General features: G+C 41.0%; 3 protein-coding genes and 1 non-coding gene across 11 annotated transcripts; 3 read left to right on the top strand and 1 right to left on the bottom strand.

The window, feature by feature from the left end:
• Nucleotides 1-49,484: 49,484 nt before the first annotated feature.
• On the top strand, nt 49,485-60,715 carry HEY2 (hes related family bHLH transcription factor with YRPW motif 2). Of its 2 annotated transcripts, none has more exons than XM_027551068.1 (5): nt 49,485-49,734; nt 51,672-51,750; nt 51,885-51,968; nt 54,502-54,583; nt 58,601-60,715. In XM_027551068.1, the coding sequence occupies exons 1-5, from the start codon at nt 49,652-49,654 to the stop codon at nt 59,284-59,286; spliced, it is 1,014 nt and encodes a 337-aa protein (XP_027406869.1). In that variant the 5' UTR covers nt 49,485-49,651; the 3' UTR covers nt 59,287-60,715. The 2 variants fall into 2 exon arrangements, with proteins under 2 accessions (XP_027406869.1, XP_027406868.1); XM_027551067.1 differs by lacking the exon at nt 49,485-49,734 and adding an exon at nt 49,903-50,069.
• A 19,917-nt stretch (nt 60,716-80,632) lies between these two features.
• Nucleotides 80,633-80,704, bottom strand: TRNAE-CUC. Its single transcript has one exon. It is a non-coding gene; the product is annotated as a tRNA-Glu (tRNA).
• A 9,815-nt stretch (nt 80,705-90,519) lies between these two features.
• NCOA7 (nuclear receptor coactivator 7) lies at nt 90,520-252,251 on the top strand. Of its 6 annotated transcripts, none has more exons than XM_027551062.1 (16): nt 90,520-90,889; nt 117,375-117,485; nt 168,509-168,729; nt 192,964-193,043; nt 197,916-198,023; nt 202,319-202,432; nt 202,976-203,101; nt 205,132-205,316; nt 209,336-210,369; nt 211,670-211,838; nt 234,414-234,561; nt 241,993-242,118; nt 243,624-243,776; nt 249,167-249,262; nt 249,680-249,753; nt 250,106-252,251. In XM_027551062.1, exons 2-16 carry the CDS (start codon nt 117,436-117,438, stop codon nt 250,239-250,241), a joined length of 2,820 nt encoding a protein of 939 aa, XP_027406863.1. In that variant the 5' UTR covers nt 90,520-90,889; nt 117,375-117,435; the 3' UTR covers nt 250,242-252,251. The 6 variants fall into 6 exon arrangements, with proteins under 6 accessions (XP_027406863.1, XP_027406865.1, XP_027406864.1 ...); XM_027551064.1 differs by having other exon boundaries at nt 90,521-90,889; nt 209,369-210,369; XM_027551063.1 differs by lacking the exon at nt 90,520-90,889 and adding an exon at nt 91,015-91,607 and having other exon boundaries at nt 209,369-210,369.
• An 18,266-nt stretch (nt 252,252-270,517) lies between these two features.
• On the top strand, nt 270,518-287,590 carry HINT3 (histidine triad nucleotide binding protein 3). 2 transcript variants are annotated; one of them, XM_027551058.1, is made up of 5 exons: nt 270,518-270,802; nt 276,039-276,156; nt 279,559-279,628; nt 280,646-280,772; nt 284,989-287,590. In XM_027551058.1, exons 1-5 carry the CDS (start codon nt 270,533-270,535, stop codon nt 285,019-285,021), a joined length of 618 nt encoding a protein of 205 aa, XP_027406859.1. In that variant the 5' UTR covers nt 270,518-270,532; the 3' UTR covers nt 285,022-287,590. The 2 variants fall into 2 exon arrangements, with proteins under 2 accessions (XP_027406859.1, XP_027406860.1); XM_027551059.1 differs by having other exon boundaries at nt 270,582-271,089.
• The last annotated feature ends 768 nt before the right edge of the window (nt 287,591-288,358 follow it).

Genomic DNA, 288,358 nt, shown 5'->3' with positions numbered 1-288,358 from the left:
ACTCTTACCAGAACTCTGTGTTCCCAAGGCTGGGAGGATTTGCAGCAGACTCACCAAACAACAAGAACACAAGCACATCAAACAGAAGAAAAACACACCAGAAGCTACCCAGGAGGCCAGGGAGATAACCACCTCCGAGTTGGAATGCAGATTATGATGGTCCCAACTGCTCTCGAGCTTTGGGGGATGCCAGACTCCTGGGACCACAGGGACTGAAGCCTCGGGGCTGGCAAGAAATGCAGCAGTGTAGACATTTAGATGAAGCCTGAAAGAAAGGGCAAAGCTGCTATATTTTTTAATTATTGTAATGGGTTTTAGTTCAGGTCTGGGCCAAGTGGGCTCCTATGTTTCTTGGTGACCCAGCCACCTTCAGGCTACACACCCACGAGATCCCTTCCTATCTCGCCAAGTGTGGGAACAAATTCGGTTGATTCTCCTCCAGAGAGATCTTGGTGATCACACAACAGGTGGTGCCTCTCACACAAAGGCACTTCCTTGTATTCCAGTGAACTTTGCTTCTACCCTTTGCTTCCCACCTCCGCATGCCTCATGGAAAAAGCAAGAGAGTTCCAGAAAAGCATCTATTTCTGCTTTATTGACTATGCCAAAGCCTTTGACTGTGTGGATCACAATAAACTGTGGAAAATTCTGAAAGAGATGGGAATACCAGACCACCTGATCTGCCTCTTGAGATATTTGTATGCAGGTCAGGAAGCAACAGTTAGAACTGGACATGCAACAACAGACTGGTTCCAAATAGGAAAAGGAGTACGTCAAGGCTGTATATTGTCACCCTGTTTATTTAACTTATATGCAGAAGACATCAGGAGAAATGCTGGACTGGAAGAAACACAAGCTGGAATCAAGATTGCCAGGAGAAATATCAATAACCTCAGATATGCAGATGCCACCACCCTTATGGCAGAAAGTGAAGAGGAACTCAAAAGCCTCTCGATGAAAGTGAAAGTGGAGAGTGAAAAAGTTGGCTTAAAGCTCAACATTCAGAGAATGAAGATCACGGCATCTGGTCCCATCACTTCATGGGAAATAGATGGGGAAACAGTGGAAACAGTCTCAGACTTTATTTTTCTGGGCTCCAAAATCACTGCAGATGGTGACTGCAGCCATGAAATTAAAAGACACTTACTCCTTGGAAGGAAAGTTATGACCAACCTAGATAGCATATTCAAAAGCAGAGACATTACTTTGCCAACAAAGGTTCGTCTAGTCAAGGCTATGGTTTTCCCTGTGGTTATGTATGGATGTGAGAGTTGGACTGTGAAGAAGGCTGAGCGCCGAAGAATTGATGCTTTTGAACTGTGGTGTTGGAGAAGACTCTTGAGAGTCCCTTGGACTGCAAGGAGATCCAACCAGTCCCTTCTGAAGGAGATCAGCCCTGGGATTTCTTTGGAAGGAATGATGCCAAAGCTGAAATTCCAGTACTTTGGCCACCTCATGCGAAGAGTTGACTCATTGGAAAAGACTCTGATGCTGGGAGGGATTGGGGGCAGGAGGAGAAGGGGATGACAGAGGATGAGATGGCTGGATGGCATCACTGACTCGATGGACGTGAGTCTCAGTGAACTCCAGGAGTTGGTGATGGACAGGGAGGCCTGGTGTGCTGAGATTCATGGGGTCGAAAAGAGTCGGACACGACTGAGCGACTGATCTGATCTGATCTGATCTGCATGCCTCCCTCAGACACTCAGCTACATATAACATTGCTTTGTGGGCTCTCGCGACTTCTTCCATTCTCTAATAAAGAAAGCTTTGACTGAGGCTGTGGGTCACAATGATGACAGTGACTGTCCTCAAAGAGGCCAGGCCAAAGATGAGGGGGCATCCAACTTCTTGACAATCCATTTCATTGGAAACGATGCATAAAGCAGGAATTCTAAGGGGGTGTCCTGAATTTGAAAACTTTGCTTCCCTCCCTTCCCTTTATTAAAAAAAGATCAAAAAAAAGGCTAAATTTTGCTAAAGTTTCAGAAAGCAACACTTCAAAGGTGAATTACCTAAGCAAAGTGACATGTTTATTCACAGGGACAACTATGGAACTACAAAAAGGAAATCCAAAACAAACAAACAAACAAAAAAGGGATATATGTATACGTATAGCTTACTCACTGGAAAAGTCCCTGATGCTGGGAAAGATTGAGGGCAGAAGGAGAGGAGGGCGTCAGAGGTTGAAATGACTAGATGGCATAAAAGCACTCTGTGTGAAAATGCATATAGCATTGGGAGTTAAGAATGGAACTAAATATTTAGGTTACATTCACTATTTAAAATGCTGAAACCTACCAGGGATAACTAAGATCAGAGTCTAATCATAGTTTGTTTGTCCAATAAGGATGCAATTCAGAAAATGATACTGTGTGTATTGAACAATCTCAGAGAAAATAGGGCTCCTGGTTTGGAGTTTCTTAGAGAGAGAGCTCTTCTGTAATGGCTTAGGAGTCCACGTGGTTGTGATATTTCCAGAATGAAGGGCTAAGTCAATCCTGATGAAACTTTGAAAGATGCCACCAAGTCTAAATGTTTCAAAGCCAACACTTGAACTGCTAAATCATTCCCTCTGTTTTAAAGGAGTGATTATTTGATTGACAACGGGGATGGAGAGAAATCCTTCAACAGTAATGCATATGGGCACATCATCTCCCTGATTACATATGGAAGAGGATGGGATGTGGGGGAAACCTCCTGATTCATTCAGACACACAAATCATCCAGAGGAGGGGCGTACCCCATTTTCTCTTGAACTCTAGTAGGAAATTTCCCATGCCATAATTGTATTTGTTATACTGCAGTGATCAAAGTCCATAAATTCCTCCATCTATCCTCATTCAGAGAAACCATATGGCATTACTAGGAGAGTCACATGTAAGGCCGGTTTGTTGTATACATGATTAAATATCCATGTGGGAAAGGAACACTGGGGAGAGCAAAAACATTTAAAAGAAGAGGCTAAAAGCATGAACTCTAAGAGATACGTGGATATATATTCTACTCCTGTAGGATCTAAAGTGTTAGGGGCATACAGAAAACATAACAGCAGTATGATCATGAAGGGGAAGGAGGAGGGATTTCTGAAAACAAGTGGTTTCTCTCAGCAGCTGTGCACATAAAGTATGTGTGGCTTAGTTGCTTAGCCATGTCTGACTCTTTGCCATTCCATAGACTGTAGACCACCAGGCTCTTCTGTCCATGGGATTCTTCATGCAAGAATACTGGAGTGGGTTGCCATTTCCTCCTCCAGGGGATCTTCCTGACCCAGGGATTGAACCTGCGTCTTCAGTGTCTCCGGCATTGGCAGGTGGGTTCTTTACTACTGAGCCACTGCAGAAGCCCCACATAGGTCTTCATCAAAAACTCTAGAAGGCAAATATGGTCATTCAGAAGTCTATGGATTATCAGACAGTCCTATGATCTTGTGCTCTGTTTGGTAGCAAGGAAAATGATAACTATTTAGTGAAAAGCAAGGAGGTAGATTTCTTTTTTCTATCAGATTAGTGAAGATAAAAAAATTTTGATAATGCCCAAAATCTGTGTGGATACAAAGAAATAGATACTTTTGGAGTAAGTAATTTTTTGAAAATGCTATTCAACCATATCGTGAACCATGAACTTCCAGATGTTCAAGCTGGTTTTAGAAAAGGCAGAGGAACCAGAGATCAAACTGCCAATATCTGCTGGATCATTAGGGAGAAGGCAATGGCACCCCACTCCAGTACTCTTGCCTGGAAAATCCCATGGACTGAGGAGCCTGGTAGGCTGCAGTCCATGGGGTCCCTAAGAGTCGGACACGACTGAGCGACTTCACTTTCACTTTTCACTTTCATGCGTTGGAGGAGGAAATGGCAACCCACTCCAGTGTTCTTGCCTGGAGAATCCCAGGGACGGCGGGGCCTGGTGGGCTGCCGTCTATGGGGTCGCACAGAGTCAAACACGACTGAAGAGACTTAGCAGCAGCAGCAGCAGCTGGATCATCAAAAAAGCAAGAGAGTTCCAGAAAAACATCTATTTCTGCTTTATTGACTATGCCAAAGCCTTTGACTGTGTGGATCACAATAAACTATGGACAATTCTGAAAGAGATGGGAATACCAGACCACCTGACCTGCCTCTTGAGAAACCTATATGCTGGTCGGGAAGCAACAGTTAGAACTGGACATGCAACAACAGACTGGTTCCAAATAGGAAAAGGAGTACATCAAGGCTGTATATTGTCACCCTGCTTATTTAACTTATATCCAGAGTACATCATGAGAAACGCTGGTCTGGAAGAATCACAAGCTGGAATCAAGATTGCCGGGAGAAATATCAATAACCTCAGATATGCAGATGACACCACCCTTATGGCAGAAAGTGAAGAGGAACTAAAAAGCTTCTTGATGAGAGTGAAGGAGGAGAGTGAAAAAGTTGGCTTAAAGCTCAACATTCAGAAAACGAAGATCATGGCATCTGGTCCCATCACTTCATGGCAGATAGATGGGGAAACAGTGGAAACGGTACCAGACTTTATTTTTTGGGGCTCCAAAATCACTGCAAATGGTGACCACAACCATGAAATTAAAAAACTCTTACTCCTTGGAAGAAAAGTTATGACCAACCTAGATAGCATATTCAAAAGCAGAGATATTAACCTGCCAACAATGGTCCGTCTAGTCAAGGCTATGGTCTTTCCAGTAATCGTGTATGGATGTGAGAGTTGGACTGTGAAGAAAGCTGAGTGCTGAAGAATTGATGCTTTTGAACTGTGGTGTTGGAGAAGACTCTTGAGAGTCCCTTGGACTGCAAGGAGATCCAACCAGTCCATCCTAAAGGAGATCAGCCCTGGGATTTCTTTGGAAGGAATGATGCTAAAGCTGAAACTCCAGTATTTTGGCCACCTCACGAAAAGAGTTGACTCATTGGAAAAGACTCTGATGCTGGGAGGGATTGGGGGCAGAAGGAGAAGGGGACGACAGAGGATGAGATGGCTTGGATGGCATCACTGAGTTGATGGACATGAGTTTGAGTGAACTCCGGGAGTTAGTGATGGACAGGGAGGCCTGGCATGTTGCGATTCATGGGGTCACTAAGAGTCGGACATGACTGATCGACTGAACTGAACTGAACTGATTCAACCATATTCATGAAATTTTAAAATTTGCATTAACAATGGCTCCCACATGGTTAGGCAGAAGATATAAGAATATATATACACCTATGAGCAGTCATTGTAGCATTTTTTATTCTAGCAAAACATGGAGTAAATCTGAATATGTAATAGAGGAATGACTAAATGTATTAGAATAATCCATTCAATAGAAGTATATGCAGCAAGTAAGAAAAAGGTAAATCTACCTAATTCTGTGTCCAAAAATTTTTGAAGTCATAAAATAAGAGTCATCTTATGAAAGTGAGGAAGGTAGGAAGGAAGAAGTAAGAGAGGGAAGGTGGGAGGGAGAAAGAAAAGAAAAAATTTAAAGCATAGAGCACCTCTGATAAATGTTTGTTTATAACAAACAATAGAAATAATGTAAAAAATTTCTGAAAATTTTTTAAAATTGTTTTTAGCAAAATGCCCAAGAAGTAGTATTTGAAGAGAAAAAGATTTTTGCTTTACATTTTATACCCTTCTATTCCATTTTTTTCTTTTAAATAAACATGTAAAATATAATTTTTAAAAGCTAACTTATAAAAAATCATCTATAGCCTAAATTTTTCTTTCTCCTATGAAATATTTATTGAAGTACAACTTATATACAATAACATTCATTGTTTCTAGATGAAAAATTCAATGATTTATGACAAATGTATACAGTCATAGAACCACCATCATAACTATGATGTAGAATAACTCCATCACCTTTAAATTTTGCTCTTACCCCTTTGCTACCAATCCCATAACTGGATCCCTTTCTCTCAAGGATTACTGTCCTGAGCTGCCTTTGACTGTTGTCCAAAAGCTATTGCTTCATATGTTTTCTCTGGTTCTCTAGTTGTTTAAGGTGGACTGTATATCCAGCCCTCTACTCTATAATGACCTATACAAAGATTTATAATTTTTAAATAAGAGGAATACAGATAACACCAAAACTGTCTGAGTAAATTTTACTTTTTATGAGACCTCAAAATCTTAGATAGCCTTCTGGTTATATTTCTAACAACCAGTTATCATGCACTGTAATTCCACAGGATCATATTGAATATATATAAAACTCTGAAAGTGAAAGTTGCTCAGTCATGTCCAAGTCCTTGCGACTGCATGGACAATCCATGGAATTCTCCAGGCCAGAATACTGGAGTGGATTGTATTTCCCTTCTCCAGGGGATCCTCCCAACCCAGGGATCGAACCCAGGTCTCCTGCATTGCGAGAAGATTCTTTCGCAGCTGAGCCACAAGCGAAGCCCAAGAATACTGGAGTAAGTAGCCTATCTGTTCTCCAGCGGACCTGCCCAACCCACAAATCAAACTGGGGTCTCCTCTGGGAGAGACTATTACATGCTTCTCCACCATCTCACTGTCATCCTGGGTGAAGCCAATATCTACAACAGTTGCTGAAACTCTGTTTTCACAACACTTTAAAGTGTTGTTTATTTTCTGAGTACCTATCAGATCCATCTTCTGAGCTTCTCTGCTTTCTGCCTCCTGTTCAGATTTAACCAACAGGAGGCCTTGGCAGGATATCCAAGAGTAGAAGAAGACAGTGATCCCATCCTCACACATTCTTTTCTAACCAAGATTTTGCCAATAGTTGCATTCATCTGGTTATGGCCAGAGTTCTTAGGAACAGTACCTCTCTCATGGCTGTACCACCAGCCAAACATCACTCCTCCTAGATTTTCAGGCCTAGGGATGAAAATGGCTTGGTTTTCTGTCTCTTTTGTGTGTGTGTTAGTTGCTCAGTCATGTCGGACTCTTTGTGACTCCATGGACAATAGCCCGCCAGTCTCCTCTGTCCATGGAATTCTCCAGGCAAGAATACTGGAGTGGGCAGCCATTCCCTTCTCCAAGGGATCTTCCTGACCCAGCAATTGAACCTGGCTCTGCTCATCGCTAAATACATCACCATCCTTTGTTGCTTGTTTTTTGTTTGTTTGTTTGTTTTACCAGCTCACACCTCTGCAAACACTCCTTTTATTAAACTGTCTCTGGTTAATCCTTAGTGGTTTATTCCCTGCTGCAGCTTCCACAACCCCAGGCCACACTATTTATGCTTCACCTTTGCCATCATAGTTTCACTGAGTTAGAAAAGGCTGTGGTCCATGTGATCAGATTGGTTAGTTTTCTGTGATTGTGGTTTTCAGTCTGTCTGCCCTCTGATGGAGAAGGATAAGAGGCTTATGGAAGCTTCCTGATGAGAGAGACTGACTGAGGGGGAAACTGGGTCTTGTTCTGATAGGTGTGGCCATGGTCAGTAAATCTTTAATCCAATTTTCTGCTGAAGGGCAGGGCTGTGTTCCCTCTCTGTTATTTGACCTGAAGCCAAACTATGGTGGAGGTAATGAAGATAATGGCGACCTCCTTCAAAAGGTCCTATGCATGTACTGCTACTCAGTGCCCCCAACCCTGCAGCAGGGCACCACCGACTCATGCCTCCACCAGACTCCTGGACGCTCACAGGCAAGTCTGGTTCAGTCTCTTGTGAGCTGCTCCTTTCTTCTGGGTCCTAGTGCTCACAAGGTTCCGTTTGTGCCCTCCAAGAGTCTGTTTCCCTAGTCCTGTGTAAGTTCTGGAGGCTCTATGGTGGGATTAATGGTGACTTCCTAGGCTTATGCCATACCCAGGTCTGCTGCACCCAGAGCCCCTGCCCCCGTGGCAGTCCACTGCCGACCCGTACCTCCACAGGGGACATTCAAAAACAGTTCTGTCTTAGTCTCTGTGGGGTCTCTGGGTCCTGGTGCACACAAGGTTTGTTTGAGCCCTCTGAGCATCTCTGGCAGGAATGGGGTTTGATTGTAAATGTGAATTCTCCCCTCTAACTATCTTGCTGGGGCTTCTCCTTTGCCCTTGGATGTAGGGTGTCTCCTCATAGCTGCTCCAACACCATGCAGCTGCTGCTCCGGGCAAAGGCTAACAGAGTTTTGTCAAGAGAACATACTGGTCATAGGAAACATCTTCTTCCAAGAGAAGACTCTACATACGGACATCACCAGATGGTCAACACCGAAATCAGATTAATTATATTCTTTGCAGCCAAAGATGGAGAAGCTCAATACAGTCAGCAAAAACAAGACCAGGAGCTGACTATGGCTCAGATCATGACTCCTTATTGCCAAATTCAGATTAAAATTGAAGAAAGTAGGGAAAGCCACTAGACTATTCAGGTATACCTAAATCAAATCCTTTATGATTATACAGTGGAAGTGAGAAATAGATTCAAGGGGTTAAATCTGATAGACAGAGTGCCTGAAGAACTATGGATGAAGGTTTGTGACATTGTACAGGAGACAGGAATCAAGACCATCCCCAAGAAAAAGAAATGCAAAAAAGCAAAATGGCTGTCTGAGGAAGCCTTACAGATAGCTATGAAAAGAAGAGAACAAAAAGCAAGGGAGAAAAGGAAAGATGTACCCATTTGAATGCAGAGTTTCAATGAATAGCAAGGAGAGATAAGAAATCTTTCCTCAGTGATCAGTGCAAAGAAATAGAGGAAAACAATAGAATGGGAAAGACTAGAGATCTCTTCAAGAAAATTAGAGATACCAAGGGAACATTTCACGCAAAAATGGGCACAATAAAGGACAGAAATGGTATGGATTTAACAAAAGCAGAAAATATTAAGAAGAGGTGGCAAGAATACACAGAAGAAGTGTAAAAAAGATCTTCACAACCAAGATAATCACAATGGTATGATTGATCACTCACCTAGAGCCAGACATCCTGGAATGTGAAGTCAAGTGGGCTTTAAGCTAGTGGAGGTGATGGAATTCCAGTTGAGCTATCTCAAATACTAAAAGATGATGCTGTGAAAGTGCTGCACCCAATATGCCAGCAAATTTGGAAAACTCAGCAGTGGCCATAGGACTGGAAAAGGTGTTTTCATTCTGTTCCTAAAGAAAGACAATGCCAAATAATGTTCAAACTACTGCACAATTGCACTCATCTCACATGCTAGCAAAGTAGTGCTCAAAATTCTTCAAGCCAGGCTTCAGCAGTACATGAACCGTGAACTTCCAGATGTTCAAATTAGATTTAGAAAAGGCAGAGGAACCAGAGATCAAATTGCCAACATCTGCTGGATCATCGAAAAAGCAAGAGAGTTCCAGAAAGATATCTATTTCTGCTTTATTGACTATGCCAAAGCTTTTGACTGTGTGGATCACAACAAAGTGTGTAAGAGATGAGAATACCAGACCACCTGACCTGCCTCTTGAGAAATCGGTAAGCAGGTCAGGAAGCAACAGTTAGAACTGGTCATGGAACAATAGACTGGTTCCAAATCGGGAAAGGAGTACATCAAGGCTGTATATTGTCACCCTGCTTATTTAACTTCTATGCAGAGTACATCATGAGAAACGCTGGGCTGGATTAATCACACGCTGGAATCAAGATTGCCAGGAGAAATATCAATAACCTCAGATATGCAGATGACACCACCCTTATGGCAGAAAGCAAAGAAGAACTAAAGAGCCTCTTGATGAAAGTGAAAGAGAAGAGTGAAAAAGTTGGCTTAAAACTCAACATTCAGAAAACTAAGATCATGGCATCTGGTCCCATTGCTTCATGCCAAATAGATGGGGAAACAATGGAAACAGTGAGAGACTTTATTTTTTGGACTCCAAAATCATTGCAGATGGTGACTGCAGCCATGAAATGAAAAGACGCTTGCTCCTTGGAAGAAAAGTTATGACAAATATAGAGAGGATATTAAAAAGCAGAGACTTTCCTTTGCTGACAAAGGTCCATCTAGTCAAAGCTATGGTTTTTCCAGTAGTCATGTATGGATGTGAGATTTGGACTATAAAGAAAGCTGAGTGCGGAAGAATTGATGCTTTTGAACTGTGATGTTGGAGAAGACTCTTGAGAGTCCCTTGGACTCCAAGGAGATCAAACCAGTCCATCTTAAAGGAGATCAGTCCTGAATATTCATTGAAAGGACTGATGTTGTAGCTGAAACTCCAATACTTTGGCCATTTGATGCGAAGAACTGACTCATTTGTAAAGACCCTGATGCTGGGAAAGATTGAAAGCAGGAGGAGAAGGGGACAACAGAGGATGAGATGGTTGGATGGCCATCACCAGCTCAATGAACATGAGTTTGAGTAAACTCCGGGAGTTGGCGATGGACAGGGAGGCCTGACGTGCTCCCCTCCACAGGGTCACAGAGTCAAACGCAACTGAGCGACTGAACTGAACTGACCTGAAATTTGCCATCATAAACTCACTATCTCCGTCTTTGCCCACAACTTCCTGTCCTTTCGGTTCTCTGTTTCCGTGACTATCTGTCTGTTCTTTCTCCATTCCTGCTCCCGATCCCTCCCTCTCCTGCTTTTCCCCATCTTTCAGCCTCTTTCTGGATTTACTTTCTTCCCAATTCAGCCTAGACTCAGTAGTCCTTCATTTCACTCACCCTTATGTTCCCCCTCGTATAATGCCGCTGCTGCTGCTAAGTCACTTCAGTCGTGTCCGACTCTGTGCGACCCCATAGACAGCAGCCCACCAGGCTCCTCCGTCCCTGGGATTCTCCAGGCAAGAACAGTGGAGTGGGTTGCCATTTCCTTCTCCAATGCATGAAAGTGAAAACTGAAAGTGAAGTCGTTCAGTCTTGTCCGACTCTTAGCGACCCCATAGGCTGCAGCCTACCAGGCTCCTCCACCCATGGGATTTTGCAGGAAAGAGTACTGGAGTGGGGTGCCATTACCAATGGCAACCCTCATATAATAGTTCTCTTCATTTCCAAGACTGATGACTCCTCAGCCTAATGTTCAAGTTTCTTAAATACCATGGGTCTTTCTTTATCTACAAATCAAGAGTTGGATAACATAATCTCTAAGTAGAATAATCTAAGTAGGGCTTCCCTGGTGGTTCAGATGGTAAAGAATCCACCTGCAATGCAGGAGTCCCAGGTTTGAGCCCTGGGTCGAGAAGATCCCCTGGAGAAGGGAATGGCTACCCACTCCAATATTCTTGCCTGGAGAATGCCATGGACAGAGGAGCCTGCAGGCTACAGTCCATGGGGTTACAAAGAATCAGACATGATTGAGCAAATAACAAGTAGGATAATCTCTGCCCCCATCCAGGTTGCTTTTGAGGATGAAAAGGGGGAGTTATTCATTATTGCATCAGGCCACAACTGAGCACATGACCATCTATCACTATAGCCTCTTCCTGATCCAGAATATATGATTATATTACATACATTAAAACCAGAATATAGATCTCCATTTCTTCTGAAGTCATGAGCTTGACTTTAGAATACATTCTGTTTAGTGAATACAACAAAACATTTCGAAAAAATAAAGATAAGAAAAAGAAATCAAAGGCCGAGAGGTAAGGGTTGTGAAGTGTGAAGACAGTGCAAGAAGAAAAGACCTACAAAAACATGTCTCCTTTCAGATCTCAGGCTTACCAGACGGTTAGCCTCAAGGAAAAGCCCTGCTTTTTTGAATAAGCAAGTGAAAGTGAGCGCACAGAATAACCTATACATTTGGGTAGAAATCGGATGCCTTCTTGCCTACTTGTCTCTTCTCTTCCATTTTCAGTTTTCTGTTTCAAACCACACAGAAGCTGATGCTCTGCCCTGTGGGCTGCCTCCCATCCCACAACACAAAGGCTCTTCCAACTGAATAGCCATGGTCGTCATGGCAGCTGGGGGTCATAAACTCCTGAGCTGTGGGTCTTGGCACAGTTCCATGCATTATCTGCATCCTGGTGCAGATTAGTCTCTTTATCTAATTAGTAGCCTTACAAATAGCCACCTGCCCCAGAGCTTAACCATTAAAGATGCAATGTTGCTGAATAGCTCCAGACAAGGAGTGAGGATAAGAGAAAACTGAAAGCTGATCTTAGCGAGGTCCTTCTCTCCTGGCTACAGACACCTGAAGCCCTGGCCCACCCACATAGCAGAAGTTCAAACACAGGCAGAGAACAAATCTCTCCTGCGTTCTTTTCACTGCTCACCTTGAGCGTCTCTTGATCCACCAGCCTTCCAAAAACTGCCTATAGGACATGCTTGACCATTCCTGCTCAGAGGCCCAGCCGTTCCCTGCCTCAGAGCGTTCTACCTGAAGCATCCAGGCTGGTCACTATTTCTAGAACTTGACCAATTGCCCTGGCCTGATGAACCCAAACCCTGGTCTGGATACTTCAGAACTATCTCCCGATTCATCTGAAAGGCTGTATCCTTTCTCATTTGTTTAAGTGCTAAAACGTCCTTGTGCTAATGAAACATACTCCAGATGCATATTATCCAGGTGTTTGTCAGGTTCATCTTTTTCCCACCCAGTAAAAACAAAATTATTTTTTTGTTATTTACTATATAGAAGTAAATATCTATAAAATAATAAATATAGAAGCAAACTTATTTGCTTCTATATTTACTATTAGAAGCAAATATCTTCCTACATTCATTCTATAAATAATAATAAATCTAAACTGCTATAAAAAAATTGAGACCAATGCATTCTGAAAGTGTATAATGCAGTCAATCTAACATTTGCATCCTGGGCTGAATTTCAGAAATGCTATCAAGTGCTTGGGATGGACAGGGGTAGAGAGATGACAAAGGAGTCCAGCTACTCATTTATAGTTGATGCTGTGGTGTCACATTTGAGTGTTTCTATCTATTACAAAGGAAAAGAGAATTCTAATCAGTATACTCACCATGAGCTTCTGGAATTAAAACAGACTTAAAGCTCACCCAATAGTTTCCTTTATTCTGGGAAATATTTATTCCAGATGTGCAGAGCAAGAACATGCCTCACTGTACTTTTATTGTCATGTAATGATTTCAAACTTTCTTGCTTTTTATTACTGTGCTATGTGTTTATGAGAATATATATCCAATAAAAATCTATTAAACTAGGAAATGATTATTATGCGAGCAATGGTCAATCAAATATGAAAACTATAGCAGAAGACTTACAGTAGAAAATCTTTACCAAGTCTTTTTATCTATTCTTTTGTTGATGTAAGCTATCGTTTCTTTTGTTTTACTATCAGATAAGTCACTCCAGTTTGAAATGATATCAAGCAACAGGGTTTCTTATACTTCCTGAGACATGCTATTCCAGAGCCTAGCAGATTTGACCGATATCTTGACATTCAGGTACAGACTCCTTTCTTGCAGTTTCCATTGTTGCTATTTATTAATTTATATTTCTAAATAAAATACCTTCAGGGTCTCTGAAAAGAAGTCAGTGTTTTGAATCTGTGCAAGCAAAAATGAAGCCAGGCCCATACTCCCTTCGTGCCCACTATGACCACCCCCTAGGCCATTCCAGGAACAACCAATTTAAATAGCTATGCCCTGAACCAAAGCCAAAAGGCCATTATTTAGGTTTCTTCTGAGAAAGGGAGAAACTACACACTTAAAAATAAAGCTATCTTTGTAAAAGCTTTTCACTTCTCCAATCTTCTTAAGTAAGGGTTGCCAAGCAATCACCACTGTACTCAATACAGATTGAAATATTCTTATGTGCATTTATCTCTTTGGCCACTTCTAATCATTATCTTATTAAAGAACAGCATTCAGTACTTATGGAGGTGATGTCTTCCTGGTACATAAATGCCTATTCAAGGTCTGATTTCTCTCCAGACTTTAAACTCCATGGGGGCAGAAACAGTTCATTCCTTAATCACCATTCCATCCCTGTGAAAAGATGTTTATAACAAGAGGAAAGTGTGCCATGATCTCTTTATTATTTAGGAACTATGAAGAAGAGTGAGCTAAAATTCTTTGGCTTTTGAGAATTACAAAGTATCATTCATACTCTTAGTAACTTCTTAATAATATAAACCAATTTATCATCAATTAATGAGCAAAAGCAATGTCTAGGTTTCAAACAATGGAAAAGATATGTTTGCAGAACCTATGACTTCAAAAATTAAAAAAAAAAAAATTCCCAAACAACCATTGTGTTGAAAGGATTCCCCATTTAAAATCTGCTGAGTTACCTGCTCAATGTTATGTGGCAGCCCAGGGGAGTTTGTGGGGAGAATGGATACATGGGGAGAATGGATACAGCAAAGGGGTGAGTCCCTTTGCTGTCCACCTGAAACCATCACAACATTGTTAATCTGTTATATTCCAATTTACAATACAAAGATTAAAAAAAATAAAATCTGTTGAGTTATTCAAAGAAAGCTATGTAAGCCTAAACTACATCTTTCAGAAACACCTGAGATAATCTGTAATTTCTCACATACATGGTTTCTGGGATCTAACTTTTGACTTATACTTCCCAACTTGACAAATTTATAATTATAATTAATGAATACCAAATCTTTTTTTTTTTTCTCCAGACCATCTTGTCCTCCTCTACAAAGCCCACAGAGGAAATAGTAGAGAGGGCAGGAATGCAAAAGAGGCCTGTGGTTTGGAACTGGCCCAAGCCAAACTGAATTTTTCCTAATATACATTAAACTGTCAGTAAAGAGCTCCACGACTCAGAACTTGAACCAAGGGGAAACCCCACAGCCCTCTGAAGTCACTAGTTCTGTGAGTTGTTTTAGAGAGAGGGCACACAACCAGGGATTATTCGCATATTTTAAATGTGTCCTTCCAAGTGCCAACGGAACCTCCTCAGGAGAACACTGAAATGAGTTCCCTTTACCTAACCCAGGTTAAGTGGGATTCCTCTGAGCAGCACATCTTTGAGAGCACTTGCTGGGTCTGTGCCTTCCCAGGTGGTACTAGTGGTAAAGAATCCGCCTGCCAATGAAGGAAGACGTAAGAGATGCGGGTTTGATCCCTAGGTCGGGAAGATCCTCTAGAGGAGGAAATGGCAGTCCACTCCAGTATTCTTGCCTGGGAAGCCCCACAGATAGGTGAGCCTGGCGGACTACAGTTCATGGGGTTGCAAGGAGCTGGCACGACTGAAGCGACTTAGCACACACACAGGCATGCTGGGTCTGTAGATTCTCATATCTGCTCTGAGACTTGCAGGATAGGGCAACACCTTCACTTTAAAAGAAGGTCTCAGGAAATTGATATCTGAGATCTGGAATTGCAGGATGGCACCCCACTCCAGTACTCTTGCCTGGAAAATCCCATGGATGGAGAAGCCTGGTAGGCTGCAGTCCATGGGGTCACTAGGAGTTGGACACGACTGAGCGACTTCACTTTCACTTTTCCCCTTCATGCATTGGAAAAGGAAATGGCAACCCACTCCACTGTTCTTGCCTGGAGAATGCCAGGGACGGGGGAGCCTGGTGGGCTGCCGTCTATGGGGTCACACAGAGTCGGACATGACTGAAGCAACTTAGCTGTAGCAGCAGCAGAACCTGAAGGTAAGCAAAGGACCCCAAGTTTTCCCAAAACATCCCCTCTCAGAGACAGCCTGGCTAGTTGTGGAGGTCCCTGGCAGAGGTGTACAGAGATGAGAGAAAGGAGAATGGAGACAAAAACAGCTTCCAGCTCAAGACTGGCCCATCTCCCCTCATTCTGGGATGACTAATTGGGAAAACAAAGGGCAAGTGAAAACCATCTCCACTCATGTGTTTGTTAAACTCTTAAAGAGTAATTCTCTGTTGACTACATTGGTTTATTTATTTATATCTTATGAATGCAAACTTAAGATGGCATCATTGACACAGATAATAAGGAACAGACAGAAACACAGAGTTAACTTTAATCATCAGAATTCTTGTTTTGCTTAAGTCGCTGTGTGAATATGAGCAACTTAACTTCCCTAGGAACCATTTCTCCGTCTTCTGAATAAGACAGACGAAGCCAAAAGTTTCTGAGATTACTTTCTGCTTTGCCCTGGTAATAAATTTTTATGAATGTTGCCTGTAATCCAAGTAGAAAACATATGCAGTAAGTAATAGTTGGTAACAGTACAGGGGGGGTCATGTGGGAGGTGTGTCAGTGAGATTTGCTGCTCTTTTCCCGTCATCCCAGGGAAATCTATGAAAAAAACCAATGTTCTAATGCATAAGAATGTCTGCTGAACTGAAGTGTACAAGCTTCACAGACATGAGTTGTAGCCAAGGGGATAAAACTTAAGAATGGAGTAGAAGTGTTAAGGAATTTTCTTCTAGAAAACACCAAGGGTAGGGGAAATAGACATTAGTGAACTCACAAGAATCAGAGAGCTGAAGTGCTTTGAAATAGGATGTGAAGGCCCAGACATATTTGAGAAGATATGTTATAATCAAAATGAAGGAAGGGAAAGGTGACTTGAGTTCATCATGATGGATTTATAGAGAAGGCTTATAGTGGTGGCCATGAATCCAATGAGGATGAAGAAGGTAGTAATAATAGCTACCATTTATTGGATCCTTACTAAGTATTAGAACTTTTTGCTAGGAAATTTATAAAGACCTTGTCTAATTTCTAGAACTCTAAAAGGTATTGTGATATTCAACATGCAGATAGATAAATGAAGGCTCAGGAAAAGTGACTTCTCCAAGAGTAAACTCTGCTCTATCCACGCTATTTTCAATACATCATTACTTTTTGCCCATGAATAGGAAAGCCCTTCATCCAGGGCTTTGGGAAATTAAGAATGATTTAGAAAAAAGTTAACCATTGATGGATCAATTGATGGAACTGTTTCTCCTTGAGCAAAGGGACTGTGTCTTCCTCACCCACTTGTTTCCTCCACTTTGCCCAGAGTCTGGCCCAGAGATGCCCTTTCAATGACAGACTTACTGCCAAGCTGCTGGGACTGGGGTCTCCTTCCAACTGTCACCTCCATCCAGAATATTTCTTTAAGATGAAATGAAAATGGCATGTCCACTTTCATATACATTGATTTGCAATCTCAACCTCTCTTTGGTCAACTGAAGGAAAATATCTTCTACAACTGAATAGCTAAATGACGTTAAGTTACTTCAAGATACTTTCCATCACTTCTTATAAAGACCTTGATCTATAGAAGATTGTCACTTACTGTTTCTCCTCTAAGGACAGCCTTAAAATCTGAAATAGTTTTGTAAAATACAATGAATTTGTTTCTATTCAGAAAATGTTACAGGTTTTACCTTAGTTTGTTTTATCCAAAGTAGTTTTTTAAAAAATATATGTATACACAAAGTAGTTGGAATTGGAAGAAGGCAAAATCACTCTAAGGACTTTGTGCACCCTCATATCTGCTTTGTTCTCCCTGTTGAAGCAGTGGCTGGTGATGCTTTTGCCATTTTTTATTTCTTTCAGCATGTGGGATCTTAGTTCTCTGGCCAGGGATCAAACCTGCATTGGAAACACAGAATTTTAACCACTGGACTGCCCGGGAAGTCCTGATGCTTTTGTCATGTTATTTATCCTTAAAATTCTGTCCAACTCTCCCTACCACAACCACACTATCACCCCCTGCTATGCTCTATCTGTTCAATATTCCTTTTTACCAGTGGGCGCTTTTGTTCCCGTCTCTGATACCAGGCTTTGAAAGAAGAAAAAAATTATTTATTTCTTTAACTCTATTCTCATTTAAAATCTCTCCCCTCTTCCTCTTGTTCTCACCCACTCACCACATCTCCAGCTCACCTCTGACCCCTACACCTCCCCAGCCATTTCATCACTAACTTGGCCTGAGTCAGAGGAATGATTCATGGAATCATAAAACTTAGGGTGGAAGAGACCTTAAAGGTCAGCTAATTCAACCACCCAAGTAAGTGGAAAAACCAGCTCTTATTTTCATTCTTTCTCTCCTGACTTCCCAAACTCAATTGCAAACATCAGAACAATGTCTCTAGTTGTTATGGAACTTCTGCTTTGGATATCCTTTTAATGAAGGATTCCCCTCTCTCTGAGAAAGCTTAGGTAGAGGCTTGTCAATGGTACACAATGGATTACAGATGTGGAAACCTACAATCCTCTGAATATAGAGTTCGTTACTCTCTCAAAAAAGTGTTCAAAGATGAGCATGTTTATTTCACTTACTTCATTTATTCCATGGGACAACTGCATATCGGCCCCAGAAAATATAAATAGATTACTTGATGAAAGGAGATATACAAATGGCCCATGAAAATATTAAAATATGATCAACCTAATTCATAGTAATAAATAAATAAATGTCAATTAAAATTACAATGAGATTTTATTTCTCATCTATCATATGCAAAGATATAAAACAGGCACACTCATATATTGCTAATGGGTATGTACAAAAGCTGCATGGACAGGGATTTGCAATATCTAACAAAACTATATGTGTCTACCTTATGACCCTGCAATACCACTTCTAGGAATTTACCCTGAAAATACACCTCCAAAAATATAAAAATATATTTGTAAAATATTATTCAGATTATTCATTGAAGTATTGTTTATAATGTTTAAATATTGGAAACAGCTTAAATGCCCATTTATAGGAAAGCAGTTGAATAAACAAAGAGCATCCACACAATGAAGAAGTAGGCAGCTATAAGAAAGAATGGGAGAAGGCAATGGCACCCCACTCCAGTACTGTTGCCTGGAAAATCCCATGGATGGAGGAGCCTGGTGGGCTGCAGTCCATGGGGTCGCACAGAGTCGGACATGACTGAAGCGACTTAGCAGCATAAGGAAGAATGAATAAGATCCTTATGGAAACAATACGGAGTGCCCTCCAAGATACACTGCTAAGTGAAAAAAGAAAAGCATGTCTATAGTAAATTATTTTTCTGTAAGAAAGAAGAGAAACTTAGAAAATATACATATATCTGGCCTACATGGGAAAAGAACCTAAAAAGAGTGGATATATGTATATGTATTAAAGATTCACTCTGCTGTGTATCTACCGACACATCATTATAAATCAACTATACTCAATAAACTCTTTAGAAAAAGAAAAGATGTATATATATATAGGCTCTTCACAGCTAAGTCACCATGTATACTCAGACATATAGGAAATAAATAGATCAAATGTAAAAAAAGAAAGAGAGAGCTCCTATATTATTTTCATTTTCTCCAACAATGCTTATGAACCACAATTTTAAAATGGTAAACATAAACAGGTAAATATATATGAATTCAGAAAATAAAAAAAAAGAATATACATATATCTACTCATCTGTATGTAAACACAGGATAAACTAGAAATCAATAATACTGGTGAAAGTAATAAAAGGAATGGTAGGAAATTACACCACTTTTTATATAATCCTGGAGAAAGCAATGGCACCCCACTCCAGTACTCTTGCCTGGAAAATCCCATGGACGGAGAAGCCTGGTAGGCTGCAGTCCATGGGGTCGCTAAGAGTCGGACACGACTGAGCGACTTCACTTTCACTTTTCACTTTCATGTATTGGAGAAGGAAATGGCAACCCATTCCAGTGTTCTTGCCTGGAGAATCCCAGGGACGGGGGAGCCTGGTGGGCTGCTGTCTATGGGGTCACACAGAGTCAGACACGACTGAAGTGACTTAGCATAGCATAGCATTATATAGTCCTGACTTTTGGAATCATGTGAATGCTTCACACATTCAAGAAAACAAGATGAAGGAAAAACTAAAATGCAATACAAATAGAAACAAAGAGATGAACCAAACTCGGGGACAGGGGAGAACAGTAACTTAAGAAGCTTTTAAGTGGAATAGAAGACAAAAAATGTTAACAATTATTGAAGTCCAATTAGCAAGGGTTTCTTGTTATCACTGAAATATAGGTATGGAACTATTTTCTTTATATATATACATTTTTTAAAAAATATTTAAACATTTATTTATCTGCTTTGGGTCTTAGTTGCAGCATATGGGATCTAGTTCCCTGACCAGGGATCAAACCTTGGCCCCCAGCATTGGGAGCACCAAGTCTTAGCCACTGGACCACCAGGGGAGTCCCTGAAACTGTTTTCTGTATATTCTAGGATCTTGCAAAAAAGTAAATCTATGGTGGTCAGTGGAAGCCTGATTTCTCACTGATAATGAAAAGTTACATATGTGGAAAGAAGGAAGGTCTAAATGATCCCTGTGGCTTTCTCCAGCTCTGTCTACTGAGAGGGCCAAAAGGCAATACTTACTCTCCACTTGCAAAACAAAACTAGTCTGGGGCAGGGAAAGTACAACTTGAAACTGGAACATCTTTTTGTGGCAGAAAATAAGGAAGTGCTCAAAGAATGGTGGGAGTATACCAGAAGGACAAAGAAGTTAGATTGAAGAACTTCCAAGGAGTCAAACTCTGAAAATCTGAGCATCAAATAATAACAGCAACTTATTATAACCCATTGAATAAAATAAAAATCCGTGAGTCTATACTGTTATTTACACATACGTACATATAAGGAGAAAGATCTTCTCACAGTAGAAAATCAACTAATAAATTTAGAAGAAATAGTGGACTTGAAAAGTCACTATCAGCAACCATCATTGAAATAATTAATTCAGGCCAGAATCATTAACGGGTGCTAAAGTAGTGTGCGTGAATTTAATGAGTAGCAAGAGTGTTTGAAAGAATGTGAAAGTGTTAGTCGTTCAGTCAGATCCAACTCTTTGAGACCCCATGGATTGTAGCTCACCATACTCTTCTGTCCATGGAATTCTCCAGGCAAGAAAGTGGAGTGGGTAGCCATTCCCTTCTCCAGGGTATCTTCCCAACCCAGGGATCGAACCCAGGTCTCAAACCCAGGTCTCCTGCATTGCAGGCAGATTCTTTACTGTCTGTGCCACCAGGGAAGACCAGTAAGAGTGTTTACATGGTCTTAAGTTTCTCCTGTAAGTTTCTTCATTAACTGCAGTGAAAAAAGTAGCAACTTTTTGGTAACAAATCTGGCAGACACCTCTTAACCAAATGATCAGACATTATCATTAATGGGGCATATCCATATCACATGCCTCCTGGTATGATACCCTGGAAAGGAAACAGCATGACTACTGTGGAATGCCTGCTGAAAGTGCATACCCCAAATCTAATCATGAGAAAACATCAGCAAAAAGTGAGGAACATTCTAAAATGTAACTGGCCACACGTTTCAAAAAGGTCAGTGTCATAAAATAAAAAGCAGTATTGAAGAACTATTCCAGGAAAAAGGAGACTAAACTGTATGCAGTGTGAGACTCAGCAGGGTTTTTTGTTTGTTTGTTCTGCTGCTACTGGGTTCTTGCTAGTTTATTTTCTATAAAGGTAATTACTTGGACAATTTGAAAAATCTGTCGGTATCTTAAATAAGAGTTATGTATCAATGTTAACTTCCTGATTTTGATCATTACGCTTAGTTATGTAAAAGAATGTCCCTGGGACTTCCCTGGTGGTCAGGAGGCTAAGACTCTGTGCTCCCACCACAGGAGGTGCAGGTTCGATCCCTTGTCAGGGAACTAATATCCAATAAGCCGCAATTAAGCCTCAGCGCAGCCAAATAAATATTTTTTAAAATGTCCTTGATTTTAGGATACACAAATAATTAGAGGTAAGTGACCTCATGTCTGCAAGTTTCAGTTTTTATCTTTTTGAGATTCTAAGTGAAGGATATAATTGAATCCTTTGAAATCATCTTGCAACTTTTCTGTAAGTTTGAAATTTACGTGAAAATAAAAATATATAAGAAGAAAACAATCATCTTCTTGAGGTTGATCCCCCCATTACTTACAGAGCACTTATCACATGCTCTCTGCTCTACTTCATTTTGTGTTGCATTCTATGGGATCCACCCAGACATCCCAGTAACAAAATTGGGCGGATGGGCAGCCTTTTGATTCTCCTAACTCTCAGATGTAAAAAGCAGACATAGCCCCATTTTTATTTAACATGTACCAAATCCATCCTCCATACACAGTAGTAGTTGTTACGGGTACATATGCTTCTCTCATTATGTCATCTACCAAAGGTGGCTGCAAGAATATGATGTGAGACATTTGGGCCAATTCCAGTCCTTTTCTATAAATCCAGTCTAAAGCAGGAACCCTTAGACACCTATATGGTCGGTCTAAAGACAACTAAGGGAGACTAAAATAGGAACATTTGTACTTTTTTAAAAGTATGTATACACTTGAAGAAGAGCTTGTCCACACTGTATTTAAGGCATTGTGAAAATGTGTATGACTCATTCATTCATTCAGAAGGCCTTCATGGAAAAACTAGTACTCACCAAGTTTTACAGGTAAGTTATACAGGTTTTAAAGCTAAAGGAAATGTTCCTCTTCTGGAACAGTATTTTCTGGAAAGAACAAGATGGTAAGTGCTAAAACTGAATTATATATTAAGAATTATGGAAACACAAAGGAGAGCATGATTAACCTCCCAACAGTTGATATTAAATCACAGAAGCAAGAGTCAAAGAAACCATAAAAGACACCTAAGCTACCTACCTTTTCCAGATCAATATCCTAAATCTTGTCCATGGTATTCCTGACCCCTGAACATGGAAAGGGATGAGGTATCACACCCACACCTTGAAAATGACATGGAAAGGGATGAGGTATCATACCTACACCTTGAAACTGACTCAGAGGCAGAGGAAGGGAGAAGATAAGGCACTGAAGTAGAGAGCTGACCAGAGTAGACCATCTCCTAGCCTTCTAGCTCCACCCATGAAGAGGGCCTCCATCTCATAGCTTTAAGATATACACTTGCCACAAAATAATATTCACTTGATAAAAAGATTTTTAAAATTGATCTAAACATGAATTTTAGCACATGATTTCTCACACTGATATGAATGTGTGTTTGTATGTACACTGCCAGATGGAATGTGCGTGCACGCTTCCAGCTCTCAATATCTGGCATCTAGGTACACAAAAAAATTGGAAGAGGCTGTGATATTAATAACAATAGTTAGTTTAGGTTAAAGGATAAATATTGATGCAATGTTTATAAGAATTAAATGCTGATACCACAACTTAAACATCCAGCAAATGGTTAGATAAATGCTACACTGAGCCATATTTTGAAGGGATATTTCTAAGAAGCTTGACTCATATGTGTTCATCAAACAGATTGTTCGGAGTATGTTGTGAAATATACATACAATGTTATTATCATTACAATGCTAAAGAAGTATGAATTTCGATTTACAAATTCAGATATGCAGGAAGTGTCATTTTTTAAAAAATAATGAACTTATTTTCTGTTTTAGCCTTATTTTTATGTGGTCATATAAAATTAATTCCTGATATTGCAGTTGTGCTCCAGAAAGGCTTATTTAGGGTCAAAATATGGGTGAAGAGACATCTTGTCCTTGATTTTGTCCTCTATCAAGTACTGGTATCTTGGGGACTTCCCTATAGCTCAGATGGTGAAGAATCTGCCTACAATGCAGGAGACCTGGGTTAAATCCCTGGGTCAGGAAGATCTCCTGAGAGGGAAACGGCAACCCAGTGCAGTATTCTTGCCTGGAGAATCCCAGGGACAGAGGAGTGTGAAGGGCTACAGTCCATGGGGTCACAAAGAGTCAGACACGACTAAGTGATAACACACACACACTGGTATCCAGGGATCCATTCTTACCCTGTCCAGTCATCCATGTTAGGATCGTGCCAGTCACTTCTGCCTCCTCCCCTTCCAGAGTCTGGCTCTCCCAGCTACTTCCATGCCTTTCCCAAGGATCATTCCATTCATACTACACTGTAGGAAATTCTGAGAGAACGTCTGAAGTCCAGTGGGTCTAGACATATTCCACTGGCGTTTCCTGGGGCCTTGACACCAGCCCTGCCTGAGGGACTACCAGGACAGCAGGCACGGCCTCTCCACCTTCAGATCTGCTAAACCTGCTTGAGCCCTGCCTCTCCACCACCAAGTTCATCTGCCTTGAGAAGTCAGGGCAGAGGACCTTCTTTCCCAGGAATCCCTAAGAAAAGATGCAGCAATACAGTTGTGTGAGATGAACACCACACAAAAGTACTTGCTTGAGTATGAGTAGGGATGAAATCTACAAAGTCAATGGCATGGGGCCAAGTTTGCTGGAAGAAGGAGGGGCTTGTGTCTTTATATGAAGGTGTTGTCAGCCACCTAAGCCACTGCCCCTGGGAAGGATCTGCTCAACAAGGTACCTTATTATAATTCATTCACCAAAATGTGGTCTTTTTCTAATTTTCAGAATGAAGCTGTATAAGCTGCTAGGGATCCTTTTTTCCTCTCTAAATCGCTCTCTTCTTCCAAGAATTGATAGCTTTTTTATCTAGTCTTGAAAGCTCTAAGGCTTCTTTGGACTTATTACATATTCTCCCAAATCTCTTTTTATTCCGTTTCTTTTTCTATTTCTACAAGGGCTCAAAATGTTGAGATTCAAAAGTTGTTGCCTTCCTTTTTAAAATGCATTCAGTTGGGTCATCTTTTCCCTGAAGCAGTGAATACAAAATGTTCTAGTTTATGGAGTAGGTGAAAGGCCAGGACCACCAGGAAATACAGTGGGAAAAAAAAATCCTCAGTTAATATCTCAAAATGTCATCTTACCATTGCATACACCAGTTCTGGAAGGCTGCAGTTGTCTAAACTGTGAGCAGTAATTCTCCTCAGGAGTGAAATTTGGGGATGAGAGATTTTTTTTTTTATTTTGCTATATAAATTTCTGCATTTGAATTGTTTTTATAAGAAGTTTGTATGAATTTTGCAGATTTTTTCCAAAGGCCAACTTTTTTAAAACTGGGGGAAAAAAAATTCCACTGTGCTTTTAGTGACAGTATGCAGAATGATAGCCTGTTTGTTCTCTCTTTTCGTAAGTTCTTTGTGCTATATACCTACTTCTCTATAGTTGAGTTAAACTATTTTCAAGTTCTGGATCATTGCATAAATGGTGACATCAGTGTAAGTTACAGAAATGGTGCTGTTAACTGATAGAAACCATTCAGATTAAAATGTACATAACTGACATAATTTAATATGATATACCTTCCAGGTAGAGCCACAAAGGGTCGCATGACTGGAATTCTGATTTTGCACTTCCTTTTGCAGATGAGAAAGGGCCAACACTTAACAGATAACATGAGTAATTCCCAAAAGATGGCCCATAGGTACAGAGTTGGGAGAGCCGGGACAAAGCTCCTGGCTCACTTTGGGCTACTTCTTTTCTTTAGTGAATATAGAGAGATTGGTGAGCAGAAGCGAATTTAAGTGAATAAAGTTCAAGCTTCAAATACCTAATTTGCATGGGCCCTTTCTAAGGCCCCGAGAGGGCCAAAGCATTGAGTTCACATGAGTACATGACTTTTTTAAATGTTCAAAGTAATATGTATATATTTTTTAACAGCAAGAGGTTCAGGCCACTGTCTCTTTCCACTCCAACTTTCCCTCCTATTAAGTAACACTGGATGGCCATGTGCCTTTGGAGGATATGATTAAGGGGTGGTTGATTCAGTTAGGGATACATACAGTTTCAGGACATTATCATATGCACATGGTTCACAGATACTTCTATGAAAGTCACCACTGCCGTTCTAAGAATCCTCTTACAACCCATTGTGTCACCTCTCCTGGCCTCCTGACATAGAGATACAGGACCAGAGGTGGATTCCTTCATAGCTCAGGTCTGATGGCATGTGATGGTGGATGATGAGGTTGAAATGTATGGAGCCAGAAGCTAATCTGTAGAAATTTCTTCAAAAATCAAGTGTCTAATATTTTAACAGAGGATTTGGTTCTCATTAAAATCTATTCAAAAAGAGATGTTTTCTCTTATCAGGAATACATTTTAAGAAGCATTTAAATACAATTATTTTATTTTCCTGGGCTTCAAATTCACTGTGGATGGTGACTGCAGCCATGAACTTAAATGATGCTTGCTCCTTGGAAGAAAAGTTATGACTAACCTAGACCATGTAGGAAAAAGCAGAGACACCACTCTGCTGACAAAGGTCCATATAGTCAAAGCTATGGTTTTTTCCAATAGTCATGAACAGATGTGAAAGTCGGACCATAAAGAAAGCTGAGCACCAAAGAACTGATGCTTTTGAACTGTGGTGCTGGAGAAGACTCTTCCGAGTTCCTTGGATTGCAAGGAGATCAAACCAGTCAAGCCTAAAGGGAAGCAAACCTGAATATTCATTGAAAGGACTGGGGCTAAAACTGAAGCTCCAATACTTTGGCCACCTGATGTGAAAAGCTGACTCATTGGAAAAGACCCTGATGCTGAGAAAGATTGAAGGTAGGAGGAGAAGGGGGCAACAAAGGATAAGATGATTGGATGGCATCACTGAGTCAACGGACATAAGTCTGAGCAAATGCTGGGAGATACTGAAGGACAGGAAAGCTTGGCATGCTGAAGTTCATGGGATCACAAAGAGTAAGACACGACTTAGAGACTGAAAAACAACACACAATTATAAAAGGTCCATATTTCTCACAGTTTATGATAACAATGTGAGATAGAATTTATCAGAATTCTAGCTTTAAACAAATCCTTAACTATATTAAAAATAGAGAGCGGGTTTGTCAGTTCAACAGTATGACAAAACGTTTTCCCAATTTGATGACAGTTGTAAAAAATTATGACATTGCTAACAATGATGGTGCTAAAATTTTAACTAAGCAATAATTTTTTAAAATATTCAATGAGGACTAAAATATCTTTATTATCTCCCTACAGAACATAAAATTGATACTTAATCAAGAAGCAAAGAGCATGGAGAAGGAAATGGCAACCCACTCCAGTAATCTTGCCTGGGAAATCCCATGGACAGAGGAGCCTGGTGGGCAAAGAGTCAGACACGACTGAGGGAGGGGCAGGCGCTCGCTAGAGGCCCCAGAGCTTTTGATGGCAGACCCAGCACTGTGGCTGAGGACTCCCGGCTCCCAGGCCTCTCTCACCAGATAGGAGCGTGGAAAACTAGTCTAAAATACGCCTGAGGGCTTTCCTAGCAGCTCAGTGGTAAAGAGTCGCCCCCCTGCCAAAGAAGGGGACGCGAGTTCCACCCCTGGTCTGGGAAGACCACACGTGGCAGAGCAGCTGAGCCCATGCATCACAGCCACTGGGCCAGGGCTCTCGAGCCCGGGCGCCGCAGAACTGAGGTCTGTGGGCACCAGAGCCCATGCTCCGCAACAAGAGGAGCCACCGCAGTGAGAAGCCCACGCCCCGCGCCCACTGGAGAGCAGCCCCTGCTCGCCACAGCTAGAGAAAAGCCCACAACCCCCAACTGGAGAGCAGCCCCTGCTCGCCGCAGCTAGAGAAAAGCCCACGCAGCATGAAGAGCCTGCACAGCCATAAATAAAATCATTAAAAAACAAACAAACAAAAAAAAAGCAAAGAGCATAGAGTCAAAACAGTATTTTTTAAGTGCATACAGTTAATTTAAAAATTGCTCTTTCTATAGCTAAGGAAGCAGTTACAACAGTTCCACATCAAGATGATGGCTATGGGAGGTTTCCATCCCATCCTGACTTAAAACAAGGTCCTTAAAACAAGGACCAATTATATCCTGCCCCTCGGGTCCCTAGATCAGGTATTCAGAGATTTTTACTCCCTGACAGGCAGGGTCAACATCCCTACTTGGCCTTGAAGCAATTACAGAAGATGGACCATCACCCCTCCGCTTCCCATAAGAATATGGGAGTAAAACTGCTGAGGGGGGAATGAAACAGGAGGGAACGGGGCAGGGCAAAACCTTTGAAAGAATGAGATAAACTGAGGACACAACATGAACTCATTAGAACCAAATAAGTCTAAGATGGCGAGGAGTTGACTTCCACTAGACCTTGAACCTCAGTATAACACATCAGAGAGCTACTTGGCACACCCACAGGCACCATGACAGTTCCGGGGCTACCATCAAAGACTGAAAAAGGGGCAGTGACCCAACTGCTGGAACTCTCCACCCATTCCCCAGAATAGTTGGAATAATCCTTCCACTCATTAGCCTAGGAAATTACTTCACATTTCAAGGCCTTCTGAGATGGCCTGTGGAGTGTGTTTCTCTCTACATACATCCACTTATTACTTACAAAAAAACCCAAATTTGCTGTTTCTAGATTTTTTTTTTCTTTCCTTTTTGGTATTGGTGGCTTCAGAGGCTTTAATAAGTTTGGAATTTGCATGTGTTTTTAGAGATATTGGGTTGTTTATGCTTTGGAAAGCCATTAAACCCAGCTTCACCCTGACAGGGAACACAATTTTAGATTTACTTTTGATGCTTGCCTCTAGAATTTGTTAATTCCTGCCTTTTCCTGACTTCCCATCCCACTTCCCCCTACTTCTTCAATCCCTCATTCCTCATTCTTGAAGGTAGCAGGCACAGAAGTCTTCCCTAGATACCTAGTCAACATTAATGGTTCTTTTCTGCAGTTTTCACAGCAGCCAATACTTGCCTCTTCCATCATACTTATCAGAATCTGCCCCAGAATACTTTATATGTCACATATATATTGAGGACCAATTGTATACTGAGTTCTGTGCTGGGGCTTAGTACCTCCCTTGGCCTAGGTCTTGCCCAGGGCCCTGAATCTTAGAAGGCCCTCCAGCCACAACCCTCCACATGGGCTGGAGTCTGTGGGCCCAGCTGGGCATGTTCACCACAGCCCCAGTTTACTTTCTTAAACCACATACTTTGGACTCCAGAATTCTTCACTTAAATCTACACTGAATCTGCTTTTGCATGGGCCTCTTACTCATGCAAAAGCATATTCTCTGGTTCTTCCTCCAAAGAGTTGATCTGCCTTTGGTATGCTCACTCCCAACAGCTCCTCTGTTGTAATGGGAAAAGACAGGAAGAAGCTAAGAGCTTCATTTCTATCAAACCTCAGACCCTACAAATGTCAGTTATGGGCCTGCTAAGACTGCAGTTGGATGTCCATGTCTTATTTTTATCCAGGAGGTTCCTAGACTTTTCTGCCTCTGTAATCTTTTAGTGTCTTTATAATTTTTTTCATGGCATAACTGGGACAAAAGAAACGTCTAATGGTTCTATTCACTCGAGTAGGGACTTCTTTGGAAAAGATAGTGTTTCATTCATTATGGCAAATTTTATTTTCCAAGAATGACCACAATCCAGTTCACATACCTTTTTAGAAACTTAGCACTCTCAGTGAGATACAAAGTCTAATATCCTTCTCCTTGAATTTGAAGGGACTGATGACACTCTTGCAATCAATGAAATGCAGCAGCAATGATACCGCATGACTTTTAAGGCTAATCATGAAAGGTGATACAGGGTCTACCTTGTTACTTTAAACTCTTGCTCTGAGCTGTCATGCAAGCAATCCAACTGCCTTGATGCGTCCATGCTGTAAGGAAGTCCAACCTATCCCACTCAAAGAGACCACACTGACAGGCCCTAAAGCCCTTTGAAGGAAAACAGAGGCCTTAACTCCTCTAGCTGTCTTTCTCTTCCAACTCCAACCACTATCTGAGTGCAACCATATGAGACACCCAGTGCTGAAACAACCCATCTAAGCCCCTTCCTGAATTCCTGCCCAAAGAACCTGTGGTCATAAAAAAATGACTTCTGTTATTTTAAGCCATAAGTTTTGGAGTGATTTATTAGATGACAGTGGTGACTGGAAAACTCTTTTATTTTTAATCACCTTGACAGCATAGTAGTTTGAATATTTTGGAAAGTTAATAAATGTTCATCAAATTGCATGGAAAAATGGAATATCTCAAAGTACTAGTGATTAATCCAAATGTCAATAATGATTGATAAGGACAAAATTACACATATATATGCTGAAAATATAGAACTTAGGTTATATGTATTCTGATTTCATAGCAAATATAAGACACTAGGATTTGATTTTTTTAGACTTTTAATAAATCCCTTAAATGAGTTAATTTCCTTGCCTTTTGTTTTCGTGTCCTCACAACAAAAGGTAGGAAAATAATTCTAGATACTCATTAGCAAGTTCACTATATCTTGAGGTCACTGCAGAGGTCATGTATACTGAATTATCAATTCCAGTTAATTGAGGATTTTAATTAGTCAATTCAGATTAAGCAAGGTACTACCATAATTGGTGGGTTCCACAGGCAGCCATCTGTTCCCTTTGTATTAATATTATGTCCTATAGAGTCCATCAAGGAGAAGAATTTGTCAAGTAGAAATCTTAACATGAGCAAAAGGCGAATGCTTAGGAAATGAAAGGGAAGAGCTGGAGAGAAAATAGACTAAAGATAAGACACGAAAGAAAAGAAAAGAAAAAGCCTAGGAATAAAGGAAACAGTCCAATTATTTTCTACGTGAAGAGAATCAAACTGAATTTAACCTTAGACATCTGTTTCTGCCTGATATTTTTTCCCCCCACTGGAGTGGAGGGAGGTAATTAACATGCCATGTAGCTGCTTGCCTTGTATGCATTTCTCAGCATAATTCAGACTCTTATGAATCTGCCCTCTCAAAGAAATAGTTGATTATAGAAACAGAACAAAACCTCTTTGATCCCTCTTGTGATACAACTAGGTCATAAGAAGCAGAATTCCAAATGTATTCTGTTTTGGATGATTCCTCATGAAAAGTCTGGCTTGGGGAAGTTTTGAAATGAACAGTGATGGAAACCAAGGCAAAAAATAAAGCAAAAGACTTGTTGACATGAAAAAAACACCAACTCTGCAAAGGTTACCTAAATGGACTTATTGTTGACATGCCTTTTCTTTTTCTAGCCTCCTTCATAATAGGGTTTTTAACCCCTAACAGACAATGCCTAAAAGGTGCAGTGTAAATATCAGGTGCGTGTAATGATAGATGAATTGTGCCATGCGAAAATCCCATAACATCTCGGGTACTTGTTGGGGGAAAAGGACGACATTTAGGAGTTTCTCATAAACTTCAGCCTGTTTTTCTAGCGGTTTTGTTACCTAAAATACACAAAAGTATCTTTGTCTTCTAGTCAGAGGAAAATTATTGTGCCTCTCTAAAAGCACAAAGTTAAAACTATTTTGCAGAGAAACTAGTATTTTTTAACATTTCCCTGTAAAATAATATAATTAAGATAAGGCTATATATATCAATTAAGGTGGTTTTTCTCCCTTACAAAGAACAGAAAACCTCTAATAAACTAGTTTAAAAACCAAAAGGGACTCACATAACAGTAAAGGTCAGAGTTAGGGCTGGCTTCAGGTGTAGCTCTGTCAGGAACATGATTCTTGTTTTTCTACAGTTTTCTTGGTTTTGCCCTTCTCCATAATGTCAAGTTCAGCCTTCCCCCATGACTCCAAAACAAGTCTCCCAGAAAGGTTGTTTCACATGCTCTCACTCACATCTCTCAGTCAGCTTGAGACTGAATTTCTGGTGCACCAATAACAGTGACCTGGGGACTGCTGCACATGCATATATAAGCCTACAGCAAGCAAGTCAGGGGGTATTCTGATTGGTCTATACCAATTCAGGTCCAACCCCTGTACTGCAGGCAATTCAATCCCATCCAACTAAGGGCTACTACACAGTGAGGAGGGGTGGCTCTTCCAAGGAAAACCTGAGTACTGCAAGGAAGGAGAGAAAGGGGGTGGATAATTGATGTTCATTCACCACAGGTAGTTCGTACGAACTGTCACAGCAGCTCTTACATTTTCTGGGCAAATGTAATTATGGTAAAGTATAAGATTTTCACCAGAAAAAAAAATGATCCTTCTATTCTAAATTATGTTTTTTTAAATATGCAGAACCAGTGGGTTTATCAGAAATCAAAGAATCAAATTAGCAAAGATTTCAACTATGGAAAATGATTTATGTCAGTAGCTCTGATTCATTTAGCAAATATTAAGTATTCAGGTACTGTGCTAGGTTCTAGACACCAAGGATATCTTCATGATTTTTCTACACTAATTCCACATTGCAAAAAAAATTACCTATCAAATAAACTACAAAAGCATTAACTTGCTTTCTCATTTCAAAGATTAACCAGACACATCAGTTATAAGAAATCCTAAAAGGTAAAAAAAAATGAAAATGATACAATTTTAGATTTAGAGAATGAAGTTATGGTTACCAGCAGGGAAGGGTGGGGAGTAGGGATAGATTGGGAGTTTATGACTGGCACATACAAACTGCTATATTTAAAACAGGTAACCAACAAGGACCTAGTGTAAAAAAAAATTTAAGTCCTAAATGGTAAACAATGACCAGTGCTGAAACACTGAAGACAGTTGATATTTTTATCAGTCTATTCTGTATCATTGTGATACAATGGATAATATAATTTCTGTTACCCTAAAAAGCATTATTAAAGTTTAGATAAATAACATATAGGATTTCTCTTAGGCTTTTAGAAATAGTTTCTCCCCCTCCCCCCAAAATATTCATGATTAGGGGCAATAATCAAAATAAAACAAGCAAAAAGGGTAGATACTAATAAATATGCATAAACCATATATATCCTATAGTTGCGATGGTTTAGTTGCTAAGTTGTGTCTAACTCTTGCGACCCCATGGACTGTAGCCCACCAGCTCCTCTGTCCATGGGATTTCCCAGGCAAGAATACTGGAGTGGATTGCTTTTCTTCCCCAGAGGATCTTCCTGATCCAGGGATCAAACCGGCATCTCGAACTCACAGCCCCTGCATTGCAAGCAGATTCTTTACCATTGAGCCACCAGGGAAGCCCATAAATCCTATACACTCTTGGTATTAACTTTTAAAGTTCAACCCTTCACTAAATCATTCTCTAGCAGGAAGTTATACTCTGACGAAGGGCTTCCAAATTTCTTATCTACCATTTACTTCCCTACAGGAGTCAGAATGAGCCACCTGGACTCAATCTGAGTTCAACCTGGTGTTGTTTCTTCATGCTATGACATGGGACAACTCAACCCCAGACCTCAGGGTGCCATTGAGTACACAGTATGCAGAATTAACCCTAAGAATTAATATCTTTAATATGTAAGTAGCTCGTGTGCTGTGCTTAGTCACTTCAGTCATGTCCGACTCTTTGCAACCCCATGGACTGTTGCCTGCCAGGCTCCTCTGTTCATGGGGATTCTCCAAGCAAGAATACTGGAGTGAGTAGCCTATCCCTTCTCCAGGGGATCTTCCCAACCCAGGAATCAAACCGGGGTCTCCTGCATGGCAGGCAGATTCTTTACCAGCTGAGCTACCAGGGAAGACCTAAATAGCTCATACCACTCACAAATTTCTCTCTCACAAAGAATAGCCTGAATTTTATGTATTACTCAAAATCCTAGCAGAAGTGTTCACAGCACCAGCCTAGCAGGCAGCTGACTTTGTATTAGCAATGAACGCTCTCTGAGCACTCACATCCCACTTTCCAAATTTCTGTTCCGCTCCCACACAGCCAACCTCTGTTCAGATGATCATTTTTACTAAACACTTCACCTCCCACAAAGCAATAGTGTATAAGATTTACATAATTAATGTTTGTAAGGGACTGCTAGAGCCTGGTCTGAAAGATGCCTTTGAAGAGGAAAAGATTGTTGATGCTATGATGTCCTGGGTTTTTTATCTTTATCAAGACTGCTTCTATGAGGAAAAGCTACAGAAATGATAGATGGGACCATTTTTATTTAGCACAGTTACAGGTGGCAAAACAGTACTGTAGGACTCGGGCAAGAAGATGTCCCTAGGCGACAGCAACTGTATAAACATGTATCCTGTCAATCACTAAGAACGCAGGTCCGATACTTTATAGACTAGGGATAATGTTAATTCCATCCTGCTTACAGTATTCTTTGTACTGGAAAAGCTCAAGGCGCTTTGCAAGCACCATAATTTAGCGAAGCATAAAATGAAAGCTACACATAGGAAAGTTGAGGCATTTTGAAAAATTAAGACATTGTCTTTATTCAGCCATTAACCAAGAAGAGTTGAATTTTCAGTGCTACAAATGGTTCCCATATACAGACTATTTTTGCATGCGAAGAGTTGACTCATTGGAAAAGACTCTGATGCTGGGAGGGATTGGGGGCAGGAGGAAAAGGGGAAGACAGAGGATGAGATGGCTGGATGGCATCACCGACATGATAGACGTGAGTTTGAGTGAACTCCAGGAGTTGGTGATGGACAGGGAGGCCTGGCGTGCTGCAATTCATGGGGTCGCAAAGAGTCGGACACAACTGAGCGACTGAACTGAACTGACTGAGGAAAGGAAGGGAGAAGGAAATGGCAACCCACTCCAGTATTCTTGCCTGGAAAATTCCATGGACAGAGGAACCTGGTGGGCTACAGTCTATGCGGTCGCAGAGTCGGCCATGACTGAGCACATCATCACAGGGAAGGAAGGGAAAGGAGATGGATCTTCACTGAGTGTTTACAATGGACTACATGTTGCTAGGAGGTCTCACACTATTTATCTTGTTTGAGCTTTAAAACAGCTGAGTGAAGTATATTTTATAGTTGAGGAAACTAAGGCTTAAAGGAAACATTAATTTGACTGAGATAACATAGGCTACCAAGTGACAGAACCAAGAACTTAAGCCATTTATACACAATTCCAAAGCCACTGACCTTTCTACTACACACGCAACAGTGGACTAATAAACATCATCAGTCTAATAGTTTCTTCCTTCTAGAAGTTTGTCCTTACCTTTGCAAAGACCAGAAGAAACGTATCTTTTTCAAATAAATTATTCTTGAAATACCCATGAAGCTGTCCCATAGCATGCCAGCTCTCATTTCTCTTTTGCTTCCCTGAACTACATACCAGAATACACAGTTTAGTGTTAGATTGTTAACAAGATATCTCTGTTTTAAAATAGTACCTGATTTATACCGACTCACTGCCAACCAGACACACAAACTACATCCAACACATCTACTGTCACTGGAGTCAATAATGGTCCTTACTATAGGAGGAAGGCCAACAGAAAATTGAGTTCACATTTCACACAGACATCAGCTGACAAAACAGGGATGCCTTAACATACTGTGGATGGGCAGGCAGACTTAAGGAGCTGTCAACTCAAAAATAAGCTACCCTCCTGTAGACTAAAATTTTAAAAGATATTTTGCTATGTTATTGGAATTTTTTTTTAAAAAAGCAAATCATTTAAAATCACAAATACCCTTTTCCTAAAATACACATTCCACCAAGAGGCATCTAATTTTCCCAATACCTCTCTGAGATTAATTGCAAAAAGAAATTGTCCATATTTATTGGAGAATGAAGATGTAACTAGTTAACTGTGAAGCATGAGGCAGCTTGAGGGAACTTCCAGGATCAAGGTAGAGTGCTGGCTTGGGCCAGTATGAAGGCATTCTGTACCAGTAAAGTGGGAAGACAGGCTTAATAGAACAAAAGGTAGATAGAAAGGGACATTAAAGAATGTTAAGAAGACACTAGAGGAGTTTGGGAGAGGAGTTTGACAAAATGATTCCAAAGTTCTTCCAGAAGCATAATACAAGGGACACCACCACTGAATGGATATATGCAAAGTGTTATATTACCTACACTGGAATATTATCTAGCTATAGAAAGAAATCAGGCTCTGATATGTGCTACAACACGGATGAACCTTAAAAACATGCTAAGTGAAATAAGCCAGACATAAGAGGACAAATATTTGTATTTCACTTACATAAAATCTCTAGAGAAGGGAATGGTAACCCACTCCAGTATTCTTGCCTGGAGAATTCCATGGATAGAGGAACATGGTGGGCTACAGTTATGGGATCGCAAAGAGTTAAACACGAATGAGCAACTAACACTTTCACTTCACTTTGATATAAAATATCTAGAATGGCAAATTTATTGAGAAAGAAAGTAGATTAACAGATGATACCACTCTTATGGCAGAAAATGAAGAAGAACTAAAGAGCCTCTTGATGAAGTGAAAGAGGAGAGTGGAAAAAGTTGGCTTAAAGCTCAACATTCAGAAAACTGAGATCATGGCATCTGGTCCCATCACTTCTTGGCAAATACATGGGGAAACAGTGGAAACAGTGGCTAACTTTATTTTGGGGGCTCCAAAATCACTGCAGATGGTCATTGTAGCCATGAAATTAAAAGACACATACTCCTTAGAAGGAAAGTTATGACGAACCTAGACAGCATATTAAAAAGCAGAGACATCACTTTGCCAACAAAGGTCCGTCTAGTCAAAGCTACGGTTTTTCCAGTAGTCATGTATGGATGTGAGAGTTGGACCATAAAGAAAGCTGAGCGCCGAAGAATTGATTCTTTTGAACTGTGGTGTTGGAGAAGACTCTTGAGAGTCCCTTGGACTGCAAGAAGGCCCAACCAGTCCATCCTAAAGGAGATCAGTCTTGGGTGTTCATTGGAGGGACTGATGTTGAAGCTGAAATTCCAATACTTTGGCCACCTGATACGAAGAGCAGACTCATTTGAAAAGACCCTGATGCTGGGAAAGATTGAGGTCAGGAGAAGAAGGGGACAACAGAGGATGAGATGGCTGGATGGCATCACCAACTTGATGGACATGAGTTTGGGTAAACTCCGGGAGCTGGTGACGGACAGGGAGGCCTAGCGTGCTGTGGTCTGTGGGGTCGCAAAGAGTCAGACACAACTAAGCAACTGAACTGAACTGAGTCTGGGGAAAGGGGATTATAGGAAATCATTGCTTAATGGACAGAAAATTTCTGTTTGAGGTGATAAAAAGTTTTAGAAAAAAATAATGGTGGGGATATCACAATACAGTGAATATAATTAATGTCACTGAATCATACACTTCAAAATTGTTAAAATGGAAGATTTTATGTTATATATGTTGTGACACAAGAAAAAAATTTAAAAAATAAATAGAAGAGACAAATCAAGAAAAAAATTAAAGAACAAAGCAAGAAGAATGAAATTAGTTCTTGCCTTGCTATTTATTAAAATGCATTGTTTTAAGATTATGATCATTAAAACAGTGAGATACTGGCACAGAAACACAGAAACAAATAAACAGTATCAAATAGAGAGTGTATAAGCATACCTGACTATACGTATGTATTTGGTGTGTAATGAAGGAGGAATTTAAGTCAGTGAGAGGAAAGTAATGTACAAACATAACTAATGAGCCACTTGAAGGAGGAGCTCCTCCTGTGGGCAGGAATTCTGCCTGCCTTGTACACCAATTATTGCCCAAGCAAAATCATACCTGGTATACACTGTAGGCATGTATTATTAGTTAATGTTTGTTGAATGAATTAAAATCATTTTTATATAACAAAATATACTAAAATAAATTCTCGATTGAATACAATTTTAACTGAAAATTTTAAATGAAATTTTAATTTCATTTTAAAGACATCAAATTTCATGGAAAAAAATCAAATAGTGACAAACTTGAAAAAGTAAAAACCTCTACACATACATATCAAAAGGTGCATAAATAAGATTGAAGAGAAAATGAGAAATTTAAATAACTATTTATGTACACTTGTAATATATGAGACACACATTGTACCTTGATTTATAATTAGCACTTTTAACTCAATAATGAAAGGACAACTATCTCAAGAGAAAAAGAAAGTGTATCAAGTCATAAAAACTACTAGTAGCCAAAAAGACTATGAAAAAATCTTACATCATTGATAACCAAAGAAACTAAAATTAAAATGATAGATACTATTCACCTATCAGGTTGGCAACTATCATACTCTCTAGTGTTGGTGATTCAAAGAAATGAACATTCTCACACATTGCTGGAAAGGATATAAATTGATACAACAGTTATGTAAGGTAATTTGTCAGGAAATACCAAAAGTGTTTAAAATGTGAATACCATTTGGTGACCTGATTCTATTTCTAATGATTAAAGCTAAAAATAATTTAAAACAAATACACATTTTTTACCTACAAGGCTGTTTATTTCAGGATTGTTCATAATAGAAAAAAAGGTTGTAAACATTTAAATGTTCAGAGATAATGGTTAAGTGAAGTTATGCTACATCCATAACAAAGAATTCTATACTATCAGGAAAAAAATGTTATAGACTAATGGAATGAGGGAAATTCTCATTATATTTTTAAGTTTAAAAGCAGATTATTAAATATTATGAGGCAAAATGATTCCATGTTTTGTGAAAAGGAAAAAATGCCAAAACTGAAAGAATAATTATCTAAATATCAATGGTGATTGTCTCTGTCAGTTTAAATGGCAATTTAAATGTAATTATTACTAATAAAATCTACTAATTTTTCTGCAATGAATATATACTGCTACTATAATATAAAAGCAATGAAAGATGTCCTTAATTTTAATAAAGAAATAAAATAACGAAGTTGGTCCCCTGTTCTCAGAACCCATGCTGAGTGAGTGAGTGAAGTTGCTCAGTCGTGTCCGACTCTTTGCGACCCCATAGACGGTAGCCTACCAGGCTCCGCGATCCATGGGATTTTCCAGGCAAGAATACTGGAGTGGGCTGCCATTTCCTTCTCCACAGAACCCATGCTAATCTGCTTTAAAACCTGTCTCTTTCTCTGTGTCAAGCACATTACTAAGCACTTGGCACTCTTATTTTATTTGATCCTACTCTTTTATTAGGTATCATTAACCCCGTGAATGAGGTCCTGGGTTTAGAAAAAGGAGTGTGTTCAAGGCTATGCAACCAGTGGCAGAGGCTGGAATTCCCCCCTGTTGTCTGATGCAAAGGCTTATGTTCTTAACCACAAACTTTCCTGGGTCTGTTAGGAAGTAGTTAGGCTTTTTGAGAGTAGACTCAAAAAACTAACCACCGGATATCATAGTTTCTGTAAAAAAAAAAAAAAAAAGTTTGGCATTCTAAACAACACACTTACAAACTGCCTTTGGGAAACAATTTTTTTAATTTGTTTTATCTTATTTTTTAAATTTTATTGGAGTACAGTTGCTTAACAAATTGTGTCAGTTAACAAATTTTTCTTCAAGTGTGCATCACTTCTACTGAGTTGCACAATCTGTGTCTGTGTCATGTAAATTCTTCTCAGAGGTAATGTCCAGTAACAGGTAAGAACACTGGCCTAAAATAGGCTTTCCTGGGTTAAACCTGGCTTGACCGGTCCCTTAATATCCATAAAATCTTGGGCAGTTATTTAACATCACTGGGTCTGATTCCTCACCAATAAGATAAAGACAATGAAACATCTAGTTACAGGATAAGTACTAGGGATGTGATTGATATATGACATGGTAAATATAACTAATACTACTGTATATTATACATGAAAGTTAGAATAATTTCTAACAATCTCCATCACAAGGAAACAGATCTTTTCCTATTTCTTTAATTTTGTATCTATATGAGATAATAGAAATTCACTTATTGTGGCAATAATTCCAAAATATATGTAAGTTGAATCATTATGCTATGTACCTTAAACTTTTACAGTGCTCTATGTCAATTATATCTCAATAAAACTGGAAGAAAAAATATAAATAGATAAATTTAAACCCACAAGCATGCAGGCAAACATACATACATAAAATGATAGTCTTACCTCAAGGAGTTTTGATGAGGATTAAATAAACTAATCCACATAGGACTTTGATAGCTAAATATCTGAAATAAAGCAAGCATTTGATAAATGGCAGTTATTCACATCATTAATGTATTCTCTAGCCAGTAAACTCTCCAAGGGAAAAAAAATCACATGTTAAATTGCTTTTGAATTTCCTAATGAGTACACTAGATGTTTGTTCAGTGGACTGAAGCTGAATGTGAAGTATTATCTGAAGAGAAGTCTCTGCACTTCAAGTTCTCTGCTCTGATTCAATTTCAAAGAGAATCCTACCTTGCTAACCTTTGTCCACTAATAGGAACTTTGTTTTATTCTCATCTGTAATGCAGTGACTAAAAGAAAATCACAACGTTAAGACTCTCTTGCATTTCTTAAACAAACATTATTGCTGTTTACTGATAACATATCCAATATTTAAATACAAGTTACTTTCATTTCAACAAGGCTTCTCAGGGAAGGATGGAATTTTACTAGTCTAAAAAATTGTTAATCAAAACTCAAGTTGTAACATCCTTGAATATTTGTTTCTGACATCCTCTAGAAATGTAACTACAATCGATTTCTCTCCTTCAGCAAGAAAGTAGCAGGAAAGAATCTGGCTCAATCTTTCACTGAAAGTATTCAATCTGTATAAATCTAAAATAGCTAGCAAATTTCATGTGATCTGTTGCTTTGAAGTCAATGAAGCTGAAACCTCACTTTAGAAAGTTCTCTTAATCCTTGAGAGTATAACAGTGTGCTATTTTAATTATGACATGACAGACTGTAAAACAAATGTATAAATATTGATGTGCAAGTCCTGGCATAATTCTGTGAATACTCCACAAAACAGGTAGTGAACATGTTCTTTCATCTAAATCAGGACATATTAAATAAACCCAAAGAACCCAATTAAAAGCACTGAGTTTCCCAAGGACTGAGTTAACAGTCCTATCTGACATTGCTCTTTGGTGGCTAAATGACTTGCACTGAGAAACAAAGAGGAAGAATTCCATTTATGAGGACAAACCCCCCTGGAGTTTTTCTTCTATTATAATGTTTTCAATTCAAATTAGTGACAACTAAACCAAGGAACAGACTTCACTGGATCAATCTAATGAATTATAGCTCTAAACATGTCACTTTTCTTAAAATCCTCCAGTGCCTCTCAAATGACTTCAGGACACCCATTTGGCATGCAAGCTCCACCATGATTTGGCTACAGCCTAATTCATTTCCCCAAACAACTCTTTCCCTTCCACCCACTTTCCTCCTTATTTCTCAAGTCAGCAGAGAATCATCCATATTCCCCTAAGAATCTAATCGATTGCATTCTTCAGGTGTCTTGGCGATTCTGATCCCTCTCCATGAGACTGTATTTGTGACTGTAGCTATTCTGCACACCCCTCAAGGCTCTTTTCATTTTCTCACTTAATCTTATGATTGCACCAAAGGATAGATGAGAGCTTAGAAACCTCTGCTTCTCATAATGTTTAACAGCTATACAAAGACATCTCAATAAATACAATATGTAACTAAGAAGAGTGTGATTGTCACATAAATGGAAATTGAACACCAAAGTCCTTGGGCCACTTCCACCCTTCCAATGGGGTTGCTGCCTTTAATCTTATACAAAAAATCTGGCACTGCCACTGATTCGATCTCCCTTTAAAAATGAATCTTCTTTCACTTTGTGCCCATAGCATTTGGTTTTCCTTTTACTTTGGCCTTGACTGCATCCCATCTTGGTAACAGTTGTTTGTGTTTAGACGCCTGTGTTATTTCACTTGCGCTTTCCTGAGAACAGGACTGGAGGCTTATTCACCAGGTATCACCCCCACTGCTTAACAGAGAGCATCACTCGAAGTGGGTGTTCAACATTTAGTGGCCTGGAGATGAGAACAAATTATGAGACCAATTTTGAGAGGCACAGTCTGAAAAATCAGGCCATGATTAATGAGTTAGCCTTATTAGTTTCAAGTACACACACTCATAGTTCCGTCAATGATCTCTGTCTGTAATCTCTTTGGCTTTACTTTCAGATTATTTCCTCCCACACTTCTGTTTATTTAGTCCCCACTGTGATGTTCCTAATGTACTAGTTCTCAGACTACAGTTTTGAATGAAAATAAAGAGTTTCTTTGTTAAAATTAAAGTATGGATAAGCTTTTCTCAATTCACATAGATACACACAAATAAGTTTATGGTTAGTATGTTTCCATTTTAAATCTTGCTCAAATCTTTATTCTCTTAACTAGAAGCTATGCATGCAAATATAGTTATTTATCAATATTTCATGGGTTCGTGTAAAGAGAACATGGTTCTTCAGTTGTTCATCTGAACACCAGAAAGAATCACTCTCCCAACCGTTTAACATAACAAAACCCTTTAACATAACCTTGCACCAAGAGGCTCAACTACCAGTCTACTTTTCTAAGGATCTACATTTTTTAAATTACATAATGAAGGGCTTCACTGGCGGCTCAGTAGTAAAGAATCTGCCTGCTAATGCAGGAAACACGAGTTTGATCCTTGGCCCAGACTTCCCTGGTGGCTCAGAAGGTAAAGAATCCACCTGCAATGTTGGAGACCTGGGTTCGATCCCTGGGTTGGGGAGATCCCCTGGAAGAGGGCATGGCAACCCACTCCAGTATTCTTGCCTGGAGAATCCCCATGGACAGAGGAGCCTGGTGGGCTGCAGTCCCTGGGGTCACAAAGAGTTGGACACAACTAAGCGACTAAGCACACATGCCAGGAAGACCCCACGTGCCACAGAGCAACTAAACGTGTGTGCCACAACTACTGAGACTGCTCAAGAGCCTGGGAACCACAGCTGCTGAGGCCCTCTCATCCTGGAGCCTCTGCTCTGCAACAAGAGAAGCCACTGCCGTGAGAAGCCCACGCACTGCAACTGGAGAGCGACTCCTGCTCACAACCTAAGAAAAGCCTGTACAGCGATGACGATCCACCCCAGCCAAAAGTAAATAAATTATAAATTACATAAGGAAACACTTGAAATGTAGACAATAAAAAAAATTTAATATCTAAAATATCAACTGGAATACAGAGAATGTAATTTTTTAAAGTGCAGAAAATACACACAAAAATACATAGTTTGTAAATTTCATGTTACAAACAGTGGTTTAATTACAACATGCAACATTTTCCTGTGATGTGAGCTACTGGTCATTGCCAGATTATTACCGTAGACATTTATACATTAACAATGAAATCATGTCAATTAAAAAAAAGTTTATTTTGTGCCTTTTATATCTATATATATAGAGAGATAATATTTACTGGAGTATAATTGGTCTACAATGTTGTGTTCATTCCTGCTGTACAATGAAATGAATCAGTTATAAGTATACACATATCCCCTCCCTCTTGAAACTCCCTCCTACCCTACCCCTCATCCCGCCCCTCTAGATCACTGCAAAGCACCAAGCTGAGCTCCCTGGTTTATACCACAGTCTCACCAGCTATCTATTTTTACAAATAGAAGACCAACTTATGGATAGAAAACAGAAAATCAATATAAACTAAGTATGTAGGAGTATATGTATCTGTCTATTTATATACAAATGGGTAGATAGAAGAATCTCTGTATAATATAGAGATACTTAGAAGAATGTGTAATATAGAGATACTTAGAAGAATCTCTGTGTAACATAGAGATACTTCTATCTATCCATTTGTATGTAGATAGATAGATAGATACACTCCCAATACATCCTTTGTGTTGGTTTTCTGTTTTCTATCCATAACTTGGTCTACTACTTTCAGACTCTATTTATGTTCCTATCAAGACTGTTATTCTAGTGAAGTCCTGATAGCTGGCCTTGACAAGTATTGCAGTGCTGTGATTCAATAAAGCCCTAGGATTCTCAGATTAAAAGTGCTATGGAAATGTACATTCCGTGCACTTTTCTTACATATTCAAGGAAGAGTACACAGCCCTTCTTTACACTGCAGTTGAGCAAGTTTGCTCTCTACTAAGCACCATGGCCTTTGCTTTCATACAGATTGCATTGTCCTGATGAATACTGCAGTTGCTCACAGAACTGTTATTTTCTTTATTCATTTCCTGGGAATAGAATGAGCTATTACTTAAAACCAAAATCTACCTCTAAAAAATTTTAGTCATATGTTACCAATACATTATAGCATTATTAAATTATTTTAAAGGCTAAAGTCAGAAACGGAGAAGGCAATGGCACCTCTCTCCAGTACTCTTGCCTGGAAAATCCCATGGATGGAGGAGGCTGGTAGGCTGCAGTCCATGGGGTCACTAAGAATCGGACACAACTGAGCGACTTCACTTTCACTTTTCACTTTCATGCACTGGAGAAGGAAATGGCAACCCACTCCACTGTTCTTGCCTGGAGGATCCCAGGGATGGGGAGCCTGGTGGGCTGCCGTCTATGGGGTCGCACAGAGTCGGACACGACTGACGTGACTTAGCAAAGTCAGAAAAAGAAGAAAAAACTTTGGTGCTGTCCCCTCAACCAATAGATGCCAAAACTTGCTATTTTCTATGTTTCTTGTAAAGTACTACGTCAATAGGCTTACAAAGCATGAAGGTCCAAAAATAGCCTGTATTTTTCCATAATAAATCTAAAATTAGCAACTTCTTATTTCAATCTATGAGGGTTTTCCCCCATAAATTCTCTATCAATTTAAAAATAAACAGATAAGGGCCTAAATGTGCGCACATCTAATTAAAGTATTCTAATAAAAGCGTGAAGAAAAATATACGTGGTCTGCATTCTAGTGGGAAATAATTTTCCATAGGACTTGCTATTTCAGAAATCTGTAGAATTTTATTAAGTAAAATTTTTTCTTGATTAAAAAAAGTAAAATTTTCTTTCACTTTTATCAAGTAATGCCAACCAACCAGATCCAGGAATCTTTGATATAAATTTTTCTAAAACTGAAAGAAATTTTCCTATGGAGAATCCACATTTTCGTAACTTTGTGAGGCACTGGTCCTATTAATGTCACTTTATTAAACTTGAGAGCATAGATAATGACTTATTCAGCTAGTAGGAGATAAATTATTATCTTCATTTATACATCATATGAATGTTCATGTAATAATTAATGTAGATACTTGGGGAAGAATTTTAGATAAAGAAACTAATTGTTCTCAACAAAATTAAATCTTAAAACCTGAGAACAAGGCAATCATGTAGTTGTTTTAGAATTTAGCAGTTGGATATAGTTTTCTTTGACACATAATATGCTTTCTCTTTTCTGATTATAAGAATTAGAAAACTCACTATGTTTCCCTTTCTGACTTGGCTGCCAGGAAGCTCAGGGGTGAACTAATGGCCCATTATAATAAATGCTTTCCTGCTCATATTTAGATATATTCTCATCATTTTTTTCATGATTTTTCACTTCACAATTGTTTATTTCCATTTTATTATTCTGATGTATCTAATAGACTATATATATATATATATATATATATATATATATGGAAAGAAGCAAAGAATTCATTCATTTCAATTAGAAATTAATTCCAAACCATTTATTGTGTGTCCATTAGGTGTCAGACACTGTTCTAGTCTAGAGGATGGAGATGCAGTTAGTTAAAAAATGATGTCCATGAGAGGAGTGAATATTTGTACTGTATTCATAAGAGAGAGGAAAAATTTATCAGTCAAATCAACTTCAATTAAATGAAAATTTAAAAGAATTTTCTTACAAGAAAAGCCTGCCAACCTCAAGTTAACCCTCACAAAGAGGAAGTTAATATAGTCAGTATCGTTATCTTTTGATTGTTGCTTTCAGGGATATGGAAAACTGATTACTTAATTATACAACCCTCTTTTCAAGGGTCCTAGAATAAAACCAGCCTTTATACTTAGACATGTGCTAAGTACTAATAATATTACTCATGAAATAAAAGTTTTTAAATAAATTGCCCCTTAATAAGAGATCAACTTAAACATTCTAACTCCCAAGAAAGGGGGTTTTGGGTCTTAAGACTCCCTACCTTAAAGCTTCTGATGTAACAAATAAGCAGTACCTACTGGGTCAAACCAAGGAATACAATGCACTTTGTGTGGCTAACCAGGCAAGTACCATTGTTAACTGGTAAAGCAGTTCCCTTTCAGAGATGACTTCAAGGTTGGTGGGCCTAAATTTGCCTTTGCTTTCAGCTTTGTTTTGCTCTACCGGCTTGCAAATACATACCAGTCGCACACTGACCCTAGGGTGGCCTGCCTGCTGCTGGCCTGCTGTTGGAAAAGCTATTGAAATTTACAAGGATCTTGCCCTTGGCCTTCACTCTCAGGGTGCAGCATTCTCACACACTATAAAGTGTTGCCAGCTCACAATAACCTTGTAGTCAGAGAAGCCAGCCCAGCAAGGCTGCCTGGAGATGTGGGTCACCTGCCCCAACAATTGCAAATACACTAGCAGGCACATCTAGACGACCTGCTTGTCTTCCATTTGCAAGAGAAAGCTGTGTAAATAACTATATTTCCAAAAAGGCAAAATATTAGATTTCTCAATTTGAACTATGTACACTTAGCCTTCTCAGACTAACACAAGGGTCTTTAAATGACAGAGTTGCTTGTATTTCACTAAGAAGTTAAACTAAAACATATTTTAAAGTGTGTCATGCCTTAGTGACTTTCTAGTGAACCCAAACACTGGAGTGGCTGACACTTTTTAAGTAACTGTAAGCAGCATCTCAAAGGATTCAGAGAAGCAACAAATAAGGAAGTACGATCACTGATCTTGAAAAATCTGAGGGCTCTAAAGAGGAAAAAAGCAGACCAAGAATAAAAAAAGATCCCAGATCTCTTCCAAAAAATGCTGCAGAAGAATTTAGAATGCTGCAAAGTAATCACTTCATTAATTTATGCAACGACTCAAATTTTGTGGGACAAGAAATAACAGGGTCAAGGTGGCCAGGCGTATATAGGTGCAAAAACTGCAACTTTATATTAAATAGTTGAGGGAAGACTTGGGGAGGATGGGTACCACTGAGTCTGATGTTTCCAGATGTCGGCATTGGACATCTCACTCATGTCATTAAGTGAGCTAAAATCACAGAAAGACAAAAAGAGGCGAGAGGACCAATTTCGAGAAGGCAGCTGTCTCCCCTCCTCCGTTTCGTTCAGATTTGTCTTTCTGGCCTTTCTTTCCTAATGGCATTTCTTTTGTAGGGAAGTTCCTCACATCTTTCGGTCTAATTATCTCATTGTACAAATCTTTGAAAGGGAACGAACTGCGGTTTGCTCTGCGCGCGGACATCTTTTTTTCTGCCGGGGTTCTTAACTAAGCCTTCAACCAACTTTCACTGAAAAGGATGTCGCTGAGGAGCGATGAGGCTTGAAATCCCGCGGTTTTCTCATTCTTTTTTCTTTCTCTTGGAAGACGCCACCCCTACACCTCGGCCGTCTCCCCACCACCTCCCGACTCGCAACAATTCACCACTGTTTTTAAGTGTGTTTTAAGGCATCTCCTCTGTCTCTTCCTCTGACCCGAGAAGCTCTTTCAGTGTTAGGGCGCCTAACCAGGGGATAGGCAAATACGATACTTAAGGGGAATAAAAGACCTAATTGAAAAATCTCGTGCTGCCTAATTACGATTAAGTATGTTGCAGATAAGTGAGCATATTATTAATTTGATCATGTGCAAAACGCCGAGGTCTTTTGCCTTAAGTATTCATGTTTATTTAACAGACGTATACAGCGCGTACCATATACCAGACACTATTCCAAATGCTTTTAAAACACGACCCTCTTTGGTTTTAAAAGTATTTCTAAGTGACATTAAATCCGCGTGTGCATTTCGAACGTCCTTGCCATAGTTTTCTTTATAACATGGGTACAGTGGTTAAGTCTTCAAAGACAAATACGGAAAAACTTTAACCAGTTGCAACTTTATTGCAAGCCAGTCATTTCCCTCTTTGCAACTTTTCGCAATTATTATAATTAAATGCAGCCGTATAGTGAGAAAGAACTTTTTTTTTTTCAATGACGATTTTGCACCCCGGGCGTTTGGAAGCGCCCGCTAATTTGATCGCGTGGCCAAGGTTAATGGCACCTGTAGGCATTCACTTTCAGAAAAATGCGCCGCCTTCGCTGAAGGTTGTGAAGGCTGAGATCGCAGGTCAGAGGCGATGTGTCTCCCAGTGGCCTGTACAGACTGGACTTGAGCACACCCGCCGGGGAGGAGCGAGTGGCCACCCGCGCACACCCGCTCATCCTAGAGGGGCTTAGAGGACCGGGAGCCGAGTGGCGTCGGGGGAGGTCGGAGCCGCAGGTACGCGAGTCCGCTCGGCTCCCTGCAGCGGGCTCGGGCAGCCGAGCGGCAGCGAAGCAAAGGCCGAGAGACCCGCACAGAACAGAAGCCTATAGCCGAGCTGGGGGGTCACCGTCCTCCGCGGCCCCGAGCTGACCCGGTCCAGCCCCATCAGGCCCCGCCCGGCCTGCTCCCCCCGCGCAACCGCCCGGAGACTCTGTGCTTTGCCGGGTGTTAAGTTTCAGAAGTCAGGATGGAACGTTTCGGGTTTCTATTCACACGGTTATTGCAGGCGCCGCGCTGGAGACCTTACAAAAGAGACGAGGGCTTGTGGGGAAGGGGTTTTGTGGTTTAACGCGGGCTTAACCTGCGGACTGCAGGTCCTTCTCGCTCCCCGCTTGCCCAGCTCCCGCCAGGGCTCGGCCTTCTCAAGTCGCGTCCCTTCCTTTTCTCCTCCCCGCCCCGGGCCGGTCTTGTGTGAAAAGAATGCAGTGTGAGAGGGACACCCTAAGCAGATCCCCAGAAAAATAAGAATCCGTCCGTGGCGCAGGCTTCTGGCGATTGATTGACGCCTCTTTCTCAGGGGCTTTTCCGCACTTAGCACAGAGCTGCCGGGACGCGATGACTGCAGTCTCGGCTTGACCCGGACCGACCCGGCGCCCGCCTCCCGGTACCGCGGCCCCCGGGCGGGCAAACCGACTCCAGCTGCCCTCGCAGATACATCCGCGTAGCCGCCGGTTCCAAAGATACTACTTCAGATCATGGAGAGAAAGAGCAGCTTGAAAACGTGTTTTGAGGGCACATTTTAAATGGTATACACCCACGCTGTCCAATGCACAAAAAACTGGACACGAATTTCGTCTTTTAGAAAACAAGTTTCCAAGCCCGATTTTTGTTCTTTTCTTTCACGTAGGGATTCTAATTAGCTCTACCGCTGTGACTACCCAAACCAGAGACTGTGGAGAATTGCAATTATCTGGATCATCCAAGCCCGAAAAACTCGAACTTGAAAAACTACTAAACCTGTATCCTAAAATACCCGCACCATTGATTTGTCCTTCCTGTCACTAGAGTAGACACAACTCCGACCCAAGGTCTACTCAGCGGGATCTATTATCTACAGCCTACAGCCCGGGTGGCCAAATGGAAAGAACTGATTCAGAGCAAATCGAAAATCGTTTGGTGGCCTGTCTCTCAGACCCTCCGACCGCCAGCGGTTTTAAGTACCTGGTCGGGGAAACTCGCGTCCTTATCTGTTCTCGGCCCAGAGGCCGCGGAAGCAGCCGTGCGAGTTGCCAGGGAGAAAAGCAACTTTGATTTAGGGTTTCCAAAAACCCCAGAGGGCAAATGTGACCGCCAGGGTCAATCAGTCAGCAGTTTTGGTCCAGACAAGGGACAGTCGAGTGGGGCGGTTCGGTTAAGCCACGGCGCCTCCCGACGTCACACACGTTCGCTCACACTCAGCCACGCGCTTGGGGTTATTCTTTAAACACAGGGCTGAAACTTCACGGGCAGACGGCGGGGTGCGGAGGAGCGCCAAAACCCGAGGTCCAGAGCCCGCCCCTCTCCGGCCCGCCCCCGCCGCGCCCGCGCCGGCGCCCGTGCCCACGTCCGCGCGCCTCCCTATCTAGGGTTAGCAACTTCGCGCTCCCGCTCACCGCGGCGCCTCCCCACCCGCGCTCAGCTCCAGGGCCGCCGAGGCGCGGCCGCGTTCCCACGCCTCAAGCCCGAGCTCCGCGGCCCGCATTGGCCAGCGCGGCCCCGCCCCTCCGCCTCAGCCAATCCCAGACCACGCTAGCCCTCGGGGAGGCGGTGCCCGGCGGAGCGGGCGGGGGCCTGCGCGCGGGTGGCGGGCGAGGGGGCCCCGCCCGCGCGGGAAGGGAGGCGTGGCCGGCGCCGGCTCTTGCGGCCGAGCTGGGCTGCGGCGTGGGAAAGAGCCGCGAGGAGCTGACCGCGCCGCCGCCGGAGCCGCGCCTGCCGGGGCCCAGGGAGGGCAGGCGGGAGGAGGAAGGCAGGGAGGGCGCTGCGTCCCGCTCGGCGTCCGTGGCTCCGGCCCGGCTGCGCCCGCGCGGTCTTCTCCGCGATGAAGCGCCCTTGCGAGGAGACGACCTCTGAGAGCGACATGGACGAGACCATCGACGTGGGGAGCGAGAACAATTACTCGGGGTGAGCGCGGGCTCGGCGGGAGCTGTCCGGAGCCCGAGGCATCGGGGAGCTTTGTGTACCAACGGCTCGTTGGAAATCCCGAGGTTTTTCGCCGCCGCCTTCTAACCTAGCAGGGGAAAGTTTTGCCTGGAATACTTTTGAGTGGTGGGCGCTCGCGGAGCGCGTGTTGGGGTGGGGCGAGGCATGTGGGTTTGCACTCGAGGGGTGGGGCGAGAAGACGGGGGACGCGGCTGGAAGTGTGCAGGGGCTGGCGAAGGAGGGTCCCCTGGCTGTCAGCGTTGGACACGCGGACTGGCATGTCCGGGCGACCCCGCGACGCACCCGCCACCGAAATTGTATTGGGGAGCACTTTCAAAATGGGCCAGGCGAAGGGGGGCGGGGAGATTGTTTTAATTTTTAAAGATGCTAAAAGATGACTTGCTTTTTGGAGAAATTAAAGCAGTTTGCGATGGCAAGGCTAAATAGTTTGAGATTTCCAGGTTGGTCGAGTGTAATTTGGTTGACGGAGGTGTGAGTGACAAGTCTTTCGGACGTCCTCACTCTTACTGTTTGTTCCTAAGTCTGGAAAAGATCGGGGTCGTGATCACAGAAGCCAGCCCTCCACTCTGCAGTGACAGAGGGAGGTTATGGAGGCGTTTTAGTGCCAAGGCGGGTCAAATGATAATTGCTTCTAATTGGCATCCCCAGAAGCACCTTAATTATTTATCTGCAGCTGTCACTCAAGAGTAAAATTCTTTCTACCTTTAGAAAACTGGTTTTCTTTCAATATTAGTCTAATATGTACAGACCTTAGCTAGCCTGGAATCAGCAGAAGCAAAGATATTTACTTGAAATATTGTTTCCAAAGTATCATAATTATTAAAGTGTTGTGTCATCTTTAAAAAAATGAGATCTGAAAAACAAAAGATGTGTGAAAGGTGAAACCAGTTGAGAAGGGGTGGAAATGAGGGGAACAGTTAATTCAGAAATAAGATCCAGAAGTGAGAAGGTGAGGTAATAAGAACCTGGTGTGCACAACATTTCTAAAATGAAAGAACAAATAACAGGAACCTGGAGAATTTGAGAACATGAAAAAGCAGAGTATCCATGAATTATGAAGAGAAACAGATACCAACTAGAATGTATCATAAAAAATTATGTGACAGTGCGGTGATTTGATTGAACTTTTGATACAAAATATTTTTTTATTAGCAAACTCAAGATGGGTTACAACTCAGAGTTTTAAGCTTAGATTGAAGGCTGAGAGATAGTCACCTAGAGTTTTATTTTCAAAGTAAAATATTTACCTAATAGTTGATCTAATTTTAATTTTTCTGTTAGTGGAATGTTTAATTTGGGGTCATTCTTTTGGAAAATTGACACAGAAAACATTGAATTTGTCTTTTTTTTCTTTCTGTATGACTAATTGGAGTTTTGAAATAGATAACTTCTGTTTATCTTAAAGACTGCATCTAGGGACAGCAGTTTGACATACGGTGACTGTATATCTGTTTGATAATACTGCTAAACATGGCCTTTATTTTACAATAGCATTGCTTTGTTTAGTGGGTCTGTCCTCAGGGAGAAGGAGGGATGCTATTAGAGATTAGCTGACTTTTAAGAAACATTTATGAGTGGAACTAGGAAGTACTAATATCTAACTTCTCACCCTGACTGCCCATAAGTATTTCATGGGGAGACCAATAAAAGTTTAGAGATGTTTTCTGCCAGTAGATTTGGCATCTGGATTACTCATTAAAAGAAAAAAATGGCATGATTCTTTTCCTGAAAAGATATGAAAGGGCTGAAAGCAAAGTTTGTTAAGAATAAGAATTAATAAAATAACACTGATCTAAACTATGCTCTCTCTCTGAATTATTTCATGGGTGCCTTCAAGCACCCAGAAGAAACAACTGTTATGTTCATACAGCACCTGACAAACTCTTCTTATCTCGTAGGCAAAGTACTAGCTCTGTGATTAGGTCGAATTCGCCAACAACAACATCTCAGATTATGGCAAGAAAAAAAAGGAGAGGGGTATGTGATTCTTTTTTTCTTTTTGTTTCCTGTAATCCTGCCTAACGTGTAGCGGTTGTATTTTTCCATTATGAATCATTTTATCATCTGTGTATTCATACATTTTTGTTGTTCTTTTGCTTTTTTGGGGATAGATAATAGAGAAAAGGCGTCGAGATCGGATAAATAACAGTTTATCTGAGTTGAGACGACTGGTGCCAACCGCTTTTGAAAAACAAGTAAGCTGCCCCCACCCCTGACCATCCCACCAAAGAGCTCAAAAAATCTAATTCTCTCATCTGGGAATGTGGGTTCTTGTTAAAGCTCATTAAAATAATGGTGTATGTGCCCTGATCTGGCACACAGCAGCTATTTCAATAAAATGCTTTGTTGTGGCAAAACTATTAAAAACATAATCCATCATGAAGTTGAAAAACATTTCCATTCTCTAGCTTATTTTCCCCTTCAGGGTAACATGTTCATGCTTTCTCTGTTCTTTCTATGAATACCAGTAGTGGTTTAAAACCGAGCTGTATGTAGTAGTCTTCTTAAAAAAAAAAAGATATCTATGTGAAATTTCATTTTTTGTCTCAAACTATTTTTAACTATTCTTTTAAGTAAGCTTTTTTATTTAAAAAAAAAAAAAAAAACCAGCCAAAGCCAAGGAAGTAACATCTCTCATTCTATTTCCTAAATAATAGTACTAACAAAATTTATTTACCAAACCACTTGGTTTCATTTTTAATCCCTGGGTTAATAGAATCATGTTTATTTTGAGGCATATTTGTGAAAGTTTGGTAAAAATCAAACTAGCCATAAATTCCCCTTTTCAGAATTCAAGTGTTTGTTTACAAAAAAAAAAAGAAAAAGGAAAAAATATTTTGCACACTTGATAAAGTAGGAAGCCAAATGTTTAAATCTTCCTCTGTCATTTTGGAAAAGTTGTGGTTTTCCCTCGGCCTCCATGGTTGACGGTCAGAGTTCTAACAGCATCTTTCAAACATCATGGCATCATACGCTTGTTGAAGATGTTATACTTTCAATTAACTTCAAATAGGATATAAGACATCCATTGTTTGTTTATTCCACTTTGTTGTTTCATGAACCACAAACATTATAAAGCAAGCCCCACAAAGTCCTTGGAAATTATCCAGAAACTGCAGTTTTGTTATTAGTCACTTTCACTGAAACTCCTGTTCATCTTCATGGAAAAATTGAACATGAACAGAAGTACAAGGTGTCATGTGTTATTGATTACACATTTTTAAAAGAAAAAAGACACCCACTCTGTATGCTAAAACTGATAAGCTAAATATAATGGGCAAGTTGTAGTTTTGATTAGTAGCATTTCCCACAACACGCTGAAATATCAGTAATCAATGACATTTTTTACTTTCAGTACTGAAATGTCTACAGTTATGAGGTACAGTTCGGTGATTTTTGCGGGAAGAGGGAGGGTTGTTAGATTTTTTTTTTTTTTCCCCCTTAACTGTCGACTTAAAACAAACCTTAAAAGCAGACCTCAGTAGTTTGGCAGTTAGTTACCATAAACACAGGCTTTCCCATTTGCTGAGCTTGGCGACCAACCCTGGTGAGCTGGCTGTGTCACAATATGATTAGAAGAGTGTTCTTTTGAGCAGTTTAAATAACTCTGGCACTCTCACCGTGTACTGGGTGCTGACAATTTTCACAAAACAAGTAAAGCATAGGAACCTGAAATAAACTTCAGTTTCCTTTTCAAGAAAACATACTGATTTAATTATTTCGCTCTTCCAAGAAATTAGAAGCCACCCACAGCCCTCTGAGACAGCTTGAAGTGGCATATTCCAGTTGGTTTCCAGAGGTGCCTTAAAATGGGGGAATGGGCATAAAATATATTTCCAAGACAGTTTTATTAAGAGCCGTTTTAAAGCGTTCAGATATCCTTAAGCATTTTTGATGCTTACTAGATAAAGAGGTAGATATGCTTTCTTGTTTATGATCTTGGAATTTACAGTGACACCTGCTGGTAGTTATTGGGGGAAAAAGCTTTGAAAGTCTCCCTTTTTGCACTTTTGGTACTTCTTACAGCAGTAGTGTAGTATGAATTACCTTAAAGGCATCTTAGAATTCTATTTTTGAAAAATATGCTTTTGACAATAATTTTCTGAGATCCTATCTCCTTTTCCTCCAGGGTTGGATTCAACTGATCCAGACTTTTAAGTGTCAGTTGCCCTATAGTGTTAGTTGCTCAGTCGTGTCCAACTCTGTGACCCCAACAACTGTAGCTCGCCAGGCTCCTCTGTCCATGGAATTCTCCAGGGAAAAATACTGGAGTGGGTCCCATGCCCTCCTCCAGGAGATCTTCCCCACCCAGGAATCGAACCCGGGTCTCCCACATTGCAGGTGGATTCTTTACTGTCTGAGCCACCAGGGAAGACTATTATATATCGCCTAATAAAGTATATTATTAACCAGGGCAGAGATTGATGCAAAGTTTGAGAATTTTGCAGTTGTAATAGTTTGGGTGGAGTGATCTTAGTGTAATTGTTTTTGTGATTAAAAATTACTTATCATGCCTTTTATTCTTTAAGAGTTAAAATGGCAAATGTCTGTCACTAGGTGTGACATAATTAGTGTCTTCATGTGAAATTTGGAAGGAGTTCAGATTTTTTTTTCTATGAAAAAATTAAACTGAGAATTTCTTAGTGGGAGGGAAAATGAACATTCAGGATAAATTGTTCCAAATTTGTTTCCATAGGATTTATGAGACTTCATTATTTGTTTATTCAGGGATCTGCAAAGTTAGAAAAAGCTGAAATACTTCAAATGACAGTAGATCACTTAAAGATGCTGCAGGCAACTGGGGGTAAAGGTAAGTCGGTGACTTCATTCCTCCCCTCCTTTCTGCCTTTCTCTTTTCATTTTTTTCTCCTTAAGATTGTAAGGAAGTCATAGTTGAATAGCTCTTTAACAAGCTGAGATAGGAGGTCCCAGATTAAAGCCGTGGAAATCAATGCTAATGGCAGGATTGAACTCGTGGGAAAGAACTTCTGGAACAAAAGCAGCACTTGACCCTGGGCTTGTGTTTGCTTTCATAGTACTGTGGGAGTAAGGCTTCATTCACAGCAGCCTGGTCAGAGATTTGTTTGGGACTTTCAGAAGTGCATGCTGGAATTTGTACCAAAGACAAAACAAACACACAAACATCCAAACATAAACAGGAGGTTAGAGGCAATCTTTTTTATCTTCTTCTTTCCCTCCCCCACCGCCCTCCCCTCCACCCATTAAATCAAGGCTAGGACTCAGTATCATGCAGCTATTCCAAAAGAAGTGAATTTTCATTGTTGTTTTCAGAGTCTGATTGGTCTTGGATTTAGACCACATAGAGCATTTGAAGTGCAGGTAGTGAATCTCTGTCCTGGAAACCACTGATGCAACAGTCATTCCCGCAGAGAGCAAACAGGAGCAGGTGCCCTGGCCCAGTGCCATGGAGAGATGTATTCTGTACCAGATAGTGACTTAGGGAGGAATAGTCCAGGGGTCTCGGGGACGGACCCTCACTTCATGGTATAAATGAACTTGAGATCCTGGACGCTGATTTGTTCAGATTTCATTATCGTACTTCTCACGTATCCTCAGACTTGATTTTGCCCATTGTATCTTCTTCCCCTTCAAGAAGGCCTTCCGTATTCGTCTTACCCAAGGGTGCTAGTCCATATATTTGATAACTGGCTGAGGAGAGGGTACCATAAAGACGAAGCCCTGCAGCCACACCCTAGAGGCTTCTCTCTGTTCAGCATTAGACTTTTAGTGCAGAGCACCAGAGTTTTCCCTAGATCAGGGCAGAAGCAGGGCACTGGAGAGAAATAGCTGTTTACCAATTGGTGCCCAAGTATTTCAGTATTTAACTCCAGCTGAGGACCTGTAGAACATCAGCTCTGAGCATCACCATCTTTCTACCTGTGTCAGGTGGAGGGTGATCATGGTAAAGGGATGCCCTCAGCCCAGTGTGACTTACCCTCTGTTGTCCTTGGTCAAGGAACTGTCCTGCATGAATAAACATACTGAATGGGTATGGAATTGTGATTTCTTCTCATTAAAATGTAACCCTCTGCAAAGCATGCAAATATTCTTACATAATAGAGAACTGGATGAAATTGTAGATGCCAGTGATCCAGCCCAGCTTAGCCACTGCCCCTACCTTTAAACCGAGACAGAGGTGCTAAGCTACATGGGGAGGCCTGTACCAGCAGCACTGAATTCTCAAGAGTCCCCGCAGCCCCATGATTCTGTCTCTACACGAGCTCCCTCAAGATACTAGGAGACTGACTGAGTTAGAGATGCTGCAGGGGAAAGCTGTTTGATTGCTTTACCTCTCTTGGCACTGTTAGCTGTAAAGCTAAGGATTTTGATCAGTGTTTCAAATAGTTGGCATGAGCTATACTTCTAAAGAGTAATATTGTTCTTATGCCTTAGTATAAAAACGAAGTTCCATCTTGGTTGCTATTCTCGGCTACCTGAACAGTCCTAAAATCCGTCCCAAAATAGTCTGTGAACAGACATTTGCGAGCAAGTTCCACACAAGTCGCCTGACTGCCCGGTCATTAGAGAGGTCACCTCACCAGAGAATGTGTGGGCCTTGGGGGGAGGAGGGGCTGGCGGTGTGGGCGCAAGTTGTTAGACTCACAGCAACTATGGGGCCTCAGAATGTACTGGCGAAGGGCAGAGACTCTGCGGTTAGGTTGCCTGGTTTCAAATCCTGGCTCTGCTATTTTTTTTTTTTCTTTTTTTTTAAGCTCTGTGACCCTGGATAAGTTACTAACCTTCTCTGAAGCCCAGTTTCTTCATCTATAAAATGAGGACAGTGAGAGTGTTTGCTTCACAATGTTGTTGTGAGTTTAGTCACTTAAAGCCCATAGTGCAGTGATGGAAAGCAGCGTGAACCCCTCTGCTATTGTTATTGGCCCAAGATCCAGTCACAGGAAACAGCTGCTCATCGTGGTTTCCCTCTGCATTCAGCGGTAGAATAGGAATTATATAATTTATATGCCTTAAGATACAACAGAGAACTCAGCCATGTTGAACAATATATAGCCAGCAAATCACCAAATTTCAATTACTTTGTGCCTAGTCATGAAAATTCTTGGAAGCTCTTGGGGTTCAATTCTTTTGATCTATTCTTTAGTCTGTTTTGCTAAGGCAGTAATTTCTAGAGAAGATTTAGAGTAACCTAAATTTCTGGATCCCTCTGGGTTTCTGGACTCTGTCTACTCTGATGATAACCTCCGTTCTCTCATGGAAGTCAGAAGTCTGCAAAGCCTTACAGAGGACCCTAAGGACACTTAATGTGAAATCTTTCTTTGGAGGCATCTTCTTCAGGAAAAACTTTACCTCCTAAATGTCAGGGGCTTTATTACTAACTGTGCTGAAGGCCTGGGATGATAACGATTTTTGTTGCTTATCTTCCACATTTCATGATATTCTCTTATGTCAGCTTTGTGCTGTTACTATCTTAATGTATATATTTTTCCCCAAATTTCTTTTTTGGGACGTCCAAGTTTCTCTTGGAATTCTAGCTCTTGAACTTTGACTACTGTGACAACTATTTTTCCAGAGTCAAACTATAGAATAAGTTTAAATGTTAATAGATGATAAATGAAACAGGTAATACTTTGATCTACAAAAACAAAAAAGATAATACAGTAAATGCCTTAGATGAAAATAACCTTGTTTGAATGTGATATTTGTCATTTATATATACACACATCCCCAAAGTGAGTAGACTAAATTTTAATTTGAAAATTGTTTTTAAAAAAACTTGCAAATGAGAAAAAAAATCTGAGAAGGATGTGTTTGTACTATAGGTCACTAATTCCAAGTGGTGACATTTCCCCAAATCTCTGATTATTATCAGTACCCTAAATTGGCACTGATACTAGTCAGATATTATTATTTTCTATTCTAATGTATTATCTTTGGATAAAAAGAGATTCTCATAAATGTGATGGACTTTAGCCATTTTTATGATAATAACCTTATGTGTAGGAGTACATGCATACACAAGGACATAATTAACATACATTTATTTTCTTGAATAAATGCCAGAAAAAACTTAAACTAAGACAACCAATGAAATAAATTTATATTTGAACTTCAGGAAAGCTAAGAGTTATAGTAACCTCATGGCAGCCAAAGAGCCTCATATTACCTGATAGAAAAATCCGATCTTCAAATTAGTAACCACATTTTTAAAAATCATTTTTCTTTCTTTAAATTTTTTTCATACAAAGAATGGTGTTTTCATTTTGTCGATTAAAAAAAAAACCACCATGAGTCACGAAGCATGTATGACTTTATTAAGCAGTTCTAGCACATTTCTAACGAAGTCCTCAATCTGGTTGTATGCTTTTCACATCTCAGCTACAAATGCCAAGGGAGTGAGGATGTTTCCGATAAACCCTTTAATCTCTAACTCATGTGACAGAGACAGAGAGACTGGTCCTCTGTAATACCCGTGCAAAAGTTTACTAGAGAATTTCACTGTCCCACCATACAAAAGAGACACCATTTTTTTTTTTTTTCTGGAAGTGTTTGAAACACAGATGTTCTTAATTTTTTCCCCCCACTGTAATATTTGGTTGCAAGAACAGCTGTAGTGTATAGCACTACCAGAATTGTCACACATGTGAATTGCAAAGTATACTTTCTTAATGTCTGCAAAAATTACGGCCATAAATAGCTGGCAGCATCTTCAGAAAGGACCGCTAGTTGTACTTAAATCTCTGAAGGAGAGGGTGGAACGTAGTCGGTGGTTACTTTTCATAATGGTTATCATTCTCTCTCCCTCGCTGTGTCTTCTGGCCCGCACTGTGCTCGAACCCCTTTTTAGGCTACTTTGATGCACACGCCCTTGCCATGGACTTCATGAGCATTGGATTCCGGGAGTGCTTAACAGAAGTGGCGAGGTACCTGAGCTCCGTGGAAGGCCTGGACTCCTCCGACCCGCTGCGCGTGCGCCTGGTCTCGCATCTCAGCTCGTGCGCCTCGCAGCGGGAGGCGGCGGCCATGACCTCCTCCCTGGCCCACCACCATCACCCCCTGCATCCTCACCACTGGGCGGCGGCCTTCCACCACCTCCCTGCAGCCCTGCTCCAACCCAACGGACTCCACGCCTCGGAGTCCACGCCCTGTCGCCTTTCCACCACTTCGGAAGTGCCTCCTGCCCATGGCTCCGCCCTCCTCACCGCCACGTTTGCCCACGCGGATTCCGCCCTGCGGATGCCCTCGACGGGCAGCGTCGCCCCCTGTGTGCCGCCTCTCTCCACCTCTCTGCTGTCCCTCTCCGCCACTGTCCACGCGGCCGCGGCAGCGGCCACCGCAGCTGCGCACAGCTTCCCTCTGTCCTTTGCTGGGGCATTCCCCATGCTCCCCCCAAACGCAGCTGCCGCCGTGGCAGCTGCAACAGCCATCAGCCCGCCCTTGTCGGTATCAGCCACATCCAGCCCTCAGCAGACAGGCAGTGGAACAAACAGTAAACCTTATCGACCCTGGGGCACAGAAGTAGGAGCTTTTTAAGTTTTCACGGAATTCCTCGCAGTAGCAACTGAATGTCCTTCATTTCCGAGTCAGCTTAAAACCTCTGCAACCCTGGAAGTAGCCATAGAGATGTCTGCAGACCCACAAAGGAACAGAAAAGTTGTTTGAGACACAAATCTCACAAGTGGAAATGTGGTATCTTTTTTTTCCCTCTGTTTTGGTTTAAGGCTATTTGTAACTTGACATCAGCAACTTTTGAAAACTTCACACTTGTTTCCATTTAGAAGTTTCCTGGAAAATATATGGACCATACCATCCAGCAGTGCATCAGGATGTCTGAATTGGGGAAGAAAAATGACCTGACTCAATTCTCTTGAAACTAGATGGGAAAAAATATTTGTGTTTCATAAGTGCCTGAGCTAGTAAAGTTTTCTTTTGAACATACAACATTGCACAAATAAAGAAGAGTGTAGAGGTTGGGTTAAGAAAGGATAAGGGACAGAAGTCCTGCATTAGGCTGCAGATACTTTAGTACAATACAAGAGAAGAGCACTCGGTTGAAACCAGCAGGTTTTTATTGGCCAAAAGGATTGCTGAAAATAATTTTCAAGTTGAAAGTCCTAGTTTTATCTTAGTTTGCTTTCTTTGTACAGACTTGCCAAGTGGTGACATTTAGCAATGCATTAGTGTAAGCAATTATTACATCAGTGCTCAGATTAACAAGCATTTCTGCCCTGCCTGCAAACCCCCAGGCATTTTCTTTCATGGCTCAAAACGTGCTGCTTCTTTTTATAAACCATGCATTTATAGAGTGCACCTAGAGGCAGTTACTTACTATGTGCCCACCAGAGGCTATCTGACTCATGCCAACTTGAAAACTCTCTGGTTGTAAAAGTTTAATTTATTCTGTATCATTTGGACAATTTTTACATATTTATCTTCTTGATTTCATCCCAATAACATGTAAAATCTATTGTCACCTTTTGGAGAGAAGTTGCATTTCTGGAAGTGATGAGGCAGGGAGAGAACAATGGTAAGAGAAAAGCCACGATTTTTAAATGTCCTTTGTCAAGCCTGTGATTGCATTTGATCCCAAATCAAGATGAATGTATTCAATGGGATGTACATAAATTATTTTTGTCCATGCCTAGACTAGTGCTACATAATGTGTTTTGGTTTTGTTTTTGTTTTAACGACAAAATAATCTCTTAATACTTTGAAATTGAGCACATGAGATTTTATGTTTGAAAGACAAAGACACAGCATGTATTATTATGCACTTCATTTCTCTGCTGTGTGGAGAAAGCAATAAACATTATGAGAATGTTAAACATTATGCAAAATTATACTTTTAAATATTTGTTTTAAAAATTACTGTACCTAGTCTTCTATGCATTACTTTGTAACCTTTTTCTATGCAAAAGTCTACATATCACTAATTAAATGAAGTCCTTTTTGACCATTTTAATGTGGATGAGTTGCTTTGCAGAATGAAAGTTTACAGGAATTTCAAGAAAGGCCTTGTTTCACTAACAAATTAAGCCTTGGCTTTTCTTTTTCTAAGTCATTTGGTATAATTCACAGCCTTGAAAATAACAGGTATTTGAGTTTGTAAATCAATTAAGTATAGGTGAGTATGACACCATTTGGAGGCAAGAAGTGATTGGTTTCCTCTGCCTTTTATTTTTAGCATAGTTCTTGGAAAAGAGCAAATAGCAGAACGTCAAATAATAGTATACTGAACGTAGGGTAATGCGTTTGTGTCATACGTTTTGTAACTCAAATATTTATAGAGTGTTTTTAAAATATCACATGCTCTGTACCTACCTCAAGATTCTTTTGATGCTGTAGAAACTATGCAGGGATCCCTTCTTCAGTGAAGCCTAAAATAGATTCTCTCAGAGTTTCTGAAACTATTGGGCCAAACATAGAAGAAGATTTTTTTAATGTTCTTATTATGCTTATCAATTATGCTTAGAGTTAAAGGAAAAAGTGGGAGACCTCTTAAATAATTTTAATTTTGAAAAATCAAGCATATAGTTTATTTTTTCTTTCTGTAAGTGGGTGAAAAAAATGAGCCAAAACAGATCATCTTTGTTCCTTGTCTGTAAGCTCTGTGGTTATTTTATGTCAGTTAGCTCTGATGGGATTAGGTAACAAATAACAAAATGGGTTTAGTGGTATTTGGAGTTTGTTTCTTAGTCATGATTTGTGGATAACAGGCATAGAAATAATTTTGATTTAGGATCTAATAGTTGATTCTGTGCCTGTTGTAATGACAGCATTCAAATAACTTTTTGTAGATTGTAAACTTTTAGTGATCAGGATTTTTTTTAATTTGAATTAAATATTGAAAGTAAATCCCCTCTTCCTTCTTTCTTTCATCTTTTTCTCTTCCTGTTTCAGTTAGATATTGGTTATTATTTTTCAATTTAGTTGATTAAAATATTTGCCAGCCAGCATGTTACATAATTGCTAAGGTTGTCAGTATTCCCAAAGATAATCATCAGTAATTTCAATCGTTTAAATTTCATTGGTTCTTGATCAATGTTTTACATCTTCAATTTTTAACATCGTATTTCATTCTATTAACTTTATCATTGAGTTTTCCCTCTCTGATTCAGTGTTCTGTGAAAGCAGTGTTCTGCATTTAAGGGTGGGAATTTTCAGCATTCACTACCAAAATAGTTAAAAAAAAATTATAGTTCAAGGGAAAAAGAACTTTTAGGGTTTGATTTATTGGTGGCTTTTAGTTGGGTAAAAGTTGGTCCCAAAGTTAAAGGATTTTTAATGGGGGGAAAAAAAAGAAAAAAAAAAAAAGAACAATTTTAGAAATTTAGTTCTCCCCAGATGATGAAAGCTCTATGTGGCTAATTAGAACCCAGTTTTGTATTTCACATCAGTGAACCAGAAAGTGTTTATTGAATAGCTCCTGTGTGCCCAGCGTTGTGCTGTGTACACTCACTTTCCAATGCTGTGTGATCTTGCAGCCTGACAGTGTTGGGTACGACTGCCACCCTAGCTATTCACAGGGACCCTCAAAAGAAACAGGTGCCCTGAAAATGAGGAAAGGGGTTTCTAGAAACTAGCTAGGGAGGCTCTTTCTCTCCTTGGGATCTTTTGCAATTACAAATACGACATTTCCTATCATATTTGGAAAAATCTAAGGGACTTTTAAAGTAATGGTTAAACATAGAGTCCAAATATTAACCAGATTGTTGGCTTATAATCCACATGTACAAATGTATCCTCAGTCTTAAAGATGCCTTTTAAATTATCTTTCTTATTTATTTAACTTGTCCCTTTTACCAATAATTAATGCAAGGTAAGAGTAATCACAAAGCAAGATGATTTTAGAATTTCATATCTCTGTAAGTCTAAGACTCCATTAATTACAAAGTACACTATTTAAGATTTTAAGGAAAAGTACCACCACAACATAATTTTACATATCCCAATTTCCAAAGTGTGAAACTTTAAAAAAAATTGCATCTTGCATTTGAGGTGATACAATAATAATATATTCAGATGTGATTTTAAAAGTCCATGGCTAGAAATGTACATAGATTAAAACATGGGGGATTTAGCTTTCTTTAAAAATATCAGCAAGAGTCTTAGTCAAATCAAAGAATCTGGATTGACCTTGTAATGGTTTAATGATCTAAAGATAGATGTATTTTTTTAAGCTTTTCATGTTTTTATTGCCCAATGGGACTATTCCTAGTTCTGCATTTTACTGAAGAAAGGAGTTTGACTTCCCCTTGTAATTCTTTTAAGATCTAAGCAATAACCGAGGTTGTGAATATTTTAGCAACTACAACAAAGCATTACAGCACATAGGACATCATAAACGGTGACTATAGCTTGTGTTCTTTGGAGTGAAGGATAAGTCTTTGAACTTGAATGAGATATCTTTAAAAGAAGAAAAGTCCCTTAGCTTCCATAGACAGTCTTGTACAAGAGGCCAGAGGCAGATAGGAAATGGCTTTTCAGGTACCAGGTGGCACTTTCTCCCCCTCTTCTAACTTTAGAAGAACAGACTGGAATGGGGTTGGTTGGTCAGGGAGTCTGGTCCTCTTTTAAGACTGACAGAATCAACAACTCGCTGTAAATCACTAGTCTAGAAACAAATATGTCGTAATACTATTAATACTGTTCCATTTTCTGTGCTAAGCTCCATGTCGAGTGCTTGACATCTGTTACCTCATTGAAGCCTGGTTAAGTGTCCTATAGAGGAGATAGTTTTATTATCGTTACATGTTAGGAATGGAGAAGAGGTTGATTTCCAAGGTCAAACCTAGCAGTTTGAGCTGTGAGTCAGCCCAGGCCTCTCTGATTCTTAAGCCCATACCTTTGACCTCTAGGCAGTAGCTTCTGGCAGAACTTTTGGACTCACTTATTCAGACTAACCAAAAGTTTCAACCTGCCTGAGATCACTTTGAGCTAAAGACAAGAGTAAATTAGCATAAAAATCACTATCATCTCTCCCATTTAGTATATGAAAGGATAAAAAATAATAACTGCACTTTATAATAATGCAACATAAAAGGAAATTATTTTGGCAGTTCCCTGGTTTTAACTTTAAACTGTCAAGCAGTTGAGAGTTAAAGTATTGAACTGCTTATCTTAATCAGTGAAGTTACCCTCTGTAAAAGCTATCAAAAAATATTCTATCATCTCAGTCAAGGTGGCTGACAAAAGTGAGGCAAAATAGTGGCTAGATAGCTGAGAGAATTGAATTTGAAAAAAAATTCCTGTCTTCCATTAGATATAAAAGTTAAGGGATTTTTTTTGAGGGGAAAATGATGGATTATTCTGAATGTTTATGCATTCCAGGTCCATCATGTCATAAAACAACACTCTTCGTTTGGCCTATGAAGACCTGCTCAGTAATCCACTCACTCTAAAAAGTCTTGTTATCAGGAAGGGCTCTTTAACTAACCTAAAATTTTCCACCTGCTGTTAAGCATGCTTTCTATAACTGTTAACAGTTTATATGTGTATAATTTTTCAAAAATCTTATATCCAGAGACATTTTTATATGCCTCTAAATTCTCAGTCTTCTGAGAACTGAATATTCTGTATCCTTGACCTCTGTTGTCATTTTATTAGTCTGTGGGAATGAAGAGATTTATGCATATGAAATGAAATATGCATGTAACAGAATGCCTCATAAGCTTTTTTTTTTTTTTAAGGGACTGAAAGAGGCAAGTTAACTCTAAAGTTTCTTGCCTTAAGCTTGCATTGCAGTCATTTTGTGTTTTCATTGCAGTGAAAACAAAGTCAAATTTTCTCATGCGGAAGAAAAGCTATTTTGCAAAGAAGAATGGCTATTATTCATAATGTTTTACTTGTGTAAGTGGGATGATGAATTTTATATTTCTCACAAATTCCTAAAACAACTGAGTATTTTGAGTTAATCCCGCCTGTTCTGATTATAAGTTGTTGAGCTGAATATTATTTACCACATTATAAAACTAAAACTCTGCCTGCTTTCTATGTCTGTCATTGCTTTTTTTTTTTTTAGCCTTTTTCCTTAAGTGCAGAGAACCAAAGACTTTTTTTTTCCCCAGCAAAACAACATGAACAGAGCTTCATGTAGCTGCTCGTGTAGACTTTCTCCTGGGCCAGCAAAGTCTGTCATCTTCCCATATCCTAGCCAGTCTGTCCCAGCACAGCTGCTTTAAATAGGCTTCCCATGAGACGTGGCCACAGTCAGGAGGGTAAAACACAGAGGTACAGAGACCATATGTCACCATCGTCATAACACATTTCTCAGTCGCAGTCACCAGCCACCTTCCAAACAGGAACTAAGCCAGTCGCTTTTTTGTCTCACAGGCAGCCACTGTCAAATTTATTTTGTTATTTTGACATATTTCTGACAGCCGAAAGATAAGCATAGCATAGTGCAAATGGTGGAGTGTGGTAACGTCAAAACCCACATACAGCCTGGTGACCTCGGATAAGGGTACTGTCATCTCATGAGGATACTATCAAGCTCATCGGGCAAGCGTTGTCTCTGGTGACAACATCCTTTATCGCTACAATGAAGAGGCTTGATGGGACACTGCGTTCCCTTTCAAGGTACAGAACACCCCCCAAAAGATGTCCATGAGTCCACAATTGCTGAGGCATTAAGCAGGCTTAAGGCATATGTGTTACACCAAGAGAGCATACCTAAACACCAAGTACTACCTGACCGTGACTATAGGAGAACAGGTCTCAGCAATAAACCCATGAATAATCTGGCTCATGCTGACCAGGTCTCACAACACAGTCTACCGACTTTGATGTGACCATCAAACCCCAAGTGTGCCCAGCAGCGGGAGCCGCAGACAGAACAACACAGGAGCAATAACTCAGTGTTTAAGTGCCTTTAGTCAGTTCCCAAGACACTGACGTCTGGCAGCCAGCTTTCTTGCTTTGGGTATCAGGAGCTTAAGACAGGAGAATAAACAAAATTCAGTACTGTTTATTTTCAAGATATGACAAGCCAGAGAAGTATAAAAGTTGCTCATTTAATGTCCCCTTTAAATGTATGCGTGCTGCCTGCTATGTTGCTTCAGTTGTGCCCAACGCTCTGTGATCCTACAGACCGCAGCCCGCCAGGCTCCTCTGTCCCTGGGATTCTCCAGGCAAGAATACTGGAGTGGGTTGCCATGCCCTCCTCCAGGAGATCTTCCTGACCCAGGGATTGAACCTGGGTCTCTTACATCTACCTGCATTGGCAGGTGGCTTCTTTACCATAGGGCCACCTGGGAAGTTTAAATGTATAGCATAGGGGTTTAATTCTGTAGGCATATCCCCTATTGATACAGGAAAGACATATTAACATACATGCTAGATGACAGTGCCACTCCACAACACTGTCCAGTTTACCATATGTTTAACTAGTTAAGTCAGGTAAGCAGTTTTAAGATGTGGTAGCTTATTAAAAATGTCGGTACTTAACTCAGATCACTTATACATAACTTGAAATCCATATTTATAAGTCTAGTCAGTTTCTCTCTATTCTACTCAACGTTGGTAAGTCATTGATAAAATCTCACCTCTTCAATGAATAGAATACATCATATAATGACTAAAAGGACAAGTTCTGAGGTCAGATCTTGAGATGTATTGACGGTATGACTTTGGACAAATGAGCGTATCTGTGTCAGCTTTTTCTCATCAGTAAAATAAGATTTAAAAAGCAGCATCTGGGGCTTCCCTGGCAGTCCAGTGGTTAAAACTCGGTAATTCCACTCCAGGGAGTGGCTTCAGTCCCTGGTGGGGAAGCTAAGATCCTGTATGCTGTGTGCAAAGCCCCCCGACCAAGAAAGAAACACCTATCTCACAAGGATTTTCTGAGGATTAAATGAGATAATGTTCAAAAGACCTGGCACATGGTATGCTAATCAATAAACAGTAGTGTTGCTCGTTCAAATTTAGTTTGTTGAAAGTGTCTTAAGATCCAGATTAAGTCTCAGTTGGTCCCATTCACACAACTTTATTCAAATATGTGCCCAGGTAGGCCAGCAAGACCTATTCTCTTTACATTAAATTAGTGGCGTGTACATATTTCTTTTTGAATGTATTTAAGGTGGATAGAATTTCAGACTTAGAAGAACATAATTTAGACCAGTGCTTCATTTACTAGGTGAAAAATACAGAGACTCAGCCAAGTTAGAGAATTTTTCCCACAGTCACGTAACCCAGGTCTCCTGATTTCTAACACATGATCATAAACTAAACCTTTTCTTTCATACCTTTTATATTTTAGGTGCCAAAGGTTTTTATTCTGTTGTGGATGTGCAAAATCGGCCTATTTATTTGTTAAGAAGTACACCTTACATTTCCTGTCTTCAAAAGCAATGGTTTCTAGTTTGATTCAAAACAAATATGATGGAGTCATGTTTCTTTAAAAGAAAAATCTGAAATCTAACATAGCTGAGATTGAAATCATATTACTGTTTTTTAATGAGGGAACTTCCCTGGCAGTTCAGTGGTTAAGACTCCATGCTCCCAATGCGGGGAGCACAGGTTCGATCCCTGGTTGGGTAACTGAGATCTCCCATGCTGCATGGCCTAAAAGTAAATAAATAAATAACATCCTTCACTATAGAAAAACTGATCATGCATAGGTGAGCAGAGTCGTGCCGCCATCTAGCACTTAAGGCAGAATCTGTCATACACAATGATGAAGCTGTCTCACTAGCAACTGGGCAGGGGTTTTGAGCTGCTCGCACCCTCTTTTCTGTGCCTCCCTGTTGCTCTTAGAATGAAGACAAAATCCTTAACCTCAGGCCAGGAGACCATGTAAGATCCGACCCCCGCCCACTTTTTAAACCTCTCCTTACCTCTCTCTGGAGCAGGGCATGGCAACCCACTCCAGTATTCTTGCCTGGAGAATCCCATGGACAGAGGAGCCTGGTGAATTACGGTCCATAGAGTTGAAAAGAGTCAGATGTGACTGGCGCGACTTAGCAAACACACGCCCCCCGATCTCTGCTACTTCTAACTCACCACCCAGCCATCTGCCTTTTTTCCAGCCCTCTTCTCATTGCTCTCCCCTGCTACAAGGTCTTGTACATATTCCTTCTGCTCTGAATGTTCTTTTCTCTCCTTCTTACCTAGGTAAATTATCTTACTTTTTAAACCTTGAGAGATGGATCACTCCTCTAACATCTCCAGTTGGTTCAAAACCATATTGTGGAATGGCTTGAACCACATACTTTTCCTTGACTGAATGTATGAGTTGCGATTTAAATTCGTTACTGTATGATTACTCCACCACTACACTGAAAGCAAACAGTAGTGACTATGTTCCCAGGTAGCACAGTGGTAAAGAAATGCAGGAGATACAAGAGATGCTGGTTCGAACCCTGGATCAGGAAGATCTCCTGGAGAAGGGAATGGTAATCCACTCCACTATTCTTGCCTGGAAAATCCCATGGAGAGAGGAGCCTGGTGGGCTACATACATGGACTCGAAAAGAGTCGGACACAACTAAACAGCTGAGCACAAATATGTTTTGTTCACCATTAAGTTTCCAGGGCCTCTTTGCCCTGTGTCTGGTGCAGAAGAGAAGCTCAAAAAATACGTGTAACAGTGGATGAATGACTGAATACATAAATGCGTGACTGATGGAATGAAGAACAAGGGAATAAATGTCATATGCTAGACCTGCATTCTTGTTGCACTGAGTTTATCTGAATTGTTTTCCCCAAACTTTAATCTGATAGTGCAATATATATGCAGGTAAAATCACACATACTTGATGAAACGAGATGAAAGACGCTAAAAGAAAAAGAACTTTATATTGCTCCTTATGAATACAATAAACTCTAGATTTTGACCAGGTCCAACATTCTCAACTGGTTCCAAATAGGAAAAGGAGTATGTCAAGGCTGTATATTGTCACCGTGCTTATTTAACTTATATGCAGAGTACATCATGAGAAATGCTGGACTGGAAGAAGCACAAGCTGGAATCAAGATTGCCGGGAGAAATATCAATAACCTCAGATATGCAGATAACACCACCCTTAAGGCAGAAAGCGAAGAAGAACTAAAGAGCCTCTTGATGAAAGTGAAAGAGGAGAGTGAAAAAGTTGGCTTTAAAGCTCAACATTCAGAAAACAAAGATCATGGCATCTGGTCCCATCACTTCGTGGCAAATACATGGGGAAACAGTGGAAACAGTGATAGACTTTATCTTCTTGGGCTCCAAAATCACTCCAGATGGTGACTGCAGCCATGAAATTAAAAGACACTTACTGCTTGGAAGGAAAGTTATGATGAACCTAGACAGCATATTAAAAAACAGAGACATTACTTTGCCAACAAAGGTCCATCTAGTCAAGGCTATGGTTTTTCCTGTGGTCATGTATGGATGTGAGAGTTGGACTATAAAGAAAGCTGAGCACCGAAGAATTGATGCTTTTGAACTGTGGTGTTGGAGAAGACTCTTGAGAGTCCCTCGGACTGCAAGGAGATCAAACCAGTCCATCCTAAAGGAAATCAGTCCTGGGTGTTCATTGGAAGGACTGATGTTGAAGCTGAAACTCCAATACTTTGGTCAGCTGATGTGAAGAGCTGACTCATTTGAAAAGACCCTGATGCTGGGAAAGATTGAAGGTGGAAGAAGAAGGGGATGACAGAGGATGAGATGGTTGGATGGCATCACTGACTCAATGGACATGAGTTTGACTAAACTCTGGGAGTTGGTGATGGACAGGGATGCCTGGCATGCTGCAGTCCACAGGGTCGCAAAGAGTCGGACACGACTAAGCAGTTGAACTGAACATTCTCAAAGTAACTATGGGGTGTGTGTGTGTGTGTGTGCGCTAGCTGCTCAGTCATGTCCAACTTTTGTGTCCGACTCTTTTGCGACCTCATGGACTATAGCTACCAGGCTCCTCCCACAATGCAGGCAGATTCTTTACCACCTGAGCCAAGTATGGGTTCAATTCAGTTCAGTTGCTCAGCTGTATCTGACTCTTTGCGACCCCATGAACCGTAGCACGCCAGGTCTCCCTGTCCACCACCCCGGAGTTCACTCAAACTCATGTCCATCAGCTCGGTGATGCCATCCAGCCATCTCATCCTCTGTCATCCCCTTCTCCTCCTGCCCCCAATCCCTCCCAGCATCAGAGTCTTTTCAAATGAGTCAACTCTTCGCATGAGGTGGCCAAAGTACTGGAGTTTCAGCTTTAGCATCATTCCTTCCAAAGAAATCCCAGGGCTGATCTCCTTCAGAATGGACTGGTTGGATCTCCTTGCAGTCCAAGGGACTCTCAAGAGTCTTCTCCAACACCACAGTTCAAAAGCATCAATTCTTCGGCGCTCAGCTTTCTTCGCAGTCCAACTCTCACATCCATACATGACCACAGGAAAAACCATAGCCTTGACTAGACAGTTACTTGGATTAAATGTGTCTGAATGAAACACATGAGTCTAGGGCGCCACCTTGTGGTTTATTTTCACATTTATAATTTTCAATCTTCCCAGAACTTTCTGTTAATACTTGACCAAAAAAACCCATTAAAACTATAGCAGCAGAGAGGAGTGGAATTTTTGGTCAAATAAATAATTGCTTTCATATCATTATCCCAAAGACTTTATTCTAATATTATCATCCATTCCTTTTTATTTTAATTAGATATTGAACTGATAGAAAAAAAGTGTAACATATGTATGTTATAAATAATCAAATAAAAACTAATACTTGTGTACTCACCACCCAGATCAGCACTGCCAGTGCTTAGAAAGACTCCTGTGTGCCTGTGCACCTCTCACTTTATCCTTTCTCTGTTTTCTCCATTAACCAGGCATACCCACTACCTTGTTTTTATGTATAGTTTACCGTCCATGTACCTATCAGTGTGGCTTCCCTGATGGCCCAGATGGTAAAGAGTCTGCTGCAAAGCAGGAGACCTGGGTTCAAACCCTGGGTGGGGAAGATCTCCAGGAAAAGGAAATGGCACCCCCTCTAGTATTTCTGCCTGGGAAATCCCATGGACAGAGGAGCCTGCTGGGCTACAGGCCATGGGGTCAGGAAGAGTCGGACTCAACTGGATGACTAAGCACGCATGTATATACATATCATTAAGCAATAGTTTGCATTTAGCATTTAAAACATCATATGAAATGATATCATTCTGTATTGGATTTGGGTTTGGAATTATACAGTATTTTTCTGCAATTCATCATGTTGATAAGAAAGGCTGTGACTCATTTGTTTTCACTACTCTGTAGTATTTCACTGAATGACTATACCACAATATATCTAGAGGTTGTACTCTTTTTTTTTTTACCTTTTTATTTTCTACTGGAGTATAGCGGTTAACAATGTTGTTAATACAATAAAATTAACAACAATTAATAAAACAAATTATTAATTAACAAAATTAACAATTAACAATTGTTAATAAACAATTAACAAAATTAACACAATTAATAAAATAATAAAATACAGTTTCTGTTGGAGCATAGCCGATTAACAATGTTGTGATAGTTTCAGGTATTTATGCCAAAGGAATTCAGCCATCATATACATGTATCCATTCTCCCCCAAATTCCCCTCTCATCCATGCTGCTGCATAACTAGTTCTTCTACTCTTGATGGATATTTAACTTGCTTCCAGTTTGGGTCTATTATGATGGTGCTACTGTGAACATTCTAGTATGTATCCTCTGGTGCTCACATGAAGATTTCTCCCAGGAGTTTGAATTGCTAGGTATGAGAACCTCCAAATTTACTAGATAATGAATTATTTTTCACCTATTTTATTGCACCAATTTATATTCCTACCACTAGTGTATACACATTTCAGTTCAGCGTCTTTAAAAGCGCTTAATATTGTTAGGTTTTCCTCCAGTTTTTATACTTTATGGGTATAAACTGAATCTCTTTTGTTTTAATTTGCATTTCTTGATGACACAAGAAGTCCATCCTCTTTTCAAATGTTTATTGATGACCCATGTTTCTTCTGAAAAGTGCCAGTTCTGATTTTGTGCCTCATTCTTTAATTTATCCACTCAAGAATCATTTTAATTGCTGCTATGTGCCAAGTACTGTCACTATTTAGAGGATACAAAGATGACTATGATAATCCAAGTCTATGCCCCAACCAGTAATGCTGAAGAAGCTGAAGTTGAACAGTTCTGTGAAGACCTACAAAACCTTCTAGAACTAATAACCAAAAAAGACGTCCTCTTCGTTGTAGGGAACTGGAATGGGAAAGTAGGAAGTCAAGAGATACCTCGAATAACAAGCAAATTTGGCCTCGGAGTACAAAACGAAGCAGGGCAAAGGCTAATAGAGTTTTGCTAAGAGAATGCACTGGTCATAGCAAACACCCTCTTCCAACAACAGAGGAGAAGACTACACATGGACTCTACACACATACCAGATGGTCAATACCGAAATCAGATTGATTATATTCTTTGCAACCAAAGATGGAGAAGCTCAATACAGTCAGCAAAAACAATACCAGAAGCTGACTGTGGCTCAGATCATGAAATCCTTATTGCCAAATTCAGACTTAAGTTGAATAAAGCACGGAAAACCACTAGACCATTCAGATATGACCTAAATCAAATCCCTTAACAATTATACAGTGGAAATGACAAATAGATTCAAGGCATTAGATCTGATAGAGTGCCTGAAGAACTATGGATGAAGGTTTGTGACATTGTACAAGAGGCAGTGATCAAGACCATCCCCAAGAAAAAGAAATGCAAAAAGGCAAAATGGCTGTCTGAGGAGGCCTTACAAATACTTGAGAAAAGAAGAGAAGCTAAAGGCAAAGGAGAAAAGGAAAAATATAAGCATCTGAATGCAGAGTTCCAAAGAATAGCAAGGAGAGATAAGAAAGCCTTCCTCAGTGATCAGTGCAAAAAAATAGAGGAAAACAACACTATGGAAAAGACTAGAGATCTCTTCAAGAAAATTAGAGATACCAAGGTAACATTTCATGCAAAGATGGGCTAGGTAAAGGACAGAAATTGTATGGACCTAACAGAAGCAGAAGATACTAAGAAGAGGTGGCAAGAATACACAGAAGAACTATATAAAAAAGATCTTCACAACCCAGATAACCATGATGGTGTGATCACTCGCCTGGAGCCAGACATCCTTGAATGCAAAGTCAAGTGGGCCTTAGGAAGCATCACTATGAACAAAGCTAGTGGAGGTGATGGAATTCCAGTTGAGCTCTTTCAAATCCTAAAAGATGATGCTGTGAAAGTGTTTCATTCAATATGCCAGCAAATCTGGAAAACTCAGCAGTGGCCACAGGACTGGAAAAGATCAGTTTTCATTCTGATCCCAAAAAAAGGCAATGCCAAAGAATGTTCAAACCACTGCACAATTGCACTCATCTCACATGCTAGCAAAGTAGTGCTCAAAATTCTCCAAGCCAGGCTTCATCAGTATGTGAACCATGAACTTCCAGATATTCAAGCTGGATTTAGAAAAGGCAGAGGAGCCAGAGATCAAATTGCCAACATTTGCTGGATCATGGAAAAAGCAAGAGAGTTCCAGAAAAGCGTCTATTTTTGCTTTATTGACTATGCCAAAGCCTTTGACTGTGTGGATCACAAATCTCTGAAAGAGATGGGAATACCAGACCACCTGACCTGCCTCTTAAGAAATTTGTATACAGGTCAGGAAGCAACAGTTAGAACTGGTCATGGAACAACAGACTGGTTCCAAATAGGAAAAGGAGTACGTCAAGGCTGTATATTGTCACCCTGCTTATTTAACTTCTATGCAGAGTACATCATGAGAAATGCTGGGCTGGAAGAAGCACAAGCTGGAATCAAGATTGCTTGGAGAAATAGTAACCTCAGAGATGCAGATGACACCACCCTTATGGCAGAAGGCGAAGAAGAACTGAAGAGCCTCTTGATGAAAGTGAAAGAGGAGAGTGAAAAAATTGGCTTTAAACTCAAAATTCAGAAAACTAAGATCATGGCATCTGGTCCCATCACTTCATGGCAAATACATGGGGAAACAATGGAAACAGTGACAGACTTTATTTTGGGGGGCTCCAAAATCACTGCAGATGGTGACTGCAGCCATGAAATTAAAAGACACTTGCTCCTTGGAAGAAAATCTATGACCAACCTAGAGAGCATATTACGAAGCAGAGACATTACTTTGTCAACAAAGGTCCATCTAGTCAAAGCTATGGTTTTTCCAGTAGTCATGTATGGATGTGAGAGTTGGACTATAAAGAAAGCTGAGTGCCGAAGTTCAAGAAGTTCAAAAAGCTGATGCTTTTGAACTGTGGTGTTGGAGAAGACTCTTGAGAGTCCCTTGGACAGCAAGGAGATCCAATCAGTCAGTTTTAAAGGAAATCAGTCCTGAATATACATTGGAAGGACTGATGCTGAAGCTGAAACTCCAGTACTTCGGCCACCTGATGCGAAGAAGCGATTCATTGGAAAAGACCCTGATGCTGCTTAAGGTGGAAGGCGGGAGGAAAAGTGGATGACAGAGGATGAGATGGTTGGATGGCATTACCTACTCAATGGACGTGAGTTTGAGTAGGCTCTGGGAGTTGTTGATGGACAGGGAAGCCATGCGTCCTGCAGTTCATGGGGTCGCAAAGAGTCGGACACGACTGAGCAACTGAACTGAACTGATGACATAGAGCCTGTCCTCATGAAGCTCCTGACTTTCTATCACTTCATTGCCTTCAGGGATCTAACTAATTATCAAGACCAAGAAAACAACAATAATTTGAAGCACAATTCTGTGATTATCATTTTAGAAGACAAGTATGTTTTATGAACTCTGACTTCAAGGAATTTACAAAGTCATAACTTACACAGAACAATAGAAAATTATTGGAAGTACTATATATTATTGTTATATATTATAAAAATTGAGAGAATGTAATAAGCAGAAAAAATAATTGATCAAGTGTGTCCATAGTTGAAACAAATTGTTTTTGTTTTATGTAACTAATGTAAAAACATTATTTTATATAGCCTACTAATTAAAGGAGGAAAATGAAAAAATAAAAAGAACCATTTTTATTTAAGTCAATAATAGTGATCTACATGGAGATGTGGCAAAGATTAGTTTTAATTAAATAAAAATTAAACTGAAGAAAAAAGCACTTTCACAAATCAACATGTTTATTCAAAAATTGCAAGTATGCTGTGTTTTCTATTAAACTTATTTCTTGATAAGATTTCCCCAAGTTTTTAGGGAATTTGGTAGCTTCCAGTAAGCAGCTGCTAGAGTTGACTCTAACTAAAGTTGTAATATGTAGAGTTCAATTGTACATTTGAAAGAGAACCTTAAATACTTTCTTTTTCTTTCTATGGAACACCCCCATGAACCACCCTATTTGTAAAGACTGCTCCAAAGAACACTCCATAGTATGACCAGAAAATTGGTTGTCACTAGAGAATCTTAAAGAATACACAACTTAGGCTGGGCAAGTCCAGGTTGGAATCCTGGTTGCCTGACATAATTGTGGACTTTAAGTTACAAACTTTCTAAATTTCCTAAACTACAAACCAAGGATTATTATGAGAATTGATTCTAATATTGTGGATAAAGTGCTTAGTTCAGCATTCAAAACCATAACTTACACATAACTTAATAGCAAATTATTAGACACACTATTGTGTTAAATATGTCATAGAAATTCATAGAAATAATTTAGAAATCATCTGAAAGAACCTAGTAGCGATAGCCATTATTCAGGATGATGCAGTTGAATTCTTTTTCTACTTTCTGCTCTCAGTGAAAATATAAAGGTGTGATTCATAAAAAAACGTATTATAAGGGGTTAGGTTTTAAGTGAAGATCCTGCAACCTACTTGGCTCAACTGATCAGTTAATTCATTCATTTACCACCAACCATATGTCAGGCACTGTACTAGATGCTGTTGGAAGTCCCCCAGCCCTGCCCCCACACCCTTGGTTACTTTCAGACATCCTTATAATTTTAGAATTTGTCAGCCTGAGCCAAGGTCCATCTTTGGGTGAATGATGATTATTTAAAGAAAGCAATTTGACAGAAATACATCTTTTGGTATACAGCAAATAACCCTTGCTATGTTTTGTGCACATTAACTAATTTCTATTCCTTTACCCTTAAGAAACCTCTTCATATGTGGAGTATTTCTGCAGACAGTCCTTCAGCTTTTCCCCACTCTTCAAAAAGCAAGAAATGGAGTAAACCATCTCTGCAAAGCAGCAACATTGTGCTCTGTGTAGGTTGTGTGTTTTTTATTTTTTAATTGGTGGAAAATTGCTTTACAATGTTGTGTTGATTTCTGGCATATGACAGTGTGAATCAGTCATAATTATATATGTATCCCCTTCCTCCTGAGCCTCCCTTCCCTCCCTACATCCCATCCCTCAAGTTCATCACACAGCACCAAGCATGCTCCTTGTATTAATACGGCAACTTTCCACTATTTTACACCTGGCAGTATATATATGTCGATGCTACTTTCTCAGTTCTCGCCACCCTCACTTTCCCCTGCTGTGTCCACAAGTCTTTTCTCTACTAGGTTCATCAGTATCATTTTTCCAGATCCATATATATGTGTTAATATCCGATACTTCTTTTACTCTTTCTGACTTACTTCACTCTGTATACGAGGCTTCAGGTTCATCCACCTCACTACAACTGACTGACATTTTTTCCTTTTTATGGCTGAGTAATATCCCATTGTATATAAGTACTGCATCTTCTTTATCCATTCATCTGTCACTGAACATCTAGGCTGCTTCCGTATCCTGGCTATTGTAAATATGTGATATTTTTGTGTCTAAATCACAATATCATGTATAAAAACTGACAAAAATAGCAATAAAATAGATAAAATGCAATTAAAATGATTCTAACCATAATCAAAGAAAATAAAATTCCATTAAAAAATAAACCAAGCAAGAGAAATGTGCTGTTGCTATCAGTGACTACCCTACAATCTCCAGGGTCTTTCTTCTTTGACTTCCTTGATCCTAACTTATCCTGACTCTGCTCCTTCAGAGTTTCCTCTTTATTCTCCCCAAGTTAGTCCTGCAAACCTCAGCTCTTCTTTTTTGCTGCATTCAGTCTCTTGGTGTGCATCTCCATTCTTGAGTATTCCGTTCTCACTTCAAAGCTGAGTCTACTCTGAATCTATCATTAGTCAAAAAAATGTCAACCTACGTTCAGGACAGCTTCACTTGAAGACTTCTCTTTAGTCCAAACCCAAAGGCAACATGACTTCCTGCTGTGCCTCGATCCGAAGCAGCACCCTTTCATAGGCCATATCAAAACCTCAGTCACTTTCTCCTTTGATTCCTACTCAACTGTGTTAGACACAGTTACTGCCCTTTCTTATCTATGCCTAGATCAGTGACTGACAGGGAGTGAAAATTTCGTAAGTGCTTGCTAAACCAATGAATGAATGGATGACAACAACTCTGTGAAGTGTGCATGGGAGCTAGTAGCAACTCCATTGTGCAGGTAAAGATCCAGAGGCTCAGAGAAGCTGAGTCACTCTCCCAAGGTAGAGTGAGTGAGTGAGTGAAGTCGCTCAGTCGTGTCCAACTCTTTGCAACCCCATGGGCTGTAGCCCACCAGGTTCCTCCGTCCATGGAATTTTCCAGACAAGAATACTTGAGTGGGTTGCCATTTCCTTTTCCAGGGGATCTTCCCAACCCAGGGATCGAACCTGGGGATCCTTCATTGGAGGCAGATGCTTTACCATCTGAGCCACCAGGGAATAATCAAGATAACTCAGCTGCTATTGACAGACAAGATTAATTCAGTCTCTGGCTCCTGAACAGGAGTGCTTTCTGTGCTTTCCTAAGACCTCTCTGTCTTCTTGGTATTTGCTCTTCTGTGACATCTAGTTGTTGATAGGTTTGCTGTCTCTTTCTAACACTAGTTCAGACCTTCAGCATGTATTGCATGTGTGTGCTAGTGGCTTCAGTCGTGTCCGACTTTTTGCGACCCTATGGACTGTAGCCCACCAGGTTCCTCTGTCCTTGGGATTCTCCAGGCAAGAATAATGGAGTGGATTGCCCTGCCCTTCTCCAAAGGATCTTCCCAACCCAGGGATCGCACTTGTGTCTCTTAGTTTCCACATTGCCAGGCAGGTTCTTTACGACTTGTGTCACCTGGAAAGCCCCATTTAAAGCTATGGCCTCCTAAATAGACTTACTTCCTGTGGTCTGGCTTCCATTGATCTATGCAGCACCCAAAAGCCATGTCTTACCACGGGTCTTTGCTTAATTTCCTTGATAATTCTCCTTGACATTTCCAACCTTTCTGCAATATCCTATTCTCTTCATTGCTACTTCCTTCTTAAATTTCTTTGATCTGCTTATAAACTCTCTTACTGCCCCTTTGGTGTTTCCTTCATAGTATTCTACTTCTTCCCATTCTCCTATAATATATTTTCACTTGGTTCATTCCTTGGTTTTCTGTCCTTTTTATAGATTCTCTTTTTGAAAGAGAGCCCACATCTTGTCAAACTTCTAAGCTAATAGCTCCAAAATCCCTTACCTTCCTAAGTGCCTTCCTGTTTTTCCAACCACCATTTAGCTGTGCTGCCTCTATTGGGATCAAAGTGGACTTACTTCTCTTCTGAGTCTGTTTCCCCACCTCAACCTCCTAATCACATTTCAGGCCACTCCAACTTTACTAACCACACAGAACACAACTTCCAGAGCCATTACTGCTTCCTCCCTATTATTCTTAAGCTTTTCTGTCCTGTCGAATACCTAGGCTTGTTGCATTCCCTTTGTGACTCTGTAGCTTGTCTTCAACCCACTCCAGTACTCTTGCCTGGAAACTCCCATGGGCGGAGGAGCCTGGTAGGCTGCAGTCCATGGGGTCGCTAAGAGTCGGGCACGACTGAGCGACTTCACTTTCACTTTTCCCTTTCATGCATTGGAGAAGGAAATGGCAACCCACTCCAGTGTTCTTGCCTGGAGAATCCCTGGGATCAGGGAACCTGGTGGGCTGCCGTCTATGGGGTCGCACAGAGTCGGACACGACTGAAGCGACATAGCAGCAGCAGCAGCTTGTCTTCAGGTCCTCCATAATGTGGTTACACTAACCTGCCTGACCTGGACCTGCACTGTTCCCTGGCACAGGTGCCCTTCTATGGCCAGCCTGGTGCAGCCACCCTTGGTGTAGATGCCAGGCTTTGGAGCTCCTAAGGTTAAACGCTCCCTTTCTCAGGCTTTCCAGATCCTCTAGGTTATTTGGTTAACCAGTGTTCAGTTCTATTTTCATTCTTGTATCCACTTCCTTCTCCCTTTCCTCACCACGTACTTCAATTATTTGAAGTACCTTTGTTGTCGTTTAGTCACTAAGCCCTGTCCCACTCTTTTGTGACCCCATGGACTGTAGGCCGCCAGGCTCCTCTATCCATGAGATTTCCCAGGCAAGAATACTGGAGTGGGTTGCCATTTCCTTGTCCAGGCGATCTTCCCTGCCCAGGGGTGGAACCTGTGTCTTCTGCATTGGAAGCTGGATTCTTTACCACTGAGCCACACCACACAGCAAACTGTTGAGAAACGGTGCCTTTGTTGTTGTTGTTGTTAATGTCAACAATAATAACAAATATATTTGTGTCTTAAATCCTTCATGAAACACTCCTTAAACCCTTCTGCTTTTTCCAACCCCTGGGCCAAACATTTTCATCTTCCAAACCAGTCTCAGCACAGATTAAAGGTAAGTAAGACAAAGCTATGAAACTCCAGTACTTTGGCCACCTCATGCGAAGAGTTGACTCATTGGAAAAGACTCTGATGCTGGGAGGGATTGGGGGCAGGAGGAGAAGGGGACGACAGAGGCTGAGATGGCTGGATGGCATCCCTGACTCGATGGACGCGAGTTTGGGTAACCTCCTGGAGTTGGTGATGGACAGGGAGGCCTGGCCTGCTGCGATTCATGGGGTCGCAAAGAGTCAGACACGACTGAGCGACTGAACTGAACTGGACTGAAGACAAAGCCATAGGAGCTGTAATCAAGCTCTTAGTTTATTTCTATGCTACTGTGAAATTTCAGGCTTAACATGAAATGGTTAAAAAAAAAAACAAAACAGTAGCTTAAAAAATAGCAAAGGTTAGAATGATTTTGAAATTTCTAGATTAAAAAAATGTAATGTCTATATATTAATAGCACCATTTTATCTTCTTTTTGATGCCAGCGTTTCCATATTTTCTTTTGTGGAACCCCAAGAGTCTTTCTTTGTCTATATGATAAATCTATAGGGAACTGACACACTGGAGGCAAGAAATTTGTCATATTTGTGTGAATGTCTTTGAGAAAAGTTAAAATAAAACAGGTAAAATAATTAACCATAATGGTTAGGTAGAAGAGTGGTAAGAGGAAATATAAAACAATTACTTGGTAATTAACCAACAACATCCCTCAAAAAAGATCTTAAAGGAGAACAGGATAAGAACAGTTCAACTATATGCAATCTACAAAACACATAATCCAAATATATGAAACGTGACTCTTAGTATGATGTATAATAGAGAGAATCCCTCCTAAAATTATTTTCATCCTCTTCTTAGTCAAAGGAAACTCCAAATGAACAAGGCTCAATAAATTAATGTTTGTATACACATCCAAATTATCTTCCAAAGCTGGAAAATGCAATTTTATAAGTGGCTTAAGTTGTCTTTAGAGTATTTTAGAATCAGAGATCACTTTGTTGTTTGATTGCAATTATCTGTTAAAAGGTATGGTGTATTTTAAGTCTTAGGTTTAGTAATATTAAAAAAGAAACGGATTGAATTTTTATAGTGGAAAAAAAGTCGGTAACAACTATAGTGGGAGAGAAATCAGTAACTCGAAACAGCAATAACGGGGAGAAAAAAAAAAATTCAGTAACTCGACTGCAAGTAAGAAAACACACATTTCCCTGACCGGGAATCGAACCCGGGCCGCGGCGGTGAGAGCGCCGAATCCTAACCACTAGACCACCAGGGAACTTGAGTTAGTTTTCACTCCTGGCGTATTTGGTTCTTTAAAAGTCTCTACGTAAACCGGACCAATGGCGGGAAAGATTGTTGACTTTAAACCCTGCCTACTTCTTTCTTGTTTCGGATTTCAGATTCTGAAACTACAGCAAACTCTCAGCGCTCTTAGGCTAGCTCCGCGACGGCTCCCAAGGCTGGAGACTCCAAATCGAATCCTCTTCGGACTGCCACGCTGCAAAAGACGTCCTGGGATTGTATTCCAATTACATGACGTGTAAATATCTATACCTGGACAATGTTAAAAGAACTGTCCAGAACCTTGTATTTGCTTTATTATTTTCGAAGTCATTTAGCTCCTCCTTCTAAATCTAATCTCTTTAGGTATATGTCTTTCTGTCTTTCCTTCTCACGCAGTTGTTAAAATCCCACTACATTTTTTACGAAATGGAACGTTTGATTGCCGCGGGCGGAGAGCGTTTCCCGGTATAGAGCTCGGTGCGACCCTGCACACGACCTTGGCACAGAGCACATGCGGGGTAAACGTGGACGATGAAGGGCTTCGTGGCCTTTTAGGACGCGACTGTTTTATTTATTGGGGAGTCAGATTAACGAAGCTAGGACGGCTGCGGATGTCTTGCTTAGTGAAGAACCCGGGCCTGTACACTCGGGTCCAAGTAAACCGTTTTGCACTGTGCTTCCATTGCCTCCTATTTTTCAAACTGTTATTATCTGGGCAGTTACTTCACTTCTTGTTATGTCGAGAAAAGGCCAGGGAATGATGCAATTACCAAAGGAATCAAGAAACCTTCCAGCGCAGCCTCAGTTCAGAATCCCTCATGAAATAGGAGCAGAAGGCAATCGCATGTAACTCAGCTTTGAAAGTGCCAACCGTTCAGTTGGACTGATGTAACCCAAGAGACCCCGCTCCGCTGCAAGATGGAAGGAGGCTTAAGTAAAACAGATATAAATTTGTAATGAACTTGCTCGCAACATCCGGCGCCGCTGTGAATTACAGCCTTCGCCCATCACCGTAGACTTCAGAATTTGTTCTTGTTTTCAGCAATTCAGAAATGGAGTTTACATTCTTGATAAAATTTGTCAAAAATTATTTAATAATACGCAAACAGGAAGATTAAAATGACTTAATAAATAAAGATGGAAGCATCACCAGAAGAAATTTCGAAACGTAATGACTATATTTTAGATGGGACCCACACTCCTTTCCTGTATCAAGGAATTTTTCGGAAATCGGGCGCTCTAGGTGGAGCCCTTAGTCTTAATTGGGGATTTTCAGAGCTTACAATGTTAAGTATCTGGTTTTGGATAAAAAGATAAAGCAGATAGTACTTTTAGAATAATTTTAAGTTGTAATAGGTTTGGTGACAATCTTGTACAAAGCGGTAGAAAGAGTACAAGAAACATCATCCCTCTTTCATCCTGTAATCACTCCACGTTTTCTGTCCAGAGCTGACCATTGTTAACAGTTTCTTCTGTATCCTCCTGGAAATTGTGCTATTTTAAATTGTTTTTATTTTCTATTTCCTAGAAATATCTATTTCTTTCTCCTCAAACTTTTTATCTTGAAACACTCCAAACCTACAGAAAACTGCAAGTATAGAACAATAAACACACATATACCCCTTCATCCATCTTGTGCTAATTTAGTGGTACAAGCATCCACTGTGTGACTTGTGCACTGAAATGTGACTAGTAAGAGTTGAGGTGTTCTATAGTTGTTGAATGAATACTGGATTTTTAAGCCTTTGTATGGAAAAAAATGTAAACACTCATTAATAGTTGAGTACATTTTAAATGCTAATTGAATATATGAATTAAAATATTATTAAAACTTAAATTATTAATATTAATTTATCTTTATTTTTTGTTTTTAATGTAGCTGATGAAATATTTAAAATTATATTTATAGCTTGCATTATATTCTAATTTATAGTACTAATCTAGATTCAACAGTTGTCAATATTTTGCCCAAGAAAGCAATGGCACCCCATTCCAGTACTCTTGCCTGGAAAATCCCATGGACAGAGGAGCCTGGTAGGCTGCAGTCCATGGCGTTGCTAAGAGTCGGACATGACTGAGTGACTTCACTTTCCCCTTCCCTTTCATGCTTTGGAGAAGGAAATGGCAACCCACTCCAGTGTTCTTGCCTGGAGAATCCCAGGGACAGGGGAGCCTGGTGGGCTGCTGTCTATGGGGTCGCACAGAGTCGGACAGACTGAAGCAACTTAGCAGCAGCAGCAGCAGCAGCAGCAGCAGCAGCAATATTTTGCCATGTTTACTTTCTGTTGATCTTTTTTCTGAACCATTTGAGGGTAGTTGCAGACACCATGATACTTAACTTTGAAATACTACACCTAAGAACAAGCAGTACACTTATGACACTTGGGGAATTTGAATTTTATACAATATTATTTATTATACAGTTCATAGTGAAATTTTCCAATTGTCTGACACCTTTTATATTTTTTTGTTTTTATCCAGGGTCCACTCAAGGATTATGCATTGTATTTGTCTTGTTTCTGTAGTCTTCTTCCTTTAATCTGAAACAATTTTCCAATTTTTTTTTTTTTTTACAGCACTGAATGCTGCTGCTAAGTCACTTCAGTCGTGTCCGACTCTGTGCGACCCCATAGACAGCAGCCCACCAGGGTCCCCCGTCCCTGGGATTCTCCAGGCAAGAACACTGGAGTGGGTTGCCATTTCCTTCTCCAATGCATGAAAGTGAAAAGTGAAAGTGAAGTCACTCAGTCATGTTTGACTCTTAACGACCCTATGGACTGCAGCCTACCAGGCTCCTCCGTCCATGGGATTTGCCAGGCAAGAGTACTGGAGTGGGGTGCCATCGACAGCACTGAATAGTGGAGGACAATTGCTTCAGAAAGTCCTTCAGTTTAGACAAGTATTTCTTTTGTCAGACAACTACCTTAAGTGATGTGTTATTCTCAGTACGTTACATCATAATTCAAATAATGCTGATGTGTTATCTCTAATGGTAACTGTGGTAGGCAGGATAATGAACCCCACAGAGATGTCCCTGTCCTAAGCTCCAGAACACATGGATATTACTTCATGTAACAGTAGGAATTTTGCAGGTGTGATTAACTTAAGGAATTTGAGAGAGAGGGAGAGAGGAGATTATCCTGGATTTTACCTGGATGGGCCCAGAATCATGACAGGGGTCCTTTTAAATCCAGAAGGACATCCAGGGATGTGATCCCAAGAAGACTCAACCAGCCTTTTCTGGCTTTGAAAGTGGAGGAAGAGGCCCATGAGCTAAGGAATGCAAGGGGCCTCTAGAAGCTGAAGAAGGCAAGGGAAAGGTTCTCCCCCAGAGCTTCCAGAAAGAAAACAGCTTTGCCAACAAACACCTGGATTTTAGCCTAGTGAGACCCATGTCAGAATTCCGGACTCCAGAACCGTAAGATAATAAATTTGTGGTGTTGTAAGCCAGGAAGTTTGTGGTGATTTTTTTCACAGCACCAGTAGGAAACAAACACAGTAAGCTGGATCATTTGGTGAAGGTATGTGCTATATTTCTCCATTGTAAAGTTACCCTTTACACTTGTAATGAACAAGTATTAAAAAAAAAAAAAAAAAGCAAACATCACCCATGGGAGTAATACTTTGAAAATGTTTGGATTTTCTCTTCCCCTGCAAAATCTCACCCATTGGCTTTAGCATCCACTGATGATCCTTGCATGAATCAGTTACTACCGTGGTAACTGCAAAACGGTGTTATTTTATCATTCTCATGGAAAGAACTTCGCTTTCTCTCCTCCGTTATTTATAAAATAACAGTTTGGACTCACATTCTTTTTTTATTTTTGTGTTTTTAGTCAATGTGTTATAATCTACTGCTGTCGTTATTCACTTAATAGTTAAATTGTCCTAAATATGGCCACAGTGAGTCCCTTTAAGCTTTCTCCTCTATTCTTTCAACATGTTCCTGTAAATTTCTTAGCATTTATTTGCTTTCTGACATAAGGTAGTCCAGGCACACCCAATACTTTGTAAATGATTTGGAATATTAACATCTTTAATGCTTATATCTTTTTAAATTTCCTTGTTTAAATTGTTACATAAGAATGGGCATCCTCCACATACTTTTCTGTAACCTTTTTATTAATTTCTTTTGAAAGGTGTCCATTCTTTACATAGTTTTTTGATTATTTTATTAACTGAATTGTATTCCATTGTATAGATATTTTATCAAAGCAGTTTTATATCATTGGCCATTTATTTTCAATGTATTGCTGTTAAAGTACTACAGCAAATAACCTTGGCCTGACATATTTTTTATTGATTAATTGACCTACAAATGACTTACCTTATAGAGTGCCAATTTCTAGCTGGAAAATGTTATATATTGGAAAAAAAATCATGGTATCCAGCTCAAATTCAGTTCTAGTTATAATTTATGGATAACTCAGTTTTTCACTTTGATTTCAAACTGATTCAGCTATTCTTTTTCTGTTCATTAATTTGTTGATTTGCTGAACAAATATTTACTGACGGTCTAATATATGTTAGTCACTATGTTAGGTACAGGATGCCTGATCTTGAAGTTTAGTCTGTCAGGGTTCAAGTAAACAAGCAATTACAGTTAGTAGAGTAGTGGGTAATATTGATAAAAGAAGCATTTGACTGTACTTCAATTTAATAAGTTCATTTAATAGATCATCAATGTACCATTTATCACACATATTTTGCTGATAGGAATGTAAAATGGTACAACCACTTCGGAAAATATCTTGGCAGTTTCTTATAAAACTAAGTATGCACATAATATAATGACCCAGTCAGTTGTACCCTTAGGCACTTATACCAGAAAAGTGAAACCTTATGTTCACATAAAATCTGCACACAAGTGTTTATAGCAGCTTTATTCATAATAACCTAAAACTGGAAGCAACTGAAACATCCTTCAGTGGATGAATGGTTAAACTGTGGTACACCCACACAGTGAAATATTTAAAAAAAACTATTGATACCTATATCAACTTGGATAAATCTCAAGGGAATTATGCTGAATGGGGAAAAAAAAGACAATACAAAAGGTTATATACTATAGATTCCATTTATATAGAATTTTTTTTGAAAGTATATAGATGGGAACAGATTAGTGATTTACAGGAATTAGATGCGGTGGGGAGGAAGATGGAGGTGATGGTAAAGGGCAGGTGTGGCACCTTTGTGGGAATGATAGACTGGTCCTATATCTTATTGTGTGTAGAAGGATCTGTACTGATGATAAAATGTATAGAAATCACACACACATACATAAACACACAGAGGCAATGAGCTCTAAAGATTAAATCAGCGCCATTTTCTGGTTTTCATAGAGTACTGTAGTTACACAAGATGTTATCTTTGGGGGATAAATAGGGGAAAACCCGGGCCTTCCCTGTACATTTTTTGCAACTTTTTATGAATCTCTAATTATTTCCTTTGAAAAACTCCCTTTTCAGCTTGAAAAAAGTGAAAGTGTTAGTTGCTTAGTCGTGGCTGACTCTTTATGACCCCATGGACTATAGCCTGCCAGGCTCCTCTCTGTCCATGGAATTCTCCAGGCAAGAATACTGGGGTGGGTGGCCATTCCATTCTCCAGGGTATCTTCCCAACGCAGGGATGGAACCCGGGTCTCCTGCATTGCAGGAAGATTCTTTAGCATCTGAGCCACCGGGGAAGTCCCCTTTTTAGCTTACCGCACTGTAAATTTGACTCAAATAAGTCCAAACAACAGTCACCACTTAACATCACTTTGAATTTAGGGCTTCATTTCAGAATTTTAAATTATATCTTAAATAATTATCTTAGCACTATGTTCTTTAAACTAGTTTTTCAGAAATTAAATTGAAAAATATAATGAATTCTTATATTTGGGCTTATTCTAAATAATCAGCCATAAGTTCTGCTCGCTAACAGGCACCCAGACAGCAATTCATTGCTATATATGTCAGTATTTCTTTCTCAGTGTGCTCTGGCAGGCTCTTCCTCTTTTAAAATGACAAGAAAATTTCCCCCTCCTCTTTAGACACGATTTCTACCTCCTCTTTATAACAAGCTGAGAAAAGCCCTGAACCTAGGTGGACCCACAAAAGAAGCTGTTTGCATTCTCCTCAAAACTCAAGATAGTTATCTATAATATTCTGGACCAATGACCCCAGTTGTGAAAAAGAGCCACTGCCTTCAACACTGTTAAACAGTGAACTCTAATCTGCATCTTTAGGTGCAAGTTAACTTTCCAACAGACCTCCCAGAGGTAGTATTCCCTCCTACGGAACTCCTGTGTCTCAACCAGCCTAAGGCAGATGTGTGAAAGCAGATATGTTTTTCTCTTTGTGCTAGAAAAAGCAGGATTGGTTTAACCACTTGAGAATGAACTGTCTTAGTGCTGGTAGATTAAATTTAGTACCCAGTAAAAAAAATCTCTTCTTTTCCAGAGAATACTCCCATAGAAGTTTCAGGTCTTTCTGTGGTTGTGAGCTCATTCCTTACCAGGGGGGTTTTCATTTTGACAAAGTGCTGCAGCAGTATTTGCCTCTGTTTCTGGAATTCCCGTTTCATGAGAGGTTACTAGTATTGTGGTTAGAAGCAGGCGCACTGGTCATACTTCATTACAAAACTATTCTTGGATAGCTATGTAAGAAAAATACAGAACACATTTGCAGTAATGGTTGCTATTATTTGGTGATGTTCCCTTAGCTGTGGAATTCCTACTCACGCCTCTGGAAAGTCCCTTGGGAGAACACCTGATGCCTGAACTCTGGGATAGGGGTCCCATTATCCCATTCCTACCCTGAGGGGCAAAAAAGAGGTGGGCAACCGACTCTCTTTTCTTCCTTTAAGGGCTGAAAAAAAATCTCTGCTTCTATTTGCTCCAAAGTCTCATCATACAGGGTTCTTTACCCCAGGAAAAGCGACATGACAGTTCTACCTAAATTGTTCTAGAATGGCCTCTAACCTGCAATAGAGATGGAAAAGTCTGTTTTCATATTTAATCGAGGCCCTCAAAGACATAAAATCAGTGTTGCCTTATAATTTCTCATCAACTCAGTGTCTACCAAGCACTTTCTATTACCCAAGTACAGTGAGGAGTGCTAAGGGTATAATTAAAAAAAAAAAAAAAACTCTTATAATAACGTATATTGCTGTAAAAGTACCTTTCTTGGAAGTCATGTTCCAGAATTTAGTCTAAACATCATTCATGAATTATCTCATGTAATTCCTATTGTTTTTGCTGTTGTTTAGTTGCTAATTTGTGTCTGACCCTGGATTGCAAGGAGATCCAACCAGTCAATCTTAAAGGAAATCAGTCCTGAATATTCATTGGAAGGATTGATGCTGAAGCTGAAACTCCAATACTTTGGCCACCTGATTCGAAGAACTGACTCATTGGGAAAGACCCTGATGCTGGGAAGGATTCAAGGCGGGAGGAGAAGGGGTGACAGAGGATGGTTGGATGGTATCACTGACACAATGGACATGAGTTTGAGTAGGTTCTGAGAGATGGACAGGGACGCCTGGCATGCTGCCATCCACGGGGTCGCAAAGAGTCAGACAAGACTGAGTGACTGAACTAAACTTGTGACTCAGTGGATTGTAGCCTGTCAGGTTCTTTTGTCCATGGGATTTGCCAGGCAAGAATACTGGAGTGGGTTGCCATTTCCTTCTTCAGGGTGTTTTTCTGACCCAGGGACTGAACCTGCTTCTCCTGCATTGACAGGTGGATTCTTTACCCCTGAGCCACCTGGGAAGCCCTTAATCCCTGTGTGTGTTGTGCTGTGCTTAGAAGCTCAGTCGTTTCCAACTCTTTGTGACTCCAAGGACTGTAGCCCGCCAGGCTCATCTGCCCAGAGGGATTCTCCAGGCAAGAACACTGGAGTGGGTTGCCACGCCCTCTTCCAGCAGATCTTCCCAACCCAGAGATCAAACCCAAGTCTCCCACATTGCAGGTGGATTCTTTACCATCTGAGCCACCAGGGAAGCCCTATATCAATCCTGATATTTGTGACTGTTATCGTCTGCCTTTTACAGATAACAGCAACAGAAGTTAAATTATTTACCCAAGGTAAGCATGTGATGGAGCTGAAGTCTGAAGTCAGAGCCTGAAATCTTAGAGATTACCCTGTTAAGAAGTACACATTCTACTGAGGTTTGATTTGTACTGTACTAAGATTTCCCAAATAAGTTTATATACTATATCTTTTATTTCAATTAAAATTTCACTTTCTATTTAGAGCAGTGCTGTCCAAAAGGATTTCTTGAAATAACGGAAATTTCTATTCTCTGCTGTCCAATGAGTCGTCTCTAGCCGTGCGTAGCTCTTTAGCACTTGAAATGTGGCTAGTGGAATGAAAAACTACATTTTAAATTTAGTTTAAATAGGCACATGTGGCTAGTGGGAACTGTATGAGACAGCACAGATCTAGAGCATAAGGAAATGGTTTATTTCTTTGGATTTCTCTGTAAAGACAAGGCTTAGGCAAATCAGTAAACGTCGAGTAAATGAAAAAACAATAGTTAAGGGGGAATTTTCTCCCTCTTTAAACTGAAGGGCAGAAGTCTTTATTCTACCGAAACTTTCACTGTAATAAAATGTTATAATAAGCATGTGAGGTAGCCTGTAGTTCTAGAGCAGTTCATGAAGATAGTAAAGAGGATCCTTAAATTAGAAGCAATGTTTTTGAGAGGCAGAGAAACATTTTATAATTGATGGTTAGTACTTTTAAAATATGTTTGTCTAATAAAAAAAGATCGCTGTTTTTTTCTTGACAAAATCTGGGGTCCATAGAGAGAAAAACAAAAGGGGACTTTTGGTGGAAGGTTGGAAACAGTCCAGAATTGCAACTCAAGGGACATTTCCTGCACAAACTACAATCTAAAGCAGACCTCTTAACAAATGTTGTTAAGAGTAAGCAACTGCCAAACCTCACTGGGTGACTTCATTCTTTCACTTATTCATCACATATATACATATGTTAGTCAAGTTGTTCTGAATATGGGGCAAAATATCATGAATAATAATAGGTACTTTTGAAAATAAAATGGGGCTCTCGATCAAATCAGTCTCTGGATGTAACCGAGGCTTGTGGCCTGTGTTTCCTGACCCATACACAACACAGGTCCTACCCCACTGGATGTCTACGTACTTAGAAGAATTCATCTTAAAAGTTTTATCACGATTTTACCACAGCTTGTACTGCTATGGAACGTGTCTTTGCCAGTTTTTACATTAATCTTAGATTTCAAAAACATCAAAGAAGTGTGAGAGCCTCTCAGTTTCTCTGGAGGTCCCAAACCTCTTCTGATTCAATGAAATCAGCTCTTTAAATTGCAGGAGCCTTATTTTCCCTTGGAAGTCATTTACAAATAACATAATGCCTAAAGAAAAAAAAAAAAAAAAAAAGAGGAAAATTTCCAATTCCTCACATTCAAAGCAAAAAGATGTAAACCCGAGGTCCAGTTTTATACATGCTCAGTGCAGAATTGGGTAATTATTCCATATTTTGCAAGACAGTATAACGTGAGCAGTTGCAACTGAAATTCCAAAGCCATCTCTGTGAAATGCTTCGCTTGTCTTTCATGAGAGGCTGTTACAGCATAAGCAGCAGCAACAAGCCAGCGGAGGCTGCTATCTCTTGGGCCTGTGTGTTTGGCCTCTGATACACCAGTGTTATCGCACCAGCTGCAGGCTCCACCATTAAGTCTTTTCCTTACGTAAGGGTCAATTTCACGGCCAAATCCTCCTAGTCATCTTGCAGTGCTGGTCATGGGACCTTAGAAGGAACAGCTCCCCAATGGGGATGGGAAGCTCACAGGCACTGGCCCGCAGCTGATGCCAAGCTTCCCAACCCAGGCTCCCTCGGGTCTTTGCCAAGAGTCAGCCTGGAGGGCTCAATTGCTCGGTCCCCACTGCTGCAATGACAGCAATTTGGCAGCACCCCGGATGCTGTGCGGAGGATGGGAGCGGGAGGGGGGAGGACATGGGGGCCCCACTGCGAAACACAACGCCGGAAAGGACAGAAGGATGAATTTACTGTGACCAGCGGTCCCCGAGCTACAAGGAACCTCAAGGTTTTTATGCTCGAGAGACACGAACTCGAGCTCTGCTCTCAAAGCCGTATTCACACTGAGTGTAGTGGCCAGCAGTAGGGGATTACCCGCCCGGGGTGAGGTAAGAAGACCTTCTTAGGTTCCGCCGCCGGCCGGCCAGCCGCGGGAAGCGCCACGAGCTCGCTCCCGGGAGGCGTCACAAAGGGCCGCGGCCTGCAGAGGCCGCGCGCGCAGCTCTCCGGGGCGGGGCCGCCGGGCCGGGTCAGGGGCTGCGCCCGGGCCGCCGAGGCTGCCAGCAGTCGCGGGTGCCCCCAGCCTCCCAGCCCGGAGATCGCCGGGGCGGGGAGGATGCAGCAGCTGCAGCCCAAGCGACCGAGCCAAACCGCCGAGCTCCCCGGCCCCCGCCGCGGCGGAGGGGCGCCGAGCGTGGCGCGGACCGGGCGGAGCTAGAGGCGGGCGTCTGCACCGCGTCGTTCCACCCGCAGCTCCCCGCCTCCAGCCGGGCCCGGCAGCCTGTCGCGGCCGATGTCCTGACTCGCGGGCGTACCCGCAGGGTTGGCTAGGCGCCGCGCGAAGGGGAGAGGCCTGAGGAGTCCCGGTGGCACTGGCCACCGCGTCCACTAGCACGGGACGCTGGTCCCGCGGGGCGCGCGCCTGGGCGCTCCTCCCTCCTGCCCCAGCTCCGCGTCACCGCGCGGTCCTCCCCCGACCCCTCCTCCCACCCACCCCGGAGGATGCGCTCCCCCGCGCCCAGCGGCAGAGGCCACCGCTCCCAGAAATGCGAGCTCCCGACGCCCTTCTCCGGGACCCGAGGAGCCGGCGCCCCCGCCCTGTAGTAGGTAGGTGGCGAGGCGGGGACCAGCCCTGGCCGCCACCCGCGGCTGATGCTGCCGCTGCGGAGGGGCCGGGGGCCGGGGCCGGGACCCGCGAAACTTGCCTCCCGCCGGAGCTCGGTGCGGCGCTCGGAGGTGTTCTAATGGCGCTGGGCGCAGCACCCCCCCGTTAACCTGACAGCCTCCTCTTGAGCTCGGGAGGCCGAGCGGTGGCGAAGGAGAGCGTGACCCTTCCCCGTCCAGCCCCTGGGCCCAGAGGGGCCCGCGCTGCTTGCAGGGGTGGGGAGGATGGATTGGTGTGAGGGTTAGTGGGGGATGGAGAGAGGGAGCACCGCCGAATTTTCAGCAACTCAGGTGGATAAATGTCACCGTATTTTTTCGGCCTGATGAACAGATGCCTTCCTGTTTTCTCCCAGTGTGCAGCCACGCAAAGAGTTATTCTAGCGGCAGGTAGAAGTCACTCAGGATTTTGATGTATTTCGGAGCTAGCTGATTGATACGTGAAATTGACGTCTCAGATTCTTCTAGTCAGTCATTTAGGGCCAGTTGGAGAAGGCCCCTTTAGAAATCGGATATTCAGGAGCTAGATGAGGCTGGGGAATTCTCGTGCTGCCTACCTGGGAGCGAGCCTTCAGCTTTCATGAAGAGATGTGTTCGGGAGCATGGCAAGTTTGATACAGGTGTAGGGAGTTTAGAATCTGCTGGAAAGATGCTCGGAGTCCGCCAGCAGAGGCAGCCTTGGGCGCAGCCTGGCTTCCAGCTAGATGTTAATAAGGTTTGTACTTTTGAGAAACTGGCTATAAATTGTTTCTTCTCTGCCAAGTGTAAATTTCGTACATCAGAACGAACGATAACCTTTTGGCAAGATTATCTCTAAACAGGCTATCATTTTTAAATTTCGTATTAAGCAGTAAAGTTTAGAGTCTGGGAAAGTGGATCATTGTACGCTCCGATTTTATTAACGTATTAAGGTTGAGAGCTCCAGGAGGACAGAGACTTCCTCTTGTTCAGTGTCCTAATCCCCTGGTCTGATGCATAATAGGTGCTCATGGGTTATTTGTTGAAATGAGCTGTGCTTCAGGCTTCATCTAAAGACAGTTTAGGTTTAAAACATATTTGTTTACCCTATGGTGGTTGAAGCTTAACTGTATTTTTAAAATTACTTCTTTGCATAAATAGTCAAAATCAGTTATCTCAACATTTAAGTTGAATTTTGACACTGGGACTTCCCCGGTGGCTCAGATAGTAAAGCGTCTGCCTGCAACGTGGGAGACCTGGGTTCGATCCCTGGGTTGGGAAGATCTCCTGGAGAAGGAAATGGCAACCTACTCCAGTATTCTTGCCTGGAAAATCCCATGGATGGAGGAACCTGGTAGGCTACGGTCCATGGGGTCGCAAAGAGTCGGACATGACTGAGCAACATTTACTTTTACTTTGACATTTTTAGGACCATATGTTTTCCTTCTTTAATGTGTTGTTAAATAAGGTAATTCTCCCCAAATGCTAATATAAGTTAATTTCATTTTTAAGCTTGCACATTTTTTCTAATGGGTAATCAGACCTATTTTAATTAAACTCTAAAACACAATTAAAAAGTGCAACTTGTGTAAAGTAAATTTCAGGTTACTCCAGGAATAACAGTGATTTGGTTAATAAGTGACATATTAACTTATTTTAGGGTTGAGTTGTTGTGGTTGACCTAATTATAATGTATTTATTACAGGTAAAGGTGAAAATAAAACATTTAGAAGAGTCTGTGATTCCTAAATGATTCAAAATACATGATATAGATACACATTTTCAACAGTATGGGTTTCCCTCAGTATATAAACATATCAGTTTTCAAGTTTGAGAACCAAAGTGGTTGTGAAATCGAGGGTTTGGAAGGTTTGTTTCCTTTCTCCTTTTTAATTTTATGTTGTCTTGAAATCATCAAGGATAACTGCATTACATTTCATTTGCTTTATTTTTGCACTATGGTATTTCCAGTTTTGTTTTTGTTTTTCCATTATGTAAGTTTTATGAGTCAGTATTAACCTTTTTTCACTTTGTTTAACAAAATTATCTGGGAATGATCCAGTCACTTATTATCTTTCCTTTTTCTTCCTTTCCTTTTTTATCATTTTAATACTCTTCACCATCCTTATTACATATTACCCCCAAAACTTATTTCCACAAAAGTTATTACTATTGCTCCTCCAGCCTACTTGGGCTCTTGTTAGATGGTGAGGAAATAACACTTTTATGTAAAAGGTGGCGAGACTGGGCGAACCAACAGTAGGAGAGAGCTTATGAAAAATACGTTATGATTTATTTGAACAGAGCAAAAATTCTCTCATGACATAAAGATAGCTACATTTTATGCATGTTAAATTTGTAGTCAAGGATATTGAGCAGTTAATTTATATCATTCTTCTTTGCTCATTCTAAACTTCTTAAAAGAACCCTCCCCTGCAGTTACATTAAACTCTCTTTGTTGCAGATAGCTTGATTGTGCTGGCACTCCTGGCCTTGGAATCAGTTTCTAATGTCAGAATGAAAGAGGCATTTTTCTCTCTGAGACCTGCATCCCAGTGCACAGCGCCTCTGCAACTGAATGACTCACTACCTGGGTTTGACCACTGAGTCCCCTAGCTCCTTGCCTCCACATGCACCACTGGAATTCAATCCTAAGACCTGGATTTATTCTATCTTATTTTTCTATATCTTTCCTAAGGTTTTATTACCAAAACCCCTGTCCCTTCCTTGCTAAATGTCGCTTGTGTGCGTGCATCCTAAGTAGCTTCAGTTGTGTCCACCTCTTTGCAACCCCATGGACTGTAGCCGTCCAGGCTCCTCTGTCCATGGGATTCTCCAGGCAAGAATACTGGAGTGGGTTGCTATGCCCTCCTTCAGATCTTCACAACCCAGAGATGGAACCCACATCTCCTTTGCCACCTGCATTGGCAAATGGGTTCTTTACCAGTAGCGACTGCTGGGAAGCCCACTAAATGTCCTTACTGTCCTTTTTTTTAAATCCCAGTGGATAATTTTGTTATTGTTTACATCCGGTAACATCCACTCAATTCACCTATATTAGAACGAGCATTGTTATGGTTGCAGAAAAAGCAGAGAAAAGAAAATTTATATAATCTTGAGTTTCAAATATGGGGAACTAGTGGATGAAGAATAATTGTTGTATTCTAATCTCCCTTTAATGGTGGTATAGAGTGCTGGGGACTATGACTTGTCTGCTCATAAATTTGATCAGAAGCTTATATGAGAGAAATGTGTATATAGAGAGCTGGCTGAACAAAGGCTGTGATGTCCACCCATTCCCCTCCAGTCCTAGGTGTTAGGCCAGGTGTGTAGCCAGATCTTCAGAAACTGTGTACTTTGTTGACTTTGTTTTGCATTCTTTGCACCCCTCCCCCCAAATCGTGCTCACAAGGAAGCGCTCTATTAATAAAGACAGTCACAAGAAACCTACTGTTAAGTTACTTAAGAGATGGGGTTATTAAGATCATAGTTCATTTTACAGCTCCTATTTGAAGGCTCATGCAAGAAATTCCATTCAACTCTAAATGCCAAAGAAAAGCTTTATCTCCCATGAATAATTATTGAGTGTCCTTTTTTCTTTTCATCATGCAGAACTAGAATTAGATAATCGATTAAGTTTCCCTTTCTGCTTTGCAACTAGGAAATGCAGAGTCAAATTTGCAACTTAATTTTAATAACCCTGTAAAAACCTATGAGCTAATATTGATGATCTAACTCTCCCTTTGGTCTTGAGTTTCTGGTCTACCTTTTTTTCTTATTCTGATTTTTTTACCTAATAGAGTTTCCCGTTTTATTGAATTTATTATTTTAAGCTGACTCACAACATCTTTTGTAGAACAAGTCAAAATATAAAACATAAAATCAATGAATGGAAACATTTGCAGAATTGATCTTTGGACACAGTATGTTTTGATTAATAAGTTTAATAGGTACCATTAACTATGCTTTGAACAAGTATCGCAAGTTTAGTGTATTTGAGCTTTATGGCCAAATGGGAAACAAATGGGAAATAAAAACTTATTTAGTTTTGCAAAGCTAAGATCCACTTATTTTTTAACTATTAAATTTATGTCTGCTATTGGCTAATTTAAAATTGGTCAAACCATTCACTTTAAGTCAGTTATTTCTGGAGTACCTGCTTTATATGCTGTTATCAGGCTGAATAGGAGATTCATCCTATTTAATTAAAAAAAAAAAAAGCTAATATAGGCTAAAGGGTTAGCCTATATTAGCTTAACACTCACCACACTGGACCTCACATCTGATCTCCTTCACATCAGTAATTTATTTGATTCATCTTTGTTTTTAGTAAACTATTGTATTTAGTTTGTATTTAGTAAAAAACTTTGTATTTAGTAAACTATGATTTACTAATCATAGAGATTCTTTGAGCTCTTATCTTAAAATTGAGAAGATTGAGGTCCCTGAGTTAATTGATCAGACTTTCTTCATTCGAGTATTTTGACAACTACATGTTAAGTTGGTTGAATGTAACCAGGGAAGTAGTTGTTTATTTACATCTGTATGGTGTCCACTTCAGTTTCATACATTTATCACCGCCGTCAACAGAGAGACTGGCCCTTCTCAAAGGACAACCATGGGTGCAGTCCAGGAGCCTTTGAGGTAAAAATAATCTGAGTTCAGAAGTGCAACTTGAAACACTGAGAGGGGGTTTGGAGAGAAAAAATCAAATTTTTAAATAGAGGCATCTCATTATGATAAGCTCCATGTCTTTTTAAAAAACGTTTTATTTTTATAGTAGGCATTACCTTCGTGTGATTCAAAAGGTACAAATGGGTAAACAGTGGGAAGGATGCCCTCTCATCCTCTTTCTTGGTTACCCGCCTCCCTTGTCCACTGGCAACCAGTGTTATCAGTTAATTGAGAATCCTCCCGGAGACACTCTGTGCATACATTGATACAAGCGAACGTGAATATTCAGCCTGCTTGTTTTGTCTCCTAATCATTTCTCTGATTCCCTTCTCTCCATTCCCACTGCTCTTGTTTTGCTCCTGAGGTGCTTTGGACTGTTGCCTGCACTTCACTTTCGCCTACATTTCAGCCTTGTACACATCGCTTTTCATTCTACTAAAGGATCCCAGTCTGTACAGAAAGGAGTCCAGCATGACTCAGCCTGGTCTTGTGGCCCCTGAGGAATTCATCTCTTGTCCCCTGCCCCGCCTGTCACGCATTTGGCACACAGTTTTTCTTAACTTATCTCCCCATCCCCAATCAGGGATACTTAAAAAAATATATCTGATGAAAGCTCGTGGTCTCACCAGACACTGAACACACTGCTTTGCCTCTGTGTCCTTGTTTACAGACCCCGAGTTCAGAATCTCTATTTTGGTAACACAGAACTGTCTGTCACTTCCTGCGCATGCATTGCATATGATTTTTCTTCTCCAGGCCATTTCCTCTGCGTGGAACCCTTGTCCTACTATTTTCATTAGCAGGCCACACTCAGTTCTGGTGTCATCTCTACGGACCATTCTTGGTACGGACCATTCTTGGTTGAGATTCCAGAAACTCATGGAGCCTTCTATATGTAGTGTAGCAAGTAGGCGTCCATACTGGGAACAGGCATTTCTCATCAATAGCACAACTGCCTTGCTAGTAGAAAAATAATTGTGATTTTGGATAACATGCTCTGATGGGTCCAAAAAAAAAAATTGAAGGTTGAAGCTTTATTTAACTAGTCATCTCTCCTCTACTACTCATTGCCCAACGCTCAGTAAAATACATGTCCATATGATTTATTTTCTTGAGCATCCCTACCTTACTTTACTAATTTTCAAACTTTGTGTTAACACTCATTTAAAAAAAAACCTCCATATTTATTATGTCCCTGAGAGAGAGAGTGTGTGTGTGCATGTGTGTGCGTGTATGTGTGTGTATGTGTGTGTGTGCATGTGTGTGTGTGCATGTGTATGTGTGTGCATGTGTGTGTGTGTGTGTATTGCCTCTGCCTCTCTAGCTGGTACATAAAGGAGTGAAACTCTCCATGTATGGGGCTACCCTTAAAAAATTGAAAGTGTTAACCATCAGTCCTGATAGATGACATGAACCATCTGGAGACAGTAGCTCATCCTAAGAAGTGACTCCTAAGTATGCAAATGTGGTATTTTTCTTTCCAAGCCAGGTAATCAGAGAGTGTCCTAGGTGCTCAATTTTATTGCAGAGTGCCTGGCATGAGGTAAATTGTTAACTGATTAACAGAGGGTTTAGTGGGTAAGAATTTAATAGCTTTGGTTCCCCACTGTTCCGGTAGAATCCTCTGACTAGTGGATGATTCTGTTCACCAACCACGCTAGCCATGTAGAAGATAGGAAAAATTTGTGAGACTGCTCTGTAGGTGTGAGATCCCTGTAGAGCTTTCATTTTCCTTCTGTAATTCTGACCTCACTAAGCAAACATCCCTGGTGGCTCAGATGGTAAAGAATCTGCCTGCAGTGCAGGGGACCCCAGTTCGATCCCTAGGTCAGGAATGATCCCCTGGAGAAGAGAATGGCATCCCACTCCAGTATTCTTGCCTGGAGAATTCCATAGACAGAGAAGCCTGGCGGGTACAGTCCATGGGGTTGCAAAGAATCAGACATGACTGAGCAACTTACACACACTTATAAGCAAACATTAGGTTTACTGAGTTGTGTTCCCAGATATGTTGATACGAGAAATTGAGTGTCTCGAGTACCATTAATGACTGTGCCAGCCTTCGGATAAGTACAGCCCCTGCTGTGTGGAATAAAGCACAGTTTTAGGCTGTTAGTGTGTTGGGAGAGCCTGCTCAGTCCTTATGGCCCCAGGTGTTTACAGCTGAGCCTTCAGCCCTGGGTCCCGGTGATTCCCCTGAGGTACTTGTCTATCTATAGGCTCCCACTGAAACAGCTAGTTAGCAACCCTCTGGTATCTTTTAAAATAGTTTCAATTGAACACACTTTACTAAGCATTCTAGGAAGGAATCATTTGAGTCCATTTGGGCTGCTATAACAAAATTCCATAGACTGGATGGCATATAAGCAGCAGAAATTTATTACTCAGTTCTGGAGGCTGGAAGTTGGGAGATCAGAGTGCCAACATGATCAGGTTCTAGTGAGAGCCCTCTTGGAGTTGTAGACTCAGGGCCTTCTTGTTTGTGTCCTCACATGGTGGAAGGGGATCCCTCATGACCTAGTCACCTCCTCAGTGCCCTCCCTCATACCATCACCTAGAGCATTAGGTTTTCAGTGTATGAATTTGGGGGTGGGGATGGGGGACATAAACCAACTACATAGTGGGAATAGAAAGCTCACAAAACAGGAACTACAAATGGCCAAAACATGAAAAAATATTCACCTTCATTGCATCAAAGAAATGCAGATTGTAATTAGATTGTAGAAGTCCGTAACAATGATGAGGTTGGGTCATTTCCCTTTCCACAGGTAAGAGGTTAGATGGGGGTATTATGCCTTTGATGGAGAGCAGTTCAGCTCATAGGCTCCCTTGGCCCCTGTGATTCTGTTCTGTTGATGTTACTCGCTAAGTCGTGTCCGACTCTGCGACGCTATGGACCTTAGCCCACCAGGCTCCTCTGTTCATGGGATTTTCCAGGCAAGAATACTGGAATGGATTGCCATGATTCTGTTCTGAGTACATCCTTAAAAAAATCAGAGATGAAGCTTAGTTTCAATGATAAGCACATTGTCTCTGGGAGGCAAGTGGTATGGTAGATGGGTTAAGAGTGAGGATGCTGGAGCCAGTTTCCTGGCTTAAAGTTCTTTTTCACCGTTTATCAGGTAGGTGAACTTAGGCAAGTTAATTTCTCTTTGATTTTCTCATCTGTGAAATGAAGATAATAATAGCATCCACCTCTCACATTGTATTGAGAATTAGCTAATAAGTTAATATATATAAAGTACTTGAAATTCTGTCACAGAATAAGCAACTATATAAGTATTAGTTCATTAGCAAGGTTGATATTGTAAAAATTGGAGTTTTTTTAAGAGACAGTATACCAAACTGTCAGAGAAGGCAGTGGCACCCCATTCCAGTACTCTTGCCTGGAGAATCCCAGGGATGGGGGAGCCTGGTGGGCTGCCGTCTGTGGGGTCGCACAGAGTCGGACACGACTGAAGTGACTTAGCATAGCATACCAAACTGTATATACAAAAAGACCCTAATTTGCTTCATAAATGCAGTTGCATAGCAGAAAAGACGGAAGTGACAAAACATTCAGACTTTTGTCCCCAGTAATGGTATATAGCATTTCCATTTACACATTTTATTTGTGAAATATTTCACATTTATTTATCATAAGTATTATAATGATATTGCTAGAAATAATTGAAATTAATATATCATAGGACTTATATTCTTGAGTTTTCTTTATAAAATGCATATTCATTTTGACATATTTTACTTTCTCTTCCTCTTTTCAAAGCTGCTAATATTTCACTTCCTCCACATGTTCACCCACATGCCATCTGCTTGATATTTTCTTGCATTTAGCTTGCTTGCTTGTTTTATGTATAGATCAGCCTCAAGGCTAGTTCTTCAAGAATAAGTAGACCTAGTGAAATGATTTATGAGATATTCATGGTGGTGGCTTTCTCATGGAAACTTAAGCCAGAGAATGCTTAGGCAGTGATGGCATTGTATCCTGGCATTATATTATCTCCACATTTTGGGCACCCAGCCTTATCTCCCTAGCCCCACTTGCATACATTCAGCAAGTTAGTAGGATCAGAAGGCTTCTCAGTAACCCTGACAACCATGTAATTCTTGCCTTCAGGCTTTTGACTGCCAGCTGTATCTGAATTTCCTCATACATTTCTTTCTTGAAAGCCAGTATTCTGTACCAGGTTGATACTTAATTCCATCAACACTTTCTAGGACATCTACTCTACCCCTAATTTCATTTTCTTTCTGCGCTTAATGATTTGTACTACAAATTAAATACAGATTTGCTTTATAGCTTATAGCTCACCCCAGTGACTTAGCAGTAAAGAACCTGCTTGCAATGCAGGAGACCTAGGTTTGATTCCTGGCTCTGGAAGATCCCCTGGAGAAGAGAATAGCTTCCCACTCCAGTATTCTTCGGAAAAGGCGATGGCACCCCACTCCAGTACTCTTGCCTGGAAAATCCCATGGACGGAGGAGCCTGGTAGGCTGCAGTCCAAGGGGTCGCTAGAAGTCGGGCATGACTGAGCGACTTCACTTTCACTTTTCACTTTCAGGCATTGGAGAAGGAAATGGCAACCCACTCCAGTGTTCTTGCCTGGAGAATCCCAGGGACGGGGGAGCCTGGTGGGCTGCTGTTTATGGGGTCACACAGAGTCGGACACGACTGAAGTGACTTAGCAGCAGCAGCAGCCAGTATTCTTGCCTGGAGAATTCCATGGACAGAGGAGCCTGGTAGGCTACAGCCCATGGGGTCGCAAAGAATCGGACATGACTGAGCGGTTAATACTTCCACATTTATCAGCTTACCGTAGAACTAAGCTATAAAGCAAAGTGAAAGTGCTAGAGGAACTTGGTGGGCTACTTTCCATGGGATCACAAAGAGTTGAACACGACTGAGCAACTAACACTTTCAGATTCTTTACTGTCTGAACCACAAGGAAAGCCCTGAGGGCTACAAGGAAACCCCTAAGCTGATAAGGGGTTGTGTTTTATAATACTCCATGCCCTTCAGGTTTCTAGCAAAATGTTGTCCACATGCACACAGATGGAACACAAGAAGACTGGTTTTTGTTGTGTTGATAACATTCTTAGGCAATGACTTAATGAGTTTTCTGTTCCATCTTCATTTTGCCCATCTTTCTAGTTCTTGCTCATGTGTGTAAAATACCACACACTCCCTACCTTTTGAGAGCTTACGGTCTGACTGAAAATGTGGGCAAGAGGTGCCATTCATTAGAAAATGGTACAGGATAGCATAAGTGTGTGTAAGAAAGCTAGCAGCATGAGTTTGTTAGACTAAAATTGCTGAAGTACGGTAAGAGCGCCATAATACATGGTGATGCTACATTCTCCGAAGATTTCAAAGCTCCTTTTTTGTTAAGGATTTTCCTTGATAATTAGGTGAGTTCTTAGTCCACTACTCAATAAAGTGTACTTGAATTACCTCCTGGGTACAAATGTTAACTGTGTGAGCTTTCTCCTCTAATATTCAAAATAATATTTACCAATGCTCTCAACTGCATGTGCAGATTTCCTTTAAAGTATAAGAGAAAGTAGCAGAATAGACATGATGGGGAAGTCATATTTTTGATGCAGTATCCTTTTGGAATAGTTATAGTATGTAAGATTTAAGACAAGTGAATTGGTTTCCTAGGGCTGCTTTGCTGCTGCTGCTGCTAAGTCACTTCAGTCATGTCCGACTCTGCTCGACCCCATATATGGCAGCCCACCAGGCTCCCCCGTCCCTGGGATTCTCCAGGCAAGAACACTGGAGTGGGTCGCCGTTTCCTTCTCCAATGCCTGAAAGTGAAAAGAGAAAGTGAAGTTGCTCAGTCGTGTCCGACTCTTAGTGACCCATGGACTACAGCCTACCAGGCTCCTCCGTCCATGGGATTTTCCAGGCAAGAGTACTGGAGTGGGTTGCCATTACCTTCTCCAGGGCTGCTCTAACAAGTACCAAAAACTGGGTAGCCTAAAACAACAGGAATTCATTGTTTCACAATTCTGGAAGGTAGAACTCTAAAATCAGGGTGTTGTCAGGGCTGCGATCTCTCTGAAACCTGTAAAGGGATCCTTTCTTGCTGCTTCTGGCTTCTGGTGATTCGCTGGCTGCCTTTAGCATTCCTTGGCTTATCGCTGCCTAACTCTAACCTCTGCTCTGTTTTCATGTGGTGGTCTCCTTGTGTGTCTTGATCTTCATATGGCTATCTTCTTATACAGATGCCAGTCATTAGAGGCCCGGAGTACTCCGATAAGATCTCATCTCAACTGAAAGTATCTGCAATGACCTCTTTCCAAATAAGGTCATATCCTGGAATACAGTGGATACAACTTCACTGTATTTGGGGGGATTGTGGGGTGTGCAGTGATGCAGTTCAACCCCTAATGATAAATAATATCAAATTCCATGGACAGAGGAGCCTGAGGCGGGGGGAAGGCTGTAGTCCCTGGGGTCACAAAGAGTCAGACATGATACACTCACTTTTGGACTTCCCTGGTAGCTCAGGTGGTAAAGAATCTGCCTGCAGTGTGGGAGACCCTGGTTCGATCCCTGAGTTGGGAAGATCCCCTGGAGAAGAAAATGGCTACCCACTCCAGTGTTCTTGCCTGGAGAATCCCATGGACAGAGGAGCCTGGGGGGCTACAGTCCATGGGGTTGCAAAGAGTTGGACGTGACTGAGCGACTAACACACACAGATAGATGGATGTACCAAGATGTACATAAGTCTCGCTTGGTGTTAAGTGATGTCTTCTTATAGTTAAACTTGCATAGCCATGCACATGGGTTATGGGATAAATGAGAAATGGAAGGAAGGGATGCTTTCTTGGCTGTTTTTGTTAATTGACTGCTTTTGTCTCGGCTTTGGTATTCCTGACCTTGGTAGAATTATGCGTATGGATAGTAATACGTACTATGTGGCTTTGATCTTCTTGGTAAAAATCCACAAAGTAATTTGTGGATCAGGATACTTCTAAAGGTGTGTTGATTTTGTTTTTGTTGTGATACTATACTGCATGTGAAAGTGTTAGTCACTCAGTTGTGTCCTACTCTTTGTGACCCCACGGACTGTAGCCCATTAGGCTCCTCTGTCCGTGGGATTCTCCAGGCAAGAATACTGGAGTGGGTAGCCATTCCCTTCTCCAGGGGATCCTCCTGACCCAGGGACTGAACCCAGGTCTCCTGCATTGCACGCAGATTGTTTACCATCTGAGCCACCAAGGAAGCCGGATAACTACTACCTAACACCATCCAACGGAGAAGGCAATGGCACCCCACTCCAGTACTCTTGCCTGGAAAATCCCATGGACAGAGGAGCCTGGTAGGCTGCAGTCCATGGGGTCGCTAAGGATCGGACACGACTCAGCGACTTCACTTTCACTTTTCACTTTCATGCATTGGAGAAGGAAATGGCAACCCACTCCAGTGTTCCTCCCTGGAGAGTCCCAGGGACAGGGAAGCCTGGTGAGCTGCAGTCTATGGGGTCACACAGAGTTGGACATGACTGAAGTGACTTAGCAGCAGCAACACCATCCAAAGCTTAGTGTCTTAGAACCACAAATGTTTATTTCACATTCGTGAGTCCACAGGTTGGCAACCGTTGACTGGGTCCAGAAGGGCTGGGCTGGGCTCCAAAGCTGAGGCAGGAATTCAGGTCTGTTCCATAGGTCTTCATCCTGGGACCCGTGTGGAAGAAGGAAAAGCTACTACCCGGGACGTACTTTTCTGATAGAGAGCAGAAACTTGCAGGCCTCTTAGAGCCTTATGTTGAAATGGGTACACTGTTTGTCCTCAGTCTGTTGATTAAGCCAAGCCACATGGCCAACTGGCTTAGAGCAGCATGCTCTGTATGCTAGTGCAGAGCACCACTCAGTGGCATCGTGGAGGGTGTGCGTCTGTAATTCTGTTACAAGGAAGGAATACATACTCGAGGACAACAATCCAGTCTGGCCAAATGGCCGAAGAGCCCTTTTTCTTTGGAATTCTTCAAGAATTTTTATATCAAACAACTGAATAAACCTTTAAAGGAAAGCATACTTAAACTATAGACTTGGTTTCTTAACCAGATCTCTTGGAAAATTAGTATTGACTACTATATTCCCTGGTGGCTCAGAGGTTAAAGGGTCTGCCTGCACTGTGGGAGACCTGGGTTCAATCCCCGGGTCGGGAAGATACCCTGGAGAAGGAAAGGGCAACCCACTCCAGTATTCTTGCCTGGAGAATCCCATGGACGGAGGAGCCTGGTAGGCTACAGTCCATGGGGTCACAAAGAGTTGGACACGACTGAGCGGCTTCACTTCATTATATGCATAAATCTTTTCTTGAAGAAGAGGTCACAGTACCTCCCAATGGTGGTCTGACTTTAGGTTGGGCAGATTTCCTGCCCTGAAGACACTTTTCATCCTGCCCTCTTCCTGAAGGGATGTTTGTGTTTTTACCACATTTTGTACTATGCTAACCAAAGCAATACAGGCTTCTCTCCATCTTTGTCCCATGTATCTGAGAGGAAGGTGGAATTTCGGTCTTCTTGAACATGCTCTGATAGAGCACTTTTTCATTAAGGATACAGCTCTTTCTGGATTACACACATGACTGTCCATTGTGTAGCACTGTTGAACTACCACCATGAATGGTTATTTTGGTCATGTCTCACTTTACACACCTCCCTGGGAACACTGGCCCCTGTGACCTGGCCCTTTTCTTTTGGTTGCTACTTCTCTGTGTGAAACAAGTTTTATTTGGCACGGCTTTTTAATCATACCCCTTTTTTTCTGATTATTTTATTTATGTCAGTTTTATTTCCTTGTTAAAAATGTTAAAGTTTTCTTAGTGTATTGAGTCCTCTTTATATGCATAGGTTTCAGATATATAGTCCAGTGGTAGGCATAAAACAGGTTCTTTATAAATGCTTACTCATTGAATAGAAGGCTTGTCAGTATGTGACAAGGTACAATTTTGGAGTAAGTGTAAATTGTTTATTGCGACTTGTACATTTATGTTGTATGTTTCAGTTCAGTTCAGTTGCTCAGTCATGTCCAACTCTTTGCGACCCCATGAATCACAGCACACCAGGCCTCCCTGTCCATCACGAACTCCCAGAGTTCACTCAGACTCACGTCCATCGAGTCAGTGATGTCATCCAGCCATCTCATCCTCTGTCGTCCCCTTCTCCTCCTGCCCCCAATCCCTCCCAGCGTCAGAGTCTTTGCTTACTTGTATGTAAATATACTGAAAGCATATTAAAAAGTTATAAATCAGTTATTTTTTATTTGGCATTTTCACATGTATGAGTGTATGCCAGTGTATTTTGAAGATGGTATTCAATTGCCAATACCGTCCACATGAAAACAAAGAGGCATGTGGCTTTTCCTTAGTGGAATGGCAATTAACCTGGTAAAGTGAGCATTATGTCTCTTGATTGTTTCAAAAGACACTCAGATTTAATTCTTGAAAACTAGTGCTTACAGCCTATATGTTCTTTGTAAAGGCATTCCATTTATTACATCTTCCATCTGTCAAATTTTATTGGTTTTGTTTGCATCAGTTAGTCCTGATTCAGATTCATCTAACAGATAGCTCCCACCTGATAATATTAATAATAATAATAAGAAGAAGAAGAAATAGAAGTAGTAACCACTGCCCATGCTTATTCCTGTCCTAAAATTCAAGGAGTTGGGGCATGATGCAAGACCAGGACCCTTGCAGTAGTGATGGCATTTGCTGTGAGCAAACGTAGTGATGCAGTGAATGATATTGGTGCCTACTCTTTGGGGAATAGGCAGGCCTACTCTTTGGGGAGTAGGCTTGAATTCTATACTAGTAGATAGAGACTCCAGAAGACTCTGGAATTTTTTTTTTTTTCTTTTCTTTTTTAAAAATTCCTTTTGGGCCAGGGCTAGAAAGATAACTACAAAAAAAAAAAAAAGCAAATAGGCCAGAGATCCTAGGATTTTAGTAGTGGGTCTGTCTAATATTAAAATGAATGCCAGAAGTAATTGAAGACAAATTTTTCGTCCTGTGTCATTTTTTAAAAAATAATATTTATTTATTTATTTGGCTGTGTCGGGCCTTAGTTGGACATACAGAATCCTTTGTTGCCGAGCATGGACTCTCTAATCGTGGCACCCAGGCTGAGTTGACTCTCTAGTTGGGGCACGCAGGCTGAGTTGCTCTGCAGCGTGTGGGATCCCAGTTCTCTGACCAGGGGTGGAACCCACATCCTCTGCGTCGCAAGGCAGGTTCTTGACCACCAGGGAAGTCCCTCACCTATGTGTTTGTTGCTGCCGTTTGGAGCCTGCCACCTTGGGACTCACCTTAGAGATGATCTGAAGTGATCTTCCAGTGCTGGAGCAACAATAGGGGGTGTCCCTGGAAATCACCTCGTGACATTGCAGGCATCAGATTTTTTTTTTCAACTTTTGTGGGTTTTGGACACTCATATGCCTGGAGCAGACACCCAATAAATAGTGACTGATGGTGAGAAAGAGGAAGTTTTCTGGTTGAGACATGAAACCAGCAGAACAGACTCTGTTCTGTTTTCATTGTCTCCAATAACTTTTTACATGACTTTCTGTATATTTTGCCCATTTAATTTGTGTTTGTGTACAGATAGAAAACTGTTTAAGACTAAATAGTTATATCTTTTTAAGTATTAATGAGAAAATGCATGCGATATATTAAAGACCTCTGGTAGAAGTTTTATAAAATCATAACTTTTAGTTCTAAAAAGAATCATCAGTCTTAGTCCCTAGGGGAAGAAAAAAGGGACTTTTGTAACTTAAAATCCATAAGGAAATTTTTTTAAAAGATCAAAATTCCATTTTTAAATCCTGATGCTGTGTGTTCACTAATTTCAGTGGAGAAATAATTGGATTGGCAGACAATTACTTTTCATAACAACAGAAACAAAGACTATGCCAACGGCTAAGGGATATATTTCCGGCGTAGTGAGTTATATCATTACTTCAGTCCTTAATATTTAAGAGGTGTTTCACTTAATTTAATGAAGTAAGGGAATGTGCATTCCAGTTAGCTTTTTAAAAGCCGTAAATGTTTATTAAGTGGGTGAACGTGTTTAGTGCAGTGCTTTATTAATGAATAGCAATGCCTAACTTGAACGTGGTTCAGAATCAATGTCCTAAAGGACGAAGGACAAGAATGCTGGTGTTCACCCTCTTCTTCTTTTTAATGGTGGGTAGAACCAACTGCCAGGAAGAACCAGGCAACTGATGTGAAAATTCTGTGTAGTGTTACAGCCTTGAGTTAGAGATCCATTATGAATGGTTCTGAGTTTAGTGTCAGACAAAGCTGATCATTCTGGCTCCAACTCTTATGGCTGTTTGACCTGGAATAAACATTTTAACCTTTCTGAACTTCAGATTCTTTATCTAAAAAGGATTGAGAAAATGAACTCTCGTAGAGTCATAAAGATTAAACTGTGTGTATGATAGCATTGAACAAAAAAATCTGGTGCATATGGTTAATGTTTGGTAAATGTTTTGACTGTTGCTGCCTGCTCTCATCTCTACATTCTCCTAGGCTGCCTGGCTTGAGTTAATTCATGATCTAACATGTTTGTTTAGGGGCAAATTTGAATCTAACTCTGCAGGCGCTGATGAAGATAGGTGTAATTTTCATGAACACAGGAACATTTGGGCTTGTTGAAATCTCAGTTGGAGGGAATTTTCTGTTCCATGGGATGCTAGACTCGATAAACACCTCTTGGACATGTTTCATTTCTAGACCAACCCTTTCACAGATAAGGAAACTGGAAGCTAGAGAAATCGAGTAACTTGCTCAAGGCCCTATACCTTGGAAATGCTGGAGTCTGGATCCCAATGGGGTCTGTCCAGCTTCAAAGGTGCCTGCCTGCTAAGTCGCTTTAGTCGTGTCTGACTCTTCGCTGACCTTATGGTCAGTAACCTGTCACACTCCTCTTTCATGAGATTTTCTAAGCAAGAATGCTAGAGTGGGTTGCCATGCCCTCCTCCAGGGGGTCTTCCTGACCTAGAGATCCAACCTGCATCACTTAGGTCTCCTGCATCAACAGAGGGTTCTCGACCACTCGTGCCACCTGGGAAGCCCCTTTAAAGGTGCTGTGCTGCCTTAACATGAGTCAGAGGGCTTAGTCAGGTAAAGCACAGAGAACCTTGAAGACAGAACTACTCAGGTGTGTGAAGTTTGTAAAATCTCGGCTTTGAAGGAATTTTTGACATGAAAAATTTTTGATAAAAATGTAATTAAAAATATTAGTCTATCCATGTGTTGGCTTCTGCCATACATCAGCATGAATCAGCCATAGACATACATATGCCCCCTCCCTCTATGAAATTATTTCTGATCTCATTTCACCTATAGCTAAACTTGTGGTGGTATAAGCATCTGAGCATTTGTTGTGTCTTCTAATGAACTTCTGCTTGAGAATTTACTTTATGATTATAAATTATTCACTTATGACTTACCTATTATAAGGTACTTGTCTTTTGGCATTATATTGATTTTTGAAACCTGGGAATATAGATATTGAACTACCTGTGATCAGTTGCTTTCCTTTAAGGCATTACATCACCTTCATAAAATTGTGTTAAATGGGTTATATTGTTTATCAACTTCATCTCAGCATTATACAAAGGGCATGTTATAAAATACTTATATACAATTGACCATTGGAAACTGTGAGAGTAGGGGTGGTGACCCTCCAGGTAGTTTAAAAAAAATGTGTGTAACTTTCAGTGGGCCCTTTGTACATGCCATTCTTTCGTATTTTCAGATCATGTGATACTATAGTATATTTACTGAAAAAATCTGAATGTAGGTGGACTCACGAAGTTCAAACCCCTGTTGTTCAAAGGTCAGCTGTATTTATTAGGTGAGGGGTGTTGAAGTTTGGTAGAATTGAAATGTACCAGTCCACAGCCACCCCCTAAAGTGGTCCAGCTTGTGCTGTCATCTCTGGAGATTAGGAAGCTGCTCTCTCTGGAGGCAGCTCTTTGCATCAAGCCCTTATGTTGAGCCAAGACATCTCTCTCTCAATACCCAGTGCCTGGTTCTAGGTAGACCCTTGAGGGTCTGTTGGTACAAGCCTAAATCCTCTACTAGATAAGATCCTTGAGATATTTGAAAGTAACTGTCCTTTCCTCTAGGGCTTCCCAGGTGGCTCAGTGGTAAAGAACCCACCTGCCAATGCAGGAGATGCAGGAGATTCTGGTTCAATCTCTGGGTCAGGAAGATCCCCTGAAGAGGAAATGGCAACCTGCTCCAATATTCTTGCCTGGAAAATTCCTTTCCTGACAACTTCTCTTTCATATCCTTTCCTCTCAACTCTTTCCATGCTAAACCCGACCAGCTCCTTTGACTAATATTCTTAAAATTTGGTGGCTCAGATGGTCAAGAATCTGCCTGCAATGAGGGAGACCTGGGTTCTATCCCTGGGTTGGGAAAATCCCCTGGAGAAGGGCATGGCAACCCACTCCAGTATTCTTGCCTAGAGAATCCCCATGGACAGAGGAGCCTGGTGGGCTACAGTCCATGGGGTCACAAAGAGTCGGACATAACTGAGCAAGTAAGCCCACAGCACAGCTTAAAGTTTAGTTTTAGGTTATTTAATCATTCTATTTGTTCCAGTTTCCTTCTATTTCTCCTGTATGAGGAGATCCAGAGCTAAATGCAATAGTCATGATATATTATAACCCTCAAAAAGGGTAGGACAGACCATCATAGTCTTTTTCATTCTGGGTTGACTGCATTGGTTTTTTATTTCTATTTTTTGGCCTAGGTGGGTGGGGGGAGGTGTTGTGAAGCACTGGAACCACACCACTGGGTATGTGAATCTTACTGTCACCCCAAACATGATATATGCCTGTCCTATTCATTTGTGCTAACGCTAGGTTCTACCTCTCCCAGATGTAGAACCCTGAGTTGATCTACAGACAGCTGACATCTGTCTGAATTGAAATGCTGTTATCCAAGATGTTATTTATCTCTTCAAAAGTCTATTAAGCACATATTTTCATTCACATCATTGGTAAATGTATTAATGAGGACAAGGCTTAAGAAAGAACACTGCATTAAGCTGTTAACATTCTCCCTTTAGGTTGAAGTTGGAAGTCTGCTCCCAGCTCCAGATAGAGGCCAGTCGGGTGGTGAGCACATACCGCTTGGTATAGTGACTCAGTGCTTTCTGTAATCAGTCCAATCCTGGGGGCATTCATTCACGTCTAGGCCACATCATCCATCTTATTCATAAGCAGATCAAGAGAAACTTACCAAGTGCCTTACAAGTACAGTTACACTATGTTTGCCTCATTTCCTTGTTGCACTAGAGTAGTAACTGTGTACAAGAGGGAACTTAGGTCGGTACAGTTTGGCTATGCCCCGTTCTTGAACTTCCTTCTCTCTACCAGCCCTACATGCCCACCATACCAGACCACCAGGCCTCCTTGAGCACCACGCATTCCCTGCCAATGGCTTGTACATCCTCATTCGGCCTAATGAGACCAACTGCTTTTGCATTCATCATCAAACTCTCTGTTCCTCCCTCACAGTCTGGCTCTGGCATCATCTATGGCATTTCCCAGACTCCCCTTCCCTCCCTGGCAGAGTAGTTGCTTCCCCTCTGTGCTGCGTGGTTCCTTGTACCACCAATATCAGACTGCTTGCCGTTTGCCTTACCACCTGATGGATGTCAGTTGCCTGTTTCACCTGAGCTGGCTGCCTGTGAATGCTGTCCTCTTTGTGTCTCCCTGGGAGATGCTTCAGAAAGGGATCTGCTTGCTTGTTGCTGTTGTTCTGCTGAACGGTTGATTTTCTGTGAACATCGTGGATCTCAGGGTTCACTGCCTCCTCTTGTAAGTCCTTCCCAAGCTGCCTTTAATTATCACATCTAAAGTTTTGCTGGGGATTCGAATGATGTTTTGTTGAATACTTTTTTGATAACTTTTGTTGAAAATTAAAATCTATTTGCATCTTGTTAAGCTTTTGGCCTTTTCCACATATTTAGCAATTCCTGACCCTGCTAGTGATGCTTTAGAAATCTTATTTGCACATTCTCCTCCTAGAGGGAACTTAAAAAGTGACTGTCAAGCCCAGAGGTGGATCTTTCTTTAGAGTATCAAGGAGATTTGATGAAATCTCTGTACTTATTTTGGGTAAGAGAGCACTGATAACCACACTTGTTTAATTCTTTTCACGTCTAATTTCAGTTCCCTTGACAAAAAACAATGGAATAGGAGTTGATGAGGTCTCCATTTTGCCATCCATTGGCTTTGTCCCATTCAAGTGGCAGACCTCTAGCCTGTCCTTGATCATCACCTTGATTCAAGTATAACTCTGTAGTTCTTTGTTGCTATTAAGTTCTGTTTTATTTCTATGATACACATTTGTTTATCTGGGAACATCATCCCCTAGATGTTTCCCTCCCATGTTTGCAGCATGCTTTTGTTCTATTTCTATGTATTTCTTCCCAGATTTCTTTTTAGAGTATTCAAGTTTCTGACCTTTGTTTAACACCTATATTTCTGAATACCCTTTCTGTGTTTAGATGACAGTAGAGCTTTGAGAAAGATTGAATTCCTGTCATATTTCAGCATAAGTATAAGTATTTTCTAGGAGGAAATGTTTGTAGAAAGGTACATTTTGGCCTGTTCCTTATGTGGCCAAGGCTTACAGGGTGGTGTTGTCATTATTTCATTTGTATAATAGGAAACATGTTGTTGGGAAAACAGCTGATGGACATTATGTGTGCTCTGGTGTTTTCCTAGTCTCCACTGGTCATACCTGAATGAGCAAGGAGCTGCAGTGTGTTCGATGGGAAGCCAGAAAGCCACGCTGGGCTGTGTGGGTCCACACTGGTTCGATGGAGTTAGGGAGTCTGATAGCTCTGTCCTTAAGTTCCTTCTAAGTGGCATCACATTAGAGGGGAGCATCAAACATTTGTTGGTGATACAGAAAATACTTTGTCTTTAACACAGCTCTTATGGGGTAAGGGTTTTGTATATGCCATTTTAAAAAAATAATGAACTAAATTTAAATTGACTATACTGATTTAAGATCACAAAAAGAAATATTTAGGTGGAAGATACATCTTGTACTCCCTCATAGCATTCTTCTTGGTCTGTAATGCACCCTGAATGCAGGAGACTCTTGTAATTCAGTGTTTGGATGAGTCTAGGGTTTATTGATGTGAGGAGAAAGTCAACATTAAATGGAAGAGGGGCTTTTAAGAAGCCCATTATAGCCACTTATAATGGAGAATGTAGTTCCCATTAAAGATTGATTTAAGGAGCTCTGGTTCTTCAGTGAAGCATGAAGGCTGCCGGGTGGTGCTCTGTGCAAATCATTTTTATAGCATCCTTTGCTGATCTCTTCCTGGTTAATCTGTTGGTGTGTCCAGACCTGAAAGGGCTGCATCCATCTGGTTTAAGAAATATATCAGTTCCCAGAAATTTAAAAGAAACCAAAGATTTGGATATTTTTTTTATCTGTTGAATAGAAAATGGAAAAAGAACTCCACTAGTTCTAAACAGACACAGCAGCACCAGATGTCAGTTCTTGGATCATTTAATCTTTTTTTTTTTTTCCCTTGTGTTTATTTTTGTCAATATTTTCCCACTAGAACCAAATATTAGTTTCTGGCTCAGCTTGCAATATAAAAATTTTCCAATTAGGTGGTTATGACTTCATCTTTATTCATGAGGGGAAATCTAATAAATTGAGATCATCACATATGATGGCATGCAGAAGCGAAACTTTAAAATAAACCACCTGACCCAGGGCAGGGCAGAGAGCCAGGGTTCTAATTCTTTCTGGAGTATCCCCATTTCCAAATAATAATTACATATATATATATATATATATATATGCCAAACCAAGCAGGGATTGAACCCATGCCCCCTGCAGTGGAGGCACAGAATCTTAACCACTGGACCGCCAGGGAAGTCCCCAAATAACTGTTACTTTGGGAGGAATCCTTGGATTGATATCTGTCTACCATGTCATTAATCTTATCCCCAGGACTGGATTAATTCCTTGCTTAGCTTTTATGTGGTTTTTCTGCCTAGTTCTGTGTTCAGTATTTAGGGAAGTGTAAGCAGAGTATCAACCCACTCCAGTATTCTTGCCTGGAGAATCCCAGGGACGGGGGAGCCTGGTGGGCTGCCGTCTATGGGGTCGCACAGAGTCGGACACGACTGAAGTGACTTAGCAGCAGCAGCAGCAGCAGCAGCAGCAAGCAGAGTATGAAACATGATGGTTTTCGACTAAAGGGAACCTAGGTTGTTTGGGGCTGAGGAGGCTAAGTGAAGTGGCATTGTCACGTGGTGTAGAATGAAGTGCCTCGCAGTAAGTGATAAGTGACACGTGAAGTACACTTATAAGGCAGAGAGAGAAGGGCACACAAGTGGTCAGGGAAGCACGGCTGAATCTCGTGTTGGATCCGGTCAGAGGAAGACGAAGTGTAGCAAGACAACCTCAAGGCTGGAGAACAGTAAGGATGAACGTACAGAGCTGGCAAGGAGCCCCGCGGGCTCAGGCCACTTGTGAAATGGAGGTGATGACAGTTGGTCACTTGGCTACTGTCTTTTTCCTCTTTGTTTTCCTCCTCAAATTTTCTAATGAGTACTGTCCTAGTTCGTGAAGGCATGGCTTCCACCCCCACCACTCCACTTTGTTGTTGCTCAGTCTCTTCAGTCGTGTCTGACTCTGTGACCCCATGGACTGCAGCGTGCCAGGCTTCCCTGTCCATCACCATCTCCTGGAGTTTGCTCAAACTCAGGTCCATCGAGTTGGTGATGCCATCCAACCATCTCATTCTCTGTCGCCCTCTTCCTCCTGTCATCAATCTCTCCCAGCATCAGGGTCTTTTCCATTGAGGCCGTCCTGTTGGGGGTCTCACTGACCTGCTGCCCCTCCGCTTGTCAGGTACGTTGGTCTTAACCTGAAGGAGCGTATGCCAAGGCATTAGATGCTGCTGATTCCAGACCACTTTTCCTAACTCATCTCCAAAGCTTTCTGGCCTCACAGGTTATCAAAAGGCATGGAAGGTACACCAAACTGGATCTAAATCTCTGTTCCACCAAGGCTGGGAGGGTTGAACTAGGGAAATTAGCATCTCTCAGCCTCAGTTTAATGGAAATAAGGATGCCTAACTCATAATGTGGTGTAGGGATGAAAAGAGAGAACGTGTGGAAAAGGTTGAAGTGGTGACTTATGGAAAGGAAACGTGGTTTTCTTTCCCTGCCCTGGCCACTCTGCCCTTTCATGTCCAGACTTCATGCTCGGCCGTTCTCTCGTTCTGAAATCCTTTAGCTTTTCCCTTTTTACCTGTTGAAATCCTCTGCCTCCTGAAAGGGGTACTTTGTTACCTCAGAGTTGAACTTTGTGTCTTCTGGATTCTTTGTGTTCTTTTGGACAGCTCTAAGTTACTAACTATCCATTCTAATCAGGGGCACACATTTATTTCTTACTGGTTGGCAAATCCCTTGAGGGCAGCCCTGCCTCAGGGATTCAGAGATAAAGTAGTCAGAGTGGAGCCCGTGTCCTTCACTGTTACCATACGGGGCCTTGTGCATAGTTGTCCTATGTGCAGGGTGTTATCATCATGTTGTTTTTTCTTTTCCTCAAGTGCAACCATATGCTGTTAATTTCTCAATCTTTTTTCTCTAGCCCTCTCTGCACTCCTGTGCTTTATGAAATCTAACATCTGGTGAATGTCTCCAGCTAACAGTCCCGTGGGTACTCAAAGGCAGTGTGCCCGAAACTGATCTTTCATCTGTTTCTGCTTCTGCGCCCCGCCAAGTGCCTGCCCTTTTCCTGTAGATCGTATCTTATCTGTGGTATCACAGTCTATCCAGCCCCTGAGGCAGAAACTTGGAAGGCGTTCATCATTCCTTCCTGTCCCATGTTGTCTTCATGGAGTGCGTCACCAAATTTGGACTCATTTGCCTCCTTAATATGTCTTGAACTCATGCCTCCTCTTTCTGTGTAAGTACTGTTGGCCTAAGTGTGGGCCCTCTCTCAACTAGTTAGACTGTGATATCTTCTTTAAAAAAATCATGTATTATTATCATCTTTAGAATTTATTTATGGCTGTGCTGGGTCTTCATTGCTGTGTGTGGGCTTTCTCTAGTTGAAGCAAGCAGGGGCTACTCTTCATGGCTGCGTGCGGGCTTCTTACTGAGGTGGCTACTCTTGTTGCAAAGCATAGGTTCTAGGGTGCTCAGGCTTCAACAGTCGTGACGCACGCGCTTAGTTGCCCTATAGCAAGTGGAATCTTCCCAGACCAGGGATCAATCCTGTGTCCCCTGCCTTGGCAGGCAGATTCTTAACCACTGGACTGCTACGGAAGTCCACTGTGATATCTTCGAGCAGAGTCTGTTCACCCTCTTGTCAGCCCTCTGAAGTCCATCCTCTGTAACCTGTGGGTATTACACGCCCTCCCTCCCTGTGGCGATGTCTGTCAGGAGGGCGGCTGTGGGGTCAGCCTGAGCCCTTCGTGACATGGTGCTGGCAGAGGTGCCGGGAAGGGGAGGCAGCACAGGGTGGGCAGCGAGGATAAAGTTCCAGCTCTTCGCATGACATGAAAGGTCTTCACAACCCTAATCCTGTCCATGTCTTCATCCTCAGCTCCCACCACTCTCCTGCTTCACATTTGATCCTGGAGCAGCAGAGAGAGACTGTGTCTCCATGTCCCTTTTGTTCAGCCAGACCTGCTTGCCGTGTCCTTTAACTAGGAACCCATGCTCATCTTTCAGATCTTGGTGTGTGTGGGGCCTGCTGTAGGGTGGAAGGCTCAGTGTTCTTCCTCTAGGCTCTGTGCTTTCTCCACAGCTGTGTGTATCCCACAGAGCTGAAATCCTAAGTGTCTCCCTTGCAAGACAGTGAACACCATTAGGGCAAGGCTCATGTCTTATGCGACTTCCCTGGTGGCTCAGACGGTAAAGAATCTGCCTGCAGTGCAGGAGACCTGGGTTCGATTCCTGGGTCAAGAAGACTCCCCTGGAGAAGGAAATGGCAAACCACTCCAGTATTCTTGTCTGAAGAATCCCATGGATGGAGGAACCTGGTGGGCTACAGTCCATGGGGTCGCAAAGAATTGGACACAACTGAGTGAGTTTCACTCATTCATTTGACTCATTTATCACAGTACCTTCCCTGTAATAGGGATTGTGAAATAAATTATTTATGGAGTTGATATAAATTAGTAAATAATTTTGATTGATGAAATTTTTTTTTTTACTTTGAGACTCATTCGGGGTGAAAAGGCAAGATTTTAGGAAAGGCGAATGCTATGCAGAAAATTTAGATTAGTGTACCAGGCAGTAAGTAGACTTTAGGAATTTTTCAGCAGGGGGATGGCATAATGAGAGTGGTATTTAAGGAAGACTGATCTGGAGGCAACCTCTTATTATAGGTTTTAACCAGGTTACTCCTGCGAAGCAGAGGTGAGAGTTGCATGGGTGAGACAGTGAGGTAGAGGCAACCATATAAAACCTTTCTGAGGGATAGCTTCCCCAGGCTTTGTGCTTTCATTTCCACATTCACTCGAGTGAGATGTATTGATACTTGCTGGCATGTTTCCAAAATAGAACACTGATGTTATTTTTACTTTTAAAGGAAGAACATTCTTGTAAAACACCCAAGTGATCGTTTTTTTTTTCATCATTGTGGATGAGACATATTCATCATTAATGGCTTGAAAATAGTGATTATGAATTCAAAGATTTTTTTAAAAAATTAGCTTCTGCATAGCCAGCCTAAAATCTTCCAAAGTCAGCAATTTTTGCTTTAGCACACTTTGAAATAGTTGTTAATTATGAGAAAAATACTTCAATTTATTTTTTCAGCTACTTTTCATTTTGTTTTAACACCTCCATTCTAATTATAGTGTCCTGCCCCCCACTTCCTGCAGGGGCACTTGTATTTCATATATGACTCATGTGACTGTACTCACTGGTTAAAGTTTAGCTTCCATTTGTTGGGGCCATGTAGCTCTATTTTGCTTCTTTCTTCATATTGGCCATTAATGAACTTCTTAATTTACAGTCACTCTGTTTTGTTTGTTTTTTTTTTTTAACCAGGGTTATGACTCATTGATTAAAAAGGAATTTTGCAAATACTTTGCACTTTTGATCGCATATTATGGATACCAAGGAAGAGAAGAAGGAACGGAAACAAAGTTATTTTGCTCGGTAAGCATTTGTTTGGCAAATTTATACCAGTATTGAAAAATGTTTGAGGGGACTTTGTCCTTAAGTATTAAGGACATTTGGCTTTTTTTTTTTTAATGACTGTTTCTAAAGAGAGCACGTAACCAGGAACAATTAGATGGACTTTGTTTCATCTTTTTATTATTTTTACTAGAGAAATAACATATGGTTCTTCTCTTTCTATCTTTGACAATTCTCTCAGGCCAGTGCTGCTCAGAGAGTCTAGCCGTCTGTATGCATTGCGTTGCAGACTGCTCAGAATCCTGTGTTTAGCAAGCTGCATTGAATTTTAAATCCTAAGTACTTAGTTCCTATTGCTCTTTAGCTTCATTGGTTGAGCTATAACTAAAAACCTATGTCATATTTAAAGTTTATTACCTTGTGGGGTGTTTATTACTAAAAAGTATGTTTGTAGGTAAATGGAATGGATGAAATTATATCATTGTAGTCCCTGTCATTTTTAAAGCTTGAACTCATCCAGCGTATACACATATGTTGGTATCTGAATGGAAACAATCTGCTGTATGATTGGTCACTATTGATAGATTGAGACATCTGTATGGCAGCCAGTCACTGTTCATAATAACATGAAGGGTACACTAGAACGTTCATAAACCATTCTGATGGTTGGACTGTTTTCAAGCTCAGAGTGAGAACATGGCTTTAAAATGATGATTATAATCTCCTAAACTGAAATATTTCTTAACCAATTCAGCTTCATCACATCCCCAACTCCAGCGTGCTTGTTGAAGATGCATTTCCTGTTTTCCAAACAAATGTCTTGGAAACTGAAAGCCAAACTTTTTGTTGATATTTTTATGTCTGGATAGATTGTTAATGGGAAAATGAAGGGAATGAGCATTTACGGAACTACTCTGTGCCAAGTACTTTACTTACTGTTTTATGTAGCTTCACAATAGAAGTATGAAATAGGTTTTACCCCCATTTATTAATGAGGTAACTCAGAAAATAAGTATTTTGTCCATTTCATGTAGTGTTAGAGTCAGTATTCAAATATAGGTTTATATTCAAGGGACATATTTCAGTTAGTAATACTAAACCATGAATAAGAATTTTCGGAAAGCAAGAATTAACCTACCAATTTTAGTGCATTGTTTTCCACTGTTAGGACCCCGGAGAGTATCAGGGTTATTTAGGGAAGAAAGAACCATAGAAAGATAGGACACTTAGAATAAACACAACAATATAGTGATTTTTTTAAATGTTTGAGATAATTTTAGATCCACATGTAGCTCTAAAAAATAATAGAATGATATCTTATACCCTTCATTCAGTTTCCCGCCTTACAAGACTATTGTATGATAAATGTCACAACTAGGAAATTGACATTGATACAATCTTCTAACCTTATTCAGATTTCACAAAGGTTTACAAGCATTCATTTGTGTATGGGTGCGTGTGCATGTTTTAGTCCTGTTCGGTTTTATTACATGTAGATTTGTGCGGCCACCATCACAATCAAGATACAGAACAGTTCCGTCAAGAAGATTTCGTGTGCTACCCTTTGGAAGCCATATTCACCTTCTTCCTTCTGCCCATCACTCCTGACAACCACTGCTGTTCTCCATCTCTATAATTTGTCATTTCAAAAATATTATATGAATGGACTCATACAGTAGCTAACCTTCTGAGATTGTTTTCTTTTCACGCAGTTCAATCCCCTTGATATCTTAGTCTATTTGTACTGCTGTAACAAAATACCACAGACTGAATGGCTTATAAACAGCAAAAATTGTTTCTCACAGTTCGGGAGGCTGGAAGTCCAAGATCAGGGAGCCATCATGTCTGTCTTCTCACTGTGATTTCCATGTGGTAAGAGGCAAGGAGCTTTCTCAGGCTTCTTGTATAAGGACACCAGTTCATGAGAGTTCTGCCGTCATGACCTGGTCACATCCAGAAGGCCTTTATCCCCTAATAAATACCATCACATTGGGCATTAGGTTTCAACATATGAATTTTGGGGATACACAAACATTCAGATCACAGCACTTGAGATCTGCCCAAGATGTTGCTTGTATTATGTAATAATTGTATTATGTAAAAATTATGTAATAATTTTTCCTTTTTATTGCTGAGTAGTATTGGGGTTGTTTCTAGTTTGGAACTATTACAAATAAAGCTAGGATCATTTGTGCAAAAAAAATTCTTTTTGTGAGTATCAGTTTTAATGTATTTGAAATGAATGCTCAGTGGAGTGGCTGAGTCAAATTATAAGTACATTTAATTTTATAAGAAATTATCATACTCCTTTTTCAGAGTGGCTATACCATTTTCCATTCCTTCCTATCTGCAGTGTATAAATGATCCAGTTTCTTGGCATCCTCATCAGCATTTGGTATTCTCACTCTTTTTTTATTTGAACCATTCTGAGAGGTATGTAGTGATAGCTCATTGTGATTTTAATTTGTGTTTCTTTAATGACTAATGAGATACAATGTCTTTTCATGTGTTTTTTAGCCGTCTGTCCATCTTCTTCAGCACAATGTCTTTTCCTCTCTTTTGTCTATATTCTAACTGGATTGTTTTCTTATTGTTTAGTGCTGCGAGTTCTTTATACTTTCTAGATACTAGTCCTTTGATAAATAGTTTGCCAGTATTTTCTTTCAGTGTGTGGCTTTTCCTTTCAGCTTCTTAACAGAGCCTTTTGCAAAGCAGAAGTTGTCAATTTTAACTTTAATGATTCAATTTACTAGGTTTTCCTTTTATGGATTGTGCTTTTGGCATTAAGTCTAACAAGTCTTTGCTCAGTCCTGGGTCCTGAAGATTTTCTTTCATTTTTTTCCCAAACATTTTATAGTATTATGTTTCATACTTAAGTTGGCTATCCATCTTGAGTTAATTTTTATGTAAGATGTTACTTTAGGTCAAGATTCTTTTTTTCCTTTTGCCTAGGGATGCTGTAAATAGTGATTCCACAAGCTGTAGCGCCTGCTCAGGCTGCATGCAAACTGATATCAACAGTAAAGGTGGCTGTGGTTCATGAACAACCTGCTCAGGGTCAACAGTGTGTTGTTCCTAAGATGCAGGGGGAGGGGAGCCCCTTAAACTGAGAATTTCTGGAAGAACAGCCTAGTATTTTTCAACTCAGAAATGCAAAAGTTAATTGTCACGCTTATCTTGACCTCTTGTGCAGAGTATTCTAACAGTGGAAAAGAAAAACATTCAAAAATGGGGTGTGATCCTAGAGGCATAGAAATAACAGAACAAGGCCAACAGTCAGTGGTACTATTAAATAGTAAATCACTGTGATGAGTTATTAGGAAATGAAAGAGGGAACAGTTTAAACTGTTTCAACCTGCATTTTAGCTATTATGATGCTGTTGTAGCCCTAAATGGCCAAGCTTTAAAAGCAAACAGCAAATAAACAAGCAGAAACCTGAAAACTTTATTATCAGGAAAGAGGCAGCCAGAATCAGAAATCTTTTCAACTGCCTCTGACAAACCGTAGAATTCTGCAAAGTGAAATTACCAACAGGATCTGCTTGAAAGCAAGTTTCTGACCACCTAAGGCAGTTTGCTCCAGCGTATGTATTTACAGGTGCTCCAAGCAAGATCTCTAGGGACGATCAGATAGTCAGGCCAAGGGTACAGCCGCAGTGATGTGGCCACACCACCTTACACAAACATCTACTAGTGAAAGTGAAGTCGCTCAGTCATGTCCGACTCTTTGCAACCCCATGGACTGTAGCCTACCAGGTACCTCCACCCTTGGGGTTTTCCAGGCAAAGAGTACTGGAGTGGGTTGCCTGGAGTGCCTTCTCCACTGCTAGTGTGCAGAGGAGAGCAAAAGCAAGATCTGCCCTGATTTCTGCCTGCTACCACAATATGTATCAGAAATCCTAAAACTTGCTTTTAAACTCTCGTCTCCATCCCTTTACCCTTCTGAGTAGTTAAATAGTCTCTGTTTTTTGGTACACTATTTTACCTTGTGATTTCATAAACATTGTTTGATTGTATTTAGTCAGTAATCCTTTACCCACCCCCTTTGTTTATGGTTCTCTTTCTTTCTGAAATTAACATCAAAGCAAAGTTAAATTTAAAAGACCCCATTTTAATAGTTTAAGGTTGAAACTAGTTACTTGAGGATCACCCAATCCTTCCTTTTCTTTATCTTGAAATATGCTGCATAGCTCTAAATGGAGGAGAAAGCAATGGCAACCCACTCCAGTACTCTTGCCTGGAAATTCCCATGGATGGAGGAGCCTGGTAGGCTGCAGTCCATGGGGTCGCTAAGAGTCGGACACGACTGAGCGACTTCACTTTCACTTTTCACTTTCATGCATTGGAGAAGGAAATGGCAACCCACTCCAGTATTCTTGCCTGGAGAATCCCAGTGACAGAGGAGCCTGGTGGGCTGCCGTCTATGAGGTCGCACAGAGTCGGACACGACTGAAGCGACTTAGCAGCAGCAGCAGCTCTAAATGGAAGCATGAATCAGCATCACTACTCGATAACTGTGTTCTGGATGAGCCCCAAGGAGCTTTCAGAATCTCCCGGCTCTGGTGCACTTGGTTTCTCAGCCTCTTCAGTATTTTGTTCTAATTTTTTATTCATGATCACGTGATTCATGAGACATTTTCCCACACTTTTCCAAATAATTTGTATATACACAAGTCATATATTATATATGTGAGTATTCTGTGATGCTCGATAAGTCTTGAAATCAAACGAAAAACTGCATTATTAAAGGAAATTATACTTTCTGTACTATCTCCAGGGTGATCATTATTCCTTATGGACTCTGCTCCCTCTTTCTTCCTCTCATGGTTAGAAGGCAGGTATTTTGTATTTTTTTTTTCCCCAATCATGCCACAGGGCTCCCTTCTTTCACACTCATTTTGACATTATTTGGCCCTTGCAGAATTTAGTGTCCTTTCAGTGACTTTTGTGTAGGCTCCTTTTGTGCTCTTTGTGTATGTGGTTCATCCCCAGATATGATTTGACTGCTGTGGAAATTTAGACTCAAAGGGTTTGAATAGCTTCAGTGAGATTACATGGCAGGCGGGTGAGGCAGCATTTGAGCCTGATTTTGTCCTTAACAGGGCTGCCCAGGGCTGTGTGGCACCTTGGTGGCAGAATGGCACCCACAGAACACAGGTACCTGACCTGCTGCCACTTACATTATGGGCTGAGTAGATTTCTGTGGGCAGTCGTGGCAGCTTAACATTAATTTATGCCACTGTAAATTAATATGCAGAAATACATCATGGATTCTAAAAATCTGCATTATAAGTGAACTTTTTGAAAAACAACTTGTTTATAACTTGAAGACATCCCATAATCCATATCTTATTTATTTTCTGCTGTGTGCTCAGTCACTCAGTCAAGTCCAACTCTGGCGACCCCATGAACTGTAGCCCACCAGGCTCCTCTGTCCATGGGATTAATCCAGGGAAGAATACTGGAGTGGGTTGCCATGCCCTCCTCTAGGGGATCTTCCAAACCCAGGGATTGAACCTGTGTCTCTTGTGTCTCCTGCATTGTCAGGTGGGATCCAGCACCACCTGGGATCTACTTTATCCATCTGTATAATACAGTTAATGTCAGAGTATTAACCAACCAAGGCAATATGGAACATACAGTCTGTATACCCAACCTGTGAAAGCCAGGTGTGTGCATTACAGTGATCCCGTTTATACCCTAGAATTGCACCGTGTCTAAAAAAAGTAGTTGCGCATAATAGGAAAGAATGCAGAGCTACATTTGGACAGACGATCTCAGCTTGCCTTCCTGGTCAAGTTCAGAGTCTAAGATTCAGTGGAAGGCATCACCTGGGTGGGTCTGGCTGGTTGACCTGCAGCACTGCTGACCACCCAGGGAGTGCTCCCTGCTCCCACAGAAGCACTCTGAACCTTAGGAAAGAGCCGTCTCTCTGTGGTACAGCCGGACTAAGAATGCATATACCACATGGGTGGGGTGGGGTGACACGAACTCTTGCCCTTCCTTTAATTAACAGTCTCTAGGTTGTTTTTTCCTGCTGGCCATTAGAGAAGAACCTTAGTATGTCCCAGATTTGAGGGACAACCTTATTATTACCAGGTGTTGGATTCAGATATTATCATATTGCAGGCCTTACTTGAGCTAGGGTATGAAAAGCGAACAGATCCATTTTGAGTGCTTGGTATGTGTTAACTCTAAACCTTCTGAATATTTGGTTACTATCTTTTCAGTTTTACTATGCCTACTGATTCTAATAGAAGTTAATACTAATAGCATTGTGGTGCTTTATAAAGTGCTTTCAGGTGCGTTCCTCACTTCACTCTTACCATGATTGTATGAGTAGATAGAAATGCAGATGATGAAGCAATCATTTGAAGGTTAAATAACTTGCCTCCAATCACTGAGCCTTTAAATGGATGGTCTGGACCCTGTATCCCAGTCTGCTTCATCTGTATCTCTGATTGTTTTTCTTCATTCTGTGTTGTTTCAGTTTAAATTGCATTAAGTGTTCATTTTTACATTGTCTGAGAGGGGATTAGAACATATTAGAACATACTGTAGGAAAAGTAGGAAAAGTTGTATATAGATTTGAAAGTAGGATATCCTCTTTGACTTCACTGGAAACTGTATCTGATTTCAGCTTCTAAGAACCATCCTAGAGGGCTGCTGGGGACACATGCTGTAGTGATCCATAGCCCTACGCAAGAACACTCCCGTGTGTGATGTTCTTAGCTCCTATTTGTGTTTATGTGTTTACAGTCTTTCTCCCCCTAGATGGACCATCTGGAGGGAAGGGACTCAGCAGTAGTTCCTTCTTCCTTCCTTATGCCTTCTTAAATATTGGTTGACATATGTTGTTCAGTTGCTCAGTTGTGTCCAACTCTGCAACCCCATGGACTGCAACACTCCAGGTCTCCCTGTCCTTTGCCATCTCCCCGAGCTTGCTCAAACTCATGTCCATTGAGTCAGTGACATGTTAAGTATTTTTTGACCCATCAACAGACTGAGAATATTCATTTAAAACAGCTTCTTTAATGTAGGATACAAATGGTTTGTGTGTCTTAATTTTTTATCACCTTACATTTTTCAGTATTCAGAATTTTACTAACCTTAAAAAATTAAGAATCCTTCCAAATCATTTCCTGTGAAAAAGCTGCATCTGTCTTATTTGAAAATATTCCTAATTACCAGTTAAATTCTTGTGTGAGCTGTAGTGTTGTTTAAGGCTCATGTTTCCTACTTTCTTGATTTGAATTCAGAGCAAGTGGCTCTTAAGGGAATATTTACATATTGCTTGTCATTCATTACTGGGAAAAACAGCCATGGTTGAGTTTGATCTGCTAATGCTTTCAGGAAATCATTAACTTTTTTTTTCAAAGATTAAAAAAAAGGCATATAAACATTTAGCTAGTAGCAGACTCGAGCTTTTGCTTCATTTTTAAAGAACAGGCAGAATGACTTGATTTAATTGAAGAATACTGCTTTTCAAGCTGTAGGTTACCAACCTGTTGGGCATCATGAAATCAGTTTAGTAGATAGGAACCAGCATTGTTTTAATGGAATGGAATAGAAAAGATCAGTTAGGACTGAGCTAGACTGAATAGAAAATAATCAGTGTGTGTTATATGTAGTTATAATAAATATTATTTCATGAAAATCTTGTTTTAAATATTTATAAGGATGTTTATATTGAATCTCAATATAAATATTTTTTTTTATTGTGTACCATATTGAACAATGACTCATTGATTTAGAAAATTCTTCAGTGGTTGGTATACTGGCAGTGAAGTTATTTTTCCTCCCCGAAAAACAAATTTCTTTGCTCTAACACACATTAAGCGATTGTTCAAAGACAGCTGTACATAAAATGCTTGTGATGATATAAATGTGCTTTCCCACTGCAGTGTAATGGTTCTAACCAATTTGGGCTTCCCTGGTGGCTCAGCTGGTAAAGAATCTGCCTGCAATGCGGGAGACCTGGGTTCTATCCTTGGGTTGGGAGGATCTCCTGGAGAAGGGAACGGCTACCCACTCCAGTATACTGGCCTGGAGAACTCCATAGACTATTCCATGAGGTCGCAGAGTCGGACACGACTGAGCGACTTTCCCTTTCACTGTCACTTTCAAAGAGAGCTGTACATAAAATGCTTGTGATGATATAAATGTGCTTTCCCGCAGTGCAGTGTAATGGGTCTAACCAATTTTAAGGATAAGTGACAAGCTTGTCCCTGTTTAACCTGAAATTCCCTTGCTGTCCCAGGGATTGTCCCAGATTCTGGAGTGAGACCCAAGGAAACTGAAATTCAGCAAAACTACCTGATGAAACTAAGCTTATGCAGCTTCTGCTCTGGGGCCTCCTGTGGGTTATTTCCTCTCTGTAAGACCACTAGCTGTGGGGTTGTATAGTTTTCTTTTCTCTTAAATGAGAGTAATAATAGTAGTTACCTATTTTTTAAGATTGTTGAGAGGATTGACTGAATTAAAATACATGAAGTCTTTGGAATAAGCTCTATTGAAAAATAAGCACAAATGAATTTTAATATAAATCTATACTGCCTAAGTAAGGAATACATGAATAAATGAAAGATTGAGAAAGAGAAAGAATAAATATAATATATAGGCATGAATTTTGTGTATATTTCAGGGAGTTTATCTATCCCTTGAAACTTGTCCAGGCTCTAGTCATGGGTCTCAGTGAAAGACCCAAGACAGGACTCCAAGATACAGAAAGACCAAAGCACGTGAAAAGTAAATGATTTAAGCTGCCCCCCTTCTTGCCTGTTGGTGCTGACAGTCAAGAAAGACTTCAGCTGAACTGACTCCTGGGTTTGGACTTAAACTTGTCACTACTGGCTCCAGAGACTTTTGTCACATGCATTTGAAACCTTTCCTTGCTGTTGGTCTGGGAATTGGTGCAGGACAGGGAAGCCTGGTGTGCTGCAGTCCATGGGGTCGCAAAGAGTCGGACATGACTGAGTGACTGAACAACAACAAGTTGTTGTTGGTATGACAACTCTTCCACAAGAGAACATTGAGTTCTGAACTAGAAAATGCTTTGTGCTCGCAGCTCAGGAAGTTCACCACTTTTGCTTGTAATCCAGCTGTCATTGATTTTGGTAGAAGTTTTCCTTTCTTTCCCCCCTCAAATTCCTGTCTGCAAATTTCTACAGTCTTCACCCCCTCTAACTCATAAGTCAGATGCTGATTGCATACCCTCCCACACACCGTCCCAGGTTAGTCTCTCTGAGGCCCACTTCAGATATGTCACTTCCCAATCCCCAGTCTTCTCTTGAATTTGAGGTTCTGAACAAAATGGCTCATTCCTATCTTTCTGTCTGAATCTCTTATTTTGATTTTCTGTACATTTCTTACTCTTTGCCTCCTCAGGCCTCTGCTTTCATTGTGCAAAGAACTGCTCTTTATGATCCACTTTTTATTTACAGTGACGTCAAACCCATCACTCTGGCAACCCCATCTTTAATTATCTCCTTGAGGCGTTTCCTGTTTCATCTAATCCTTCACCACCACCCACACACATAACTAGATGTGCCCTCCCTTGCTCCTTGACCCAAGGCATTGCTAGGCTGCTGGGGCCCTGAACACCATTCGTCTTTGGATACACCCAGTAGCACTCTCATCTTCTCTGCCCTATTTGCTTGTGTTATTTATTGTCAGTTCTTTTTCATTTTTGTATTCCTCACAGGGTGTAGGTTCATGTCCTACTCCTAACAGTCATTCACTGTGAATGATGACCAACATGTACTACAGAACAGAGACTGATTTGTGTACTCATCTAGTCTCATAATTGCTCTGTTAGTATCGTAATTACAGTCAAAGATGCTGAACTGTATCACAGATGTTATGTAATTGACCCAGGGTCACCTAATGATGAGATAGCAGATCTGGGACACAGCCCAGGTATGCCTGACCTCACAGACTATGTTCTTAATTATTACATTGCATTCTTCATTAAACTACGTTGAATTGAGTTTTATAGAACCTTATCAGTTACCCATATAAAGATAAGTAGGACTCACTGATCTAAATGATACAGTAATTAATTAAAACTGATGTTTTCTGCTTTCCACTGTAAAGGAATTACTAGGAATTTTGGAACGAGCTAGGAAATCTCTGTGCTTTCAAGGAAACTTTGCAAGTCCCTACATACCAATGAAAAAGTCAGCAATCTCCTGAACTTCCTCTATATTTGGGGCGTATAGCAAGGATTCCCCTATGATTTCTCTTGATTCAGAGTTGGCAGCCCTCACAGGTGAAAGTCTCCCAGCTTGGTTACTTTTGTTGTAGAGGCAGTGACCTGGTGCTTGTGCCACAGGACATGTACGTGTTCATACATTTTTTTCAAAAACTTTTAAAATTAAGTACTTTATTTCTCTTTTGGCTGTGCTGGGTCTCCGTTGCTGGGTGGGCTTTCTCTAGTTGTAGTGAGCAGAGGCTTCTCTCCAGTTGCAGTGGCTTCCCTCGTTGCAGACCTTGGGCTCTAGGGCACATGAGCTTAACAGCTGGGGCTCCTGGGCTCCAGAGCACAGGCTCAGAAGTTGTGGCTCATGGGCTTAGTTGCTTTGCAGCAGGTGGGATCTTCCCGGACCAGGGATCATCAACCCTTGTCTCCTGCATTAGCAGGCAGATTCTTTATCACTGAGCCAGCAGGAATGCCCCTGTTCATGCATTTTTACTTCCCTCTCCCTTCATGTACCATTTTAAATAAAGTTTGCATAAGCAAAATGGTTAATGTCCCATTTTTTTTTTCTGTACCCATTTTTGTGTTATACCAGCGAACATGAGCTGGGCCTGCCTACTTGTTTTAGCTTTTTGCTTCTCACATGTAAATGAAAACAGTATTGAAAAGGATAATGGGCCAGATTTAAAGAGACTGAGCAAGACATAAGGTGGCCTATGGTTTGCAAATGTGACTCGGCACCAAATAAAGCAGACAGATGAGTCAGCACCATGGAGCCTGAATCAGAGTGTCCCAGGGATGAGAAAGGAAGATGCTAGTTGAATTGGGGAACCTCCTGGATCTCTTCCCAAAGCAAGACCTGGTCTAGCACCTGCTGAGGCAGAAGGTGGTGGCAAACATGAAGGAGGGCTTTTCTTAATGGTTCTGTTACTAGACCCGTGCAGTTGATTTCACTTGAACCGTGTAAAGGTGACTTTGAGGTGGGTATATCATGTACTAAAATGAGAAATGTAGCTTTCTAGTTTTGAAATAGAGTTTCTTTAGGTATGAACTGAGAGTGTGATGTGCATATAGAGGAACCAGAAAACGAGGCTATGGATTGCATCAAAATTTAAAAGTAGTATTTATCAATGTACTTATGGAATACTTGACAAACTAGATAGCCAAAATATGAACCTGGGAACGTAGGAAACAGTTAATTAGAGGCCAGTTATTCATGCTTAAAATATTCTTTGCTATACTTAGAAAAACAACCATGAACCCTAATTCTATTTCTAAATCACTCTACGGCATTTAAATACAGTTTATACACACATGTCCAAGAGCACATCTGTTGTATAAAGAGGACTAGTTTCAAAATGGATTGATCCTGCTTTTGAATAGGTGGCATGATTTGAATCCAATTTCTGTCGTGGATGCTTTAAGTTGTTAATCTTTCCATTAATTTTTCCTGTGCATGTGAGAATGTTACTGTTGATTATGACAACCTTGGTGCGTGTTCTTCACCATTTGAAGAGGTTTTGGTTTAGAAGTTGTGTAATGTATAATTTAAAGCAGGTGAATTTTGATATTTCAGGTTAATTTTGTTAGCACAGCAGAAAGCTGAACAGTAATTTGGTTATTTCATTTTCAGAAGGTAATTGAAGCAGATGCTGGTGAGGTCATTGGGGAATGAGCCATCTCCATTTCAATGGCTCCATCATTTTTTTTAAGTGGGAGGTATTTCGTTTTACTTTGCTAAATCAACTGCTTTCACTAGATAATGAGAGAAATTTAATTTCTTTTAACCATAAATCTGAGCTTCTATAATCAGGATTTCAAGATATTTTTCTTTTATAAGAGTAGATGTGTTTTAAATGGAAAAGTGTGCAATATGTACACATTAGGTATATGAAAACATAATTTTTCTGAGAGTATATGGATTTTTAAAATAAAAGAATTAGTTATAAACATACATATTTACCTTTAAGTGCAATTTGCACTGTCTTAACAGGTCATTGAAAACTTAAAATTATAAAGCTGGTTGAGTTATAAACCTAATCTATGTAATCTTCTTCCTGTTTATTTTTAACACATAGGAAAATCTTTGTCTACTTTGAATTTGGTTTCCATATTATCTGAGTAGTTCTTTCACCTAATCAAAAGTAGACTTTATTTGTTGTTGCTGTTGTTCTGTCGCTCAGTCGTGTTCAACTCTTTGCAACCCCATGGACTGCAGCACGCCAGGCTTTTCTGTCCTTCACTATCTCCCGGAGTTTGCTCAAACTCATGTCCATTGAGTCAGTGATGCCATCCAACCATCTCCTCCTCTGTTGCTCCCATTTCTTCCTGCCCTCAATCTTTCCCAGCATCAGGGTCTTTTCCAGTGAGTCAGCTCTTTGCATCAGGTGGCCAAAGTATTGGAGCTTCAGCTTTAGCATGAGTTCTTCCAATGAATATTCAGGGTTGATTTTGTGTAGGATTGACTGGTTTGATCTCCTTGCTGTCCAGGGGATTCTCAAGAGTCTTCTCCAGCACCACAGTTCAAAAGCATCAATTTCTTGGTGCTCAGCCTTCCTTACAATCCAACTGTTAACATTCATACATGACTACTGGAAAAACCATAGCTTTGACTAAACGGATCTTTGTTGGCAACGTAATGTCTCTGATTTTTAATATACAATCTAGATTTGTCATAGTTTTTCTTCCAAGGAGCAAATGTCTTTTAAATTTGTGGCCATCCACAGAGATTTTGGAGTTCAAGAAAATAAAATTTGTCACTGTTTCCTTTTTCCCCATCTGTTTGTCATAAAGTGATGGGAACCGATGCCATGATCTTAGTTTTTTGAATGTTAAGTTTTAAGCCAGGTTTTTCACTCTCCTCTTTCACCCTCATCAAGAGGCTTTTTAGTTCCTCTTCACCTTCTGCCATAAGGGTGGTGTCATCTGCGTATCTGAGTTTATTGATATTTCTCCTCGCAGTCTGAACTCCAGCTTGTGCTTCATCCAGCCTGGCATTTCTCATGATGTGCTCTGCATATAAATTAGATAATCAGGGTGATAGTATACAGCCTTGACATACTCCTTTCCCAATTTTGAACCAAGTTGTTGTTCCATGTCCAGTTCTAACTGTTGCTTCTTATCCTGCGTATAGGCTTCTTAGGAAGCAGGTAAGGTGGTCTGATATTCTCATCTCTTTAAGAATTTTCCATTGTTTGTTATGATCCACACAGTCGAAGGCTTTAGCATAGTCCACGAAGCAGGAGCAGATTGTTTCTGGAATTCCCTTGCTTTTTATGTAATCCCTCAGATGTTGGCAATTTAATCTCTGAATCCTCTGCCTTTTCTAAACCCAGCTTGCACATCTGGAAGTTCTTGGTTCACGTACTGCTGAGGCCTAGCTTGAAGGATTTTGAACATAATCTTGCTAACATGTGAAATGAGTGCAGTGAGTTCGAACAGTAGTTTGAACATTCTTTGGCATTGCCTTTCTTTGAGATTGGAATGAAAACTGACCTTTTCCAATCCTGTGGCCACTGCTGAGTTTTCCAAATGTGCTGGCATATTGAGTGCAGCACTTTCACAGCATCATCTTTTAGGATTTGAAATAGGTCAGCTGGATTTCCATCAAGTCCACTGGCTTTGTTGTTAGAAATGTGTATTCTCGCCACTGCTTCTTAATCTCTTCTGCTTCTGTCAGATTCAGGGCATTAGTTCTGGTAGACAAGTACCTGAAGAACTGTGGATGGAAGTTCATAACATTGTACACAAGGTGGAGACCAAAATTATCCCCTAGAAAAGGAAATGCAAGAAGGCAAAGTGGTTGTCTGAGGCGGACTTACAAATAGGTGAAAAAAGAAGAGAAGCAAAAGGCAAAAGAGAAAGGAAAAGATATACCCAACTGAATGCAGAGTTCCAGAGAATAGGAAGGAGAGATAAGAAAGCCTTCTTACATGAACAATGCAAAGAAATAGAGGAAAACAACAGAGTGAGAAAGACTAGAGGTCTCTTTAAGAAAATTAGAGATACCAAGAGAACATCGCCTGCAAAGATGGGCACAACTTGGATAATAGCTGGTAAATTTATTTTTCCTGCATTCAGAAATCTAATGAGTGTCTCCATGGCTTTCTTTTTTTAAAAAATAATTTTATTCACTTGTTTAGTTAGTTTCATTCTTTCTCGGTACACAGCTTTTCTCTAGCCTCCATGCACAGGCTTTTAATTGCAGTGGCTTCTCCTGCTGTTGGAGCCTGGGGCTCTAGGCAAGCAGCTTCAATAGTTGGGGTATGGTGGACTCAGTAGCTGTGGCTCCCGGGGCCTAGAGCACAGGCTCAACACTTTTGGCCCAGAGGCTTAATTCTTCCAAGCATGTGGGATCCTGCTGGACCAGGAATAGAACCCATGTCTCCTGCATCGCCAGGCAGATTCTTTACCACTGAACCACCAGGGAAGCCCCTCCATGACTTTCTTTTAGTGCACAATTTCATAACAACTGAATAGGTTTGAGATGTAGAAGCACCAGGTTATATAGTAACTTGGTAATGTTCTGGAGACTTGAAAGAAGTGATTGAGAGTTATCTTGATATCTCATTTTCTTCCTCCATTCCTCCTCTTGACACAGGCACCATAACTAACTTCAGAAACATAAAATCTTTTAGTTGAAATACAGAGGTCATCTGGGCTACCACACCATGGCTGGAAACTCCACTCCACCCAACAAATTGGCCTTTTCCAGCCTGGATTTGAGCTTTCCCAGTCACAGGCATGTCCCAGGGACTCCTAAGGATGTTTCTTGCTTAAAAGCTCTTGTTAGTTGACAGTTGCTTTTAAGTTTTTAGTTAAAATGTATTTCCTTTCAGATGGTAGAGGAAACGCTTTCAGTTTTTCACCACTGAGATAAATATTTGCTGTGGGTTTGTCATGTGTGTGCGTGTGCTCAGTTGCGTCTGACTCTTTGCGACCCCACGGACCGTAGCCCGCGGGAATTTCCTAGGCAAGAATGCTGGAGTGGCTTGCCATTTTCCTCTTCCAGGGCATCTTTCCGACCCTGGGATCAAATCCATGTCTCCAGCACTGGTAGGTGGATTCTACCACTGAGCCACCTGGGAAGGCCAGGTAAGACTGAGTGCTCACTCCGTTGCTCAGTCGTGTCCGACTCTTTGTGGCCCCATGGACTGTAGCCCGCCAGGCTCCTCCGTTCATGGGATTTCCCAGGCAAGATTACTGGAGGGAGTTACCATTTCCTTCTGCAGGGGGTCTTCCTGACCTGGGTTGTCATATATGGCCTTTATTATGTTGAGGTAGGTTCCTTCTATGCCTACTTTCTGGAGACTTTTTATCATAAATGGGTATTGAATTTTGTTGAAATCTTCCTCTGCATCTGTTAAGGTGATCATATGGTTTTTATCTTTCAGTTTGTTAATATGGTATATCACATTTATTGATTTGCATATATTGAAGAATCCTTGCTTCCCTGGGATAAAGCCCACTTGATCATGGTGTATGATCCTTTTAATGTGTTGTTGGGTTCTGTTTGCTAGAATTTTGTTGAGGATTTTTGCATCTATGTTCATCAGTGACATTGGCCTGTAATTTTCTTTTTTTGGTGGCATCTTTGTCTGGTTTTGATGTCAGGGTGATGGTGGCCTCATAGAATGAGTTCAAGGGTTTTCTTTTGTCTGCAATTTTCTGGAAGAGTTTGAGCAGGATAGGTGGTACCTCTTCTCTGAACTTTTGGTAGAATTCACCTGTGAGGTCATCTAGCCCTGGGTTTTGTTTGTTGAAAAAAATTTTTTTTTATCACAGCTTCAATTTATGTGCCTGTGATTAGTCTGTTCATATCTTCTATCTTTTCCTGGTTCTATTTTGGAAGGATATAGTTTTCTAAGAATTTGTCCATTTCTTCGAGGTTGTCCATTTTACGGCATATAGTTGCTCATAGTAGTTTCTTATGATCCTTTGTATTTCTGCATTGTCTGTTGTAACTTCTTTTTCATTTCTCATTTTATTGATTTGAGGCCTCCTTCTCTTTTTTTTTTGATGAGTATGGCTAAGGGCTTGTCAATTTCGTTTATTTTCTCAAAGAACCAGCTTTTATTTTATTGACCTTTGCTACTGTCTCCTTCATTTCTTTTTCATTTATTTCTGCTCTGATTTTTATAATTTATTTCCTCCTGCTAACTTTAACTTCTTTTACTCTTTGCCAGTTACTTAGGATCCACACAAAATAAATCAAATCCCTCTTTCATATATTATCATTGTATGTATTTGAAGATAATGTTGTATTCTCTCTGAACCCTCTCTTTTTCAGGCTGACTATCCCAAGTTTCTAAATATCCTCACTTAAAATAGTTTTCAGATTCTTCACTATCTTGGTGTGGTTTTGATTAATGTATTTGGAGAAACATTACTTGTTATACTTCTGTTAATACAGTGGTATACTTCATTAGTTTATTGACAGTCATTCACACGAAGGGAAAAGAGTGTTTTCCTTGTGAATTAGAATTTTAATTGTATCTTGTTTTCCATCCATTATTCCAATTTTACAGAAAGTTTGAAGCCTGATTTTTAACATCAAACACATTTGCTGTCCATTCTAGCTTGGGCCAAATTATACAGGCTGAACACCAGGCTTGCTATGTCCTTATCCACATAGTTGATAAAAGTGCTGAATTGGAGAGCTGTATGCATTATGGCATGTTTGTGCTATTTGTGGTTAAATAATTATCTTTAAGTCTTTCAACTTGCTGTGACTCAATTTTCTCTCAGTTCACTTAACCAAAATCTCTAGCTCAGCTCTTTCCATCCTACTTTCATTAATAAGAAGCTAGCCACAGACATTTTCAAGAGCCTAAGTGAAAACTTGTTTTACTGCCTCCTGTGACACAAGCATCAATATGCCAAATCTAGCAGCCTGTTAAAGAGAGAATTATTTTAGTTCGTATTCATTCATTTTAGCATACCCATGGTGTCTCCCAGTAGCCAATAATTCATCTTTAAGTAATCCCAAATGATTTGTCTAATATCTGTCAGTTTATTTTTCTGGGAGTTGGTATCAAGCTGCTTTTAGTGTGTCATTTCTAGAATCTGTTTTGTTCCTTTTTTTAAACCAGGATCTTTTTTTTTTTTTCTTCTAATCTTTCTCCATGATTCTTCCGTGATTACTAGTAATAGTTGTACCACTCAAGGAGTTACTGCTTATAGGGCTAGAGACTTCGTCCTGGGTTTTGTTTTTTCCTTAGCCATGGGTGCGCTATGCTTTTTAGTTTTATACTTTGTCTGATAGAGCTGCACTTTAGGATTGAACTGGATCTACTTTCTCTCTCTTACAACTTCATTCAGGGTGCCATAGGCAGTGGGCTTATTACTTCTTGTCTCTTCATTCTCTCAACATCCCTGAAATTTTCCTGTTACTTTTTCCTTTGCATTGTTTACAAACTTCTGTTAACTCTGATCTTCGGCTGTCCATCGTTGTCCTTACGGGTTTCTGTCATTTGCTTTTGGCTTTTGTTTGAGTGTCATTATGTGCCTTTCTGCATCCTTTATTTATGTCCATTGAAAACATGGGTTCATCAGGAAGCATTTGTTTCTGGAGATGCTTTTTGCTTTGCTTCTTCAACAGGCTCATCCGTGGTAGAGTTGGCAGAATTTGTTTTGAAAGAGCATATGCCTCTTGAGCCATTTCCCTTTTAGACTCTGGCCTTGAAGTCACACTCATCTGTCCTTTCCCTCAGCAGACATTTGTAGGAATGCACAATCTAGTGTAATAACAGGATACTTGTAAAGTAGTAACAATGGAATAATACTGGAAGCAATGTGCCTGTCAAGTGCTCTGAGCGTGAGGCAGAAGAAGTGACTGCTCAAAAGAGCCAGGGTATCATCATCAGAGAGGTGATGTGGGGCTGTCCTCTGATACCAGAAGGAGAGAGTGAAGGTGGAAACCCTGTGCGATGCATGGTCATGTGACTGTGCCTGGGATTGCATGTGCCTGGAACACTGGGAGAGATTTCCTTAGATGAGTTGCGTCAGTATCTAACTGTATACTTCAATATCTTCCTTTTGAGTTAGTCACAATCTTCAGCTGAAAGGTAAGGAGAAAACATTGCTGAAGATCCAAATTCACAAGATTCCTCCCCAGAACTTCCAAGTCACTCGAAAATTGTTTCAGGATTTTTCCCACTGTAGATGAGTCCCTTGACCGTGTGTCTGGGCAAGTTCCTCCTGACTGATGGTTTTAATAAGTGTTAGCAGGATCTCTGCCACTTTGTCCTAACTAACCCAGCCTGGTCAATTTTTGGTTGCTTCCAAGTGCTTTACTCTTTGTTTTTTAACTATTATAGCAATCAGTAAAGCAAGCACTGAATTAATTTATTACTTGCTAGATAAGAAATCATTCACTAATACATTGGTAATGCTAATGAAGGATTGAAGTTTGCCTTCTGAAGAAGAATAAGCCCACAAGCCATTGGTTTTAACAAGTCCCCTTTGTCATTGGTCAGTTAAGAGGCTTCATTTATGGTCCGTGAGGGTCTAGTGTGCCAAAGCTGCTCACAAGTTGAGTTTTTAATTTTTTTAATATTTAAAATTTTATTGGCACGTAGTTGGTTTACAGTGTGGTGCTAGTTTCTGCTGTACAGCCAAGTGACTCAGCTATACATGTATATATTCTTTTTCATAAGTTTTTTCCCATTATGGTTTATTACACAATATTGAATATAGCTCCCTGGGCTATACAGTAGGACCTTGTTGCTTATCCCTTCTGTGTATACTGGTTTGCATCTGCTGATTCCAGACTCCCAGTCCTTCCTCCTACCACGTACCCTCTGGGCAACCACAAGTCTGCTCTCTGTGTCTGTGAATCTGTTTCTGTTTCTTAGATATGTTCATTTGTGTCTTATTTTAGATTCCACACGTAAGTGGTACTATCGTATGGCGTTTGTTACTCTCTTTCTGATTAGAAGTTGAGTTTTTAAAACCAGCTGTGGCCGATGGACTGCTCAAAATTCACAACCAGTTATAGTGAAACAATGCACTAAGTTTATCTGCTGGGAAAGTGCTGCTACGAGTGGGAAGTTCTTTGGCAGGACTCCTGAAGGACAGCGAGGATCTCAGCAGCTTCTCTTGTTTTCCCATAGTCAGGCCGGTCGGGCTCTCGCACCAGCGTGATGTCATCACCCTGTGTCTCCCACGTGGCACAGTCTCGGAGCCTGCTCCCCAACTCCCCGCCCCGCTGCGTGTTCTGCCCACCGAAATTCTCTTACTAGTTTTGCTTCTGTCTGGAGCCACTGAATACCTTTCTTTCTCACATCTCATATAAATGATTTTCCAACTTCTAGAAATTAATGAAGCACATTAATTTTTTCAAGATAAAATTTTGCTCCCATCTTTGTTACTATAGAGTGAATTGGTTGGTCCTAGAAATTCATTGACTTGTTAATAATGTGAGGTCGTAAATTTAAGTGAGTCTCATAGTTTGACCTCATTGTGGAGAAAGTGCTAAATTAAGCAAAATGCAGAAACCAGGAAAGACAAGTGTGATCACACGCAGACACATAAAAAATTTTGTTGTGTAGGCAGACAGCTAAACCTTTTGAAAGGAATAAGGGGGGCAGGTCTTTTGTGTGAGGATGGAGGCAGGAGCTGCTCCGGGGGGCTTCAGTACCCTCCCCCATGCTGCTGCCATCAGCATGCCCCCATGCCACCCGAATAAACCTGCAGTCCTGATAGAAGGAGTCTGCCTGCTTAGCAGGTGCAACTTTAAGGTAGCTCCACTTTTGTGCAACTTTAGTGGGAGTGTTAATCGCTCTGTTGTGTCCGACTCTTTCCGACCCCATGGGCTGTAGCCTGCCAGGCTCCTCTGTCCATGAGATTCTCCAAGTAAGAATACTAGAGTGGGTTGCTATTCCCTTCTCCAGGGTATCTTCCCGACCGAGGGATTAAACCTGGGTCTCCTGCATTGCAGGCAGATTCTTTACCATCTGAGCCATCAGAGAAGCCCAAGACAACTCCCCAAGTCTTCCTTAACTCCTCCAAAATTGAATTCTGCTCCTCAGTCCTTCTTGTAGAGAAATTATAAAGTTATTGCTAGCTTCAGTAAGGCCTCTTTCCCTCTCTTTCTTCCTTCCTTTTTGGTGATTCCACAAAGTTGCTTCCTCTGAGAAATAAAAATGGCCCTTTAAAAAAAAACTGGCAAGTTAAGCTGTGACGTTTTCATTGTTTTTTAAAAATCATAATGCATACAAATATATTTGGTAAGCAGATTATCGAGAAACCATAGAGAATCTTTGAAAATAAGAAGAGACTCAGCGACTTCACTTTCACTTTTCACTTTCATGCATTGGAGAAAGAAATGGCAACCCACTCCAGTGTTCTTGCCTGGAGAATCCCAGGACAGGGCAGCCTGGTGGGCTGCCGTCTATGGGGTCGCACAGAGTCGGACACGACTGAAGTGACTTACCAGTAGCAGCAAGAGAGTATAAAAGGAACATGGGTGGTTTATTTTTGGTTTTTAATAAGCAAAAACTATTTGGCTTTAACTGTGGAAAGCTAGCACTCAGAAAACACATAGCTCCGTGTCTGAAACCACTAGATGCAACTAAAGTGACTTAAAAATACAAATAATACTTATGAAATATGTGTGAACATAGGACAGTCCTCTGCAGCTGTAAGAAAATTCTAAGAAACTTCAAAAAATATACAATGAAGATTTTTTGGTTTTCTGAGTAATCAATCTCCATGTGATTTTTAAAAATTTTTATTCATTTATTTATTTAGGCTGTACTAGGTATTCATGGAGAAGGTAATGGCACCCCACTCCAGTACTCTTGCCTGGAAAATCCCATGGACAGAGGAGCCTGGTAGGCTGCAGTCCATGGGGTCGAGAAGAGTCGGATACGACTAAGTGACTTCACCTTCACTTTTCACTTTCATGCGTTGGAGAAGGAATTGGCAACCCACTCCACTGTTCTTGCCTGGAGAATCGCAGGGACGGGGGAGCCTGGTGGGCTGCCGTCTATGGGGTCGCACAGAGTCGGACATGACTTAAGCGACTTAGCAGCAGCAGGTCTTCATTGCTGTGCGTGGGCTTTTCTCTTGTTGCGGTGAGCAGGGGCTACTTGTGGTTTGCAGGCTTCTTGTTGAGGTGGCTTCTCTTGTTGTGGAGCACGGGCTGTAGGCACGAGGGCTTCAGTACTGTGGCACATGGGCTTAGTTGCTTTGCAACATGTGAAATCTTTTTGGACCAGGAATCGAACCCATGTCCCCTGCATTGGCAGGTAGATTCTTAACCACTGGACCACCAGGGAAGGCCCTCAATATGATTTAAATTTGCTATTTACCTTGCTTTTGTATTTTTTATAGGCAGTTAGGGCCAAAAAACACCTCAGAAACTACTTAAGCTAATTTCTTGGTAGAGATGAGCTCCTGAGTCTTGAGAGGTTGTTATTTAACCAGAGTCAGTTAGTGACTAGTTAGGGAATTTCCATTCATTCATTCCACAAATGTATGTTTTGATTCTGTTGTGTATCCTGGATACTGTGCAAAGAAAGCACACATCTCACAATCTTTTGGAGGAGTCAGCTATTAAACAACTAATTGCAGTAATCATTACTGAGTTACACTATTGCTAAGTTCTGCAAAGTAAAAGTAGATGGCAACATGGAGTCTGTGGTAGGGAGACCTAACCAAATCTGAGCATTAGGGAAGGCTTTCTTGAGGAAGTGACGTTTGGTCTCTTGAGGGATGATAGAGATGGGGTAGCGAAAGAGTGATGGGATTCATTCTTGATGGAGGGAGAGCTTGTATAAAGACGGAAGGTACAATGAGTAGGAAATAGCAATAGTGGAATGTGGAGATTGAAATGGAGCAGGATCCAGGGTTTCCAGTTTTCCATGTCAACAACTTAGTGAATAGTGGTACCTCCAGTAAGATAGGAAACACCTCCAGGAAACCAGGATCTGGGGAGACAAGCTGTCAGGTTCAGTTTTGCTCGTCTTGAGTTTGCTATACTATGAGAAGAGTGCATAGAGTTATGGAGTAGGTGATGGGATCCACAGAGAAGAAGCTCGGAGCAGAATTCTGAGCTGGAGGTTTAAAGCTGAGAGTTAGCATTTGGGGGATAAAAATGGAAGCCATGGGCAGTGGGTCTTCTGAGAAGAGTGTGAGGAGGCAAGTCCCTAAGCTGATCTCTTCTTGATCTTCTCCATCACAGACTAAGCAAGACCACCCATTAGTTTAAGCCAAAAATCTGGGAGTCCATTTTAACCTCCTTTCTGTGCTCAGATGGTAAATAATCTGTCTGCAATGCAGGAGGCCTGGGTTCTATCCCTGGGTCGGGAAGATCCCCTGGAGAAGGGAATGGCTACCCACTCTAGTGTTCTTGCCTGAAGAATCCCCATAGACAGAGGAGCCTGGTGGGCTACAGTCCATGGGGTCACAAAGAGTCAGACATGACTGATCAACCAACACTTTCACTGTCTTTCAGCAAAACTGGTGGACTTCACCTCTAGAACATGATCTGAATCTGTCCACTTCATCTCCTAATTCCCACTACCTGTCTTCTGGATTGCTGCTGTAGCCTTTGACTAGCCTCCTAACTTCCACTCTTGCCCTGGACAACCCATTCTTTACATAGAAGCCAGAAAAACCCTTTTAAAACACACATCAGGTCATCTCATTCTCTGTGTTAAATCTTCTGGTGGCTTTTCATAGCCCTTGACATAAACTAAAACTCTAAACTCCTTACTCTGGTACCAAGCCTGCATGTCTCAGCCTCTGACCTCTCTGATCTCATTTATCAGTGTTCATCTGGGCACCTGCTCTCTGTTGCCTGCGACCTTCTTCCTGAATACACACACAGGGGGATAGAGATGAAGAGGCCCCTCCAGACCAGGAGGGGAGGTGTCAAGAAGGCTGGAAAACATCTGGTTAGTGTTGGTTACAGCTGAAGGGTCAAACGAGACCAGAATTAGAAATTGCCTACTGAGGCCTCACAAACCTTGGCCCCTGCTGGTTGCATCATCAGTGCTGGGCCCTGTGCGGAGCATTTCCTGAAGCCAGCTGCTCTGTGACTGCACTGTCCCTCGGAGGAGTGTGTAATCCCGTGCCACTAAGAAACTTGGTGTCCTAACTGGTCAAGGTCACTGAACACTGAAGCATTATTCTTGGTGGAACAAAGGAGTAAGTAAGAAAGACCTCTGTTTTTACCAATTGCAGAGGTTCACCCTTTTTTCATGATTCAAAACAACAGTGATGCCAATAAGAAATTCAAATAGGATAAAAGAGTGTAGCACACATGATTTTTGAATTCCTCTGACCTTCTTTTTTCTCCTTCTCCTCTGCAATTTATTCCCCCAAGGTAACTTGGAGAACAGAATTATACCTATCTTTTCAGAAATATCCATGCATATATAATATGTTTTCTCTTAATACTATGTATAGACATCTTTCCATGATGCCTCCATTTTTTTGTACTTAATACTTTTTTAAAATTAATTCTATGTATAGACATCTTTCTATGATGCCTCCTTTTTTCTTGGCTATTACAATGTTGCATTGAATTGCATTGTATACATATCTCTGTGTTTTTGTGCAACTATTTCTGTAGAAGCAACTCCTAGCAGTGATCAAAGCCTATATACAGTTAAAATTTTGATAATGACTCCAAATTGCCCTCCAGAAAGTTTGTCTGAGTTTGCACTCCCATAAGCAGTATTTTTCATAGGATATTACCATTCTTCTATGAAACGCATGCTTTTTAAAAGTGGTTACTTGGAAATGTCTTGGTCTGTTAGGTTTCTCCCTCTTCCTTCCCGTCTTTTTTTCTTTCTCTCCTTCCTTTCTTTTTCCCCTGCCTCCTTTTCCATCCATCCAGTCATCAGTATGTGCTAAGAGGCTCTTCCACAGCGGACAGTGTGCTGTGACAGCCCTAAATGGCCTAGCGTCTCCTCGAGGAGATGAAAACAGATTCCATGCCTGCCTGCCTAGGCCCCAGAGGAGATTCTGCAGGTACTCAGCTGTGTTTGTTTGAGAGCAATGAGCATAATAGAAACCCATGAATATCTTGTGTGAAGAGAAATGGAAGGGACTGGAGGTATTTAGCTGGAAGAAGAAAAAAAAACTTGGTGTGAGACTGGGTGTCTTCTCTGTCTCATATTTTGAAAGGCCTGCCACAAGGATCGGGAATCTGAGTTCTCTGTGGTACAAAAAGAAGTCAAACCAAGGCAGGGGAACTTCAGAGGCAGGTTCTGATGCTCAGTCTCATGAATAACTTTGTAAATGCCTTTGATTTACTTGCAAGACCTTCTTGTTCAGTTAGTGTTCTTTTTCATGCAAGTGGGAAAAAAAATCTCCAAGAGTAAACAGGACACAAAGAATGGAGGACTTCTGGATTCAGCCGCCACCTCTCTCAACTGTTTCCTCTTCACTCTCAGACCCCACAGGGAGCTGCCGGGGAGGCTGTAGACCCTCATTATGTGGTGATGAGCAGACTGCCTCAGCTCCAGCCTCACGTCCTCCTGGGTGGGAAAGAGCTCATCTAGTGGTTCAACTCAAGAGTTGCCCTGACTGGACTGCAGTGAAAACTCCCTTCTGGAAAAAAATCAGATAAAAACCAAACAACTCGAGTTTGGGAAAGGCGGCTGGGAAGGAGCATATGGTAGCCAGTGGTCTGCTCTCCTTGGCCCGTCTTGCTGGACAGGAAGAGCAGGTTCTGCTGCTCTGGGAGCGGGTCAGTTCCCTGCACAGCCTGAGGGCAGCCCCAGTTCTGTCCAGAGCCACTTGTCCAACGGGCGGAGGGGGAAGAGTCTTCTGGGAATCGGATTTCTCTAGCAGCTGTCTTCTGATGGCAGAGATTCGGGGACCAAGCACTTCCTTTGGGAGTTGAGCAATTACAAGTCCATTTTGTTTGACAAATCAAAGATTTTTTCTTTTTTTCCTGGCAATACAATTCCATTAAAACATTTAGCAGGCTTTCATTATGTTTTCATTGGCCAAGTACCAAGACTGAAAACCAGAACCATAGACTTGGTGGAGCCATGGTCTTTGGATGAAGATAGAATTTGGCTTGGGAATTTTGGGTTTCTCAGGGGCATCCCTTGTGGCTCAGCTGGTAAAGAATCCGCCTGCAGTGTGGGAGACCTGGGTTCGATCCCTGGGTTGGGAAGATGCCCTGGAAAAGGGAAAGGCTACCCAATCCAGTATTCTGGCCTGGAGAATTCCATGGACCGTATAGTCCATGGGGTCACAAAGATTTGGACATGACTGAATGACTTTCACTTCACAGCTGTGAGCTGGTCCTCAGCCCATTTCCTTACCCTTGAGGACGGCAGAGGATGAGATGGTTAGATGGCATTGCTGACTCAATGGACATGAATCTGAGCTAACTCCAGGAGATAGTGGAGGACAAGGAGGCCTGATGTGTTGCAGTCCACGGGGTCACAAAGAGTCGGACACGACTGAGCGACTGAACAACAAGAGCAACAACTGAGTCTCCGCTTCAGGGCAGTGAAAATCAGTGACCTGAGTTGGAGAGGCACTGTTGATTTCCTTCTTAGGAGCCCTGGACTGTATTTCTGCTGCATCTGTACAATGGGGCCATCATCATGTGTGTCTAGCAGAGGGAATAAGTTGGAGGTATTTGGGAAGGACTTCTCACAAATACTCATCTGGGAACAGCCGAGTCCCCTGCTTTCCTTGTAGCAGCTTGGGGCAGATACTTGGCTTTCCCACCTTTGCAAGAGTCCAGGTCACCCTACTCTTAGTGACTTTCCAGGTGGCACTAGTGGTAAAGAAGCCGCCTGCCAGTGCAGGAGACTAAGACACACGAGTTCGATCCCTGAGTAGAAAGATCCCTTGGAGAAGGGCGTGACCACCCACTCCAGTATTCTTGCCTGGAGAATCCCATGGACAGAGAACCCTGACAGGCTATGGTCCATAGGGTCGAAAAGAGTCAGACACGACTGAAGTGACTTAGCACACATATACTCTAAGTGACTGAAATCACAAACAAAGATTTTCTCTTAATGGAACTGTATTTTTATCTAGCTCTAATTTTAGCAGATCAGTTACAGCCTAAACTTGTTTCTTTTTGTAAGGCTAAATAAGTGGACAGTTTAGACCAGAATCCTGAAAATTCTCTCAAGTCCCTTCATAATGCAGTCCTTATAGACACATGATCTAGTTTTAGGATATTGCAGGCATCCGTTTTATTGTCACATGACACAGATGGCCAACTTCCCAGCTGCTGTCCAACATCAACTCAGCCAGTCCACATTTTGGGGTCATTCATGTGTATTCACATAATAGTTAACTCTCTTTTGGGGGTGGTAATGTCAAATAAACATACAACCAGCTTAGGGGAAAAAAAGTAAGGCTTCCTTGGTGGCTCAGATGGTAAAGAATCTGCCTGCAATGCAGGAGACCCAGGTTCGATCCCTGGGTCTGGAAGATCCCCTGGAGAAGGGAATGGCAACTCACTCCATTACTCTTGCCTGGAGAATCCCATGGACAGAGGAGACTTGTGGGCTATAGCCCATGGGTTCTCAAAGAATCAGACACGACTGATCAACTAACACATCCACTTTCATTTTTATAAGTTAAAAAGTCCTGGGATACATTTTAGATTTGACTTAAAGAATACCTTGATTTGAGACCCAAATAATGTTATCCTGACTCAGTTTCTGTGTAGATAAGCTCTTCCATTCTTTTGACTTCCTTCCCAGGTTTTACTTGATAAACCCTGAGAGTACAGGATCTCCTCTGTGTAACAGTAGGCAGGGTGAGTGTGTTACCAGTGAGTCCTGGGATTCACTCTGATTGGAGCAGCTTAGGTCATGTGCTCTTTCTTGGCTGCTGTGTAGATGGCGTCTCAGTAGTCTGATTGGCCTGGGTGGGATTCAGTTGACCTTTTACCAACATAGGAGTTATGGGCGCCAACCTTCCGTGTAGTCAAAAACTCTATATAACTTAGAGTTGGCTCTCTACATTTGCATTTCCTCTGTATTCATGGTTCTGCATCCATGGATTCACCCCCTCTCGCATCATGTAGGACATAGTACTATCTGTTGAAGAAACCTCCATGTAAGTTGACCGGTAGAGTCCAAATTTAAATTGTTCAATTGTATTGAACCGTATTTTTTGTCCTTGGAGCTGGGGTGGAACCTTCCCCAGATATAGTATTAAAAGTAGGGGGAGGGTATGTTTATTGAAAATTGGTCCTTGATGGCAAAACAAGGAGGAAAAGATTATAGGGGAGGTCAACAAAAGTCTACTATAATTATCTATAGTGTGTCAGATACTGAACTAGGTGCTGGAGTTGAAGTTTTAAAACGAAGAATAATACATGTTGAATCTTGGTGAATTTCTAGGCATTTGAGTGTATTGAAGGAGTCTGTAAATATAATAATTAATCCCATCATTGGATAATTCAATGAGCTTTCCTACCTGAAGTATTATGATTTGTGCTTCTTGGAAAACAAAATAGAAAAGATAATTTTTTTATTGGCTTCGATAGTTATTTTATCATTTTAAATTATTACTCTTTCACTATTTTAGAATTTTTAATATTGTGACAGCTTTCTGTAGAATTCTGAAACTCAGTTTAGTGTTTTCTTTAGTATCACAAGTCCCCTAAAACAATATCTGAATATAGAAGAATAATATATATTGATGAAAACACCTTATTTTTTATGTGTATAATAGTTTTACCAAGGATATAATAATTGATAAATACTGAAAGTTTTTGCCCATGTTCTTGTAAAATTGTAATCTGTAGTACATGGGTTAAATATTGGGCCTTGCTTTTTGCTGGTTGGGGCGTCTTTGCTCTAATCCATGTAAATAGCAGTGAAACTTTGACTTTCATTTGAACTGTAGCTAGTATACCCCCTGCTGAGAGTCTCAGTGAGAGTTAAAAAACATATTTATCTTCCATCATCTTATGAAATATTGTTATCATGATATTTTGATTTTGTTCAGAAGCCTTCTTTCAATCTCAGCCAAAATAAAGTCCAGTTGAGTTTTCCTATGGCTTTACACAGGAACATACAAATCCACAGGAAATTTGATTGATTATTATTCCAATGTTATAAACATGTAAAAGAGTTCTATAATATGTATGAAAATTTAGAATTTCTCAGATCAGAATATTTAAAACTATATAAACAAAGGCAAATATATATGTGAAATTACTTGCCTTTTATCAACTACTATTAAAAAATCAAAAAGAAAATGTAATAAAATCAAAGTGAAAGTTTCTTGGTAAAGACTGCCCTTGGAGAGAGAATGGTTTGATTACTCAGTTAATGGCATATAATGAATTTTGTTTCTCCTCCCTGTACCAAGTGACATATTAGGTATGAAGCAGAGTCAATGTTGATAAAGCCCACTTGTCTTTCTCTGGGGGAATGGGCAAAGTGTTCAGGTGATGAGGGAGTTGTTAGGTCTCAGTGTCGCTGTCCCCAACTGAGCACCTTACAGTCTTTTAAATTAGTACCTTGATGTTGAGTGGAGTTTAATTTCTGTCGTATGAATATCAAGCAACTTCACTTGTGGTATTAGTCCCTTCTAGTGTACGTGACATGATGGGACTCAAGGATTTTAACAATTTGTGGAATTTGACATAGGTAACTTACAATCAACCTGCTTTATTATTGCAGCCCTTAATTCTTATCTATTCATTCATTCATTCACACCCCACCTTGTTCCACAAAAATTTCAGATACCTTATAAAAACTACATTTATGAATCCCATCTATATGGGCAGACTTGTTTTGGTCCAGTCCCAGCATTAAGTCACATTCAAAGAAATAAGTATGACAGTGAAAATAATTAAAAATAATTCAAGTATTTACTTCACCTCTCAGAAAACATCCAAGAGGGAAGTAAATGCATTATATAGAATAGAACTTTTAAAAAATCCTCTTTCCCATCTCTCTGCACATAGCTGTCAGTTATCCTCCCAAAGTTTCTCTGACTTCTTGAAACACAATGCTTAGTCATCCAGGGATGCCCGACTCTTTGCCACCCCACAGACTGCAGCATGCCAGGCCTCCTTGTCTCTCACTATCTCCCAGAGTTTGCCCAAGTTCATGTCCATTGCATCAATGATGCCCTCAAGCCATCTCATCTCATCCTCATCATACCCTCTTCTCCTTCTGCCCTCAATCTTTGCTGGTATCAGGGCCTTTTCCAATGAGTCAGTTCTTTGCATCAGGTGGCCAAAGGATTGGAGCTTCAGCTTCAGCATCAGTCCTTCCAAAGGGTATTCAGGGTTGATTTCCTTTAAGATGGACTGGTTTGATCTCCTTGCTGCCCAAGGGACTCTCAGGAGTCTTTTCCAGCACCACAATTCAAAGGCATCAATTCTTTGACGCTCAGCCTTCTTCACAATCCAACTCTCAAAACTATATGTGATCAGTGGGAAGACCATAGCCTTGACTGTATGAACCTTAGTTGGCAGAGTGATGTCTCTGCTTTTGAAGACACTGTCTAGGTTTGTCGTAGCTTTCCTGCCAAGAAACAATCGTCTTCTGAATTCATGGCTGCAGTCACCACGGGCCTCTGCAAATCCAGCAGTCCTATCGTTCCCCTTGTTTCTTAGGTGTCTTTTCTTCTGTTTCTTCTCTCTGTATGTTCGTCTGTACAGACGAGCTGTATGTTCATCTCCATTTCTCTCCTTCCTCTAATTTATTTCTCACATTTGTGTCAATAAACCCAGAACCAAAGAAAGGGGGCCGGGGGAACTGAGACTCAAACCCAGAGTTCCCTTTAGGAGGTACCACAGGAGTGAGGTTGCAGTTATCCACATATTAGTATATTTTCTCTTTGTCACCCTTATAAAAAAAATTGCAAAATACTAATTAAAAACTAAAAGTCCAGGGCAGGGAACATATAAGTTGAGAAGAAAAATAGAATACTAAGCAGCATGATATTAGTTGTGTAGTTGACTGGGAACTACAGTTGACCTTTGAGCAAACATCCATTTTAATTGCTCTGTCCCCTTATATGCAGATTTTTAAAAACTAAATGTACCATCAGCTCTCTGAATCTGCAGATTCTGCACCCCTGGATTCACTCAATTGTGGATCTAAAAGTTAATACAGGATCCCAGGTTGGTTGAATCCACGGATGCGGAACTAGACAATATGGAGGGCCAAATGTGGGATTTGCACATCCATGAATTTTGGTATCTGGCTGCAGATCCTAAACCACTCCCCCAAGGATACTGATGGAGGAGTACTTGATAGTTGGTGATATAAAGGAACTCCTTTCCATGTTGTTGTTCAATCACTAAGTCGTGTCTGACTCTGTGACCTCATGGACTGTAGCATGCCTGGCCTCCTTGTCCCTCACTATCTCCCAGAGTTTGTGAAGTTCATGTCCATTGACTCTGTGAGGCCATCCAACCATCTCATCCTCCCTTCCATAGTTCTGCCTAATCATCAGTGGAGCACATACCAGTTCCCCAGATGACAAAGCCCTTAGTTCTAAAACTATATACGATTTACAACCTAGATAAAAGGAACACTAAAAAAAAAAAAAAAGAGTAGGGGTACTGCCTTTAACGTCCATAATAGCAGTTTATGCCAGTGACTGTGAGTGAAAATAGAGGATTTGATGCCAAAACATGACTCAAAGACTCTGTAGTAGGCCGACACAATGTAGTCTGAGACTGCAGCTTCCTGATGATCTGAATTGACCTAAGAATAAAACCTTATGCTCTCTGTAGCAAAACATGCAAGCAGTGACTTTAGGGACCACAGTGGTGGTATAAATGAGTGGGTGCCAAGTGGTAGCTGCCAGCCTTGGGCCTGGGGTCACTGTACAGATGGATGGGACTGGTGACTGCACAGCACGGCCACTCTCACGGAGGATAGCTGCTCATTCCCTATACCATCCTGTTTTGTCATTTGGGGCTCTGGTCCAGTGCCACTGTGTCATCTAATGGGTCCAGGTGAGCCTGAAATCCAGTTTACTTTTTGACCTCAGCTTGTGGGATCTTAGTTCCCCAACCAGAAATCGAACCCACCTCTTCCGTATTGGAGGAACAGAGTGTTAACTGCCGGACTGCCAGGGAAGTCCCCTGAATTCTGGATTTTAATGTGAAATATCCCCATTTTAAACGCTCAGTCATTAAGTCATTTGGGCTTTCCTGGTGGCTCAGTTGGTAAAGAATCTGCCTACAATGCAGGAGACCCAGGTTTGATCCCTGAGTGGGGAAGATCCCCCAGAGAAGGAAATGGCAATCCACTCCAGGATTCTTGCCTGGAAAATTCCATGTACAGAGGAGCCTGAAGAACTACAATCCATGGAGTCTCAGAGGCAGACATGACTTAACAAGTAAACCACCACCTGGGCTAAGCAGAACTTGCCAGCATGCCTTCAGTCATCCAACTCTCATCATAGGAAAGTGTAGCCTTCCTGTTTTTCGTGCAGATCTTTATCAGTATCAGCACCATCGTCTCTGCTGTGCTCAAAGTTGGTTCTCTGGCAAAGTCTAGAATCTGATATTCTCAGATTCTCCAATACCAGCTGGGTGTCCAGCCATTCAGTTCAGTTCTGGTCCTAACACCTCTCTGAGTCAGTGTCAGACTCCACAAGTTTAAGGGCTCAGTTTCTCATGACTGCCCTCACTCCAGATGCTACTTGTTAAGTTCCACATCCCTAGTCAACCCATATATAAAACCAACTTGGCTATGCGTTTGGTTCCCATGATCCTCTGCTCAGGTCTGAATTCACCAGGATGACTCACAGGACTCAGGGGAATACTTTACTTATATTTGCCAGTTTATTATAAAGGATGCAACTTAGAAACAGCCCAACGGAAGAGAAGTGTCAGGCAGAGTACACAGGTGGGGGTAAATAGAGCATCTATGTGCTCTCTGGGTTCTGTTCTCTCCCAGAACATTGATGTGTTCACCAACCCAGAAGCTCTCTGAACTCCCTCATCTAAGGGCTTTTTATGGAGATTTCACTGGGTAGGCTGCCCTGGTGGCTGAGATGGTAAAAATTTGCCTGCATTGTGGCAGACCGGGTTCAATCCCTGAGTTGGGGAGATCCCTAGGAGAAGGAAATGGCAACTCACTCGTGTATTCTTGCCTGGAGAAATCCACAGACAGAGGAGCCTGATGGGCTACAGTCCACGGGGTCACAAAGAGTCAAACACGACTGAGGGACGAACATACACACACAGGCATGATTAATTGAATTATTGGCCATTGGTGATTGAACTTTCATCTCCTGCCCCTCTCCTCTTTCTGTCTTTTCTCAAGGTCTGGGGGTGGGGCTGAAAGTTCCAAGCTTGTAGTCACGTTGTGGTGTTTCTGGTGACCAGACCCTATCTTGAAGGTATCTGGCCTGCTCCACACACACCAGGAGCCACCTCATTAGCATACAGAGGTACTCGCATCACTCAGGAGACTGCCAAATGTTCTGGGAATTCTGAGCCAGATAGGAAAAAGATCAAATATTATGTTTTTATTAAACCACAGGTGTTCTTTTTGGTTGGTTAAGAGCAGACTAGTATACAGTAAGACCCCTGCACGTGAACCTTCAAGTTGCAAACTCTCAAAGATGTGAATCAAGTCAAGCATAAGTGAAATTGCAGCTTGCCCTCCATGTCTTACTGTTGATGATCCTTCAGCTCTACCGTCTCCCGCTGCCTCTCGCTCCTCCCGTCGGTAACTCTTCTCTCCTGTTCACTGGGTGCCAGCCCCTGTATGCCAGCTGTTGTACTGTGCTATTGTACTTTTCAAGGTACTGTACTGTAAGATTAAAAAAGTTTTCTTAGCTTTCTGTGTTTGTTTTTTGGTGTTATTTGTGTGAAAAGTATTATAAGCCTATTATAGTATAGTACTATATAGCTGATTGTGTTGGTTCAGTACCTCGGCTAACTAACATTGTTGGACTTACGAGTGCACTCTCGGAACATAACTCATTCATGTGTAGGGGACTTATTATACTCGAGAGATGACCACTGGTGAGGTTTTTCTTTCTTTTTTTTTTTTTTGAATACCCGGATGGAGACTGCCATATGGTTGGAAGATCATCACCGTAGAGATGGGCCCTCAGATAAATAAAAGCAAGGCCAGGATTTTTCTTGAAAAATCTGTGTTTGGTTCACCCTGACACACAAATGAATTACCCCAGAGTTCTACACTAATTTTAGAAGGGAAATATTTCAAAGTAGATATTACTAGTCTCCCACTCCCGAAATCCTAATTTTGAGCAATGTCACTTCCCAAGGACACAGACTGTATATATTCATTGGAAAAAATACATCTACATACTGGATGGTAAAACAACTAAATTGTGGGTATCTGTGAAACTAATTTTTTAAAACGTATGCTTGACATAAGGTTATTCTTTCTGAAAGAATCCAGTTCCATAATGGTAGGAGGAGTTGTGATGCCATGTCTAATTTATGACATTGAAGTAACATTATCAGAACAGGATATGTGTGTGTCTAAAGTTGCTTAAAAGCAGTTAAAGGTTATTAGAATATATTTTAAAAGTTGGAAGGAAGAGAGAAGTTGAGTTAGAGCATATTATAATTTCATGCCACTCATAATTGTTTTCTGTCAGCGGACCATTTCTGCTGATCATAAATGTTGTGTTTCACTCACTAGGCCTTTAGGAGAATATTACTGTATGTACTGAACTTGATTTTTTTCAGGATTGTATTTTTTTCAGCCTTATTTTTCCTCCATTTTTCTCTAGAGACTTAGATCTGAGAATAAGATCCCTGGCATCTTTATATTTCTGCTTGAAAATTTTCAAAGTAGCTATGCTTTAGTTGCTTGTTTTGCTTAAATGGCTTTAATAAATCAAAATTTTCTATTTCTTTAGAAGAACTGTATCTCTGAAATATTTTGTTGTTATGCTGAAATATATACATCATTGAAATATATATCCCAGTGCTTTTTTTTTGCAAATGTCTCTGGAAAATCTGAGCATATGATTCATTTTGAGTAAAAGATATTTAAAAAAAATATTTAACTGACTTAAAAAAGATTTCTGAGTATGCTACAGGGCTCTCGTAAAAGAAAAAAATATTTGGAGGATTTTGTGGCTTTGGTCATAAACAGTGACTGATTTCAGTGACAGTTAAAGAAATCAGATATTAAAGTGAGATGAACTCTTTAGAAATCCCTCCTATTAAAATTTTTCCTTACGATAACTACACTTCCAAGAAGCTATTTTGGAGTCACTGAACATAAAATGAGAGCTTATGTCTGTAGTATTTTCATTGCTCCTTTAAATTTCAGGATAGTTCTGAGTAAAATTTTGAGGTGTTTTCTTGAGAAATACATGCTGTCAGTCAGCGCCAGGAGTGAACTTTAACATAGACAATACAGTGTGTGGACGCAGCAACGATTTAGATACGGGAAACTAAGACGCTGCAGTGATATGCTGCTCGTTTTACAATTATTTATGACACAAAAGCTAATTTATCCAGTGTGGTAGACTAAATAATGACCCCTCCCCCCCCAAAGACTGTTGTTGTTCAGTTGCTGAGTCATGTCCAACTCTTTGCAACCCCATGGACTGCAGCACACCAGGCCTCCATGTCCTTCACTGTCTCCTGGAGTTTGCTCAGAGTCATATCCATCAAGCCGGTGATGCCATCCTACCGTTGCTTCATCTGTTGCCCTCTTCTCCTCCTGCCTTCAATCTTTCCCAGCATCAGGGTATTTTCCAATGAGTTGGCTCTTTGCATCAGGTGGCCAAAGTATTGGTGCTTCAGCATCAGTCCTTCCAATTAATATTCAGGGTTGATTTCCTTTGGGGCTTCCCTGGTGCTCAGGCTGGTTTGATCTTCTTGTTGTTCAAAGATGTGTGTTAGCTGCTCAGTCATGTCCAGTTCTTTGCAATTCCAAGGGCTGTAGCCTTTCAGCCTCCTCTGTCCATAGGATTTTCCAGGCCATAATACCAGAGTGGGTTTCCTTCTCCAGGGGATCTTCCCAACTCAGGGATCAAACCCATGTCTCCTGTGTTTCCTGCACTGCAGGCAGATTCTTTACCCACTGAGCCATTGGGAAAGCCTGTTCAGAGATACCTAGGTTCTAATCCCTGGACCTGGGAATGTTAACCTTCTCAGGCTTAAAGACCTCGAAGATAAGATTAAGACTCTGGAGATGGGAAGATGATCCTGGATTATCTGGGTGGGCTTCTGAATGCAGTCTCAGTGTTCCCGTAAGGAGGAGGAGAGTTGACTACAGAGGGAGATTTGACTGCAGAGAAGAATGTGGTGTGACAGTGAAACCATATACCGCACTGTTGGCTTTGAAGATGGAAGAAAGCAGCTCTTGCTGCTGGAAAAGGCAAGGGAAGAGAGTCTGCAGGGCGTGTGTGACTGATTTTGGACTTCTGACCTCCGGAACTGTAAGAGAATGTGTTTGTGTTGTTTTAAGCTACCAAGTTTGTAGTCATTTGTGACAGCAGCCATAGGAAGCTAATACAGCTAATTAGTTGATGGTATTAAGTTAAATAAACTATCAATACATACATAATACCACTGTAAACCAAAAGGGAGTTTACAAGCTACTAAGTAATTAGTCATTTCTTAGCATTTGTATTTGCAGATTTTGGTTAACTTCTGCATTGCTATATTTATCAGCTTATTCTTAATTGACAAGCAGTAAAAATTCCTAACACTTAAATGTTATATTTATAGGACTTGGCTGATTACTTTTAGCAGAATGCAGTTCACTTATCTCTCAGAGCAAGTTCCTGTTTCTGCTTCCCTTTCTTCAGTTTATAGCTGAGGTGTATATTACTATTGTCGGTGCTATTGATTCCCCTGGAACTTTTTCAGGCTGTGACTCAGCATCCTGATTTTTCGAAAAGGGAACCAGACTCCCACACGGGCAATCTATAGATGCAACAAAAGCCTGTCTTGTTTTATAAATACAAGGCACACTTTCTACACACTAGGCATCCATTTTGTGGCAGTACCATTATCATCCTGGTACTGGGGGGAAGCATGGAAGGTTCTCTGAAACATCCATTAGGAACCCACCCCAAGGCTTCTCTGAAAGTGTGACAGTTTTTTACATCCACTCCTGGCACCTGCACTTTGATTACCAGAGTCCCCTCAGATCTGCTGATTCCACACTGTTATAGAACAAAGAAATCCTACAAAAGGGAGAATTTTGTGATGTGTCCCTTATTGGCATTCTGTTTAGCAGTCTTTTGGATGCACTTGTTTCTTGAGGCCAAGGGAAATTCTGTTGTGGTATTCATCTGTGTGGGCTTATTGCTGGTTATTAAACCCAAAGCCAAAGGATTTCTTTTTCTAACTGTAGGTTCTTTGGAGCTAGAGTATTTCCATTTGAGCTTGATGAATTCTCTTGGGGGAGAGGGATATTTCAAGATCAAAATTAAACTAAATGAATAAATGAATGCACATTTCAAAGGTGGCACTTCAATCAGGTGCCCATAGATTTCCCCCCCCCCGCCCCCCCAGGGATTACTGGAACTTTTTGGTTTTATTTGATCATAATTCCAAGACAGGATTTTTCATTGGTGTTTGTTTTGTTTTTCAATGATTCTCACCACCCCGCCCCCCACACACACACTTTAAGTTTGATTTTATTTGGCATTTATCCCAGTTGGCAATTTGCAGTGTAAACAGGAAGCTGACCTTCCATTTGTGAAATCACAAAGTGAAATGGAATACCAGAAATGATGTTCTCCTAGAAATAATAAATAGCTTTCTAGCTTTGTGCTGTTGTCTAAATTCATAGCACAGTATTAACTAAAATTAATATTTATGTATAGTGAGAAGAATAATGTCTAGACCTAGGTACCTTCTTGGTTGTATTATATTACTTTATATGTTACCTCATTTTCTTTGATTCTTAGAAATCCTCAAGTAGAGACAACAGCAGTGGCATAACCAAGTACTGGGTTGGCCAAAAAGTTCATTTGGGTTTTTCCAAATTTGGTCAATTTGGGTTTTACATCTGGGAAAAACCCAGATGAACTTTTTGGCCAACCGAATAGTAACATCTGGTCATTGAGCTCTTACTGGGAACCAGACACAGGTTGTGTTTAATAATACAAGTAAGCTTTCCTTGAACTACTTAGTTTAACCATCAAAAAAAAAAACCCTATCTGAGGCCATTATTTCCCTTGCATGGACAAGGAACCTGAAGTTGAGATTTAGAGGAGCCTGGCAGACTGCAGTTCACAGGGTTGCAAAGAGTTGGACACGACTGAGGGACTAAACAGCAATAACAACTGAGGATGCATACCTAATAAAGGATAATGAGTATTCAAACACATGTTTCTAGCCCACAGACAGAGCTTATTCCATGGCAACAGCCCATTCCTTGAGTCTGGAGATGGCAAGAGTCACGTTTAGGCAGCCAGGGAAAAAACAGCCAAGACTCTGAAGGTCAGAACAGTACAAGAACAAAGGTTCAGTGGAACAGCCAAGAACAAGATCTAAGAGAAGGTTCCCTGAGGGCCACAGAGCAGCTCTGCCTTGATAAAGAAGGGGATTGGGGCTGCAGTGCAGTAATTCACTGTGATAGCTGGACTCAGAAGGAATGAACCTCTGAACAAGATGTAGTGAAATTTTGTCCTAGTTGCAGATGTTTCATTTTTTTTAATTAAAAAGTTGGCTCATAATTACAAAGTAATATATCCTTCCTGTATATAAAAAAAAAAATCAGCACCAAATTATGTAAGTGTGAAGGGACATGAATTTGAGCAGACTCAGGGAGGTAGTGAAGGACAGGGAAGCCTGGCGTGCTGCCGTCCATGAGGTCGCAAAGAGTCGGACACAACTGAGTGACTGAACAACAAGAGTCAGAGCTGTCCCTCTTTTTCCTTCCTCGTTGACCCACCATTTTCCCATATCTATATATCTAAATCTCATATATATATATAACTAAATGGAATAGTTGTTGGTCTTGGAGGGTTTTCTTCTATTTTTTTTTGTTTTATTTCACAAAAATAAGGTCATACTATCACTTTGCCAACAAAGGTCCATCTAGTCAAGGCTATGGTTTTTCCAGTGGTCATGTATGGATGTGAGAGTTGGACTGTGAAGAAAGCTGAGCGCCGACGAATTGATGCTTTTGAACTGTGGTGTTGGAGAAGACTCTTGAGAGTCCCTTGGACTGCAAGGAGATCCAACCAGTCCATCCTAAAGGAGATCAGTCCTGGGTGTTCACTGGAAGGACTGATGTTGAAGCTGAAACTCCAATACTTTGGCCACCTGACGCTAAGAACTGACTCAGTGGAAAAGACCCTGTTGCTGGGAAAGATTGAAGGTGGTAGGAGAAGGGGACCACAGAGGATGAGATGGTTGGATGGCATCACCAACTCAATGGACATGAGTCTGTGTAAACTCTGGGAGTTCATGATGGACAGGGAGGCCTGGTGTACGTAGAGTTAGACATGACTGTGACTGAACTGAACTGATCATACTGTTCTATGACTTTTTAAAGGCAATAATAACACATCTATATCTTTTATGTTAATACTCTTACTTCCCTGTGGAAGGAATTTTGAGGAGAAATACTCGTATTAAAGAAGGCTGTATTGCAGGATGGGCGAAATGGGTGAAGGTTGTCAAAAAGGTACACGCTTCCAGTTATAAAGTGAGTTCTGTGGATATAATGTATAGCCTGGTAACTATAGTTAATAGTACTCTATTGTATATCTGCAAGTTACTAAGAGAGTAGATCTTAAAAGTTGTTGTCACACTAAAAAATTTGTAGCTATGCATGCTGATAGATGTTAACTAGACATTATAGTTGTCATTTCACTATATATATATCTACTGAGTCATTATGTTGTACACCTGAAACTTATATGTCAATTATATCCCAATTAAAAAAACACACAGGGTTATTCCTTGTGGTTTGGGAGGTCACAACTGGGACCTGTCCTGCTTGAATACTTCCAGTGGCAGGGAGTTCCCTTCTTTGTGACGCAGCCGGTTCCATTATTAGATTGCTCTGTTAGACCTTTACCCTGACCGAATGTTTATTTCTCTGTGACTTCCTATAGCTCATTAATATGTTCTCTGGAGTTCCACAGACCAAATCTTATCCCCTCTTCACCTGTAACTAGATGAAATGAGACACCAAAGGGTTTACTTAAGAAAAGTTAAAAAATGAAAGAAAAAGTAAAAAAGTAAAAAAAGTAAAAGAAAAAAATTATACTGCTTCTGTGGCTGGTCAATTTTCTCATTTTCTACTTTTCTTCATGGAGCTATTAGCTCCAAACTGTAGAACAGAGCCTCTTTGCCTTTAAAAATTTTTTAGTTTTATTTTTGTTATTGTTTTTAAACATCCTTTGTATACAAAAGGTGTTCTTTCTTGACCTCTGGATTTTTCCAGGGCTGAAGGCGCTGTTGTGGAAGGAAGATGTCATCGGATATGAGGGAGCACAAGGAAGTGCAGACTCTTAGGAAGGTTTAGTTTGGATTTAAGAGAAGATTTTTTTTTAACCTCAAAAATAGTGTTAGCACATTTCCTAAATCTCAGCCAACTGTTAGAGCCAGACAGACCTTGAAAATCTTGTCAACCTCTTGCTTTTGTTTACTTTAGAAGTCCTAGAGCGTTTATCTTATTTCCAAAGAGGGTCATGACTGATTATGAGATAGCCAAGCCCAGAACCTAACTCTTTCCTTCCCGTGACCAGGTTTCTCCATTGTAGCCTACTAGATTGCCAGACCATTCTTCCCCAAGTGGTTCCGAGAATTTCCAAAGTCCAGTGGATTTGAAAGTCGCAGTATATATACATTTGCCATAGAATACTTTCAGGAGAGATCTTGGAGGCTCTATGGCCTTGTGAATTCCTGTTCCACAACTTAACGAAGCCCTGTGACCTTGCAAAGTGGCCCTAATTTTTCTCAGCTGTCCTTTTCTTATCTGTAACATGGAGCTAAGACTGCCTTCCTCGCTGGAGGATAGGATGATATTTATGAGGATATTTATGAGGATTTATGATATTTTTATGAGGATAGGGTGATATTTGGAAAGTTTGTAGCACAGTGCCTGATTCATTAGTCACCTCAGTAGTGCTTGCTGTTAGGAAAAAAGTTCTTTCAAACTTTTCATGATAATCTTTTTTAAAAAGTAAATTCAGGTTTTAAAATCTTATAATATATATGAGTTAAATTATTGTAGGAAGGAGACTTCAAAGACTAAATATTAAAAATTTTATTGACTAGCTATTGTACGTAAAATATAAAAAAGAGAAGTTTATTTTTTTTTTTTACTTTCTTTCCCCACAACTTTTACCTTTCTTTTGCTAGAAAGTCACCAAATTTTTTGTTGTACCCTTAGACGACAGAGGATGAGATGGTTGGATGGCCTCACCAACTCAATGGACATGGGTTTGGGTGGACTCTGGGAGTTGGTGATGGACAGGGAGGCCTGGCGTGCTGCAGTCCATTGGGTCACAGAGTTGGACACGACTGAGGAACTGAACTGAACTGTAGATCTTGTATTGTATGCATATACTCAATAAGCTTTAAATATGAAAACATTTCTATCTTCACTCTTTGTCTCTTGCGAATAGGGTTTTTTTTTTTTTTTCCGTACCTATGGCTTGCATGATCTTAGTTCCTTGACCAGGGATTAAACCTTCAGTGAAAGGGCAGAGTCCTAACCACTGGATCGCCAGGGAATTCCCATGTTCAGGTTTTAAAATATGGCTCTTATAACTCAAGAACTGAATTTAAATTTTTTTATTTAAATTTTTACTATATTTTGTCTATGACGCTTTTTATAGAAACACATGGACCTCAAATTGTGGAATTAAGTAAGAGTCATAGAGAACCACTAACTTAAAATTAATGAAAGAAGTCTATTTAATATATTTTTAATTATATATGGCTAATATATTTTCTTTTTCAGTATCTAGATAAAGAGAGGGGGCTTTCCTGGTAGCTCACAGTAAAGAATCTGCTTGCAATGCAGGCGATCTGGGTTCGATTCCTGGATTGATACTATCCCCTGTAGAAGGGAGTGGCAACCAATTCCAGTATTCTTGCCTGGAGAATTCCATGGACAGAGGAGCCTAGTGGGCTACAGTCCACGGGGTCACAAACAATTGGACATGATTGAAGCAACTTAGGATAACATAATATCAAATAAACATTTTTGTATTAGATTTAATAAAAAAGAGTTTAAATATCAATGCTGTATGTACAATAGCCCTCAACTTTTGGAAATAGTAATTTGGTGATAAAAGGCTCTTTGATGATTTTTCACATTTATTTCTCATATTCCTCTAAGTTGGGCTGTATTACAGAGGAAGAAACTGAAGAATTGAGCAAGTTAGTAATTTACCAATAGATCAAGACATGAGAGTTTATTTTTGAGAACACATTGCTAATCAAAGCTGTGAAATGGCATATTTGTAGGAGAGCAACTCTCAGACAAATCAAAACATGACCTCATTTATCCACTTATTGATTCAAGAAGTATTTATTGACGAGCTAATGTTTAATGCATAGACCCTTGGAATATGGCATTTAATAAAACCTGGACAAACCCCTGCCCTCATGAAGCTTTCACTCTATTGCAAATGAAAGCCTCCTCTCTCCATTTGGTGCTCCTCTCCAAAGGAGTATTTTTGTTGCATTCCCCTGGAAGTCAGCAAACAACACAGGAGACCTCTTGCAGAGACAAAGAAAGGAACTTGCTCTAGGTCCTTGATGTTGATGGCTGCCAGTGCTCTGAACATATTTCCTTTAGTAAAGGAAAAAATGTCGGAGGGAACGGTTTTTACTGAGCTACTAAAAATGCTTTCTTTCACAGTATCACTTTATTTCTTTAGCTCTGGGTTAGGATATGAGCAGGGAAAAAATGAGGTGTGCATATGTCTTACAAATGCACACAATTTTAATGTAAAAAGAGCCAAAAGACTCCAAAAAAGCCCTTCAATATTCCTTTTTCAAAAAGATTGTAGTTAATTTACAATGTTGTATTAGTTTCATGTGTACAACAAAGTGATTCAGTTATAGTAGTTAGTTCAGTCTCAGTCGTGTCTGACTCTTTGAGACCCCATGAATCTCAGCACGCCAGGCCTCCCTGTCCATCACCAACACCTGGAGTCCTCTCAAACTCACGTCCATCGAGTCAGTGATGCCATCCAGCCATCTCATCCTCTGTTGTCCCCTTCTCCTCCTGCCCTCAATCCCTCCCAGCATCAAGGTCTTTTCCAATGAGTCAACTCTTTACGTGAGGTGGCCAAAGTATTGGAGTTTCAGCCTTAGCATCAGTACTTCCAACGAACACCCAGGGCTGATCTCCTTTAGGATGGACTGGTTGGATCTCCTTGCAGTCCAAGGGACTCTCAAGAGTCTTCTCCAACACCACAGTTCAAAGGCATCAATTCTTCTGCGCTCAGCTTTCTTCACAGTCCAACTCTCACATCCATACATGACCACCGGAAAAGCCATAGCCTTGACTAGACGGACCTTTGTTGGCAAAGTAATGTCTCTGCTTTTTAATATGCTGTCTAGGTGGGTTATAACTTTCCTTCCAAGAAGTAAGCGTCTTTTAATCTCATGGCTGCAGTCACCATCTGCAGTGATTTTGGAGCCCCCCCAAATAAAGTCTGACACTGTTTCCACTGTTTCCCCATCTATTTGCCGTGAAGTGATGGGACCAGATGCCATGATCTTCGTTTTCTGAATGTTGAGTGTTAAGCCAACTTTTTCACTCTCCTCTTTCACTTTCATCAAGAGGCTTTTTAGTTCCTCTTCACTTTCTGCTATAAGGGTGGTGTCATCTGCATATCTGAGGTTATTGATATTTCTCCCAACAATCTTGATTCCAGCTTGTGCTTCGTCCAGCCCAGCGTTTCTCATGATGTACTCTGCATAGAAGTTAAATAAGCAGGGTGACAATATACAGCCTTGACGTACTCCTTTTCCTATTTGGAACCAGTCTGTTGTTCCATGTCCAGTTCTAACTGTTGCTTCCTCACCTGCATACAGATTTCTCAAGAGGCAGGTCAGGTGGTCTGGTATTCCCATCTCTTTCAGAATTTTCCACAGTTTACTGTGATCCACACAGTCAAAGTCTTTGGCATAGTCAAGAAAGCAGAAGTAGATGTTTTTTTGGAATTCGCTTGCTTTTTCAATGATCCAGTGGATGTTGGCAATTTGATCTCTGGTTCCTCTGCCTTTTCTAAACCCAGCTTGAACATCTGGAGGTTCCTGGTTCACTTACTGCTGAAGCCTGGCTTGGAGAGTTTTGAGCACTACTTTACTAGCGTGTGAGATGAGTGCAATTGTGAGGTAGTTTGAGCATTCTTTGGCATTGCCTTTCTTTGGGATTGGAGTGAAAACTGACCATTTCCAGTCCTGTGGCCACTGCTGAGTTTTCCAAATTTGCTGGCATATTGAGTGCAGCACTTTCACAGCATCATCTTTTAGGATTTGAAAGAGCTCAACTAGAATTCCATCACCTCCACTAGCTTTGTTCATAGTCATGCTTTCTAAGGCCCACTTGACTTCACATTCCAGAATGTCTGACTCTAGATGAGTGATCACACCATCGTGATTATCTGGACTGTGAAGATCTTTTTTGTACAGTTCTTCTGTGTATTCTTGCCACCTCTTCTTAATATCTTACGCTTCTGTTATGTCCATACCATTTCTGTCCTTTATTGAGCCCATCTTTGCGTGAAATGTTCCCTTGGTATCTCTAATTTTCTTGAAGAGATCTCTAGTCTTTCCCATTCTGTTGTTTCCCTCTATTTCTTTGCATTGATCTGTGAGGAAGGCTTTCTTATCTCTCCTTGCTATTGTTTGGAATTCTGCATTCAAATGGGAATATCTTTCCTTTTCTCCTTTGCTTTTTGTTTCTCTTCTTTTCACAGCTATTTGTAAGGCCTCCTCAGAGAGCCATTTTGCTTTTTTGCATTTCTTGGGGATGGTCTTGATCCCTGTCTCCTGTACAGTGTCACAAACCTCTGTCCATAGTTTTCAGGCACTCTATCTATCAGATCTAGTCCCTTAAATCTATTTCTCACTTCCACTGTATAATCATAAGGGATTTGATTTAGGTCATACCTGAATGGTCTAGTGGTTTTCCCTATTTTCTTCAATTTCAGTCTGAATTTGGCAATAAGGCGTTCATGATCTGAGCCACAGTCAGCTCCTGGTCTTGTTTTTGTTGACTGTATAGAGCTTCTCCATCTTTGGCTGCAAAGAATATAATCAGTCTGATTTCGGTGTTGACAATCTGGTGATGTCCATGTGTAGAGTCTTCTCTTGTGTTGTTGGAAGAGGGTGTTTGCTATGACCAGTGCGTTCTCTTGGCAAAACTCTATTAGCCTTTGCCCTGCTTCACTCCATACTACAAAGCCAAATTTGCCTGTTACTCCAGGTGTTTCTTGACTTCCTACTTTTGCATTCCAGTCCCCTATAATGAAAAGGACATCTTTTTTGGGTGTTAGTTCTAAAAGGTCTTGTAGGTCTTCATAGAACCGTTCAGCTTCAGCTTCTTCAGCCTTACTGGTTGGGGCATAGACTTGAATTACCGTGATATTGAATGGTTTGCTTTGGAAACGAACAGAGATCATTCTGTCGTTTTTGAGATTGCATGCAAGTACTGCATTTCGGACTCTTTTGTTGACCATGATGGCTACTCCATTTCTTCTAAGGGATTCCTGCCCACAGTAGTAGATATAATGGTCATCTGAGTTAAATTCACCCATTCCAGTCCATTTTAGTTCACTGATTCCTAGAATGTCAACGTTCACTCTTGCCATCTCCTGTTTGACCACTTCCAATTTGCCTTGATTCATGGACCTGACATTCCAGTTTCCTATGCAATATTGCTCTTTACAGCATCGGACCTTGCTTCTATCACCAGTCACCTCCACAACTGCGTATTGTTTTTGCTTTGGCTCCTTCCCTTTATTCTTTCTGGAGTTATTTCTCCACTGATCTCCAGTAGCATATTGGGCCCCTACCAACCTGGGGAGTTCCTCTTTCAGTATCCTTTCATTTTGCCTTTTCATACTGTTCTTGGGGTTCTCAAGGTAAGAATACTGAAGCGGTTTGCCATTTCCTTCTAATGAGAAGGGAATGGATTTAGTTATATATACAAATAAATAATTTTTCAGATTCTTTTCCACTTTAGATTATTATAAGATATTGAATATACTTCCCTGTGCTATACAGTAGGCCCTTGTTTATCTATTTTCTATACAGTCCTTTAATACTCCTTTATAGGAAGGTACCTATAAGAAGCTCAGAACCCTGACGGTAAGCCACAGCGCCTCACTCCTCTGCCCTTGGGGAAAGTCTGACTTAGTGTAATTGCCCCTAGTTTCCTTTTCTCCCCCAAGCAATGATTGCTTCTCAGTGTTAGCATTTCATCTTAGAGTTCTTTGTTTTTACTTTGCTGCATTTTAGAAATTTACTAGTATGAAATGCATTATGTTCATAGTAAAACAGAGAATAAATTATATTGTAAAAAAAACAGTCAGAGAGATAATACAAGCCTAAAATCATTCTGTGGGAGCTGAGACCAAGAGGAGGAGGTGAACTGGAGAAGGAGAGATTCAGGAAACAGAATTGACCGGGCTGGGTTGCAGCAGTGACAGGAGATGTAGGAATAAACACTCGTTTTATGTCATTGTGGCCTTTTATTTATTTATTTTTTTAAGACAAATAGAGCATTACAAGAGGTTTTTTGGTTTTTAGGGTTTTTTTCCCCACATTCAAAGCCATTAGATGTTAACCATGTTTCATTATTTTCAATCAGCTATCTGTTTAAGATAATTTGCCAGGTAATTTTTTTAGTCCACCATGTAAATGTTTACATTTAGGGTCATTGAAAAAGCCTTGGTGAAATAAAGGGAGTTTATTTTCTTGTAGAACTTTTTGTTTCCAGTTTACCTTAATTTAGTGAGAACAGAACCCTTCTGTGGGAATGTCTTGCAGTGATATTGATTTGAAGAACAAAAGGAAAGGCCTCAAAGATAAAAAGTCATGAAAAGGAAAGTTTGAAGAGCATTAACTATACCACATTTATCAGATTGGCAATTATTCCCCCTTCAGTTCAGTTCAGTTCAGTGCCTCAGTCGTGTCTGACTCTTTGTGACCCCATAGACTGCAGCTCATCAGGCCTCCCAGTCTGTCGCCAACTCCCGGAGGAGAGTCACAAACTCTCCATGTTACAAACTCATGTCCGTTGAGTCGGTGATGCCATCCAACCATCTCATCCTCTGTTGTCCCCTTCTCCAGCCTTCAGTCTTTCCAAGCATCAGGGTCCTTTCCAATGAGTCAGTTCTTTGCATTAGGTGGCCAAAGTATTGGAGTTTCAGCTTCAGTCCTTCCAATGAACACCTAGGGCTGATCTCCTTCAGAATGGATTGGTTGGATCTCCTTGCAGTCCAAGGGACTCTCAAGAGTCTTCTCCAACACCACAGTTCAAAAGCTTCAATTCTTCAGTGCTCAGCTTTCTTTATAGTCCAACTCTCACATCCATACGTGACTACTGGAAAAAACATAGCCTTGACTAGACAGACCTTTGATGACAAAGTAATGTCTCTGCTTTTTAATATGCTGTCTAGGTTGGTCATAACTTTCCTTCCAAGGAGTAAGCGTCTTTTAATTTCATGGCTGCAGTCACCATCTGCAGTGATTTTGGAGCCCCCAAAAATAAAGTCTGTTTCCACTGTTTCCCCATTTATTTGCCATGAAGTGATGGGACCAGATACCATGATCTTAGTTTTCTGAACGTTGAGTGTTAAGCCAATTCTTTCACTCTCCTCTTTCACTTTCATCAAGAGGCTCTTTAGTTCTTTTTCGCTTTCTGCCATAAGTGTGGTGTCATCTGCATATCTGAGGTTATTGATATTTCTCCCAGCAATGTTGATTCCAGCTTGTGCTTTGTCCAGCCCTGCATTTCTCATGATGTACTCTGGGTATAAGTTAAATAAGCAGGGTGACAATATACAGCCTTGACGTACTCCTTTCCCGATTTGGAACCAGTCTGTTCCATGTCCAGTTCTAACTGTTGCTTCCTCACCTGCATACAGATTTCTCAAGAGGCAGGTCAGGTGGGCTGGTATTTCTATCTCTTTCAGAATTTTCCACAGTTTGTTGTGATCCACACAGTCAAAGGCTTTGGCATACTCAGTAAAGCAAAAGTAGATGTTTTTCTGGAACTCTCTTGCTTTTTCCATGATCCAGCGGATGTTGGCAATTTGATCTCTGGTTCCTCTTCCTTTTCTAAATCCAGCTTGAATATCTGGAATTTCACAGTTCATGTATTGTTGAAGCCTGGCTTGGAGAATTTTGAGCACTACTTTACTAGCGTGTGAGATGAGTGCAATTGTGAGCATTCTTTGGCATTGCCTTTCTTTGGGATTAGAGTGAAAACTGACCGTTTCCAGTCCTGTGGCCACTGCTGAGTTTTCCAAATTTGCTGGCATATTCAGTGCAGCACTTTCACAGCATCATCTTTTAAGATTTGAAATAGCTCAGCTGGAATTCCATCACCTCCACTAGCTTTGTTTGTAGTGATGCTTTCTAAGGCCCACTTGACTTCACATTCCACGATGTCTGACTCTAGATGAGTGATCACACCATCGTGATTATCTGGACTGTGAAGATCTTTTTTGTATAGTTCTTCTGTTTATTCTTGCCACCATTCTTGTTTATTTTTCTTAATATCTTCTGCTTCTGTTAGGTCCATACCATTTCTGTCCTTTATTGTGCCCATCTTTGCATGAAATGTCCCCTTGGTATCTCTAATTTTCTTGAAGAGATCTCTCTAGTCTTTCCCATTCTGTTGTTTTCCTCTATTTCTTTTCACTGATCACTGAGGAAGGCTTTCTTATCTCTCCTTGCTGCTCTTTGGAATTCTGCATTCAAATGGGAATATCTTTCCTTTTCTCCTTTGCCTTTTGCTTCTCTTCTTGTCATAGCTATTTGTAAGGCCTTCTCAGACAACGATTTTGCCTTTCTTTTTATTCCCCCTTAGGTAAATGTTAAAAATGTATTTCCATGCTTTGAAGAAGGATTTTACAGTGGGCTTCCAGAACTCATAGTATGATTTCCAGTTACAAGGTCAGAATGCTCCAGTCGTATTTATAACCTCCAGATAAACAAGTTCGCCTAGTTCTCTAGTCAGAACAAAAGATGTAACTGATTGTAAAATCACCAAAGTGTTAAATTGTACTCTGTCTTCTGTTATGCAAGTTTGGTATTGCTATTATGTAGCTTTTTTTTTTTTTTGAACTATCAATATGTTTGTCTCTATGGCTTGACAGTAAAGGTCTGTGTGGAAAAGGGGGAAAGTGAATGAAACAATGTATCCCATTTTGTTATTTCCACCTGTGAAAAACAGTCTCTAATGAGATGTCCCCAAACAGTGCTGCTGTTCATCAAAACATGTGCCCTAGATCTGAGTGAGTTTAATTATAATGGGAACAGTGAAATGAGGACATTTAGATCAACTTACAGTGGCAAAATTCAGAAGATTAAGCAGCAGCAACTATCTCAGGCTGCAAAGAACTAATTTTGGAAATCTCTTTTCTCTCCTCCCCGGAAGGAATCATTTTAGGAATTGGGCAGTAACATTCATCTCAGGCATGTTTTTGTTAAACCAATATATCAGAAGAAGATTAGCATGTCCTTCTGGATACAGAGATCAGCTGCCTGCATAGACCTCCCTAAGTAAAGAACTGATCTCTGTGTGATACCTAGGTTGTGCATGCGTGCTCAGTCATGTCCAGCTCTTTGTGACCCCTTTGAACTGTAACCCACCAGGCTCCTCTGTCCATGGGAGTCTCCAGGCAAGAATACTGGAGTGAATTGCCCTTTCCTTCTCCAGGGGATCTTCCCCACCCAGGGACGGAACCTTCATCTCCTGCATTGGCAGGTGGATTCTGTTACCACTGACCCATCAGGGAAGCCACCACTGCATATTAATTTCAACCTCATACAGAAATCTTGATCAAGAAATTGTTTTATTAGGAGTATTATCTGACTTACCTTTGCAAAGAGCTACATACTGTTTTACCTGAAAAAAAGCAGTTTAAGATGTGAGGGTACAAAATAAAAATATGTTTATTGGGTATAATTCCTTTTTTATGAGTTTCCAATTTTGTTTAGATTGTATTCTTGTTTTGTTTGTTTTTTAACAAGTAAACCTAAAGAGATAGCTAAACTCAGAGATGGGGAGTATATCCATCTATGATTTTTTTTTTTATAGCTGTGCTTTCTCTTATGCCATATACTTATTTATTAGCCAGTGAAAATCTAAGAACTTGCCTGCTCAGTGTTCAATGAATGACAGCCTAGTTGAAATATTTGTTAGAACATGAGACTGTTATCTCAAAAGCTAAGTGTGTTGTATACCATGCCATACTTAGTTCTCATGTCATCATATGATTGTGTTTGGGTATATTCTACTGTTTGTGTGTGTTCTGTTGTTGACACATATTATTTCAACTGATCCTGATAAAATATTGCATTAGATAGCCAAGCCTCAGTGACTTTAACTGTTAAATTGATTTGGCCAACATTACAGAGCAAAGCAGCATAAAATCAAACTTTGTCCCTTTCTGATCCTAGTTATTGCCTTTTCTTCCCAAAACATTTCCTCATCCATTGACCAGCATCAGCTTGTGTAGATGCTCAAGGGAGTAAAGGAAGTAGACGTGTGTGAAAAAGCTGACTGCGCCTCGACAGAAGAGGGGAAAAGGGTCCTAATTTTTAAAATGTTTATATATGACCAGCCTGTCTCACACAGCAGAAGCCAAGGCCCTTACTCTTTACATTCTGGGAGGTAAAAACACTCTTAAGAAGGACTAGTGACCCCATTCCAGTACTCTTGCCTGGAAAATCCCATGGACGGAGAAGCCTGGTGGGCTGCAGTCCATGGGGTCTCGAAGAGTCGGACCTGACTGAGCGACTTCACTTTCACTTTTCACTCTCATGCATGGAGGAGGAAATGGCAACCCACTCCAGTGTTCTTGCCTGGAGAGTCCCAGGGACAGGGGAGCCTGGTGGGCTGCCGTCTCTGGGGTCGCACAGAGTCAGACACGACTAAAGTGACTTAGCAGCAGCAGCAGCAGTGAGTACAGAATGACATGTTAGTAAATCAGAATGATAGGTCAACTGGAAAATATTTTGAGTTACTGGATTTCAGTGAATTATGGTAAACCTTTTAACGTCTTTGAGGAGTGAAAAGTTGAAAATGTCAAATAAGTTAATGTTATCAGTCAGCTTTTAATTATACTAAATTGATATTGTCATTATGGCATTGTCTATCCCAAGAAGTTCAGCTCTTTCTTACTACTATCTTACTACTATACTAGGTATAAAGGAAAAGAATTACTCAAATCTGAACCAGCTCACCTTGACAAACCTTTATATTCAGTGTGTAAGTCAATTATAAAGGATTTGTTTTTTATAAATATGCTTGCTCATCAGGCTAAAGGTACCCTTGAGACCAGAAACAGTTAAAAAAGCAACACACTAAAAATGGCATGATAGTAAAGTAGCTGTACATTTTGATAAAAAACATACCCAATGTCTTATAGCCTGTAGAAGAATCTTGTATTTCCTCAGGTCTAAAGCATTTCCAAGTGATGTTTTTGAGATATAAATATTGAGGACATAAAACAGAGGAAAGGCCACAGATCTCCATAAAAGAGTTTTGAAGTGATTAAAAAAGAAAAAATAACAGGAAAGTATAATTAACAATAATATATAAAAATAAACAAAAATGGAAAAAACCCAATAATATAAAGTGTTTTCAGTATCAGTTAATTAGTTTCTCAAAGCCCAATAGCATGAAATTAATATAATTTCTCTTAGCAAATTATTTTTCTAATGTTTTTCCTATTTTTTCCTTCTCACCCTTAGATTGAAAAAGAAAAAGCAAGCCAAACAAAATGCAGAGACAGCCTCAGCTATGGCTGCAAGGACTCATTCTGGAAAAGAAGATGCCAGTAAAGTCATTTTAGAGCAAGACAAGTGCAACATTGCTGTGGAAGAGGAGTACATTACTGATGAGAAAAAGAAGAGAAAAAGTAATCAGTTAAAGGAGATCAGGCGTACAGAACTAAAGAGATATTATAGTATTGGTGAGTATTGGTGGCAACTCTGCAGTATTTTCATTTTAAAACTATAGTAATTTTTTAAAAGATGATAATTTGTTACTGGTTATAGTATATCATATGATAGTATGATATACTCGATTATATATAACAGTGTAGTGTTAGTTGTTCAGTTGTGTCTAACTCTTTGCGACCCCATGGATTGTAGCCCGCCAGGCTCCTCTGTCCATGGCATTCTCCAGACAAGAATATTGGAGTGGGTTGCTGTTCCCTTCCCCAGGGTATCTTCCCAACCCAGGGATCAAACCTGGGTCTCCTGCATTGCAGGCAGGTTCTTTGCCATCTGAGCTACCAGGGAAGCCCATATAATATTATAATATGCTATATAATAATAATGAGAGCGAGAGGTGGAACTTGAGGACTTTAATATTTGTTACTCTTGCACATGCGCGCTCAGTCATGTCTGACTCTTTGTAACCCATGGACTGCAGCCCACCAAGCTCCTCTGTCCATGGGATTTCCCAGGCAAATATACTGGTGTGAATTGCCATTTCCTTCACTAAGGGATCTTCCCGACTCAGGGATCTCACCTACATCTTCTGAGGCTCCTGCATTGAGCCAGGTGGGAAGCCCAATACAATAGTAACAGTTTATTGAGCAGCTTCTATGTGCTGCCAGGCCTTGTTTTATTGATAAAATCTTATATAAAGAGAAGTACAGTTAAATAAGATTGATGTGTCTTATTTAATCTTATCTTCCAGCATCTAACACAGTGCCTAGCACATAGTGTCTGCTCATAACTATTTATTAAATAATGGTCACGTACCCTGTATGAGAAGTATTTTTCTTAGTGTTTATAGACATACCCATAGAAGTCTTGGTAGAAATGCCTGCACAGTTTGGTATCAGCTAGGCAGTAGGAAATGGAGGAGACATGGCCTGGCATCCTTAGATTAAAAAAAACAAAAGACCACGATGATGATGACTTGGAAGATGTAGTTAAGAGGCCTCTTAAGATGAATCCAGTGTCATACAGCATCTGAAGATGATCGTTGCATCTGCATTCGTGTTAGCACCAGTGACTTGTCTAGCGTGATGGAGGTCATACTCCTGTTTCGCTTTACCACCCTTCTCATGCCTCCTGATCCTGTCACAGGCAGGATCTGAAGTATGTTCAGAGGTCTCTTGCATTGCAGGCAGATTCTTTGCCATCTAAGCCATCAGGGAAACCCCCTAAAGAAAGGGAACCAGGAAATGAAACTTGATGTGACACAGATTACGGTCTACTGAAGATTGCAAGGCTCAGAACACTAAGGAAGTCTCTAAGAATGAACTGCAGTTCAGTATATGAAACCTGGGCTGGTAGCAGGCACTTGGTCCACAGGGCCCCAGACTTGGTCCCAGTTAATGCCAGTTACCGGGGGACAGATCTGGTCTGTGGGTTTTATATAACGTTCTACTAGTTCTCATCAAAGATACAGGTGGGCTGCCATTGGGATGGTTATAAGTGAGGTTTTGCTGACATTGCTCCTACAAAGGCACAGGCTTCCTGCTACAGATACCTGCCTGCTTTTAATCTGAAGCCATCCAGCATTTTATAAAAAGCTGTAACTGTAAACGCTTTGAAAAAGACTTCTGTGTGATTAATAAACTCCCTCTTAAAATTTTCAGTGTTGAGTATTATCTCAAAAAGAGAAACAGGGGTAAGCAAAACGGCTGCTCACATCTTTTACAGTGCACACATTGGACATTTGAAAATGTGTGGTTTTTACAGTCACACAGTTTAAAACACTCTCTTCTCATCCTATGTTAAATGCTGGTGCTTACAAAGTATTTTAAAATCAAGACATTTTGCTCTGTAGAGTTTCCCTGAAGGAAGCTGACAGAGTCCTTTCCATTGAGATTTCTCTTTTCATGATGCTCTACTAACTTCAGCTGATGCATTAGGCCAGCTTTTTAACGTGCTGCACTCTGTGGTGTGTGTAGCACTTTGAAACAATACCGTTCACTCTGTTGTTGTTCAGTTGTTGTGTCCAACTCTTTGTTACCCCATTAACTGCAGCATACCAGGCTTCCCTGTCCATCACCAACTCATGGAGTTTACTCAAACTCATGTCCATTGAGTCAGTGATGCCATCCAACCATCGCATCCTCTGTTGCCCCCTTCTCCTCCTGCTCTCAATCTTTCCTAGCTTCAGAGTCTTTTCAAGTGAGTTGGCTCTTCGCATCAGGTGGCCAAAGTATTGCAGCTTCAGCTTCAGCATCAGTCCTTCTATTGACTATTCAGGGTTGATTTCCTTTGGGATTGACTGGTTTGATCTCCTTGCAGTCAAAGGGCCTCTCAAGAGTCTTCTCCAACACCACAGATCGAAAGCATCAATTCTTTGGTACTCAGCCGTTTTTATATAAGTCCCACTCTCACATCCATCACGACCACTTGAAAAACCATAGCTTTGACTAGATAGACCTTTGTCAGCAAAGTGATGTCTCTGCTTTTTAATACTGTCTAGATTTGTCATAGCTTTTCTTCCAAAAAGCAAGCATCTTTAAATTTTGGGGCTGCAGTCACTGTCTGCAGTGATTTTGGAGCCCAAGAAAATAAAGTCTGTCACTGTTTCCTTATTTATTTGCCATGAAGTGATGGGACCAGATGCCATGATCTTAGTTTTTTGAATGTTGAGTTTTAGGCCAACTTTTTCACTTTGACCTTCATTAGGAGACTCTTTAGTACTATTCGCTCTATTCTTTACTTAATTTAAAAAAATTTTATTTATATTTTAATTGAAGGATAATTACTTTACAGAATTTTGTTGTTTTCTGTCAAACATAAACATGAATCAGCTATAGATCTGCATACTTAATTCTTATTAGACTTCACCAGCCGCCACAGCCATCATTTCTTCCAGGAACCCCACTCTTTCCCTGGACAGGTTAAATTTCCCTTCTGTATTATCATCATGGGTTTACTTACCTTCTTTCCTGTTTGTAGATTGGTGTGGATTAGACCCTGTATTAGCTTTGTTAGTATCTGCTTCCCAAGTGCTCTTTAAATGTGCATTGAGTGGATGAATTATACACATATGAATGAATACTGTGATTGTTTGGACTTTCATGAAAATTCTGGAAGGATATAGGCAACAAAAAAATAGTTTACTCAGAATTATCCTGTGATTTTATTTGGTGACAATAACTAAAGAGATGCCATTATAACTTTTCATCTTCTTTCGAGAATGGCACTAATAACTGGTTTGGAGGTTTCAGGCATTTCCTTAGGAGAACCCAGTGCTTACAGAACACCACTAGGTCGGCCATTGAGTCCCAGGGTTCGTTGTCTTTTCCACATCTTACTCTGCCTGTGTTGGCAGGTTTGCTTGATCTCACGGGGTGGACTTGGCATATTCCCTGTATTTCCACCCAGAAAAGTTGTCTTGTACCACTAGGTGGAGCTTAGACTCAAGTCAAAAGTAATTCCGGTTTAAGTTCTTTTGATGGCACCAGTCTGGGGAGGAGCGATGCTAAAATGGGAGGATCTTGTAAGCCAGATTTGTTGTTGTTGTTGTTTAGGCGCTAAGTTGTGTCCACCTCTTTGCGACCCCACGGACTGTGACCCGCCAACCTCCTCTGTCCATGAGATTTCCCAGGTAAAGAATACTGGAGGGGGTTGCCATTTCCTTCTCCAGGGGATCTTCCCAACCCGGAGATCGAATCTGCATCTCCTGCAGTGGCAGGCAGATTCTTTACTTCTGAACCACCACGAAAGCCCTAGCCACATTAAGGATTTGGATTTTATCCTGTATCTGTGGAAGCCGTTGAGGGAACTCTGTAACTCTCTGTTCTAAGAGGATAAATCTAAGGACAGTGGGTGGAAGTGAGCCTGAAGGCAGGTTGGAGACCGGGGCAGAGGAGAAACAGAACCCTAGGGAGAGAATTTGCTCCTAGAAACAGCATTATTTGGTACAGTGTGTGAAGGAGAAAAGGGACAGAGTCAAGAATTGGCAAACTTGAAAACTCAAGAAGGAAAATAGTGAATATGTGTTTGGAGCTATTTTAGAGGTACCAAGTAGATTTGTTTAGAGGGGTCTGAATTTCAGGTGAAAGGCCTGGAAATTGCTACTTCAAGGTGTAAGGTGAATACATATATGCCGGTGCCAGCCGGCAAAGTTGATCAGGTCCCAAGAACGTGCATGGCGGGGCTGAGAAAGGAAACTACGGCAAAAGAATTCTACAACAAAGATGGGGTCGAGAGGTTCAGACACGTCTCCACAAAGGGAAGCGGTCTGACACCAACTTTATTCAGCATCTTATATTTATACAGAAAAGTGTGAGAAAGACAAGACAATTGACATTTTTTCTTGGTTGACCTATACATCTTACAAACAGTCACAAGAAATCTTGAGAGCATGGGAATGGCACCCTGTTATTATTTCTTACACCAGATAACATTTCCCTGTGTGTGAGAAGTTTGTCCAGAACTCCAGGTGTCTGCAGTAAATAAGTGCCTAATCTCTGGGGTGGCGGGACAGAGAGCTATGTTTGCAAGCAAACCCTCAAGGACTGAGGCAGCTCCCAGAGCTTGTGTCCTTCGGACAAAGGACCCCATTCTCATGGGCAGCTCCCCGCACATATAAAAGACACAATCCAGGGAAAACAGAAAGTCGAAACAAAAAGTTAATGGATGACAAATGATAATGAGTTTATAGAAAAACAGACTAGGAGGATCTGTAACGGTAGGCTGATTTTTGTTTTCTCTGGGTACAGAAATTACAAAAGAGTTTTGTTTTCTTCATTTTTTTCTGCATCACACAGTTTAAAGTTATTTTTAATACCAATCAGAAAATTATAGCGAACTGAATAATGTAACAGAGCAAACCCAAGGGCTTTAGAAAAAGATTAGACAAATGTAAAGTTCTATTATCAATATAAAATAATTACTTCCTGTTGGCATCTGTTTCCACATCTATAATATTACCTACTTGATTTAAGGAAGCATATTTTGACAAAATAATATTTTTAGCTCTTTAGATTTATCTGTGCCTCATGTAAGCCTTGGATAGCAATTCCTCACTCCTACCACTTAGAAGAACACAAGAGCTAAGATGCTGATAGAAGATGTTATGGAAAGACTGAATCACGAGAATTGCCTGTAACAAAATGATAACCACCTCCAAAAATGCTTTGTTTTTGAGGAGGGGAAATGGGAGTAATTTCCTTGAGGCAGAGATGGCATCAGATAAATGGAGATCTAGCACCTGCTGTAGCACCGGGCACATGGGAAGCATCCCAACAAAAGCTTCTGACATAAGTGAGCTCAGTTCTTCTGTGCCTGCCCCGGTATTTGCTGATAGAGCTCCTTACTCAGTTATTCTGTGTACTTATATAAACCCTTAAGGAATTGTTTGATCACAGTATATTTTTTACAGTTTTATATTTTAATAATATGTTAATATATTTTTCAAAATTTGCTCTTATAGTTAAATTTGACACAAGTAGTAGTAATGTTTACATATGTTTCAAAAGATGTTTGGTCCATATCACAGTATCAAAATATATTGAGTGGCATGAATTAAATATATCTCAAAATTCTCTTATATTAAAGGAATACATTATTCCTTTACATTAGAAGAGTATACATCTTTGCTTCTATGGAAGTGAAGATAGGAATGGGAATTTTATAAATGTGGATACTGTCTCAGTGGGAAGTTCTTCAAACGGAAACATAGATATAGAGATGTAAGACCTAAAAGAGAAAAGTTTTATAAATATGGGAGGCAAGACTAAATTGGAATAAAATAAATCACTGTGTTTTTGTAGTATGTTTATGTAAAAGATTAGTAAGAATCCTGAATGGTAAAGTAGATATTTTAAGAGAATTAGGAGGTGATTTTGACAAACAGAAAACACTTAGGTATGAGTATGGTTAGTTTTGTGGTTATAGCAATAAAGATTTATTTAGAGAAAACCTCTGCAGTATAAAGAATGAATTTAGCTTTTCAACAATAAATCTGTAAAGTCTAAAGCATTTCAAATTGTAACTTTCCTTCCTGAGTTCAAAAGAAACTTAACAAGAGTGAAAGAAATGAACTTCTCCACTTTTCCTTTGTTAAACATTTTTGGGGTTTGCCACGCAATACAAGTAACCAACTACTGAATTATTTCTCACGATGGCAACCCTAAGACTTTTCCTCATACAGATTATTTTGCCTTGGGGTATTTTTTAACCACACATGTGAAGATTTCCCATCTGTCATTTATTATTGTTTCACTTTGCAAGTTCAGAAAGCCAAAGCTGTGCTATTTTGATAAGTTAATTCCTACACATAAAATTAGGTCAAACCACAGACCTACAATAGCATTATTCTTCTGTTCAAAAATAATGTTCATTCTAGTACTTCAGAGTTCAAATTAAAGGGTTAAAATGGACTTTGATGTGAAAGGAAGATATCAAGACCCTAATTCATAATTTTTAAAAATCAAGCAGGATACTCGAGGGACGAGGGTATAACATAAATTGAAATGATTAAGGTGGAAATAATTGGGCCTGTGCTTCTTGGGGCCATTAAGGAAATCGAACTAATGTTTAAAGTGAAGTCTTCTCATGAAAGCCTAGGTGGTGAATAGGTCCAATCTGATGAGTGCCCCGGAAAAGTGCTTTCATGAGCGAAACTTACAGTTTAGTTCAGTTCAGTCGCTCAGTCATGTCCAACTCTTTGTGACCCCATGAACCAAAGCACGCCAGGCCTCCCTGTCCATCACCAACTCCCGGAGTTTACCCAAACTCATGTCTATCGAGTCAGTGATGCCATCCAGCCATCTCATCCTCTGTCATCCCCTTCTCCTCCTGCCCTCAATCTTTCCCAACATCAGGGTCTTTTCTAATGAGTCAGCTCTTTGCATCAGGTGGCCAAAGTATTGGAGTTTCAGCTTCAACATCAGTCCTTCCAATGAACACTCAGGACTGATCTCCTTTAGGATTGACTAGTTGGATCTCCTTGCAGTCCAAGGGACTCTTGAGTCAAGAGTCTTCTCCAACACCACAATTCAAAAGCATCAATTCTTCAGCGCTCAGCTTTCTTCACAGTCCAACTTTCACAATCCAACTCTCACATCCATACGTGACCACTGGAAAAACCATAGCCTCGACTAAACGGACCTTTGTTAGCAAAGTAATGTCTCTGCTTTTTAATATGCTATCTAGGTTGGTCATAACTTTCCTTCCAAGGAGTAAGCGTCTTTTAATTTCATGGCTGCAGTCACCATCTGCAGTGATTTTAGAGCCCCCAAAAATAAAGTCAGCCACTGTTTCCCCATCTATTTGCCGTGAAATGATGGGACCAGATGCCATGATCTTCGTTTTCTGAATGTTGAGCTTTAAGCCAACTGTTTCACTCTCCTCTTTCACTTTCATCAAGAGGCTCTTTAATTCTTAACTTTCTGCCATAAGGGTCAAAGTGACCTGCATATCTGAGGTTATTGATATTTCTCCCGGCAGTCTTAATTCCAGCTTGTGCTTCTCCCAGCCCAGCGTTCCTCATGATGTACTCTGCATAGAAGTTAAATAAGCAGGGTGACAATATACAGCCTTGACGTACTCCTTTTCCTATTTGGAACCAGTCTGTTGTTCCATGTCTAGTTCTAACTGTTGTTTCCTGACCTGCATACAGATTTCTCAAGAGGCAGCTCAGGTGGGCTGGTATTCCCATCTCTTTCAGAATTTTCCACAGTTTATTGTGATCCACACAGTCAAAGGCTTTGGCATACTCAATAAAGCAAAAGTAGATGTTTTTCTGGAACTCTCTTGATTTTTCCATGATCCAGTGGATGTTGGCAATTTGATCTCTGATTCCTCTGCCTTTTCTAAAATCAGCTTGAACATCTGGAAGTTCAAGGTTCACGTATTGCTGAAGCCTGGCTTGGAGAGTTTTGAGCATTACTGTACTAGCGTGTGAGTTGAGTGCAATTGTGAGGTAGTTTGAGCATTCTTTGGCATTGCCTTTCTTTGGGATTGGAATAAAAATACCTTTTCCAGTCCTGTGGCCACTGCTGAGTTTTCCAAATATGTTGACATATTGAGTGCAGCACTTTCACAGCATCCTCTTTTAGGATTTGAAATAGCTCAACTGGAATTCTATCACCTCCACTAGCTTTGTTTGTAGTGATGCTTTCTAAGGCCCACTTGACTTCACATTCCAAGATGTCTGGCTCTAGGTGAGTGATCACACGATCGTGATTATCTGGGTCGTGAAGATTTTTTTGTATAATTCTTCTGTGTATTCTTGCCACCTCTTCAAAATATCTTCTGCTTCTGTTAGGTCCATACCATTTCTGTCCTTTATTGTGCCCGTCTTTGCATGAAATGTTCCCTTGGTATCTCTAATTTTCTTGAAGAGATCTCTAGTGTTTCCTATTCTATTGTTTTCCTCTATTTCTTTGCAGAAGAGCTCGTTATATTTAAGCAGAAATACTGGGAAAACTGAACTTAAACTGTTGCCAATGTTTGCAGGTTATGGATTAATGGTATAAATAAATAGGTGAAAAAATAAAAACCTTAACAAAATGTTCCCTTCAAAGGAGCAAAGAGGAGAGGCACAGACTTCTCCACAGCAGCGAACAGCAGAGGAATTAAACTTCTTCAGAATTGTGAAGTGAAAGTTGTTTTCCAGATTCAAAGATGTTGTTAACATCCTCAGACATACTAAGGTCTCAGGAAACAGACCTTTTGTGTCATTCCTTTCTTAAAATAAAGTTACTGAGCGGGAGTGATGTTCTTTTCTGAGACACATGTCGAAATGTAGTCCTCAAGAATGAAAAAGTCATTGTATAAAAGAATTGTTGGTGGTCAGTATTGTAACTAATTAAACATAAAATTTAAAAATACATAATAATCATTGTAAATGTGGCTTTAAATATGACTATAAAAAAGCATCACCCTTCTTTTTTCTAGCTTTATTGAGATATCATTGACATAAAATTGTGTAGGTTAATGTATACAGTATGTTGATATATGGATATATTGCAAAATGATTACCACCCTGGAATTAGCTAATGCCTTCATTTGGTCACATAATTACCATCTCTTGTGTGTGGTGGGAACATCTAAGATCCACTCTCTTAGAAACTTTTAAGTATAAGGTACAGTATTATTAACTGTGATCACCACGCTGTTCACTAGATCCTCAGAACCTATTTGTCTTATCATATCCCTGGAAGTTTGTACCCTGATCAGCGTCTCCTTGTTTTCCCCCGCCCTACCAGTTCCTGCTAATCTGGCTGAGTTTTGCTCAAGGGAAACTCCTTCCTTTTCCTCTCACAACTCCAGGCCTCCCACTAACACAGTGTATTGTAACCCGTTCTGGTCACTGAGCAGAGCAGCTGTGTCTGACAGAACCTGCTGTACTCTGAGTTCAAGTTGAGAGTCTAGTCCTTTTATGATCATGGTGCTCTGCATCATGCAAATCTTGTTTCCTGCTCAGTCAATTGTGTGATACCCGCTTTGTGTTACGAGAAATCTCACTGTCGGTGGAGCACTCAAATGTGGTTTGGGCTGAGAGAAGGACAGCAGTTCAGACTCAACAGGGTTAGTGATTTTTCAGTTGGAATGATTTTGAAAAACCAAATTAGAACTGACCTGGGGAGTTTGCAAAGGAAAAATACTGACAGGAGGAATGTGATTGGGTCTTTTTTGGAAGGCAGTCTGGTCACTTTTATCAGGAGTTTTACTTTGGCACACTCTTTGACCCGACAATTCTTTTTGCAGAAGCTTACCCTAAGGAAATGATTGTGCGTGTCGATAGATTTGACCATAGAGACTATCACTGCATTGTTTAAAACAGTGGGAAAATTAAGATAACATTAATAACTTAACATGGAATACTATGTGTCATTTTTTAATGATGAAAACCGGTTGATGATGTGGGAAATTTTCACAGAATACTGTTACAGTGGAAAGGGAGGTTGGCAATAGGGTATAGACTATGATTCCATTTTTGTTTAAAAGAAGGAGAGCTGCTGAAAGAAAGTACATTTACCATAAATCAGATGTTTCTCTCTGAACCAGGGTAAAATGGGTTCTTTTGTTCCACTGTATTTTCAAATGACCACAGATAGTTTTGATTTATATAGAATTGTTTTTCACATTTCCTAAAATTTCTCCTAAGGCTGAAATTTACTCAGTTAAGGCCTTGATCTATTTATACAAAAGGGAAAAAGACATTTTGAGAAATTTTTTTTCAGAGGGTGGGAAGGTGAGGAGAAGCAGCATCAGACATGAGGGAGAGTAGAAAGAATGTTTTGGGTGAGTGTCTCCTGTGGGCTAGATGCTTTAATTTCATTATTTAATTTTCTAATCATCATGATCTACTGCAGGCAGTAGTAGCCTGTATTGTAAATGAGAAAATCTAGAAGCTGAAAAACTTTCAGAAGGTCCCACTGCAGCTCTGCGTGAAGCCGGGTTCAAGCCCAGCTCTGTGATACTGAAGCCCCAATGAAGCCTCCCTCATCTTTCTTGCTTTCCCCCCAATCTACTGTGAGAGAAAAATAAGGCAAGAGTTAAATAACATTTTCATGTCTTCTCCCCTGCCCTAAGAACATTGTTCTATCTTAGTGAGGAATAAAAAGGTGACTATGCATGGCATTTCCTTTTTCCTTGAGCTGTAATGAATGTGATGATAAGGTTGAAAGTTCTCACTTAATTACCTGACCCAGTCACATATGTAGTTACATTCAGAACACTCAGTGACTTTACAACTAAATCAAATGCGGAGAGAAATAACTGGTTCCTCGGAGTCAGAGTGAGACTAGTTCGCTTATTCCACAGCATCGTGTCGGTGGTATAGTGGTGAATCTTCATTCATTCTGCATACGGGTGAGGGTGTGATCAGAGCGGAGGGTGGTACTGGGCTCTGAAGTAGAGGGTTCTGTGAGAGACAGCTCCTCCTCTGCCCTTCTTCCAGCCTAGGTTTTACTTCAGCGTGACTCATTTTAATCGAGGACTGTAGTGCTTGTGATGCGCTTGAAGGAAGGTAAATAACACCTACTGAAGATATTTCCCTTTGTGTCAACAGAGGATGAAACATGGTGTTCACACTGAGTACAGAGTTCCTCCTCATGTTCCCAGACTCTCCAGGCTCTTTATGGCATGGCTATCTAAAACTTTATTAATGGTTTATGGTCAGTTATTCCAGAAATTACCCTTAGAATGCTAAACAACAATACTGAATGTTTTAATTGCACTCTTGACTGAGGCAGGCTAGTGATATGGAAAGTGTGTATCATCAATAGAGAAAATATGATATCTTTAAGCAAAGACAAGTCCTATGTTTTCTTCAAGAATATTTATGACTTGACATTTTACTGTTAAATCTTTGATCCATCATCTGCTTTGACCTCAGAGCGATATGGTTTTATCTCCAAACGTTAGCTAGTGCTCACCATTATCATTTGATAATAGTCCGTAAGGTTTCCTGAGTCCTTTCTTTGCACTTTGTGGAGTGCTTTACTGGATTGAATTGCCTTATCTAATCCTTACAGTAACTCTCTGGGAGAGTCCATTTGGCATTCCCATTTTACAACCTGAGAAACCGCCGTAAGTCACTTGTCCAAGGTCACGCAGTGAGTCAGGGACAGACAAGGATTCATTCTGTGTGCCTGATGCCAGAGCTTCCACTATAACATGAAGGTAGACATTTATGTGAAAACGAAGCCTTTTCTTACTGGTTTTAAAGTGTCACGCAAGTGTATGTTCCTCGGTTCTTTGTCTTGTCACAACAAAGATTTGGAGCAACGGACATTAAAGCCCTCGGCGCGTCACAGCTCTCGGGTCTTGGACAAATTGTGCTACAGCTCTTAGGCAAATCAGTGTTACAGCTCTATTTTATTTAGAAAATAGCAGGAGAATCCAAGACTTGAAGAGAAGAGAGTGGAGGAGTGCGTGGGGAGGGAGGGAGAGAGAGAGAGAGAGAGAGCACATGCATGTGGAAGAGAGAGTCCGTGAGAAAGCGCTTTGGCTCCTCCTTTTATATGTTTTTTTCCTCCACCTGGGCCTGCCCTATGCAAATTGGGCTTAGCCAGGAGTGCTGTTTGTTCTGTTTGTTCTGCCTGAAGTCTTCACTCTGGTCCTCGGACCTTCCTTGTCTTTTAGCCATCGCCATTTGGACTCCTTTTCCTTATTCTACCTGCCTAACAAAAGGTACCTTTATTTTACATGAAATTCTTTCAATACCAGACTTCCCTGGTAGCTCAGATGGTAAAGAATGTGCCTGCAGTGAAGGAGACCCAGGTTCAATCCATGGGTTGGGAAGATCCTATGGAGAAGGAAATGGCACCCCATTCCAGTATTCTTGCCTGGGAAATCCCATGGACCGAGGAGCCTGGCAAGCTGAGGTCCATGGGATCTCAAAGAGTTGGACACGACTAAGTGACTTAACATACACACTTTCAATACAGCTCTGACATTTGGTTGTTTCACTACAATGTTTTAATTGCTGTGGCTTTATAATCATGTGTTTTAACATGATACATATTGTTCTTGTTTAGTCTCTCAGTTGTGGCAGACTCTTCTTGACCCCATGTACTGCAGCACACCAGGCTTTCCTGTCCTTCACTATCTCCTGGAGTTTCCTCAAACTCATGTCCACTGAGTCGATGAAGCCATCCAACCATCTCATCCTCTGTTCCTCCCTTCTCCTCCTGCCTTCAATTCCCAGCATCAGGGTCTTTTCAAGTGAGTCAGGTCTTTGCATCAGGTGGCCAAAGTATTGGAGCTTCAGCTTCAGCATCAGTCTTTCCAATGAATATTCAGGGCTGATTTCCTTTAGGATGATATAGTATCAGATCAGATCAGATCAGTCGCTCAGTTGTGTCTGACTCTTTGCGACCCCATGAATCGCAGCACGCCAGGCCTCCCTGTCCATCACCAACTCCCGGAGTTCACTCAGACTCATGTCCATCGAGTAGTGATGCCATCCAGCCATCTCATCCTCTGTCGTCCCCTTCTCCTCCTGCCCCCAAACCCTCCCAGCATCAGAGTCTTTTCCAATGAGTCAACTCTTCACATGAGGTGGCCAAAGTACTGGAGTTTCAGCTTTAGCATCATTCCTTCCAAAGAAATCCCAGGGCTGATCTCCTTCAGAATGGACTGGTTGGATCTCCTTACAGTCCAAGGGACTCTCAAGAGTCTTCTCCAACACCACAGTTCAAAAGCATCAATTCTTTGGTGCTCAGCCTTCTTCACAGTCCAACTCTCACATCCATACATGACCAGAGGAAAAAGCATAGCCTTGACTAGACAGACCTTTGTTGGCAAAGTAATGTCTCTGCTTTTGAATATGCTATCTAGGTTGGTCATAATTTTCCTTCCAAGGAGTAAGCGTCTTTTAATTTCATGGCTGCAGTCACCATCTGCAGTGATTTTGGAGCCCAGAAAAATAAAATCTGACATTGTTTCCACTGTTTCCCCATCTATTTCCCATGAAGTAATGGGACCGGATGCCATGATCTTCGTTTTCTGAATGTTAAGCTTTAAGCCAACTTTTTCACTCTCCTCTTTCACTCTCATCAAGAGGCTTTTCAGTTCCTCTTCACTTTCTGCCATAAGGGTGGTGTAATCTGCATATCTGAGGTTATTGATATTTCTCTTGGCAATCTTGATTCCAGCTTGTGTTTCTTCCAGTCCAGCATTTCTCATGATGTACTCTGCATATAAAGTAAATAAACAGGGTGACAATATACAGCCTTGACGTACTCCTTTTCCTATTTGGAACCAGTCTGTTGTTCCATGTCCCTACCCTCATTTCTCTTTCAAAAATAATTTTGGATAATCTTCTGTATTATGCTTCTAGTCTTATATATTTATGCCTAGTTGTCAATATTTCCCTTCTAAGAAATTTTGTTTTAAATTTTTACCTAAATTGCATATAATTTAAAAGTTAATTTGAAGAGAAAGATATTTATAAGAATGATATTTTCTATTAGGAACATTATATGTACTGCCCTTTATTCAAGCTTCTGTTTATATACTTCAGAGAACCTTAAAAACTTTCTTTCTATGTCTCTTGTCATTGTCTGGCTATATTTATTCCTAGATATTTTCTAGTTTGATACCAGTATATCTGGGACTTTTCCAAATAGTTTCTATTACAAGTGTAAAAGACTGTTACATCTGGTCACCTTACTGAACAATTTTACAATTTCTGAATTTTTAAAAATATATTTAGGCCGTGCCGGGTCTTAGTTGCCACGTGGGCTTTTCTCTAGTTACAGCGAGTGGGAACCACTCTCAGTTGCGGTGAGTGGGCTTCTCATTGCAGTAACTTCTCATTGCAGAGCGAGGGCTCAGTAGTGGTGGTTCCCAGACTCTAGAGCACAGTGGTTGTGGTTCCCAGGCCCTAGGAGAAGGCTATGGCACCCCACTCCAGTACTCTTGCCTGGAAAATCCCATGGATGGAGGAGCCTGGTGGGCTGCAGTCCGTGGGGTCGCTAGGAGTTGGACACGACTGAGCGACTTCACTCTCACTTTTCACTTTCATGCACTGGAGAAGGCAATGGCACCCCACTCCAGTGTTCTTGCCTGGAGAATCCCAGGGACAGGGGAGCCTGGTGGGCTGCCGTCTATGGGGTTGCACAGAGTCGGACACGACTGAAGGGACTTAGCAGCAGCAGCAGCAGCAGAGAGCAGTGGTCGCGGTTCCCAGGCTCTAGAGCACAGTAGTTGTGGCGCACAGGCCTAGTTGTTATGCAGCCTGTGGGATCTTCCTGGATCAGGGATCGGGCCCATGTCCTCTGCATTAGAAGGTGGATTCTTTACCACTGAGCCACCAGTGGATGTTTTTATGATGTTGGCTCTATAGGTAGATAACTTATCTGCTAATAATCAAATTTTCACTTTTTTCTTTTCAGTGTTTAAAACTTTTTTATGTGTTGCTTTGAATGGGGATTCCAGGAAAAAAAAAATTTGAGTATAAACCGATAGTAGGAGTTCCTGTATGTCTTTTGGTTAGTGTTTTACTTTTTATATTTGCTTTCGATTTCTGCTACAAGAATGCTTCTCAGTTTACTCAGGTATGACTCAGGAGGGTTTAGAATAGGGCTTCTGGTGCTTAATTTCTAGAGACCATTGGGAAACCAGCGGGTGCCTGGTGTTCATTCTGCACAGGTGTTACCTTTCAGGGTTCTGAAAGGGGACCTCCAGTAAAGGGCAGGGATTCCCTCTTCTCAGATTTCCAGGCTGTCTTCTTATATTTGAAGTGTTTCTGTTTTCATCTCCACTACAAAGTTTATTCTATGCCCGTCGATGCTTGTGGTTTAGCCTTGCATCACATTATGTTAGCCTCTTTGTTGTAATTTAGTGGGCTGGAAGATACTCTGCCCAGAAGCATAAAAGCTATGCTGGAAGTGCTCTCAGGCACTTATCTTCACAGAACAACAGGAAAAAGAAGAGTGGATGGAGTTTGTACAGTGCCAGTGGGTGTCTCTCCCACTACAGGCCCTGGAGTCCTCTGTAAGGCTGGGGTGGGGGCCTCACCCGTGTGTTAGTTTAGGCTGCATTTAGGTAATTAACAAGCCACTGCAGTCCTGAATGATGTCATAAAGTCATTCCCTTTTCATTCTTATGGGGAAATTGCTTTTGGTGTGTATAACCTTTAGGGTTTCATTGCTTTTTCAGAAGCCTATTTCTAATGAATGTCACAGAATAAACATTCTTCATCATGTTAAGGGAGTTTGCTCCTATTCTTAATTTTCTAACAGTTGGATTTTTTAAAATGCTGTATTTTTTAAAAAATATAATAATGGCTATTTAATTTCATCAGATGGTTTTTTTGGCATGTACCAAAGTGATCAGATAAGGCTTTTCTCCTTTAAACAATTTATAATCATCTATCGCATTAATGCTATATCATTCTCATATTTCTGTATTCAAACTTTAACATTATTAATGTTACTGTTGTTGTTCAGTCACCAAGTCGTGTCTGACTGTTCAAGACCCCATGGACTGCAGCACACCAGGCTTCCCTGTCCTGCACTATCTGCCAGAGTTTGCCTAAGTTCATGCCCATTGAGTCAGTGATGCTATCCAACCATCTCATCCTCTGTTGCCCTCTTCTCCTTCTGTCTTCAGTTTTTCCCAGCATCAGGGTCTTTTCCAATGAGTCAGCTCTTTGCATCAGGTGGCCAAAGTATGGGAGCTTCAGCTTCAGTGTCAGTTCTTCCAGTGAGTATTCAGGGTTGATTTCCTTTAAGATTGACTGGTTTAGTCTCCTTGCTGTCCAAGGTAGCATTTGTTAAACACTATGCCAGGCTCTGAGATAAACTGTGCCCATTATCTCATTTAATCTTTTGAGCAACATTGTGAGACGTCCATTTTACAGATAAGGAAATGGAGGTACAAAGATTTTAAGTGACTTGTTCAACACTGCACAGCTATGAGGGTTGATTGTTGAATCCAGCTCGTTTTGACTCCAAAACCAAATTGCAATCAGAAAAAATGTGCTGTGATTCATGGGGTCACAAAGAGTCGGACACGACTGAGCGACTGAACTGAACATAAGGGAAATGGTACATGACCTGACTGATTAGTATCAAAGTGTGCCATCTCTTTCTAGTCTAGGGCTGTGTCTGTCATTGGAAACAGCTTTTCCTGTTTACGTATCAGGATGCCCTTTTCTTAGAAAGCTCTAGAGAGACACTGGAGAAGGAAATGGCAACCCACTCCAGTATTGTTGGCCTGGAGAATCTCATGGACAGAGGAGCCTGGCAGGCTTCAGTCCATGGGTTTGCAAGAGTCAGACACAACTGAGCAGCTAAACTACCATGAGACAGGCATCGACAATTACTGCCGCACTGATTCCCCTCTTTTGGATGTCATGGAAACCATCCTTCCTCTTTGGACAAGTGTGTAGTGATTTCTGTGCTGTCAGCCTCACGTCCCCCATTCAAATGGTCTTGTGATAAGGATGCAAGGAAGGAAGAGAACTGATCAAGAGGAGTACGGGAAGAAGGGACACACAGTAAGTGGAAGGCCAGAGCAAATTTGATCCTGATAAAATTTGAAAACCTGGTAATTTTCAACATTCTATTTGTGCTTGTTCAGACACCACTGAAGCGACTTAGCAGCAGCAGAAGCAGATAGTTAATAAGAGGAAAAACAAAGCTACATACTGTCTTTTCTGTCCTTCTTCTATCTATGTAGAACTTATGGAACCAAGAGCCAGGGAATTCACCAGTGTCTCTTGTTTCGGTTTTCAAGGACAGTAATGGATAATGTTCACTGTCCTGACTTCACTTAGTCTCCAGTGGTCTGTGCCTGGAGCCACATGCCCACGTTTCAAGGTCATGGATAGTATCTCATTTTTGCTGGATTTTTTTCAAAACCAAAACACATAACCAGAGCTGCATTCCTTAAGTCCCTCTACTCTTTCTCCCTCCCCCAACCCCAGCACACTCACGTACCTGGGTTACTACTTGAATCATCAAAAATTCCCTTTTGGGATCTGAACTTCTTTTGTCTTTTCCCGTAAGTCTGTTCTCCATCTCTGGTAGGCAGAATAATGTCCCTTACCCCTTCACAGAAGGTGTCTGTGTCTTAATTCCTGAAACCTGTTAGGTTACACACAGAGGTGAATTCAAGTTGTGGATGGAATTCAGGTTGCTAATCAGCTGACCTGAAGGAGGAGAGCATCCTGGGTTATCTAGGTGTGCCCAGTGTGGACACCAGAGTGCTGAAGAGTGAGAGGAGGTTGGCAGGAGAAACTGGAGAAATGGCAGTGTGAGAGCACTCGGCTTGATGTTGCTGGCTCTGCCGACTGAGGGAGGGACCTTGAAGCCAGGAAGGCAGGCTTGTTCCGAGATGAACAAGCAAGGAAGCCAGTCTTCCCCTTAAGCCTCTAGAAAAGAGCTGCCCGCCGACACCCTGAATTTTGCCCAGCGAGACCCCATGTCAGACTTGAAATGTATAGAGCTATAAGATCGTAAGTTGGTGTCTGTTTAAAATTCGGACCCACTTGATTTGTGGTAATGTCTTACAGTAGTGGCAAATACATCGTGTCATTCTCCTAACACGGGTGGCCATGACGGAGGGGGTTTGTTTATTCCTTCCATAGTCTGTCACCTTGGTGTTGAGACCCAGCCCTCAGGGAAACCCTTACTGCTTCTTCCTGTTGCTTCTTTCAGTATTTATATCTTTGAAACCTCATCTTTGCCGCAATAACTCTTCCAAATTTCACAGCCCCTTACGCCCCAGTCCTGTCTTCAAACTTTCAGCAGCTGACCTTTTCCCTACTTTACTGAAAGGGTCAGCACATCTGTCCTGAGATCCCTTCCCTATTCACCGCAGGACCTCTGTGACCTCCCAGTTACTCGTTTCCAGGTTTCCATCTCGATTCTCAGGGTAACATTTGGCAGTGTCGGTACAACCCTCCTTTAACTTGGTTTCTGTGCTTTTGTGACATAACACTCATTTTCCTTTCTTCTCAACCTTTCCCACCCCCTCCATCAGCCACATTTCTTTTTACCTCCCCCGCCCCCAACCCCCACCAAATCTCAGGCTTCTGTAGGTTCTGTTCTCAAGCCTCAGATATTCTCTTAAAATGTATCCCCTTGGCCATGATAAGTTTCCTTTACATCCAGCCTTCCTGCCTTTCCAGGCTCTGGACTTTCTCCTGAACATTAACTTCTGTTAGCCCCAAAGCACGGAGAGAGAAAGGAGTCTTTCAACAAACATTATCTAGGATGTCCTCAGATGCCGGAGCCAGTAGCCATGTGTTCCAGACACCCCTGGCCTTCCTGTGGGCAGAGAAGGGATGAGGAGGCAGGACCTGTGGCCAGGGCATCAGGTCAACGCTGATTCCCCCATTGCCCATTTCAACCCTTCCAGGACTTATGAGGAAACAAGACAGTTTAGGCAAAAGGACCTGTATTTCATTCTTCCAGGGTTTTGTTCAGTACACTTATTGGACTGGGAAAAACTGTCTCTGGAAACTTTTCAGAGGTGGGGCAAACAGGAAATACAGTTGCTTTCCTCTGAATGGCTTCTGAGGACCACTTGGCCAATGTTCTCCTCTGGCAGTAGATACTTCTAAATGATTTGCTTTTGTAAGCAGGGGGAGGATTTGAATTTGGGCAGGTGTAACAGATCTGAGGAAGAAGGAGAAGGGAGCAGCAGAGGATGTGATGCTTGGATGGCATCACCGACTCAATGGACATGGATCTGAGCAACCTCTGGGAGAGGGTGAAGGATAGGGTAGCCTGGCATGCTGCAGGCCACGGGGTTGCTAAAAGTCAGACATGAGTTAGCGACTGAACAACAGAAAGGTCTAAGGAGGCCTGAAGCTCGAAACAGAGATGTCAGGTATCATTGGGAAATAACTGCATCCTTGCGGATGGCCCTGAGTCCTCATCTGAAATGCTAGCAGCAGAGCCCCTCCTGAAACCCGGCAGAGAAGTTCTCTGCGCAGGCAGTCCAGGGCTCTGCCCCATTCTCCCCAGTGCTTCGTGGACCCTGTGCTGCAGAACCTGTGGAGGTAATGTATCCAAGACTTCACTTACTGAGAGGAACAGCTAGCCATCTTGAAAACTTACTGCAAAAAAATATTTAAGAAGCAGTATGACTGTGTGGATCACAACAAACTGTGGAAAATTCTTAAAGAGATGGGAGTATCAGACCACCTGACCTGCCTCTTGAGAAATCTGTATGGAGGTCAGGAAGCAAAAGTTAGGATTGGACATGGAACAACACACTGGTTCCAAATTGGGAAAGGAGTACATCATGGCTGTATATCGTCACCCTGCTTATTTAACTTATACGCAGAGTACATCATGAGAAACGCTGGGCTGGAGGAAGCACAAGCTGGAATCAAGATTGCTGGGAGAAATATCAGTAACCTCAGATATGCAGATGGCACCATGCTTACGGAAGAAAGCGAAGAAGAACTGAAGAGCCTCTTGATGAAAGTGAAATAGGAGAGTGAAAAAGTTGGCTTAAAGCTCAACATTCAGAAACCTAAGATCTTGGCATCTGGTCCCATCACTTCATGGCAAATAGGGAAACAGTGGAAACAGTGGCTGACTTTATATTTTTTTTTAGTTCCAAAATCACTGCAGATGGTGACTGCAGCCATGAAATTAAAAGACGTTTGCTCCTTAGAAGAAAAGTTGTGACCAACCTAGATAGCATATTAAAAAGCAGAGCCATTATTTTGCCAACAAAGGTCCGTGTAGTCAAGACTATGGTTTTTCCAGTGGTCATGTATGGATGTGAGAGTTGGACTATAAAGAAAGCTGAGCGCCCAAGAATTAGTGCTTTTGTACTGTGGTTCTGGAGAAGACTCTTGAGAGTCCCTTGAACTGCAAAGAGATACAACCAGTCCATCCTAAAGGAAATCAGTCCTGAATATTCATTGGAAGGACTGATGCTGAAGCTGAAACTCCAATACTTTGGCCACCTGATGCGAAGAACTGACTCATTTGAAAAGACTCTCATGCTGGGAAAGATTGAAGGTGGGAGAAAAGGACGACAGAGGATGAGATGGTTGGATGGCATCACCAACTCAACGGACATGAGTTTGAGTAAACTCCTGGGGTTGGTGATGGACAGGGAGGCCTGGGGTACTGCAGTCCCTGAGTTTGCAAAGAATTGGACACTAATGAGGGACTGAACTGAACTGATGAATCCTTACCTTGGGCTATAATCATATGAAGACAGATTGGGTCCTTAGAACGTGTCAATTACTTCTCAGCTTTCTGTATTCAGTCAACTGTAAAACCTAATGTTTGGTTTGTGGCTTTGGTTCCGATGATGTTCCTGGTGTGATGTTCTATCAGTGAAAACATTGCCCATATTCAAACTCATCAGGCCCATTGATTTGTATTGGTAAATTGGTAAATACCCATGTGTAATGGGTATCACACTAAGGCACACACCTCAAATATTTCAAAATCTTAGACTCTGGAGGAAATGTTGTTATTTTTTTTTTTCCTTCTAAGTATATTATTACCATGTTTGCTGTTTTTCTGGCCTATCCACCTGTGTGGAAGAAAAGTAATTTTTGTACTAAATCAGTTGTACATAGTCAAGTTTATCTTGAAAAGTTCAGCCAGCACCTGGTTTTCTTTGGCAGCTGAATAATATGAAAACTCATGATTTGCTGGCATACAACAGGACCCGCACTGGGACCAGAGATGACTGTGTACAGCCTGTGGAAGGGCATGAGCTGAAGCTGCCACAGATGGAAAGAAGCAGCAGATTAGGCTCTAGAAATAGGAAGCACCTACAGAAGGATATGAAGAGACTATGCTGAAAGCAGGAGGACCTAAAGGGACAGCTGTTTATGGTGGCAAAGAAAAGGGCAGGAATGTGGGGCAGAGAGTGGAACTAAGATATTAAAAGGAATGGACACCATGCAGATGATGAGAGTTTTAAAATACTCTCCTTGATTTTTCACTAGACTGTATGGAACCTCCAGATTCTCCTCCTACAGAATCTGGAGATCTGAAGCCAGTGGAGTCTCATCTTACTGAAATAATTTAGATGCGATTGATCATCTAAAGGAAGAGAAACCTTTTTTTTTTTTTTTTATAATCTAGAAGATTTTGGGGCTTCCCTGGTGGCTCAGACAGTAAAGAATATGCCTGTAGTGCGGGAGACCTGCGTTTGATCCCTGGGTTGGGAAGATCCCCCGGAGGAGGGCATGGCAAGCCACTGCCATATTCTTGCCTGGAGAATTCCATGGACAGAGGAGCCTAGCAGGCTACAGTCCATGGGGTCACAAAGAGTCAGACACAACTGAGTGAATAAGCTTATAATAGATTTTCAGAGTGTCTCTGGTTCTACAAAGGACTAGAAAAGGACTCTAATAGCAATCTATTTTTTTTCTCTTGGTTTTTAGTTTTAAATAATATAAAGGAATTTCTTAAAAGGCAGAGAAATCCCATGTACATTGACTATTTCACATTCCTGTGTTCCCTTCCATCCTCATCCAGCTTATCCGTGTTTGTTAGGTAGTTGAAATGATACTGGTGGTCTGCACGTGGGTATGGGGGGCTGTAGGTTTTCAGATGGAGAGGTCCTCATCTCCCCCTCCTGTTTCTCTCCCCCTCCACTTCATTCTACTGTGTTCAATCTGTGTGGGCTTTTGTTTGGGGGTAGCCTTAAAAAGGGAGAAGGCAATGGCACCCCACTCCAGTACTCTTGCCTGGAAAATCCCATGGATGGAGGAGCCTGGTGGGCTGCAGTCCATGGGGTCGCTAAGAGACGGACACGACTGAGCGACTTCACTTTCATGCATTGGAGAAGGAAATGGCAGCCCACTCCAGTGTTCTTGCCTGGAGAATCCCATGGATGGAGAAGCCTGGTAGGCTGCAGTCCATGGGGTTGCACAGAGTCGGACACGACTGAAGCGACTTAGCAGCAGCAGCAGCCTTAAAAAATGTGGCTAGCTGTCAGAAGGCTCTTTGAAGATCAGAACTGTAATTCATGGATTCCCTCAGCCATCCCAGAAGAAGTCAGAAATAGAGATGGAATTTCTTGGAAAGATCTGTAAATGAGCCTTTTGTCTAATAGACAGGGCACCCTCCAAGTTCTTGAATGTTATACCAGCAGGAACATTGCCACATTGGACTGAGGGGAACAGAAAGAAGATAAAATGAAATAAGACTGATCGACTCCTCAAATTCTATAAACAGAGAACTGAAAGAAGATGAAATAAGACTGATCAACTCCCCAAATTCTATAGGCAAGGAACAGGTTGATAAAACTGTTCAACCGCAGGGACTTCCCTGGTGGTCCAGTGGCTAAGACTCCACGCTCCCAATGCTGGGGACCCAGGTCAGGGAACTAGATCCCACGTGTCACAACTAAGACCAGGTACAGCCACACAAATAAATAAAAGTATATTTTTAAAAAATGTGTATAGTTTTGTGTGCAGCTGTTTTTAGTATACATAATGGTACCACTCTGTACATACCATTCTGTTTCTCTCTAAACATGTTTTGGTGTATGCTTCTGGTGTGTTATGCCCTGGGATTCTAGGCAGTACTTAGATATGTTTTGCTTACCCTCCTGCTCCCCACTGCCACAGATAACTCTGTTCTATGCACCCTCCAGCAGGTCACTCACTTTCTGATATCTCCTGGGAGAAGATATGTATCTGTGGGTCAATTTGCTGAGTCGTACTGATGGCTCAGTGGTAATGAATCCACCTGCCAATGCAGGAGATGTGGGTTTGATCCCTGGGTCAGGAAGATCCCCTGGAGAAGGAAATGGCAACCCACTCCAGTATTCTCGCCTGGAAAATCCCATGGACAGAGGAACCTGGCAGGCTCCAGTCTGTGGGGTAATAAAGAGTCAGACACGACTTAATGACTAAACAACAGCAGCAGGCTGTATATAATTTGCTGGAATGGCTGTACCAGTTTACATTCCTTGTAGCAGCTTGCATCTTTCCCAACCCTAGAATTATCCAGCTTTCTGATTTTTGCCATGCTAATAGCTTTAAATGATAGCTCATCTTAATTTGCATTTTTCTGATCTCATACAAGTTAGAGCATCTTTTCATAGTTAGTTCAATCTTGTGCTTTTTGTCACTTAAATGTATATCCACTGATATATGTCTCTCTGGTTTTCAGTGTCCAGATTGTTTATATTAAGAGATATTTTGTCATAGCAACTAGGTTGAATCATTTGTAGCTGCCAAACTACTAGGTTGACTGGTTTTGGCCTCTAAAAGCAGCTTGATCTGTGGTCCAGATTAATGTGTTGTTGAACACAGAGGTCTTTCCAAGTTTTCACTATGATAAATGATACTGCAGTAACCATATGCTGTGCCTAGCATTTTCCTTGTTTTGAATTTTTCCTTAGGATAAGTAAGGGAAAAATTACTGAGTTGTGGACATTTTTATGGCTGTTCTTACATATTGACAAATCACTTTCTAAAAGGGCTGTGCTGATTTACGTTGTATATCACTTGTATCGCCATACTAGTTAACTTCCTCATTATACAGTGTCGCGTAAACAAATACTTGATTAACTGTAAGGCGCAACCTCATTGTTGTTTGTCCTATTTAACTGCAGTTAGCATTAATCATTTATTCAAGTATACATTGATGACCAATCTGTTTTTATGAGTTTGGTCTATTTGTGCCTTCAGCCCATTTTTCTTTTAGTGTCTTTTTATTTTTTCAGTCATTTTGAGAATGGGTTTTAATATACTCTAAATAACCCTATCCTCAATTCCTGAAAATGAAATCATTCACTTATATCATTTTATTCCTCAGATGACAATCCAAACAAAACACATGATAAAAAAGAGAAGAAGATGGTGGTTCAGAAGCCCCATGGTACTATGGAATACACTGTAAGTATAAACAGGTAGTACCGTTTGTTAATACCACTAGATTTACATAATGTTTCTCCCTGACACATCCCGCCCCTTAGCTGCCTTCCTCTCCTGTAGCCATTAAATAGCAAAGCTTCTTAAGACCTCAGTCATTTCTCCTTTGTGTAATTTTTCCCTGAATAAACCTATTACTTGAATTACCTTTGATATGCCTGCTGCTGCTGCTAAGTCACTTCAGTCGTGTTGGACTCTGTGCGACCCCATAGACAGCAACTCACCAGGCTCCCCCTTCCCTGGGATTCTCCAGGCAAGAACACTGGAGTGGGTTGCCATTTCCTGCTCCAATGCATGAAAGTGAAAAGTGAAAGTGAAGTCGCTCAGTCGTGTCCGACCCTTAGCATGGTCTGCAGCCTACCAGGCTCCTGGGATTTTCCAGGCAAGAGTACTGGAGTGGGGTGCCATTGCCTTCTCCTTTGATAGACCAATGATGAGTAATTTTAGGTCTCCTTCTTAGACATGCTTTCTGACTTCCCAAACCATACGTTCAGTTGTCTACTCAACAGAGTCACTTAGACCTTCAGGCTTGGCCTGTTTTCAAGAAGCAGTGACTCCATCATCCATACATTTCTACAAACCAGAACCCCAGCCTGAACATCATCTTCCTATCACTCTCCACGTTCATTCTTCCTTTCTGTGACCATCCTGCAACTCGAGGGCAGATCCCTTCATTTGACCGTCTCATAGAATTGTGTTCTTTTGCATAATCTTTATCAGTTTAACAGTGTTGATCCACTAGTGTAATTGTTATGTTTCAATGTCTGTCTTGTGCCTTAATTCATATACCCATGGAGACAGACCAGATTCCATTTTGGTTGCCATTCTAATTCTTGCAGGGTATTAGACCTCCATATGGTTGAATCAGCAGACGAATGATGCAGTGCATGTGTCCATGACTGCACCTCCCCATTATGTACTCATCTCTCCCATCACACCATGAGTTTCTGGAGGCCAGCAGCTGTGCATGCTTATCCCAGGCCTGGCACGAAGTGGGCACTGTTATAGATCTGTTTTTATTACTTTGAACTGGCATTGCTGAGGAGTGATCTCTGATTTCTAGAAAGAAATTAACTGCTGTTGCCCCTGCCCCTGTGTTTTCCTCATGTGTATTTATTTTCTACTCATTATTTGTGTGCAATGCCTGGCTCTCTATATAAGGCAAGGAGCAAGGCCTGTCCTTCCCTGGCATTTCTTCTAGAATGATGAATCTTCTCCAAGCTTCTGTAGCATCACATTTGACAGGTTGTTGCTGAACCATGGAAAGATGCCGGGATTCTTGGCCTCCGGAGAAGAAGAATTCAATCCGGGGCCAGAGACAACGTTTAATAAAACTTTAAGTTTTACTAAAGTATAAAGGAGATAGAGAAAGCTTCTGACATAGAGATCAGAAGGAGGCAGAAAGAATACCCCCCTGCTAGTCTTTAGCTGGATGTTATATAGCTACTGCTGCTGTTGCTGCTGCTAAGTCGCTTCAGTCGTGTCCAACTCTGTGCGACCCCATAGACGGCAGCCCATAGCTACTAGCAGTCTGCTAATTAAAGGAAGGAAATGTCTCAAAACTCAGAGAGTGGCACCAGGCCCCTCACCCACAAGATGCATTTTGAGATAATCTTGGCACCAGGTGAGTCATCCCGGGCCATAAAGTGATTGACATGAATCTTGAAGAGAGGCAGAGTCCCATACAAATACAGAATTCCAATAACATAGATTAAGAGAACAATGTATGAGTATAACATACTGGTTTGTCAAGTCAGTTCTGAGCCTTTAGGCGAACTGACTTGAAGACAGTCTGGGGTAAATACATAGTACATTAACAGAGCTTAAGACAAACATTTCCATTAGGAAAATGCATTGGTTAACTCAAGGTTTGAGAAAAGTTAAGTTCAGGTGGAACCAGGTGTCATTATGGCAACACAGTATTTTAAGAGTAACCGCTTTTTAAATTTGTATAGAGAAGGGAAAAAAATATATATCACTAGTTTGTTTCCTCCTGCTGCTTAAGAGAGAGAGAAAAAATGTCTGACACTTGCAGCCTATTTCCTCCATCTGGAGACCCCTAGCCTTCCTGCCTGTTACCCTCTCACACTGAAGGCCCTGGCACTGGCATTTCATGCTCAGTGCTCTGTGAACAGCTTTCTAGGCATCTTTCTATGGTTTATAGGCCTGGGCCTTTCCAGGAAGGATTTGGGGGTGACTATATATGTCCCATTACCACTGGCTACAATATGTTGTTGATCCCCATAACACCTAGCACCATGCCTTTACCTCCTGCAAGATCTTGGGAAAGTGTTGGATTGTTTATCACTAATAACATCATTAATTCTAAAGCCTTGTGTGTATCCTACAGTGTGACTCACAAGCACCTCCAAGGAAATGAGGAGTAGCCTTTGCTAGGAGATGCTTCACACAGGGTGTACTGAATGATGCAGTGAGCATAAAATATCAACCCCAAATTAATTGCCATATAAACAGGCAATCGAATTAGTAATGCAGATCTGTCCACCTGATTGATTTATGTTATGGAGATTAGTTGGCCAGTTATTTTGTATACTTCTCATTATTAAAAACTTTGTGTTTAGAGAACCATGACCAGAGCCACTTACACAATTGCTTGCATTGTTCCAGTGCTGTGGATGTCAAGCGTTCTGTTTAGTTTCAAACATTTAATGATATAAGTATCCCTCCCAGGTTCTGTAAGTTGGCTCTGTATATATGTTTTATCCTTGTGCAATACCTGCAGATTGCTAAAATTTTCCTCCTTCCTGGAAGCCCCTATACATAGTATCCTCAAGTTTTTGTGTAAAAATGTGAAGCCAGTTTATTGATCACTTGTCATATGTATCTCCATTTGGATGAAGAAACCGAGGAACAGAGAAGTTAAGCAAGTGACTCAAGGTCACACAGCTGGCAAGTGGCAGATTTGGAATTCAGGTCCAACAGTTTGACTCAGTCCGTCTATATTATCAATCTGTGTCTTCTACTGACTCTAAACCTTGAAAAACCAGGGATTTGAATATATTATGTAAATATGTACTACTTGAAAAAATATTTTAAAACTTTTTTGTTAACCTTTAGTACTGATGATTTTGCTCAGGGTAAGGTAGGGGCATCTGTTAAGTTTTCAGTAACTTTAAAAAAATTATGTATGATATCATGTATGAAACGGGATGCCAGTCCAGGTTCGATGCATGATACTGGATGCTTGGGGCTAGTGCACTGGGATGACCCAGAGGGATGGTATGGGGAGGGAGGAGGGAGGAGGGTTCAGGATGGGGAACACATGTATACCTGTGGTGGATTCATTTTGATATTTGGCAAAACTAATACAATTATGTAAAGTTAAAAAAAAAATTATGTATTTCTATCTTGTTCTAGAAATGTTTGAGGTAGTTTTAGTGTAATCTGTAACTATGAACTTGGTTATAGTTCTGGGACAGTTATAGAACTGGGACAAGTGCATCTAGTCGGTGGGCTTTTGATAGGAGGGCAGTGAGTGGTAAGTGGAACTCTACATCTGTCTCGTTTCACTTGCTTACAAACTCCTTCAGCCACCTCAAATCTCCGCCTGTCATTCAAGGCCCGCCTGGCGGAGCCCGTTGTGCTAACAGAGGTAGCCCCCAGTGTTGACCAGGGCTGTAGTTGGGAGCATCTCAGTGACAGTTGCCAGAGGGACGTCCTGCTAACAAGTTCCATCCGGTGACCCTGGACAAGGAGGCTGTCCTCGGATACCGACCTGACCAGAGGCGGCAGACTTCTTTTTGGGTGGAGCTTTTCCGCTGAGCTTTCACACCTTTTCTTTTTAAATAATTTTATTTATTTATAGCTGTGCTGGGTCTTCGTTGACACTGGGGCTTTCTCTAGTTGCGGCAGGCGGAGGGCTACTCTCTAGTTGGCGGTGTCGGGGCTTCTCACCGCAGTGGCTTCTCTTGTGGAACACAGGCTCGGGGGCGTCTGGCTTTCAGTAATTGCAGGGCGTGGGTTCCGTAGTTGCGACTCCCAGACTCTAGGTCATAGGCTCCATTGTGGCACGAGGGCTTAGTTGCTCCACAGAATGTGGGGTCTTCCCAGATCAGGGATCAAACCTGTGTCTCCTCCATTGGCAGGTGGGTTCTTTACCGTAGAGCCACCAGGGAAGTCCAGTTTCACATCTGCTTACAGCCCTTTTTATTCCTATTCCCCCTCTATTAGAGAAGGACAGAGATATGAACAGCTGAGACATATCCCAAATTTTATAGATTTAAAGAATAGCACTAATTTGGCTGACTGTGGGAAATTGTCATGTTAATGTCAGTGAACAATTTTTGGTAGCTGATCTGAGTCCTTTTAGATTTCCATGCCTTTCACTGTATTCACTCATCAAATATTTAAATGCCTTCTAAGTGTCAGGCACTGTGGGGAAAATGGTATTTTAACAGGCCACAATCCAGGAGCCTAAAGTACAGTAAAGAGACAGGCAAATCGACAGAAAAATGCAAAGAGAGAAACTGGCTCCATTTCCCCTATGAGTAGTAGTATGTGTAATATTTCTTTTCTTCTTAGCTTTATATTATACTTCATAGACCCTCTACTCCACACACCTAAGTTGTGCCAGAGTAAGTTTAGAAATCTATTAGTGGACAGTGAAATTTGCAAATAAGGGAACCCAGAAATGAATAATACTTAGACTTTTTTGTTAAGAGTTGAGAATGTATTTGCTTTTTTCATAATATATTTGGATGTATGTGTTACTTTTTTATGGACTCATATCAAAAATAGATTAATGTGACTATCAAGAGAAAGGTTTTGTCTGTCTTTTGCTTTGTGTATTGAATCTTGTTTGTTTGATTATTCTAGGCTGGAAGCCAGGACACCCTAAACTCCATAGCACTGAAATTTAACATCACTCCCAATAAATTAGTGGAACTGAATAAGCTTTTCACGCATACTATTGTTCCAGGCCAGGTAATGATTTTCTTATTGAATTTTCCTTTAGAAACGTTTTACTTTTAGAAATTTATTTTCGCCGCCATTTTTAATGACTTGCTCTTAGTGTCTCAGGACTGTCATCATTGTTATTGTGTCTTGGTTCAGTCTCTTAGATCCGAGACTTCTGAAAGCATCCTGATGCTTATGAACTGTTCAGAGATAAATGCTTTGCAAATGATTAACACAGTTGATTTAACTGTCCTTTGTGTTAATAGATGTTTCCATCAAGAAAAGTTAAATTAATGTAACTTTTTTCCCTGTAGAATTTTATACAGATATTCTTCAAATGTTTAATTTAGAATTGCAAGTGTCAGTTTAGTCCACTCATGGGGTATATAATAGCCATCGTTTTATTTTAAATTAGGCAAAATTTTTGTCATTTTGTCCTTCATGTGATACCATGACAAAAGTAATCAATCTGGCCAAAGGTGGAGACATTCAGCAGGATTAAGAAAAGGCCACAGACACATGAAAAGACTCTCATCATTCCTAATTGTTAAAGAAATGCAAATAAAACTACAATGATGTATTACTTCACACTGGTCAGAATGGTAGCCATCAAAAAATTTACAAATAAATAAATTTTAGTGGCATTGAGTTATTTCACGGTGGATGCTGCTACGTCTAAGAATAACTTCACTCAGGCAAAGGTAGTATTCTTTGCATTTATTTCAAGGGCAGCAAACGGAGTCACCAGGCTATAAATTGGCCAGTTTGTACTATCATGCTTTTTGTATTTATGTCCCTGTCATAAATGAGAGAAATTAGTATACTGCCAGTACCAGGTAATTGAGGGCAAATATGAATTAAAATTTTTCAAAAATTAATACATTTTTATCTCTGCAAAATTAATAGATTTTAGTCATTTTTATTGGGTTTCTTATAGTCTGGGATATTGCTGAATAATCTGTTAACTGACCCGTAGCAGAGAACCTACGCATATCTTTACTAATTCAAGCTGTAGCCACTGGAACTTACTAAGATAATTTAGGGTGATTCTTTATTCTTTTACTAAGTCCATGAACAAAATAGTTTATTGGTACTGGATTAAGGTCCACTACTAATAGGAGATATAGGAACTGTCTTAATATGCCCTGTTGTTGTCATTCAGTTGCTCAATCATGTCCAACTCTGTGACCCCATGGACTGTAGCACGCCAGGCTCCTCTGTCCTCTGCTATCTCCTGGAGTTTGCTCAAATTCATGTCCATTGAGTTGGTGATGCTATCTAATCATCTCATCTAACCATTTTAATATGCCTCCTTAAGGATAATAATACAAAAATAGGTGCCCCAAAGGTTCATTTCCTTTGACCCTTTAATAGCTATTAAACTTGGGCAAGTCACTTCCTTTTTGACTTTGGTTTCATCTCTGAAATGAGGGGTAGGGCTACATTTACTCAGATGGTCCTTCTTGCCTTTACTATGCTGTGTAGCCCTCATATAGCTAAACATTTATGTGCTGTTGGTTGTCCCAAGATCTGGCTGTGCCATGATTTTTCTGGCAAAGATGAGGAATTAAGAAGAATGATCCAGACTCACTTCCACGTTGAAGGAGGACGTATAGTGACTGGGCTTGTCCAAGTTGACGCTGTCACTTCTATCTACAGTACAATGGGCTATTTAAGCATAGGAATGATCTCTTTGATTTGACATTTAGAATGTCAGGCAATAGAATCTCAACCTATGTTGCCTAACACTTGTCAAGAGCTCAGGTGCAAAAAGAAAATATTAATGGAGAATTGACATCTGTTTGGAAGAAATCTGTTTCTGTCCTAGCCCAGAAACATACAATAAATAAGAGCTGTATACTAAGACCATGTAATCTTAGCCTTCTGTAAATTACTTTCACAAAACTCTAACCTTTTGACATTTGCCACCGACCCATTTTGACATTGTTACAAAGAACAGTCCTTCAAAACTGGTTATTGCATTTACTGTCAATGTGTCATTAGGACAAAGAGTTCACTGTGAGACACTTTTTTTTTTTTTTTTTTTTTTAATGAGGGTTCATGGGAGACTACTTGTACTAGTAAGAAACTGGTTTGTTTTTATTTTATGGACAGTGAATTCTGTTGATTCATGATGTCTATATCTTTCCATTGGTTATTTGGAAACTTATACCAAATCTAATGGCCCACTTCTTAATGAACGGTAATTTCGGAGCTCATATTTTCAGTATTATCAGTCCTCATCTTATTTCTCTTTGACGATGTTTTTTCCACCTTATCTTAAGGTGTGTTTTGTTCTTGGCTCACTTTTTTTCTGGACTGAAGAGAGATTTAAAATAACTAAAGTTAAAATTTGTCTATGACAAACCTAGACAGTGTGCTGGAAAGCAGAGATATTACTCTGCCGACAAAGATTCATATAGTCAAAGCTATGGTCTTCCCTGTGGTCACATATGATTGCGAGAGCTGGACCATAAAGAAGGCAGAAGCCAAATTGATGCCTTGAAATTGTGGTGCTGTTGAAGACTCCTGAGAGTCCCTTGGGCCGCAAAGAGATCAAACCAGTCAACCTTAAGGGAAATCAACCCTGAATACTTGTTGGAAGGACTGATGCTGAAGCTCCAGTCTGATGTGAACAGCCAACTCATTGGAAAAGTCCCTGATGCTGGAAAAGATTGAGGGCAGAAGGAGAAGAGGGCGTCAGAGGTGAGATGGCTGGATGGCATCACTGATGCAGTGGACATGAACTTGGGCAAGCTTCAGGACATGGTGAAGCACAGGGAGTTCTGGCATGCTGCAGTCCACGGGGTTGCAAAGAGTTGGACATGACTGGGCTACTGAACAACAATGTTAAAATAGAGATATGCAAAAGAATGATTTGAGTGAGCCCAGACTCTTGCATCTTCCCATACAAGAAAAGTGCTAAATTCCTTAACTTGGGATATCTGGTTTTCTTTAGCAATAATCTATTGATGTTCAAACTACCTGCCCTTTTTTGTAAAACTCCTGTATAACCTGGCTCCTCCCCTTGCTTCCTCAGAGCAGTTCTCTCAGGGTTACTTGAGATGCTGTCTCCTGGGCTTAAGTCCTAAAAATTCCCACTGAATAAAACATAACTCTCAGAAATAAATAAGTAAATAAAATAGAGATATGACTAGAATATGGGGCAGAGTGTTCAGTAACAATATTGAACAGTTGTTACATGATTAGCTGTGAATTATGGTAGCTCAGATGGTAAAGAATCTGCCTGCAATGCAGGAGACCCTGGTTCCGTCCCTGGGTTAGGAAGATCCCCTGGAGAAGGGAATGGCAACCCACTCTAGTATTCTCACTTGGAGAATCCCATGGACACACCATGGGGTCGAAAAGAGTCGGACATGACTGAATGACTAACACTTTCACTTTCACAGGTTTTGTAGCATTAGAGGTCATTTTAAAATAGTATTTGATATAATGCAAGAATGTAGCATGTGTTGTTAAAAGAGTGTTGAATAACAGAATCATAATAGCATTTCGGGGACCAGAATATCTTGCAGAAGAAAGCAGTTTAGTGCAGTATGGGCTCAGTGGCTCAGTTGTGTCTGATTCTTTGTGGCTCCATCGACTGTGGCCCGCCAGGCTCCTCTGTCCATGGAATTCTCCAGGCAAGAATACTGGAGTGGGATGCCATTTCCTCTTCCAGGGGATCTTCCTGACTCAAGGATCGAACCTGCATCTTTTGTGTCTCCTGCATTGGCAGGTGGATTCTTTACCACCAGCAGCACCAAGTTAGGGGATTTTTAGATATCCCAAACAGTGATGGAAGAGAAGGTACTGAGATTATTGATGCTGCTGTGTATAGGTTTTTCATATAAGGACTTAATGCATTCGTACTCAGGGCCTGCTTGGAGTTAGGAAGCCTGGATATGTCCGGTTTCTTCCTGACACGGGTGCTACATTTAGAAGTATGCCATGCTACTCTCGCCTCTATTCCCTTGTACTATCGTACCCTGCCCTGGAAGGCTCTTCCCTCCCTGTCCAAATCCCCCGGTCCACGGCTTCACTTGGACCCGCCTGCTTCACGTAGCCTATGCAGAATATTCCCCCACCTTTCTCTCTTCTGTGAGCGCCTGCAGTATGTTCAACACCTTTTGCACTGCACACTTTCCTCTCTCTGAATATTATTGCATAGATTAGTCTGGGAGACCCCGAGTAAGTCAGAAGTTCAGTGCAAGCCAATGAGGTCTTCGTCCCACACCCAGCGTGATACTGTGTGGAGAGAAACTGCTCTGAGCGCTGCCCTGGTTCTTGGGACTCACCTAGCCTTTCTTTCCCATTCTCAGGTTCTCTTTGTGCCAGATGCCAACTTTCCCTCGAGTACCTTAAGGTTATCATCATCCAGCCCTGGTGCTACTGTCTCTCCTTCATCATCAGATGCAGAATATGATAAACTGCCTGTATGTATTTCACTCTTGCACTGAAGTGCATATTTATCAGCACCGGTTTTTGAATAATTATAGAAAATAACTCACGTTATTTTTCTCAGGAGTTCATCTGAAACTCCCCTCCCTCACTGAAGAGGTGGGGTTAAAATAATTTGTCATTAGTTGAGAAAAGAAACCAGTTCACATTTAAGGTCTCAAAGGCAGAAATGCATGTCTTGTTTATGTAGAAGTTAAACTCTCAGTGAGGCCGGTAGTTTATTTGTATCACTTTTACTCCTTTTTCTACAGAATTTGAATGAGTTCAATATGAATTCTTTCATTTAAGATATTTTCTAAAGACGTGATGGGGCATTTTTATAGGTTCATATATATATGCTTTAAAAATCTTAGTTTGACTTGGGTGATTATTTTTGAAGGATGGAAGACATTTACCTTTTATAAATACTCAAGTTTAATAAAAACAGGTTGCTTATAGGAAACTTAAATAACTGAATTCATATAAATAAATAATATTTTTTAAGTGTTTCTATTTGTGGAAATTTTTGCTTTCTAAAGGATGCTGACTTAGCAAGAAAGGCCTTAAAACCCATCGAGAGAGTCTTATCATCCACTTCGGAAGAGGATGAGCCAGGAGTGGTAAAATTTTTGAAAATGAATTGCCGGTACTTCACTGATGGAAAGGTATATGGTTATGCAGTTTGGTTTTTTTTCCCCTTAGAATCTGTGGAAAACTAAACCAGTTCCAAATTACCAAAGGTAGACTACTTAAAAATATCTTACCTGAAGTTTCAGCTGCAAGATTTCACAACTGTGTATTTGTTTTTTCCACTTGGATGCCTGGCATTTTACTTATTAAGGGAATAGTAACCATTGAGTGGACGTGTGATTCTTTGCAATCTTGGGTTTATCACTTATATTTAGTTCTTAGCCCGTAAAGTTTTAGGGAGACAGTATAGAATGTGTTTTAACAGCAAATGCTAGAGTCAGAGTCGCTGAACTTAAATTACAGCTCTTTGCCACTAGCTCTGAGACCATGGGCAAAATACTTACACTTCCTAAGTTTCCATTTTCCTCGTATGAAGTAAGAATAAAGTCGTGTCTGACTCTGTGCGACCCCATAGACGGCAGCCCACCAGGCTCCCCCGTCCCTGGGATTCTCCAGGCAAGAGCACTGGAGTGGGTTGCCATTTCCTTCTCCAATGCATGAAAGTGAAAAGTGAAAGTGAAGTCACTCAGTTGTGTCCGACTCTTAGCCACCCCAAGGACTGCAGCCCACCAGGCTCCTCCGTCCATGGGATTTTCCAGGCAAGAGTACTGGAGTGGGGTGCCATTGCCTTCTCCAACTAAAAGATAATCCATGATAACCAACAGGGACGTACCATGTAGCACATGAAACTCTAGAGCTCAGTGTTATGTGGCAGCCTGGATGGGAGGTTTGGGGGAGAATGAATACATGCATGTGTGTGGCTGAGTCCCTTTGCTCTTCACCTGAAACTCTCACAACATTGTTTGTTGATTGGTTATACCCCAGTGCAAAATAAAACATTTTAAAAAATAATTTAAAACAAAAAAAGATGATTCATTTAAGGAGCTTAGCACTTGACTTGGAAAATGCTAAGTTATCAACTTGTTTGCCACTAGAGATGCTAGTATGAAAATGTCTGTTATATAATTTTTTTAGTTTTTTGCTTGTTGGTGTTTTGTATAAAAAACAAACCTACTTTTAGTGAGCCTCTGAAGAAGGGGTAATGTTGATATAAAGCGAATTCCTTGCTCATAGGAATGCTAGGTTCCAGTGGTAGAAAAAACTTTTGCAACCAAGAATAAGTAATGTCTGAAAGGCAAAACTTTTTGCTGTGGTGATCACTAAACTCATTAAGAGTATCAAAATAAATAATTTACCTAAAGGGAGTCGTTTGTATCCTATTGTGCCTGGTAGACAATATCCCCATGGTCAACATGGTCTACCATGTAAACCGACAAAGTTTCAGACAAGTTCCCACCATGCTACTGTTTTTTTGCTTTCTTTTTTTTTCTTTTAGGCCACACCACATGGCTTGTGGGATCTTAGTTCCCCAAGCACGAATTGAACCCAGGCCCTCAGCAGCTAAAGTACTAGGTCCTAACCACTGGAACGCCAGGGAATTCCCAACTGTTCTTTGCTTTCAGTTTCCATAGTTTGAATATATTCACTTCTGTTTGTAAAAATTTCATATTCCTATTTGCTGAATGTGGGCTTTCTGAGCATCTTAGATCAAAATGTTAGGGGTGTTCTTTGACACTGAGACTGAGATAGCTACCCCCAGAGAACAGTACCATGCACTTGCTGCAGACGTGAATACATGCTGAGTGAATTGTAAAGTCCACAGTTCTCAATCAGGAAACCACCTGGGACAGCCCTTCTCATTTTACCAACAGGGAACTGGGGGATCTGAGACATACATGTGAAACCCAAGATCCCCGTACTATTGAGCAGCCATGCTCGAACCAGCCTCAGCTGATGGCCACAGCGAGGTGTGTCTGTTTCTCTGACTCAGCACTCCGTACCCAACAATGCAATTTCTTCAGCCTGTTTTTCCAGTAGAAAGGTTGCAATTGTCCTGTAAGATACCGGGGTTCACGAAGTCAATGGGATGGCAACATGAGTTCACTAAAGCTGCTATGCTGATTGCATCTCGCCCGTAGCGACTCTGTTCTGTCTTTTTCCTCAGGGTGTGGTCGGAGGCGTCATGATTGTCACTCCTAACAACATCATGTTCGACCCTCACAAGTCCGATCCCCTGGTCATTGAAAATGGGTGTGAGGAATACGGCCTCATCTGCCCCATGGAAGAGGTTGTTTCCATCGCCCTCTACAATGATATCTCCCACATGAAGATCAAAGATGCCTTGCCATCGTAAGACACCTTTCTTTGTTTACCAGCCAAGGGAGTATTGGGAGAATTAAATGCAGTTAAAAAGTGAGGGCATTGGTGGGAGAGACTGTGTAGAGGTGAGTTTGAAGGTAGAATATTTGTGTATTAAATTTTTAAAAAATAGAAAAAAGAGAAAATGGAAATGATAAAGTCAATAATAAGGAAGAGTAGAACATTCACAAATGAGAAAATTTAAAAAACCAGCATGTAAGAATGCTGTTTCTTTGGCTTATTTTCCTGAATGCATGTTCTTAATTTATGGAAGAATAGGTGAAGTTTCTCTGAAAGAATTTGTCTATCAAGAGTTAATCAGGATTTTCTATTTGGTTTAATTGGTAAGCAGAGTTATATTCTTCTTCTGCTTGTGTCTTTCCTTAATCCTTTGTGGAGAGAGATTTGAGTGGACGGTGGAGAGGCAGTGCCCTGTAGGCAGACTGCCGTAAGTGTTGTGAAAGAGAATAATAGTAGTTTATTTTGTCTCTGAAGTGTAGGTGGATATTGCTTTAGTTCTGATTACTTTTGTCTTCTAAAACTGAGTTTTTTGATTGAAAAAAAAGAAGCTCCCCATGAAGAAACAGCTTAAGAAAACTCAGAATTGATTCACTTGTAGAGCTAATCTGATTCCTTATCATTTTGTCAGTGTGCCTAATTCTGTATACTGTGTATGTGTTAGCAGTATAAACATCTTTAGAAGGTCTCAGTGATAGGAAGCAAGAGACAGAGCAGTGGGTTCAACAGTGGAAAGGGAAACCAGCCCCTTGGACTCATAAAAAGAATGAAAGGAAACTAGAGAACTAACCCAGAAACAGAGTCCCTAGGGGTCTATGCCAGCAGGCTCCCCTGGGCTTCTGCAGTCCTTAGCATCTGATTTGCCAGACCCTGCAGTGGCCTAGTCACTGAAGGAACCATGGAAGCATGGCCACTGGGGTCTCTCTGAGTCCTGGCAGAAGTGTCTAAGTGGGAGGTTTTAGGAGGCAGTACAGCAGGCCAGGCAGTTGTGCATGACAGTGCCTGGGTTTTCTGCCACTCTGTGGCTCCACGACCTTCCTGAGTAACTCAATCTTGAGCCTCAGTTTTCTCATCTGTAAAATGGAATTAATAGTATTTTTTAGCCTGCAGAGCTGTTACAAGAACTAAAAGGGTTGATATACCAAAACTCTTAGAAAACAGCCTGGTGCCTATGTATAGGTTGTTTATTTGAACCTTCCGTGCATGTCTGAAACTCTTCATTATTCTGTGGGAATCTTCTATTCGTGCAGATTGAGGGTTCTAATACATCTTAGTGTATGCCTCTTGTGTGGCTGGGATATGTTGACGAGTGGGTCACAGCCACTGTCTCGCCATCTGCTGGGTACAACAGGCAGACAAGAGTGGTACCTGAGCAGCACTGTAGACATAGACGTGAACACAGCATTCCATGAGAACCGTGTGAGGGAGTGTCCAGCCATCTTGGAATCTTTCAATGAGGAAGAGGAAAGGGAGTGAAAGAGTTAGTTTTGAAAAGAAAGAATGAACATGGTGATGAGAGGAAAGAAGACAAACACAGGTAAAGAAACAGTTAAGTTTGGAAGTGGATGGCCAGGCAGTTAGGGGCATTTCCTGCCCAGGGATGGCTTCTAATGGAGCAATTCTATTGCACATCTTCAGGGAAGGATGTTAAGTGTTCCTTTAGTAATAGGGAAGATATACCCTTACAGAAAGATTTCTCTCAATGTGAGATTGTGTTTCATGGTCCAAGGCTAATGCTGAAGCTGGGGAGAGAGGGAGGAGTTGAGAATTGGCTCCTAGTGTGCTGAAATTATTTTGGAGTTGTATAGTGATTGTTCCTGTGGATGCAGGGATCTAAAGACGTTTTTAGTCTAATGAAGAATATGTGCATCAATGAGCAAAATAGAATGAGGTAGTAGAATCAGTGCCAAATGAATTTGGTACTGACCTCAGAATTCCATCAACTGTTGAAAAGTTTAAATTTCATTATTTAAAGTTGTATGTTAAAACAAGAAGTGCAGATTATCTGGTTGCCACGTGAAAATAGTTATTATTTATTTTTATTATTACAAAATTTTTTTATTGGAAGATAATAAAAGTGTGTGTGTTTAAAACCTCTCGATCTTCACCTTCAGGCCTTATATACTTTGTGCAAGACATTTTGTAGCTCCAGCTGCCATGGAGACTAGGAAGGGAACAACTGAAGGGATTATTGGTCATCATTAGGCCCCTGGTTGAGTCTAGAAAACATTAATCAACAGCAGAGCCAGTTGACATCACTGTTTACGTTGCCTCAGAAGAGCTTGGCAGCTGCAATACAAAAAAAAAAAAAAAAAAGGCAAAACAAACAAAACAGATGGCTAAATTAATCCTGGCTTGGATTAGGTAGAACAAGAAGGGAGGGGTAGATGAGAAGGTAATAGAGAAGGCTGATTAGAGTGCAGTTGTATGCTTTCTTTGTGGAGGTCAAGCTAGCCAGGGAAGTAAGAGATGAGGAAGAGACTTAAGTGTTCATTGGAAGATGATTTTGCTTATCAATTTGCTTATTAAGTATGTGAAAAGCTGGGCTTCTTTGTTACAGAACTGACTTTGGTCTTTAATATGCCAAATTATATTTGGGGTCTGAAAATGGAAATTATGCTACATTATACTTGAGTCTAGGATTGAAGCATCTGTAACATCTCTTGAGATGCTCATGGTGAGCAGAACGTTTTTGTGTCTGCAGGCTTCTTCCAAACAGAGATACTGTCACAATTGTCTTTTAGCATATATGGTGTGTAGGGGCTCAGAAAATGATTATTGAATTGAAATGAATTATGAATTAGAGGCCTCTTAAAGCATTTGTCAGAGCCTAACAGTTACATAGGCTTTTATTTTATATTGGAAAAAAACCTGGATGCTCCATGCAAGTGATTTATTCAGTAACTTTGGGGAGACAGGCTTGTAACTTGAACTTCCTAGGACTTTACTGAGTATTGTCATAATTATTTCAAAGCCAGGATAATAAAGTATTACCTGAATATGATCTAGCCTTTTTAGAAAATTTATTTCTGAAATCCAAACATGTTATTTTTTAAAAGGGTTTTATATTTGTGCTCTAATCCATATCGACAGTAAGGTAAGTAAACTATGGAGAACTTTGGAGAACATGTTTAATCAATATTTTTTGTATAATCTAAATCTGGGTAATAAAGCATCTGTCACTAAGGAAAAATACTTGACCCTGTCCCAGGAAACTATGTTTCAGCTGATAAAACAGCTGCTTATTGCCATAAAGTAAAATGATAGTGTAATAAAATGAAAGAGATAAGAAATGTAAACCAATTGTTGTAAGAGCTCATTTGACTTATTTTCATAAAATTTTAAACTGTAAAATGGAGCTGGTGCTATATACCTGCAGTAATAGGGGAAATAATCCTCTTGTATCTCCTTTAGGAGTAGAAGGATGTCTCTTTTTGAAAGTGTTGGATCTTAAACCAGGAAACCAAAATTATGGTTCCATGTCAGTTACTTTATGAAGCAGTTAAATGAGTAGCCACTTGGTCAATGAGCCATTCAGAAGTAATGTAGTTGGTTTATGTACTATTTTATGAAAAAAGGAAAAGCCTTGAATGTCTAAGGAATTTTAGACATAGTACTAAAACATTCACTCTCCTTTGTCTTTCATGAAAATCAGAAACTTGATTTCATCATTAAAAATCTGGTGGGTGACATCTCCATGTTCATAAATGACCTCAAATACCATTCATTTGCTTCTAATAGGATATGCAAGCAACTCTCATGGTTCTTTATTTTGCCACTTTTTATGGTTGATTTTATTTTTCATTTTGAAGTCAATGTCTTGATTTTATTTCCTTGCTTTAAAGTCCTTTAAACATAAATTTAAGTTGTGGTATATTTATGTTTTGGTTTTTTGGTTGGATTTTGTTTTAGTTTTTTTTTTGCCTTTCATCCTTTTGCTTTGGGTTTTGTTTTTAACATTCCATGTGCACCCACCATTTTTCCCCCTGCAGTGACCTACCTCAGGATCTTTGTCCTCTGTACAGGCCTGGAGAATGGGAAGACCTGGCTTCAGAAAAGGATATCAACCCATTCAGTAAGTTCAAATCTCTCAACAAAGAAAAACGGCAGCAGATCGGAGAGAGAACCATCACTTCGGATTCCACATCGACAGGACCTTCAGAGAAGTCGACGGAATACATAGAAACAAAGCCCTCAGACAGCTCTGTGTCCGACAGGGTAAAGAAACTGGAATCCTCTGCAGAGGCAACCCAGCAATCTACCCCAGTAGCTAACGTCAGCAAGGAGCCTTCTGACACTGCGTTTGAATCTATAGCCAAAGAAAATTCTCTTTTAGGGGAAGATGATGACTTCGTTGACTTGGAAGAGCTTTCTTCTCAAACTAAAGGTGGAATGGACAAAAGAGACACCTCAAAGGAGTGCCTTTCTCTTGACCCAGAGGAACTAAGGAAGACTAAATCACGAGTAAGCAGTTCTACTACGGAAATTCAGTCAGCCCTGAACTTTTCGGGAACAGAGTGTGATGCTGAACTGAAGGGAGCCCTAGACTTAAAAACCTGTGAGAAACAAGATATAATGCCAGAGGTGGACAAGCAGTCTGGGTCCCCAGAAAGCCAGGTGGAAAACACGCTGAACATACATGAAGATCTAGATAAAGTCAAACTCATTGAATATTACCTTAATAAGAACAAAGAAGGGTCACAGTTACCTGATAACGTGCAGAAGGCAGAGCTAAGCGATGGCAAAAGTACTGAGCCAGTGGGCATAGACATTACCCTTAGTAGTTCTCTTCCCCAGACAGGTGATCCCCCGACTGAGGGCAAGGAAGAGCCAGATAAAACCTGGGCGAAAGCGAGAGCACCCCTTCCGTTGCAACTGAGCTCCTCTACAGAAGAAAGTATGAATAAAGAGTATCCACACTCCTCTTTGGAATCTACTCTGGACAACAGCTGCCAAGGTGCACAAATGGATAATAAATCTGAAATTCAGTTATGGCTATTAAAGAAAATTCAGGTACCCATTGAAGGTAAGCCATTTTTAATTTCTTTCTATTCTGTTCTATAGGCATATCTTGTTTTATTGTGCCTCACAGAAACTGCATTTTTTTTTTACAAATTGAAGACCTGTGGCAACCCCGCATCAAACAAGACCATTGGCGCCCTGTTTCCAACAGTATTTGTCTACTTTATGTCTCTGTTTCACATTTTGGTCATTCTTGCAATATTTCAGACTTTTTCATTATTATATTTGTGGTGATCTGTGATCACTGATCTTAGATATTACCCCTGAAGGTTCAGATGGTGGTTAACAGTTTTTTTAGCAATAAAGGATTCTCTAATTACATTGTACTCTTTTTTTTAGATATAATGCTATTGCACACTTAATAGACTACAATATAATATAAACAACTTTTATAGGCACTGGGAAACCAAAAAAAAATTGTGTTACTCACTTGATTGTGATATTTGCTTTATCTTGATAGTCTGGGACCAAACCCACAATGTCTCCAAGGTATGCCTGTATAGTTGCCTTTCTAAAATTTGCACATGCAATAGTAAAAGTAGTACAGTTATTTGAGAACAATGTTTCCTCAATGGAGCATATCTTTATTGGTACACAGAAGGGTTTGAATTGCACAGGTCCACTTGTGTACAGATTTTTTTCCCAATAAATTTGAAATACAATATTGCACCATCAGTAGTTGGTTGAATCTATGGAGGAGGGATATGGAGAGACAGCTCTAAAGTTATACGTGTGTTTTTAACTGCAAAAGTGTCAGCATCTCTAAACCCTGTGTTATTCAAGGGTCAATAGTAATTGGGAAGAATCAGCAATATATGGTATCTATTTTGAACATTGAACTATGACACAGAATTCTATAATGAAAGTAGTGTGCTTTTTTTTTTTTTAATCTTTCAAGGGACTTTTCCATTTTCACTTTGGTTTTTGAAGGTATTTCAGTTTTAAACTGAATGGCATTGTGGTATGATGTGGTCCTCAGTACCATTCATTGATATGTATTCTTTCGGGTTGTCACAAATCTCTACTCTTTGCTGTGGTGTTGGTTTTTATCCTTATTCCTAGTTTGTAGCATCTCATGTGATGTAGACCAACATGAAACATCCGGAACTTTCACCTTTTGTGCTTAAGAAGGTCTGAAAGATTTAGTTAGTCCTAACCTAACATGATCATGTTATATGATATTTATGCCATATGTTTTGACTTTCCACCACTAAGAGGGGACTGGAAATTCTTTGTAAGTTGAAATATTTCAGTATCACCAATATTATTAATAATGGAGTTTTTTTTTTTCATGTGTGATTCAGATATACTTCCTTCAAAAGAAGAGAAAAGCAAAACTCCACCCATGTTTCTATGCATTAAAGTGGGAAAACCGATGAGGAAATCCTTTGCCACTCACACAACAGCCATGGTTCAGCAGTATGGCAAACGAAGAAAGCAACCGGAGTACTGGTTTGCGGTTCCTCGGGAGAGGTGCGTGTGGGCTAGAACAGGAAATCTGTTGGTCAGGTAGACTCTAATTGCATCTCAATTTTTAATTTAGTCTTGAAATTCTTGATTTTATTCTTGAATAAGAGATTTCTCTTCATGGTACATCTTAGAATTTCTAAAAGGATGTTATTTCAGTAGCTTTCAGCTAAAGGGTGCTTTCAATATAGCAAATTTGAAGTCATCTTCGGTCCTATGTGCAGAACCACTTTCAAAACTTTCTACCCAGCTGAATTTTAAATGAAGGAAGATTGAGGTATTTTCAGGTGCCAGTAAGTGGAAGTGCTATTCTGTTGGGAATAAAGGAATCTGATGGAGCAGAGCTAAACCCCAAGTGCTACCCAAAGGCGTGATTTTAATTTTAAAGTGTCTGTTATTCTTGGGGGGGGGGATTAAAGATTGCTTTCCCCTTATGAAATGTGACTGAAATCATCTGGGTGCGCTTGGGGGGCTACATAGACCTCTGAAGATATTTGTATTTTTTAATTGCCAAAGAAGTTTTATTGGTGATGTGACAGTCTAGGACAGCAGGGACAGTGGCATGGCATTCTTCAGCAGTGCGTCACTGAGCAATACATCTTTATAATAGAAATATTTAGGAAATGTTAGTTTTTAGAAAAGAAAATTTATTTTGTATGTGATAGAATAAAAATTTCTTCTCAGAGGCCTTGAAACTAGTCTTCAAAATTGTTAAACACACACGTTTTTCCTTTTCCTAACTAGTTATCAAGGCATGCTTTTTGGTTAACATACCTGCCAAGAATAAATACTCAGTGAGCTTCCTTAAGCATGAATGTTTATTTATTTAAATGAACTTGTTCCCAGATGTCTCAATATTGAAGAAGTAATTTCATTTTACTTTATTTTTTTGGCCATGCCACTCAGCTTGTGGAAACTTAGTTCCCAACCAGGGATTGAACCCAGTCCACGGCTGTGAAGGAGCCAAGTCTTAACCACTGGACCTCCAGGGAATTCCCAAGCATGATTTCTTAATAAAGCAAAATTAAAATCCAAACATAAGTACAACTTCTGGCTGATTAGTGCCCAGAGTGGTAATTCTCCTGAAGAGTTGCCTGATCTTAATAAATCATAGTTTAATGTGAAGCTAATTAGGAGAATTTTAATCAAGGAATTTGCTAATATTTTTTCTGTTTGGAATACAAACTCATGTTAACATAGATGTTAAACATAATTTGTTTTATGTTTACAAGGTGTACTCACTCCTCTCCCTGTGCTTACAACCCCAACACTGACTCCTTCAAAGTTTACAGATACTGAGGGATACAAAGAAAATATGTGTCTTTTACATTTCTTCTTGAAATATTTGCAAATAATTTCTGAAGCCCTGTGAAAATCAGAGTTCTAGAATCATATGTCATAGATATATAATATCTTAGAGGTTTAGGCCAATTCCTGATTTTATTGGTGGAGATAACAAAGTACTGACTCTTTCAGCTATATTTAAGTTATGTGGATTCATGGTCTATTGGGAAACCTACCTATATCATTTTCTCTCTGGAAAAATGTATTGTTTATAATATAATGAATTTAGGTTTTTTCAGTTTTATTATCTTTGAGATGTATGTGTACCAACGAATCTTACAGAGTGATTTATTTGCAGTCTCACACATCTAGTTATTTTACTGTCATTCTTTAAGCCAGAATAAGTCTGTAATGCTGAAACAGCACTTCTCTTTGACTTCGCACACAAGTAGTTATTGTGAGCTTTTTTAAAGTGGGTCACTTGTTGAATTCCATTACATTGTATTTTTTAGTGTGTCTGTATTTTTTTTGTTGTTGTCTTTGGCTAGCAAATAACCTGACATACTTGTCTTTCTTTAACTAATCATTAATTGACCAAATATTTTTCTGGGAAATATTATATCTCACTATGTTAATGATGTTTTTTGTGTAGATGTTGGGAATTTTTTTTCAGTTCTTTACGTATTTCCGTCTCTACCTACCCTAAGGGAAGCCACATTTTAGTTTAAGATTGGGAAATGGAATAGAATGGAGAGCCCCAAAATAAACCCACACTTTTATGGTCAGTTAATCTACAACAAAGCAGGCAAGAATATAGGGCAAAGACGGTCTCTTCAGTAAATGGTGATGGGAAAACTGAATCACTTTCTTACACCACATAGAAAAGTAAAATAGGTTAAAGGTGTAAATGCAAGACTTGAAACTCCTTCAAGAAAACACAGGCAGTATGCTCTTTGACATCAGGCTCAGCAATATTTTTTTGGATACGTCTTCTTAGGTGAGAGCAACAGGAGCAAAAATAAACAAAGAGGACTGCATCAAGCTTAAAAGGTGTTCACACAGTGAAGGAAGCCATAGAAAATGAAACAGCAGCCTACTGAAAGGGAGAAGATATTTGCAGATTATATGCCTGAGAAGGAGTTAATGTCCAAAATACGTAAAGAACTCAAATATGTAAAGAACTCATACAACTTAGTATCAAAAAAATTCAATTAAAAAGCAGGTGGAGGATCTGAGTAGACATCTTTCCAAAGACATACAGGTGGCCAACAGGCATGTGAAAAGATGCTCAAATCACTAATCATCAGGGAAATGCAAATCAAAATCTTGGTACCTCACACCTGTCAGAATGGTTGTCCTCAAAAAGACAACAAGAGTTGGCGAGGATGTAGAAAAAGGGAAACCTCATGCACTATTGGTGGGAGTGCAAATTGGTACAACCACTGTGGTAAACAGTGTGGAGGTTCTGCAAAACATTTAAAAAGGAACTACCACACAGTCTAGCAATTTCACCTCTGGGTATTTATTTGAAGAAAACAAAAGTCAAAAAGAAAGACGCACCCCCATGTTGTTGTGTTGCTGTTCAGTTGCTCAGTCATGTCCAACTCTTTGCGACCTCATGGACTGCAGCACACCAGGCTTCCCTGGCCATCACCAGCTCCCAGAACTTGCTCAAACTCATGTCCATTGAGTTGGTAATGCCATCCAACCATCTCATCCTCTGTCGTCACCTGCTCTTCCTGCCTTCTGTCTTTCCCAGCATCAAGGTCTTTTCCCATGAGTAGGCTCTTCACATCAGATGGCCAAAGCATTGGAGCTTCAGCTTCAGCATCAGTCCTTCCAATGAATATTTAGGGTTGATTTCCTATAGGATGGACTGGTTAGATCTCCTTGCAGTCCAAGGGACTCTCAAGAGTCTTCTTCAACACCACAGTTCAGAAGCATCAATTCTTTAGTGCTCAGCCTTCTTTATGGTCCAGATCTTACATCCATACATGACTACTGGAAAAACCATAGCTTTGATTAGACAGACTTATGTCGGCAAGGTAATGTCTCTGCTTTTTAATACACTGTCTAGATTTGTCCTAGCTTTTCTTCCAAAGAGCAAGCGTCTTTTAATTTCATGGCTGTAGTCACCATCCATAGTGATTTTGGAACCCAAGAAAATAAAGTCTGTCACTGTTTCCTGAGTGGGGAGAGAGTAGCCATTCCTGATTCTCATGGATCCAGCAGATGGAAAGTAGTCTGGAGCACTGACTGGCATACTAGGACTGCCCAGCCCATTCCAGGGCTGCTCTCATCTGGGGCAAAGGTGCCAGTGCTGGAAATAGGGAGAGCATACCCTTAGAGGAACTGAGCCAGCTCATACCTGCTCCAGCACCTTGTGGCCTGACACTGCACCCAACGAGACAGCTTCAGCCACTAGGCACCGGGGAAACCCCAGCTCACACCTGGTTCTGGCTGTGTCTCCTCCATCACCAGCTCCACCTCCCACCAAAGTGAGAGCTGCCTGGACACCTGGGGAAAAACATGACCTGTGCTAACTTCATATCCTGCTCTCCCACCAGAGCCACAGGCAGACTGTATCAGAACGCTCCTACACAAGGGTAGCCCTTCAAGACCTGGATAGGTAACCGTTTAACCCTAATTTCATAGAAAGTGAAAGTGAAGTCGCTCAGTCGTGTCCGACTCTTTGTGACCCCATGGACCGTAGCCTACCAGGTTTTCTCGTCCGTGGGATTTTCCAGGCAAGAGTACTGGAGTTAGTTGCCATTGCCTTCTCCAGGAGATCTTCCTGACCCAGGGATTGAACGCAGGTCTCCCACATTGTAGGCAGACGCTTTACCGTCTGAGCCGCCAGGGAAGCTCAGAGACAATTGTTTCAAACAAAAGAACAAGAAAACTTCCTGAAAAAACAACTTAATGAAACAAAGATAAATAATTTACCAGATAAAGAGTTCAAAACATTAATAATAAGAATGCTAACTGAACTAGGGAAGAGAATAGATGAACAGAATGAGAATTTTAATAAGGAACTTGAAAACAAAAGCCAGTCAGAACTGAAGACAGTAACTGAAATAGAAAACACTCTAGAAGGAATGAACGGCACATACGGTGATACAGAACACATGAGCAATCTGGAAGATTAGAATAATGAAAATCACCCAATCAGAACAGCAAAAAGAAAAAAAATGAACAATTTAAGGGACCTTTGGGACAACATCAGGCATACTAACATCCTCTTTATATGGGTCCCAGAAGGAGAAGACAGAGGAAAGGGTTAAAAATGTATTTGATAAAATTATGACTGAAAACTTTCCAGACCCGAAGGAGAGAAACATATATCCAGGTACAGGAAGCAGAAGAGTCTCAAAGGAGTCTCAAATAAACCCAAGGAGATCCACCCCAACACACCATAATTAAAATGGCAAAACTTAGAGAATTCTAAAGGCAACAAGAGGAAAAGTCATGTACGAGGGAATCCCCATAAGGCTATCAAATGAATTCTCTGCAGAAACTTTGCAAGCCAGAAGAGAGTGACAGTTAAATTTGAAGTGCTAGAAGAAAAAAACCTATGCAACCAAGAGTGTTCTACCTAACAAGACTGTCATTCAGAATAGGAGAGATAAAGAACTTCTCAGAGAAGCAAAAACTAAAAGAGTTCATAAACACTATACCAACTCTTTAAAAGCAATGAAAAAGGGTCTTCTCTAAGTGGAAAAGAGTAGGCTCCAAACTCCAAGAACACATGTATACCTGTGGCGGATTCATTTCAATATATGGCAAAACCAATAAAATATTGTAAAGTTAAAAAATAAAATTAAATTAAAAAAAAAAGTTACTAGAATTAAAAAAAAAAAAAAGAATTTATAGGAAAGGAAAAAGCCCACTAGAAAAGGCAAGTATATAGTAAAGGCTGTGGATCAACCACTTACATAAGCCAGTATGAAGATTAAAAGAGAAAAAAAATTGAAAAATCTTAACTGTAACTATAGCTAACAGTTAAGGGAAAAACAAGAGAAGATGTAAAGATGTAAAATATGACATCAAAACACAAAATGCCAGGGAGGTGGTGGTAAAGATGCAAATCTTTTAGAATGTGTTGAAACTTAATGACTATCTAGAGGCTTAATATAGATTGTATTCCAAACATTTGGATACCTTTCTATATAAAAAATACATTTGTCTTTTTTCCTCTACTGAGATTATTTCCTTTCTTAGAAAGAACCAATAATTCCTATTCAAGTTAAAAATGTTATCTTTTTTTCAATTATTCTTGCCTGGAAAATCCCATGGACGGAGGAGCCTGGTAGGCTGCAGTCTATGGGGTCACACAGAGTCGGACACGACTGAGCAACTTCGCTTTCACTTTTCACTTTCATGCATTGGAGAAGGAAATGGCAACCCACTCCAGTGTTCTTGCCTGGAGAATCCCAGGGACGGGGGAGCCTAGTGGGCTGCTGTCTCTGGGGTCACACAGAGTCGGACACTACTGAAGTGACTTAGCAGCAGCAGCAACCTCTGAAATATTTCATAATAATTGATTTCATATTATTTAGCTTTTAAAATCAGTAAGATGGAAACAGCAGGAATTATGTAGAATTGGCCAAATCGTGTATAAATGTTTAATTCATTAATCCAGGATGAAGTAACTGGTAATTGTGATTTGTGTAATAAGTAGGCTAATAAGAGAGGGAAAGGGAGAAAGGGAGAGCCCATGGGTATTTTTCAGTCAGTTCAGTCACTCAGTCATGTCCGACTCTTTGTGACCGTGTGGACCGCAGCACGCCAGGCTTCCCTGTCCATCACCAACTCCCAGAGCTCACTCAAACTCATGTCCATTGAGTCAGTGATGCCATTCAACCATCTCATCCTCTGTCATCCCCTTCTCCTCCTGCCTTCAATCTTTCCCAGCATCAGAGACTTTTCAGATGAGTCAGTTCTTCACATCAGGTGGCCAAGGTATTGGAGTTTCAGCATCAGTCCACTATACTTATTTTATCTACACTAACACTGTGTACAATTAAGTGCAACCTTCTTTGTTTTCCCTGCCTCCATGACAGGAGACGCAGGAGACTCATGTTCGATCCCTGAGTCGGGAAGATTGCCTGAAGGAGGGCATGACAGCCCACTCCAGTATTATTGCTGAGAAAATTCTGTGGACAGAGGAGCCTAGTGGGCTATGGTTCATGGGATCACAGAGTTGGACATGACTGAAGCGACCAAGCACATGTGCATACTTTATATAGTATTTAGAAGAATATAAAAAAGCAAAAGGAAAAAAAAAGCTCATAATTTTGTTACACAAAGCTAACTACAGTTTATCTTACTTTTTGTAGCCTTTCAACCTTTTTTCTACGCGTGCATTAATGTAGTAAGTCTATATGTACACAAATACACAATATACATATACACACTATTTTGTAAACTGCTTTTCCTTCTCTGCCATTAAATATCCTATCTGCATTTAGTAAGCATGCATTACTTTTGTTAATGAGAGATAAAATTTTAAAAATTGATTCTTCTATTAAACTCACTTTACAGTGGGAAGATAATCCAAGTCCTAAGGACCCTCATGAAGACTAATAAAAATGCTCTTAACATTTTCCTTGGAGAAAACAGAGTGAATTAAAGGAATCACAGACTGACCTAGTTTTACACCTTGAAATCTTGAACCATAGTTAATGCTACATTTTCTGATCAAAAGTCATCTTTTGCTTGCTTTTAAGGGTATCAGAGCTAAACTGAAATCTTTAATAATGGTCAGTGCCCAAAAGACCATAGTTCTCAATAGTCTTTACTATACTTTTTAGAACAATCTAGGCTCTACTTAGCCAAACCAGGTATATTTCAGAATACAAACCTGGTGATTTTTATATCATATTGTAGTCTTATAATAATGTTTTAAGATAAGCATATCACTAATAAAAAATTCAAAAAGAGCTCCAAAATAATTCCTGAAGGAATTATCTTTCTCTCTTTGTATTAACACAAGTTCTAACTTTGGGGAACCTACTGAAGAAAAGTAAGCTATATGATAATTAGGTTGCTTATGTAAATATTCTCACTTTATTTTTTTAATACTTCCAAATGTTTTGAAGTGGTCTTGCTTCCTCTCATTCTGTTCCTGGTCATTTTACTTTTTGTTTCACCCACTTAAAGTTCTAGCAATTCATCATCATTTTCCAGAAGCACCTTGGTAGGCAACCATCCTTCAGGAACTTCACTAACCAGCTTTGGCATGTGCCTTAAGTTAATCAGTGACTCTACAGTCGAGCCTAAGCATGTAGAGAAAGAACGCCCCTTTTAAAGTGAGTGCTCTACTCCGGTGGCTGTGTTTTCTGGTGGAAGAGTGAGAGCCAGCACTTTGGAGAGTAGTTTGTTGCCTGTTTCCACTGCAGGATAATTAGTCCCGGCCAGTGGGTGCCGCACGTAGTGTTTGGGAGTAAGTATGCAGAAACAGTAATTACTGCACCTACATATTTGCAGGGGCCAGATGGAGGGATGCGGGAGGGACGCTCAGGGGCCCATGTTAATTATCTGCTCTGTGAATCAGCTGCTGAGTGACTTGGTCCCTCCAACCCAATGCTGCTATGTGGGAATGTGAGCCTGGTGTTGCTAAATTTTCTCATCTCTTTCAGAAGAAATTGAATTATGGATGATATGTGGCAAATCCCCCCAATTTTGCAGCATTAGCCGTATAAAGTAGTGAGCAGTGCAAAAAGCACTTCCCTACTGCTGAGTCCAAGTGACAGGCTGCCGACTAAAGGCCTCCAGCATTGATATTAATATAAACCTTCAGTTTTTACTTATTTGTGAGTGATCTGTATTGTAACTATTTTGTTTTGATGAATGAGTCTCAAAAGGACATTCCTATTATTTTTGGTGAACTAGAACAAAGAAGCTTGTTTAGTTGGTGCTTTGTAAATAAAGTTTTCTTCTGTAGATACACAAAGACCCTTTAAGAATGGACATTACATCAGGGCATTACTAACCATTGATTTCATTTGAAGTTATAGAATGTTGAATCCAGAAGGGACCTTACCAGCAAGTAAAATGACCACTTTCATATAAGGGCTGAGAGTGTAACAGGCAGAAAGGCCAGGGGTCTCCAAATGGAGGAAATAGCTGCAAGTGTCTCTTAAAATTCTGTGTTGCCATGACAACACCTGGTTCCCCTGAACTTAACTTTTCTCAAACTTTGAGCTAACCAATGCGTTTTTCTTAAGGAAATGTTTTTCTTAAGCTATGTTAATGAAACTATATATTTGCTTTGGAATTTGCCTTTCTTCAAAATGGTTCCACCTAAGACTAACTTTTTTTCCTTTTCTCGAATTTTGGGCTGATAATAGCTCAGCAGATCAGTATTCATATCAATTGTTTTATGACTGGGGGATGACACACTTCATGCCATCAGATCTCAAAAATGCATATTATGGGAGAGGGGCCTAGTGAAACTCCTCAGCCTTGAGGTGTCTCTCTTATCTGATTAATAGCTTTCTAACAGACATAAAACATCTGGCTAAAGACTAGCAGAGGGGCACTCTCCGTCCCCCTTCTGATGTCTATGTCAGAAGCTTTCTCTGTCTTTTTCATACTTTTATTAAACTGCTACACAAAAGCTCTTGAGTGATCAAGCCTGGTTCCTGGTCCCGAAGCGAAATCTTCTTTGGAGATCAAGAATCTGACACTGTTCACTCTAAGCTATCAGGACCTTAGGTCAGGCCATTGAGGATGAGTTTTAAAATTAAGTGATAGTTTTCTAGTAATAACTTCTGTGGTCAAGAGTGCTTTGCCTTAGCAACTGGTTTAATAAATATTTGTTAATCAGCAAAAAAAAAAAAAAAAAAGAGTGCTTTGCCTTAAAAACAAATGAAAGCATTCTATTTTTTAATGACCAGTCTACTGTAGAGCTCACACAGCTATTCTATTAATAAATAGCAAAAAAAAAAAAATTGTGATTGTATTTAAATCAGGAAAAGTTAAACATTTCTTTAATGATTTAAATAAAATGCTTGTGTAAGAAGAGAGCAAGATATTAAAAACAAACAGGAAGAGTGCTTTGCCTTATTGGGTTTCTGTGGCTATATTCAGAGTGGAAAAGTCTGGGAAGGTTTTAGGCTGAAGTGTATAGACTACCTTTAATTTACCATTAATACAGGTGAACAGTGGGACTACCTATGTACTCCATACTCTCTGAGTAACATTCTTCCTTCTTCCCTTTCTTGTAGTATTATTTCCTATTCTCTGCACCCTAATGTACTCTAAAGTATATCTTTAATGTAATAACCATTAAATTGTTTAATGATTCCTGCTTAGTTTTTGGAGAAGGCAATGGCACCCCACTCCAGTACTCTTGCCTGGAAAATCCCATGGACAGAGGAGCGTGGTAGGCTGCAGTCCATGGGGTCGAGAAGAGTTAAACACGACTGAGCGACTTCCCTTTCACTTTTCACTTTCATGCATTGGAGAAGGAAATGGCAACCCACTCCAGTGTTCTTGCCTGGAGAATCCCAGGGACGGGGGAGCCTGGTGGGCTGCTGTCTATGGGGTCGCACAGAGTCGGACACGACTGAAGCGACTTAGCAGCAGCAGCAGCAGCAGCTTAGTTTTTAAATTAAGTGCGTGGTTTGCGGGTTTATCTTGCTGTGTGTTGCCCCAGTTTCTTTTCGTAGCAGTCAAGTGACCTTTGATAAGATGAGAGTGCCTAACTGCTACTGGGTCATTTTGGTCAGGTTTGTTGGTCTATGTGGTAGCACGATTTTAGAGAATCACGTATAGGGGACTTTCTAAAAGATCTGTTTAAGAGTGGAATGAACCTATGCATTTAACACTCCATATACCGGAATGAGGAGCTAGGTTTCCTTACCTTCATTTTAAGAGCTCAGAGAGGGATTTCCCTGGTGGTCCAGTGGCTAAAACTCCTCACTCCCAATGCAGGGGGCCCAGGTTCGATCCCTACTCATGGAACTAGATCCTGTGTGCTGCCACTAAGACCCAGTGCAGCCAAATAAATAAATAGATTAATAATAATAAAATGAAAGTACAGAGAGATTAAGGAACTTTCCCAAAGCCTCCAGCTGATAACAAGTAGAACTAACTTGGGAGGTCAGGTCTTTAACTTAGAAATGGTGCTTTTGTCCTTTACCTCACAATTATGTTAAAAAAAAAAAAAAAAAGCAACAGTAAATAAAATCCCACCATAACTAGTAGTCTTGTTTGATAGCATAAATGATAATCATACCTAAAACCTTTACACCTAAACTATGAATAGTTGGAATAATGTTTTGCTCCAAGCATCATCTCTGATTTGTCCTCACGTTTTGTATCCCTCAACCCTACAGCTTGGTCAGTGGTGGGCTTTTATGAAATAGCAAAACCAGAACAGCAAGACGGACATAAAGGAAACAGTGCAACATGTGGGTTGAGACCATGAACTGACCTGAGGTTAATGCCAGGTCCGCCCCTAACATACTGCTGTGCGCAAGTTAGTTAACCTGTGTAAGCATCTGTTTCTTCCAGCACTAATGAGGAGCGCTAATTACAGTGGCTACCCACTGAAGTTATCGTGAGAAATAACTGCGCTTGTCTGTCCTCTAAATGAAAGTCAGTTGTTGCTGCTCTGCGGCTTCCTTTCCTATAGTTGGCTGTACTTTGTTGCCTCTAAGGTAAGCCTGCTGCCTTCTAAGAACCTTTATCATTCCCCTTCTTTGAATTTCTTTGTCAGAGATGACAACTCTATCTGCTAAATGCAGATTTGTAACTTGAATATGGTGTCATCTTTGGGGTGAATCTCTAAAGAAGCCTTGAGGCTTATGACGAAATCTCAGTTCAGTTCAGTCACTCAGTCATGTCCAACTCTTTGTGACCCCATGGACCACAGCACGCCAGGCCTCCCTGTCCATTACCAACTCCCGAAGTTTACTCAAACTCATGTCCATTGAGTTGGTGATGCCATTCAACCATCTCATCCTCTGTCGTCCCCTTCTCCTGCCTTCAATCCTTCCCAGCATCAGGGTCTTCTTCACATCAGGTGGCTAAAGTATTAGAGTTTCAGCCTCAGCATCAGTCCTTCCAATGAATATTCAGGACTGATTTCCTTTAGGATGGACTGACTGGATTTCCTAGCTGTCCAATGGACTCTAGAGTCTTCTCCAGCACCACAGTTCAAAAGCATCAATTCTGTGGCACTCAGCTTTCTTTAGAGTCCAATGCTCACATCCATACATGACTACTGGAAAAACCATAGCCTCGACTAGATGGACCTTTGATGGCAAAGTAATGTCTCTGTTTTTTAATATGCTGTCTAGGTTGGTCATAACTTTTCTCCCAAGGAGTAAGCGTCTTTTCATTTCATGGCTTCAGTCACCATCTGCACCCAAAATCACTGCAGATGACGAAATATGATTAAGCCCAAATTTGGAGTTAGACAGGAAACCTGAACACATCTCAAGTGCCGGGTTTTGGTATCACCAGTGGCTGGATGGGTGGGAACTATTCTTGTGCCTGGAGGAGTGTAAATGGCAAGCTTCCCACTACATCCACCACTTCGCCTGGACTCTGGCTTTGATCGCCTCTTGGCTGGATTGCTATTGCTGCCTTCTCCACAAAGTCTTTGTTTCTAGTCAGTCGTATCTCTTCCTGACCTTCCCTCCTTGGCTCCACAGCACTCTGTCTAAACTGCAGATCTGGCTGGGCCACTTCCCTGCTGGAGCCCTGAGTATTGCCTAGTGATGCTTCTCAAACTTCGGTCATTCACTTCCTTTCCAAATACCCCCATATCTGCAAACCATCTGTACTACTATTTCCTTAAGAGTTGTCTTCAAAGGATTTAGATCAACTCTTTTTTTTTTTTTTTTTTTTAAACTTAGGCTTTTCCTGAGCAGTAATATCTGTGAAATTTAGGAGCTAATAATATGCTAATTGTGTTGACTCCCAATACACTTGAAATAAATACATAACTATGGAAATAGGTTCCTCTGGGCATCCTCTGAAGTCACTGGAGCTGCCCCTGATACACTGTGGAGAATGGTAGCCCCGGAATAAGGTCAGAGCATATTATCTTGTGCCCAGGATTTGCTGTGACCCGGTGACCCAGCTCCTCTGCCTTTTTCTCCTCCCCTCTCCTGTCAGTCCATTAACAAAGGATAAAACTCTATCTTTTTTCCCACCTGTCAGGAATTCTTCCCCTCCCTGATGAGTTTTTATCCTACGTGGACATCCCAGCCCTGATGCCCACTGGCTTCTGCCATTGTATTGTTGGAACTGTGTTAGGCTTTTTTGTTGGCTTTTCTCAACCTGATTGCTCGAGGGCAGGGGCTGAATCACCCTGGGCAGGCACTGTGTCTCAGTAGCCTGTCCCGATTACAGAATCTGCGTCAAGAAGCCACAGGGACGTGATTGCATTGTCTCTCCTTCCCTCTGCCATGTCCAGTGTGACCTCCTTCCAGCATCACCCTGCCCTTACAATGCCAGGTCTTTTTGCGCACGTCCCTTCCAGTGGAATACTTCTTCCCTTCCTCCTGTAACTGACTGGTCCTTCAAAACTCAGCTGGACCTGGACCCCTCGGAGGCCTTCCCTGACCCCAGTGTGAAACGATTCTCCACCAGGCTTACCTTTGTGGTCACTCTTCTTAAAATAATAATAACAAAAAAGAAAGAGGCTCAACAGATTGAGCGTGGAGGCCAGAGTGGGATGTTGGAGCAGAGAGATACAAGAGCATGTGGCTGCAGCAAAGAGCCCATTAGGGAGACTGACATAAAACAAAGCTCTCTGGCAGCCCTAAGGAATTTGAAATTATCCTAAAACCTCCAGGGAGAGAGCGGAAGGATTGTGCACAGCTGGGTCAAGTGCTCAGATTTGTATTTTATCACCTCGCTTCTACTTCTCTGCCTCTTCCTCCTGGCTTCGTTCCAGGACTTCTCTTACTGCTTCTTCCTTACATACCAGGTTTTTCCAGGACCCAGTACCTGTCCTGTGAGTTCCCTGCTCACAGGTGTTACCACCCTTATTGCTTCATGACCGCATGGTAGCCAGCAGGGCGGTAATTACTGGTAATGCAGGAATTGTGTTGGCTTGGCCAGAGGCCGTAGATAGTGTTCTGAGGTAACTGAGGCTGAAGCTTGGTGACTCACTGAGACCACAGGGTGAGTCACTGCGCTTCAGAAATAAAATAAAAGCCATCAGCGGGCTGTCAGTGGTCAAGACAAATGATGCATGAGATACTGTTGAGTTTCTTCACAGTAGGTCAAGTTTGAGGAAGTCAGCTTCACTAAAGTAGTGAGGGAGGGAACAGGATGTAAAAACCCTGCCTCCATCCACACCGTTTCTGAGGCAGGTTTCTTCTGTTCTGTGCTAAGTCGTTTTAGTCGTGTCTGACTCCTTGCCACCCTATGGACTGTAGCCCACCAGGCTCCTCTGTCCATGGGATTCTCCAGGCAAGAATACTGGAGTGGGTTGCCATGCCCCCCTCCAGGGGATCTTTCTGACCCAGGAATCGAACCCTTGTCTCTTATGTCTCCTTCATTGGCAGGCAGGTTCTTTACCACTAGCGCCACCTGGGACAAAGGGCACATACTAGAAGGTTAATAGAATCAGAAATAAAAAGGAGTTTCGAAGAAAATGTTTAACCCAAATGTTAACAATATAACCTGAAGGGAAGATGAAGTATGGGAAGGAAGCCTTAGAGAGAAACAAAATCTTGAGGCTTATTTTTTTGTTTGTTTGTTTGTTTGGGGTTTTTTGACCACAAAGCAATGCATGTGGGATCTGAGTTCCCTGACTAGGGATCGAACTCATACCCTTTGCATTGGGAGCTCGGAGCCTTAACCACTGGACCACCAGGGAGGTCCCAGAGGCTTATATATGTATTTTTAAGAATGGGCAAGTGCAAGTAAATTTGTGGATTAAGATGAAGGAGATAAAACAGTGGAGAAGTGAGATGGGAATAATGGAGGGAGACCGCTCAGCGGTGGGACTGTCTGAATTTCTGAGAGGAGGGTTAAAATGGGAGAGCAGTTACTTCTTCTGAAGAGAAAGCTTACTAAGAGGGGCCAGAGGGGAGCACGTTATTAGAATGGTACAACAGAGAGTCCTCTGTTCTGAGAGGCAGGGTGGGTAGAAGAGAGACTGAATCTGGACTGAGGGCTGAATCTGGAATAGCTGCTGAATGGAGGAGCCACAGCGGAGGGGCGCTGGAGGGGAGTAGAGAGCCCCCCAAGGGCGGGTTTCCTCTGGCACATGTTGGGTGCTCTTGACTTGTAGTGGACCCATTAAGCTCCAATAAGCAAATTCAGCAACATCCATCATCTCACTAGAGAAGTTAGTAAGATGATTGTTTCTGTGAATAGGCGTTTGGAAGGGTAGGCGTAACAGGAGGATGAAAGCTGTGTGCCCTTAGGAGGCCCTGGTGGGGGTGAGGTGCAAAGACTGGCCTGGAAGTGTGTGAATTCCTGAGGGGCTGATGCTGGGGAAAGGTGAGGGGTGAGGGTCAAGGTGAGAGCAGAACTGACGGGGTCGTGGTCGTGAGGAACACGTGGGCGAGGGGAGGGCAGAGGGACAAGGAGGGGGGTTTCAGAACTTCAGGCCTGTTTCCAGAGGGCAGGATTCGGTTCTGGGAACTAACCACCAGGAAAATCCAGTTAAGCTGGCCAAAAAGAACTGTTCCAGGAATTAGGTTATAGAAACTTAAATAAACTCAGGGCCACTCTAATCTAGAAGGAGAAAAAAAGATGAAGTCACATCCTCTTCTCTTTGGCCTCCAAGGAGCAAAGAATGAAGCAATCAAACTGGCTCCAAATGCGATTTAATTTTCTCTTGTAGAATGGGCCTTTTTAACTGTTCACCCCTGCTTTCCCCTCAGAGGCATAGTGTGAAAAACTCTCCTCATGAGACAATGAGGAGGTTTTACGTGTGGAAGGCTATGGTTGAGGGACGCTGGGGTATGCTAGGGTCCTGGGCATCTGAGAGAAGAGACTCCAGCACTTCCCAGCAGGTTGCCTGTTGCACAACCTACTTTGGAGGTTTCCTGTATCCCCTGAGGCTTCTCGAGGCTGGGGAGACTCTTGGCTGCAGGCAGAGAGCCTGCCACCTGAGAGAGGCGAGAGGCTGTCCAGGGCTGTTGCACACCCGTCGCAGCCATTCCCAGCGGTGTGGCTGAGCAGAGTAGGCTGCCCTGATGTTCCCCAGGCCTGAAGCTGAGTGCTGTGTGCAGTGCGTGGAAGTGTGGAGGAGGAGGTATGGGGGGTATGCCCCCATGTGACCTAAGGGCCACTCAGGGCATCTCACACCTACTTAAGCTTCGTTCATAAAACCCCAAACCAAGGAAGTACCGACCCATTCTATGAGACCCTTGACTGGACAGTTGCAAAAGTGCACCATCCCCCTTGGGGCTCAGCATTCATGAAAGAGAAGGCAGTCAGCTTAGACTGGCTGGAACATTTCCAGTGATGGGGTATTCAGGCACATCATTCAGTCTTCGGAGCCTCAGTTTTCTTATCTTTAAACTGGGCCTAATAACACTTGACTCAGAGCTGTTGTGTAATGTGAGGTCCTCAAGGCGGGGAATCCAATCTTTTCCTTTTAGGTAGCTGATACATTTCATCAGCATTGCTTAAAACATAAGGTCGCTTCTGTGTTTAACAGTAAAATTTTTCTGACACTGACCTTCTTTTCTGTGGTATTTTGAGAAAGCCTGTCCTCTCTGTTCTAGATACTTCCTTTTGTGGTAAGTTCAGCAAGCCCAGGGGTTGTCCAGTTTAAAGGGATGGCCCTGGCTGCTCTTGACTTGGCTACAAAATAGGCCACTCTGTCAACCAACGATCCCAGAGGCTTGATGCACCTCTCAGGAAATCCAGCCATCCCTAGAGAAGAGAATGGAATAAACCTCTCTTCCTTGGTCACCGCAGATTCTTGCCCCAGGTTGACATAGTTCTTCTAAAGAGAAAAGTGCATGGTGGCAAGAATACTTTGTGCCAGAACTCACCTTTCCCTCCCCAGCCTTCACTTGTTATAGCTCCTAGAGATCTTATAGTAAAGGAGAGGTAAGCCTGGTGTGCTGCAGTTCATGGGGTTTCACTCAGTGGTGACTGAGTGAACAACAACAAACAGAACTCACACACACATATATGGTATGACATGTGTAACCATTTCTTTCCATCGTATGCCCACTGTGGCAAGTGGGTTGACCTAAGTTTTTCCATAAGCAACACAACATGCCCAAATTAATCTGCTCCTGAAATAACCATGGCGTGCATATGGATCCCAGGTCATCAGTCTAGATCAGACTGTTCCCCCCACCCCCTTGAAGAGTTTCTCTTCCAGCAGGAAGGGGTAGGAGAGGGGATATTATCCTTTTCTGAGAGCTTACCTCTATTAGGACCAGCTTAATTCGACAGAGATGCTCTGATAATGTTGAACTTTGAAAAAGAAGGTATTAGGCATGAGATTCCTCCTTCTTAGGAAATCATTTGGCCCTCATATGGATCTTCCGTCCCACCCACCTGCCCAGTGGGTTATAGGAATAAGCTGTGGTCATCAAACAGGGACTGTTCAACTCTACCCTCCTCTAAAATAATATGTCCTACTCACCTTGAATCTGTATAATAAAAAAAATTGCTCAAATGGTTTCCCAAGCAATTTATTGTCTTGGTCACCAAAAAGGGAAGTGACTGGCAATTGCTGAGATAGGAACTCACCTTAAAATCTTCACTGACCTGCAGTTGTCACAATTTATATTTTCTTGTAAGATAAATAGAATTATATTACATTTTCTTATAATAAAAATAAAATCTTCAGTTCGAATCTCTGCCTCATCCCTCATTCCCTTGCAGTCTTACACAGGGACATATGCCAGCATGAGCCTCTAGCATTTCTTAGGAGGCTTCTTCAGTGTTTATACTTGTACAATGCCTTCTCCTTTGAGAGTAACCTGTTAGAGGATAAATAAATGAGCAGTCCTTCATGGATAGTTAGTTCAAAAAGTGATGAAGAAAATGTGTCTTGTGTCATAACCAGGACGTTAACTGGGAACCAATGCAGAGATCAATGTAGGGTACATATGGGGAAAACTTTACAATGTGATTCAAAGAACCCTGATTGTCACCTCAGGAGATCTGGTCCTGGCTGTGATGCTGATAGTAGACTTCAACGCCCTCATTCCCATTCCATTTAATCCATTCAGCTGGATTAAATGATACCTTATATCTCCAACCCTAATATTCCAGAAGATAGCTCCTCCAGGGCTGGGTCACTGGCGCATAGTGGGTGCACAGGGAGTATTGTTTAAGGAAGCCATGCCCTGCAGCCAGGACCACCAGGAACACCCCTGAAGTTGAATGAGCTGGCTTGACTTACTGTATTGAAGTAGAATGCATGGGACTTAGGGCCATTTGAGGGCCCTTTCTAGTTAAACGGTGCTAGAAAGGGGTCACAGGATGTATGTTAGGTGATTCGAAGGAGAACTTTAAGTCGGACGTTACACTGGATTCGAAGCGGAAATTCCATATTGAGGGAGGGAAAGCTAGAGAGGCTAATGCCATAATTGGTGAAGTAGCACAATCATTTATATTAGCCAGATTAGAGGGATGTTTGGTCATTTTTGTGGTTGGACACTGTTTGTGTTCAGATATAAGACCTCAGCAGTCGCATCTCTGTCATGATTCATCGTGGTCATAGAGTGTCTTTGCCTGATGTTAATGTCCTGTGGAATTGTTTATGTTCAACGGGAGATTACCAAAGCCGAGCTGGGAGTGCTAGGCCAGCTCCTCTACCACTGGGACCTGGCGGATAGGAGCAGACCAGCTCCCATGTATCAGGAACTGCTTTCTTCTTTCTCACAAATAAGCTAACCCACGTTTATTTAGGAAGCCATTTTATCTGAGGTGGGTAAGCATGTAATAAATGTGTCCTTTTACAAAAGTTAGAGTGAAACACATTTGCTTCTCAACTTTTTTTCTAAAGTACACTTAAGATGGACTAAATTTTAAGTGTTAGAAAACTCAGGAAGAGTTAGAATTGTATACTTATCAACCTTTCCAGGGTCATGATTTATTGTACTGTTTCTAAGTTAACTTTTAATAGGAAGTGTCATATTATGTGATAAAAATAGTTTGGAGATTCAAAAGAGCAAACATATTGTTGGTGGGAGGGCAAAAAACGATGCCATAAGTGAATTGTTCCTTCGATAACACAGTCTCACTTCTGAGAATACATCCTATGGCTCTATCTGTAACACATGCAAAAATGACGTTCCAAGTTACTCATAGCATAGTTTATGACAGCACTGTCTTGAAAACAAGCCAGGTGACCAGGTTAGAGAGGATGGTTACATAAACTAGGGTAAATCCACACAGTCAAGTACTGTGTAATTATAAAGGGAAGAATGAGGAAGCCATCTCTCTACTGCTGTGCAAGGATATCCAGGCTCTACTGTTAAGCAAAAAAAAGCTAGAGAATAGTACTGTTTTTCATAGAAACAAAAGAGGAAAAGAATTTATATTCATGTTTATTTCTAGCTATAAAAATAGTTATAAATATCAAACCAGTCAGTCCTAAAGGAAATTAACCCTGAATAGTCGTTGGAAGGATTGATGCTGAAGCTCCAATTCTGTGGCCACCTGATGTGAAGAACTGACTCACTGGAAAAGATCCTGATGCTGGGAAAGATTGAAGGCAGAAAAAGAAGAGGGTGACAGAGGATAAGATGGTTAGATGGCATCACCAGCTCGATGGACATGAATTTGAGCAAATTCTAGGAGATAGTGAAGGACAGGAAGGTCTGGTGTGCTGCAGTCCATGGGGTCGCAAAGAATCAGACACGACTTAGCGACTGAACAACGATGAACAACATACAAACACCACCACAGCAACACACAAGGAGATAATAAAGTGGTCACCTAAAGCAGGGAAAGGTGGACCCAGAAGGTGATGGACAGGGATATGAGTAAGATGGAAAGCTCTCGTTATTTGCTTTTTTTAAAATGTAATTTTAATTTTAAAATTATAAAAATGTACTATCAAGTCCAAAAAGTTAAGGAAAGATATATATAATGTATCTTTCTTCTACCTCATTCCATTCCCCAGAGATAACCATTAACCTCAGTTTCTTACATGGCTTTTCAGAGTTGTCCACTGTCTTAGTCAAGGATCTCAAGAGAAACAGAACTGAGAGGATGTGTGTGTGTGTGTAGGTGTATATAAATGTCTGTATATTTATGAATATAAATGTATATTTTATGTATATAAATGTCGAATACACACATATACAGAGAAAGATTTCCTTTAAAGAATTGGCTTACATGGCTATGGGGGCTGCCAAGTTCAAAATGTGCAAGGTAGGCTGGCAGGCTAGAGGAACAGGGAGGGGTTGATATTGTAGTCACAAACCTGAAGGGCATCTAGAGACAATTCCTTCTCTCTCTGGGGACTTTAGTCTTTTTCTCTTAAGGCCTTTGACTGATTGGATGAGGCCTACCTACATTATGGAAATTAATCTGCTTTATTGAAAGGCTGCTTACTTGTTAATCACATTTTTAAAAAGAAATATCTTCACAGCAACATCTAGACTCGTGTTTGACCAAAGACTGGCCATGGCCTAGCCAAGTTGACATATAAAATTAACTATGACAGCCATGTACAGTTATAACATATATCTATATTTCTTTCTTTTTTTTTTTTTTAGAAAAAAATAGAAATGGTTAGCATATTGTAGCACACTGATATACACCTTGTCTTGGGTGCCAAATTCCCTTGTTTTGAAGGAGTAGAATTCTCAAAGGAACTATACCTTTAAAATATATGAAAATTAGAATTTTATATTATGAAAGAAAAGACATAATTATTATAAAAGGGAAAAAACAGCTTAGAAAAACATTTGGTAGTGGTTAATGTTTACATTATATAAAGGCTCCCATATATTGAAAAGAAAAACAATGACTCCACAATCACAGAGCCAATTCATAGAAGGCAGCCAGGAAGCAAACATTTGAAAAATGTTCAACCCACTACCACTCAAAGAAATACAGAATCAGTGGGGTAAAACTTAAAATATATATTAAATACATTTAGAAAAAAAAGGATAAGCAAGATTGTTACCTTAGATGCAAACTGCAATGCTCCTGTCAGAGTAGTCAGGCTTTCAAGAGCAGTTTGTTAAGATGGATCACAAGCTATAAAACCATGCCCTTTGGCCTAATAATCCCTCTTCTGGGAACTAATCTTGAGGAGATAATTCAAAAGATGACAAAAGGCATGGATCATGAGGATATTCGTTGCAGTGTTATTTGTACAATCCAGGAAAAAGAATTGGAAACAAGCTAAACATCCCAAGGACATAGGGATTTGGGTAATTATGGTTTATTACTTCTGAGAAATGCAGCCATTACAAGTCAGTACAAAGATTAGCAGCAATGGCAAATATGCACTATTTAATGTTACATATAACAATTATGTCTTAGCCCTGATAACAATGGAAAGAAAACCTTGTACAAATGATCAAGAACAGGTTAGGACTATAGAAACCTAAAGGCAGTTGGATCCACGGGAATGTTAGAATTATGGTGACATTTTTGTTGTGTGTTTTAATCCTATTAATATTTCTCAGTTGTTGTTGTTGAGTTGCGTCTGACTCTTTTGTGTGTGACTGTAGCTCACTAAGCTCCTCTATCCATGAGATTCTCCAGGCAAGAATATTGGAGCCAGTTGCAATTTTCTTCTCTAGGGGATCTTCCTGACCCAGGGATCAAACCTGGGTCTCTTGCAGTGGCCGGGGCATTCTTACCACTGAGCCATCGGAGAACCCTTCAGTGTGTTGCTATAACAGAATATGATAGACTGGGTGGCTTTTAAAGAAGAGGTCTATTCGTGGCAGTTCCAGAGTCTCGGAAGTCCACGATCAAAGTGCTGGCAGATTCAGTGTCTGGTGAGGGCTTGCTCTGGTTCCATAGATGGCTGTCTTTGCACTGCGTTCTCACATGGCACAGGGGGCTGGCCAGCACTGTGGGGTCTTTTAATCCCAGTCATGAGGGCTCTGCCTCATAACCTACTGCTGCTGCTGCTGCTAAGTCACTTCAGTCGTGTCCGACTCTGTGAAACCCCATAGACGGCAGCCCACCAGGCTCCCCCGTCCCTGGGATTCTCCAGGCAAGAACACTGGAGTGGGTTGCCATTTCCTTCTCCAATGCATGAATGTGAAAAGTGAAAGTGAAGTCGCTCAGTCCTGTCCGACTGTTAGCGACCCCATGGACTGCAGCCTACCAGGCTCCTCCATCCATGGGATTTTCCAGGCAAGAGTACTGGAGTGGGTTGCCATTGCCTTCTCTGCCTCATAACCTAAGCACCTCTGAAAGGTCCTACATCCAAATACCATCACTTTGGGGATTAGATATCAACATATGAATTTTAGGGGAACACAAATATTCAGTCTACAGCAAGAGTGTTACAATATTTTTACAGTTAGAACTTTTCTAAACTTAGCAATGAGTTAGCACTGTGCCAAACAGGAGACTCAAATTGAAATTATCATTTTGTAATTATTAAAGACTTTAAGAATCATTTGATCCTATCTATTTTTTACACCTCCACTGTGATGGTTGCAGGTCAGAGAGCTTTTGACTCTTTCACATGGGTGAGGGGTGGGGGATATTTTAGGTGCTAAGACTGAGAGCTCCCGGTCTTTTCTTGGGAACTAACCACCTGTCTGCTGATTAAGTCTGGAGAGATGATTCAGATGTTAAATATGTATAAGAGAACAGAGATATTGAAGGCAAGACTGCAGTCCTAGTATTGGTTAATTTAAATCTGTTTCTAATGTTAAAATGATAGCTAGTATTATCCCTGATATTTTCTAGTTATCAAAGATATTTTATTAAAATTATGATATAATAATGTTTCAGTCTACATAAAGAGCCATTGGAATATTGCTTTGTTCCCATCTAAAGTTTCAGGTCAATTTTTCCCCTGTGAACAGAGAAATCCAATAAATGAGGATCCAATGAAGAAAACAAAATTTTGGTGTAAATATTTCATTGTGTTTTGTACCTTTAAGTGTCATTTCTTGATCTTTTCCTCAGATTGAAAGACATTTTTCTCAATGTCTGTGGACTTTTGCTTGCATTTATTGACTTATTTTCCAAATTTGGAATGCACAAGTAGAGATTGTCTTCAACATGGGAGATTTCCCAAGTAGCAACACGGACTTGCTAAGCAGGAAAAAGATAGTTGTACGTGCCCAAGTTCCTACTAGTGCCTGCCAGGAAAGTAGATTTGGTGTTAACCCCTATGGCAAACGTGTTTTTCAGGGTGGATCACTTGTATACGTTCTTTGTCCAATGGTCTCCTGACGTCTATGGGAAAGATGCCAAAGAGCAAGGCTTTGTGGTGGTGGAGAAAGAAGAACTGAATATGATTGACAACTTCTTCAGTGAGCCAACCACCAAGAGCTGGGAGGTGAGACTCAAGAGGGTTAGACTGTCGTCCTTAAAGTACAAGGCACGAACAAAATGTTCTTGTGTCCAAAATCCAAGCACTTTTTGGCTGGCAAGAAGTTAAGATTTCCTGTGCACCTTTGAAATCCTATGAGGAAAGACCTTATTCCTCTGTTTGAAACTAGTTTTGTGTATCAGAAAGACACTATCACCACCCCTACCAGCCAGTCATTTCACTTCCTTTTTTTGAAACTGATGCAGGGTCCCCATTACGTACATGATGAAAGTCAATCTTCTTAATTTGGCCTGAAAAACCATTCATAATTTATTTTTTGAGCACTTAGCAAGCCCTTCTCATGTTAGGAGCACAATGGATGGGCTAAGTAGAATTTACCATCAAGGAGTATGGATAATCATTACAATAGTGAAGTGAAGTGAAAGTTGCTTAGTCGTGTCCGACTCTTTGCAACCCCATGGACTGTATAGTCCATGGAATTCTCTGGGCCAGAATACTGAAGTGGGTAGCCTATCCCTCCTCCAGCGGATCTTCTCGACCCAGGAATCAAACCAGGGTCTCCTGCATTGCAGGCGGATTCTTTACCAACTGAGCTATGAGGGAAGCCCTGATAGCTCAGTTGGTAAAAAATCATTACAATATAGTGAGGTAATTGCCATTATAGGCGAGGTGCCACAGGCTATGGAAGCATGTACCCAGGCACCTGAATGGAGCTAGGGGATCAAAGGAAGCGACCCAGGAGAAGTAATCTGAGCTGAGATCAGAAGTGGGGGGACAGGCAGTTGGGGTGGAAGTGGGACACAGAACATGTTCTGGCCAGAGAGAAAAGTCTGCTGTGCAGAGGAATGACCCAGGGGAGAAATAGAGAGTGTGGGGCTTTTGATGAACTAATAGAGAGTTCAGTGTGGCTCGTTCACAGAGTGCAAAGCTGAGGAAGTGGCAAGAAATGAAGCTGGAGATAATGAAATGGCAGATCACAGAGGACCTATGAACTGCTTGTTAAGAGTTTGGTTATTTTCCTAAGGGCAGTAGAAAGGCACTGAGCTGTTTTGAGCCTGGAGAAGTAAATACAGACACGCATTTTGGAGAGCCTGCTCTTGCCGGCAGATGTTCAGTTGATTGGAATTGGACAACACTTGAAGACACGCTTGGAAGCTCTTGCAGTAGTCACTGTTGAGAGCGAGCAGTTGCTGAAAGAATGACAGTGACGACAGAGGAAACTGAGTGCTTTTGAAAGATAGGAGGAGAAAGAGGATTTTGTGAGCAATTAATTACATGTGGAAAGTAAGAAAGATGTCGAGATTGATTTCTTTAGATTTTTAAGTTTTTAGAATGGAAACTGGAAGGATCGAGGTATCAGCCCTTCATTGTGATAAGGAGCATAGCAAGAAGATTAAGTTTAGTAAAAAATGCTCTGTGTTCTGATCCCAGGGATCAGTCAACAGGAAAGAACTAAGGTTTGTGTTTTGGATCTAAAACCAAGGAGGTAGTCGGTGACTTCAGCAAAAAAGCAGATTCATTAAAGTGGCAGCTTCAAAATGTAGCTTCTAACATTCAGTGAATGTATCCGGGGTGAGTGAATGGAGCTAGTGGATGTGGGCTCAAATTTGGTTTTGGAGAATAAAAATGAGATGGCAAGCTCGGAGAGAATGTGAGGGTGGGAGGTTTTCCTTCTCGTGAGAGAGACTTTAACCTTTCGGAAGAGGTCAGCAGGAACAGTGGAGTAGAGGGTTCAGGAGATAAAATAAGAGAGGGCGTAAGCCAGGGACTAGATCCCTGAGAACTGGCAGGGAATGTAGGGGTGGGGATAGGATTGGCCTTAGGTGTTCAGGCAGCAGAAAAGAATAGGATGTGTGTGAATAGAATGCAGATTCAGTGGAGGTATTATATAAGTTGTGGTATTGCTCATTTGATGATTTCTTGGTAACCGCAGAAGGGGGCATCTCCTAGAAGTGAAGAAGGGAGGACTTGGAGGAATACGGAGAAAGTCTGAGTAGGAGCTGTAGAAACTAGGAATAATGTGTGCTGACGAGCTGCAGGAGGATGGCTGCCTGCTACTGAAGGCCCCGGTGGGGTCTGGCATCAGGCTGCGGTGGGGGGTGGCGGGCGGTGAGGTTTCTCCAGCAACACTCTCATCAAGCAGCTGTCAGATCTTCCAAGACTGGAGCTCTGTGAGACGGGGACGATGAAGGGTGACCAGGCCGGCCCCTTGGGTCTAACTCCTCTGACGTGCCTGGTCCTTCCATGTGTGTGCCTCACTCGGCCCTTTCTCATTTACTCACTCCCAGCCCCCACGTGCACACACACACAGCTTGCTGCGGCAGGCTCCTGTCTTCCTTCAAAGGCCCAGCTCATCGGTCAGTGCTGTGAGGCTTTCAGTCGACTGCTCCTCCTGTGCTCCCTCAGCCCACTGTTCCTAGCTCTGTGGTCTGTGGCCCCACACTTGGCTTGTGTGCATGTTTGCCTTCACATTGTTCATTCTTGTTTGCAACCATTGATTAAAAATAGGGCTTCCCAGGTGGCACCTAGTGGTAAAGAACCCGCCTGCCAGTGCAGGAGATGTAAGAGACTCAAGTTCGATTCCTTGGTGGGGAAGATGCCCTGGAGGAGGGCATGGCAACCCACCCCAGTATTCTTGCCTGGAGAATCCCAGGGATAGAGGAGCCTGGCAGGCTACAATTCATGTGGTCACAAAGAGTCAGACACGACTGAAGCAACTTTAGCACAGCACAGCACAAGCCTATTAGACTCTCCTTTCCTTGGCTTTTCTTATCATTTCTGTTTTGTTTTATTTCTATCTCTTGCCAGTCTTTCTGAGTACACTTTTTAAAAAATATTTATTTATATTTAGCTGCATCAGGTCTTAGCTGTGGCACACGAGCTCAGTAGTTTAGAGCTCAGTAGTTGTGGCTCATGGGCTTAGTTGCCCTGGGGTAAGTGGGATCCTAGCTCTCCAACCAGGGATCAAACCCATGTCTCCTGCATTGGAAGGCAGATTCTTAACCACTAGGCCACCAGGGAAGTCTCCCAAATATACTTTGCTTGTTCCTTTTCTCATGGTGTTCCCCAAAGGTTTATCTCTGACTCTTTTTTCTTCTCATCTATTACATCTTCCTTGGATTAGCTCATCAGCTTTTGAGATTTATGCTGCGGATTCCCACATGTCTGCTTCACGTGCTTCCTTCTTTGCAAGCTGCCGCTCTTAAGCACATAGATGCCCCACAGGCACCCCTGGGTCTCCATGAGGCAGAGATGGTGTGACACTGGCATTCTGGCTAATGTATCAGGGAATATCAATTCCTGTCCTCCTCACCTAACCATCTGTGCCCAAGAGGCCCCCATGAGATATGTGCACAGAGGAAGCAGAGCTAGGAAAGGTGTATTTTCTTGTAGAGGCTATGGTCTCTTGCCCCAGTGTGGAGGCCTAGAGAGAGGGTTTCAATTGCTTTGGGAATTCAATCCTTTCCTGACTAGGTCTGGATAGCTTGAACTGAAGCAGCCCTTGTTTAGGCCTATTCTCTTTCCACTAATCCCAACCTTGAATCTCAGCTCCTGACAACTCCAGTGGGAGAAGTGGCCATGCCCACCAGCACACAGAGGAAAAGGCACTAAGGAGGCATGTGGAGAGAGAAAAGTCTGCTTCGCGCGCTAGAGTCGAGTGGGCTTGAGTGAGCCTCTCAGACTGAGCCACTGAGCAGGATAAAAGAGAGAGCACATCCCTCTAGAAGGTGTGCCTCTAGACCTGTGGTGGAAAAGGAAGAAAAGAAGAAGGGACAGAGGAGGAGGAAGAAACGGGGTGGGCTCTTCCAAGACCCTAGTGCTCTTGTTAACACTTGGGGCACATGGAAAGAAGAGATACCTGGAGACAGAGGTGACTGGACTGTTATCCCGGTTTCTTGCCACGTGGACAAGAAAGCCCAAAACTAAGATGAGGAGAAGAATGCTGTCTAGGCTCCTTCCCGTGCAGGAGCAGACTTGGCTTACTAGCATTACCTTAAAGCCGGGCCCCTGGCATCCCATTGTTTCTCCTCTGTGGGTGGGGAAGAGGAACCTTCACTCCCCTAACAGGTGTCTGATCCTCAGCATGTCCATAAAGTCCCGTCATCTTCCCCCAAATGTGCTTGTCCTCATGCCTTCCCGTCTTAATTAGTGGTGCCCCAAGTCAGAAACCTAATTATCATCCCAGATTCTTCTCTTTCATCCTCAGTCATCTCTAGTTAGAATTTGTTGATTCTGATCTTATGGGGGGTGGGGCCCACCGCCCTAGTCAGCTGTCTGCACCCTTTCAAGGGCACCTCCAGCCACCCCAACCACTAGTCCACCCTCCATAACAAGCTCTTTAAATAAGCATTATTTCCTAATTTTATAAAATACCTGCTTATTATATTAAATTTGAAAGCTATAAAAAAGTACAATGCAGAACATATTTAAAATAATATCTAACTACACAACACTTTTGTACATTTTTTAAACTCTTTCTATCATAGAGTGTTTTCTAGGGGTTAAGGGTAGGGAGAGTGAGTCTTTTTATTTTTGCAAAATGAGATCATTTTTATGTATAGTTTGGTATCTGGCTTTTCTTACCTGACATCTTGTGAGAATTGTATCATATTTAAGGATTTTGAAGCCTCGTTTTAATGGTTACATGTTTTAAACCTCAATCAAAATTTCACAATTCCACCACTTGTAGAAATCGTGTTCATTCAAGTTTTTCACAAGGATGAGATGATGTATAACTCTGACTCTTTTCCTAATTTCCTGAAAGTGAAATTACTTAGCATAAGGGCATTACTTTTTTAAGTCTCCTAATTTTGTATACAATGACAGTTTGCCAGACATGTGAGGAATACCCTTCTCACTGTGCTTCTGCTAACAGAAAGCCTTATTAACTGTTATTCCTTTCTCAAAACTTCTGCTAATTTGAAAAGCGGACAAATGATATATTGTAATTGCTTGTGTCACGCCTCGCAAAGCAGCTGGCACTTGGGGTCATATAGAAAGCACTCAGCAAATGTTAGCTGTCACGAAGCACCAGGCACTGAAGGGCATGACAGCTCACTGGCGCAGAGTCCAAGTGCTTCTGCCCTAGATTATGTCCAGACTCTTGCACTGAGAATACGTTCTGGCCAACCTGAGACTGGTCACCAAATATCCTCCACAGCCTCATGCCCCCTGGGATGATCTATGCAGTGGCACTCAATCCCCCAGGGGTACCAAAAAGCCATTTTTGACCTGGAAAACTCACAGAAAGATCCTTGAAAATTGATCCAATAGTGATCTGCATTTCTCTCCAAGCCCTAGAAATCTCATCTGGGCAGTAGAGGAAGACTCATCATGCTTATTTGTCATTAAGATTAATATTTTGAAAGGTTAAAAGGTAAATATTACTTTGCCAACTCTTTTGAAAAACTGAATCTAAAGTAACATTTTTCTCAGCTTCATATAAATCAGATGTTCTTCCTTTTTTGACGTCTCTCATACCCAACAAACATGACAGGGTCTTGAAGTGAAACGCCATTGTTCTCAGTGTAATGAACCTACCTCCAGTAAAGCCTCCTTTTCATCTTTCCTTTGAGATTCAAACTGATGTCAGCGAGCGCACTCAAAGTTTTAAAATGGAGATTTCCCTTCAGAGAGGTGCAGGAAAAAAAAAAAAAAAATCTGAGAAGGCAGGGCTAGAAAAAGCTAGCTCAGGCAGCCAGAGGACAGTTGGGAAGAAAAGTACAAGATGAAGAAGGGGGGAAAAAAAACGCACAACAATGAGGTTTTGTTGTGCTCTTAGGAAACCACCACCGTTTCAAAGGTGAAAGTGTCATTTTACAGCCTCACAGCTATGCCTAACAGGAAGTGTGTGTTTGCTCGAAATCCTAATTTGGGTGTGTTCCTGTAGAAATATTGAACGCTCTGCTAAGGGAAACAGAAACTCAGTCATGCAGGAAACTAGATACTGCATAAGGAGTCGTAGCTCCCCGTGGCTGTAACAGTGCTGTGGAGGCAGACAGGCAAAAAACCTGTTCCTCCTCAGAGAGCAAACAGGCGGTTCCCACCCCTTCACGATGCGAGTCCGAAGACTGCCTCCAGACATTCAGATTTTCTATTGTGCCAGACCGGACCAAGAGCCTTTTGTGAAGGTATGTTGGCGTCCTGATAGCTTATCAGGTGGCCGAGGACCCTCTGCGCTCTGCCACTCATATGGTTTGAAACGCTTTCTAATTAGAAAGGATCAGGCTGCTCTCTCAGCCAGAGCAGATCTTTTATTCACTTTGGAGAGAGACACCAGTGTGGTTTGCCCTTTCCCTTTGGAGTCAAAATTCCACACTTTATTTTTTCATTCTGCAGCCCCATTTTGTACTTGTGCTAAATGCAGAGGTCCCCCCAAACATGTGCTTTACCTAACACATTTATTTATTTATTTATTTTTAAATTTTATTTTTAAACTTTACCTACACATTTAAAATGCTGAATTTGTGATTCTTTGACAGTGTGTTCTTTAAGTAAATGCCCCTTAGAAAATGATAAAATTTAAGGGCCAATAAATCAGGCTCAGGTGACAGCATTCTGGAAACTGAGTAGTCACTATCTGGCAACTTTTCACTAAGGTAACGTAAGTGCTTTTTCTCTATAATGCAAAAATCATTCCATTGTACTCAGGTATTTTAGTATATTAGTTACCTTCTCTCTATACCCTTCAATTTCAAAATAATTTGGTGACTTATCCAGATTTTCAGAGAAGCAAAAAGATTCGAACCTGGTACTTAACAAGTGTATTTACGATGAAATAAACGGTGTGTGCCAACATCGTGCTTCTGTTCTCAGCTTTGAAGGAAATACTGCTTTGATGGCTTCTGAACTGTCCATAAAGAATTGTAACATAATCTAGACTAAAGCTTGATGCCTCTTTGTTTTGTTATTTTCCATAGATGTTTATCATTCACTGTTGCTATGATTGCTTGTTGGTTGCTATGTGCCTGGCCTTGAGAGGAAATGTTAGGAGTCTTGATTAAAAAGCTATCCTTAATCTTCCCAATTTCCCTATTTATAGAAGACTTACTCGTAGTATGATCTCTAATTACTCCCTTAATAATTCAAATTTAGATGCAGGCTACTGGAGAATCATTCAGGGCATTTCAAGGGTATGAATCACTTGTGAAAGTATACATAATTCTTACCTGATGGCCGAGAGTAACGAAACTGGAAAACTTGTGACTTAATTTGTTCATATTAAGTGTTGCAGCCACACTGCGTTAAATTCTGCATTTTCTCTGAAATCAAGATTATAATTAGCCGTTCCCCCCAGGAGTCTTGGCTCAATGTATGTCCTGCTGCTAAACCTACCGGTTACAGGCAATCATGTACCTGAGGTCCTTTTTGTTAATAGCAGGTGAAGGAAAAGCCAGAATATCATTTTTCTTGGTTTACCTGGCTTCTCTGTTTCAGATCATCACGGTCGAGGAGGCAAAACGCAGGAAGAGCACGTGCAGCTACTACGAAGATGAGGACGAGGCCGCCCTGCCGACCCTGCAGCCCCACAGCGCACTTCTGGAGAACATGCACATCGAGCAGGTGGGTTCTCCCTGGGGATGATGGTAGGGGCCTTCCAGACCTTGAAACCATTTGCTCTTCTCACTTGGGGTGGAGAGTGAGTCCAGTTTTAAAGGAAAACCCCAGCAGCCTGACCAAGGCCCCCTGTTTCAGAAAGACAGTGTCCCTGCCACCCTCTTGGGAGAAGGAGGACTTGGCCAGACACCTTACATCCATTTCCCGAGATCTGAGCAAAAAACCATTTCTTGTCTTCAGAATAATGTTTAAAGTGTCCTATTTTAGTCCTAACATATTTTAAAAGGATCATTTATCTCAGAGTTCCAATGGTTTTAATTGATCAGGCTCAGTAAACGTCACATAGCAAGTAGACTTAACTTGCTTTATGAAAACCATCTATTACTACTAGGAAAAACTTCCCTTTCTCTTAGTTTTGTTTGTTTGGTTTAGTTTCTATTTCCTGAGCATCTCTTAATTCCATTTTCATGAAATTCTATATGTTTGAGGTTGAACTTTAGGAAGGGACCTCTTGTACTTCCCCCATCAATCTTCTTAGAAACTGAAATTCAGAGACCTTAAAGAATCACCAAGTTCAAGTCCCTCAATTTATAAAAGCGTCTGTGATGGCCCGTAAAGCTGAGTGACTTGACCAAGCAGTTACAGAGACAGAGTTCATGCTGATTCTAGAACTATGCCAAGCATTCTGAGGACTTCAACAATTTACATAGCCTCCATTGTTTGTATTTTTTAAAAGATATGCATTATTGATATTTATGACAGCTACTGTGCTAAGTCACTTCAGTCGTGTGCAACCCTATGGACTGTGACCCTCCAGGCTTCTCTGTTCATGGTATTCTCTAGGCGAGAATACTGGAGTGGGTTGCCATGCCCTCCTCTAGGGGATCTTCCCAACCCAGGGATCAAACCTGCATCTCTTATGTCTTCTGCATTGCCAAGTGTGTTCTTTACCACTAGCACCGCTTGGGAAGCCCCATGACAGCCAAAATCAAGGTAAATATTAAAGTTAGTGAAAAATACAAGTGCAAGGAGGACAAACTGTCTGATTACTGGCATAAAATACCCATGCTTTCTTGTGCTCAGTTTGGTGAGACTCTTCAGTTGTCAGTAACAGCTCTGAGCCTTGGCAAGTTTAGAAAGATCAGCTGGTAAAATACTCAGTGAAAGAAAGGTTGAAGTGTACAGAAGACAGCACGAGTCTAATTCATACCTCTTAATCAAGCTTGGTGCTCTATCTTCAAATGTACAGTGGCACAGTAACCCTTCAGTATCATCCCTGAGAGGGAATACATGCTCTGGGGAGCATCCCTGCCAAGGTAAACAGTGTCAGGCAATGATGGTTTTGCCTTCTCAGTTTACAGTGGCAATATTTGCTCGAGTAAATGGGAACAATGTGGAAAGTCATGTGATTTTTGAGTTTGAGCCACAGGCATCTGTTTGGTGCTACAAGTTCATGCGTGATGATTTTCAGGCAGCCTGTAATATTTACATCTCCATCCTTGGATTCACAGCTGGCCCGACGCCTTCCAGCAAGGGTGCAGGGCTATCCATGGAGACTCGCGTACAGCACGCTAGAGCATGGGACCAGCTTGAAAACTCTCTACCGGAAGTCAGCAGCACTAGACAGTCCTGTACTATTGGTCATCAAAGATATGGATAATCAGGTGAGGCTTGTTCCTCTTATAGAGAAACATTTTTTCAATGAAGTTTCTCAAACCTATGCGACAGGAGAGAGACGGACACAATGAACTCGATCAGCCAGACCGCGCAGTTAGCAGGATTTTGCCACAGACACTTGGTTCTTTTCTTTCCTGAAGAATTGAAGTAAATCCCCAATTATTATGTTGTTTTACCCATATTTACTTCAGAGTGCATCTCTAAAAAAGAAAATGGAGCATGTCTCCAAGTACAGTCACATCATTTTTCCCTGTTCTCATCATAGAGTAGGAAGCTACAGGGATATCCTGCAAGCTAAAACTGGAGACGGTGGAAGAATTCAAGTCCAGATTTGGAGATAGCTGTGGAAAGAAGTTTCAGTGCCATCCCAGAACTCTTTTCAGGTGGCTGAGGTCGTGCCCACCAACCTTGTATGCGTAGCTCCTGAGATGGAGAGCCGCTTAGGCACATGATGTGTTGTGCCTTACGGGCCCAGTTGTTACGAAACAGGAGAAAATGCCCTGGGCCATTGCTTATTACACTTTCATCTCTCTCACTTTCATCTCTGTTTCATCCCTCTTGGTCTTGGAGGCCCTGATGAAATCTGTTAATAGATATTACTCCCATCTACCCTACACTAATAATTCTTGGCTCAGTCAGCTGGGAGTTTGGGTGGAATCTGTCCAGGTTTCTTTTCTATACCATCTAGACTGACTTCTGCATTACAAAAGGAAGAAATCTTTCAAGTCTGCTTTTTCATCTTTCAAGACCATTTCAATTTGGTCTGTATTATAGCAAGAAGAAATTTCTTTGCTCTTTTAAGATGTAGGTATCATTATTCTCTATTTCTGGCATTTGGAAGCTGAGTTTACTTGACAACCATTTATTTATGCATCCATTCAGAAAATGCATGAGTGTCTGTTAGGTGTGGGGCACTATTAAACATTGAGGAGCTTGCTGAGAAGCCATATAATTAGGATCAGTTTAGGGGAAATAGATTTTTGCTGCCATAATCTGTCTTGGGAAAAATGAGTGATGGTGGTGCTAAAGGCACTGTCTGTCTCGACTGTGATCTTTCCTGTGAGTAGGTTACAGTATAATTATAGATTAAGAGTTGTGGGGAATGGTTTAGCTATTATCACTGTTACTACTGTTATTTACAGATTGAGAACACTTTATTTAATCATAGTCCAAGCTGAATAGTAGAGAGAGGCAAGGTAAAAAAAAATTAAATAACAACAACAAAGATTTAAAATGGAATTTACTTGGAGATTTAGTGAAATGTTTTCAAAGTTAGGTGCTACGTTTTAGATGAGATGGGGCTAGATAGTGTTAGACCATACACAAACCTGCACTGTACGTATAGATTAGTTCTCCTGTTAAGTTACTAATAGATAGCAAACTTGTTAGGAAATCTGTTGGCCTCACAGAGCAGGTTTTGGTGATGCATGGTTTTACTCAGCTTCCTATCAGAAGGTATGTAAAGGAGGCCTGCCTATTCCTGAAGATTACACTATTTGTCTCTGAGGTGTTATCTTACTGAAGGCATTTGTGTTATTTGAAGGCAGCTGGACACTAACTCTGCTTTCCCCATTCCATCTACCCCCAAGGCAAGGGTGCAGCTCCACTGTGTTTGGGAACATGATAGCACAACATCTGTACATTTATCTGGAAATGAACCATATACAATTCTAATATAAAAGCATTATATATGCAGACTGGCAGGCATGAGGAGTTCTACAGAACCAATCCCCAGTGAAACAGCCATTACTGATGGGAATTATAAAAACAATAATCACTTAGTCTCTGGATATTGTCCTAAGGGCATACGGCAAGTGAAAATTCAGTTAAAGAATATCTGGTAAATCTCGGCAATAACAGTGAGATTCTGTGGCACTTGTTGCCGACCCCCCTTCCCCCCGACCCCAGTCACTGTTCAGACACAGGCTTCGTTCTGGGCATGCTTGGACAAGAAGATGAGGATCCATCAACCCAAGCTCCCAGGCAGGTCCTCAGAATTTCTTATCCCCTACCCACCAGCCATGAAATTAAAAGACACTTACTCCTTGGAAGGAAAGTTATGACCAACCTAGATAGCATATTCAAAAGCAGAGACATTACTTTGCCAAGAAAGGTCCATCTAGTCAAGGCTATGCTTTTTCCTCTGGTCATGTATGGATGTGAGAGTTGGACTGTGAAGAAGGCTGAGCGCCGAAGAATTGATGCTTTTGAACTGTGGTGTTGGAGAAGACTCTTGAGAGTCCCTTGGACTGCAAGGAGATCCAACTAGTCCGTTCTGAAGGAGATCAGCCCTGGGATTTCTTTGGAAAGAATGATGCTAAAGCTGAAACTCCAGTACTTTGGCCACCTCATGCAAAGAGTTGACTCATTGGAAAAGACTCTGATGCTGGGAGGGATTGGGGCCAGGAGGAGAAGGGGACGACAGTGAATGAGATGGCTGGATGGCATCACTGACTCGATGGACGTGAGTCTGAGTGAAGTCCGGGAGTTGGTGATGGACAGGGAGGCCTGGCGTGCTGCGATTCATGGGGTCGCAAAGAGTTGGACACGACTGAGCAACTGAACTGAACTGAACCCACCATTCAGCTTCAGAGGCTGAATTGCAGGCAAGGGCGGCCTAGAGGTAGGGGGCGCTCTTCCCCTTACCGGCCCCTTCTCGGAGGACGGTTGGTCTACTTTCAGCGCCGCAGGCTGAGAATACAGGGGTCTCTACTGCCCTTTCTTCAGCACAGAGCAGAAGTTACACGTAAGAGAAGGGAGCCAAGACCAGTCACTACTGCCCCTGCCCAGCACTCTGCTCATAAAACAGGATTGTGCCTTTAAGAAAAGCGAACCACTATCCACCTCCCAGCTCCAAAGCCGAGTCCCTAGCTCCCAGCTCCAGGTGAATGGGCAGACCATAAAACATAACAGTTCATATAACCCTGTATACGAGACAGCAAAAGAGACACTGATGTATAGAACAGTCTTTTGGACTCTGTGGGAGAGGGAGAGGGTGGGATGATTTGGGAGAATGGCATTGAAACATGTATAATATCATATATGAAACGAGTGGCCAGTCCAGGTTCGATGCAGGATACTGGATGCTTGGGGCTGATGCACTGGGACGACCCAGAGGGATGGTACGGGGAGGGAGGAGAGAGGAGAGTTCAGGATGGGGAACACAAGTATACCTGTGGTGGATTCATGTTGATATATGGCAAAACCAATACAATATTGTAGAGTTGAAAAAGAAAAAAAACAAAACATACAGTTCAGAAGCTTTCCCCAAAAGACCTGACATTATTTAGAAAAACGTGGGGGGAGTTTAAGCTAAAGGGAAGTCTAGAAAACAATAAAAATTTGGTGGTAAACAATTAAGAGGAGGCTAGGAGAAGGCAATGGCACCCCACTCCAGTGCTCTTGCCTGGAAAATCCCATGGACGGAGGAGCCTGGTAGGCTGCAGTCCGTGAGGTCGTGCAGAGTCGGACATGACTGAGCAACTTCACTTTGACTTTTCACTTTCATGCATTCGAGAAGGAAATGGCAGCCAACTCCAGTATTCTTGCCTGGAGAATCCCGGGGATGGGGGAGACTGGTGGGCTGCCATCTATGGGGTCGCTCAGAGTCAGACACGACTGAAGTGACTTAGCAGCAGCAGCAGCAGCTCCATGAAGGAAGCAGACTAAGCTATAGACCTTCTAGAGAGAACCAGGGCGAGAGACAGCTGAGGAGAGCCTTCCTGGAGTCAGGATAAATTACATAGACTGGCCAAGGAAACTACTGTGGCAAAGGGGCCTAAATATAATTGAGTGAGAATTACCATGGAGTAATTTATACCACAAGGCACTGTGGAAAATAATAGAGCAATCATCAGGTAACAGAGTCTGATTTATACTAACTTATTCCAGTGAGGTATAGAAATGTTACTCCTATATTGTTCTATTACATCTTTCCACTTTCTATAGTAATTTTGGGTATAACATTGATATATATATTACAAAGTCAACAATAAAGTGTTATTTATATAGTTGTGTAATTTTTATCTACTAAGAAAGCTGAGAGAAGGAGAGCAATTATGCGTTTATAGGTTTTGTCATATTAACCTTCCTTTTACCACTTCTGGCTATCTTCCTCCCCCTCCCTGGATTCCTTTGTTCTATTATTATCAAATATATTAAATTTTTAGATGCTGTAGACCCAACAATACAATTATGTACATATTATATAACTTATTTCTAAATAAACTAATATAAAAAATAAAATGAATGTTTTCTTACATAACCATAATGCTGTATATCCAAAAAATTAACAGTCATTTCTTAGTATCATCCTATCTCCAGTGCTTAAACAAATTTCTATGATTGCTAAGAAAATTTGTTACTGATTTTTCTTTGTTCTTAGCAGCTCTATGGAGAGATTTTGGTATGAGGAACAGGGGTTAGAAAGTTTTGAGACTTCTACTCTGCCTAATTTTTAGTATTTCAAGGAGCTAGGAACTGAAGCAGAGATTCCATGATGATAATAATCAGATTTAAATTATTTTGAAAAATTATAAGACATTTTCCAGATAGACTCCATTTGAAGCTTTGTTTCTCAAGTGGAATTTGGAGAAGATATATCAGAATCACCTAGGGACTGTTCCAGAATATGTATGCTCGTTTTTACCAGTCTTCACCCCTCCAAGTACTGGTTGGGACCTGAGGAGGATAAGAGGCTGAAGCAGTGGGATGGTCATTCTGAAAACACTGCTCCTTCCAACCCCAACAAGGAAAAATAGACAAAATCATTGATTCGGATACATCTAAACCACCTTGAAAGCCCATAGTATTATGGAATTGTTACTTTTTTCTTTAAAATCATTTTGAACTGAGTATTGGATCAGTCACGTCAAGGATGCAGTTCTGTTAAGCATATTGAAAACTCATTTTTATGAATTAAGGGAGAGGAAAATTTATTTTCTCTGGGGAAATATCTGACCATGATTCTACTTATAAAACACGTCAGAGACAGGCTCTCACTCTCTCAACCACTCATTTCTGTCAGCAAGATGTATGTTGTAGTTGTTTAATGTTCCAGTCTGTGACCTGTATTCACTAGAAGACTTTTTTCTCTACAGTGGACTTTGGAAGTCTTTTTAAATTGAAGCAATTGCTGACCTTTGACCGATAAGTTCTCTGAGCCCCTTGGGTACTAATAAGAACCAGGGACATTTTATTTGTTGATTGGTGGTCTTTTTTACTTAGAAACTCTGACTTAGTAATGCTCTTCATAATAATCTTGCTGAAAGAGATATAATGAGACCTCAGAATAGGATTATGCTAAAATATTTCAGAAGGGCTTTCTTTGAGAGGTTTGTGTTCAAAAGCTGCTAACATTTCTGTTTTCTTTTGACAGATCTTTGGAGCATATGCGACTCATCCTTTCAAGTTCAGTGATCACTATTATGGCACAGGCGAAACTTTTCTCTACACATTTAGCCCCCATTTCAAGGTACCTATATGGAAGGAATACTGACGGCCTAGTGTCGTGGTGTCAGGGGGGTGGCTGGGGCTAGATGTCGGGGGCTGTGGTTGGAGCGGTAGATGGTCCCATCCCATAACCTCACTTGGCCTCACTCTAGCCTGCTCAGCACTTCATGACCACAGCACAGAAACCCGCTTGGTTCCCTTCCTGGGCCTTGGGAACTTTTGCATGAACTTCTGAGATCCAGGGTGGAATTGCAGGTCAGAACCAACATGTGTGCGAGAGATCTTTCCTGCCTTGTAACCCCTTCGGAGAGCTCATCCTGGTGTGGGAAAGGTCTAGCTAGAAGTCAGGAGCTTCCTCAGCCTGTGGGTGGTCCCCTCCCTCTTTGCTAATTCTCCAGATTGAAATGTCTGATCTCTCTGTCTTGTGTTTCTACCTAAGGTCTTTAAGTGGAGTGGAGAAAACTCATACTTTATCAATGGAGACATAAGTTCTTTGGAACTTGGTGGTGGAGGGTAAGGTTTTTGTTGTTATTTACTATTTAACCAGAGTGGGTCTGTTTTAATCCAGGTAACTGAAACTTTGGTGTCAGCTGATTGTAGTTAGTCCATGTGTAGTTAGTCGATTATTTAGGACAGTGTGGTCTAACACATGACACTAAGAATCGAAGATAAAATGACTTATTTATGTGTCCAAATGAGGGACCACCTGAAAGACAGGTCATATAAATGAAATACAGGAAATGTTTTATAAGCAGTTTAGGGTTTTGACTATAGCATAAAAGAAAGAAGTTGGGACAAGGGAGGATGGAAAGCGTCTACATAAAATTGAGATGTTTTCACCATTTTGCTTTTTTAACCTTTTTAGGGGACGATTTGGCTTATGGTTAGATGCCGACTTATACCATGGACGAAGCAACTCCTGCAGCACTTTTAATAATGATATTCTTTCCAAAAAGGAAGACTTCATAGTTCAAGACCTCGAGGTATGGACATTCGAGTGAAATTTAGACTGCCTTAAAATAGAACATTTAAAAAGACTGGGTTCGGTCAGCCCTGCTAAAGCTAGCTGGAAGACGAAGCCCCAGCTCAGACTGCCTCATCCCATCATAGTGCTTTCTTTCTGCCATCATCTCAGAGCGCAATTACATTGCAGAGAGATTCTGAAAGGTACATGTGGAAGGCAGACGATGAAGAAAGAATTTGAAGTTCGGATCGTTGAAAGACTTTATACTCTCACTTTCTTCAAACCCATAGAGTGAGGAGTCAGAATATTTATAGATGTGAGTTGAATGCAATTTTTATTTTTGGTAACTGTGAAAAAGAAAATACTGTAGAAGTATATACATTCCTTGTATATTTATCAACATAATTTTCATTACCAAAATGTACAGCATACTATTGTTTGCCATTGAAAAGTTTAGTCTCATTTAGAAAAATTGAAAGTGCACAGCACTTAAAGGGAATATATGATTTTTTAAAACTGTTTTATTTATTATTTCTAGTATATTATTTGAAATGTGTTGGCAATTTTTTTCTTTTAATGTGTCAAATCTTGAAGTAAAGAAATGCATACATTTTGTGCTGTTTTGGCAACAAATCCATTTGATTTATATAGTTTTATATTAAATTTTTTTTGCCCTGATTGTTTAGGGTGATCTGTATATGTATGTGCTGCTTAATGTCCATATATATACACACACATATATATATACACAAACACAATTCTGAATTTTTAAAAACTCATAATCAATGTTTATTGATTTGACTGTTGTAGGCCATCTTTCCATTTTGTCATTGAAAAGGTACATTTTTAGTTATTTACCCTGAACATAATTGTGTAAAGAAGAATAAGCCATTTCTCACAGTCATAAATTGACATTTACAGTAATGTATACTTTTATGATCCTGGATTTAGAACCCTGCTGTTGAAAAGAAATGTTTTGCTTCTTATAAAATCTCTTGTGTTAGTAACAGAAATTGTATTTTTATTGGATTTTTTGCATAATTTTCCCCAAGTTTTTACATTAACAGGCCTCTGTTTTAAATGAGACTGAATGTTTTAATTTCTGTATATTTTATATCAAATGAAAAGTGTCCATTATCCCAATTGTCTTGGTTTCTACACTCTTTTATTTGAAAAAAATTAAATGCAAAGAAATGCATTTATACCACAATTGGAATAAAAAGTAAAAAGCAGTTTTTAAATATCAACTCACTTTCATATCATTAAACACTCTTTTATGAAAGTTAATAATAAAACCTTGTTAAAATTTTAACAAATATTATTGATTGTCAAACTTTTACAAAAGCCAAAGACTGCTAATGGAAAAAAATGTCAAGTAATAGCCAAAGCTGAGAAAGTTGTCTGTCATCAATTACATTTCCAGTGATCTTTGAAAGGAAAAATTAATAGAAAGTAGTAGTTGATAAACCTGCATTTTAAACATGTAAACAGTGCTTAGAATGTTGGCTTTAAGCTGGCGGAATACTTCCTCTAGCTTATTCTCTTACTTTAGACTATTTATAAAAGAGAACAAACAAATTGCTATGTGGCCTCCTGTCAGATCAACAATTATTTTACTCCACTCACATCCCATACAAGTTTCTTTGAATGCTATAAAATCTTAAATCTGTAGCCTGGGTGTACTTTCACCCAAGTTCTATTGCAAACTCGTCATTAACAACTTATCAGCAGTTGAACCTTATTAATCTGCTTGTTATATAATGTGCCTGTGTGAGATTCCAGGAATGTCTCAGTATGATCACGTTTACCATTTATGCCATTTGCAACCATATGCTATTAACAAAATGGTCATTTTGCATATAGTTCACTCTTACCTAGTTTAGTCCATGATATTATACTTGTGAGAGCATATTCAGATGCTGTGTTCTCTATTTAAAACAGTATTGTCCAATCAGACATGCGTGGCCCTTCATTTATGGATACTGAGTGTATGTAATGCAGTGCTAGCCCAATATTTTCAATAAAGGAATTCATGCATTCAATGTGATTTTCTTTCCTGAGGATTCATTCAGCAAGTATTTATTGCATGCTAAAGCGCTCACTTGCGTGAGAGGATGGTGAAATAACCAAGACTAAATAAGTAAGGTTGAGTGCTCATGTTTTTATTGCTACCTTGGAAATTCCCTCTTTGTTCCCCGTACCTACACTCCTATTCAGTTCATGAAAGCTGCTCCTGTTACACTTACTAGAGACAACTCCTGGCTCTGTTGCTAGTTTCTCTGTTCTTAATACTAGTTGTTCTTTGAATAGTGACTTTCTTTTTAATATCTCTCTCTTGACCTACTTCCTAACTTCCATGAGAGACACCTGACCCTCTGATCAATTTTCTTTAACATCCTGTCTCCTAGCCCCTGAAGATGAAGACTTCAGACAGTGTTCTTTCCTTCCCAGTTCCTCAGTTCATGAGGCTACATCAAAAGACGTAGATGGGAGAGGGCAGCCAAATGTCTCACCACTGTTGAAAGTGACTTAGATACACCCTCATGTGACAAACCACCAGGGAAATCCTGAACTCTTGTGAGAGGTATTATCAGCCTTCATTTGATTTCCCTTTCCTTAAATCCTTTTAAAGTTTGAGAGGCATATGAAACAGGACTAATAAAAGAAATACTTTCCTTTTGAGGAAGGCATTAAGAATCTCTTAAACCAGAAAAGAAAGCTGAGGTTCACCTTCTTAAGATGCCTAACCTATTTTTAGCATTATAATCAGATGAAGAAAGGTAAGGCGGTCAGAAACCAAAGGAAGTTCCAGAAACTAAATAGCCATACTCGGCCTTTGTGCAAGTATCAAAAGTACCTTTGTGCACTGCCTCCTGCCCAGTCCGGTCACACACTCCTCATTCAGGGTAAGCCCTAACCTTTTAACATCCTCCTACCTACTTGCCTATGACCCGTGTCCACAGTGATCTGTCAACAGAACGTTATCTTTACTGAAAAAAATTGGGCTTTACAGTTCACACCCAAATCTAAAATCATACTGCCTCCACCCTTCTATCAATCCTTCAGATATCTAGTGGTTCAGAATAAAAACTAGATAGAATCTCCCTGGTGTGGCCAATCAAGCATCCAAATGATGTTTTTTGATAGACTATTTTTTGAGACCTATTTATTTTCTAGATCAGTGCTGTTCAACAGAACATTCTACTCCAATCGAACTGTTCCCTGAATTTCCATTGTCCTTTATGGTAGCCACTAGCTACCACACTACTGTTAAACACTTGAAATGTGACTTGGATGACTGAGGAGCTGAATTTTTTAAATTTTTTATTAATTTCATTTAATTAATCTTAAAATATTTAAATCTAGCCACATATGGTTAGTGGCTGCCATGTTGAACAGCACAGCTCGGGATCAAGATTTGGCAAAACCAGATCATATGTTATCAGCAATGAACTCAACCTGTTACTCCATCACCAGAAGGGAACCTTTAGTTCTAAGTACTTTGATCTGTCCCGGCCATTATGGATCTTCACAAAACTGCTGCTGCTGCTGCTAAGTCGCTTCAGTCGTGTCCGACTCTGTGCGACCCCATAGACAGCAGCCCACCAAGTTCCCCCGTCCCTGGGATTCTCCAGGCAAGAACACTGGAGTGGGTTGCCATTTCCTTCTCCAATGCATGAAAGTGAAAAGTGAAAGTGAAGTCGCTCAGTCGTGTCCGACTCTTCACGACCCCATGGACTGCAGCCTACCAGGCTCCTCCATCCATGGGATTTTCCAGGCAAGAGTACTGGAGTGGGGTGCCATTGCCTTCACAAAACTAGGTACCACCTAAAGGAATAGTGTGTTTCATTGTTTAGGTGGTCTGCTAATAAAATAATCAGAAGGTTCACTTACCTGAGAGTCTTTTCACACTGAAAACCTAGATCTCTATAGGATAAATGATGCTCATCTTTGAGGAAAAAATAATTTTAAAAAACCTCTCCCAGTGCCCAGACCTTGTCTTAAATAAATTTCCTCCTTGGCCATCTGTATGTGTTTTGCTCCTATCCTGGGTATTCTTGTGCCCATGGCAGTCCCATAGGATGACATATCCCTCACCAGGCACCCATCCACAATGCACAATGAACCACAGGAAGGGAAAAACATTTATTTCTTACACAAAGTTGTGCATCCAGCTTCAGAATCCTCAAGGAACAATGAATCACCCAAAATGCCTCAAACAGTTCTGCTCAACGACTGGTCTTCCTTATTGAACTGCCCGACTGGGATGCCCAATGGCTGCACGCACACCCAGAGAACCTGCTGCCTGTGGAGAAAGCTTTCAAAATCAACCTGTTAGAATGAAGGACAATCAAAAAGCATAAGAAAAGGGATGATTAGATCATCTTAGTGTACTATTTACCCATCAACAAGAACCCATCATTTCATCAACCAATCCACTTTTAGGGTTACAAAAAGTAGCCTTGATAGAGCTTAATACAACTCTGAGATTATACGGAAGAAAATGATAAACAAGAAACACCTACAAGCAACATTTACATTCAACAAACTTGGATGATAAGGCAGGCCTTTTCATGTCTCTCCAGCTAAAAAAATCCTCTTTACCTTGACATATATTGAAAACATTGGAATTCAGCCGATCAATTCAGCCTTTAATCTCCACAGCAGTCCTTCTTGGTTCAGCAGTCTCTACCGGCTATGGATCAGCCACATTTTACCTAACAGCTGACTGAGATCAACCCTTTCATCTTTGAAGATGCCAATTAACAGTAAGAATATTTCTACAAAGATACGCTGTGTTGAGGTATTGTGTTGACCTTGAGAGCTGCTAAAAGGTCCTGTTATTACTCCATGCCCAGCAGGGCTTAGTCTTGTTTACAGTGTTTGTTTCCCTCTTAGATCCTACAAAGGGTCAGAAATGTGGGTAGGTTGCACCTGGGGTGTCCCAAGGAGAGCTGGGGGCTATGCATGGCATAAGTTCCTTTCAGCAGATCATACGACCAGATTACCTGGCAAGAACTCAAAGCTTCTAAAGACTTCCAAAGGCAACAAAAGCATGGATTAAGGCATGGCTTCTCTAGAGCCAGACAGTCTGGGTTTGAATCTTAGTTCTAGAGCTTACTAGCACCGTGACCCTGGTTAAGTAATTTAACCTCTGTGTGCCTCATCTTCCTGATCCCCACTATGGGGATAATAACAACCCCCTCATGATTGTATCATGATGAGAGCACTTAAAATAGGGTCTGGCATAAAGCAAGCACAGCTAAGGGTTAGATAAGTAAATGAAGAAATGCTTCCCTCGAATGGAGGAATCAGCTAATGGCATGAGAGTTGCACAGGAAAGTTCATTCTAAGGCAACAACATATTTAGTGATGAAAACTACCTTCAGACATTGCAATGGTTCCCGTTTGCTATTTAGAATTTTTAAGCTGAGGTTTTGTTTCTTTCTTTAATTATAAAAGTAAAACATATTCGTGGTAAAGTTTTCAAACAGTATAGAGAGAATTCAGTGAAAAGCAAACATTTCCTTCCTATATCCCCAGAAGTAACCACCACAGAAATGCCTTGTGTTTCCTTCTGGAGCATGTCTATGCATATGTCTTTTTTTGTATCTTCTTTTTTTTAAACAGAACCATACTATGCACACTGTTCTTTATCTTTTTAATTTAACAATATACTGTGAACAGCATTTTTTAATCAATATATGTAGACTTACCTCATTATTCATTGCATGGGTCTGTCATTGTTTAAACAGCTATTCACTAATGAACTTTTTTTTGGCTCTTACAAATAATTCTTAGTAAACATCCATACATATAGAACTTTGTGCGATATGAATTTGTGTATCTGTAAGATCATTTTTGCTTCTCAGGTGCGTCAGTGGTAAAGGATTCACCTGCCAATGCAGGAGACATGGTTTCAATCCCTGAGTCTGGAAGATCCCCTGGAGAAGAAAATGGCAACCCACTGCAGTATTCTTGCCTGGAAAACCCCATGGACAGAGGCACCTGGTGGGCTACAGTCCATGGGGTCACACATATTGCCCAGATTTGTGTCTTTTTTCCTAAATAAGCTAAGTCTTTTATCCATTTTTCTACTGAGTTATTCACCATCTTATGTATTTGTAAGATTTCTTTAGTATATTCACAACACTAGCCCTTTGTCATATACATAAATGACAAAACATAGCAAATATTTTTGCTCAGTTTATACTTTTGAAATGCATGCATTTTTAATACATAAGAAGTTAATTACAATTTCTTTATAATCATATTCATCATTCATTTCTGATATAATTCTGGACCACAGTTTTTTAGATTAAGTCAAATTTATTTAGCATGATTTTCACTCATTTAAACATCTCCCCAAAGAATGTACTGACCCATCCTTAGTTTAAAATGCATCCTCTTGCTTATTCTATGATTAATTATACCTCCTTCCATATTTCAGAATATTTATAAATAACCTCCTCCAAGATCAATTTCACTTTGTGCTGGCCTGTAATCATCCTGTTAAAACATGTCAACATTTTCAGGAACCGTCTTGGGGTACAAGATCTGAATATCCATCTAAAGTACCATCCTCCAGCTAGAGCCAAGCAAGACGATGGACAACTTCTGTCTAAATCTCCAAACTCTGTCACAGTGCCTTATGGAGAAACAAATGATGTATTAACAGTAATAATATGAAGAGGAGAATGAAGAGGACAGGTAACATTTATTTATCATGAATCTCAACCTCCTTTTATATGCATTTATCATATTTGATTCTCAAATTGAATATAGTATAATCATAGTATATATATATATAACATAGTATATATAAATATAGTATCAGATCAGATCAGTTGCTCAGTCGTGTCCGACTCTTTGCGACCCCATGAATCGCAGCACGCCAGGCCTCCCTGTCCATCACCAACTCCCTGAGTTCACTCAGACTCACGTCCATTGAGTCAGTGATGCCATCCAGCCATCTCATCCTCTGTCATCCCCCTCTCCTCCTGCCCCCAATCCCTCCCAGCATCAGAGTCTTTTCCAATGAGTCAACTCTTTGCATGAGGTGGCCAAAGTACTGGAGTTTCAACTTTAGCATCATTCCTTCCAAAGAAATCCCAGGGCTTATCTCCTTCAGGATGGACTGGTTGGATCTCCTTGCAGTCCAAGGGACTCTCAAGAGTCTTCTCCAACACCACAGTTCAAAAGCATCAATTCTTCGGCGCTCTATAGTATATATAGTATTATCTGTTTCAGAGATGAGTAAACTGATTCTTCAGGAGGTTACATAACTTGCCAGAAATCACAGAGTTCATCAGAGTTAAAGCCAGGATACATTTAGTTATAACTGACCCCAGAGCTAAGCTCTTAACCACAAGAGTATGCTGACATTTCGTCCAGTCTCTACATCTCCACCACAAGGTTACCCACACTCTGCTTAACTATCTCAGGCACCAAGATAACACAGTTTTTCACTCTGGAAAGACAGCTCCTTAGTGGCTGGGAGGTTGTCCGTAGCTAACAAGGTCTTATGCATCCCTATAGTCCCAGTGCTTCTCCGGGTACCATGCTTGGCAGGGTGCATGGCACCTAGGAAGCATTCGATAAATGCCTGTCAAGGTTGACTGAACAAAGTGTGTAACTAAAGTAAATGAACACCAGAGAATTTGAATTTGCCCAATGTTGTACAGCTAAGTAATAGAACTTCAGATTAAAATACAGGTTTTGGATTCCTGGCTCTCCTCCCCTTCCTGCTATATAGTGCTTAGTCACAGGTTTACAAGCATCATTCTTAAGATTGTGATGCAAGAAGAAATGACCTTCCTCTAGCTGCTCAAGTTCTGTCCTTTGGGTCTTAGGAGTGTCACGTAAAGTCTGGGGTGGAGGGCAGGGTGGTGTGTGAATGCTTTCTGGGAATAAAATTCCTCCATTTTCAGACCTCTTAGTTACTGGCATTCTGAAAAGTGTAGACTAAAGGGAAGTTCAAGGCTTCAGGGCTTTAGGGTGTTGACAGTGAGTCACAGTCTGCTTCCAAGTGAGAAATCTAGAAAATAGTTCAGAAGACCATTTAAGTAAAGATCCAACAATCCAGTGAGTTTGCACTTTGGTGATAGGGTTAGGGGAAGGGCGCAAAGGCATATGATAAACTGGGTCCTTCACTCCTGACTCAAGGTGTTGATTTTGGAAGAAAGATTAGTCAGGAAAAAAAAAAAATCAAGAACATTTTATGTGGAGCATTTCTCATAAAATAATAACCTAGGAAAGTCGGACATGACTGAGCGACTTCACTTTCACTTTTCACTTTCATGCATTGGAGAAGGAAATGGCAACCCACTCCAGTGTTCTTGCCTGGAGAATCCCAGGGACAGAGGAGCCTGGTGGGCTGCCGTCTATGGGGTTGCACAGAGTTGGACACGACTGAAGTGACTTAGCAGCAGCAGCAGCAGGAAAGTACATGGTATGGTAAGCATGAAGTAAATGTTAGCTGGATCCTGGAACCTTCCCCTTGTCAGCAAGTTTTTTAAACTCTCTGTGCCTTCAGTTCCTCACTTGTCAAATGAGAGCAATGTTGGAAGAATTAAGTGGATTGATAAATGTAAAATGTCATTATACTATTTACTTGTTAGAGATGTGGTTTTTTCTTTTCCTTTCATCATTGTTTCTAAGATCCCGCCATGTTGTTATTGCTTTTATATTTCATTTCTGTGTGTGTTTAATATTCTTTGGTGTGAATGTACCACTGTATCACTACTTAATCCATTCTATCAGTGGTTAGAGTTGCTGGCAGTTTTGTCTGGTTCTGAAAATTGTCCTGAGGCCCACAAGAAAGAGGTTCATGGGGTTGGAATGGCTAGTCTATGGAGTAAGTATTTGGCTTTACAAGGTAATCTCTTAATGTTTCACAAAGTGACTGTACCATTTATATGCCTATTAGCATATTCTGTCCAACACCTGACATTGTTAAATTTCTTAGTTTTCCAGTTTCAGGAATGTGCAATGTTATTTCATTGTAGTTCCAACTTGCATTTTCCTGACTATTAATGAAGATATGCATCTTTTAACATATTCCTTAGCCATTTATGTTTTCTCCTTTGTGAGATGTCTATTCATGTCAATGCCTGTTTCTTCTAGTCTGTCTTCTGGGAAGTAGTCACCTGAAATCCTTGCTGTTATTGCCCTAAGAATAAAAGAAATTAGCCAGTCTGTTAATCCCATCTACCTTAGATGAGGAGGACAAATAGTTAACATGATGATATCAGAGGTCCTTGGGCTTCCCAGGTGGTAAAGGATCCGCCTGTCAGGGAAGGAGAGGTGGTTTGATCCCTGGGTCAGGAATATGCCCTGGAGGAGGAAATGGCAACCCATTCCAATATTCTTGCCTGCGAAATCCTATGAACAGAGGAGCCTGGTGAGCTACAGTTCATGGGGACGCAAAGAGTCAGACATGACTGAGCGATTGAGCACAAACACATATCTCAGAGGTTCTCAGGCCCTACAAGGGTATTTTCTCAAGTATCTCCTTTCAGTGGGCAGTATCTAGGGAGAGGGGTGAAAAAGGGGGATGTTTGTTGATTTGTGTTTTGCTTTGCAGATTTGGGCATATATTGGCACTTATTAATTTGATTATGTGATTCTTTTAAGAAGCAGCATCAAGCAGTTTATTTGTAATAACAGTAAAGATTTTTGAGCACTTATGTGTGAGGCATAATACTGTTCTAAGCACTTCACGTACATTATCTCAATTAATCTTCATAATAACTTGTGATGGTCCTAAGTACTCTATTATATTTCCCAACTGAGAAACTGAAAGCCCTGAAAAATTAATGATTCATCTAAGATGGAATCACTACTAAATGGTAGAAATTGAGGAAGTCTGACTCCCCAGCTCTTGCCTTTAACCACTGAGATAACCACAGGCAATAGCAAGTTAGTTGGCAGTACAGCAAAAATAGAGGGAGGGCATGGTGGGTGCCCAGAAGCAATTCTGGGAAATGATGGGCTTTGGGAGTTTATGCTGGGAAGGGAGAGAAGTGAAGGTGGGAATCCAACAGAAAGCACTGAAGAAAGATCAAGAACAGAAGTCACTAAGAAGTCAGGAGAGAGTGAAAGTTGCTAGGACGGGTGCTTTCAGAGTTGTGAAGAGTCATTAATGTTTGGGTTTTTCAGAGCATCTGGAAGATGTCAGGTTGGGATTTTGCCACAGGAATGAGTTGTGTTAAAGAGGAATGGAAGCAAACGCAGTCCCTTTATGTGACTGAGAAGCTATGAATCACGGGTGCTGGGGTTGTCTGAGATAACAGGGGAGTTTGGCAGCATTTGTGAGCCAGGTGCTGAAGCTCTCTGTTTATCTGAGGGAGTGACCGAGAAGCTGGTGTGTGATGTGGTTGTGCTTCGTGCTACAACATGATACCCAAAAGGGCGCAGAGGGTGGGGAGGTGCATACAGGTAGGCATGGGATCACCTGGACTGGCATTTAGAAGCTGGAGAATGCCAACATTGCTTCCAGATTGCTTCAGCATGCTGGAAGTGGGGCAGAAAAAGCAGGGCGTTTTTGTTTGTCAGAGCTCAAGGGGAGTGATGTCCTTAGGGGAATGGCAGGTTTCAGTCAAGGCAAGAAGGTGAAGGTATGGTTCTGTGAGGAAGTTGTGGATATAGATTAGGGTGCTTACAAAGAAACTGTGGCTTTTAGAGTGGAAAAAGATTCAAAGAGGCCAGAGGTGGAAAAAAGGGGGAAAGGAAGCATAAGACAGTTTGGGTATGAGTAAAGACAAAAAAAAATTTAATGAGCAAAAGAATGAATGGCAAAGATGAGATTAATTGGCCTTGAGATTATGAAAAAATGCAGGTGTGATTTGACAAGAACATTGACGTTAACTTCAAGATGATGGGAGTGTGCTGATTTACGTGGTAGCTGTTTTCTGTTGATTTGAGGAAGAAACGAAGTACCTCTGGTTCTGGTTCTACTAAAAGGTCTGCAAGATGGGCCCCTCTATTATCTACCACCTAAATGATCCTGAGTAGGCTGATTCATCTTCCTCTGTCCCATTTTCTCCATTTGCACAATAGAAGTAATAATATCATCTTCTCTGATTTGTCAAGAGAATCAAATTAATTTACATATGTGAAACAAGTGAAAAAGTGGAAGTGTTAGTTGCTCAGCAGCGTCCAACTCTTTGAGACCCCAGTGGACTGTAGACCACCACGCTCCTCTGTCCATGGAATTCTCCAGGCAAGAATACTGAAGTGGGTAGCCATTCCCTTCTCCAGGGGATCTTCCCAACCCAGGGATTGAACCCAAGTCTCCTGTGTTGCAGGTGTGAAAGTGTCTTAGAAAGCTGCAAAGTGCCAGACAAAGGTAAGGGAGTACTATTATGGTGTTAGTCACATCAAACTTTGCTTATTCTGCATTCTCTATCAGAAATGCAAAGTCTAACTGTAATGTGGTTTCTGATAAAAGTAGAAGTTACTTTCAGTGCTTTGAAGACATGGCTTTCAGGAAAGGATTATGGCAAAAAGCAGAAGTGTCTGTGTTATATTCTGTAGACAAGTAAACAAAATATCAGGGAAATAGAAGGAATGGGAAAGTTGCTATAAGGAGATGGGATTTTTTTTTCTTTTGTTATCCTATCCATTATAAACAATTTACCAAGTTTCCACTTCAGAACAGCAGGTCAGGACTTCCCTTAAAGTCCTTCAGCAGAGCTCAAACAGTCACAAGTTAGGATCCTGGGCCATGTGCCAGTGTTTGCTCAAAGAGAGCTCTAAATAAGGCAGTTTAATAATCAGAAACTGGAAAGTTCTCTCCTTTCCCACACACAAGCACTTCTTCCTCCCCTTTTTTGCCTGTTAGACATTTCATGCACTCCAACAGTTGGAGGCCAGCATCATGCAGTACTTAGCACCAAGCAGTGGCCACTTTAGCCTTAAGTATTTCCTTTTATGGGCATACCAGGCAGCTCAGTGGTAAAGAATCTGCCTGCCAATGCAGGAGATACGGGTTCAATCCCTGGGTCAGGAAGATCCCATGGAGAAGGAAATGGCAACTCACTCCAGTATTCTTGCCTAGAAAATCCCATGGACAGAGGAGCCGGACAGGCTACAGTCCATGGGGTCGCAGAGTCGGACATGACTTTGCACCGACACATACACTTACTTTTACACTGGTTTTCTTAGGGAGAGGGAAATATACCCATGCTTATATTTTATCTCCAGAATAATCTAAAATTCTTGAGACTGGTGAAGCAGTAAAAAGTTATTCCTATTTGCTCAATATAAGCCATAGAAGGTGTTTGTATTAATATTCAGGAAATTTCTATTTAGGATGTGGAAAAGGGGTGTCTACTGTTGAGATGATATTTTATGAGATTAAGACAAACTCACCAACACACTTTCTGTATCCTCACTGTAAAATGGACTCAGCACTGCATTGTATCAGACTTATGGCTATAGTTGCTCCATTGTCTGTCTCTGCCGGAAACACCAAAAAAACTGCCCTTAAAGTGCCTTGCGATTTTTGATATCATGGTTGAACAACTTAAAAAGTGTATGGAATGAGATTATTTATGAAACAGAATGATGAAATGAAGTTTATCTGGAATCCTGAATTTTAAGTCTGTCAGAATGTTTTCCTTATGACAAAAATACTATATTTTCATTGTCGAAGATGTAAAATATATAGCTAAACCATCAAGTCATAATTTATCCATCCAGAGGTCACAGTGCAAATATATTTGGTATATATTCTTTCAGGCAGCTTTCTTATAAATTCATAAGTATATTTGATAAACATGGACTCATACTAGGTGAATCATCTTGTAACCTACTGAACACATGTCTGTGTCAAAGGACTATGGTTTAAGAGCACATGTTCCCATTAGACTGCTTGGACTTGGGTCTCACCTCTGTCACTGACTAATGTGATGACATTAGGCTGCAGGAGATCACCAAGGGAGTGAGTACAGTTAAGGGAAGACTTACATGTTAAATATGTACAGCTTTTTATGTGTGAGAGGGAGGGAATGAGAGAGAGAAGGAGGGAGGTAGAGAGAGAAAAAAGCCTAGGACCAAAGCCCATTAGTGGTGAGAGAGGTCTGGAAGAAGAGGAAGCAGCCAAGGAGACTTGAGAAGAAACAACCAACCCAGGAGAAAAGCTGAGAGAGTGCCGTGTCCTGGAAACAAGAGAAGAAGTTCATTAAGAGGAAGATAATAATCAACTTTTGCTGAAAAGATGACCACTGAACCATTAGATTTGGTGACATGGAGGTCATTGGTCCTCTCGGCAGAATAGTTTGGATGGAATGATGGCCGTGAAAGCCTGATGGGAGGCAGTGTGAGAGGAGGGGCGCGGAGGGATTGGGAGGAGCATGGTCAACTCTTGAGGGGGAGTTTGGTTGCAAAGGAGAGCAGAGAAAGGGATCAGTAAGTGATGGGGAAACATGGACAAATGAAGGCTTGTTTTCTTGTGATATGATGTTCAAAGTGAAAGTGAAGTCACTCAGTCGTGTCGGATTCTTTGCGGCCCCACGGACTGTAGTCTACCACATTCCTCCGTCCAAGGGATTTTCCAGGCAAGACTACTGGAGTGGGTTGCCATTTCCTTCTCTAGTGATGTTCAAAGTTGGCTTTTAATAAATGTTTGCTACTGACAACAGTAATGTGACTAACTCCATATTGTATATTATTTTTATATCAGTTATTTTTTATTAAATTCTAGTTAATTTTACAATGTATTAGTTCCAGATATACAGCAAAGTATTTCAGATATATATATCTCAGAGAGAGAGAGAAAAACTCAGCCCATGTCTTCACAGATGGCAAGTTGCACAGCTGTCTAATTCCAGAGCCTGCTCTGAAGCAGGGCTGCTATTGCCCCATATGGTGCCCTTTCGAAATTAGAAAAGAGCACTCCGTTTTGCAAATAAAATTTAAAGTTCGTTTACTGTCACACAACTCAAATAGCTGTTTCCAGGGCAGCTATCCAGAATACCAGCTGGTATCAGCTCTGCCTGTGCACACACAGTGCCTGTATTTTTGCCTGCTCCCACACCAGGACACATACGCTAGAAAATTTTCAAATACTTTGTTCAGCTCCTCCCACTTCTATGGCAGGGAACTATATCAAGTCCAAGGTTTGGAAACGGAAAGCAACTTTTTGAAAATATCAGGTAAGTGAGCGAAGCAATTGTAGGTATCACTAGGGATATAATCAGGACAGCTGCCACTCCACCTATGTTCACACCAGCACTGTTCACAACAGCCAAGGCATGGAAATAACCTAAACGTTCATCTATAAATGAATGAATAAAGAAGACATGGTACATATAGACAGTGGAATACTACTCAGCCGTGAAAAGAATGAAATAATGCTATTTGCAGCAATGTGGATGCAACTAGAGATCATCACACTAAGTGAAGTAGTTCAGAGACAGAAAGACAAATACCATATATCACAAAACAGAAACAGTCTTACAGATACAGAGAACGCACCTGTGGTTGCCAAGCCAGGGCATTCAGGATTGGGAGTTCAGGATTAGCAGGTGCAAACTATTATATATTGAATGGATAAACAAGGCCCTACTGTAGAGGGCAGGAAACTATATACAATATTCTGTGAAAAAGTATAATGGGAAAGAATATGAAAAAGAATGTGTGTATGTGTGTATATATGTGTGTGTATATATACATATGTAACTGAATCACTGTGCAGTACAACAGAAATTAACACATTGTAAATCAACTGTACTTCAATAATGTAAATATTAAAAAAATGTTTCATTTCAGGAAGATTCATAGAAAGGGTTTTCTGACAAATACAGGTTTCTGATAACTTTCATATCATTCTACTGAACTAGGTAAACTTGATAGCTCTAGAAAACTGTTAATTACATAGGACCGAGTAAACTGATGGGTATGGTTATAATTCTTTTGTTCTGTCTGAGATATTATATGTTCTTATATATGTTCACCATATATAAGAAAACCCTTCCCTTAAAGCTAATTATGATTTACAGCAGTTTGGTAAATTACAATGCTAAGTAGAATTGAAGCATTTATATTTTCTCTCTACCTGATTCCTCCAGAAACTGGAAACTCAGAGTTTCCCAGGAACTTTATCCAGTAAATAAGGAAGCCCACCTCCAAACAAATGCAATAATTTCAAGGTCATTTGGGGGAAAAGCCACAGAAAGGGAGAAATTTCTTCAAATCTGCTAGGCAAAATCTGTGATAAACCCTTGGCATGGCTTTCCTGGGTCCTGGGAGGTCTTTTAAAAGTTTAGTCTGAGACCTCCTTATGAAAAGTCCAGCATAGCCAATTTAAAAGAACCTATATGATCAATTACACTTACATAAGTAATCTCTATTTACTGCCTAAAACTCACCTCCCAGACAGCCCCTTCCTGTAGTTTGAGTTATTAAAAAGACATTCTAAGTTTTTTTTCCTGAAGCTTATTGCTGTAATCTATGCTTAAATAAAGATCAAATGCTCCATGACCTGTGACCAGGCTCTATTAAAAAATTGAGACTTATTCTGTTAACTGTATGGTTGCCCCAATACTTAGCAAAGAGGAATGTTAACTGCTAGAAATTCTCTTTAAAATCATAAAGATTTAATTCTGGCTTTCTGGAAACAGTGCAGTTCCCAAGCCAGGTAGCAGTAATCCACTGAAGGATGGATCTTTTGTGAGCTACAGGAACAGCAAAGCTGATCAAACTGCAAAACAGGCAGCTTGACCACAAGAACCTGATCAAGTTATGGCCCTAGTGATTGGCCCTCCTGAACTTCCTAGATTTTCCCAGTATTCCCCATAGGAAGAAGGAAATGCTGAGAAATGGGGCTATAAGAAAGGAAGCACAGGCTGGCCTGAAGGCTCGCAAGGCTCTAATCCCTAAGGTTCAACAACGGAAACTCTCTAAGAGCTTGCCTGATGCCAGCCACTGGGGCAGGGATGCACTATGGGGCTTCATGCAAAAGGCTCTCCCAGGAAAGGGGCTCCAAAGAAGAGTAAGACAAGTAACCCTTGCCTACGATTTGTGTGCCTGTAATAACCCACAAACCCATCCAATCCACCCTTTGCTACTCAGGCCAGTTCAACCTCAAGGGACACACACAGGGAAGACTGGCTGGCAGTTAGATTTTACCCAAATGCCCCCGTGGTGAGGCTGTATCTTCTTGTGTATTCGTTGATATTTTCACAGGATGGGTTGAAGCCTTCCCCACTCTACCTGAAAAGGCTACTGAAATCTAAGTCCTTTATAAAAGAAATAATTCCTTGGTTTGAACTTCCCCTCCAGGGCAATAGCAGGCCCCCTTTTATAGCCAAAATCACACAGGGGCTCACAAGGGCCCTAGGGATTGATTACAAGCTACATACTTCTTGGCCTCCATACTTGAAGACCTCCAGTCTTTAGGGAAGATGGAGAAAATGAACCATACTTTAAAGAAAACCTTAGCAAAGCTCTGCCAAGAAACTCATGACACTTGCTTCTTCTTGCAGTCCTCGGGGTCCATGTAGCCCCCAGGAGTGGTCTGAGGCTTAGCTCAGAAATGGCCAGTGGGAGGCCTTTCCTTACTATTGACATTGTACTAGATGTGGAAGTGAGCTGGACACTGTGGTATATTACTAATCTAGGACAAGTTCATAAGGCAATCTATGACTATGCCCACAAGGCACTGCCAGCCCCGACTAAAAACACACTGCAAGGGGCAGTTCCTTCACAAATAAACCCTGGGAACCAGGCTCTTCTTAAAACCTGGAAAGAGCGGTTCCCCCGAAGACCAACTATTTACCAAAATGGAAAGGCTATTGTGAAGTAATTTTAGCCATCCTGACTGCTGTCAAACTGCAAGGGATATCTATTTGGGTACATTTGTCTAGACTAAAGCTATTACCTCCAAAACCCCCACAAGTCATTAGAGAAGAGCAACACACCTGTGAGCCAGTGGAAACCCTGAGAAGCCTATTGCGAGCACAGGCATGATCCGCAGGTAAGTAAAACGGTGTGTGAGTTGGACTCCTATTTGCTATTGTGCTGTTGCTTGCATCCTACTGGTTTGCTCGGCCACCCTCGCCAGAGAATTAACTCCCTTGTCCATGCTGGTTTAAGGGAAAATTCTCCACCCCAAAAATGCTCTGTTATTGACTCTGTGTGCCCTACTAGTCCTTGTAACCAGGGAAAAATAGTGAGAACGCTCACTTATCAACATTTCCAAAATCATGCCCAAAAGAGAACATTTAAAATAATGTGGGATATACCATCAACACTCACCACCCCAGCTGGATATTGGCCCTCCTCTTGCATTTCCCCTGATCCTTCCGGTTCCAGTATTGATTAACCAACTAAATTGGGGACAATTGCCACCCCTTCCCTCTCTGCTAGTCACACTTGCACTTTCCAGGGGGCTATTACAATGCCTTAACCTGAATCCCCTATACAACTACCCAAGGCATGGGGCACGCTATGTTAAACTGCACAAATGGTACTTGTTTTGTATGCCTGCCCCCACCCCCCCGCAATCGGAGACAGAATTACAGCAGATATTCTGCCTCTTATGTAGGGAGAAACTGTACTTACAACCTCCCCCACCTGTGTCCTGTTTCAAACTATGGCTCCGTCTTCCTAAACAACATGGAAGGGGAGTGTGAATGGTTGAAAGAAACATCTCATCCACCTCGTCAATCCAATTCAACCCGCCTGTGGGACACTGAGCAAATAATGAGCTGGACTACAATTGTTAACTCTGACGAAACCAACCAGATCACACTCAAGCATTTCATGAAGACCTTTATAACATGATATAATCTAAATTACCAACATAAAGATTTGTGGTCTCCTAGTTGCATAGGTACTAGCGACAGCTATGTCCTTAAGGACTATCAGCTCTGAACAACCGTAAGACATTCAGGTCTGCCCCCTTTAAGGGTTTGTTTTCCTCTGCTAAGTCACTTCAGTCGTGTCCGACTCTGTGTGACCCCATAGATGGCAGCCCACCAGGCTCCCCCGTCCCTGGGATTCTCCAGGCAAGAATACTGGAGTGGGTTGCCATTTCCCCCTCCAATGCATGAAAGTGAAAAGTGAAAGTGAAGTAGCTCAGTCGTGTCCGACCCTCAGCGACCCAATGGATTGCAGCCTACCAGGCTCCTCCATCCATGGGATTTTCCAGGCAGGAGTACTGGAGTGGGGTGCCATTGCCTTCTCTGCTTGTTTTCCTCTGAAGACACCCAAAACATCATGTTATGGAGTTATGCCAGGCCATGCCCTTTTCCAAGGCCTTCATACTATGGCCTGTAAATGCACTGATGATGTCCACTTTGTGTGAGAGTGTCCTGTATGGTTTATAGGGATAAGAGGGATATTATCTATAATAGGACCAGGCTGGCTCACTCCCGAATCTGGAGAGCAAAAGGAATGATCTTAGCACAGGGCAGGGCTAGCCATAGGACAGGCAGCTCTACATGGAGGTTTAACTTATCATGAAGTAACACTGAGAAATTTCACCTGACTGTGGTTATGTGATGGAACTGATAGAACAAGCCTTAATGGGACCTAAGACCTTTCTTGTCTCTTCTTGTCTCTTTGGCTAATATAGTTCTTCATAATTGCCTGGCTCTTTGTTACTTTCTGGCAGAACAAGGCAGAGTGTGTTTGGTAACTAATACTTCCTGCTGTGCCCAGATCAATGCAACAGGACAGGTGGATGTTAATATTAAAGAAATACTCACCTGCAGAAAGGCTTCACAATTTTGGCAAGAGCAACACAATCTCACTGTCTGGTCAACAGTTACAGGAGCCCTACTCCCAAAGTTAACTTGGTTCCTTCCATTTCTAGGCTCCTTAGTGGCCATTATTGCTCTTTTTGGCCCTTGTCTGGTTAATCTTTTGGTTAACTTTGTATCTTATAGGCTCCAGCAGTTTCAAGTAAGGCTCATTATGGCTCAAGGGTTTCAATCCATTCCAGCAGAGGGTAGCCCAGGTCCCTACATGTCCTTGAAACAGTCAGCAAGGGACTTCTACACAATGGCACCCCGCTCCAGTACTTTTGCCTAGAAAATCCCATGGATGGAGGAGCCTGGTAGGCTGCAGTCCATGGGGTGGCTAGAGTCGGACACGACTGAGTGACTTCACTTTCACTTTTCACTTTCATGCATTGGAGAAGGAAATGGCAACCCACTCCAGTGGTCTTGCCTGGAGAATCCCAGGGACGGGAAGCCTGGTGGGCTGCCGTCTATGGGGTCGCACAGAGTCAGACACTACTGAAGCCACTTAGCAGCAGCAGCAGCAGTGTAAGCTAGGGTCTGAGACCCCTGTCCAGCAGGAAGATGCTTCAGAAGAGGAAAACTTCAGCCCCTTAACCCTTAAAAACAAGGGGTGTGAAAGCTCACAGGGCGGGAATGAGAGAGACTGAGGACTTGGGACCCTTTGCTACAGTGTTTGCATGTGGACAAATGTCTCCTTGAGCAACAGAATATAAAGAAACTAAAGGACTAAAAATAACTGCTTGCAAGTTTTGAGCAAGCTCCAGGGAGTTGGTGATGGACCGGGAAGCCTGGCATGCTGCAGTCCATGGGGTCACAAAGAGTTGGACAGGACTGAGGGACTGAATTGAACTGAAGTAAAGCCTGAACAAATTATAAACAAGGTACAAAAAGACCAAAAACCCAACTGCTACTTCTGTGATGTCCTGAGCAGAAAGAGGGCATTACTCATGATCCCTGCACACAGCACCAAGGGGGTGGGGGGTGGGTGGGCAGACCTCCTAAGCCACCCCCGCCAAAAGACCACCAGATCTGCCCCCGCCCTCACCCCATTTAAGGGACCAACTCATGCGCCCCTCCCAACCCAGGGAACCAGCAAGGGAATGTGTTACTCATTTTTCGCTCTTTCCCGAAGCACAACTCCCAAGAAAGCCTGAATTTCTTGTCAATTTCTTAAAGTTTCTAGGTCAATTCCTCGTCAATTTCTATGAAGTTCTGGAATATGTCAGACTATAAACTACAGGATTCCGCATTTATCTGTGTATAAAGAATGAGATAAAGCCCACTATTTTGATCTAGCTGGTGCTGTCAATAATAACAACAAAAGGTAAAAACAGGTGTGAAGTTCTGTTTGATATTTTGAGCCTTATCACCTAAGATTATCATTGTAGAAAATGGATACCCAAAGCATCAAAGCTCTAGAAATGTTCATTCTCGTAAAACCTACGAATTTTTTAAAACTTTTTTTTTTTTAAGACATCATTATACACTCGAGGCACTTTATGTTGCTGGCTTCCGGGAGATGACGTTCAGAACGGTCAATAAGTGCCATTCGGCTCCCGGGTAGAGCGCGAACGTGATGTCATCGCGGCGTGGGGCGCGAGCCGGCGTTGTGGCGGAAGTCCTGAGTCGTTACCACCGAGACGCACGGGGATGGGCGACTGCCGCCGGTGGCGGCGGCTCTTCCGTGTCGCGTCCTTGCGCGCCCCCGCGTGGCAGTCAGCGTGAAGGTCAGCCTCTGGATTCTGCGGCTCCGCGGCGAGTCACCTTGCGGCTCCGGTCGCCCTGGATCCGCGCTGTGCCCAGCTCCCGGCCCGGCCCAGCGCCAGACGAGGGGCGACGCCTCGAGGTAAAATCTAGGAGGTGCAGGAGGCTAACTGCAAGAGGCCCTGTTGTCCCGGAGAGGTCTCTCAGCGGCGCAGAAGAGCGGGTGCGATGATGGAGGAGGAGGAATGCGGTTTAGGGAAGTCGTGTGCCCGCTCTGAGCCAGTGGCGGCTGCCCAACCTGCGGGGTCCCCAGGGGAGACCCCCGCGGTCGCCGCAGAGTCCCCGGAGCTCGCGAACTACAGTAGCAAGTGCGTGTTCTGCCGGATCGCGGCGCACCAGGATCCCGGCACCGAACTCCTGCACTGTGAGGTGGGCTGCGACGCGCGACCCGGCGCGGGTGGGATCCGGAACGCCCTTGGGGAGCTCCGCTTAGGGCGCCTCAGCTCAGGGGGGCCTCGCCGGCGTGGATCGGGTGGTGACGGTCCTGGGTAAATGGAACTGGGGGAGGCTGGGTGTCCTAGTGATACAGACAGGCTTGTTTCTCTAGGCGCCGGGAGTGTCGCCAGCCTCGTTTACTGTTCTAATGGGAGACAATGTAGATATAAAACCTCTCTCCGTAGCTGCCGAGGTGGTCGGTGGACAATAGTGACCTCTGATTTTATTAAAGGAACCTCCTTCTACCCCACCTCCCCCTACTTTTCTAGACACTGCCTTTACGTTCTGCAAATACTGGTACTGAAAACAAACTAGTAGATAACAGATAATGGTCACTGTGAAAAGCCCATTTGTTAGATTGACTGAAAATAGGCTGGCAGAAGTGGTCCGTGGTCACACAATTAGTTAATGCATTCTGATTTCCACTAAAGAGTCCAGTTCCTTAGAAGTGTTATTATCAGTTGGGATATGTGGAAATTTTCAGAGCATTTAGACTTTGCTCAGATATTTAAAAACAGATATCGGGTAGGCACTTTCGTCTACTAGCTTGACTCGCCTTTAAAGAAACAGTCTTTTGAAAGAATCAGCTCCAAAGATTCTGGGCTTTGTTTTGTTTCGTAGTAATCATTCATTGGTTAAAAGTAAATTGAATTCCTTCTAAGCACTGTTGGAGATTCAGTGGGGAGCAAGGTAAATAAAGGCTAGTAGTCCCTGTCTACATTTTATAATCTAAAGGGTGGAGTCAGTACCGACAGAAGAGGCAGCTGATAGTGCTCCGTGCTACGGTGAGACGGTTTTACTACCTGCAGTATTTTGCAAGGCCCGTGGGAGGGGCACCTGACCAGACTTGAAGGGTTAGGGAAGAGCTTCCAGAGGAAGTGAGACATGAAAAAATAAGTATGGTCAGGTGAGGAGGAGGAGAGAAGAATGTCTTCGGTAAAGAGAATCTTCCGCGGTTTGATCTCTGCCACAGGCGAATAGAAATTCAATCTAACTGGAGCACAGATAGAGTTTGAAGGGGTGAGTGGTAAAAGATGAGGCTGGAGAGGTAGGCGAGGGCCAAGTTATTAAGGCTGTTGTACTTCATATTAAGCAGTTTGGGCTTTATTTAAAGAGTGAAAGGAAGGAAGCTCCACAGTTTATTGCTACTGTTGATGCTGGGTTGGAAGAAAATGGTTGAGGTCCATGAAAACGTTTGATCTTTGAAAGATCATCTGGTACCCTGGGGGAGAATGATTGGGAGAGGACCAGGCTGGAGGCATAGAGATTGGTTATGAAGCTGTTGAGGTAATCCAGCCTACTATAAAATGTAATAATGGGGATGAAGAAAATCAGATCAATTTAGGAATAATTAGGGGTCTGACAATGCAGAGGTCTGCATTTCTAGCCCAGATGATAGGAACTGCCAGCTTAGAGGTGGAAATTGAAAAGAGGGAAATTATCACCCCACGGACGGAGGAGCCTGGTAGGCTGCAGTCCATGGGGTCCCTGGGAGTCCGACAGGACTGAGCGACTTCACTTTCACTTTTCACTTTAATGCATTGGAGGGGGAAATGGCAGCCCACTCCAGTGTTCTTGCCTGGAGAATCCCAGGGACTGGGGAGCCTGGTGGGCTGCCGTCTATGGGGTCGCACAGAGTCGGACACGACTGAAGCGACTTAGCAGCAGCAGCAGCAGCAGCAGGACATATTTGTAGGGTAGTGAAGGGATCCCTGCACAGAACTCTAAAGAACCCTAACATCGTAAGAGACAGGTAGAGGATGAAGACCTGTAAAGGGGACAGAGAAACAAAGGGAAAACTAGGAAAGCGAAGAGAAAGGAATATGTTGAGGAGATAGGAATTGGCAGCAGTATCTACCTTCCCTCATCCTCATATCTGGGTTGGATGACTCTCCAGTATGCATGCAGAGAGGCCAACTTAGATTAGAACTGGTTTTGTCCCCAGGGTGATGACCGCTGACCTTCAGGAGAACAACTGCAGTGCAGTGATGGGGCAGAGGGCAGATCGCTGATGAAAACCTCAAGATTCAACCTAAAACATTGAAGACAGCAAAGACAGACAAGTTCTGAAGGAAGTTTGGCAGTCTTGGGGAGTAGGGAGAGATAGTGGTAACTACAGGAGGAGGTGGAGTTAAGAGAAAGTTTTATAAAACAGGGAAGTCTTTGGTGTGCTTAAATCCCGATGGGCAGGTGCCAATGGAGAAAGGTTTAAACTGGCCCCAAGAGGTAGAGCTTTATCCCTGGGAAAGAGGAAATTCAGTCACCCGTCCATTACTCAGTATTTACATGAGTGCCTTCTGTGTGCCAGACACTGCTGGAGGCATTGGGATACAGCAACAAATAAAATGAGCAAAAATCCCCGTCCTCGTGGCGCTTACATTCTACTCACAGGAAATAGACAATAAGCAACATAATAAATAAAATGCATAGTTTCTTAGATGGGGAACAACAAAAGAGAAAAGGGATGCAGTTTTAAAATTTTAATAAGGAAATGCTTCACTAAGAAGGTGAGGGCATTTGAGGACTTCCCTGGTAGTCCAGTGGTTAAGAATCCGCCTGCTAATACAGGGGACACGGGTTTGATCCCTGGTCAGGGAACTAAGATCTCATGTGCCCTGGAACAACTGGGCCCGTGCACCACAACTACTGAGCTGGAGCCCATGCCTGCATGCCTCAACGAAAGAGTCCGTATAACACAACAGAGATCCTGTGTGCTACAGCTAAGATCTGATGTAGCCAAATAAATTTTAAAAAATTAAGAAAAGAAGGTGGCATTTGAATAAAGCTCTGAAGAAGGAGAAGGAGCAAAGTATATCATTTATAAAGTACAGCTATGTCATATAGAATATGACAGATATACAGTATATTTGTGATATTAAAATATGTGGTGTCATTGGAGATCAGCTTGTCAGTCACCTAAAGTTTAGATGAGCAGTATGGATACTGATCATTTCATGGCAAATAGATGGGGAAACAGTGGCAACAGTGTCAGACTTTATTTTTTGGGCTCCAAAATCACTGCAGATGGTGATTGCAGCCATGAAATTAAAAGATGATTGCTCCTTGGAAGAAAAGCTATGACCAACCTAGATAGCATATTAAAAAGCAGAGACATTACTTTGCCAACAAAGGTCCGTCTAGTCAAGGCTATGGTTTTCCAGTAGTCATGTATGGATGTGAGAGTTTGTGTAGAAAGCTGAGCACCAAAGAATTTATGCTTTTAAACGGTGGTATTGGAGAAAACTCTTGAGAGTCCCTTGGACTGCAAGGAGATCCAACCAGTCCATCCTAAAGGAGATCAGTCCTGAATATTCATTGGAAGGTCTGAGGCTGAAGCTGAAACTCCAGTACTTTGGCCACCTGATGTGAGGAACTGACTCATTTGAAAAGACCCTGATGCTGGAAAAGATTGAAGGCGGGAGGAGAAGGGGACTACAGAGGATGAGATGGTTGGATGGCATCACCGACTCAATGGACATGAGTTTGGGTAAACTTCAGGAGTTGGTAATGGACAGGGAGGCCTGGTGTGCTGCAGTCCATGGGGTCGCAAAGAGTCTGACACGACTGAGCAACTGAACTGAACTGATGGATACTGATAAGGAAGTTCATGATACATGTACAATTGCCTTTCGTCATTATTCTTGTTGAAATCAAGATTATTGGTGTGCATATGAGGTCCTTGTCCCAGTTGAATTTTAGTTCTTGGAATGGAGAACTAATGAGCAACAGTGCATTCTGTCAGTGTTTTTGAGGGAAACTATGCTTAAGGCACCCTACTCCAGTACTCTTGCCTGGAAAATCCCATGGACGGAGGAGCCTGGTGAGCTCAGGCCATGGGGTCGCTAAGAGTCGGACACAACTCAGGGACTTCCCTTTCACTTTTCACTTTCATGCGTTGGAGAAGGAAATGGCAACCCACTCCAGTGTTCCTGCCTGGAGAATCCCAGGGACCGGGGAGCCTGGTGGGCTGCCGTCTATGGGGTCGCACAGAGTTGGACACGACTGAAGCGACTTAGCAGCAGCAGCAGCATGCTTATTGATACTGATTTTAGTTTTTACTTAATTTTTAAGTAGGAGAAATTGAATAAGCTTATTTAGGGAATATAGATTTTTCTCTTGGAAAAGCTTGAAACTCAAATGTTAATAGATTGAAAGATTCACTGTTTTGTTTCCTTTTCTTTTTTCCTTACATTACTGTGTAGAGTTTAAAAAACAGAAAACTGATGCCATACATATCTTAGCACAATATACTGGAGTTTGTTTTCAATATTTTGAGTCTTTTTTAATGCTGTAAAGTGGCAAATAAAAAAAAATTTTGGAAAAAGTTTTAAAATGTAATCCCATGTAGATGCTAGATGATGCTATAATTGAATAAAATGTGACTTTGGAAAAAAACTAAATTTAAAAAAGAATTATCAAACTTGCTATGATTCTGTAGTCACACCTTTAAAAGTAGGCTCCCCCGTCCATGGGATTTTCCAGGCAAGAGTACTGGACTGGGGTGCCATTGCCTTCTCTGAAAAGTACATATTAGGAGGAGAAAAACCTTAGGGTAGAGATGGAGAAATATATAATGAAAATTTTTAAAAATTTGGGATTATAGTAATGAATTTAATAGCTTCATTCATAATTTTTTCCTTGAAATTGACTTTAAAAAAGTCTTTTTCTTCTCTGGGATAAATGAGTGTCTCATGAAGGAAGCTAAAGCTTATGTTTATGGACATAATGCATAATCACAAAATTGCCCAATGGAGATTAGTTGTAATGTAAGTACCATTTCCATATCAGACTGAGATTTATGATGTCTGACACATGCCTCAACCGCATTAGGAAATTCTTTTTAAAAATTTACTAACAAATGACACATTTTTTTTTTCCTTTAGAATGAAGACCTAGTTTGCTTCAAAGATATCAAGCCAGCAGCACCTCATCATTATCTTGTGGTACCAAAGAAGCATTTTGAAAACTGCAAATATCTAAAGAAAGATCAAATAGAACTCAGTAAGTGGATGGTGGTATTCTTCACGGTCATATCATCTTGAACTGGCATCAGTGATGGCAGTGACAATTGAAATAGTTGAGACAGGTATTGTGATAAAGGAGCATGTGGCTTTTTAAACTGTCACTATGAAAAATTTCCAATATATACAAAAGTAAAGAAAATATTTAGTATAACCTTTATGTCCTTATCATCAAACCTCAACATTTATTAACTCGTGGCCAGGCTCCATAGTTGTGGCACACAGGCCTAGCCCCTCTGTGGCACGTGGGATCTTCCTAGATCATGGATCGAACTTATTTCTCCTGCACTGGCAGGCAGACACTCTACCACTGAGCCATCAGGGAAGCCCTTTAAGTATTTACTTTTTTTTTTTTTAAGAGGAAGAAATGTGTTTATGCTTGCTTTTCTTTTTCTAATATTTCTTCATGAAAGCTTTTATAACTGTTGCAAATCAAATGTTACTAATTTTGAAGCAGCATAGTAGATGTTTTGGATTTCATTATATAATACTGTTTTTACTGATTTTGTGTATATTTGAATATCTTCATAATAAACCTTTAAAAGTCAATGCAATTAATTTTTTTATAGTCTTTAAAGTTAGGAAAATAATAACCATATAGAAGAGCTTAGTAACAGTGTCAAGCCCTGTGACTATAATTAAGATTAATAGAACTTCACCTAACTATAGAATACATATTTTGTTATGAGCACATGTTCACCAAGATATACTCTGGACAATAAAGTAAGTCTCAGTACATTTTCAAATGATCAAAATCTTATATGTTGTCTGATGACAATGGAATTACATTGAAGAAATAATAAAATCTAGAATAGTACTGAATATTTTTAAATTAACCCACTTTTAAGTAACTTCTAAATAGTTCAAAAAAGACAATATTTTGAATTGATTGGTAATAAAAATATATATCAAAGGATTATAGAATGTAGCTAAAGTATATAGAGTAAAATTTATAGCTTTAAGTGCTTATGTTAGACAGGGAGGTATAAAACCAATGATCTGTTTTCAGTTTAGGACACTAGAAAGAGGCAAGCAAAATCAGATAAAAATAAGAATAAAGAAGGAAATAATAGAGTAGATACCAATCAATGAAATAGGAATGAGACAATTGGTTTTGCTTAATGTAGTTTGGAGTTGATTTTAAGTGAATGCATAACATAATTGTCATGTCTTCGCAATGATCTATTTTTATCATTATAAAACGTTCCTTAATCTCTGGAAATACTTCTTGTGTCTATTTTGTATGATATTAATTTAGATACCCCAACTTTCTTATTACTTGCTGTTTGCCTTGGGTATCTTTTTCTATCCTTGTGTTGTTGTTGTCGTCATTAAGTTGTATCCAACTCTTTTGAGACCCCGTGGACTGTAGCTTGTCAGGCTTCTCTGTCCGTGGGATTTCCTAGGCAAGAATACTGGAGTGGGTTGCCATTTTCTTTTCCACGGGAGCTTTCCGACCCAGGGATGGAAGCTGTGTCCCCTGCATTGGCAGGCAGATTCTTTACCACTGAGCTGCCAGGGAAGCCCCTTCTATCCTTTACTTATAATAAATTGAATATGTATATTTAAAGACGTGAAGATAGCAATGTAATTGCATCTGGCATTTTAAAAAAACAATATAATGTGGAAATCTCCGTCTTTTAACCTGAGCATGTAGTTCAGAAACATTTAGTATAACTATTGACATAGTTGGGTTTAGGTCGGCCGTCTTGCCATTTGTTTTCTATTTGTCCCACTTGCTTTTTGTTGTCCTGTTTCTTCTTTCCTGCCTTTCTGTGGTTGATCAAACATACTTTTTTTTTTTCAAACATACTTTTAATATTCCACTTTAATTTATCTCCTGTCATTTTAGCCAATTTTCTTTGTATTTTTTTAAACTAGTTGCTATAGCAAAATTAAAATACACATCCTACAATTATAACAGCCTACTTAGAATTAGCATTGTATCAATTCAAAATATGAGAAACTTTGCAACACTTTGTTATTGTTGTCATTTATATTTCATCTATATACTTTATAATGCCATGTTACTGTTAAAATGATTAAATAGTCATATGTCCTTTAAAGAAATTAAAAGAAAAAACAGTCTTTTTTATTTATTCAAATGTTTGGCATCTTGGGGGTATTTTTTTTTCTCATTTTATACTTTCGAGAATGGTTTTATGTTGAAAGCAAAAGCAAGTTGAATAATCACACAGGTCTCCATATTGAACCAGAAACCAGGCAACATTCATCTGAATATTTTCAGTTTAATTTGTCATCCAGTTAAGATCTCTGGACTAGATTTATGGCTGAAAGTCCTTCTCCATCTTGTTACATGGACAGTAGCATGCTTCTACCATCTCTCTCTTAGTTTAAAATTTTTTCATTGAAGTATAGTTGATTTTCAATATCCTGTTAGTTTCAGGTATACAGCATAGTGATTCAGTTATACATGTATGTATATATATTCTTTTTCAAATTCTTTTTCCTTACAGGTTATAACAAAATACTGAGTATAGTTCCCTGTGGTATACAGTAGGTACCTGTTGGTTATCTGTTTTACATATAGCGGTGTATGTATGATAATCCCAGCCTCCTAATTTCACCTTACCCCACCCCCTCGAATCTTGGGAGACTTTTGAAAGAAAGCAAGATATAGTCTGGCTTGAGCTTTTTTTTTTTTTTGACTGAGTGGTACTGACCTTGTCATGGAAGCCTTCCCACTCAAGCCTGACTTAAGAGAAGCAAACTGATGGCAATGATTTTAAACCTCTTATAAAACTATCCTCTGCAGATTCTCTCACTTCTTCTCTTTTTAATGCTTGATTACACCATTCAGAAACAGAAGGGATCTGAAGTTTGGCACTGTGCTTGAAGATACCAGGTTGCCAAAAATGTTTTAATGGGGAAGCATATCCCATCTGAAGACCGTGAAACACTGAGACTAAGATGCTAAGGCAGATGAGAGTTTGGAAGCCAAAACAAACATTTAGTCACAGCAAGGCTAGTGTACAGGGGGTGTCATATTCCTAATTTAAGTTCAAAGGCAAGTTCAAAGTTTTCTTGTCTTCTTAACTGAGACAAGTTTTGTGTAGATACTTGGTTTCCTTATGATTAGAATTAGACCACAGCAGGATCAGATGTCCTAACTAGTATCACTTGATAATATCCCTCAAGAGCTGTTTAGAGTCAGCTCACGTGTGATAGTTTGTGATAGGTTGAACCTTCGTTTCAGGTGTTGATCAGCAAACGTCTCAGTAACTTAGAGCTGTTGAAGAAGTCTTTAAATGTGTATCTATTTGATATGACTTTTTACTAGGATCTAAAAGTTTGGGTTAATAACTTGGTAATGAACTTAATGTCTCCTAGAGCATAATGTAGTTTCTTTCCTGTTTTACAGTTGAGAACATGGTAACTGTTGGAAAAGCCATTCTAGAAAGGAATAATTTCACTGACTTTGAAAATACAAGGTATGTCTACTTCCAGATAGAAACCAATACATACAGTTGGTTTTTCTCAAATGTTATTTCCTCGGGAAAATGAAAGTAGAGATGCAGAGTTCATGGTTTAAATGCAGTTTTCCTGAAAGTGAATATATTGTTCATTAGTAAATTTAATAAAACTTTTCACATCTCAACGTCTTCTAATAAGCACCACTTAGAGTTTAGACAGAAAGGAATATACAAGCAGTGGGCAGGTAAAACTAGTTACTTAGTCTTCTTTGTTCAGTATGTGCATTCCTATAAAATTGTGTATAAACTGAATTTCTTTAGGGAAAAAAATCTAACTTTTAGTATTCAAGAAACTTAAAGTGATGACAGTTTTTTTAGTGATGGTAAGGAAATGACCACTTTATTTAGGAGAAAGCATGCCATCTACTGGTCATGTCTTAGAAGTAAGGACTCCCTACTTCTACTCCCTGTCCAGTGACTCAGCATTTTTTAGGAAAATTAAAGATAATATGATAAGAACTGAAAGTGAAAGTGAAGTTGCTCAGTCGTGTCCGACTGTTTGCGACCCCACGGACTATAGCCTACCAGGCTCCTCTGTCCGTGGAATTTTCCAGGCAATAGTCCTGGAGTCGATTGCCATTTCCTTCTCCAGGGGATCTTCCCAACCCAGGGATTGAACCAGGGTCTCCCACATTGTAGACAAACGCTTTACCGTCTGAGCCACCAGGGATAAGAACTGAAGTAAGACATAATGCCAGCTCAGAATTAGTAAGAGTTATACAGTGCCATAATATTCTGTGAAAGCTTTTCTTGATGAAGACTTTATCTTACTGTGAACTTCAACATGAGAAAGAACGGTGTGAATACTCTGAAGTTCATGTAGAAAAACAGTGGAAGAGTTGTTTGAGTGGTAATCTGTCTACCTTAGGTAACCTGTTTTGGGTATCTTTAATATTTATGTGTTTTAACCTGAAAATATAGTTGTAAACTATTGTAGAACTAATCTGTCAGTTATCTCGTACTTTTCTGTTTCAGAATGGGTTTCCATGTGTCACCATTCTGTTCCATTGCCCACTTGCACCTTCATGTTCTGGCACCAGCTGATCAGCTGAGCTTCATGTCAAGATTGGTTTATAGAGTGAATTCCTATTGGTTTATCACAGTGAGTATTATTGTTACACTAGCAGCATACATAAATATTTGCCCTTTTGGTTGTAGTTTTTCTTTTCTTGGCAACAGTAGATACTTACTAGATTTGGTCATCTGTTTTAACATACTATTTGCACATATCCAAAATAATCTTTGTAATTTGGGGGACTTTCCAGGTCATCAGATCTGTAGGAAGAGACACCGTGGTGAAGTCTCTGAATTGTAAGCAGAGGATATGATATAGAAGTTCGTGGCATTAATAGTTCTGAATTCTGGCTCCATTAGTTATTCAAGTGACCATGTGCAAGTTACTTAAACTTTTTAAGGCCCAAGTTTTTTGTCTACTACTGACTTATGGGTAATAGTGCCTGCCTCTAGGGTTCAGAAGAGGATTGATGATTTAATTAACATGGTGCAGTGGTAAGGAGTCTGCCTGCCAATGCAGGAGGTGCAGGAGCCGAAGGTTCGATCCCTGGGTCAGGAAGATCCCATGGAGAAGGAAGTGGCAACCCGCTCCAGTATTCTTGCCTGGAAAATTCAGTTGAAAGAGGAGCTAGGTGGGCTATAGTCCATGGGGTTGCAAAGAGTTGGACACAACTGAGCGACTAAGCACAGACACACACAAACACACACATGTGTACAAAGTGCTTAAAACTGTACCTTGCAGATAGTAAGGGCTCAGTAAATGCAGCCTGTATCATCATTAGCCTCTTCGTAAAAACAGAGAGGCAAGTAGCATCAGCCACTAAACCTGAAGTTGAAGCTGTGAGTCTAAAAAATTGAAGAATTCTGCTTTGCTAGAGCAACAGTAGAATAGAATTCTACTGATTATAAGCTTGTAACCTGACAGTCAAGCTTTTAAATTATTAAATTTATTCAGTTTAAATTTAGTCAAGTTATTAAATGACTCTGTCTTTCCAGGGCCACTTGACTAGTAATTTACCAGTTTCTTATATGTCCGTGATGATAAGGTGACCTGTAGCAGCTATATCTGAAAAACCATCAAATTATAAATTAAGTAATTACCATTAGTTAATATTTATTGTTATTATAGTCATATTACAGAAGAAATGAAAAAACATTTCATTTTTAGAAACTTCATATTTCAGACTTATTATCTCTTTCTTCAACTTGTCCAGATTATTTTATTTAATTAAAAATATATTTAAGATGTACGTGTGTGCATGCTAAGTTGCTTCAGTCATGTATGACTCTGTGTGACCCCATGGACTGTAACCTGCCAGGCTCCTCTGTCCATGGAATTTTCCAGGCAGGAATACTGGAGTGGATAGCCATGCCCTTCTCCAGTGGATCTTCCTAACCTAGGAACGAACCCCTGTCTGTTACATTCCTGCATTGGCAGATGAATTCCTTACCACTAGTGCCACCTGGGAAGCCAAGATGTATGTGTACTTCACATTAAAAAATGGGACATTTTGTAGGAAGCTGGTGTGGTCTCTTTAAAAGATTGGTATGATGAAAAAGAGGTATTTTTTTTATCTGTATTTCTCATTTTCTATACTATGTTTTATAATAAAAAATAATTTAAATACATTTTTATAACTTCTAAACTGTATTCCTTAAAAGATTTTTTAGTTGGGAAAAAAATGAATGAACAAAGTTATGATATCTGTTAATGGTTCATCCTGGGAATCTGAACTCTTCTTAAATATAGATATTAAGTATGTATTATGAGACTTTGAAAAAATCAAAATAAAGATATTAACATTTATTCTGAAATCTTATATAGTATTCCAGATATATAAGATGATTGAGTAAAGTATCTGAAATAATACAACTAGAAGACCTTAGTTTTTATTCTTTTTTAAATAGATTTTTTTTTTTTAAAGAATTTTAGGTTCACAGCAAAATTGAATGGAAAGTTCAGAGAGTTCCCATATATCCTGTGTCCCCACGTACTCACAATCCCTCCCACTATCAACATCCTACACCACAGTGATACGTTTGTTATAATCCGTGAAACTACATTGATATATCCTTATCACTCAAAGTCCATAGTTTTTATTAGGGTTCATTCTTTGTGTAGTATATATACTGTGGCTTTGGACAAATGTATCATGACATATATCCAACACTGTAGTACCATGCAGAGTAGTTAAAGTGCCCTAAAAATCCTCTGTGCTCTGATATTCGTTTCTCCCTGCCTCTTAACCTCTGGTAACCACTGATTTTTTTTTTTTCCCCCAAGTCTCCAGTTTTGCCTTTTCCAGAACATCATATAGTTAGAATCATATTGTATGTAGCCTTTTCACTTCTTTCACTTGGTAAAATGCATTTCAAGTTCCTCCATATATAGTTTACTTCTTGATTTTTAAAAAATAATTCTTACTGAGCTTTGGCTGTGCTGGGTCTTGGTTGCTGCATGGGCTTTTCTCCAGTTGTGGCGAGTGGGAGCCACTCTCTGCTCATTGTGGTGGCCTCTCTTTGTGGAGCACAGCCTCTAGGGTGCACGGGCTTCAGCAGTTGCAGCACATGGGCCCGGGAATTGCAGCTCCTGGGTTCTGGAGAGCAGGCTCAGTGGTTGTGGTACACAGGCTCAGTTGCCCCACAGCCTGTGGGATCCTCCCTGGCCAGGGATTGAACCCTTGTCTCCTGCATGTGCAGGCGGGTTCTTTTACTGCTGAGCCACTAGGGAAGCCCCCCTAGTTTACTTTATAAAACTTTAGTGTTATATATTTCTTTTTCTTTTTGAAACTTTCTGACAAATAGGCAATGTGGATAAAAATCTGCCTATTTATATACAAAATATTAAATAAACACCTTTCAGTTCAGTTCAGTTCAGTTCAGTTCCTCGGTCATGTCCGACTCTTTGCAACCCCGTGAATTGCAGCACTCCAGGCCTCCCTGTCCATCACCAACTCCTGGAGTTCACTCAAACTCACGTCCATCAAGTCGGTGATGCCATCCAGCCATCTCATCCTCTGTCATCCCCTTCTCCTCCTGCCCCCAATCCCTCCCAGCATCAGAATCTTTTCCAATGAGTCAACTCTTCACATGAGGTGGACAAAGTACTGGAGTCTCAGCTTCAGCATCATTCCTTCCAGAGAATACCCAGGACTGATCACCTTTAGAATGGACTGGTTGGATCTCCTTGCAGTCCAAGGGACTCTCAAGAGTCTTCTCCAACACCACAGTTCAAAAACATCAATTCTTCTGCACTCAGCTTTCTTCACAGTCCAACTCTCACATCCATACATGACCACTGGAAAAACCATACCCTTGACTAGACGGACCTTTGTTGGCAAAGTAATGTCTCTGCTTTTGAATATGCTATCTAGGTTGGTCATAACTTTCCTTCCAAGGAGTAAGCATCTTTTAATTTCATGGCTGCAGTCACCATCTGTAGTGATTTTAGACCCTCAAAAAATAAAGTCTGACACTGTTTCCACTGTTTCCCCATCTATTTCCCATGAAGTGATGGGACCAGATGCCATGATCTTAGTTTTCTGAATGTTGAACTTTAAGCCAACTTTTTCGCTCTCCTCTTTCACTTTCATCAAGAGGCTTTTTAGTTCCTCTTCACTTTCTGCCATAAGGGTGGTGTCATCTGCATATCTGAGGTTATTGATATTTCTCCCGGCAGTCTTGATTCCAGCTTGTGCTTCTTCCAGCCCAGAGTTTCTCATGATGTACTCTGCATAGAAGTTAAATAAGCAGGGTGACAATATACAGCCTTGACGTACTCCTTTTCCTATCTGGAACCAGTCTGTTGTTCCATGTCCAGTTCTAACTGTTGCTTCCTGACCTGCAGACAAATTTCTCAAGAGGCAGATCAGGTGGTCTGGTATTCCCATCTCTTTCAGAATTTTCCACAGTTTATTGTGATCCACACAGTCAAAGGCTTTGGCATAGTCAATAAAGCAGAAATAGATGTTTTTCTGGAACTCTCTTGCTTTTTCCATGATGCAGCGGATGTTGGCAATTTGATCTCTGGTTCCTCTGCCTTTCCTAAAACCAGCTTGAACATCTGGAAGTTCACAGTTCACGTATTGCTGAAGCCTGGCTTGGAGAATTTTGAGCATTACTTTTCTAGCGTGTGAGATGAGTATAGTTTAAAAACAATTGAGAGTTTTTCGTAAGATTTTTAGGAAAAGAATATGTAGTATCCAGCTCTTCTGTTGTGGCTTATTATAATAGGAGTGCCAGTAAAATTATTTCGTATAGGCTATAGTAATTAGAATAAAGATATGTTATTTTTTTAATTACAGGCTGATTATTTGATTGAAAAACTAAGAACATGAAAATGTCAACAGTGGAAGATTTCCTAATCTTGGCTCAACATAGACTAATATTTTCATCTCTTTGAAGTCTAATTACAATTGTAAGGTTCACTGGGTTTTATGAGAAGCTATTACTGGGTAGCCTTAAATTGTTTCTTCATGTTTGTTTCCTGAAATGTGTGATATAATCATATAAATTCTTTGTCATTGACTTTGTTTTAATGGCTCCTGTCTAAGGTATAAGATACTCTAGATAAAATCCCATTAAAACAAATTCTGTTAATCAAGAAGGGCTCTGTATTTTTTTAAGAAATTAAAATATTTTTATTTCTCTGTAAGTAGTCAGTTATAATAGTGATTTATTTATGAAGAATAAACTGGTATAAAAGTACTTTGTTGGAACGTTTGCTATAGGAAGGAGAGAAAGAAATTACTTATTGATTGTTCTGTAATTTTACACGTAAAATTTCAAAATAAAGAGTACCATACTACACAGTGATCTCTGATCTTGATGGAAAGAATTGTATATGTGTCACTTTTTACTCAGACTTCAGATGCTGGTTTTCACTTCCTGAAACCTAGCATCTTTGTAATAAATTGATACTGAAAGCTATATAGTATGTATATAAAATTAACTTTTCTCTAACAGTGAATTTGCTACAACAAATCAATTTGGTTATCCAAGAGAATTCATTGTAATGGAATTTTACCTGTAAGAATATAAATGGGGAAGACACATGAAGTGGTTTTATTAATATATTAAAAACTGGAGGAAGCTGCTGCTTGATAATTTGTTTACTATACCAAATGAAAATTAGAATTAAAAAGTGATTAGACCTGTGTTTTATCATGAACAAGCTCTGACTTGAAAGTAGAGATGGATAGGCGTGGATGAGAAAATGTACTTTAATAATACATTAATATTATTGATAAATCATTTCATGAGACATATTTGTTTAGGAATTTGGTGCTAATCTACACTAATAGTAGCGAATGTGAATGAAAAATAAGCACTGAAAGCTGATCTTACGTTGTGCCAGTGTATAATTGTACCATGCACATGAATATAAATGAACATAAGGATTAAAGTATTGATCGTGGAAATAATCTGAGAAGACTAGTTTTTTTTTTCTTCCTTTTTGGGGGGCATTATATTAAACATAGTTTTAAGTAATGAAATACTTATTACAATTACAATGTTTAGTTACAACCTCTAGAGTCAATATTGTCTAGTTCATTTATTCACTCAACAAACATTTGCTGAGCATTTAAGTTGTACCAGGCACTGCCAGGATCAGGAAATATAGAAGTGAGAAAGGACCATCTGCCTTTAATTGCCAATACAATGATCAGACAAAACCAGTGAGTACAAGTTGGTGTGTTAAGTATCAAAGTGTCCATAGCCGTGTCTATAGAGAGGGAAACACTGGAGACAGGTGGCAGAACTAAGTGCTCATGACTCAGTGTTAGGCAGGTGGATCGTGGACGTTAAGGCCGAGAGACGAACGTGCACTTTCCTTGGGTTTTGCCTCCATTATTATTTACTTTACAGTTGAATATCCGGATTCCATTGTATTCACTGGAGGTGGAGAGAGGGGTTGCTACTGCTACTGCTAAGTCGCTTCGGTCGTGTCTGACTCTGTGCGACCCCATAGACGGCAGCCCACCAGGCTCCCCCGTACCTGGGATTCTCCAGGCAAGAACACTGGAGTGGGTTTTCATTTCCTTCTCCAATGCATGAACGTGAAAAGTAAAAGTGAAGTCGCTCAGTCGTGTCCGACTCTTAGCGACCCCATGGACTGCAGCCTACCAGGCTCCTCCATCCATGGGATTTTCCAGGCAAGAGTACTGGAGTGGGGTGCCATTGCCTTCTCCGGAGAGAGGGGTTATGGGCTCTCAAAATCATATTTACAAGTTTGTCAGCACTACTGTATTAAGTAGCTTGCTGAGCACCTACACAGATTCGCAGTCACACATTCCTATAAATCAGTTCAGCCGTGACCAGCTTCTTCAGGAAAGGAGTTTTCAACATGTGCAACGTGTCGTGCTTTGTGACCTTGTGGTGACATAATGGACAGTATATAATAGTAACATGTAAGCTTTTTAAGGAATTCTCAGAATTCTCAGATGCCCTATGGGCTTCACAAAAAATGTTGATTAGCTATTTGATTTAATCTGTATGGGGTTATACCCTCTCATAGTAAGCTTTTTTCCTTTGCTGGAAAACCCTTGGAGCCTTAAATTTTTAGTGGCACTTCTCCTGTCAAGGTTAATAATCGAATTATGACAACTGAAATTCACTCAGCTTTTGCAGTAATTTAATTATTAGGTTTATTTAAGTATACAGTTTAATTATTAGTTTATTTAATTATTAATATCTGGTAACGCTAGCTGCTACAGTTATAACATTAGCTCAGTAAAAATGCTAATTCATAACCTGTCTTAAAAATGTTTAAAGTAGTATCAAGAGCGTTATTAATGCATGTTGTGATACTATTTTTGGTAACTGCAGAATTTTAAAATTATTAATAATGAACTGTTTCAAATTGTTTACTTAGCTAAATTTCTGCTAAATAAATATGGAAAAATATTGTGTGAAATTTTGTCTCTCTGGACTTTAAAAAATTTTTTGTTTTTAAAAGATTGTGCTTTTTTAGAGTAGTTTTAGCTTCATGGCGGAATTAGGAGAAAGGTACGTAGATTTCTTAAACTTCCTGTCCCTACACATGCAAGGCCTCTCCCATTATCAAGGTTCCCCACCAGAGTGGTGCATTTGTTATTAATACAACTGATTAACTTACATTGACACATCAAAATCACCCCAGAGTTGATAGTTTATCTTCAAGTTTACCCTTGGTGTGGTACATTCTGTGGGTTTGGACAAATAGATAATGAATGACATGTAGGGGTTTCCCAGGTGCCCAGCGGGTAAAGAATCCACCTGCAATACAAGAGATCCGTTTAATCCCTGGGTCAGGAAGATCCCCTGGACGGCACAGCGACCCAGACCAGTATTCTCGCCTGGAGAATCTCATGGACAGAAGAGTCTGGTGGGCTACAGTCCATTAGGGTTGCAGAGTCAGACACAACTGACACGACCGAGCACACGCGGATGCTCCCTAATGACCTGTATCATTATGGTATCATAAGACTGCGTATTGAAGGAAGCTAAAACAAAAATCAGTTCATTCCTGTAAGTGCCCAAAGTCCCTGCCTTTCCAGACACTCATCCTCTCCTGCCTTGAATGTTACTAGAATCTGTCGACTGGGCTTTCTGCTTCCATTATTGGTTCCGTTCTAACACAGCCTCCATCAGAGTCCATTCTAAATTACTGACCCAATTATGCAATTTTCTTTC

The sequence above is a fragment of the Bos indicus x Bos taurus genome, chromosome 9 (assembly GCF_003369695.1).
Source record: "Bos indicus x Bos taurus breed Angus x Brahman F1 hybrid chromosome 9, Bos_hybrid_MaternalHap_v2.0, whole genome shotgun sequence".
Classification (NCBI taxonomy): Eukaryota; Metazoa; Chordata; class Mammalia; order Artiodactyla; family Bovidae; genus Bos; species Bos indicus x Bos taurus.
The sequence above is the reverse complement of the archived record's forward strand: the minus strand, read 5'-3'. Positions and strand labels throughout refer to the sequence as shown.

Bases quoted from the DNA above. Each gene is read 5' to 3' on its own strand.
- HEY2 (XM_027551067.1), top strand. From the start codon at position 49,918: ATGTGGGTTTGCACTCGAGGGGTGGGGCGAGAAGACGGGGGACGCGGC. The intron at 51,969-54,501 runs GTAAGCTGCCCC...TTGTTTATTCAG, and splicing joins CAACCGCTTTTGAAAAACAA to GGATCTGCAAAGTTAGAAAA. The intron at 54,584-58,600 runs GTAAGTCGGTGA...ACCCCTTTTTAG, and splicing joins GCAGGCAACTGGGGGTAAAG to GCTACTTTGATGCACACGCC.
- NCOA7 (XM_027551062.1), top strand. From the start codon at position 117,436: ATGGATACCAAGGAAGAGAAGAAGGAACGGAAACAAAGTTATTTTGCT. The intron at 117,486-168,508 runs GTAAGCATTTGT...TCTCACCCTTAG, and splicing joins AAACAAAGTTATTTTGCTCG to ATTGAAAAAGAAAAAGCAAG. The intron at 243,777-249,166 runs GTGAGGCTTGTT...TTCTTTTGACAG, and splicing joins TCAAAGATATGGATAATCAG to ATCTTTGGAGCATATGCGAC.
- HINT3 (XM_027551058.1), top strand. From the start codon at position 270,533: ATGTCATCGCGGCGTGGGGCGCGAGCCGGCGTTGTGGCGGAAGTCCTG. The intron at 279,629-280,645 runs GTATGTCTACTT...TTTCTGTTTCAG, and splicing joins ACTGACTTTGAAAATACAAG to AATGGGTTTCCATGTGTCAC. The intron at 280,773-284,988 runs GTGAGTATTATT...TTTTAATTACAG, and splicing joins ATTCCTATTGGTTTATCACA to GCTGATTATTTGATTGAAAA.